A 281,712-nucleotide genomic window follows, 5' to 3' on the forward strand; every position below is an offset into this window, starting at 1 on the left:
GGTCCACCGCAGTGTCCGCGGCTCAAGCTTGGGATTTTATTGTGCGGCACTTTGGGAAGCTTCTCCCTGTTTTGGTGGTCCTTCTCAAGCCCCACGGATACGGAGGTCAGCCACGTTCAGAGCAGGGCTGTGCAATCGCCCTGCTCTTCTCGCTGGCCTGGTGCAGGTGGAGAGCAATATCTGGTGACCAAAATGCTCGGTGCCAAATTTCTGCCGCGGCCAAGCCACGGCGGCGGATCCGTACCGACGGCCGGCGCGGGGCTGCTCCACGTGTCCCACGTCTCGGGGTCTGGTCACGGCGGGCTGGGGGGAGCAGGAGCTTGGTTAATGGCGCTCACAGCGTTTTGCACGCACGCATTCGGCAGCTTTTAGCAGCGGTCCGAGCTCATCTGGCTTTCTTTTCTAAGCCTTACCCTTGGGTTTTGTATGGTTTGTTAGCCAGTAAGATCTCAGTACGCCTTGAAGCTCGGCGCAACCTCCCTGAGAAGCAGCAGCAAGGGCTTCGGGAGTTTTTCAGATGCTGTTTCATATCCCAGTGCCCAGCAAATACGTTTACAAAATTGTGCTGTTTCATCTCTCTTCCTCGCTGCCACAATTGCTTTAACATTAATTAATGGGAAATAGTATTGTTGATAATGATAACTTGCAGAGTCTTAGGGACAAAAGCAGATGCTTGCACACATGGCTGGGAGGACAGCTAGCTACTGAGGGAGTCACGTCATTGAACCGAGCCTCATTTTTCCTCTGGAGCACCCCAAGCTGTGCTGGGGAAGGGCAGGTTTAGCGTGGAGCACCCATGGGTGCGGGCTGCAGACGTGGGGCTCCCCGCCGGGTAGCAGCAGGCTGGCTCCTGCCAAGGGCACAGGTCTCTGCCGTGCCGGGAGCTGCTGGGTGCATCCAACCGCTGCCGCACCGCTCAGGGCGATAGCTGTGCTCTGGGGAAAGCACGGGCGTTAAAACGCACGCAGTCAGAGCAGAGGAAGAAACCTTCCATCCCAAATTTTCTTTCTCTGCTTTTAATAAACTGAAAGAAAAAACAAAGAAATGCAAGCACCCCCCTCCCTTCCTTTCTCATGCGATAAAAGAAAAGGAGGGTTTGAGCATCGCAGCCTGTGCAAGCCGCTCGCTGAGCCAGGCTAGCCAGCTCGGTACGGGTACCGCTTAGTGCCCGAGCACCCGGGCTGGGGTAACTCCATCAAAACAAACGGGGAGAAAAACGAAAGCCCCGAAAGGTGAGACTGCCCGGGCAGAGCGTGCAGGGAAGGAGACGGGCTCACAGCCCGGGTGTCCGTCCCGTGGGACTCGCTAGGGCAGGACCCGGAGCCTGCTGCACCCGGGAGCTGCTCCGACACCAGGGTCTCCACTCCTGAGCCGTGTTTAAAGGATGGGACTCAGTTGGCTAAATATACCCTTCGAATGGCCGGCACCCACCACTGGTGCCGGTACTGCGGCATTTCCCGCGCTCATCGCTGCCTTTGCTGGTGCAGAGGGACGCACAGGCTGCCTGCTGCAGCTTTTGTAGATGGTTCCCACCACGGGGATCCCATGCAGACACATGTGCCAGGGCCACGGCAAACTCCCAGCGTTGCAGCTTTGCCCAGGGATAACGCGGCATTTACACACAGAGCTCGGGAAGAGCTGGGCTGCAGCTCCGCAGCCCCTCTGCCGTCGCGCAGGGTCTCCTGGAGAGGGGCCGGGGAAGCCGTGGCCCATCCACGGCAGCGAACCAAACACAGGTCCCTGAGCCACCAGACTGCCTCCCTCCACAGTTAACACCGCTCGCCCGTGCAGCCCCATTTCAGCTCGGAAAGCAGCACAGGGGGTGTTTTACACCCCCTAAAGCAGGGCACAGAGCCGGGGTGGGACAGGGACAGCCCCGGGCACTGGTGGGGCTGAGGGAGAGATACAGGCTGGAGCGGACCAGGAGCTATCGGGGACTCTGCAACGGCCGATGGAAATTGCCCTTTGTAGAGGCGGCGAGGAGCACGGCTTGCCCCACGGCTGCGTGTCCTGCCGGGTCCACACACTGCTCCAGCCCCACGGGGATGTGCTGTGCCCCTCCGGACCAAGGGACGCTGCTTCGGATGTGCCTGGATCTTTTGGTAGCATCCGTACTGTCACGGCAGCCGGTTTTCCACCTTCTCCTTTGTTTTGTGCTTTACAGCCAAAAGGGCTCTTCTGGGTGTGCCAAGGATTAATGAAAGATGGAAATAAAACGCTCCCCTCCAGATCTGCTGTCTTAGAGCCGTGGGAGCTGCTCTCCACTCCGGGTTTGGCCTCGCTGGAGGCTCTGGGAGCTGAGCCGGGGTGGCTTTAGGGTGGAGGGGGATGCAGACACGTGCCGCAGCCCTCGGCCAGGGCAGGACGGAGCTTCGCCTTGTGCTCTGGCTCCGTTCAGAGAGGCAGCGTTTAGGAAACACGCTTCTTTGGTGAGTGGGGTGGATATGGGGGCCTTCTGCTTGTTGAACCGAGGAACGGGACCTCTCCATCCCCTCAGGGACAGGGAGGGGGGAACCCGGAGCAGCTGGACCGGGGCACCGGAGGATGCTCTGCACCCAGGGCATCCCTCCTCACCTCCCTCTGTCTAACAGCAGCCAGGACCTTTCTCATTTTCAAATGAATCAAGAGAACCACTAAAACACAGAGTTGGTTGGGTTTGGGTTTTTTTTTTTTTTTTCTTCACTTCTCTTTGCCGCCCTGTCTGTCCAGCGTGTAATGGAAATTTTACCACAGACGCTCGCGATGAACAAACAGGAAGCCAGCAGAAAGTGTGGCAATTCGCCGTAGCCCGGCTCAACTCAGCCGGGTGACAAGAAAGGCCATAAAAGCCGGCGTGGGGGTGGCAGGGCGGAGGAGAGCAGGCGAGAGGGGCAGCCCGACGTTGAGGGTTCGCAGGTAAGGCAGGCGCTGCCCTGCACCTTCTTTTTCTCGCTTCTGCAGAAGTGGTTTCTAATTATTCTTGGAAGTCCTCATCACGTTTCTGCTCGGCTCCTTCTTGCGACAGGGGAGGTCGGGAGGAGTCTGCCGCTACTTCACCGCTCTGTCCCAAACTTACTAAAACTTAACCTTGCTCAGAGAAACTAATTCTATTCGGCTTTTTCTCTTTTTTTGGTCTTTGCAAGCCCGTAACGCAAAGCTTAAAAACCCCCGCAAGCCGATCACGGATTCCCAATTCAAGAAGCTAAGGCTGTGCTGGGGCTCCTCAATCCCCTGAGGTCCTGCCTGGAAGATTTTTCTTTCCTTTGCTCCGGGGCAAATCCGGAGTCGCTCCGTTGAAGTGGGCTTGGCTGCGTGCGGGGTACCGAGGGCTGCGGCTGGCTCGGTCCACACCACAGGCGTGGGAATGCGTTAGGACCCAGATGAAGCAAGATATCCGGAAAGGGGCTGAAAATGGGTGGCAGGATCCTCTGTGCCTTTTTCTGACAGCTTTTCTAGGCGTGCTCACGTCTTGCACAGGGGTTGTTGGTGCCGAACTTGAAAAATCCATCGCTTTGATTTGGTAGTTAGTTCACTCATTTTCATTGATCAGCTTTTAACATTCATTTTTCCACACTTATGGCAAATCCCTCTGCCACGAGGCTGCCAGAGACCCCCTTCCCCAGAGAAGCAATTTTCAGCATCCCATAGCATTAGGAAACCGAATCGGGAAACCTCCCCCGTTACCTGCAGAGATGGGCAGAAGATTTTTCTGTTGCCGAATTTCAAAATCCAGGGCAGCCCCCGCAGGACCAGGCTCTGCCGCTCCTGCTGCCGGCATGGGCGCTGCCGGCTGCAGGCTCCGGCGCGGCTGCTGCGGCGGGGAAGGAGCTCTGCTCTTCCCTGCCTCTGAGGCTGACGGCCCAAGGAATCGCAGCAGGGGAAATGCGTTAGAGATGAAGATAACGAGAGGGTTCCTGGGGTGCAGGCAGACTCTCCATTAGTGGTGTTTCCAGAACAGGCGGCTCTCAAAAATGGTGAAGGCAGAGTTAACCCCGCAGCCCGTGCCAAGCCCAGACCCCTCCTGAGCCCGGCCTGGCGCCCGCAGGGCCCTGCCGCGCTCGGTGTGCCGGCACCACCGGCACCCTGCAGCCGGAGGAGGGGGACTTGCAGGGTTGGATTTGCCCCAGGGCCTGCGTGACTTTTGGTTGCAGGGGTGCAAGCCGCTGTGCGAGAGCCCGGGGCCGAGCCCCGCGCCCTTTCAGTCCCCTGCAGCCCCTTCCGTGGTTCTGCACGCTCCCGGCCCGGGGCACTGCAGCCCTGAGCCCCGCTGCCCTGGTTTAACACCAGCACGGGGTGATTTCAGCCCCTCCAGGCTCATGGAGCCCGGGGCTCTGCCCCACGCAGCCCTCTGCGCAGGGGAGCTGGGCTGCTCCACGTGCTCCCTCTCCGAGACCGTCCCCAACTCATTACACGTGTTGAAATGCAGCCGATGCCTCTTCGAGCAGGCGCACAAGCCTTTCTGCTCCGTGCAGCCCCCCGCCCTGGGCTTACCGAGAGGCTGCAGCACACCGGGGCGTGCATCTCCTTTCTCTTAAAAACAACAAAAAAAACCCGCCCAGGAGAGAAGCCGGGCCAGGATTTCGGGGCCCACGTGGTTACCCTCCTCCCTGCTCAAGGCGAAGGGCGATGTTTTCCTCCGCCACCGAAGGCAGGATCGGGAGCACGGCGCGGGGCAGGCAGAGCCCCGCTGCCGCGGAGTCGCAGCCCCTGCCCCGTCTGGTGGCCGTGACCACCCCTGCTTCTGCTTCCCGCCCTTGCTCAGCCCACGCGCGGGCCTTGACTGCAGATGGTTCGCGCCGACCGCGCGCGCCGGGTCCCTGCCTGACGCAGCGCACGCTCCCAGAGGCCCTGGGCCCCTCCTGCCATTCGCCTCGGTGGCCGGAGAGGGACGAGTCCTGCGTGCACAGCACGAGCCCTCCTCCTGCCTGCACTTGGCGGTTGCAAAGCCTGCAGGGCCCCGACCCGTTCCTTGCAGGAGCAAAGCCCTTTGGCCGGTCCAGTTGGAATCAGAGGGAGATGCCCGTGCGCTGCCGCAGTTTGGCTTGAGCGGGGATTTCAACTGAGTGGCTCAAAGCCCACGTGGAAGCGTGCAGGGCCGGGTGGCGGGGGATGCTAGGAGGGTCGGGACGGTCCCACAGGCAACCCCACCGTAACACCAGTGTCCCAGTGCCACGGGGGAACGCAGGCAAAAATATCCACCGCTGGCTGTTAAACGCACGGACGCGGCCATTCAGCTGGCCCACGGCCACACGTCCCCAGCCCGGGGACGCATCCCTCCTCCCGCCCCTCTCGGCACCATCCGCTTCGGGATGCCGAGCCCAGAAACAGCCCCGGGTGCTGCCGTGAGCCTCCCCGGCGACCTGCAATGGCGGGAACCAAAACGAAGGGGAAAGCACGGAGGGCGAGCTGCCAGCCCGGCGCAGGCAGCGTGCAGGCAGGGGTTCAGCCCTGCCAGAGACCCCTTTCCCTCTGCAACAGCCTTGGCCCCGCGCATCAAGGTGGCCCTGGGAGAAAACAGCCTCCCACCAGCATCTCTTTGGGAAGGGGCTGTTCCGCGCAGAGCCCCGGGGTCGGGAGGGGCCGAAATGCCGCCGCGGGAAGGCAGAGCCAAGGGGCTGCTCCTCTTTCTCTTCCAAATCCCTCAAAGGCTGGGGGGGTCTCGTGGGCACATGGCGTGGGGCACGGGCCACGCGGCACGGGGTTCGGCGGCTGCCCAAGCGAGGGGCACCTCGAGGACTGTCTAACCTGAGAATGGTGAAACACAAGGCTCAATCTCAGGTTCGTCAGCCCATGAGACGCCTTCTCCAGAGCGGGACGGGCAGCGCCGGCCCCCGCCGGCACCACGGCCGCCCCTCCGCCCGCCCCGCGGCGGGATGGACAGCGGGGAGCAGAGGGGCACCGGAGCTTTGCCTGCAGCCTCCCACCCGCACGCGTGTGAACCCTGGCACGGCTGTTGGTGCCAATGGGGAAGGACCAGGGTGGGAGCCAGCCCCCAGGGAGCAAAGGGAGGAAAGCGGCCGGCAAATCCCACCCGTTCCTTAGGAGAAGCTGCTGGAAGCTCGGCCACGCTTTGCGCCGAAGCTGTCACGGTCGGCGAAGCAGCGGCTGCCGCGTGCGACGCGGTGCTCACGAGACAGAAGGCTCCGAGTGCTAAAAGCGCCTAATTAGGAGCCTCTCTGACTCCCACCAGCTGCAAGGCCGCCGGATCCGGGCCTCTGCGGGCCACGGAGCGCAGCCGCGGGGTGAATTTGGCATCCCTGAAAGCATCGCTAACACGTCACTCCTCGCGCTCCTGACTAGAGGAAGAGACAGTGACATCCCTAAAAGTGACGATAATGAATCCCCAGGCAGCGCACGGGGCCCTTCAGCGCTGAATGTGTCAGTAATTTATGAAGGGAGCAGAAAAAAAATTTTTTTTTTTTTTAGTTTTCCAAGTCGAGCTTCCTAAATAAAACACGAATACAAGATGCACTTGTCGGATTCACTGTCTTTCCTACAATTAAATGACTAATCCTAAAGCGCACGGACCAAAAGAAAAACGGTCTAAAGCGTTGCCAGCCCCGGCGCTGGCCATGGGGGTAACAGAGGAACCGAGCTGCGTCTCCCCCCGTCTGCCCCCAGCCGTGGGGGTGTCGGTGCCGGGGCAGCTCTCCCTGCCCGGAGCCGCTGGCTCGCTCCCCCCGAGCTGGGGTGGCCCCCACAGCCCCCCGGGTGACGCTCCGGGCATCGGCCCCTCCTGCTGCGGCTCTCCCTGCCTCTCCCAAGTGCTGCTTCTGCGGAGCAGCCCCAGGAGATGGGGGGAAAAAAAAGAGTTCAGCAGAGAGAGCCCAGCCCCACAGGCAGGGGAGCAGCCAAAATCGCTGCCGCTGGGACGCTCGGGCGCAGCCACCGCAACCGGAGGGCAGAAACATGGAGCGTCCCTGCAGCCAGGGCTCCCAGGCCACCGGAGCCCGGCTCTGCCGCCTCAGCTCCCCTGGCCCCGAGCCGTCGGGGGCCACCTGGCCCCGTGCTTGGCCTACGCAAAAATAAGCCCCAGATTCACTTGCACGCGTTGCACCGATGCTGCCCCATGGCGGAGAGCGGCTGGGGAGGCAGGGCAGTGGGCAGGCAGGGGAGCAGCTGGGTAGGCAGGGGAGCAGGCAGGCAGGCAGGGGAGCAGGCAAGCAGGCAGGGGAGCATCAGCACCCACCAAGTCCCGACCTGACTTTGAGGAGACTTAAAACCATGCCGGGAGCCGGGCAGCACGGGGGAGGCAGCTCCGTTCCCCCACGCTGGGGCTCCCCGGGGCTGCAGTCGCTGGTAGAGCCGCTTCCTTCTCCTCCCGGGATTTGGGGGGTGACGTTTGCCCTCGGCCCCCCCCAGCTCTGCCAGATGCCCTGGGAGCTGCAGGCAGGGCAGCGCGGCGGGGACGGGCTCAGCGCCCGGCACAGCCGCGGCACGGGGTCAGGCCTGGGGGGACGGAGGGAAAAGCAGGCTCAGGTGGAGCACTGGAAATGACAGCGGTTCTCGATGATTCAGTAAAGAAAAGGACTTACACAATGCACGGCGCACAAAGCAAGCGGGAGGCGGATGCTCCCCCCGCCCGCCGGCCGCTTTGCGGCTGCTGGGAGTTATTTTGCAGTTGAGGGGGCGTGGGGGAGCCCCCGGCCCCCACAAATCCCCTTACCCTTCCCGGTGACCCTGCGGAAAGCAGCAGAGCCCTCGGCTTTTCGGATGGCTCCTGACCTGCGGGAGGATGGGAGGGCTCCTGCCGTTCACTCGAATTCTGTGCAATGTGGGCTGGGTTGTTTTTTTTTCTTCCCCCTTCTCTTGAAATGTTTATTCCTCATGAGGGAATTTTAATTTTAGAGACAGCAGCGCTTTTGCAAGGTGAAGTGATTGCTGAGCTCCAAGTGCCGGATGATGGAAGCTCCAGCAGGGAGGGAGGAAAAGGCAAATGAATCACATGCACGGGTCCCTCGGACCCCGGGTCGCATCCAGAGGTGCGCAGCCGTGCCGGGCGAGCAGGCCGGGGAAAGAGCGAGCCCTTTGTACCCTGCGCGGGGAAATTGCTCTCCAGAAGGGCACCGACGCTTCCGAAGCGAAGTTTTCATCTGCGCCATGAATCACTCGGAGGAGCCGGGGCCGCCTTCGCCGGGCAACTTCCGAAGGAGCCGCCGGTGCCGGAGGGGAAAGCTGGCCCTGCGACATGGTGGCTGCAGCGCTCCGGGCCGACCGCGCACACGCGTGTGCGCCCCGGCGTGCCCCTCTGCTGCGGGCGCGCGCGGTGCCGCGGTGCCACGCGGGGGTTTCCAGGGGACTGAGCGTGGATTTGTGTCCGAGCGCCTGGAAACGCGTCCCGGTGTGGGACGGGGGTGCGGGGGGCTCGGCTCCTGCGGCACCCCCGGCGCCCCGCCACGCGCGGAGGGGCTGGCGTGCACACGCATGTGTGCGCACACACGCGCACACCGCCCCCCCCGGCTCCCCCTCACCTCCCGAACACCCCGCGCCCCTGACACCCACAGAAACACCCCTCGAACCATCCGGGCCCGCTTGCGCGCGCACCCCTGCGCACCCCTCACGCCCCCGCGGGCCCCCCCGCGTCCCCCAAAACACTCACCCCCGCGTGCCCCCGCGTGCCCCCCAGGCTCTCGCCCCCCTCAGCCCCACGTACCCCCGTGTCCCCCCAGACTCGCACCCCACGTACCCCCGTGTCCCCCCGTGTCCCCTCACTCTCACCCCTGTGTCCCCCCACATCCCCCCAGCTCTCAGCCCCACGTACCCCCACGTACCCCCGTGTCCCCCCGTGTCCCCCCGTGTCCCCCCACTCTCACCCCCGTGTCCCCCCGTGTCCCTCCGGCTCTCAGCCCCGCGTACCCCGTGTGTCCCCCCCTCACCCCCGTGTCGCCCCGTGTCCCCCCACTCTCACCCCCGTGTCCCCTCACTCTCACCCCCGTGTCCCCAAGTGTCCCCCCCCCGGCTCTCAGCCCCATGTACCCCGTGTCCCCCCGTGTCCCCTCACTCTCAGCCCCACATCCCCCCGTGTCCCCTGCATCCCCCCGTGTCCCCCCAGACTCGCACCCTGTGTCCCCCCGTGTCCCCCCGTGTCCCCCCAGCTCTCACCCCCGTGTCCCCCCGTGTCCCCCACTCTCGCCCCCGTGTCCCCCGTGTCCCCCCACTCTCACCCCCGTGCCCCCCGTGTCCCCCCGTGTCCCCCCAGCTCTCACCCCCGTGTCCCCCCGTGTCCCCCACTCTCGCCCCCGTGTCCCCCGTGTCCCCCCACTCTCACCCCCGTGCCCCCCGTGTCCCCCCGTGTCCCCCCGCTCTCACCCCCGTGCCCCCCCACCCCCGTGCCCCCCGTGTCCCCCCGTGTCCCCCCGCTCTCACCCCCGTGCCCCCCCACCCCCGTGCCCCCCGTGTCCCCCCGTGTCCCCCCGCTCTCACCCCCGTGCCCCCCCACCCCCGTGCCCCCCGTGTCCCCCCGTGTCCCCCCGCTCTCACCCCCGTGCCCCCCCACCCCCGTGCCCCCCGTGTCCCCCCCCAGCCCCGTGCCCCCGCCGCGGCGGCCGCTCAGCACCGCGGCCAGCTCCCGGCTCCCGGCTCCCGGCCCCGGGGGGGGCCCCCGCCCCGGCCATACCGCGGTCACGTGGCCGCCGCCGCCGCCCCTATATAGCGCGGTGGCGGGCGGGCGCGCGGCGCGTCCCGGCGGGCGGAGCGGCGGCGAGCGGTGAGCGGCGGCGGGACAGAGGGACGGCGGGACAGACGGACAGACGGCCCCCCCCGAGCCCCGGCCGGGGGAGGGGGGCCGCTCCCGGGGGTGCCGGGGTCCCACGGCCGGCTTGGGGGGGTGTCCCGGCCCCGGGGGCGCCCGAGGGTCTCGGATCCCGGGGGGGTCCCATCCCCGGGGGGGGTCCCGTCCCAGATCCCGGGGGTCCCAGATTCCGGGGGGGGGGGTCCCCGTCCCAGCGGCCAAGGGTGTCCCATGCCCGGGGGGGGGGGCATCCCATCCCGGGAGCAGGGGGGGTCCAGCCCCGGGTGGGAGGTTCCAGCCCCCGGGGGGGCCCTGTCCCCAGGAGGGTCCTGTTCCAGGGACAGGGGAGGGGGGGTCCCACCTGCCGGGGGGGGTCTCCATCCCCGGGGGTCCCATCCCAAGGGGCTCTCTGCCCAGAGGGCCCCATCATCCCTGGGCGGGGGTCCCCCCATGGGGCGAAGCCCCTCGGGTGCCCCCCTGACCGCAGCGGGGGGGGATGTGGGGGTCCGGGGTGGGGTTGGGGGGGGCTCTTGCAGGCGTTTGGCCCCGGAGCGGCTGCGATGCGGGTCAGGATGATTTCGGCTGCCTCCGTCCTCGTCCTGCTCTTCCTGCCCTCGGAGACCTGCTCGCCCCTGCAGTGGCCTCGGGGCCCGGCCCGCAGGCTCACCCTGGCCCCCCAACCCACCTGGGAGCCTTGGCCGGGAGCCCCGCGACCCCCGGTCCCCGCCGCCGGCCCCCAGCCCCAAAGACTGTGCCAGCCCCGTGGGGCAGAGCCCACCCCGGCCCCTCGCGCCCCACGGGCGCTGCAAACCGGCAAGAGGCGAGACGGCAAACCCAACTCGCTGGATCTCACCTTCCACCTCCTGCGCGAGTTCCTGGAGATGTCCCGGGAGGAGAGACTGGCCCAGAAGGCGCTCAGCAATAAGCTCTTGCTGCAGAGTATAGGAAAATGAGGGAGGATGAAGAAGACCGACCCCGGAGCGAGCGGCCGTGGCAGAGCGGAGGGTTGGGGGGGTGCCGGGGGGCCGGAGCCGTGCCCAGGGACCCCCCGCCCCGGCCTTGCTCGGCAGGGTCCCCGTCGCCGCGTCCCGCGCGTTGCTCTCGCTGTTGTGCATTAAAGTCGCCCTCGCACCTGCCCCGCTGCCGTGCTCTTGTGCTTCCCCATCCCACGGGAACGGCAAAGCCGACCCTTTCCTCTGCTTCCCCCGGAGCGGCTATCCCTGATTTTTTTTGAGCCCTCTGGATTCATTCAGAGGGTTTGGGAATGCTTGGTAACCGTGGGTACCGAGCATCCTTTCCCCTCCCAGAGCTGCTCGGTCCCTACCGCCACCCATGGACCTAAACCAGGTCACCCCAAAAAACACCGGAGCAATCCCAGATGCATCCCTGGGTGAAAGGCACCAGCATAAAATGCTCGGAGTGGTGCGGCTCGTGCCGCAGGAGCATGGGACACACACGTGTGCGGATGTGGACACGCGTGCACACACGTGAAAACCCACCATCAGCTGGACGATAAGAAGGGAGGTTGCACAAAGAGCCGCCGGCGTCGGGACGGGGCAGCACGCGCTGCAGAGGGGCTGGCGGTGGGTCCTGTGAGAGGGCCTTGAGTCGGTTGGGATGTGGCACGGGTGGTCGTGTCCCACCACAGCCCATCGGCAGCCTGTGAGGGATCGGTGGCACCCGTGAGTGATCGTCATGAGCACATCGCCATCCCCCGTGAGTGATCACCATCACCCGTGAGCCCATCGCCATCACCCATGACCATCACCCGAGCCCATCACCCATGAGCCCATGACCATCACCCAAGCCCATCACCCTCACCCACGAGCCCATCACCATCATCCATGACCATCACCCAAGCCCATTGCCGTCACCCGTGAGCCCATGACCATCACCCACGAGCCCATTGCCCTCACCCACGAGCCCACTGCCCTCACCCATGACCATCATCCACGAGCCCATCACCATCACCCATGACCATCACCTGAGCCCATCACCCTTACCCACAAGCCCATTGCCACCACCCACAAGCCCATCACCATCATCCGTGAGCCCATGACCATCACCCAAGCCCATCACCCTCACCCACGAGCCCATCACCATCACCCATCACCATCACCCAAGCCCATCACCATCACTTGTGAGCCCAACGCCATCACCCGTGAGCCCATGACCATCACCCACGAGCCCATGACCATCACACCCAAGCCCATTGCCCTCACCCACAAGCCCATTGCCCTCACCCATGACCATCACCCATGAGCCCATTGCCATCACCCATGACCATCACCCGAGCCCATGACCCTCACCCATGAGCCCATCGCCACCACCCGTGAGCCCATCACCATCACCCACGAGCCCATCGCCCACGCAGCCAGACACCACCATCCCACAGGGACCCAGAGCCCTCACCCTCATCCTCCTTCCAGGGCTGCGCTAGCAGCAGCTCCAGGGCCGGCAAACACAAATATCCCGGAGAGCAGCCCCGGGTCTCCCAAACCAAGTCCGATCTTCTCTGAAGCAGGCGGTTACCTGGGACAAAGCTGCTCCTCGCACTCCTAACGCACCCTGATCGCTTTGTGGGCTGGGTTTTTCCTTTTTCCTCTAAAGGTACATTTTTCTCCCATTATAAAACAAAAGGTAAGGAACACATAAAAGCAGTAATTACTGCAAGGGAAGGGAGGAAGAGTTTGTTAAACCAGAGGCAATCGCACTCAGCCTGAGGCAGGCGCAGCAGCTCAGAAGCACTTTTCACCCTCCCTGGGAAGCTGGGGCCGCGCTGGGGCAGGAGGGGGGGCTGGGACCGGCCGAGCCGAGGCCCCCAGACCTGGTGGGAGGAGGAGGAGGAGGCAGATTGCTGCTGCTTGCAGGCTGCCGGCAGCAGCCTAAGGCAGGACAAGTGCTCAGGAGCGACCCGGGACACGAGTGGGGCACAGCCGGGCCTGCGGGCCCACCCACGGGGGCTGGAGGGGACGATTCTCTCCGGGACGCCGCGCTGGGGACGGCGGCTTGGCAGGCGCTGGTGGCTCCTGCGCCGCGAGGGATCCGGCACCGTCCGCGGGTGCCGGCGAGCTCCGGCTGGAGCAGAGCCCTCCCGGGGCAGACACGGCTTTGACGAAGGGGGTTCGCTCCGAGCCCCAGGCTGGGAGCTGCGCCCCGAGACCCAGCCGGGGCTTTTCCTCCTCCAGCATCGCTGTGAACGGCTCCGAAAGCCGCCGCTTCCCGGCCTCGCAGCAAGCCTGCGCCTTTCGGTGTCACAGCCGGCGGTTTGGGACAAGGCTTAACGAAACCTGAGCTCGGTGGCTCTGGGAGGAAGAGGAGCGTCCGCCTGGGAGCTTTCCCGCTGTGCATCAGCAGCAAGAGCATCGCAGCCCCCCCAGGGCTCCGGGCCCCCTCCCTCTGGGCCCTGCGCTGGGGCACGGACCCCCATGGCCTCAATCCCCCTCCTGCAAACGCAGACCCTGCTCGTGCCGCCGGCGTGGGGCTGGGCGGCAGCGCTGGGGCGAGACTGGAGCTGGGGAAGGCTCCCAGGCACAGACCATCGTGGCGGGAGGGTTTGCTCTGCTGCAGCCCCCGGGGGAAGGAGCAAAAGCGTCCCGGGGGCCCCTGGAAATCGCGGGGGCTTCAGCATCCCCTGCCCATGGCCAGCGGGAGCTGGGTGACCGAGCGGGGGCGGGCACAGGGACAGACAGGACCTCTGGCACCCGGGGACATGGGAGAGGGGGCACCGAGGGAGCGGCGACTTGTGGGGTTAGGACAGAAATCAGGATAAAAGATGAGACCGTGCCGAGACAAGAGCGCGGGGAAGGAGGTGCCGACGAGGGACACGTGCCCGAAGTGAACAGCTTTGGCTTGGCTTTGTGAACCCGGCCCAGCCTGACCCTGCCTTCCCCTGGGGTCTTCTCTGCCCCAGCAGCAGAGAACCTCGCTCCCACGGTCCCCAAGAGCGCAATTCCCAGCCTGTGCCGGCCGGGATGAGCCGAGGCCACGCCGCCGGCAGGCAGAGGCAGGGCACGCTCCGGGCGCGCAGGCAGAGCATCCTTCGGCCGGCGGCACGGGGGCCCCCGTTTGTATTTAGGGTTTCAAAGCGATGGGAAATCGAAGGCACACAGCGGCTGTATGCAGGTGCCGGGTTCCATCGCAAGTTGGGGTGAAGATGAGATTCATACACACGAGTAGCCCATGATACAAACCCCAAGGGAAAGGGGTTTAATTTGTTATGAGGGGGAAACAGCCAATTAAAAAAAAATAACTAAAAGTCTCCAACAGAAAGTGTCACTTTATAGGAACAGCCGGACCCAGCACGCCCCATCCCTCAGCACCCACGGCCAGAAGGTGGCCGATGATGGGATGCCTTTCCCAGCAAAAGGCAGCCGAAACGGTCCCTGCTCAGCTCGGCTGTTTCCAACCTCAGGCTGCCAGCGGGCGCGTTTTGCTCGCTGCACCCTGCCTGCGCTCCTGCCAGGCATCCCCCGGCACGGATAACCCCCGGCACGGATAACCCCCGGCACGGATAACCCCCGGCAGGGCACGGCGCCACGGGAGCCCTTCCTTAGTTCTCAGCGCCGCTGCCCAAAACCACCGATGCGCCCTGACGCGGTGGCTCCAGGACACAACTCGGCTTCGGCACGAGGCGAGGGCGGCCGGAGGCAGCTGCGCCCGGGGAAGCATCCCGCAAGGCGAGGGGTTGGAGCGGGGCTGGGCGCAGCCCCTGGCTACGTTGAAACATCACCATTTTGTGCTTAGAGTCACAGAATCGTTTGGGTTGGAAAAGCCCTTTAAGATCATCGAGTCCCACCGCTAACCCAGCGCTGCCAAGGCCACCGCTAACCCATGTCCCCAGGCACCACATCTCCCGGCTTTTAAATCCCCCAGGGACGGGGACTCAGCCCCTGCCCTGGGCAGCCTGGGCCAGGGCCTGGCAGCCCTTTGGTGAAGAAGTTTTTCCCCATACCCAACCCAACCCTGCCCTGGCGCAGCTTGAGGCCGTTCCCTCTCGTCCCATCGCTTGTTCCTGGGGAGCAGAGACCGACCCCCCCGGCTCCAGCCTCCTTTCAGGCCGTTGCAGAGAGCGATGAGGGCTCCCCTCAGCCTCCTCTTCTCCAGGCTGAGCCCCCCCAGCTCCCCCAGCCGCTCCTCCCCAGCCTTGTGCTCCAGCCCCTGCCCCAGCCTCGCTGCCCTGCTCTGGCCACGCTCCAGCCCCTCCATGGCCACCTTGGGGTGCGGGGCCCAGCGCTGAGCACAGTTCAGAAAGAAGTTAAGAAACTGCTTACCTCCTTCCAGCGGATTTCCATCAAGCATGGAATTAACCTCTTCAAAACGGCCGATCCCGGGGAAGCCGTACGGGCCCTAGAAGCCGCTGGTGCCACCGTGCAGCCAGGGCAGCTTTCGCCCACTGCAGACCCGGGCGCGGGGCTCAGATTTACGCTGCCTCGCTCCCCGCCTTGGCCTGGAAACCAGTCCCGTAGCAGCCTTCGGCACATCTGCCACTCGCCTTTGCTTCTGTCTCTCCACTGGCAACACCAGGAGCAAAACCAGCCTCCGACAACGTGAGCTTCTTCAGAAAAGGGTGTTTTTACTGCAAACAGACAGACGTCCACCGAGGCCGGAGCGGCCGCCCCTTCCCCGGCGCCCTGCCATCGTTTCTCGCACCGCCTGGCCGCTCTAACACGAATTTACACCCCAAATCCCTGCCGCGGTCCGGCATCGTATAAAGGTGCCTTGAATGCTCAAAAAATGCCGGGGGCTCCGTGGCGGGCGCAGCAGGCAGCGGTTGCGGTCCCTGCGGCAGGGTCCCGCGCCCGCGGAGCGGCCGTGCAGCGCGACGCCCCCGGCCAGGGGACAGCAGGGGACAGGAGACTCCCCCGCCTCGGCCCGCGGCAGACCCCTCCTCTTGCGACCAGTTCCAGCCCGCAGGTAAGGAAAGAAAAAGCCGATGGCCCTTTCTGCATTGAAAACATTTATTTTACAACAGTGGTTTCAGATAACTTAGCAATCTTTATTTTAGTTTATATTCAGACATACGATACACAAATTACCATGCTAAAACATAAAATAATTCCTTCTGCCGTAACTGCGTGTATGTACAGGAGCTCAGTAGTATCGAGTGTTACAATCCACAAAGTTCAGACAGCCACATCTACTTACATACAATTCAAAGTATGGTCCTTTAGTAACATAACAAAATATATATATGTCTATATTATAATTGCTTTTCAGATGCATTTATACTTCGATTGTGGTTTGGTTTTTTTTTCTTTTTTTTTCTTTTTTAAAGACGGGCTCCCCCCCCCCCCCCCCCCGCCCGAGTTGAAGTACAGTGCAAATGCAAAACGCCTTCCCTCCCGGCGTCCTCGGCTCCCTCAGGCTCCATAAAGAGGCCACCACAACCAAACCCCGTGACGAATTACGTAGTTCAGGGCCTTGCTCACATGCAAAAAACGAATATCGAGATGTCTGGGATAACACAAACCAAACCACCCACACCCAGCCCCAGAAACGCGGGCGAAGGTGGGGACGAGCGGAGGCAGGAATGACAGCCGTCGGCTCCGGCTGCACGCATCCAGGCGAGGAAACACCCGGGAAAACCTCAGAGTTCATCCACCGCGACCGGCCACGACCAGAACGTCGAACGTGTAAGCGACGCAGGAATCCCCCCCAAAATTCCCCCGTTTTTGCCGTGAAGCAGAACCCCCCGGCGCTGCGTAGGCCCGGCACGACTAGAAGCGATGTGGTGGTACTCGCACGCACGCTGGCCACAGAGCACCGCCTGACCACGGCGTTAGGAGCTCCAAGTCCTTACCGATCCAACCTGCAAGCACCGTAAATGGAGAAACGGGACGGGACTGGGCAAACACGGCACATCGTTCAAGCGTAAACTCACTCGAGCAAGGAGGGGAGGCCCTGGGAGGAGGAGACGGCTTTTCCTTCTCCAGCAGCACGGCTCTCCCGCTTGTACCTCCCGCGTGTTTATACAACAGGAGCCTTCCGCCCTTTCCCTCACCGCTCACTTAACCCGACGGATCCTGTTTGGTTTCTTCCCCTGCAGCTGAAAGGAGAAAACACAGTTCCGGACACACAAAACTCTCACCTCCCGCTTGCCTGGCTGAGAGTTCCTAGCAGTACTTTGAGCCAAATTTCATGTTTTTACCACCAAAGAAAGAACAGCAGCAAGTACTAGGTGCACACCTGTTGTATAAATATATACATATCTGCATATATACATACATACACACACACGATGCCGCAATCCAAAGCCTACAGCGCGGGTTTGGACCTTGCTCTCTGGGCTCGCCGAGTCCCGCCTGGGAGAGTACAAGGGGGTGACAAGTAGAATAAGGAAAAAAACCCCAAATCAACGCGTTCTATCACACCTCCAGCGATGAGCGCATCGACCGCGTTTAAAACGCCCCACGTACCAGCCCGCGCCAGTCCAAGTCAGTCCAGAGATGGCCCCTTGCCCTCCTCGTTATCCTGGGGTTTCCCTCCCTTCCTCCGAAGGAAAACTGGAGCAGGCAAAGCCCGGCTCCGGCCGGAGGGGCCGGGGACAAGGGGCGGCTGGCAGAGTTCAAGCAGATGGTACAATTTTTGGAAGGGTACGAGAAGCAACCGCTCGCAGACTGCAAGAGTACACCCACATGGCTGGCTGCGGGGAAAGGGAGCAGAGAAGACAACAGCACTCGAGAATGAATGGCCATTTTATATAAGAGCTTCCTCTACACATATACATATATATATATATAACCACCAGAAATTCCCAGCATCTCTCCTTTTAACAACAAAATTAACTGCGCATGTAACGTCGGCATTTGATTTCCAAATGAAGGTTTGTCTTCCAGATGTATGGCATTTGGCTTCTGCAAATGTCAAAGACAGACAGCTTCCCTCCCGCGGTTTCTTCTTGTAAAGAAAGCGTCTTCTCGGCAAGGCCGCGGGAATTTCAGTCTCGCCGAGGCCCAGAGAGCACGCAAGCCTCCCGGGGCAGGGCGCGGAGCAGACCACGGTTCTTGCAGGACTTGAACGCTGACAGATCTCCTGCCACGCTGTTAGCTATCGGTTCCGTTTCTTTCAAGGTATTTTAAGCAGTTGTTGGTGTAATGATACACTACAAACTAGATGATTTCCACTATAATACAGAGAAGCAGCATCAAATAATTAAGCGTGTTAAGTTTATACCGACCTTACACTATAAACACTTGTACTGGGGGGGTTCCGTTTCAGTGCTCTAAGATTAAGGTGTAGTTAAACAGCATCCAGAATTATTAACACGAGGTGGGGGCTGCAAAAGCCTCCCTGACCACCTTGCCAGAGCCTCCCGCTAAACACGATGCCAATATCCAGTCGCATCGGGTAGAAAACCTGCGGCACAAACACATTTCCTAAATTATCTGGAAACGTCAGGAACACCGAAGGGCACCGGACAGACGAAGGGCAGGAAGCGGTCGAGAAAAGCGGGTACCTCTCTCAAGGAGTGCATCCAGTAGAAATGCGCCGATATCACCCCCGCAAAAGCAGGCTGGTGTCCCTCTACGCCCCGCGACACAACCGCTTTATAGACGGGACAGGAATCTCTTTTCGGTCAGGCTCCTGCCCTGGTGACACCTGTAGTGTTTCTAGGCTGACACGAAGGGGTTTGGAAACCGCGCTCCCCCGACCACAGCCCCGCTGCAGGACCGGGTGTTTCTCGGTACCGCGCTCGAGCCGTTGTTTCTGTTCGGACTGCAGGCTGTGCTCACCCAAACCTCGAAGAGCATCACATTTTAAGAACACTATGAGCACTAATATCTAAAGCAGTTTAAAAATATTACAAATCTAAAAATAAGACTAAAAAGGTAACATGGCTCTAAAACATCACTGCGTGGAATCAGCAGAAATCTACACCCTATCGGACGCCACTGAGGTTTACATAAACGAATTTATATACAGATAAATATTTAAGAATTTCCTACAAACATCACTAACAAAATGAAACTGGCATTTAACGGGTGCAACACCCCTTCATTCACTTCAAGTGAAGCGTACAATTCGTTGTATTACAGTGCGTGGGGGATTTCCCCATCCCCAGGGAGGACGGGGCACCGTGGGTCAGGTCCGGCACCTCCTCCTCTTCCTCCTCCTCCTCCTCCTCCTCCAGCAGCTCGGCCGCGGCCAGGAGGGACGGGGACGGTACCTGAGCACTCGCCGCGGCGAGGCAGCGGCTTTCCCTGCTCACCCTAAGCTACGAACGGCTCTCCACGCAACGCAGCTCGGGAATAAAGTCAGTGGTCCTTAACACCAGCCAGCGGAAGCTCTCCAGATCGGATCCTCCCCGACACCCCTCCTCGTCGGGAAGAGCTACAAGTGCTAAGAAAATCGGTGCTGAAAAGGTTGTTCGATGAGCTAGGTGGAGGTGGCCGAACTACCGAAACGGAGGTCTCAGGCAACTTGTAAAAAATGATACAACTTTTAAGAAACAAAACAAAAACGAAACGAAACAAAACAAAAAAATCAAAGCTCAAGTTTTAATTCTGGCAACAAGCTGAACAGAGACCAACAGCGCTCAGGTTTAATTTTGGAAGGAAACATTCTGCAGGTAAGCCAGGGAAGGGGCTGCAGGGCCTGCAACGCCATGCTCCCGCGGGGAGACTGCAGCTCCAGCTGCCCAAGCTCAGGACTGCCCACTCATCCGCACTGGATTTTTAACCATTATTTCCAATACAACTTTGCATTTACTAGGGTTCAACTTGGCCATTTTGCAGTGCAACTCAGGTTAGGGCCCGGGGTACTCTTGTACCTTACCTACCAGAGCAGAAAAAAAGGGGGCATTAACCTACTTATCTTCCAATTACCCAAGTTTTGTTTTAAAGAAGCCATGTTTAAATAGCTTTCTTATATAGTTCAAGAAGAACTACATTAATAGACAATAATCTTAAATTCAGAGATTATAGAGTAACACGGGCAAACTTAAAACCGTTTCAAAACCCATAAATATTCATCTAAAAACGCGTTTTCCCGTCATTCTCTGTAACTGGGACCTCTGAGTAGTTTCCCTTGGAGCACCCAACACGTCGTTCTGGCACGTAACAGCACACAGACTAATTTACCAGTCGCACACCACCCACAGACACAGCTGATAGGAAAGCAGTCTCTCTCAAACCCATGCCTTGCTAAGCCAGGAACTAAACCAGCAAAGTCGTCCTGGCTGTCGTCTTTTCCCAAGCGGTGCGAAACGCGGGTAACGGTATCGCCTCTAGTCCCCATTCGCCGCCCACGTTTCGGTTCCGATGTCAGGAGCTGCGGAGCGGCTCCAGGGGCTTTACCCACCTCCCCGGAGCCACAACCTCCCGCCAGCCTCTCCAGTCCAGTGGGAGCAGCCCAGAGGGGTTAAGGAATAGAGTATTATTCCAAATTAACACCGACGACCAGCCCCCGACGTTGGGGGTCACGGCTGCTCCGCGGCGGAGCAACAAGCGGAACAACCGGCGCTGTGTCACCCACCTAGCGCGGAGTACAACAAGCCACAGCACAAGGGAAACAGCCTTTTCCTCGTTCTGAGTCGCTCTGATCAACTACGCTCATTTACAAAGCCAAAAACCCCCCTAACACTATTGGTTTTTTTACCAAGAACATAATTTGCGCAGATAATTTTAACCAGTGAGTTTTCAGGGGAGAAAGCCTGCAGATACTCAAGCATATTCCAGCGTGCGACTCAACGTCGAGAACAGACTTCAGGCAAAGTCTACAAGGACAGCCAATGTGACATTATTTTTTCAAGCCTAGAAATTGCTTTTCATTCCAAGGGGTCAAACAAAGACTTTAATTAAATAAGGACCTCAAGCCAAATCATACACGACTGTCCTCAAGGCCACCCAAGAGAGTCTTCCGGACAGAAAAAGTTCAAAGTATCTTCCAGCAAACCACCGAGTTTCAGGTCTAAAAGGACTATCGACGAGGAAGAAATGACTACTGAAATCTAGCCAGTTCATTAAAACTAACATTTCTTTTTGAATTTTTGGGACCTGACGCGGTATCGCAAGCATGCTTATTTGCAACAAGCTCACATGCAGGCAACAAACATGTGCTTGTACCAACAGCTACAGGGAACTCGGATTTTGCAAACATCCCTCGCTTCGCATTGAGACCGCGTTAAGAACGTTTTCTTCTTCCCAGCGTGTTTGACACGGTTTCACGTCAGATTTTACGTGCTCCATCATTTTCAGCTCATGCAAAGATAGCGTGAAAATATATTCAGAATGATTCTCTGGCAGGAGTCACCTTCATTTTCTGATGGTTTTCTTGCAGACCGACAGCGCTTTACCCCGTTCAAAAGTAAGCCCTGGATCTCGTAAGAGAGCAGCACGAAAGACCTTCAAAGCAAACGGCGGGTGGAAGGCTGTAAATAGCCTCTCAACAGAAATAGGTGAAAAACGAAAAGGGGAGAGGGGGGATACAAAGGACAGGAGAGGCATTGTGAGATAAAACCGTAAAGATCAGAACTGCAGAGGCTGTAATTAACCGCTAAAGTGCCAAGTGGAGGGTCTCTGGTAGCTGTTCTAGATCCTGACTCTGTACCATCTAAAGCAAGGTTATTAACAACAAAACACACCAGCAATTCCGCAGCTGCCTGGAACGCTTTTTTAACAGTTAAATCTCAATAAACCACAGTTTCTAGAGCAATATTCAAACATGATTTGGTTTCAAAATAGTACAGGAAACCTTTCAATGGTTTCCCCATTGTTGTTCTGAAGAAAAGAAAAACACTGGTGTAAACAAGTCTAAACGTAAGACAATGTGCAAATCATACAATAGAAACACAAAGGTGGTGTGCTCTTAAAAGCCATTTAAGTACTCCACAGAGATATTCATGAGAAAATTAAAGGGCTAGTGTATTGTAAAAGCTTTTAAAAAAGGACACGTAATACCCCATTTGTCTATTAGAATCTCAAATTATTAGAACAAATTTTTAAAACTCCCCCCCCCTTTTTTTTTTTTAACATTTTTGCTGTTGTTGTTACTGTCTGCATTTTACCCACTTGCTCAGTGAAAACCAATTCACCAGTTTCACTTTAAGATTCTCATGCATTCAAAAAATGCTGCACTATTTGGTCTTTAGCATTTCAGGAAAACGACCGAACTCAAACCAAAACAGAACTGTGCTTGAGGTTAAAATCCCACCGCCGCCACCAAATAAGCCGATTCACAGTTGGTTTTGTGACAAACTACAGTTTGTGGTTACGTTGTCACTGAGGACTGCTTTACACATAAAGAGCTGTTCATCAATTTACTGTTCAAAGATTGGAAACTCTCCCTTCTTACTTTTCAAGGTAGATTTATTTAAGCTGAAAACCAGCATTGAAGAGAATTCCAGCTCTGCAGGACCGGCATTTTTTGGTTCTTGGCTTTGTAAACTTGCTTAGATAACAACGCAGGAATAGATGGAGGAATAAAAGATTTGGTTTGTTGCACTCAAATGAAAATCATGAACTTTTAAAGGTCTTCGACAGCTCAGCTGTATGGAAGAATGGTGGATTCTGGGGAACTTTTTCCTTTTAAACCTCATTTTTAGGCCAGTACCGCTGCTTAAAATGCAGAATGTCTCCATCACACTTACATTGTGACAACTCAATACATTACACCACAGACATTTAACATAACTCCATACATGCTATAAAAAAAAAAAAAAAAAAAAAAAAAACAGGAAAAAAAAATAAAAGGAAACAAATAAGACCGTAGCTAAACTGCTTTAAATACTGCATGCTACAGCACTTCACGTATCATCGAGATACGACACTGAAAGGTGACAAAAGGCTGAAGGGATTACAAAATATTTTCGGCAGGTTGGAAAGCTGCCTTTTACTGTGGCAGAATTATTCCCCCTCCCCATTCTCTACTTCTAATGTTCATGATTCTAGTGTTGAGTTGGCCATGTATTTTTTTTTTTTTTATCCATTCTAATTAGTGTTTCCTTAACTTAATTAAATCCATCAGTGTGGTAGCTGGGGTGAGAGTCAGCTGTGAGCTGGGTCGTCTCTGTGGCTGATGCTGGCTGTATCACAATAGGTGCGTCTGAGGCCTCTGAAAAGTGAGACAAAAGGCTTAGCACACCAGGGAAAAAAAAGAAAAAAAACAAAACAGCATCCTATGTTTTGGTAAGCGTAAGTTACATCTCCCTGCAACACGCTGGTAACACAATTTTACACTCCTCTCAGAGCCTGATGTTAATTTGCTGTTTTTCAGCCTGCACACGATACCATTCGACTCAAGTCTACATGTGGAACATGTATTACATTTCCTTCCTCACGTAAGAGCAGCTGATCCTCGCCCACCGTTCAGCAACGCCCATTAAAAACATGATCAGAGCACACACAAGGCTCTACAGTTTTTTAAATGATCGGTTTAATTCTACAGAAATAGCATTATATCTTCATAAACGGTATCAGATATAGCTACTAGGGCAGCGGTCCCGTTTCTTTTACGCCTGACGCAGTGAACAGAACTGCCTCGACACCCCTCGTCCTCTGGGGTAAAAGAGCCCTTTTCTGGAATCACATCTGGCTGGTTGGTAACGTTACTCCAGCGATGTGGGATGGAAGCTAAATGATGGTGACCTTGCTCTGAAGCTGACCCCAAGTTCAACGAAGACCCTCCGGGAGTTTTCAGCAACTGTAGCTCCCACGTTAGCGCTACCCACGTAACTCTTGTGCCACAAGCGTTCCCTCACCATCACCGACAGCCCGAGACCCGCGCTGATCTCTACAAAGCGAGCGCTGCTCCTTAACCAGCACGCTAAGCACTCGGTCAGAGACCGATGCCGCGGTCATTCCAGAAATCTCAGTGGTTTTACCTACCCCTTTCATCTGACTGCAACTGTGCCTCCAAGTCCTCTGGAGAGACGTAGTATTCCTGCTCTTCACCTTCAGGGGGTTTGGGTTTACACTTCCCACAGCAACAATTACAGCAGCAGCACAGACAGCAACAGCAATAGCATAATGTGATGAGCCCACAGGACACGAACAAGGCCTGCAGAGGACAGAAGACAAAGAAATATTCAGAACCTGTGCCTACCACGCCGCGACCACTGAGTTTGTGAGACTCTGATATGGAAACCAGAAACCAAAAACACAGCAATGTAGAGACAGAACTTTCTAGCTACAGTTTTATACTTCATCACCAAGATATATTTAAAAATATGTGCAAAACTGGCTACAGCTCTCAACATTTTACACCGAGATGAATACAGCCAACCTGGTTTACTCGAAGAATTCCTACAATTTAGGTTTAAGTGGACTATTCTGCTACATCTGGAAGAAGATACAGGTCTAAGAAGTGTATCTGTATTAAAATCCAGAGGTACAATAGTTTAGGGCGGATCGCAGCTGGCGCACAGGTCGCGATGTACCCACAGGAGGGACTGCGACCTGCCCAAGGCTGTAGGCACGGCTGCAAAGCTCGCCGTGCCGCAGCTTGGGGCGCTGAGGCTAGACGCTACCAACATGCGAGCAAGGCAACTCAAAGCTAGCCAAGTCTGCCAGGTGCTTATCACAGTGACAACGGGCAAAATTAAAGATCTTCATACAGGTCACTGTGTAACTGTTTGAAAAAATTCATTTTAAAAACAGCAAGCCAGCACGGTGATGGAACTATTCTCTTACTGCAAGGGAATCAAGACACGGAGACGATGCTGGCAAAGGGTAGAAAAATGAACCCCTCATGAAATGCCAAGACTAGGAAAAGGTTTTAATCAGCCATAAAGCACTGTGAACAAGGTCATGTCACTAAACAAGTAAGTTGGTGCAGTTACGGTTTCATACTTCAGTTTCGTAGTCACGCTGTCTTTTACTTGTTACTTTCTGTGCAAGCAGACTGCAATCACCTGAACTCTGCAATGCAAAAGCCTGGACAATTTCGGTATCAGAAATGCGTCATGTGCAACGGATAGGTTTTTTGCACTTCTGAGTAAATGCGGTGATTTTAAAATGTATTACTTGAAAAGATAGAGGCATATTACACTTAAAAATAATTTGAGTCCAGTAAAATCCAGTAATTCCTTGGTACTGGCAGAAGACTCCTAGAAGGCCTCTATACAGTACCTGTTCCATCTACTGCATGCATGCAATACTTCCAAACAGCTTTTTGCACGCGTTTGTGAGGAAACATGAGCCTGCGGTGTAACTTTGGTACACTGGCGATACTCCTGCTGCTGCACAAGAAACAAGGGTGGGCAAGTGGACAAATATCCTGGAGTCTCTCAAACCAGAGAAGAGCTGGAGAAGTGACATTTGTTCAGGGAAGCCTCTGAGTAAGTTTGTGAGCACACTTCTAAACAGGATCTCCTGTGTGAGCTCAAGTTCAGAGTCAGGACTCGTTCTGCAAAATCATTTAGCAGATATTACCAAAGAGAACACCCCCTAAATCCTCATCGCTTTTAAATCCACTAGAAGGGTCCAAGCTTCTCGTAGTAATATAAGCCTCACTGAAAGACAACAGAAAAATACTTCTGCACTAGAGACTGCAACACAGTAAGAGAAGGTTAATTACCAGGTGTCAGAAATTCAGCAATTTCCAAAAGTGAGAACAAGCACAATTAGCAAATGGAGCTCTTTAAGAGTTTCAAACGCCAATCCAGAACAACTTCTCTTTGCACTTTTATTTACCTTTGCCCACCAGCTGGATAGCACGAAGTATGTGTTCACATTTTCTTCACCAAACTGCTCTGCTACATACAGACCCAGAGAACCATACTTATCATAAATGTTTCGCTTTGTGGCATCGGTCAATATTGCGTGTGCATTATTGATCTCTTTAAATTTTTCTGCTGCCTCTGGATTATCAGGGTTTTTATCAGGATGATATTTCAATGCGAGTTTCCTGCAGAAAGAAAAAAGAGATCATTATAGATTAGGAACTGGGATTTGGGTTCCTGGGTTTTTTATTTATTTTTTTTTAATTCCACAGCCTGGCGCTCAAAGGAGACTTTCAAGTTCCAACTGGTCTCCTTCATCTGTGATTCAACTTCCCTGATGATTCTTCCTTAGATGATAACAAAAGGCTACAGCACTGTCTAGCTTCGTTCACAGGATTGATTTCAGCCTGCTGGATTTGGCCCTCAGAAATCCAACGGGAAAAAAAAAAAAAAAAGAGACATTGAAGAAAAGTAGTACTCATTTTTACTCCTCAGCTCCAGCAATTTCCACCAGTAAGTTTTGTTCCTGCTAAAGCAAAGACCAAGCTAGCAGAAAAAAGACACACCGCAAGTCTGAGGTATAGTACCAAAGAATAAATAAAAGCAAGCTGCCACAGCTAATCTGCAGTCTCTGAACACAAAAATAGAACAGACAATCACTTGTGGTTAATTCACCAATTCCTGCGCAGGAGCAAAGTACTCTTCAGTTCAAGGCTTGCTAGAATAGAAAAAGCTTCAGAGTTTCGAGATATCAGGAAATCACAACGTACCTCCCCTCACCGTGCTCTCTCTTACAACTAAATGACAGCAGTTTACAGTCCCCAGAGATCTCTGAACATCGCACCAAAAAAAAAAAAAAAAAAATCAGATGAAGCACTGATAAATTTCCTCGTTCTGACATGGCCCAGGCTATTTATAGAAATCAGTAGAAATAACTGGCCAAACACCTCCTTAGGAACAGAAAAAATGCTGTTTTGCCATTCGAGCCATCTGTGCTCCCAAGTAGAAAAGTGATACAGAACTGTATGCTAACAGTTCTCCTCCACCAAAAAAGGTACTTGTCCTCCTACAGAAAATTACCACAAAGTCCCATATTTGAGAAATACACTAGAAGCCCGCAGACGTTTACGCGACAACTTTGCAGTGAGGAAATGTTTAGACAAACATAAAATAAAGATTTGTGCCAGCAGACATTTGGACATGCATGCAAGCATATCGCAGCATTCAAACAATAAATGGAGCGTGCACTTGAAATACTCAAACGGTACACGATGCTGTTGGGGTAAATAACGTCCAGGGTTGCCACTAATGCCGTAGCCTCGGTAAGGACTGAAATAATCACCGTTTTTCTAAATAGAAGGAAGTTACATAAATCTGGAAAGGGCTTAGCTACTATCAGGCTGCAATAGATAAATATTTTTCATTTCCCATTTCCTACACGTACGCAAACCCCATAGCCCACAGGCCAGCAAAGGGTGTTCAGATGGAATGAGAACGAGAGGTGTCTGTCCTCCTTCTGTAAAGGAGCAGCAGAGGAAAGAAGATCAGATGAAGGTTCAGGTAACTATGAATCAGCTACATTTCACCCTCGGATCTAGTTGGGTCGTTCCTCCAAAGGAAAAAACGTTGCAGTTTTTCCCCCAGGAAATTATTTTCCAGTTGCTAAGACGTGAAGATTACCGATTCAAACTTCCAGTTAAAGGTTTTAGGAAGACACAGGTAATTTTTGAGAATCTGTGGACCCAGCTTACTCATCAACTTCACTATGTAGTTGCCATCAGTATTAAAATGTAACTTTGAAAGGGGAAAAGTTTTGGTAAATGTTAAAGACTAAAAGAAAACAACTTCCAAAATGAGTATCCTCAAGTAAAGGTTACTACTGACCCCTAGTGTAACGTTAAATACATTGCCACTTGTCAAATAGTCCACAAAACGGTAGCTCATGCTCAAGGTGAAGAAGCAATTGCATTTAAGCAGATTTTGGGGGAACGTGGAAAGGGAGAATGTTACAGGACTCTTTTTTGTTTGTTTTTATTTGGTCAATGTGAAGCTGTTTCATGTGTCTAACTCTAAGACATGGAATACAGTAAAAAATCCTCTTTTAAAAATAGTAACTCCACATAAAATAAGAAATTTTGAATGGACTTTTTAGAAAAACGTCACTGTTGATACTCAGTTTTCATCCTTATTTGTATCTTTAACCTATACCTCACTGTGCCAGAATTGGAAATGATGGACAAAAGGGCAATACTGCCCATCTGCGGTCTCTGTAAGCCAGACACAAGGCTACCTGACATGAAGAATTTAACTCTGATCACACTGTCTTAAAACTCTCTTCAACTTCAGATAAAGACCTTTCAGAATGGTACTGCATGTTTGAGAATTTAACTTACTAGAGACGAGATGTAAAAATTTAACAGCACTTAACATACAAAGCCTAGGGAGGTTTTTGCACCAATTTTTGCAAGAAGCAACCATATTTTCACATGGTTTTCTTACGTGTTTGGGTTTTTTTTGCAAAAAGGTTTAAATAAACCAACTCGAGCCTATATGTAAATATGCCATGTGTTGAACACTTAATTAAAGCTATTTGTGCTATTGGGCAACAGATGTAGAACTTGCACCTTTACCTGTATGACTTTTTGATATCATCTGAAGTGGCATTCTTGTCCAACCCCAGCACGTGGTATAACGATTCTCCAGAGGTCGAGAGCGAGCGTTGCCTCTGGTCTGCCATCCTGAACTAACCTGAAGAGAGAACCGGCCCCTGCCAAAAAAGAGATTAAGAAATGCTTAAACCAAGAACAACACAGACCTCATTAATAACGTCAGCCTTGAAACCAGAGCTTCCCCGTGAAAATTCATCTTTTATAAGGTTTAAATGTGCTTTGAAAAGAAAAGGCTCTTAACATATGTGGAAGCAAAAAAGTTACAAACCACAGTGAATTATCAGTGAAAATCACTATTACATTTTCAGCACACCAGGCACCCTAGAATCACTACTGTGTATACTCAACTCTTCCTTCCAAAAACCCCAGATCAACAGCTGAGGTGTAGCTATAGATATGTACTACGTGCACATCCCTAAAGCTACTTCATCTTCTTTCTTAGTCTTAATATTAAGATAAGTTATTCGTGATAATACCTATAAAAACAGCTTGACAACAGATAGGTTGCTATTACGTCAAGGCTGCCTTTTTGCGCCACGCTTGCATAGGGGTAAGCGATTTTGTTTGTATTTTCAATTGCACACATTCTATTACATTTAAAAAAAAAAAGAAATCCTCCACACGCCTCCCGAAACCCCAGCCTCCCATCTCATCACTGACACCAGGTCGACCAGAATCCCTCAAACAAACCCAGTTTGACTGGGTCTGCGCATCCCACTACGAAAGAGGGAAGGCCTGCCCACCGAGACGGGGGGGAATCTCTCGAATAATTTAAAGCCGCGGCTCAAACACTGAACATCTATTATAGTCAAAATCACGCTACTTGAACGTGAATTAACCTCCTGCTGCAAATTCAAGCGTGAAAGGCCCGCGAGGTCTCCCCCGTGCCACGCCACGGACAGATACGGTTATGTCCTCTGACATCCCGAGGCGATTAGCGTTTGCCATTCTTTAGCCGCAGAACCGCAGCAAGGATGAGCATCGAAGAGGAGACTACTGGCTATTTTTGGATTATGTCATTACAGCTAGCCTACACCAGATTAGGTAGTCTTTGAAAAAGATATTTAAAGCACCAGACTTTTCTAATTTAACCCTTTATCTTACGTAACAAAGTTAATAACTTTCAGCTTTTAAAAGGCTACCTGAAAGAAACGCTCTCGGGCATCGCATCTTGCGCTGCCGGGTGCTGGGTGCGACCTCACAGCGCTGATACCCGCCTCACAAAACACACGGTTCCGTTGGCACCAACACGCGGGCACCGCACGCCTGCACAAGTGTGACTAGCTGGCAAGGACGCCGGTACAGACGTTACGACTTTCTCGCTCATCTCACAGCCTGCTGTTAACTGCTCTCCTGCGTTTGGCCTCTCTGACGTCAGATCAGTCTAACGCCGGGCACTACGTCCAGTTTCTTTGACTGGAATACACCAGCTAAACTAGGAAACTCATCTGATTTCCTTCAAGTTGTCACTGGCAGTTTAATTAAAGGCTACCTAATAAGGAAGTTATAAATTATTATTAGTAATAAAAGGTCTAAACCCTAATGCTTTGGCTAAGATTTCAAAATACACCCCAAATCTGGAAGGTGAATATGTGAGTAGGGAGAAAAAAAATCTCTTCTTTTCTTTTGAAGGATACTGTTTGGCTACCAAAAGGTTTCTGTATGAGAGGAAAATTACTGAGTACTGCAAGACACAATACAACTGATTCACTTATTTGGGCACAATCTGATTCAGTGAAAGGAAAAAAAATGTATTTCCGGAAAGAAATCCCACATCCAGGAACACACGAGGCGCAACCCTCCGCAACAGCCTTGTCCCACCCGCAGCTATGGGTCGAGCCGGCCGCAGCCTCCCAGCCCCCTCCACCCGAGCGGTCCCACTGCTGAGGTCAAAGACTGATGAGCCTGACGTCTATCTGGTAATCTAGCTAATTGCGCGGGCCTGCTCTGACCGCGGCCCGGGCTGCCCCGCGCGGCTTCTCCCACCACCGCGTCCCCGCGGCCTCCCCAGCACGCTCTCCGTCGCTCCGTCGCTCCCGTCACCCGCGAGCAGCATCCCGCCGGGGCGAGCGCGCCTGTCGCTGCCGCTCCTTGCCAGGGACCTGGGGGATTAATCTGAAGTCGGGGTTGGAGGGGGAAGCATCCTGGTTGAGACTGTACATGTTAATTTGGCTCTTCCGAAGGTATGGCTTCAAACTGGAGCTTCGAGGGCGTTACGAACATTTGTGTTGCTTGAAGTCTGTAGCTCTACTGAGGCGTAACAGGCTTCCTTTAAAATCAATGCAACATGCCCTTGGTGCACAGATGCTGCAGATCACAGGTATACACTATGTTCTGCTTAATAAAATCCCCACTGTTAAATTAGGGCCAATTTGTTTAATAAAAACGAATTCAATTTGATCCAGGCGATGCCTATCAGTCTGCAGGCTGCCTGTCAAGAATAAAGACAGGCCTAGGAATAAAATTCCACACTGCTGCAAGCTTTAATCGCTTCAATCTGAACAGTTCAGGGTATCTGCCGTTCGGTGTAATGCGGTGTCTGTTTTTCAAAACCGGTATGAAATGGACACGTTGGCCCTGGCAGAAGAGGGGAGGACAAGGTGGGGACGGGAATTCATCTGGGAAGCTGGTTATTTAAGGGAACAGAAGAGTATTATCACTAGGAACGCAACCTTTGGCTTTTTAAATACGAAACAGACAACAAAGGTGAAAGTTATTTAAGTTCAGAGTACTTCATAAACCAGGATATTATCTGTCCTACTGTTTTTACAAGTGGCTCTAATTCACAGTACTGAAAGCTGCTCTGTATTTTTAAAAAGTGTTGTGTTCAGCAGCAACAAGCCATCTGCTACATATTCTGACGAAGCAGGATGCCCTGAAGAGGTTTCTCTCAGAAGGCTCTGAAGAAAGGTAATCCCCTGGATTAAACAGCACAGCTTTTAACCATCTGCGCACCACAATACCCTGCCTTAGTCAGCTTTACCAGAAAACGCAACTGTTTTCAGCATGACCGGGTAAGTATAACTGGTACCACCTTGCTGCAAAACTAAGATTATATCTGGTAGGTTATAGAAGGAAGCCAGCCTTAACATTTTAAATACATCAATGGTAAACTGAACCTTAGAAAGACTAATTTTCTTCTTAGCTTCCCAAAAGAATCCTATCAAGTTTCATGAAACTGGCGATATCTTAGTTTCTGCCAGGTCTGCTGACCCTTTTATAAGTTGTATTTAACTCATTAAAATGGCCAACTATTATTACAGCCAAGAAAAAGGAGTAGTTCTCTGCCAGTTTAGGGAATTAAATACTCGCAGAACATCCCAACGGATGCCACCAGCAAAAAGCATGACGGCAGATCTGGTGGCCAGAAGCAGGGAGGGAGGCCTAAAACTTCATCTGACCCCGCCGCAAGATGCTGCGAAGGATTTAACTGGAAGGGGGCAGCGAGGGGGGATCGACTTTCCCGAGAAAACGCGCTTCGCTGCGTGGCGGGACGGCGGCGGGGGTTACGGACGCGGCTCACGCGGGGAGCAGATGCTTCCAACGCCACCGAATCGCAGCTGTCGGACCCTGCGAGAAAGAGCCGCCTCGTAGGAATAAAGGGATGGAGGGCTAACTCGGTGGCCGTTATCAACGATATTTCAGCGTCGTCAGCATCCGAAAGCAGGCTAACAGCGGTACTTTTCGTTTCACTTCGAGGATGAAGCATTAAGCATTTATTCATGAACAAACCTCCGGAAACTGTAAAGCACCAAGTTGCCTGAAACATCACTTTTCCCATTCCCAATTAATTCTGTACATTTTCCCACGCAAGTCACAAAGGCACAGGCGCTCGCTTGAATTCCCTCCCCGGAGGAAAGACTGCTTTTGAAAGGAGTTGTGGCTGTTCAGCTCCACTGATGAAAATCAGAAGGGGCAGAGGAAACCAAACAATGTTAACTTTAAAAATACTACTACAGCAGGACCTTGGGGTACAATCTCCACCAGAATTTTAATTTTCTTAATACCTGTGTATTCATAAGATTAAGCTACTGGGGGAGGGAAATCACACCCTGAATGCATGCGCCAATGCACAGACCTTTAAATACATGCTGTTCACAACAATTCCAGTGAAGCGTCCGTCTTCAACGTAGGGAATGCGGCTGTCAACAGTTGCTCCAAAAAGTGAAATCCCGCTGTCGTGGACAAAATCCGCCACCTCCTGACAGGGTAAATGATACTTACCCACTAGACATCGGATAATGGCAGGTCATGAACCTTAATGGATACTCTCTATCCAAACTGCACCTTTGCAAATGAGTTTGGTTGGAACCAGAAAAACAAACCAGCTTCCCAGTCTTTCCATACGTTGCCAGTAACACAGAGAATAGAGAAATTCTCCAAAAGGGACAAATAAGAAACAACAGGAATGAGAAAGACAAACTCGGAGCCATGCTGGAGGTGCTGGGAAGGAGAGGTAGGCTGCTGTCTTCAACACAAACTACCCGTAACGTTGTCAAGCCCTCCACAATTACAGTTTTAAGAGCATATTAGCAGATGATTAAAGGGTCTAGCTTGGCAATGATGTTTTGCCAGCTCTTACAAAAATTATGTCTAGTCGATGCTTTACTATACAACTTTAGGAAGCTCTAGACTATTTTAGGAAAGATTTGTATTCCACAAAGCATTTCTGGTTACTGACCACGTGGTAAAATATAATGTCAGTTAAATTTGAGATTACTAGCTTTTCAAAGATTTCCAGTGCATAAAATTAACTACAGGTGTTAATCTTAAACTAAATTATTCTATCTCAACCAGTATTTACTAGTAAAAGTCTAAAAAAAACCACCAAGCCAGAAAACACTGTAGTAAATATTGATTTATCACAAAAACGGAATAGCACCACTGGCCTCCGCATCCTGTCCATCTGTCTCAGATTCATTCAGAGTCATTCTCACAATCTGGTATTTTTTGAGGGTGAAAAAAAATCATTTTTAAAGGGGAGAGGAGAGAAACATATACAAGATTGTATTATCAAGAAAAATACAAGGTGTTTTAAGCTTGGCTTCGTGAGGTATTAGAGATTTCTATAAGAAACTTTGAACTTTGTTATTTTGCATTTAAATGAGTAGCTACAAGAAATAAAAAAATACAGTACTTACCTGGTGCCTAGTTCGAATATTCCACGGTAAGTGGTAACAGCCTCCACACACCTCTAAAACTGAATCTCCTAAAGACAAAACAAAAGCAAATCAGTTGTTCACAAACTCTTACGCTGAGGGCTCACCGCAAAATTATCATCCCATTATGTTATTTCAACAATCCTTCGCGATACGCTGAAGACAAGACGGAAGTGAAATAACAAAAATGTAACCGTCTGGATACTTCTATTGAATTTTCAGGTAAAGCAGGTACGTATTGAAGCCACCGGGGACGTGGAGGCATGCTGCACTCTGGATGCGTTTAACAGGCACACGCCTTCCCACGACACGGTCAGCTGGCATCAAAAAATAAATTTTAAAGGCTGCATTTAAATATTTTCATTATGCTTTCACTCAAATGCCACCTCGGTGCGAAAGTCCAGAATAAAACACAAGGGTTCTTACTGTCCAAAACATTTTACACCACAGTAAGTCTCCACAATGTAAATACTTATCTTTAGAATTGATTAGCTGTCAAAGCAAGTTACAAATATTTTAAAGTATAGATTGAAGGGCTCTATGCTTTTATCTGTAGCTTCAGCCTCTTTTCCCAAACCTTTTACCATGTGAAAGGCACACGCTTATCTAAAATAAAGACACCGGTCGCACAGAAACTCTAATGCCCATTATCTGTTTAAGGCTTTGCACTTTTTCAACTTAGGCATTTGTGAAATATCTGTACTTAAAACAAGAGAAGCGTGTTTTTCAAGTCTTGATAATCTGTAATGTTGTTAGAGAGAGACTGCTAAAGAAGCTTAGCTACTACAGCGGGCGGCAGCCTGCCCTGCCACCCTGCCAGGAGCAGCCAGGCACCAGCACGGGGCAAGGCCAGCCACAGCCCGGAGAGGTTCAGTGGCGTTCGGACGCCTTCCCGACAAATAAACATCATTTTTTTTTTTTAAAATGTCAATAGAAAAGCAGTGTTGTCTGTACAGCGCCCTTCTTCCCAAGTTATGGACATCTCCTTAAGAGGAAGGAGGCGTGCAAGCGCGCGGAGTAGCTGAATGTCACTATGCCATTTCTAATGCCGCGCTGCCTGGCCTCAAAACTCGTTCACGTGCTTAAACTGTAGAGCAACACCAGCTTATTTTGCCAGGACAAATTTCCATCAAGAAAACCACAGTTTTAACCTATTCACAGTCCTGGAGCAGATTACCCGGAGAAGAAACAAGTCCCACTTCGGCGTAGAAGGAGGACGAGAACTTGAGACGACCCGGCAACGCAAACCCCTTCTTCCAGCGGTCAAGGCAAAGTTAGGCAGATTGCTCCAGATCGCATGAAAATAAGCGACTGAATGGGTAAGAGGAGCCTAGGAAATGCTGGATGATGCTATGGAAAAATTTAGGGAAAAATCACCGCAACAGATTAAAATATCTTTCCAATTAAGCAGGCACAGGATACATCTAATCCATGTCATTAATCACAAAGTCACTTATGCATTAGATTACCAAACAACAAACCGCATCGGTGGGACTTTGGAGCAGCTCTCACCCGGCAAGTCATCGCTTAGTCATCACCCAAACCCTTTCGACAGACTCCAAAGAACGAGCCCTGAATGCACTTGAGAAATAAACTCCCCATTCAATTAAAAAGTACGCCTTGCACGAACTTGAAGGTTCTGGTGCGGCAAACAGAGATGCTGGGAATACACCCAGTAAGCTGCTGGCATTACTGACCACAGAATTTGTTTTATGCAATCTCTAAGAAGCTGCTTGATCTTAGCAGCATATCCGTAAATAAGAATGAACCAACCAACAACGAAATAATCAGCTTACTGTCGATGGCTCTATTTCATTCATTGGATAGATACCGTCAAAGGGCTTTTCCTAGAAAATGAAAGGCGGGGAGTGCACAAGCTACAGGCAGAATTTAAACTTTCACGCTCGGACAGAGCGTGTGCAATATTAAAGAGTGGACTAACCTCTCAGATGAAAAATGTCCTATTTTGTGAACCTATAAAAGCGTCCACGTTCCCGGCCCACCGCTTCCTTCATGACAAAGTAATCAACAACAGAACGTTTTTAAAGGGATCTTTAGAAAGCTGCGGGTGTTAATGGGGTTAGCAAGCAGCGTCTCGGCCCAGGCTCTGCGGACTTACCCAGATGGACAAGGCCACCAGTTCTGCCTGCGGCCACTGTAAATCTTCCCTTTCAATCTCCAGCTAGCCGACGCACAGTAATTTTTTTTCCTAAATAAGCTCTGCCTTCGTACCTAGATGAAGACCATCTTTAAATTCACCCCTAACTCTGTTTCAGACAGCAACCTGAGCTTCTGAAATGTCGACAGTCAAACTGAAAAACAGCCACAGTATGCTCAGTTTATGGACGTACGCACCTGGAAATCTGCGAGTGAAAGAGGAGAAGAAAGCAAAGTCCAAACGTACCTTGGAGATTTGATTATACTTGCTTGCCTCTGACAAAACGAGCTATCCTGCTACAGTCAGCATTTGGGATATAATGAAGTAAATGAAAATACAATGATGTGTGGATTGAAGCTTCAAAGAGTTCAAATACAAGATTCCGGCCCAGGCCTCGTCAAAACTCCATTGGAAGAAAAGTCCTTACTTTTTATAGCACACGTACACAATATCTAGCTAGGTACAGAACTCAGAATATACAGAAAAGTAATTTTTTTATCTTAATACGGATGCAAGTAGCAAGATTTTCTTCAGTCTCTCAGTTACGCCAATACGAAGTTTCATTAACAGCAGAAAGCCTGATTTACAGCTGGAAATAACAAGACCAAAATAAATTCCAAAGGCACCTACGTCTTATAAAAAAATCGAAGCACATGAGAAGCCCGTGCCAGCTATTTCGCATCACCCCTCCCTGACCGCACCGCGCTCCCTGCCAGCGCGGCGGCCGGCCGCAGCACGCTTCCCGGGCTTTCCCTCGCCTGGTTTCTGTTGCGACCGGCAATCCTAATTTAGTGACTCGGGAACGTTTTGATCTACCCATCCAATCTCATTATTCGGCAGGCCAGATCCACTAACCCAGAGCTCTACATAATACCCTGCTTGTAATTACTTGTAACTACCTTCCCTCCTTATTACACGATATTCACAATACAAACAAAAGGAGAGAAAACGAAAGGACGGCTGCCAGAAAAGAAACGGAAGCGTTTAAAATCAAGATTAATGGACGTTACCCAGTTTCAAAAAACACAAGAACTCAAAGCAAAAAAGTCTGGGGAAGGGAATACGCAATCGTTTAAGAAGCGGCGAATACAAATATAAGTACGCAAATCAGAAGAAAAGATTAAAGAATGATGGAGATAAGATAACAAAAGCAAGCAAAGCTACACAAATGCAAACTAAATTCAGCAACACACAACAATTGCGATAAGTTTTGTAACACAAATGAAGAAATACGCTTCGGGAGTTTGCCTCTTCTTTCAATCATTTTGCTGACACCAAAACCAGCTCTTCCAGCCTCGTTTGTCCTGCAAATTTGAATGCGATTTATCTAACACCGTTTTTTCCCCATATACCGTGACCATAAATAAGTGCTCAGCACCTTTTCTTCCTCTAACCAAGAGATATATACTACCTCTTCCTCACAGAAATCGGACATGTTCTCAGATCTATTCTTTTTGATAAAAAGCATATCTGTTTCTCCTCCGACAGATGCAGGAAAACCACTTTTATTGAACAGTTCTACTACCAGAACTGTCATCACCTGGCTCCGTAGGCTGCTAACAAAAAGAGAGAAGTATCTTTAGGAAACCTTGCTTCATAATCCATCTCCGTCACGTATGGGAGCTATATTATCGTTCTCAAGTATTTAAAGAATTAATGCTGCACTTAAGGCAAAACAAACAAACAAACAAACAAACAAACAGACAAAACCGAAACTCCCAAGTCTTTACTTTCACATCCTTGCTTGCTCACGCCACTTGCAAAATGGATGAGTATGGGAAAAACGATGCGAAAAGGCTGAAGGTAAAGCAACTTGGCTAGTAAGTGCACTCAGGAGCACAAAAGCACAAAAGACTTTTAGCTAAATTTTGCTATTCGGTTTGCAGCCTTTCGGTACAGGTCCTGGGAGAAATCTCCTATCCATAAAAACACTCTGTTTTAACACGGAAATCCTGATGTAAAGCTAACCTAGTATCCAGGGAATTAATTTCAAATGTATGCATCTTTCTCCCACAAAAAAGAATCTTACTATGGCCAAATTCATTTTCCGTCGGAACAGAAGATAGGTCTCCAACAGTGAAAGACTATGACACTAAAATCTTCATTAAAATCTCTTAAATGTGAGTTTAAAAAAAAAAAAAACAAACACCCCACAACACAGAAACAGAGCTTTTATGTAAATGAAATCTGGGACAACACAACTTCTCTGCTAAATTCAAGTCTAAATCAGTGTAACATCCATCATTAACGCCTGAAAGAGATGTTACACTGAAACTTCTGACAAACTTAACTACAGCGGTACAAGCATCGTTTCTCTAATAAGCTTAGCAGATTAAAATTTAGCCATTTAAGTCTGATTGACCAACCTGTTATAAAAACTTGTGACCTTGTACCCTATACAAGAGTAAGATTCAAACCTACTAAAGAAGGTTTTCCATACTAGGGGGGAAAAATGTAAAGTATTAGGATTCACATTTTCTATCGTGTCTCTTCAGCTAAAAGAATTACTCTTTAAAACCCTGGATTTTTTTAGTAGATTCCCTACTTGTGATTTCATTGCTCCTATTTAATCCTCCAGCAAAATTAAATTATTGTTTGTGGCATTACAGTAGTTTCTATGGCAGAGTGCAAGTGTCACAAACTATATACGGCTATAAAAACCCTACATCTGCTTCCTGAGCTATTTAGAAATTTATGAAAAAAACAGTAGTTCTGTTTGCTTGCCTCATTATGACTCTTAATTGCTTCTCTATACAAATCTACGCAGCGTTTGAATTGCTGTAACTACTCATAGCACGCGAGTTCACTAAAACAAATCAGAAAACACACAATATTCACTACTGTGGGTAGAGTGATACTGATGTCACTTATTTCTTCCAAAGAAATATCTTACACTTCTTCAAAAGCATCAATACAGAGGTACAGCTCCGTTCGTGCTAGGTGAGTTGAATAAACTATATCAATTAAAAAAAAAAAAAAAATAATCATATCGCTAATGGCTATACCAATATAGTCGAAACATGAAACCTTTAAAATATAAAGAGTCTTGGAACAAACAGATGGGTTTACTCACATAAAAATGAGATTTATACTATTATGTCACACCTGTAGGCAAGGCAACTAAAGGCTTTTAAACAGCAATAAGAGAAAAAAATGTCTGTTCGCTCATGTGAGAAAAGGTTCAGCAACTGGATCATTTCTCCAAACGCGACCACCGACCCCCGGACAGCCCGCTCCAAACGCTTCGCCACCTTCGGCGGGTTACGGCGAGTCTTCTGCGGCACGAAGCCGTAAGCGTGCAACAAACCCAGCGGAATCACCCCAGCTTTAGCAACAGGCTAAGGAGACAACGCCGGTCCAAGCGGCGGCTTTTTACAGCACAGGCAGCTTTCGCCTGGTCAAAAAGAAGGAACAAAGTGAGTTTACAGAGCACATCTGAAAAAGCCATATAAGCAGTCTGAGGCAAAAGAAATGACGCGGTGATCTTCCCAGACATGAACACATCTTTCAAACTACAAGCCGGTCAGCGAAGGGAAAGAAAAAGAGATTTATCAAAAATTAATCTGGGAGGGCAGGGGAAGATTACCCTCTGTACCCATCTACAGGAGATGGAGAAAAAACAAGTTCCTATCTTCTTTTGCTATCAACTGTAAAAGGCCAATAAGGGGTTTCCCCCCCTCAAAATTTAAATAATGTACAAGTATGGTTTTACAAATTGCAAAATGCAGACCAAAATTATTTCACAACTAACTTATGATTGGAATCGCTTTGTTGTCAAATAAACACTCTTGGCAGTTTCAATCATGAATAGTTTTTGTTAACGACTTTGAAATTCACGGTTTATTTTAATGGGCAAAAAAGCAAAAACGAAGACGGGGTTGTACGGACAGCAGAAGGTAATTCACACATCTTCAACCCCATCTAAAATGATCACAGCTGGTGTTTCCCTTTGAGCAACTTTACCCCTGTTTTTAGGTTATTGGTCTCTGCCATTTGGTTCTTTAATAGTCCTCTCTTCCCCCACCAAGCACACAAATCTTCCTCTCAAAAAGTTATGAATAGAAAAAAGCAAAACAAGCAGAACTGAACAGCAGAATTTATAAAGCCAAGTTTCCAGAAACAACCACCCACCAAGCCACCTACCTCAGGAAAAGAAAAGCTAAAATGCCTTTACACGACCCCCAGGAATCCAATGTCATTCTCTCTGTAACGTCAGAGCCTGTCTTTCTCTTTCACAGGATAATTAGTTTTTAGTAATCTACAAGATTTTACTCTAAAAATTAAGCTTATTTCCTTAATAATACAGGCAGAAAAGAAACTTTTTTCTTCCAATTTACTTTTACCTCATGTATCTGATCAGGTCCTCCCAGCCTAAGAAGATGCGTAATTACTCAAGCACCACTGGTATCCGCTCAGTTAAGTTGGGAAGACTTTAGTTCCAAAGATTTTTTTTCTTTTGCAAAGTTTAAAAATTAAGCATATCTAAAAATCCTTTCTTCTCCTAATTGCTCAACTGTATTTCCCCAGTTTTTGGGGAGAGTGGGGAGGAGACTTCACCATTTCATTATTTCACTTCCTCACAGAAACTGCCAGAGAAAAGAACATTTTCATTTCCTCCCGTAAAAAACGGAAAAACACGGGCTTCTAACATATATTCAAAGATTTCTTCATTAGAACATAAAAAAACAAAGGCAAAACCAGCAGAACAGATTTGTCATCTTTTCAGATGACACTGAATACTAATAAGAAATAGTTAGCAGGAAAAAAAAAAAAAAAAACCAAAACCAAACCAAAACCACACTCCCCCCCTCATTTTCCTTTCCTCATTGCAAGGCTGCATCCAACACCGCACTGCCAGAAAAGCCAGCAAAGACGAGAAAAGCTGTACTGGTGACCAACTGCTGCGTGGTGGTCGTGCCCAGCGAGGACACCCAGCCGCCAATAAACGTAAGTGTTAATAACAACCTGTTCTACTCAAGAGATACACGCTGACGTAACTCTCGGATGCAGCTCTGGCAACTGAGCGATCTGTACAGCTTCACGTTAAGGCACTCCAAGCCGTGACAACGGCTCAGGAATCCAGGCCAGCAGAGCTACAGCACCTTCGGGTGCCAGGTCCTTGGCGTAAGGGCACCGATCACCACCGTTGCCTCTTGGTCAAACATCACAAACACGATACGAAGTCGCTCCTGCAGTCCTGCAGCTGAGAAAAGCACGCCAGGACAGAGCCATCGGTGTTGTAAAAGATGTTTAAGGTTGAAAATAACATTTTGGACAACTTTCAAAAACACCCTCAAAACCACTGCTTTCACAGAACTACAGATTAAAATGATAATCACAACATTTTTTAAATTGCGTGCTCTCTTCCACTCTAGGATCACCAGACTCTGCTGCGAACAAGCTGCAATACCAACGGGAGCACTGCCTGCCACCAGACCGCACAATCCCGTCAAGCCTCAAAAAAACCCCAAACAAGCCATCACCAGGAATAACTGCTCCCCTGATCACAAAGCGGGCACAGGCTGCGGGGTACAAACCCTTCAAACGCAAACCCTGTGCTAGGGCGAGGGGGCGAGCGCGAAGGCAAGCAGCCCAAGCTCCCCAACAGCCCATCTCCAGCCCCCAGGGAAACCTCTGCCCCGAACACAACCTGCCAACCGACAGAGAAACCACAAACTGCTTTTTTTTCCGCAGCCGGTCTCATCTGAATTGAGGACGACGCTCCCCCAGCGATCGCAAGACCTCAAAGCGCACCCCGCAATTCTGCAAATCGGACGCATCCCTGCGGAAGCACGGAGCGGTACAACAGACCTGAAAAAACAGCAAGTGAAATGGCAAGTCATAAATCCAGATTTACTAAACTAATTGGTAGAAACAAACAAACAAAACATATATTTTGGACATGCAGGACATTCTTCAGTCCTCGTCATACAACAGATTCCTCCTCACTGGATAGCGCCAGATGTTACAGAAAACGGTTTAAAAGGCACGAGGAGATGAGTTTCGTACCTGCCCCATCCAACTCCCCAGCACACGGATATTTAGAAGCGTAAAAAGTTAAGACTAAAGATTTTCACAATAAAATCCAAACCAACAGCACAGCTCATATCACTCAAACTTTTACTTGTTGTTTTGGCAGGGAAATACAAGAAAATTCCTTTTCTTTTGAAGGCTGGGCGATGCTGGAGGGGCATGCCTTCATTGCAAATATTTTTGTTTCATCTTAGGTGAAGAAAACCAGAGCCCACGTCCAGAGGTGAACACACCGCAGGACACAGCAGCGGGCACCTGGGGACAGGCGACACATTTATTCCCTAGCGATCAAAACCAGTTTTCACAGCACTGAAGAAAGTCACTACGAATCCATCGCTAATGTAACTACATTCTTATAACACACCAAGAATACATTAACCAGTATAAAATTCATATGTTTGAGTCAGTCTGGATTGCAAGGTTCTCAGGACCTTGTACTTTGTCTCGACCCGGCTCATTTGCCTAGAAATATCCAAACAAATCACGGGGTTGGATGAAAAGTGGTTTTAATTTACACCGACATTTTCTCACAGGAGAGAAACTCTTTGGTATTTTCTAACTATACAGCGTGGTTTCAACAACAAAAAGATTTATTTTGTACTACTCCTACAGAAACCATACTGATATTTATTTCCACTGTTCCCTCACTTTGCATACATTTAATCTGCAAACTGTGATGAAGGATGTCCTCCGTTCCACCATTCAGTATGGCAACAGTATTTTATGGCTGCTTAAGGAAAAAAAAAAAAGCAAGCCCATAATTTAGAAATAACAAGGCAACTGAGAATGGTGTTTGTCCTACTGATTTTCCCAGTAACTCACTAGTGATTAACAAGAAAAGACACAGCTTGAGTTTCAGACCGTAGACTTAGTTTGCAAACCTGGCACTTAAGGAAAAACCATGTTCTAGACTTTAATTGTAACTAAGTTTTCTAACATTATAACTGGGATAAGAAATAGAAAATCTAAACGCATATACAGTTTATAAACCAAGTTTTCAGAGTGGAATCACACTTCAGGGGACTTAGAACAAAAATGCCACTATTGTACTGATGCATAATTTAATCACTGCCATTTACACTGCACATGACTTTTAGTTTCAGCGTAGAGAATTACCACATTTAGTCTTTTTTCCACCTAAAGCAATAACTTGAGAACAAAGCCCGAAAACCCTAGAGTTTTTGTGACAGTGATGCTTTTATTCCTCCCCCTTATCCTAACTACCACCACGGTACGATAGACATCTCTTCAGCCTGCCTGTATACATGGTGTGGTGCTGCCGATGCAACGTTAACCCAGGGTTCTTCTCACACGTATTCCCCAAACCAAGAGTACGCCTTCCTGAAGATCCTCAAGAGGAACAGGAATTAGTTGCAAAACAGCACCTTTCCTCACGCAGGGTTATTTTTAAATAGTATTTTATACATCTACACATTTAAACAGCCTCAAAACAGCAAGGAAGGAAGAGTAAAAGTCATCATAAAAAGATAATTTTAAACAGGCAAGAGGGACTAACTGGGCTTTATGCGGAAGACGTCAACAGAAGTCACTGGAAGAAACGTGGTTTTAAGATAAAGTGCAAGAAACCGGGGTAAGGAATAGCACATTATAGGACAACAGAAGACGCTGGGTTTTCACCATGCAAGATATTTCATCCAACATATATTCCCTTTCAGGACCAGTAATAAAAAATAAAGTCATGTTGATTGTTGCCCCTGTTATCCAAACCACTCAGCGAAATACCGAGGTACGCTTGGGAAATTATAACTATGCACTTTCCGAACACCTTTTGATTAACTCTGTTTGCCTGTTTTTCCTAAGTTAATTGTGAATTGCAAACGTTGTGGCAAAGCAATTTTTAAGAGTGCAACAAGAATGAAGTGAGCGACTGTGGAAATTGGGAACTTTGTAGGAAAAGAAAGAAAGAGGGAGTCAGTTATTAAGGAAGATAAATATTTTCCCTAATTACTGTCCAGGCAAAATATTTCTGTTCAATATGCATTTATTTTGCTATGTGATAAAAATGGTCTACTCAACGCAAGAATGTTATTTCCCAACATTAACATTAGGGCCTTCAAAAGAATGACCGACTGACTCGTCGTTTGTCAGACCAGCCCCCAACGATGATAAAAGAAACTTCCTGAAGAAAAGACATGGTTCACCACCTATTTTTCTTTCACTGCTCGGACCAGAATAACTCCTTGAGACATACATCAGAATCGTACACGTGCAGAGGAGCAGCGTCCCTGTGCGACAGAGCTCGTTCCTTAGCTATCAGATGGAAAATATTCCTCAAGTTCACAAAGAACAGCAAATCAGAATGAACCTGGAACTTAATTCACTGCTCTGAACAGTAAATGGATCTGGTTTTTTAACTCAATTTAGAACAGGAAATATGTCTGGTTATAGCTTCCGAGAAACAGCTCACCTCAGATCTCAGTGGAGGCACCGACCAATTTCGTGGTCCCTTCCCTCCTCCTCGAGGAGCAGCAGGCGAGGAGATGCCAAGGGGGTGCTGGGAAGAGCGGAGGATCTAGGAGCGGCAAAAGCTAAACCGTGCAGGCAAGAAGGAAAAGAAACAGAGACCTGCTCCCACCGAGGTCCCGCCAGCCACGCTGAACCATCTCACCCTCTCCCAGAGCTCGCAGCACGCAGCTGCGCTCCCTGCCCGAAACGTCACGTAGATCAAGGCAGTTGAGGCGTATCGGATCAGTCCGACCGTTTCGGATCAAAGCGGTTATCCATCCGACCGGGAACTGCATCAGGATAACTCCAGTCCCTGATGGACCTGAACTAGAGCAGAACTTAAAGTACTGCTTCAATTCCCTGGGCGGATACCAGATGATTTCACAAGGATCCCGTACGCCCTTTGTAAAAGCACATGAACACTCATTAATTTTATTCCCCTTCTACCCGCTGTTATCACAGCGTCGCGTGTCTCCCAAAGACACGCTGCCGTGCTCCAGTATCTGGACGAGATCTTAACACGTCCCGTTTTGTCCGCTGACCCCCTTCCGTACTTCTAAACGTCAGAAGCAGGACCGCCAACTTCCACGCTGACCTCCTAACTACAGAGAAGTAAAGAAAAATTAAGACATTTCTTAAGATATTTTAAAAAAAAACAAACATTCCCTCAATTGCACACCATCAAGTAACAACAGATGCAACCTGAAATTATAAATATCTCACTTGGTGCAACCCAGGCTTGGTAGAATGAATTTCCTGAACCCGGCATCTTCTGGATTACTGCAGATACCGTCACCAGTAACTGCCCACGAGAACGGCTGGAGTTCGGCTTCCCAAGCCCCTCTCCCCTCTACAAGAAGCTTTAAACCTAATTATGTTTTTACAGTAAATCCTCCTGCCACAAGAAGCAGATTCATAAGGAAAATTCTTTAATGACTGACGCAGTCTAGGCAAAGGCCCACGTTACACACCATGCACTGCAACCGTGACACAAAAATTACCAACTATTTCTGAGCATAAATAAAATTGCTAAGATATTACCATCACAGTAACAGAAAATCCCGTTAAGACATAAAATATGTAATGACAGATGGAAGGGAAAAGAATATTTTCATTTGAAATACAGCCAAAAATTTAAATTTAAAGGAGAAAAGCAAACAGAAAACCAGTGCAAGTTTCTACTTTTTCTAACTGCATAATCGGCTACTGTAATGAGATCAGTAAACTTTGGACTTTTCCTATCCGTCCTGCAAAGTATTATCACCATACAGGTCCTATACATTCACCTTTTCTACAGGTTGTCCTGTAAAAGCCACAACTGTTCCAGAATCCCTACCACCTAACGCAACTTTAGTAAGACACAGATGAAACCAAGTAAAGACTGCGAAGTCCCGCGTGACGGAAGGAAAGGCAGGATGGTGTAAGTCAGCGTTCCTAGAGCAGGCAGTCAAAAACCGGTTCTTGACAGATATATAAGTATATATTCTCGAGGGAAGAGGAAGCCCAGAAAGGCGGGGGATGCTGGCTGGATCTCTGCTTTGCGCTATCAACTTCTCCCCACCGGTATTAGATATTGCCTGTCGTTGCAATCAGATCTAGAGAACTATTTACTTGCATCATTCATCTGTCAGAAGCCATCAGACCATCACAAAAATACCAGTTAATGAAAACGTACTCGCGATGGCTCGTTTTGTACTGCTGCGCTGAATTTTTAAAACAGAACTATACATCATGTCATGAAAAAAACCGCTGGGTCTTTACCAGTGCTTTGATAAGAGGTAACTAAATGCCACCGGGTTTTTTGTTTGCTTAACCATTCATCCAACAAAGTTCAGATCACAGTACTGAAGTATATTAAAAAGAAAAAAATTCATCAAAAACCTCTACTCTCATTACAAAATCTTTGAACGGATTATGAAAGAGGAGATAGCAGCTGCTAATTTAAATTTACTTGGGCCTAGAAGAGTCGTTCTGTTTGCACGGGAGCTACCGCACCGCCGCGCACCACGCGCCTTCCATTTCCTTCTACCAACGCGTGCACAAGAGGATGACAAACTTCCACCCCGAAGAAAAACTTACTGAAATTTTACAGTTGGCCCCGAAGAAAAACTTACTGAAATTTTACAGTTGGCCCTACAACGTGCCGGCACTGAAAGTGCTTCAGCATTACCGAATCAGGCAGAAAAGGACTTTAAAAAGGCACATTTTATTGCAATGCAGATACAAAGTAAATGCAATTAGGAGAATTTGCCAGGACATAAGAAATTTGAACATCTGCTACAGCAATCTTATTCGTGTTCTCCCAAGAAAAACCTACACATCAACAATACACTAAAACCCCTGCAATCTAACACCAATAATCATTATTATTATTATTTAGCTATTCTATGCACACAAAGAAAAAAATGTTAGGGTTTTTGGTAGCTACCATCACTTCATTAAAAATATTTAAACAATCTTTTGCGGCCCTTTCGTTCTGGAATGCCGTTCTTTTCTATCAGTTTACACTGCCTGAAATAGGAAACAAAGTGCCTCCAAAGCTAAAACACGTACTTTCTAACAACTGCGCTTCCTATGTTTTTATTGATGAAGAAAATACTTTAACTGAACTTCTAAGTAAATCTTAAGACTTAACACCATTCAAACTCCTGTCTTTCAAGATTAAAAGCAGTCCCTGGTTAGCCAACCGGCATCAACACATCGTAGTTGACATAGTAACAAAACCATAAAGATAAAAAAATACATTAAAACAATGGTAAGAATTCACAAGCAGCTCTTGAGAGATTCTAAGCGTCGGCAATCTGCCGAGAGCAAACGCTGACCAGGTGCGCCAAGATCACTCCTCAACTTCCTTCCTATCCTCCAAGCCTTTTCTTTTGCAAACCTCCAGTCAGTCACCAAATCATCCTGAACGCGTGGAAGAGCTTTGATGGCCAGGACAGGTAGCTAGGGAGCTAAATATGCAAATAATATTTACACGGACACTTCTAAACCAATATTGCTTAATTCAAATTACTTCAGTTACTGGAGCACACGGAAAACAACTTTTTCATGTTAAAAAAAACCAAAACACTGCAAGACTTTGCTTTGGCCCTCAGCGTTAGCCATGTTCCTCATCCCTCACTCTGTACCTTGCCACGACCCATCTGTCTGACGGCACAGGTGGCCACACGACTCTTTCCTGAGACCGCAGACTGGCCCACTGCAGCCCTCTGGGCCATCTGCTTCCAACTTGGGGGTCACCTCACGGAAACCAAGCGCCTCGCCAAACTGCACACACCCTGCTCCTTGCCAACGCCCTTTCCTCAGACCAGCGGAGAGCCACATCTTCCTAGGCAGAGGCAATCCCTCTCTAGCGCTGCTTCGTTTTCAACCCTGGCAGGTAAACCTGGAGGAGAAGAGAGGCCGTGAGCGGAGCTGCGGCAGAGCCCTGAGCTGGAACCGCAAGCGGCAAAGCCAAACAAAGAGGACTTGCACGGCTCACGATCAAACTGCGAAGGAAATCAGTTAGCGTATTAAAATTACCTTAAATTAATCCCCCATGCTTGTGTGTGTGATGGGAGAGCAGTGAAAATGCTGGCAGATGCCATTTTGCATGCTCTGGGGAGGATACCGGTGCTCAGTCCCACGCATACGCTTTGCAGACAAGTTCTGCCGACCCCTTCCCTTCCCAAACATACAGAACAAATATTTTTAGCCGGTTATTAACATTAATGCTACTTAAAAAAGAGAAAACACTGGCAAACCGATCAAAAGAGGGAAATATGGCAATTAGTGCAGGCCAGTTGCAGTACTGTTATTATAAGTTAAGTCATTTAACAGACAGACAAGGTTTGCAAAACCACCTCCCGTTCTTAAATTGTGTCCCCTTCCCCAGAGAGGATATTCTGGCAGCTGAATTCTTAACATCAAAAAAAAAAGTCATATCAACTTTTTACATGTAACCTAAAACATGATTTCTTAAGTAATCCAGCTAGGCTTCCATTAGTATTCGCTATCAAAATGCTTAAACACAGGCAGAAATCTTTCTTGAAGGCCACAAAGAGAAGAAATATGATGATTAACAACATCACTGCTGACAGCTACCGCCTCCCTAACAGCATAACCTGCAAGTTAGGCCAAAAGTCTCAAAATCAGCGTTCATACTGTTGGGTTCCTAAGTCTTATTCTGGTACCACTCAATTTTTTCCAAAGTATGAAGATCCAAGGAACGCCGCTGACTTGACGGATGCCTTCATACGGCACCGTAAGAAAAGCTTGTCGGCATCGCAGCTGTATTTCGACCCCTGCTCTGATCCTCCGCGGCAAAACCAAGTCTCTGGCAGGCTCCAACCATCTTGGGTAACTTCGTAACTGAAGTCGGGCCGGTGACTGCACCAAACCACATCAACTTACTGCAATCCAGCTGCAAACCAAGGCACAGCAACCACCAGCTGCCCGGGGAGAGGACTGCTTGGCATTCAGGAAAGACCAAAAGGGTTTATGCTTCTTGGGAATAATAATATGTAAGGTCTATGCTACGAGACAAAACATGCTACAATGACATTACTTTTTTCAGACACTCGCTGATAAAAGAGGGTTAAATACAGCACACAGCTCCCCTGCGAAGCTGGGAAATCTCTACTTCGGCTTCACCAGCACTTCCAACCTACAGCCTGCCATTTATCAACACGAGGCATCAAAAATTTAGGAGGAAAATGACCACGTTGCAGCATCTCCCCTTTCATTTAAATGCCGTGGACAATCACTAAGATGGAATAAAGGAGGGAGGGAAAGAAGCATTTATTTATGCTTATAAAAAGCTGTTTGACTGAAAATCTCATCTCCAAACTTGGGGTTATCCAGAAAGCAGATTCTGCACAGCCAGCATCACGACAAGTTTCTCCGAAGTCCTTACAGCGCTGCGAGAAAACCACAGGAAGCTGCTCAATAAAAATAAACTTCTTTTCCCTCCGCTCTATACATTAAAGTCAATTCCTCTTCAACTCCAGCTTTTGCTTCCCCTCTTTTCTCCCTCCCAGAGCACAGCGTACTTGAATTATCAGAGATAATTCATTAACGCAAATGAATCTGGCACCTATTTCTCGGGATCTCTTAGATAAGGACTCCATCATTTTCCATCAAAAGCAAACCAAAACGCAAACAGTGATCCTGAGCAGCCTGAAACCAACAGATGCCTTCAACTTGAAAACGCCCCTACTGAAATTGTGGTCGAAAAAATAAATTCCACTTAAGGGTGGCTGCTACTATTCAAGAATGTAAATAGGCACAATCCTGACGCATTTCAAAAGGAAATCCTCGCAGATTTGCATACTTTTGATAGCTTAATTTACCCAATGAAATGGGTGAAACACCACCGGTCAGCCACTGGGTGAACGCGGCCTGCAAGTTTTTGCTTCAATAGCAGCAAGCTAAGACGATATTTAAACACATACATAACATTTCCATTTGCTGAAGACAAGCTAGCAGGAGGACATCGGGCAGAGATCAGCTAGGGGAATTATATTATTTCCTACCGGTGTAAGATGATGTACCAAATTTATGCCATTTTTTTTTTAAGCTTTACCGCAGGAGAGAGAATATTAAGCATACACAGCTCTACGGCAACGTCTCACAGCACACGAAAATTAATACCTCAATAAAAACAAACCTAATCTAAAAACGTTTGGCTTTCCTTTCTGTGGCTTTCACCTTGCTCTCGGAGGGAGGAACGGCTCCATCAGTGTCACACTCTCCGGCAATAGAGTCAACGGCTTTGTGTCACTACGTGTACAGCGGCGAGGGACGGATAAAGCACAAAAGCGAGAGCGAGGCGTTACCAGCGAAGTCGCCGTCTCCGTTTCGTCCCGTTGCGTTCCGGATCACCGGAATTACCTGACCGGAATTCTTAATTCCAGAACCAGAAGACGCTGCACAGATAAATAGAATTATGCTGCCTCTGCAAGTTTCTCACGATAAAGGCTGGATTTACTTCCCGTTGCTAATACGCCACTCATTAGGCACACAGTAATCCGAGCAGTGATAAATGATTTTTTTTTTTTTTTTTTTTAAATTAAGCAGAACAATGTGGGAAGATCCTATGATAAAAGGGGAAGCAAAACCCATCCCGGATCCCCCCAGCGAAAAACCAGTCAGGGTGAATCGCGCCTCAGGCACAACCCCGATGACTTTCATTGAGAATTCACCTTTCCAGGCCTTTTGTCGGGTTGTTTTTTGGGGTTGTTTTTTTTTTTTTCCCCCTCAACCCCCGCAGCTCCGAGGCCGCAGGGCCCCGCACCGCCGGGGAGCAATGCGCATGTGGCGGGAAGGCGGGCGGCCGGGACCCCCGCAGGCCGCCGCGGGCAGGGGTCCCGCCGCCCCCCCCCCCCCATCTCCCCCTCACCCCAAACCCTTCCCGCCGCCGTTCCCCCCCCGCCGCCAGCACCAGCTCCATCTTGGCCTCCACCCGCCGGCCGGGCCCGCCGCGGCCCGGCCCCGCCGCCGCTCTCACCTGCGCCCCTCGGGCGGGCTGGGGGGGCGGGCAGCCCCGGGGGGCGGCCCCAGGCTGCGGCCGCGGCTCCTCCCGGCGTCGAGCGGCCCCCGGTCGCGGCGGCGCTGCCTCAGCCAGAGACCGAGCGGGACCCGGCGACGCCGAGGGCGGGCGGGGAGGGGCCAGCGCACGGCGCCTGCGCACCGCCGACCCCCCCCGCGGGGCGCGGGCATGCGCCCGCAGCGCGCTGTGCGTGGCCGCGGGTGCGGGTGTGCGTGGCCGGGGGGGGGGGCGGGGGGCTTGGTAACGGGAGCGGGGGCGGGGGGGAGCGGGCAGAGCGTGGTAAAAAAAGGAGCTTCCCTGACCGGGAATCGAACCCGGGCCGCGGCGGTGAGAGCGCCGAATCCTAACCACTAGACCACCAGGGAGCGATAGGAGCTGCTGCAGCCCGCCGCAGTTCCCGCGCTGCCGCCGGGGCTGCAGCGTGCAGCGGGGCTACGGGCTGCAGCGGAGAGAGGAGCGGGACTGCGGGCTGCAGCGTGGGGAGCAGCGGGGCTGCGGGCTGCAGCTTGCAGCAGGGCTGGGGGCTGCGGCATGGGGAGCAGCAGGGCTGGGGGCTGCAGCATGGGGAGCAGCAGGGCTGGGGGCTGCAGCTTGTAGCGGAGCCAGGGGCTGCAGCAGGGCTGGGGGCTGCAGCTTGCAGCGGAGCCAGGGGCTGCAGCAGGGCTGGGGGCTGCAGCAGGGCAGGGGACAGGACCAGCACATCGCCTTTCATCTGCAGACTTGGGAGTTTGCTGCTTTTCCAGGTGGCCTCTGGGGCGCTCAGCCCCCCACGCTCATGCACAGCGACTCTGGGTTTGTTGCAGCACCTTCCTCATTTGCGCGTTTTCTCGGGGTGCTGCAGCCGGCCTGCCACCTGCGCAGCCCCGCACGGCTGCCAGCTCCGGCGCGCCCCAGGAGCGCGGTGCCCCAGGAGCGCGGTGCCCCAGGAGCGCGGTGCCGAGCCTGGTCCTTTCCATGAACAAGCAAGCACTTACAATTAGAGGAAAACAGGTTTTTTTAAGCTGAAGAGCCTGAGTGTTTTTCCCAGTTGCTCAAGTTTCCCGGCCGCTCCCTGGGGACCGCTGCTGTTTCCCACCGGCGGGTGAAAGCCCAGCTTCCCCCCATCCAGCACCTCCCGGAGCGGGTGCCCCCGGTGCGGGAACGCTGCCCAGGCCCTGCAGCTCGCCCCGGCACGGCCCCGCTGCCCGCGACCTCCAGCCGCCTTTCCCGTCTGCTGCCTCTGACTCACGTTTTAAGGAAACGAACGATGACGAACCCCATTTGCCAACGGAGTCATCGCCATTAATCACGCGCCCGCGTCCTCTCCTCGCTCCAGCCCCGGCTTCCTTCGGCCGAGGCCCCGCTCCGGCGCTGATGCTCCAGAGGCCACCCGGTACCTCTGCCCCTCCGAAACACCGGCTGCGTGCGGGGCTCCCCGCTGGCTTCGCGCCATGGACCTTGCACGGATTCTGCTCCCAAGAAGAGATGCTGAACCCCCCCCGCGCCCGCGCAGGGCCAGCCCGGGCTGCTTGCGCCCGCAGGGACGCAGGGAGTTGGCCCCGGGGCTGGGAGCCCTGGGCCAGCGCTTGGCTCTGGACGCTGCCCGCTCGGCTCCCAGCCGCTGCAGCAGTTGTGCAACCCCGCTCACGAGCATAAAAGTCAAATTCCTTAAAAAAAACACTTGCTGTGGTTTCGGCTGAGGATTGGGACACGGTGCCAGCACGGAAAAATGATTCCTTCTAGCTTTTTGCAATCAGTTGCTTTTCGATTCCGCTGTTTATCTGCTTGTTCCCACTTCGTGGGATGGAGCGATCCGGCTTCCCCCCCCTCGACGCTGCCAGTGAAGCCCCCGCACCTCGCGCTCCTCTGCCCAAGCCGTCCCCTTTTCGGGCGTGGGTGCTCACCCTCTCCTCTAAAGCGCTGCAGGTTCCCTCTTGACGGCTCAGGCGTTCCCGTGCCCTGCACTGGACTTTCCCAACCTTTCCTTTGCAAACCAGGCCGTTGCAGCGCGCGGGACGCTGCGCAGCCCAGCCACCGCACGTCACTTCGTGCTTTGGCGTTTAGGAAACTCCCAGTGATGCAGGAGCGAGGGGTCTGTGCTTTGCTGGGATGAGGCCTCCCATCCTCTTCCTCGCAGGCAGGAGACAAACACCCCAAAGCCCCTGGGAAGTTTGCATTTCAAGCCAAGAGGGTGAGTCCATCCCTGGGTGCCTGCTGGCGGGGGACGATGACTGCCGGGTCTCTTTCATGTGTCACCACACCCCGAAATGTGGCTTTGGGCTTCCTCGGCAGCGCCTGCCGCTCTCCCTTCCCCGGTGAATCTCAGCTCCCACCCGTTTGCTGGGTGCTCGCCCAGTTACGGACCTAAATCACCCCCCCAACCCATCCAGCAGAGCAGCCGAGGCCGGCAGCGGGACCCGACCATGCAGAGACGCTGCTGCACGAGCACCCGGCTTGGAAACGCGTCGGGAATGGGCCGTCTGCATCACCCGACCCCGTGCTTCGCACCGCGGCGCCGGCAGAGAGGAACCGCAGCGGCGGGAGGTGCGGGGAGGGACGAGCATCCTCCCGTGGGAAAAGCCTCCCGTCCGCTACCGCGTCCCCGGTCGATGACGTCTGCTCGGCGCGGATCCCCCTGAAACGTGGGAGCAGCCAAAAAGCCCAGTGAGTCCTCAGCGACGAGGAAAGGCAAGGAAAATCACGCGGTAAAACCAGAGGAGCGGGACAGAGGAGACGCTGGTTTGGTTGCTGGCTCTGTGGCTGCCTGCGAAGATCCCAGCGCTGATGGGGCTCGCGTGCTGGCCGCGTTAGTGTCGATTTAATACCGGGATTTCATTTAAGGGAAGCAACAGGAAAAAGGAGGAGGAGAGAGAAGTGACTCTGAAAAAGCTCCGGGACAAACCCTCTCCAAGCTCCGAGGCAGCAGCAGAGGCACCCAGGGACACCGGGCTGCTCCCGAGCCCCTCTGAGCAGCCCCGGCCCACCGAGGCCGCTGGCAGGGGGCAAACAGAAGAGGAATTTTGCTGTCGAAGCCTTCTGCCCCAGTTACAACAGAGCAGGCAGGTGCTCACGGGGCTGCTGGGGCTTCGGATGCTCCTGCTCCCGTTTTTTTTGCCGGGAAGGAAGCCGCGTCCCCCCCGTCCTTTGCGCGGGACGCTGCAGGCCACAGCCCAGCCCCGAAGGAAACCGGGGCTTTGCACCCGCCAGAGCTGCCAGGAGCACGCTCAGAAACCGCCAAGCGACAAAAACGCTGCCAAGGCTGTCAGCAGGAAGGGAAGGCTGCATTAACCTGCCTTCGAAACACCCCAGGTCCCTCGCTGGAAGGGACTGGGGAGGTGGCAAAGCATCCCCAGCCCCCGGGGCTCCCGCGGGGGAGCTCACGGCCCCAGCGCCGCCGCCTGGGGCTCCCTGCAGCATCCCTCCCCCGGGGCCGGGTACCACACCGACCCCTTCGCTCTTGGGCCCAGTTGCAGAGGTGTAGTTTTAACTACAGAAATAGCAGAAGAAAAACCCTCAAAACAAACAAACCAACCCCCAAACCTCACAAAAACAAAACCAAACCCTCACCACCAGGCAGACGCTTCACACCTAGCCAGGCATCCTTCCTCTGAAAGCACAGCGCGCTGAGCAGCTACAGAGCTCTGCTGGCCTCTCGCACAACCTATTCGCCTGCTCCCCACCGCCCTTTTAAATTTAAAAGAGCAGCTCCCAGCTCCAGCCGTGCATTCCCTGCCGCCCCTGCACCCTGCTGTTTACATCAGCAGCGACTGCCAGCGCTTCCAAGAAGCCGATTCCCTGAAGCATCACGCCGTAAATCCAAGCCGGCACCACAGCTGCCGCTTTTCCACGTTAGAAGTTTCTCCAGCCCCCCAGCTGCCAAGGTTACGGCCGCGACCGCGGTCGCAGGAAAGCGGCGTCCGCTTCACCGGCGGCGAGGGGAGCGACGCGATGGCAGGCGGAGGTCAGCGCGGGCTCGCAGCTCCCCAGCCCGTGGCGGGGCACAGGTATGTCTCGGCAGCCAGCTGGCGTTCGGCATCTTGAAAAGGAAAGATCAGACTGTAAATATTCTTTACTACATCCCTTTGTGAGAAAGCATCTGGAGAGCCGACGGACAAACCAGCCAGAGGGACAGAATGGAATATTTCAGTTGCTTCTCACCTCAAGCTGCTGCAGGCAGCCTGAAAAGTTGGTATTTGCCTGCCAAGTTCATACTACGCACCCAAGAGCGGACGTCAGTACTGTTAGAACAAGACAAGAACAGTCACCCCGTTTTCTCCCGAAGGAATGCTTTATTGACAAGTTTCCTCAGTCTTTCGCTATAAAGAGAAACAGTTCAATACCCAAGCACCAGCAGCCCCCGTTCCACTGGCTCCGCTCCTCACGGGGAGGCCAGTTCCAGTCACAGCGGGAGCACCAGTAAACCACACTACGTACACTCCACCTACTGCCCAGTACATCTGCCTTCTGCTATTTCATCCTGCCCCAGGTCTGCGGGGGGGGGGAGCGGGGGGGGGAAAACAGAGATTCACCAGCAGATAAGTGTCAAAACTTGCTTCTCTAAAGAAGGCTCAGAGGCGGTGCAGTCCCTCCAGGGTGATAAACCACTAAAACTACCCAGATATGTACATATAAGCAAGTCTAAAGACCTGAGTAAGTCCCACTTCGCCTTTAAGGCACAGAATTGCTCACTCTAGGTATTTCTACGTGGAGGCACCTTGCCTAGAATAAGATCAGGCCTCTAGAAGAAAACTCAGAATTTTACAGCTCCTGAGCAATGAAGTTGGACATCGAAAGAGCGAAACATCCAGCCCCTGGGGGAACTGGTTGAGCTCCGTAACTCTGCCAGTTTTGCAAACCCAGATTAGAGCTGGGGCTTTCAACTGAAAAACCCGTCCAGTGACAGTCAGATGTACCAGACGGAGGAGCCCGGAGAGAGCAGAGCCCCTCCAACACAGTGTCCGTATTGCTAGAGACGGCTTCGGCCTTTTTAATCCGGCCCTGTTGCTAGCAGCCTTCAGAAATTCTTCCTCCGAGAACGAAGGCATAAACTGAGAAGGGAGAAGCAAGTTTCATACACTCAGGGAACGGAGTGCGCCACTGAATTTAACACAAGAACTGGCTTATAAGCATGCTGCTACTACTGTATGATGCAAAACTCCAGTGCTCAACATCCAGCTTTATAACCCTTACAGTCTTCTCTATAGGAAAAAAAAATCATAAGCGAGTAAAGCGTAAGGTGATGTAAGGCTTGCAATCCAGTTTCAGAGTCCAAGGGAGCATTTCCCTAATCTGACGCCGATGCTTTTTTTTTTTTTTAAGCTTTATTTCTTTAAAGTTCATTGCATTTAAAAATAAAGATTTTTAGTTTTGTTAAAGCTAGAGCGTTAGTGTAACAACGAGGCAGCTGCTAAGTGAAGTTTCCCTTTTGGGAGCCCAGAAAAAAAAAAAAAACAAACAACTGGTTACCCCATTTACCAGACTACTCCAATGAGAGCCAGAGAAAACAGTAACGGGAGAAGCCTGGGAGCTCACCGAGCAGCCGCATGGCATGCCCCGAACAGCGAACGCAGCCAGAAGCTGAAGCGAAGATGCCCATGCACTTGGCTTCTCCAATAACTGCCCTCCTCACGCCGCTCAGGGCGATGCATCTGTTCCAAGTTGTATCAGACAAGGGAAAACTGTTTTTATCTATACCAGGGGCATTTCTGAGCTACTTTAAGGAAACTCCATCTTACATGCTCTCCCAAAAGGACAGCAGTGATACATTTAATCTACAAACTTTAGTGTAAAATATTATTTGTGTACAAAACTTTGCATTCTCTTTATTTGACTTAGATCCAGCAGCAGTGTCTATGAATGAATGATGGATCTCTCCAGACTGGCGCTCAGCCCCTTCTTGGATTCGCATGTTGTTGCTGTTGTGAAGATTTGGGAGGGAGAGGGCTCGCTCTTGCAGTTGTGCACAGCCGTGCAAAGCCACGTCGCGGGTCTAGAACGGAGTGTTGTCTTGCGGAGGCTTGTCTCCGGTTCCCGAGGGGGAGTGGAGGCTGTCAGCGCTGTTTTCCCTGCTGCCCACCACTCTGGACTGAAAGGAGAGAAGAGAGTTAGGATAACAAGCAGCCAACACTGAGGATACCAAAGCAATTCCCCTTTGTCAGGGTCACCTACTGTAGCAAAGGCTTCACATAGCCCAGAGGCCATTTGCCCAAATACTAGTCTACAAGAAAAACATTGCAGAAATTAAAGTTTCTGCATAAGGCTTCACGCTATATGTTTACAAGAAAAAGGAGACTGTTACCTTTATGGTCCCAACTCTATCTTCAAATGACTTGAAGGTTGCAGAATTCCTTGAAGAAAGGAGAGGAAAAAAAAAAAAAAAAAACACAACAAAGAACAAATCAAGACGAGTTAGTTGTTAACTAAATCAAATCGCGCAGCGCGACCGGGCTCTCTGGCCATTCCCATGCAGTGACGGCAGCACCCAGAAGGCTTCCAGCTCCTCCCAGCCTTTGGCACACATCTCTCCGGCACACAGACAGGAACACCACACACAAACTCTGCAGGGAAACATTTATACCGCGTGCAATCCCCTCAATTGCTCAAGCTAAAACATAGAGGGAAACAAGTCCAAGTTCGCTAGGGAATCAACGCACGATAAGTAGAGAAGAAACTCTCTCTTAGTTTTACAAGGCTTCCAACTAAAAGCATGCCGTCTTAAATAATGGAAAGGAAAAGCTGAAAAGGGTTTAAAACAAAGGCTTCGGTTTCCCATATTGCATCCCCCGGGCAGGAAGGGGAAGGGCCATGTGCCTGTACCTACGGGCAGCTTTAATACTACAGGAGGGATCAGTTGCATCAGGAAATGCTCATAAAAACCACAGTGTAATAAATTAATCAGAGGATTTCATATTTCTTAGCAAAGAAAACCAGGTCAGTTGTTTGACAACCTAACAAGCTTCTTTGCTTGCGAAAAATTGCAGGGGAGGGCTCTGCACCGAGCATTCAGCCCAGGCAATTACTCATACAGAGCTGCTCTCCCCAGGCTAGGCTGCTGGGAGCTGACTAGCCTCATCTCAGTTATTTCTGTTCCAAAGAGTCGCTTTATATTTGCGCCCATAAAAATAACCTCCGTCGATCTGGAACAAGGATGAACAGAGAGGGGGCTTCTGTGGGCCTCGTCCAGCCCTGGCAGCCGTCTCTCCTGCAAGGAGATCATCACCTAACGCACCGCAAGGGCACGTGAGAAGGGCACCGAGCTCCCAGGCTGGAGACGGAGGGTTCAAGTTCAGATTCATCTCGGCATTAGCAATGGCCACGCCGTACATTGCGAGAGGAGGACTGCAGTCCCTGCCCTTCAGGGACCTCCGAAAGCTCCAAATTTCAATTAGACTTGGGTACAGTTGCCACACTGCGCTTAGTCCAAGAACAACACAGGCGCTAATAACCACAAAAAGAGATTGGGTAAAAACCACCCTGAATTACTCCAACTGCAGGACGCGGTTACCCCATACTCGGAGCGGGGTCTGCTTCAGAAGGGAACCGGTTGTGCAAATCAGAACAAAAAACCCAATAACGACGGAGTCGGCCGCGCTCTCCCACCGACCCCACGCAGGAGACACGGGTATTTGCTACGTTACCTCATCGCTGGCATACTTATCGAGTGGCGAATGGAGTAACTGCTACTCGGAAGCATTCAGAATAAGGAGGGAAAAGTTAAATGACAATTTTAGACAGATACCATGCAAGAGCAGCATACCTCTGGTTCTTAAGCACTTCAGGTCCACGCACAGGCTGCTGCGGACAACTGAAGTGGTAAGAGCCAGCCCTCTCTTTCCTTATTTAACAGCTGCAGCCCAGAACTTAGTTTTCCAGACACAAGACAGTAAGTGCGAGTATTTAACTGCAAACTGCAACTGTGATACAAAAGTCAATTATGAGGCATTGGTTTGTGGCAGGTTTCTCAATCTGTGTCCAAAGCGTAGGCAAGGCTTAAATAATCAGCTTCCCCTTTAATATCTGCAAGGGCCTGGCATGGAAACAAATGCTCTTTTAGCAGCCTTGAAGAGTATCTTACCTAAAGGAATGCGAGAAGGGGTGAGCCCTGGGAGAAGCCACGGCAGCAGAGAGAGAAGGGAAGCGGCAGTCAGACGCTTGCGCAGATCTCGACACTAAACGCAGGGCGGCTAAGCAGGGACACGGTCATAGGATCATGGGACAGCAAAGTCAACTACCCAGGAGGAAGCCTCTCAAAATAAATCACAGAAGCAAGCAAAAAAACCAATGGCTTTTCATTAACTCAAAGGAGCCAAGCTAAGAAGTTTTTCAGAGGACAATAACAGCACCTACAGCAACTCCGAGCCAGGGTGCTGGGGAGGGAAAGGAGTGGGCGTGCAACAGCAACAAAAACCCAGAACAGCTTATGTACGCCTATCCATTGCTTTCATGTGGTTTGGGGTTGTTTTTTTTTTTTTTAGAGTATGTTTTTCTAAACTGAGGGGTTTTACCAAGTGCTAGCTAACTTGGTAAAGATTCCTCCTTCCTCCATGTCCCCCCGCGAGCTCCCATACAAAGACAGCATTGCTAGGTCTTCGGGTTGAGAACTTCTGTAACGGGAACCTGCAATGGATACCTGCACGTTATCTTGCCAAGCCTGCAGAGTTACAGCCCCGCAAACAAACACATCTCAGCATCATAAAGATAAGATTATCTGGATCAAGTGTATCACGTTTACCCCACAACCTGGTTGCCCATTTTTAGGTTTCAAGGCAAACTATCCCCCACCAGGTTGCCAGATTTCCAGGCGCGATCTTGCAATGCAGTAGCATCTCAGTAGTCTGAAATAACTGACCAAAAGGTTTCCTACTTTACTAGTAAGATTACCAGGATGGTCTAAAGGAGCTTCTCCTCCCAGAAGCAGCGTTCTATTCCACTTAACTATAATTTTTGTCTCTGCAGCAGGAAGCAGTCGTGGCAAGTTGGATCTAAAGTACTTGGCAAGGAGTACAAGGGCTTTTCCTTACAGCCAGAGCGAAGACGTTCGGCTTTGTGGTTTCATTTCCCCATGCATCCAAGTCAGCTCTTTGGCAGGACAGACTCCTTGAAATGCTGTCTTTGCATGCGAAATAAATTAACTTTCTACTTACTCTTGCTTAAAGGAGAAGAACACAGATAAGACACATCCATGCACTGTGCTCCTCTGTATGCAATACCACAAGCAGTGGTCGATTTGTTCAGTATCTTGGCCTGGACCTAGCAGCAACCCTTTTCCTCCTTTCATAAGGATTTAAAGTTTACAGAAATTCAAGAATTTGCAGGCACCTCTGGGGCTCAGGCTAACATTTCGTGATGAATTTGCTTGTAGTATTACGTACAGCAGGAAACTTCAGACAACACGAAGCGTATTGGGGGACACAAAACCACAAAGCAAGCTGTTACCAACAAAAAGAAAACGCTCAATTTTGCAGTTTACTGGGATCAGTAAAATGCAGGAACAGAACATCTAAAAGCCAATTTACTTTTTAACTGCAAGTGGAGATAACAGAAAAAGCTGAATTGACCAAGATTGGAGAAAATCCCACCGACTAATTAGGCTACATTTTCTCCCCTGAAGGCAAGCGAATAGAGCAACAGCATTAACACAGGGCACAGTTACTGCATAACTTCACAATGTCTCCTTACAATCCACAGCTGTAACATTTAAAATTATTTCGACCAGAATACAGCAACCCTGAAGATTTAAGCCAGGGACACATTACTTGTATTTCACAGCATTTTGGTCCAAGCATTTTTAATGGAATTCCGACTACGCCCTCCCTGTATCGGAGGCATTTGTCCCATTCATCACCCCTTCCTTGCATTTATCAACCGGTGAAGGCCAACTAAACAAGGAAATCCCTTCTGTTATCTCAACACTTCCAGTGATGGAAAATAAACCTGCTTTACAAGTGAATTTGTAGTGTAAGAGGAAAAAAAGTACAGTAAGGGAGGTTGCAGTGCAGGCTACGAGGCCTGGAACAGAGATTCTCTGGGAACAGAGATCATCCCCACTCCTTGGGAGCAGGGATCACAACAGTACAACAGACTTCGCTCCTCTGATCACATCGCAGAACACGGTTTGCAGTGTCACCTGGCAAGGGTAGAAAGTGGGACAGTTCCCGCAGAAGCTTATGCTCAGAGTTAAACCTTATTCGGAATCAGAAATATCAAGACTCAAATGCAGCACAGGAGACAGAAGTCTGTTTATATACACACAGAAAAACAGAAAGTCTTAAAAAGAAAAATCATTACTGTGTTCCCCCACAGGGCCACATATACAAAGCAAATCCTGCTGAAATAACTTTGGCAGGGATTCTCAAGTTATAAGACAGAAGCTGCCTCTATTTCATAATACATCACCCAAGGTATTAGCTATAAAAAGGAATGCAGGTGTTCAAATCGGTGATTAATGCTGAGCAATACCATTGCTGCAAAGGTCTGACTTGTTGGTAGTCAGCCAGGCCAGCGTCCACAGCCAGTTTTCACTCTATGTCAGGGCAGCTCTGTCACCAGGAGCTACAGGCGCCCGCTTCGCTCGGCCGTGCATCCCCTCCCTCCATCCTCCGCTCCTGGGACGCACAAACACTCCTACAGCTGCACGGTGAATTGGATTCTCCCAACCGAAAGACAACAGGCAGGACCAAGCCCATCAAAACAGCTTCTCCTGGTGGCAACACTGGCTCAGAAGTTCCCCGTTTGGTCCAAAAAGTACAGTTCCCATCCCTTTGCCACAACAGCCTGACCAGACTGCAGAAGTCAGGCACCAAATTTACTTCACTATTATCGGTTTAGCAAAATCTATTACCACCACATCTTGCGCCAATATCGGTCTGCTGTGATTACATGTAAATCTCTTCTTTCAATAGACTAGGTAGTTTCCAAGAAAAAAAAAATTAAAACTTGAATACTGGAAAGGGTAGGAAGCCAGCTAGTCCTCTGCCAAATTCAGAGGAGTGAGCTACTGAAAACACTCATCAAAAATTACCCTGCAGGAACACAGTAAATATCTCACTGAGGACAGAACTAGAATAAATCAGTACTATGTGATCAGAGGCCAACAAGTTCTTACCACTTGGATACTCCCAGCCACCGTGGAATAGGAAATTCCCTACAAAGAATGACAGCTACCCATTCAATCCAAGGTCTGATACATCACGTTAAATACAAGCTCTAAGAATATTTCCTGAATATACAACCTGTCTAGGCTAGTAAGAATTAGCTCTCGGTTCCAAAAAAAGTGTGTTCAAGGTATTCTGCATGAAAAACTTGGACATCACCATCAATGGGGAAAGCAATCTTTCGCTTAAATTTCTCAAGATCAGACAAATCACCACTTCTAACCTTCAACTTTGTACAGCTGAGAAACTCGCAGAGCAAGAACGTCAGCCAACAACCGAGGGAACCACCCCTCCACTTCCCAATTCAGAGAGGTTTAAATCTCCAATGACTGCAGCGGTCATCTGCTTAAGGAATCCAGGTAACCACCAACCACAAGACAACATTTTTGATGTTGTTATGATCTTCTGAATCAATTCCTATCTTCCAGTCTACATGACATAACTGTGCCGGGAAGGCATACTGCCCTTCTCCATGGAAAGCTGACACACAGGGCTTGAAACTGCATGAAATGCAGCATCCAGACTTTGCCCCGTTTTAAAGCAGAACAGAGCACAGGAGTGATGACCCCCTTCTAATCCTAAACAGGAACACTGAGAAAGCACACCTCCATAATCCAGGAATGAATGGAAAAGGTAGACTTTAATACTAGTTTCTTACATATGACGTAAAAGCTGCAGTGAAACCATCTGACAGTAAAGAGGGGAAGGCTGCTAAAAACGTTCTGTCAGTCCTCCTAAGGCAAATCAAACTTAAACGCCTTAGAATGGGTTTTAGCCCATCAATAAGTAGTTAATCTGTCCTAAACTACGACATACAGGGCCACACAGAAGAAAGTAGTCCATCAACAGCAATGTGCTGCCAACTAAGCAGAAAAATGGAAAAAAGCCTCGTTATTGTCTAAAGTCTCATTACTGTTTGAAACCAAGATCAAAGCACCAGAGCGCAAAACAGAAATCTTACCTCATGTCCCCAAGTTTCCTGCTGATAACAGAACCTACATTGGAAAGGGCTGCTGAAGTCTTCTGTCCTGCCTGGGAAAGGGTTTCCTGGGTCTTCTTATAGCTAAATAGAAAAAAAAAAAAAAATCCTAAAGTCAGCTAACGGGTAGGATCTGAAAGCAAGAAGCATCCCCTCCCATTTTGAAAAAGGAGCCCATATGAAAGGAAAGAAGCTAGGTTAGTGAGCTGTACTGACTTCACTGAAAAAGCCCCTTCCAGTCTCGCATATATTCAAAGCCTTGAAGTTTTAAAAAAAGCAGCAAGTGTAGGATTAACCTTTCCACACACTCACTTACCATGCTGACCACACGTTCTTAAATCTGACAAACGTTCGCAAAAAAGAAAAAAGAAACCCACCACCCAGTTTTCTATGTGGAAACTCCAATAGCATAGCATCGTATCCTATTTGCTCTACAACTATCTTTTGGTCTCCTTGAAAAAATAAGTCTAGGAACCTATTCCATAATATGCTTGCAGCCTTGAAGAAGTTATAGCGTTTGTTGTAGCGTTAGGTTATGGAGGAAAGAGGCAAGACTAACATCACTGTACAGAAAAGAAATACAGGAATCAGCATTATCTCCACAACTTGCAGTTTAGAAATAAACTGGTAGAGAAGTTTCCTATCAGTTACCATTAACCACAATACAGAAGAAGTCTGACAGCTTGTACTTGTCAGCTGATTACATTTGAGTTTATACCAAAGCTGGAGAAGACAGACACTTGAGAACTTTTGTTTCCTTCAGCTGAGACTAATCTCAGGAACAAAGATTCTTTGAGCCACTTTCATTAACTCATCTTCTCTAAGCTACTCCACAGTTGGTGATTAACATCTAGATTTATGGCATTCTTCAAATTATTAGAAAAGACTCAGGCTGGAAAACAAGTTCAACAATTTAAGCCAAGTTTTCTTATTCCAAATATTTCAGCTTGAGATTACTTTTCTGCCTGACTGGGATATTTAGGAGAAGGGCGTTATCAACAGCCTAATGTTCTGTCTCACGCCGGAGCTCCCAAGGCCAGAAGCACCGTGGTGACAGCTGACTTACCTACATCTCAGCCTCTCCAGACAGAAGTGCAGGAGGCAGCACCATAGCACCTGAACTGGATTCAAGCAATACCAATTGGTTTGCTGGGGTTTTTTAAGACCATAGCCAAGTATTTGTGAATCAAGAACGTACATGAGACTTACGCAGAACAGAGCAAAACCGCATCAGCTTTACCTTCCCTCTTCCTGCTTCTGAAAGAAAATTCCTATAGCCTACACATTTTTCAGACCAATTCCCCTTGAATTCAGTGACTCCAGAAGAACCTGAGCGTACCCCAACAGCGAAGCCTCACTACTGTTTCTCCACAGCACAACCTTTTGCAAGAAGTAGTTGTCCCAGGACAATTTAGGAGTTAAATGGTCAGCATCAACGCTGCCTGCTCTTACACATGCCTTCCTATCGCAATAGCTACGTTTGAACCCTAGGGCCAAAGTTGCTTTGCAAGAGGAGGATCTCAATCCCTGCCTTCAGCAGTCGGGCTCCTCCCCAGCTGAGTGAGTCCTGTCGTGGGATTTGATTTACAGCTGCCTAACGAAATATCGGAGACCTCGCGCTCACTGAAGCACGGTGCGCTGACTCTACGTCTGCTTCGCACTCAACTCTCAGAGATCAGCACTGAGCAGCAACGAGAGGAACGGTTTACGGACTCGCAGGACACCATCACACCACGCACACCCTGCAAACTCGCAGGTATTATGTCGAGCTTCAGCAGATAAAGGCCAGAGATTTTCCAACTGCATTTTCCACACTTGACAGCACTATTCTTAAGACAACTGAAGATCTAGCACTCAAGTGCTGCTCCTTCTGCCTGAGCGTGCTCCTTCACGATACCAGCACAACTCTTTGTGCTGACAGAGTGATCTCGATCAAGGAAAGAATCCGGCTGAAATATAAACTTGGAAGAACAAAAAAAAGACAGCAGCACAGCCAGATCAGATCGCCAGTCTAGTCCTGCATCCACAGCTCCCACGCACACGTACGCACCTCCGCGGCTGCGGCGCAGGAGGCAGAGCCGGGAAAGCGCTGCTGAGATGAGCAGCTCTTTACCCCAGAACTGCCATCAGACACACATGTGGAGCTGCATCTGTGACAACCAGGGATCAGGTTATACAAGACTTTAATGCAACTTAACTATGCCCAGCCCTGACCTAGAAGTCGCAACTACTCTCCTGCAAGAGACATGGCCAGGTTTACCATGGCTTTAAATTCACAATCGCTCACTTTCTTCCCTTAGCACCAGTACAAAGCACAATAGAATAATCCGAATCTGTGAGTAATAAATACGAGCTTTGATTAACACCTTGCTTTACTAACAGGCAATTGGCTGCAGCAGAAGCGATCTCTGCCCTGTGGTGTTCATCCTGTGGTATTCAAACATTTCATTGCACCCCTCTCCTATAAACCCTGACAGGGAGGAGCCAGCCCTGCACCCTCAAATCCTCCTTTATCCATTAATACCAGCTTCCTCTCACTTGCTCTTATCCAGCAATCACCATTTGTGCTGCCTGGCTAAGGACACAAACCATCTAAGTCATGTCGCGTCCTGGTTACAGTGAAACTGGAGCTCGGGACAGGGCTGATTTCTATCCTCTCTCTGTACTGCTTGCAGAAGGCAAGTCCGTGGCCAGGAACGGCAACCACCAGGAAATTCAGCAGTGCACAAAAGCACCCTAAGGTCACCCAGGCCCGTTCCTGGTTCACTCAGGATCCTTGTCAGTTGTAGTGCCGAGAAGCTCAAACAGCAGCAAAGAGGATGCATTTGCATAACAAACCCAGAACATATGAGTAAAACCTCATCCTTGGAGTTCTTCAACTTGACTCTTCGCATTTACTAAGCTTTAGGCAAAGGAAGTAGAAATTCCATTTGTTTTCCGAAACATTGCTGGAATCTTGCTTTTCGGTCCCCCTCGCCTCTCCATTTTAATCAGCATCTACCTTGCTAGCATGAATTGTCACCGTCTAGTGCCAAAGCAAGCAGGAAAACGAGCGTGCCACAGCTACTCAGGCCTTAAGTGCTCTACAAAAGCAGCTTCCGCCACATTTCTGGCGCTTATTAAGCACAAGGAAACAGATATAACGAGAAGTTTTCTATTCCAGCAGGCACACCCAGGGAGGAACTCTGATTAAACACTGCTGGAGCCAGTCACACTGTCAGCAAGCATAAAAACCAAGGTCATTCTATTTACCAAGTGAAATAGTGACAATTTACATCTTCTTAATCTAGAAAACACACACAGAATGTTGAAAGTAGACTCTGCATACTTTAAAGTTTTTTCTGATACTCCCACTTTTCATCGCCGCTCATCTTTCACCCGTCTTATGAAGAAAACCTTCTATTCACACACGCTGCCAATAATAAGCCAGCTCAAAGGACTGAATTTCATACCCGCTCCAGAGAACAGGAAAAGCTGGCTGACCCAGGACCTACCTTACCGTGGTTTAAATCAGTCCAGGAAACAACGACACTACCACACTACCTGCCTGCTCCCACCGCATCACCGTGAAGGATTCCCCTATATACTGCGGGAAAGATGCAGCGAGAAGGACAAAGGCCAACTTGCGTAATATGCTGCCCTAATTTAGTCCAGATGAGAGTTTAATTTCAGGCATTTAATAAAACCACAGCTAAGAGACCTTCGCAGCCAACAACTGGAGTAGAACAGCTGTGAGGTTTAAGCAAGTCCATGTGGGGCCCCGAGATGACAGAAGAGCTGCCTTGGACACTACAGCTCGATTTGTTCTCATCAGGTACCACAGCAAATTAAAAAAAAAAAAAAGCTCCTGCTCCCTGCAGAGCATGTTGAGGGTAACGAGAGGAGGTCAGCCTGGCTATTCCACAGCTCGTCAGCTGAAGTTACAACGTGTGGCACACAGGTCTCGGCTACCCGGTGGATTCGGCCAGTTCTCCTCCGAGAGCAGACAGGCATTTGAGGAGTATCACTTGGACCACAACGAAATCATTCAAATACTGACCTGAGGAAAAGCTCCCTCTCCCAAAAGAGGCGTTTATCAGGTTAAAAAAGTGAAAGCTAGAAAAGATAAATGTTTAAATAGATCTAGTCAAAGCAGAGGACTGCGAGCAGGAGCACAGAACGTTAGTGGCAGCAGACTGTCATGAAAGCATTCGTTAACGCTGAAGGTTAAGACACTCACGCTTCTGATTGAGTTAATTTTTCATTCCAGTCCTCCAGTGTGCTGCTGGCTGAAAGATATCTACAAACACAATGGAGGTTAGATACAGTGCCAAGATTCACGACAGATGCTTCTTTAGACACTTTCCACATTATTAGTGTCTCTTTACACTTAGAGTATCATAGGCTTTATTTCTCTGACGATAGCTTCCCCCCTCCTCTGTTACAGCCAGAAGGAAAAGAGCTGTTGTTTGGGAGGTGGGAAGACACCTAAGCCCCAGCTTCTTTCTTATTGAAGCACGTTCAAATGCCGAGCACAAAGAAACAAAGCCTGCCGTTTAGAAGATGTCAGGAATCAAAAGACTTTGCATCTTCTGCTCCCTTCCTACATGCTGCATGGTGGCTATGGATTAAAAGCACATAGCAGTGAACTGAGCTCAAGGCCAAAAAAGTCTGACTGCCACACCCAAAGAGGTATTTTACCAATATAGCATGACCTGCACAAACTGTTAAACTTCGTTTCATTTTCTAATCTTTAGAAATCATGTTTCCCTACATAGAAAACAGAGCCTTAGGGGTTGTGAGAATTAACACTGGAGGTACAGAGCAAATACAAGAACTACAGGAAGCGTCTGCTTCCAGCTCAGGCAACACGCAGAACTGCCCAGAGGAGGTGACAGGTCGCAGGCGGTTCACGTCACCCAAAGTGCAACTCTCCCCAATTAGATCAGAGCCATCTCGCCTACTGACGGGAAGCTCCCAATCCACATTTTCCTCTTCGCTAAATAATCATCTCCTTCAACACAAGATGTAGAAGGGAAAGAATTTTCAGTGCAGAAAACATTCATGGTCTGCCTTACATTCAGCTATGCAGCGGGAATCAAAATGATTCATGTCTAATATGAATGGAAGTCTAATAATTAAAGAATATATTCTAGAGACAAAAGTAGCCAGATGCTCTTCGCATTTGTCACCTGCTTGTATATACTGCAAAGACTAAAATTCATGGCTTTCTGCTGCTGACACCAGCAGAAAGGTTCACCTACATCAAGGCAGAAGAGCCACGTGGCAGCTGTCAAAAGCCAATACCCCTATTTGCATTTGCACAGCCCGTTTCCAGCTACGGGTAAATGCCTTCAGGCACCGCTCTCCCCTGCGGCCGCACAGAAAGGCAATAATCAAACCGATTCCTACCACACCCAATGACGAGAAGAGAAATAGTTTCACAGTAAAGACAGAGGTTCACTAATAAGACATCCGATTACAACAGGCTAACCCACCAATGACCAGCTAAAAAGGAAACTGTGGTTGATTCTTTGTCTTTTTTTTTTTTTTTTAAATAAAATGTGGTCTGGTAACTGATTGGAATTGTTCTTCTGCAATAGCAAGACCATGAGAGAGACTGATAGCAGTAACGTTTACTCATCTCCTCTGCAACTGAGGGATGCTTATAGCTGGAAGCCAGGCATGCTGCTAATGACAGTCCTGCTTCACCATGCCTCCAGCTCCCAATCAACCCCCGATGCCTGGGAGAACACGGAGCAGCACAAATCGGGGAACGCAGCAAGGAGCAAGGAGGTGTTGCTGAGGAGCCCGAGGCACTCACAAGTCAGACTGTGTCACTTTGTCATTCCACTCTCCAAGTTTCTCAGATGTTTTCACATAACTAGAAACAGAAAGTGTTAATGAATATAACTTTAATATTCATTTTTTAGAAGACAATGACACAGTTCAGTTACACAGGAATAACAGAAATCGGGCAGGGATGTAGGAGGGAAGATGAGGAAAAAGGGGAAAGAATAAACAGGGAGATGAACAGCTCAACCATCTGGTCTGCAGCAGCCCTGTCAGTGCTAAATTCCAGTTGAGTTACATGAGGCTTTTTAGACTGAATGATATCTCTGTGGGTACCGAGAGTCCCTCACATCCAGGCACGACCGCAGGGTCAGACTTACCTCTCCGACTCTCCTTTTGGCACTGCCAAGCACGGCAGTGACCGTCCCCTTGATACGGTAACACCCTGTTCAGGAACAGTCAGCCTAATTTCAGATCTTCTTTAGGCAGAGATGACCATGCGTAACGCACACTAATATTACAGAATTTTTCCTAGGAAGTGCGGGCTTTTTAATTCAAGCTGTATGACCCAGGAAGTAACTTCTGAACTAACGCTATGCAGTAGAGCTTTGAAACTTCTTGCACTTCTCTCTGAGCCCGAGTTCAGAACAAGGTAGCAGCGGCCTACGTCTCAAAGAATGGGCAGAAATGGGAAAACTGAACTGTTAAGTGGCGATCTCGAACATCAAGGGAAAGAGCATCCAGCAACAATTTCTCCAGATCACAGACAGGAAAGTTCTGTTTATGCTGACATAAAGACAGTGACACATGAGAGCGATGAAATAAATAGTTTTAAGTGCTCTTTACTCTATATACCCATCAGAGCAAAAGCTGCCAGCCACTTGGAAGAGCCCTGGAATATGCTGCTGGGAAACAATTACTACAGAGTCATATTTAAATGTGAAACATGCATCACAAGCAACACTTACGCATTGGAGACTTGGACATCGTGCCAGCTTTTAGACAGGTTTTGCTTTAAGCCATCCAAGGGAGTCAAGCCCAGCTTCCTCTTCAGCTCTCCACAGTGCCTCTCTTTAGCAGCCAGAACTTGTCTGAGCGTACCAATTTCTTCTTCAACCTTGGAGAGAGGCAGGGCTTTGTCTTAAATCACAGTTCAGTAAAAGTCTGAAAACAAAGCCAACTTTCTACCTCCCTCAAAACCAGCAAGATTTCATTAACGTGCATTTAAAGAGTTGATAGGATCTTTGGGTGCACGCAGAACAATTCAGCTGAACACGAACGGTGCGGGAATGGGAGGCCTGCAGCTCAGGCTCCAACTGGGAAAACATCCATAAGAGTGACTGTACTGGCGACTTAATGGCACCAAGATCAACAGAACTCATTCCTAGCATTGCAATTTCAACAGTAGATAAAAATCAGTTGTCAAACCTTGTTAACTAACGTTTTATCTTATGATTCTTTTCCTCTGATGTCATTAAAGCAAAGAGTTTTTCCTCAGAGATCTTTCTTACAACATTTTCAAAGCACTCCCGAGTTGTTTCCGGGCAGAGAGGGTTCGTTTCTACTTTAACTGCAGCTCACCGAGATCTGTGTGACCACCCGGAGCAGCAAAGCCCTCCCTTGCTAAAACTCGCAAGTCAAAGAATCACCACGAGATTCTCAAAGAAAGGACTACGGACGAACAGCTGCCATTATCTTCAGCTACATTTCAGATAGAAGTTATGAACTGACTTTTAAAACCCCAAACATGCCCAAAATTTAGGATATTACAAGCTCTCAGCTCTTCAAAAGCATATAGGCACCAAAAATAGTTGCCTATACAGTGTAATAAATATTTAAGAGAAAAAGATAGAAAAAGAGAGCACTTAACGTGCGCCTTTGTTTCAGTCTCCTAAGGAAAAACGAGTTTCTTTTGCACAGCACTTGCCTAAAGTGTTTTCTCATTTCAAATGGAGCTAAAAGCCTAGATGAAGCTCACAGCATCAAAAGCCACTTATTTCCTCAGAGCGCTAAATTAAGTCGCTCTGGGAAAGAGCGGGCAACATACTGCGGCGTTTGAAGTATCTGCCAGCTTTGCGCATTTTCACAATTAGCTGAGACATCCAAAGGTACCACCGCCGCAAAACTCATAAAGAAAACCCCCGAGTCCTGCTCCTGTGGCACCGGGGATTTGCGTTTGCTCCTTCCCAGCAGGACGCAACTGCGGGAACAGAACATGGCGAGCGCCCCGGTACCTTGGCAAGCTCCGACCTCAACTCCTCCTCTTCAGCCAGAGTCAGCCCTTCGGGCGCAGAGGTCCTGGCCGAAGCCACGCTATCCACGGGAACATCCGTCATGGCATCCGACAGCAGACCTTTGTTGGGAGAGTTAAGGTTGATATCTGTCACAGACAAGGAGCAGAGGGCAGACAGGATAAGCAGCCAGCAAGCGAAGCGCGTTATGCAAACCTGGGCGGTCTGACGGGAAAGGGGATGAAAGGGGCTTCGCAGAAAGAGGAAGAGAAACCCCCAGCGGGGTTTCCTCCCTCAGCACCTATCAGAGGCGACAAGCACCGGGCTCTGCTCGTCCGAAACAGCTCCTGGGCCCGGCGGCAGCGGCTGAAGACCCGCAGGGGACGCGGGAGGAGCCGCCAGCGGCCTCCGCGGGGCCCTGGAGCCGCAGCCCCCCGAGGGCCCACCCGCACGGCAGTGCCCCCCCCCCCCCCCCCGGGCCGCCTCTCCCCTCACGGCGGCCCCCGCCCCGCCCCGCGCCGTCTCGTCCCCCTCCTCGCCACCAGGCGACCGGAGGCGGAGGCCCGCTCGCCCCCCGCTCGCCGCCGCGGGCCCTACCCTGGCTGGCGCTCTCCATGGCGGCGCCCCGGGCCCCTCAAGAAGCCGCCGCCGCCGCCGCCGCCGCCGCCGTCACCGCCCCCTCCCCCGTGACGCAATCAGCGCCGCGCCGCCCGCCCGCTTCCGGGGAGGGTCGCGGGGAAAACGCGTCACCCGCCGCGTCGCCACGGCGACGGCGCCACGTTCCTCCGCCCACCCCCGCCGGCGGAAACGGCGGGGGTGACGTCACGGGGCGGGGTGACGTCACGGGGCGGGGGCTGACGGGCGGTGGGGGGGTCAGCGGGGCCCCGGTGCCGTGCGCCCGGGCGGAGGGAAGGGGGCAGCAGCGGCACGGGGCGCCCGGGCCCGGCCCTGGGCCTGCCCCCGCCCCGGCCTGCGCCGCCGGGCAGAGCCGGGCCCGCTGCGGGCCGGTGCCGGCGGCCTCCTCCCGCCGAGCTCCTTAATTCACCCCGGTAACGAGCCGCGCTGCGGTTCCACTCTTCCCACCCGTCCGCCGCTCTGCAGGCGTCGGGGCTCCCCTGGAGATCCGAAGGCCCGGGGCCTTCCGCGGCCCCCCCAGCCCGCCCGGGTCCGGCCGCCGGGACGGGGCCGTTGCCCGCTTCCAGATGTGCCTCAAAAATGAGATTTTCACGAGGCGCCCGCCCGCCGCTGGCAGCAGCGGCACCGAAAGGGAGAAGCGATAGCAGCAGAGGAGGGCTTCACCCTGCCCTGCCACGGGCTGGCGGAGCTCGGCCCCCCGACAAACCTGCCCTTCGTTTCGGAGGGGCTGGAAGCGGAGCGGGAGCCGAAACCCCCGCATCGCCTTCGTGCCCGCCTCGGGTGCGAGGAGCGGATCGGGGCGCGGAAGGCTGCGGGGAAGCCCGGGGCTGCTCCGCTTGCATCAGTTCTGCAACCCGCCTCGTCGAAAACCCCGCTCGGTTGGAGTCTCCGCTTCCAGCTACTTTCATTTTCAGAGCCTTTCCCACTCGGTCTCTTTGGGTTGCCCAGGATGAGGCGAGAAAAGGGAAGCGAATGTAAATGGGGAAACGAGCATGAATTTTTCAGAGCCCTTTGCAGCCGCGCTGCGGCCGCACGAGCAGAGGGTTTGCAGCTGGTGCTCCTGGAAATGCCCGTTCTGGGGCATGGCCCAACACCGCCGCCCACCCCGCGAGTCCCCTTCTCTTGGAAAGGATGGGGAGCACTTCAACAGCTCAGCTTTTTATTTTGGGGTTTTTTGGGGGGGTTATCGTGGAGTTTGAAGCCTTGGCACAAGTCTCATTTTGAAGCTGAGCTCTGGAAACCCAGGGAGCGTCCGAATGCTGAGCCCATATGAAAAATCTGGATTTTTCTGGGCTCACCAGAGCCTGCATTCCCGAAAATCCAGAGAGGTGGCTGCAGCAGGAGGAGCCGGGAGGGCTGCGGCTCGCAGGGAGCTGCGCTGGCCTCTGCCAGCTCTGCCAGGCGTGAAACCCCGCTGCCAAGTCCAGCCTCGCCGAACGGCCGGGGATCAGGCTGTGCTTCGTGGGGCCGCGGAGGATCGCCCTCCAAAGATCCACTGCTCCAGCGGCTAATTTCGCTCTACCTTCAAGTGCTGGCCTTTAATTAAATGCATCATCCTGCCAACTTAATTATTCCCCACCCCAAGCCCTTGAAGAGTGTTGGGAAGCGGACAGTAATCCTGCATTTGGGGAGGGGAAAAAAAAAAAAATCCTCTTTGGGGAGGATCATTGCTTTTGTTCGAAACCGCTGCGGCTCTGCCGGGGCGGGGCAGTAACGTGGGGGCAAAACGTCTGCGCCATCTGCAGAGGCGTTCGCTCGCCCCGGCAGCCGCAGCTTCGTGCCCTCCGCGTTCCCCCAGGTTCCCCTTTTGCTGCCGCTGGGCTTTTTGCTTGGTTGGGGCTTTTTTTTTGTTGTTGTTTTTTTGCCATTTGCTGGCAAACGCTGAAATGTCAGGCCTGGGGCCAGTTCCCTTCGCTGATCCCCTTCCAGCCGTGTGGAGGCGGAGGGGAGGGAAGGGGATGTCTCGTTTGGGAGGCGAGCGGCATCTCCCTGTGCCCGGGCATCGCTCCGTGGCTCTGGAACGCGCATGTCCCCAGGCAGCACGTTGTTTTCCAGCAGAGCCCGAGTTACAAATCACGGCTGTGTCCCAGCAAAGCGAAGAATTGCGAGAACGGCCGCCCAGATGGGAAGCAGCGCCCATGGGCGTCCTCGGCCACCACAGCTCCCAGGACAGGGATGCTCCGGGTGAGCATGGACCTTTCCCGGCCACTGGTTCCCTGCGTCTGCACCGGGCTCGGGCAGGCGCCGCAGCTCCGCAGCGTCACTTGGAAGCCAACGCGATCTGGGCTCCGTGCCCCCTTTTAAAGCAAGCCCTGACCTAGATTTCCCTGCCCGCTGCAAAGCCGCCTGGGCTCTGCTCTCCCCGCCGCTCCTCCCCGCGGCTGGAAAGGGCCCAGCAGAGCAGTCCTGGCTCCTGCTCGTTAAGCCAGTGGCTATTAGCCCCGTCGGGAGCGAGCCTGCGCTGGCTGATAGAGCCCTACCATGTTTTTTCCCAGCCGAGCACGATTCCCAGGCGCGAGGCGCTGACGGAGCGGCCCCCGCGCAGGCGGGGCCATCTCTGTGCCCAGACGCGGCGGTGGTGGCCCAGGGCCAGCCCGTGGCCCTGCCTGCTCCCCCCGCGGCGGTGCCCCCCGTCCCCGCCGAGCCCCCCGGGACCCCCCACCCCCGTCAGGGCCGCTGCGCCTGGGCTGGCGCGGGGGGTGCGGCACCGCCCGGGGTGCGGCGGGGAGGGGGCACAGCCGGGCGGCTCCAGTGGAGTCTGGGTGCGGCGTGACCGCGCTGCCTGTCTGTCCAGCCGTCATCTCGTCCGTCCATCTGCCCATCCATCTGTCTGTCCATCCATCCATCCATCTGTTCATGCATCCATGTGTCCATCCATCCATCTGTCCATCCCTGTGTCCATCTGCCCATCCATTTGTCCATCCGTCCATCCCTCCCTCCCTCCCTGTGTCCATCTGCCCATCCATTTGTCCATCCATCCATCCATCCGTCCATCCGTCCGTCCATCCATCCATCCATCCATCCTTGTGTCCACCTGCCCATCCGCCCGTCCATTTGTCCATCCATTTGTCCATCTGTCCATCCATCCATCCATTTGTCCATCCATTTGTTTGTCTGTCCATCCATCCATCCATCCATCCTTTTGTCCATCTGCCCATCCATCCACCTGTCTGTCCATCCATCCATCCATCCATCCCTGTGTCCATATGCCCATCCATCCGTCTGTCTGTCTGTCCGTCCGTCCATCCATCCGTCCATCCATCCATCCCTGTGTCCATATGCCTATCCACCCGTCTGTCCATCCATCCGTCCATCCATCCATCCCTGTGTCCATATGCCTATCCATTTGTCTGTCCATCCATCCATCTGTCCATCCATCCATCCGTCCATCCACCCACCCACCCACCCATGGCTCCCAGCAGAGCCAGACCCCACTCAGGGTTACGGACCCAACCCTTCCTTGCAGAGGTGTCGCCCGCTCGCCGCCGCCCACGCCGGGCGGCTGCGCAGGATGGCGCTCACCTGGGCACCGGTGGCAAAACGCGCTCTTAAGAGCAAAGGGCAGCATTAAAAAATGGCGTGCGCGCCAGCCCCCCTCGTCCTTGGCTCCTGCGGCCTCGGGGCGCGGGCAAGCGCGAAGGTGGAGGCTGGGAGCTGGGAGCACTGGGGGTCCCCGCGAGCGTCGCTCCCCAGGCATCACCCTGGGGGCTGCCTGAGCCCCCCGTGTTCGCCCTAAAAAACCCCTTTTATGCTTCAGGTGAGACATCCTCTTTCCCCGTCCCCCAGGCGGGAGCGGGGGGCACGGGGCGGTGTTGGCCTTCCTCTTTCCCCGTCCGCCGCCGTCCCCTGCGTGCTGCGGGGCATCGCCCGCCCGCCGCCGCAGCAGCCGCCCGCCCGGTGCTGCCTTCCGCTTTTCTCCAAACCCAAAATAGCCCCCGGGCCGCGGTGGGGGGACGCCGGGGGCGATGCTTCCTCTTTCCGAGCTGCCGCCGCTGCCGCTGGGGAAGGGACGGGGACTCTTGAGCAGGGCTGAACCGAGGGGACGTGGGCGCAGCTGCTGGGGCCAGGGGACAGACGTCAGGCGTGAGGCCCGTGGGCCAGATCCGGAGCATCCTCTGCGGGATGCCCGGCTCGTTGCCTGGAGCAACCCAACATCCCCCATATTGCCATCTGGTGCGGATGGGTTGGTGCGGACACACGGACGGCGTGGCTCCATCCCACGGAGCAGCCCGGGGTGGGCTGGGGTCCCGGCATCCCCTGGGGGGTCCCCGTGCCCACCTCCCCGCCCCGAGCAGAAAGCCCCGTGCGCCCGAGGGGTTCCCGCCTGCGTCCCGCTCTTCCCTGGAAAGTGTCGGTGACTCCCCGGGGGCGGCTGGGCTTCCCCGCCCACAGCCGGAGCCCCCTCCCGCTCCCACCCCAAACGCCCTCGGGAGCCGTGGGAGCGACCCCGGCCGGGGCAGGTCGGACTCCTCTCCGCGGCTGACCGGCCTCCTCCCGCTTCCTTTTGGGGCCGGTTTCGGAGCCCCTCATTGCACCCCTCTGCCTGGAAATGGGTCCCTTAATTTCTGCTTCGTTATCCCGGCTCGTTTGGCTACACTAAGCACACCCTGCCAGCCGCCGGCACTGCCTCCCCGGCCGTGAGGTTTCTCTCCGGTCCCCACCTTGTCACCTCTTGAACCAGCTTACGCTGCTCATTTCCACCCTCGTCACCAGTAATTCCCCGGGCAGCTTTTGGGGTGAAGTTGCTCATCTCCGCAGTCGCAGCAGAGCCCGGGGAGCCACCAGCGCCGCGGGGCAGGAGGGATCGCCCCGCTCCAGCCCCGCGGCAGCACCCTGCTGCCCACGAGCCCCATCCCCGTGGCCAAACCCCTCCCAGGGGGACGCAGGGGGACGTGGGGGGAAGCCTCTGGTCCCGGGGCCTCCCATGCACTCGCAGGATGATGTGCACGCTCCCCTGGGAGCGCGCACGCTCGTGGGGACACGTGCGCTCATGGGGACAGGGGACATGTGCAGCCAAAGGACCAAATGGATGACGGAGCCACTTCCCGTCCCCAGGACCTTGAGCTCCGCAGCCTGGCTGGGGGTCGAGGGATGCTTCCCGGGGGGCCCGGGCTGCAAGAACCACACTGCTGCCGCTGCGGCTGTGACCGGCTCTGGGCGTCAGCGCGGGGCGTCCTCGCTGGCAGCTGGCACGCTTGGGAGCTGGGGGGGATCCGGCCCTCCCTCGTGCTCCTGTCCAGAAACGGGCTGGGCAAAAATCCTCCTCCTCCCCGCTTCTGCCTGATTTTCCCCTGCCCTGCCCAGGGCTGCTCGGGGACCTGCTTCCCACCCTGCTAACCTCGCCCTGGGATCCATCCAACACCATCTGCCGCTTGGAAAAACCCTGCTCCCTAAGCTGCTCTAATCCCTGAATCCTATCTGCATCCCGCAGTTGGTGTGAGCTGCCGGCGACGAGCATCTCCCCCGGCTCCCGCAGCCCACGCTCCCCGGCAGCCCCCGGCCACGCTCGCTGCAGCTCTCCCGGCTTTTCCCTGCCCGTGGTGCCGGGGCCGGTTGGGCGCTGGACAGGATCCGGCCACCTCAACCCCTGCACTGCGGGAAAACGCAAAATGCTTGGAGAGAAGAGGGAAGAAAAGCAATAAATGATGCACGATGCTTCCGCCTCCCTGCCCTCCTCTCCGCCCCAGGGAGCGGGGCGAGCTCTGCAGCTCCAGGCGGGAGCACGGGATGCAGCCCGGGATCAGGGGGTGGCAGAGGGGCGAGACCCCCCCAGGGCCGGGGGCTGGGGGGCAGCTGGCAGGAGAAGAAAGGGAGCGAGGGGCCGGGGAGAGGTGGGAGAGGAGACGGGGGGATGAGCCGGCGGCCAAAGAGCCGAACGTGGGAGCAGACAGACCCGGCGGCTCAGGAAGCCAGGGCCGGAGGAGCGGGGGGCTGGAGGGGTCTCCCCCCGCTCTCCCCGCCGAGGAAGCGCAGGGGAGAGCTTCCCGGAGGACATGGGGCGCGGGGGGAGAGGAAGCGCCGGAGACAGCTGCACAACATCTGGCAGCGGCTCGGCCCCCCCGGGACCCCGAGGCGACCGAGCACAGGGGGGCCGAGCCAGCACGACGCTTCCGCCACCCCTCCGCTGCCAGATGTGCCCCCCGCTCCCCCCACGGGCTGCCTCCCCCCGGCCCCCTGCGCCCCCACCCTTCCTCCCCGCCAGCCCCTCTCGTCCGGGACGTGCCCAACACCTGCTTCCAGTTCAATCCCAGTTTGCCAGCGCTCCCAGGACCCCACGGTCCCCACAACACCCAGGGGACAGGCGACCCCAACAACCTCTGGCATCCCCATCCTTTGATGGGCGGGCTGGGGGGACCGTCAGCTCGTGTCCCCAAATGGGGCACGTTCCCCCTCCGCGGTGCCGTTGCCCAGTGCCAGGCCAGGCACCCAGCAGCCCCGGCCCCTCACGGGGACCCGGCAGAGCGGGGCAGAGGGTGCAGGACCACCCCATCACCGCCCGCACTTCCCACCCAATTCCTCCTGCCCCAAATCCTCCTGGATGCAGACTGCCCCGGGCAGGGAGCTGCCCATCGCCAGGCCCCGGCAAATAGCTGGGTACGGTTGAAAAGCAAGACAGGATTAGCCGCGGGCAGGGAAAACAGCCTCTCTCCTCAAAAATAGCTTCCTGGGATTAAAAATAGCCAGAGGTCCCAAAGCCATTGCTGCCGGGGGACGCAGGCACCAGCTGGGCTGGGCCGCCCGCTCCCGCGCTGTGGGACAATTAGGGGCATTATGGGGAGCTTAGGGCTCCTCGGAGCCATCTGGCCACGGGCAGAGCCCCTCAGCACCGTCCCTGCTGCAGGATCAGGTCCTGCTGCAGGATCAGGCCTGCTCCGGGTGATCCCAGCGAGCCCCACGATGGGGATGGTCCCCAAACCCCGGTTATCCCCCTTGCCGGGGCAAGTCCCCGGGGATGCTCTGGGCTGTCCCAGGGCACGGAGCAGGGTTTTCCCCGCGGGCAGGATCAGGCCCGGCCGGGGGCAGGAGCTTTGCGGGTGTCCCACGGCACAGGGGCTGCCCCGCTCCCGGCGCTGGAAACCCCCAGCCTGGGGTGATGCGGGCACGCGGCCGGGCCCCCCCCGTCCCGGCCAGCGCCGGGGGTTTCTGCCCTGGGTTGCACCCTGCAAACTCCCGACCCTCTCCCAGGAGCTCGGCCAGGGCTGCTTGACCCCGAGAGCTTGGGCTGAGCTGGAGCAAAATGATTCCCCCTTCCCGCTGCTCGGGCAGGAGACCCCTGGGCAGCCCCCGGCCGGGAGCCGCACGGGGCTTCGACCCCCAGGCATCTGCCAGCCGCCCCGGGATGCCGACAGGACCAGGGGGACACTGGCGGGACATGTGCCCCTTTCTCCCAGCGCAGGGCACCGACGGGCGTCGAATGGCCCTCCCCGCCGGCTGCCCCGGCCGCACCGCGCTGCTCCTCCCCGCGCCGCCGGAAAGCGGCATCAAAGGCGGCCGGAGGCAGGCGGGCTGGGAACGCGGAGCTCAGGTTTTCCCAGAAAGCTCCGGCACGGGCTGAGCCCCACGTGCCAGCGGCGATGCCCGTGCCACGGTGTGTGCTGAGCCGAAGCCGCCGGCGCTGGCGGGGAGGCGGCCGCTTGCGTCACCGCCATGTTGGGGACCAGAGGCAAAGGTGGTCTCGGTGACGAGGGGTGAGGACCAAAAGCCACCGGCGAGTGCCGCACCCCCGGCACAGCCAGCCCCGGGCCGGGGAGCAGGAGCTGGGTTTGACATTTTCACCTCCACCTCCTGTTTTCTGCTCTCCTCCCACCCGGCGCTTGGAAACGGCTCCTCTTTCTCTCCCTGCTTTTCTTCCCACATTTCCGTTGGCTGCGGGCTTTGCGCAACGTCTCCTGCAGGAGCTTGAAAAGAATAAATCCCCAGCTCCTGGAGTCACGGGAAAGCGCAGGTCACCGAGCTCATGTTGCTACAGCCAGAGATACTCGTGGGATGAGAGTGGGAACGGTTGGCAGGGGACGGCGGTGTCCCAGTCTGGAGCGGGGACAGCCGCCCTGGGGGAGCGGCGAGGTGGGGGGGTCTCTCCATGCCCCCCGGTTATCATCAGCTCCACCCGCTCCACAGCCCCCCTCTGCCCCCGCCGGGCATTAGCCAGCTGATCCCGCTCGCAGCCTCCCTAAGGCACTTACAGGGGTTGAAAACAGCAACTGTCCCAGCCCTGACCCCAGGGACCGCGGCCACCCCCTGCGTGGTCCCCCCGGCTCCAGGAGGGTCCTGGGTGTTGCCTCCTGGTCACCCCATCCCCTCCCAGCTGGGGCAGTGGGCGCAGCCGGGGGTGACCCACCCGCATCGCCTCCTCCCCGCCTGCCTGCGTGGCGCGGAGGCGATGGGCGACATTGATAAAGGGTGCTGGGCCTGGCGACCGCGGCGGGGGCTGCCGTCTGCGGCAAAGGGCCGTGGCGGAGGGGAAGGGGGTCCCCCATCACCCAGCCGGTGCCCTGCTCCCAGCACCCTCCCCTCTGCCTTCCCCAAAATCCTGCCCGAAGGCAGGGAGATGAAAGCCGGGCTCACGCTGCCCTGCCTGCCCTGCCTGCCCTGCCTGCCCTGCCTGCCCACATCCTTCCCCACACATTCCTCTCCCTCCTTCATCTCTCCGGGGGTGCCCGTCCGCGCTCAGCGCCGCGGCAGCCCAGGCTGGAGGAGACCTTGGCGTTTTCCCCTCTGTTAAAAATAGCATGAGATTTATTTTCTGGCAGCATGGAAAGCCCCCGGGGCGGCCGAGAGGAAGCAGCCGGGCTCGGGCAGGCCGGGGCGGTGGGGGGAGAGCGCAAAGGGCAGGAAATAACCCCCGGCAGCGGCGGCCCTGGCGAGGGGAAAATGCTCAGATGCAAACAGTGTGCGGTTAATGTGGAAACTCCCAGGGCAGCAGCGACAGCCGGCCTCGCGCATCCTGCGCTCCGGCCAAGCTGCCTCCTCCTGCTCCCCGTGGCAGGGCTCCGGACCCCCGCCAGCACCCCGACCCCTCTGCACAAGCACCTGGGTTTGTCCTGACCCCAGCCCCGTGTCCCCACACCCTCCCTGGCACCCGTCCCCCCCACCTTGGTCATACAGAGGGGAGGTGGGATGCTGCGGGAGACCCCGGGATGCTGTGGGAGACCCTGGGATGCTGTGGGAGATCCTGGGGTGCTGCGGGAGACCCCGGGATGCTGTGGGAGACCCCGGGGTGCTGCGGGAGATCCTGGGGTGCTGCGGGAGACCCTGGGATGCTGCGGGAGATCCTGGGGTGCTGTGGGAGACCCCAGGACGCTGCGGGAGAACCCGGGATGCTGTGGGAGACCCTGGGATGCTGTAGGAGACCCCGGGATGCTGCGGGAGAACCCGGGATGCTGTGGGAGACCCTGGGATGCTGTGGGAGACCCCGGGATGCTGTGGGAGAACCTGGGATGCTGCGGGAGACCCCGGGATGCTGTGGGAGACCCCGGGATGCTGTGGGAGAACCTGGGATGCTGCGGGAGACCCCGGGATGCTGTGGGAGAACCTGGGATGCTGCGGGAGACCCCAGGATGCTGGCAGACGACAGGCAGGGGAGGGCAGGGAAGGGCCCTGCCCGACAGAGCATTTTGCATCCCATCACCCCCTGCCCCGTCTCCCTCGGGGCCAGCCCAAATCGCTCCTGGAGCGCTGGGCAGTTGGTTTCGGTCCCTGTCCCCCTGCCACGACCGAGCAGGGCCATTCCCAGAGCGGAGCTGGCAGCTGCCTGCTCATGAACCAGCCGGAGCTCTGTGCTGCCCACCTCTTCCCGGCATTTCACTCCTGGGGGGCTCAGCCACGGGCTCCCACCCACCCTCAGAGGATGCTCGGGTGCCTCTGCCCGCACCCACCTCCCGCTCTGCCCCTGCCTAAAGCGGGCGTTTCCCAGGCTGCCAGGCAGAGCATCCCACATTGCCGGGCAGAGCATCCCACATTGCCGGGCAGAGCGTCCTGCCCTTCCCCTGCCCGCACACCCACCCCAGGCAGCACAGGACCCCCGCTTCCCCCGATCCCTCCTCCCTCGGGATGCCCTCTCTGGGCCGCTGCCCCCCGCGACCTCCCTCTGCTTCCCGGGGGCCGGCTCCTATTTCCTGGGGACGTTTTGGTTCTTTTCCCCCTTCCCCAGCCCATTCCTTGTCAGCCTCACTATTATCTCCTCCCTGTCCACCCACCTGCTTATTTTAGCTGCTTCTTCCTTCCTCTCAGCTGCTTTCGGAGCAGAATCCAGCCCCGCTCCCCCTCCGGCAGCCCCCACCCCGGCCACGCCAGCCCCCTGCCCGCCCGCGGCCCCCGGCCCCTCCATCCCCAGCGTCCCCTCATCACCCGCCCGCGGCCAGGCGAGCGATGCCGGGTGCCGGGTGCGGGCAGCCACGGGGTGCCAGGCCACGCTGCCCGTGGGCACGGTTCCCTGCCCGCCCGCCGGCCGGGCGCGGAGGCTCTATTTAAGGCAGGATCCTGCCATCGCTCCTTGGCTAATTGAAGCCTGTGGCTGCCCTTTCAGGCTCTTTGGCTCGCTGGCTGGTCCCTCTCCTCCCTGCCTGCGCTCTTCGCTTGGGTTGCCTGGCCTCTGCCTGAACCCTGCCTGCAGGCTCTGGCTGCCTGCATCCCTGCCTGCCTCCCCCAGCCTGCATTGGCTTCTGGAGCACTCCACTGTGCAAACTGGTTTGCAATGAAGCATCTTCCATCAGGGAAAAATGGCTGGGTCACATCCCCCTGCCCTGCCTGCACCCTGCCCACATCCCCACGCCCTGCCTGCATCCCCGCATCCACCCCAGCCTCCCCGGGCAGGCAGGGAGGGCTTCTCCCCCGGCCAACCTTCAGCGTTTAAATCCCAGTTTCCGTGTGAGGTTGTGACGCTCCATCACAGGAGGCTTTGAGGAGGGGGTTGGCAGACGCCGTCAGCCAGCGCTGACCCCGCCAGGGACCCCCCGGCCCCCCAAGACCCCCCCAGCCCCTTTCCCCTGGCTCCCCACCCCACCCCGGGCCGAGCTCCCAGCAGCCGCTCTCCCCATTCCCAGCGTGTGCTGGAGCGCGGGGGCCGCCGGGGAGGGCTCCCAGCGTGGCGCTGCCAGCAGAGCCAGGAGATGTCGGCAGCTCGTTATTTATTTAAAGCTCCATCTTTGCGGGGAGCGCCTGTCCTGCAGGGAGGGATCCGGCTGCCGGGGAGTCGCTGGCTGCCCTCGCAGGGGCTCTTCTCCCTGCCCGGGGCTGGGTGATGCCCCCCGGCCCGGGGGGAGGACGCAGCCCCCCCTTTGCAGCCACTTCTCCCCCTGCCTGGCACCGGCCATCGCGCGGGACAGGGGGACAGGCTTCCCGGCACCCCTGCTGTCACCCCAACCCGCCGAGCAGGGTTTGGCCTCGCCACCGCCGTGGCTCGGTCCCTCGGTGGTGACAGGGACGTGTGGCTCGGGCGCCGTTTCCAAGGTAACCCCGGATGAGCTCGGCCTCCGCATCCCTCTGTGCCCCCGCATCCCTCCGTGCCCCCGCATCCCTCCGTGCCCCCACGCCGAGGAGCCTCCCAGGGCCTCGCTGCTGTGGGGGCTTGGTGGGGGCAGCGGCGGCTTGAGCTGGGGACGGGGACGGGGACAGGGACAGGGAGGGCACCAACCGCAGGGAGGAGGGATGGGGAAGGGGAGAGGTGCAGGAGGACATCCCTCTCCTCCCCGTTCCCAGCACAGCCGTCCCCTGGGCACGGGTGTGTTCGACCCATCCCGGAGACGGGACCTCGGGGACCTCGGGGACCAGGTCAGGGTGTTCCCGTCCTCCCTCCTGGAGCACCTCCCAGAGACAAAACCAGAAATAGGAGCTGTGGTTCCCCGCCCAGCCACGGGCACCAGGCCAGGGCCATGGGCGGGAGCGCGCCCCGAGTCCTGGGGGCAGCCGGCTCGCCCCGCGGGCCGCCCTGGCCGGAGTCCATCCGGCACCGTCCCCCCGTCCCCCGCCGTGCTCTGTGCCGGGTACGGCAGCGCTGAGCCATGCGGCACGGACGGAGGGCTGCAGCCCTCCGCTCACCTCCCCGCCTTTCCCCGCTCTGCCCGCAGCCCCCTGCCCACCCCATCCCTGGCCGCGCAGTTGATCCATTCCCAATTTTCCATTCGCTCTGGCTTGCGTTAAACAAATCTTCCAGGGTGGGCAGCCGAGGCTGGGGCGGACCGGGATGCTCCAGCACGGAGGGGCTCGGCTGGGGTGGGATGCTCCCAAAGGGAAGCGGAGCCGCGGGGGAGAAGATGCCGGACTCTTCTCCGCTGCGTTGGGAGAGCCAGGGGGCCGTGGGGAGCTGGATGCCGCACGGAGGGGAAGCGGCTCTGCTGCCAGGAGGCTGCCAGCCCGCCCTGGGCACCGTTTCCATCGCAGCCCTCCCTTCTCCATCTGCTCTCGCCGCCTCCTCCGGGCCCTCCTGCACGCGGGGCCACCGACAGCAGCTATTTCTTATTACAATACGTTCCGGTCCATCGCCCCCAAGATCTGCATCCTTGGGACCTGTGTGACTGGGAACTCGATTCCTCCCCGTTAATGAGTTTATGCCAGTAAAGGGCTTTGAAGATGTAAAGCTCCATATAGGATCCGAGCATCATTTTTGTTATTGATTTCACTGCCCAGTGCCTGAGACGCTGCCGGAGGACACGTACCTCCGGGTAAAGCCTCCCGAGTCCTTGGGGAGGCAGCGGGGAAGGGTGCAACCCCGGCTTGGAGCAGAGAAGGAGAAATCCCTTCTGTGTAGGCACACATCTCCGCAACGCTTCCAGGTCTGCACCCTTCCGAGAGCAAAGCCCCGCATGCAGCTTGCCGGACAGCAAACCTCGCCTTGCGATGAAGAAGCTGCTATATGGCAAAACCCCACGTCAGGGGAAGAGATCTGAGTCCTGCCTGGCTGCTAGCAAACAAAAATGTCGTCGCTGGAAATAACGAACGGCTAATTGCACTGTCCGCCACGAAGGGAAGATGAGAGAAAATCGCTCCAGGTTTATTAGACTTGGCAAATTCCCCCTTTCAGTAAATAATTTCCATACTCCAACAGGGATCCATTTATTAATTGAATTAATTTACTCTTAGCCTTTCTTTTAAGACTTCAGATGCTTCTTTTCCTTAGGAAAGAGTAAACAGGCTCGTGCCGTGTGCCGCACACTGGGTATCCATAGGAGATGATGCCAAGCGGGGATATTCCACCCGCGTGGTGAAACCGAGATGGAGTTGGACCCAGAGGGAGCTGGGGGCAGCGAGGCTGCGGAGGGACGAGGTGGAAACACCCCGGTCCCCGGCTGCTGCCGAGCTCTGCCCTGCTCATCCCGCCCTGCCTGAGCCGGCGGAGGCAGGGACTGAGAACACAAATGCTCAGCCCTTTATTTTCCAGGGCAGTTTGCTGGTTGTCTTTCAAGGAAATTTGGCACCGGCAAAGTGGGGGGGGATTGAGACAAACCCTCCGCACGTCCCCAGGCCCAGCGGAGCCGCAGGCAGCAGCAGTGCCCGGCCCTGGCTGTGCCACGCTGGAGAGGTTTTGGGGACGGAGGCGGCCGAGCTCTGGAGGGGATGGAGAGGGGCTGCGGCAGGGCTTCGGCATCCCCGTCCTACCGAGGGCACGGGGCTGCCGGGAGGGATCTTCAGGGAGGTGGCAGGGCCGAGGCCGCGTCCACGTGTCTGCTGGGTGGGACGGGATGCCGAGGGGCTCTGTCCATCCCAGAGCACCGTGCACGCAGCGGGATGAGTCCGGGTGCGGATCCAGGCTGCGGGAGAGCGCGGCGCAGAGCAGACCCCAGCCCAAAGTGGCCCGATGGCATCCCACCACCCTGCCCCAGCCTCGGCCACCCCGGCAAGCCGAGCCCTGGGGGTCCTGGTGCTGCAGGGGACCCCAAGCCGTGAAGGACCCGGAGTGGCGGAGGTCGGGGTCAGGGTGGGGCCGTGGCTTTGGAAGCGGCCCCTCCGCCGGGAGCCGCAGGAAGGGCGGCCGGAGCCTTTTGTCGGCCTCGGCTGGCGGCAGCCGCACGAAGGTCCTTGACGGGCTCTGCGCGGCCCCGTCCCCACACACCCTCCCTGGGGACCGGCCCGGCTGGGCGCTGCCCTTGTTTCGGAGCAAGCAAACCTTGGGTGGGTGTGCCGCCTCTCCCGGCTGCTGGTCCCCACCGGCGCGGGATGGTGGTGCCGGAGCCCCTGCCTGCACCCGCCGTGGCTGCCCCGGGCTGCCGAACCCGGGGAGGGCAGAGCCTGGAGCCGCTGAGATGCTGCACGGACCCCTGCGCGTCGGGACCCGCGGGGAGGATTTCCTGCACCGGCAAAGGGCACCGCTGCCCCTTGGCCCAGACCTCTCCCGGCCATGGGATCTTCGGGAAACGCCTGCCCGTTTCCCCGCTCCCGGGGCCACCCGCGGTCATTTCCCGTGGCGGGAGCTGGCGTGGGTGCGGGTCTCATGTCTCCCTCCCAGTACTTGGCCGGGGAAACGCTGCGCAGGGAGAAATCACCAGGAACCACGAAGCCGAGGGCTGTGGGAGAATCAACCCCGGCTAATTATCGGCGAGGGAAGGAAGTGGGGAGGGAGATGCTGTGCCGGGGCCGGAGGGTGGGGAGAGGAACCGTGCTGCTCCCAGCTCCGCACTGACTCACCGGCAGCCCTGGGAAAGCCACCTCGCTCTGCGATTACGGCAGATCAGACATTGATAACGCGCTTTCGGCAATCGCACGGATTGACCGGAGCGATCGCCGCGCTTGTGCCGAGCCTCAGGTCCCTCCCGGTTAAATCCAGGAGGGTGTGGGAGCAGGGAGGTGCTGCACGCACGGCGTGAAGCCCGTCCTCGCCTGCTCGAGGTGCATTGTGTTTTACACCGTTTTCTCCCTTATTGATGCTCTTGGGTGGAAGAAACGAGGCGGCTGCTGCTGCTGCCCCGAACGGCAGCCAGGGCCTCCCCAGCTCCCACTAACGGGAGCCGTCCAGCCCGGCCGTATCCCGACCTGAGCGGTGCTGGTGCAACTCTAACGCATTGCCACTGGGCTCCGTGGCTTTACTCTACGGTTTCCCCAGTGGGTCTGAGATCAGGAGGAGACCGGCGGAGGCTGGGGGTCAGGATGAGGCCCCCAGCTGCGGGCAGGGTGCTGAGCTGCCTGCAGCAGGGCTCTGCGCGGAGCCGGGCTGCGAGCGGGGAGGGGATGGGTGCCGCTCGGCTGCCGCTTCCTCCCCAGTTACCCCTGCCTGTTCCTGCCGTACGGCACCGGCGCTGCCCGCCTTTGTGCCGAAAGCACCCGAAGGTGCTTCCCGGCGAAGCGTCCCTCCTGCCGCCCCGCTCCCGGGATGCAAACCCGCCCTTCCTCTGGGTAAATCAGGGCAGCACGCTCAGATTTCCCCCAGCAGGATGTGACCCTCGGATCAGCATCCCTCCCTTCCGGGTACCGCCGCGGGGATGCTTTGGTGGCCCCGGGGCTGCCGAGCGGGACCGGTGGAGATGCCATCGCGGTGGTGCGTGTGGCGAGGCCGTGCCTGCGAGCTGGCATCAGGAAATGGCTAAAAAATGGAGGTTAAAAAAAAAAAAAAAGGCAAGCAAGCAGAGCCCCACTTCTGGTTCCTGTTTCAGGGTCTGCAGCCTCGCCGCCAGCCGGTGCCCCAGGGGTTCGGTCTGCTGCGAGAGGCAAATGTCACCTCGGTGCCGGGGGGACGCCTCTTGGCGAGCCCCGTTCTCGGAAGCGGGGAGCGGGGGGTGCCCGGCGCTCGCTTGGTGTTTGGGGGATTTTCGGTGGAGTTCCCGTGGGTCCTTTCTCACGGGTCGCTCCCGCTGCGGGCAGAGCCGGCAGCTGCAGGCAGCGGAGGCAGGCTGCCCACGGCAGGAGCACCGGTGCTCACGAGGGGTGCCTGGGCACGTCAAGGCTGAGTTTTGGGGGTGGCGGGGAGGGAGCCCGGCCGGCTCCCGTGGGGCGAGCGTCCTCCCGGGCGCGGGGGGGGCGGGCACTGCCCCATTTATCAAGGTCACGGCCGTGGGCAGCGCAAAGCAGAGGCGATGTGACTATTTCTGAGAGCTGAGGGAACTTCACTGGCCTGATTCCCATAAATAAAACATGCAGGGAACAGCCCCTGCTCTGTCCTATTAATTCTGGACCCCAGGGGCCCGGCTCTGCGCGCATCCAGCAGCTCAGCGTCGCCTGCTCCGCTCCCCTCGCCGGAGCCTGGCTGGGCTCAGAAAGGTTCGAAAGCCCCCAGTTTCCACGAAATGCAGAGTGCGAGTGTTTTGAGGTCACTTTACGAACAATTCATTTATTTTCTGAGACACGAGCCAGCCGGGAAGGCTGCTGGTGTGCGGGTGGGGTCGGGGAGCAGAGGACGGCCCCGGCTGGCGGCAGCCCCCAGCCCCGCTCCCCGCTTCCGAGGGGCCGGAGCTGTTTGCAGCCGCTGCCCTTCCCCGCGTCCCAGCGATCCGGGTGCCGGTGCCCCCCCGGCCCCCTCTGCCCCCGGCGCTCCAGAAGCAGATGAGCTCACGTTGCCCGGTTCCTCCAGCCCCTCACCAAAGGCATTAGCAGAAGAAGGGAGTTTAATTATCTGGGTTTTCTTCTAGGAGGGCATGAACCTGTCTCTCTGTTGAATTTATCAATTGCCACTAGACTTTATCCCTCGCTTTCAATTTGCTTGTGATGGTGTTTTCTTCACCGAGGGCATCGTGTCAGCAGCTCCCCTCTGCACAGCACGGACACAGTAAATGATTTCTCTCTTCCCTCTGCGGCACCGGGTCCTGGGCCCTTCCTCTGACACCCACACCACAGCATCCCCCCCCCCCGGTGCCCACGTTGGATTCGCATCTATCAACGACCGTGGCCATGCCCACCCTGCACGGCGGCGGAGCGAAAGCTGGAGAGCCGCCAGCGCCGAGAGCGCGTCTCGCCCCGGGGCTCTGCTAATATCCATGGCCCCGCCAGTCATACCCAGAGATGAAGGGCCCCCATTTTCAAGTGACTCAGACTCACCCTTCCTTCCTCAGGAAAACCTGTGATCAGATAAAGCCATCAAACTATCTGGTAAGAATAAACAAGCTCGCATCTGCACGGATGCAGGCTATACCCCCTCTAACCCCTCGCAGAAAGAGGAGGCAACGTGTCTGCTGCCTTAACCCTCTCCTTAGGGGAGGCACCTCCAGCCCTGGGAGGAGAAGCGGGGTTTGTTCGCATGTGTGCAAGGCTGGGAGCTGCTCTCCTGGTGTAACTGCCCTTGCTGGAGGCTGGGAGAGTCAAATCCCAGCCGGCGCCGGCACCGGCACACGCACAGCATCTCTCCATCCTCCCTTGTCCCACTGAGCTGTGTCCGTGCTGCACCAGCAATAAATACACAGAGAAAGCAAAGGTGCCCGTGAGGGCGAGCAGAGGAGGAGCAGAGGGGGCTGCATGGGTGGAGGAGGAAAAGGGAAGGAGGCAAACGTTTAAAAAAACCCGCAACTGCCACCAGATGGGCAGCTGCCCCCGCAAAGGTGACGTGCTGGCAGGCGGAGGGGCTGGCGAGGAAAAGAGCAAAGGAAGGTGTGAAGATTTCCCTGCAGATTAAACCAAAAACACACTGCGTCTGCTGCGCGCTAACCCAAGCCTGGGCAGGGAAAACAGAGTGGGTTTGGGGGTTTGCTCGCACCCCCCGAGGGTCCCGGTCCGGCAGCGGCAGGACCTCCCCAGCACCCCGCAGGTCTCAGCCCTGCCCGTGGCCACGGGTCGCCCGGGGGGGCTCCCACCCTACCTGGGGGGCTTGCACGACCCTGGAGGGGCCGGGAGCCCACGGCTGCCGGGGCAGCTCCGCTCCCCTCACCCCAAAAACCCCTCGGAGGCCAGAGATGAAGGAGCGCAGTGCAAGGATGCGGCTGCAGGCACCGGGGAGGTTACACCGGCAGCTCGGCAGCTCCGGCACTGCCTTCCCTGGGAAAAGCAAGGATGGAGCAGGGGCTGACCGAGGCGCGCAGCGGCGAGGCGCTGCGGGGCTGCTTGAACCGGTGCCGGGTCCAGCAGTCGAGGGCAGGAATTGTAGCTCGGGGTCGGTGCAGCAATGCTGGGAGCAGATAACGCATCACAGGGAGCTGACTGCCGGAGAAGCCATACAAGTGAGTGGGCTGGGTTTAGGAAAGCTGAGAAGAGAGAGGGGAAATTTGTGGAGAGGTTTGGAACTACTAAATCCAGGGGGAAAGAAAATAAAGGAGGCATCCATCTTCTTCGCCTGCATCCCCGTGCCAGTCCCCAGAGAGCAGGGGCTCCTCCAGGCTTCGGGGGCAGCGGCTTTTCTCCCTCTGCCTGGGAGCATCCCTGAGCCTGGGTGCAGGGGCCGGCACAGCTCCGGCCACGACGGGCTTCAGGGCTCATCCAGACAGTGACTATTTTCCCATCCGATGGCTGAAATGGGGTCAGACGCGATGGCTGAGCAAGAGGGCTCCTGCACGGGGCTGAGCACGTGTGAGGGACGAAGGCGAGCAGAAGGGAGGCTGAATTCAACGCCGCTGGTGCCTTGGTACCAGAGTCAGGCCCTGGGGGACACGGAGCCCTGCCTCCCCTGGACCCCCGCAGCCCCCCGGACCGATATCCCCTTGGCCGCGGCCCCGGGGCGATGCTGGGCTCTGCCCGTGCCCTGCCCTGCCTTCCCGGCCGTCCAAGAGAGCCAGGAGAAGAGGAAACATCTTCCCGAGGGCGGCTGGCTCCGGGTGGGATTTTCCGCTGCCTGTTTGCCGTGTGCTGCCGAGGCCAGCCCGGCCCCTGCTCAGGTGCTGGATCTCCCTGGCTGTAATTTCATCCCCGGGCTCCCGTAACGGCTCCGGCCGGGCGACTCGAGGGAAGTGACCGGGGCGCAGGTCCGAGCCCCAGCCCGGAGCTGCATCCGCCCGGCATTTCCACCCCGGCCTCGTCTGGCGGCTCGCCCCCGACTCCCCATTTTCCTCCTCTCCCCTCCTTTCCCCACCCCACCCCGCGCACCCAGCAGTGCTTCCTGCGGCAGGGCGAGGGCTGGGGGCTGCGGGGCGCCCGGCGGGACCCCTCCCTGCCGACCCCGGCTCTGCCCGGATAGGAAATCCTGCGGGAGCCGAGGGCTGGGAACAGCGGCCGAGCTCTCCCCCGGGGCCGGGCAGCACCGGGATTGTGGCTACAGGTCGCGGCAGCCAGCCCGGCTGCTCCGGGCGGAGGGGGAAAGCCGAGGCGAGCAGGGAGAAACCCAGGAGGAGGGCCTGGAGACCACCGTGACGTGCCCGCGGCGGATACCCATACACCCATCACCATTTCCACCACCGAGAGGGTTTTTTGTGCTTAAATGAGCCACTTTCCCGTTGGGAAGGGTGGGAGGAGAGGGCGGCCGTGGGCATTGCAGCGGGAAGATGCTGCCCACCGCGACGCGCGGCCACCGGCGTCACCGCAACAGCTCACAGGTCTGTAGGAAACAGGCGTCGTCAGCACGGCTGCTCACAGAACGGCTTGGTGATGCTAAATACTATTAACTGCCTTCAAATAGCTTCTAATAGAAACTAATTTATTGACAGCCTCATCGCTCCTCATGACAAGCAATTTAATATAAATTCAAATATGGTGCAAAATGCTTCTTATTTACCTAAGAGCATTTTGTGAATGTTTTGCCCGGGTCCCCCTAATTTTTCTTGTTATTATTTTAGAGTGGGAAGCAAGCGGAGAGATCTGCCGCTACCCCCGCCGCAGCTCAGCTCCAGGCACTGCCCCGCGTGGGACCCCAAAATTTGGGCTCTCTGGGCAAACTGAGGACACCAGAGGTAAAACCGCAAGGAAGCATCAGGGCAGGAGCACCACGCAGGCGAGCTCCCCATCCCTCCTGAGCCGAGGGGGGACGGAGGTGGGGTTAATTCACCCAGAAAGGGTCGGACCGTGCCCGCTGGAGCGTCAGCCCAAGCTCTGCATAAACGAGAGCAAAACTTGACTTACCGTATTTAACCTAGCAAAACCTCGACTGTGGCCTGAATCGTTAGGCGAACTACCAATTGCCTGACTAAACCCCAAACCACACTTCCCAGACTTCGGTAGTTATATATATTTTAGCTGTTGCTTCTGCCTTTTTCAAGCGTAGCTCCATCACACGCACTGTTTCTACAGATCGCATGAAACAAAGGACTCACGTGCAGCCCTGCAATTTCTTTGGGTTCTGAAGAACACGAAATCGTTGCAAGCAGAGGGATATATTTCAGCTAAATCTCTCTCAAACGCTGAGTAGTTTGAGGTGCTGTAGCAAAAAGGCTCGAGCTTAACTGAGAGCCAAATCAGACTTTGAAGGACGCCGGGACTATGGGAACGTCCCTATTTGTGTCTTGCAACTATTGAAAAGAGAAATGGGTTTGCCTGTTTGGAAAGGGGCTGGTGTGAGCCCCTGGGTAATGGCTGGGAAAGGCTGCAGGCATGAAGGACAGCGATGCTGGAGGAGGAAGGATCAGAATTTATTCTAAAGGTGCCGACGCTGTGCTGTTGGTCTCAGGAGAAAGCACGGCCCAGGCAGTGGTTCCTCCCCGATGCACAGAGGCGAACGTCAGCGAAGAGCTGCAAAGGGAGAAGATCTGGTTAAAGAGTACCCCCGAAACGCAGAGCGGTGAGCTGCTCCGGAGCCAAACCCGGGAAAGGAGGAAACCCCTTAGAGGGATGAAGTGCCAGAGCACTACGATGTAAAATACAGCGGAAAGCAACCTCGAGAAAAGCCCAAGCTCACAAAAAAGGGAACAGAGATCCTTTATTGCACGAGGAGGGCGATGTCGGCGTAGCACAAAGTGATCTGCTGGAGCCTGGACCAGCACTGAAATGATCCCTGGGTGGGAATCAAAGGGCCCCAGGTTGGCTCTAGGCTCCCACCGGGGTCTGCAGAACCAGAGTTTGGCTGCTGCCGGGCCGCCGCAGGGAGGAGAGCAGGCGGGACGAGACGCTGGGGACGCTGGGGACGGAGCAGCCCGGAGAAGGTCTGGGGACAGAGCTTGCTGCTGTCCCCCCCACACGCACGCCTGCACCCCGCCGTGCCACGGCCCCGGCACCTTTCATCCTCGCCATCATCTACAGCCTTGGGTGAACCTAAACGAACACCCCGGAGCTGAACTCAGCCAGGCCACGAGGAGCTGGGAGTGGGGACCGAAATTTGGCAGCCTGGAGGCTTCTCCACTTGAGAGGCTTTGAAAGGGAATGTATTTTTGGAGCATTAAAGATCAACTGTTTCTGACTCCGGCCAATCCCTTTCAAGAGCAGCACCAAAGGAGGTCAGTGGGATGCGGCTGGTCAAATATTTTGTACATGAACATCATCTCTCACCCCCTCAAGTATTTACAGACCTGAGAGCATTTCCTGCTGTTCCCCCCCGTTGGATGTTTGGTGTCTCTGCTTTCTCCAGCAGGATGGCGCGGTGCGCCTCGGGTAGCGGTGAAGATGTGAAGGACCACCCCAGCGCTGCCCTTCCGTACAGAAAATAAAAACTAAAGCAGCGCAATGTGTTTAGTCACACAAATGGCAATGGATTTGCCCGGCAAGCAGTGAAACAGCAGTGCACGATAATGAGAAAAAGTATGCGGGGGTGGTGGTGGGGGGGAGATGGGGTGGAAAGAGGGAGTTTTATTCTCCAGGGTTTTTTTGTAATCTTCATTCACCATATTTAGTAGGCTTGTGACTTGCCCTCGCTAGCGCATGGAGAATTCCCCCAAGTGTTTACTCCCACAACCTAGCAAATGCCTCAATACACATCATGGAAAAAATACAATCGACATCTTCACTCCCACTAGAGAAGGAATTCTAACTTGCCCGGCACAGACCGGGAGTGTGTGCCTGTGAGAGAGACAAATACCGCTTCATTAGCTCGCCTCAGATGTGGTTTACTCCTCAAATGACCTGGTCAGGGCTGCACACCACCTCCCTCCCTTCCTTCACCTAAAGAACCGCCTGACCTTTGATCGGAGCAGAGGGACAGGAATGTGGGTCCTTTAACCCCTTCCTCCGCCATCAGCGAGCTGCTCTCGATGTGGCTGGCGAAGTTGATGGTCCCAGGATTCTCAGGGATCCAGAGCCGCCATGAGGAGGAGGAGCAGAGCCCTGCAAAATGGCTTTCTTCCTGCTGGAGTTGGGGAAGAACAGGCTTTGGTGATGGAGATCCGTGTCTACCGTGTACGGAACGGGGAAGCAAAAGGGGGATCGCCGCGAGCAGGGTTTACGGATCAGGGATCGCTTAGGAATAGTTTTGCGCCTCTATTTCAGAGCACAAAACTTTTGTAGGGGAAAAAACAGACTAATTAGGCCATTTGGGTTTTCTCAACCTGCTTCCAAACTGACCACATGACAAGGACACACAAGAAATCATTTTAAATGTAAAATCTCCTACAACTGCGGTGAAGATAAGGTAGAGCAGAGCTGAAGAAAGGAGGTGGAACGAGAATGCTTCAGCATTACGGATGATTTCGCAAAGGGGATGCGGTACGAACGCAGCAACCCTGGCAGCTTTCCTCCACCGCTGCTCCCCGGTCCGGTCCCACCCTGCCCCGGCAGAGGGGACAGCGGGAGGACGGGGCACACGAGGGCTGGCCGGTCGCTGCGATCGTCCAGGGAGCGATCACAGAGGCGCAGGGAGGCAGAATTCAACGACGGGCGCCCGAGTCCGCGTACGCTTAATTTGCCAGCCAGCGACAACGACGAGCCGCTAGCCGTTGGCGCGCGGCTTCGGCTCGGCTGTGCCGGTGGCTGGGGGTACGTTCGAGCTCTAGCACGCACGCTCTTTGTAAAGAAAGCAAAGGGAGTGTGTCGGGGCAATACCAAACTCTCTTGTGCTAGAGCAATCTGACTTTTACCTGTTTCCCCAGTGGCTAAAAGCTATCGGCGGTGCGATTAAAGTCCTCACCTCCGGCGGTCTCTGCCTTGATGAAATCTGTGATACGGTGGCGTGCAAAGGACGTCGACTCGGGCTGGAAACACGCGGCCTGTCGCCCCTGACATTTCTCCGAAGAGGAGCATCGTTACGCTCTTAACCTCTCCTTTGCACACCTCGTTTACGGCGCTTTGCACACCAAAAATCCCACGAACTACCCTGATTTTTCCTCCAGCTCATCTTTTTTCCTATCCTCTTCTTTTTTCCCACACACGTTCTTTCCTTCTTTATGAGGAGAAACCACCTCTCTTCTAAGGACAGGCTGAGCAATTGCAGTATTTACCTAAAATACAACACAACCTTCTAATTAAAGGAGGCGAGGGGACAGCGTGATTGGCAAAAGAATATTAAACCTTTGCAAGTCTCCTGAAATCCTTTGTGCGGAAAAGCTCTGGGAAACTCGGCCTGCCGCCACCCTCCCCCTCTTGGAGAGCGTTCCCCAGGGCAGTGCCCAGGCTGCAGCTGCTGCTGCGCTGGGGGAGTCAGCCCAGGCTGACACACAAATAAATACGACAGAAATAAATACTTTCTTCCAACAAAGACCGGGGGAAGAAAACCTGGGGAGGAGGAGAGGAGGGAAACGTACGCGCTGAACCTGAGGAGCTTTGGGATAAGAGGGGGAGCTCGGTCTCAAATACGGAGGAGCGAGGAAAGGCGGGAGAGCTTATAGCTGCAACCAGGTGTAATATAGATTTTATGCAAAATAGATATATTTGCATAAAGATATAGGTCCATTTTCAGTCAGCCCCTATAGCCTTCAGTCAGCCCCTCTAACCTTCACATGTCAGCGTGGAGCCTGAAAAAAAGAAAGACTTAAAGCACAAGGATTTAACACCTGCAGGCACAGGCGGGATAGCTTCACGGGAAAACCGGCTCAGCGTTTAGGGTGGAAAAGGGATTTTGGCTGTTTAGTTCCGGTGCTCCTCGCCCACAGGTGACAGAGCCCGGCAAACGTGCGTACGACGAGGCGAAGACGCAGGACTGTGTGTGTAGAAAAGAGCAGGTGGCAGCGGGAAATCCCGCCTGGCGACGATTTTGTGCTGCTTAAGTCTAAGAAATTGTGTCCTTCGTTGCATTAACAGACAACTTCTGCAAAGTCTTCATTTGCATTTTAATGGAGCTCTTTCTAGGAAGGTGCTGCTTGGACTCTGTCGCAATATAAAGCAAAGAGGTAATTAAAAACATGCCAGAGTTAAAAGACATTTCATTTTCATTAATCAGGTTTATTCATAGTCTTTTCAAAATTAAAGGTATTTAGGGCTTGTAGGAGGAAATGGGGGGGAGGAAACACATGACAGAACATCTGTTTATTTAAATTACAGACTAAAAAGTGGAAAATACACTTTTTGTGAGGGGACGTCCTAGAGATTAAAAGCACCTTGTAGGAATGGATTTGAATAAAGAGTAGGCATAAAAGTCAGCGCCGAGGTTTCAACAGCAGGTCTGCCTACTTGAAAGCGAGAGATGAAGAAAACATACAGGATGAGGGAAAGGAAACCACGGAGGAAATTTTTAAACCTTAGGCACGCAATTATCTGGGCAATTACTGTGATTACACACCTAAGCCAGTTAACTCCGCAAACAAATGGCCAACCCAAGTTACTCCTGTGTGTGTTTCCCCAATTTGGGGCACAATCACAGTATGCAAATGTTGATGAACAGTTTGAAAACATTTTATCTGCTGGACCAGCTCCTGCTTTCACAATCCAGCAACCGCACAGATTTCAAGAGCGATTCCCTTGCTCGCCACAGCTATCGTACGATCGGCGTCGGCTTCCTCCACGCTCCAGACCTATCCTGTCCTGTTAAGCTCTGTCCTTTGAAATATAGGGCAGTTTCTGTCAGGTCCTTCAGCGCGACTGCCAAAAGGGCAAAATCCTGCCCTTTGTTGCAACGAGAGGTTTTTCATCCCCGCATCCGACGGCGCCCTACGCCGAGGAGGAACTCTGATCTCCATTTCGCGGCCGCAGAACCTCCTTCTCCAGACCTCCGGCCACGCTCTCCAGCCATTAAGCCGGGCCAGCGCCCCGCTGCCCAGTGAAGTCAGGGAGCTCTGAAGCCGGCGGGGCTGCAGATCTTTTATTTTGTTTCTCCAGGGGGCTGGGTGAAATACAGCTTATTTCTTAAGAGAGCGGAAAAGTGTGGGTATTTTTTTTTCCCCCGCAAGGTGCTGCGGAGGCTGCAGCACCCCCGGGGCAGCGGCCCAGCGCCGCCGGGAGCGCAGCCTCCCGTGACGAGCAAAGCCCCGTCCTTCATCCCGCCTGCTGGGGGCTCCCGGGGAGGCCGCGGTGGGCCTGAGGGGACGCACCCGGACGAGGGGGGCCAGCCGGCCGCGGCGGCGCGCCCCCTCCCCGGGCCAGGCGCACCTGCCGCCGCGGCGAGGCGAAGCAGGAGACGCCCCAGAGGGAGCGGGGCCGGGGTCCGGCGCGGAGCGGGGCCGGGGCAGGGCCGGGGGCCGGGGCAGGGCTGCCGCCGCCTCGGCCCCGCCGCCGCCGCCGCCGCCTCACCCCGTCGTGCCCCGCGCGGCCGAGCCCGGGCGCGCGCCCCCGCCCTCCCTCACTTCCGGTGTCCGGCAGTGGCAGAGCCGCCGCCGGCGCCCCCCCCACCGCCCCCCGGCGCAAGGGGCGGGGAAAGGGGCGGAGATAGGCGAAGGGGCGGTGCTTGCGCCCGCCGTTAGCCAATCATCGGGGGAGAAAGGGGCGGGGAAAGCGCCGGCACGCGCCGCGCGGCGCCGCCCCCCCGCCCGCCGCGGGCTCGCGCCCCGCGCGCCCGAGGGAGCGGCGGGAGCGCGCCCGGGCGCCCCCCCCTCCTCCCCCCCCCCGCCTCCCCCCTCCGCCGGCTTCTCCCCCCCCCTCCTCCGCCCTCCTCCCCCCGTCCCCGTCCCCTCCCCACCCGGAGGAGAGGCACGGAGTGACCGACGGAGCCAGAGCTCCGGCCGCTCCGAGACCCCGCTCTCCTCCATGGGGCCCAGGTAAGCGCGTCGCCGCCGCCGCCCGCCCGCCCGCCCCCCCCCCCCCCCCCGCCGCCCCTCCTGAGGCGAGCGGGGGTCGCCATGGCCGCCCGCCCCCTGAGGCGGCAGCGGCGGGGCGGGCCGCCCCCATCCCCGCGGCCGCCCTGAGGCGAGGCGAGGCGAGGCGGGCAGCGCTCCGGGGGCGGCGGGGAGCCCCCCCTGCCCCCCGCCGCCTCATTTATTATCACCGTTAATTATCTTCCCCCCCCCCCCAGCCCTCCGCCCCGGCACCCTCCTCCGCCGCGGGGGGGAGCGGGGGCCGATCGCTCCCTTTGCCCGCGGAGGGGGGCACGGTGTCTTCTTTGGGACGCGATGTCTTATTTGGTGTGGGTGGATGGCTTAACTTGGTAAGTGACAGGGTTTAACCCCCCTCCCCCGGCCCTCCCCTCCCCTCGCTCCTCCGCCCGCCCCCCCCCCCACCCCCCCGTAACCTCCAAAAGGGGAATTTTCCAGCTGGTAATTTCTGCTGCGTCAACACCCAGCTCAAGGGAGAGGAGAAGAGACAAGGGGGCATTTTAACAGCAGCTCCACTTGCGAATAGCCAGCCTCAATCCCGGCTCCAGCATTAAAACCCTTTCCGCCCCCTAAAAAGCAGCATCCGTGCAAGTTGGACCAAGAGTTTGTCAGGAGTGTGGTTCAAAACTGCTTGGAAAAAGGGATGAGGTAATAATACTGGTGAAGCATGTTGTATTTCTCTCTTTCTGCCTGTCTCTCTTTCTCTCTCTCCTCTCTCTCTCGCTTTTTTTTTTTTTTTTTTTTTTTTTTAAAAGCCAGGCCTGTTTTGGGTTATTGTCTCCCCCTAAAGCCAGACATAGATCGCCTGGCCTTGCCTCCATTTTAATTGCAGGCTGAAATGGGGGAAGTGACCCTCTTTTTATTCTGAAAAAAAACCCCACCAACAAACAAACAAAAAAACCTTGAAAAAATAATGCTGTTCCTTTGGGGGGATATAGGTGATTTTTCATAAGGCTGTAACAAGTGCAAAAGTGGCTGGAAATGTTTTCTGTCATGCTGGGAAACTAGTGAGGTGTCTTCCCCCCTCCCCAGAAGAAAGTGGTTGTAAAATTTGGCCGAGGGGAGAAGGAGAGGTGCTGTGAAAGGTGCTGGTAAGAGAAGGGGCTGTGCTGCTGGATTGCCTTTGTGTCTCTGTAAATAGACATGTCAGTTCCCAAAGTAATACAAGTAGTGTCTGATAACTCAATCCCAGATGACAAATAGAGAATGGAGCAGATTTTCAGGACTGTAATAGTGGGAGGATTTCTCTTTTGAAACGGAGGAGGAAAAAAAAAAAAATGTTGGTACCTCCTGAGGAGGTTCTTCACCGGCGCGTTGTTGTGAAGCTGAGCGTTTGGATGAAATCCGGAGATATAAACCGATATTTATTTATTTTTACACCTGACAGGGGAAAGATAAACAAAGGAGAGTTTAACAGCTCTTTAATGAATTCCTCATGCTTTTTATTTTGCAATCTCAATGATTCATTTGGCAAGCTTTACAGGACCGGATTATTATCAGCATTGTTTAAAGCCATGCTAATTAGGAGATGTGTTTTGCAAACAGTGGTATTGTAGACACCTGTACCAAAGTTCTTGCGTGCATTTTAATTGCATCACTGGTATCATTTTTAGCATTTAGTCGCTGTAATATAGATCTAGGTCTCAGTTCTTGAACTCGATCAAGTATTTATTACAAGTGTGGATTCTCTGTGTAGATAGAGCAGCTCTGCTTCTAATGCATTAAATGTATTTTCTCGACAAGGAGAGGGAGTATTTTTTTCTTTTTTTTTTTTTTTTTCCTGTGGGGATTAAAAGAAAAAGCTATGTTATCCAGGAAGAGTGAGAAAAATGTAATTTTGAGGAGGAAGCTTGCTGTGACTGGATAGCTCTTCCACTTTTATCACTACCTTGCTTGATCATTCTATGTTTTTATAACATCTTTTTAATTGGAAATAAAATTTTACTTTCCCCTTCTAAATTCCGTCTAGCTTCTCTCACTGTTTGTCAAGTTTTATATTTTGAAATCCTTAGTGATGGAAAAAAAATGGGTGGAGTGTATTATTAGTCACAATATTTTCAGCGTGTGGTGAGGAATTTAAGGTGTTTTTTGGGAACTGACAAGAAATGGGTAGAGGAGGCTGCCCCACGGGCTGGAGGGAGAGCTACAAACCCATATTTAGGGGAGCTCCCAAACATAGGTTCCCAAAAAATATTACGTGCTTGGGTATGCTAGTGGGATAACCGTAACTGAAACAGAAAACTAGTCTTTTGCTTTTGATGCAGCCTGTCCAGGAGGGGGAAACTCACTCACAGCTAAACTTCTCTCGCAGTTGTTTTCATAGACTCTACGTTAGCTTTGGTGTAATTCAGTCAATTTTAGGACGGTACCAAAAAACGGGGTGTTGTAATAATTCTAACATTAGATGTTTATTCATGCACTTTAAATGCTGCTTCATTCTCGAGTGTGTAGGATTGAGCCTTTGAAAACATGACCTGTACACGGGGTTCTTGGAGACTGAAGAAAATGGGCCACTTTCTCCCCGTGGTCTTTGTTTTCTGGGACAGTTGTACAACAGTGGATATGTTCTTCGCAAGAGGAGATTTTTTTTTTTTTTTTTTTTTTTTGTTATAACTGGAAGCACTTAGAGGAAAACCAGTTTAGCAGTCCCCCCTCCCCAGCAGTCCTCTGTCGAATGGAAAAATGCCTCGTGGTTGAAAGATCTGTTATTTGCTGTTAATACGCCTGCTTTTCCTCCGGTAACGTGTTGTGTTGCTGTGAGGTTGAGCATATTCTTTTTGTCTTTGCTATCCACTTGTGTGGATTTTTTTTTTAGATACGTGTTTTTGAAGTTTCTAAGCAAAGTTTCCTGTCCTCCCGGCAGCGCAGCAGCAGGCTAACACCCAATCCAAGCTGCTATTGCTTGCTTTCAGAGCAGAATTATTTCATAAACAGCTCAACCTTTCCCAGGACATTTTTCCCTTCATGTTCTTGCCGGTTTTACTGGCTGCTCCACAGCACTCTGTAACGCTCTCTAGACTCCCCCTAAATTGGTAAAAAGCATTCACAGGGGTTTTCCTTGCTCCTGTGTGCTTAGTTTAATGGGCAAACAAAAGGGCAAAGAGAGGGCTTAGTTTAAGTCTTTGAAGAGCTACCTGCAGTTATAATGGTTATCCCATATGTCCGTTATAATTCCCAGGAGCCAGCAGTTCGTGTCCATTCCTGGCGGCGAGCGTTACCCTAGAAAATTCTGACACTTTGCACAAAAGGACTAATGCCGTGTTTATGTTTGGCTTCTGGCTTTACAACTGGCTTGGATATTTTTAAGCGCGTAGCCTACCTGTGTTTTACGTGTGTGATATTTGAAACTTAATATGTATTAATAGTGAAAGCAAGCGTGCTGCGGGGCTGCCTGTAGATAGCAGGGGTCACGTTAGGCGAGAGTACAAGGACCTACCACGGCCGTGAGATAGAGGGAGGTGTTTGGTCTGCGTGAAGGACTGCGACCTTACTCCTCGCCTAAGGATCTCCGTGAGCGTTTTTATGATGTTTTGGCCAAGTACAATGACAGTCAGGACTCCGGTGCTAAAATTCGTTGCTTCAAAACTTCACTTCATTCCTTCTTGGGGACTTTTTGTTTCATTCGGTGATATGTTTGTGTTACAGGCCCCTTAAATACAACCTTCAGTAGTTGGTTTTCTCAATTCCCTCTAGATCTTCAGTGCTTTAGGCAGGATGAGAAATAAAAGCGTGTATTGCTTGTTGCGATGAGATGCAAGAGGAAAGAATCTCAGCTCTCCTAAACCATTCAGTAGTTTTCTGGTTGGTGCTGCCTTGGTGTATTTGGATGCGCAAGGAGGTCGGTTTGCAGGGATAGCTGCTTGGGATTCAGTTCCCATCCCATAGCTGTCGATTGAAGGTGCTGGTGTTGTAACTGCTTTTCATCCGTCTCCCCCTCTGTGAAACAGGGGTGCCGGGGTTTACTTGGCTCTTCCAAAACATTTTCTAATATACTGATGAAAAATCATAGTTGTGCTAAAACTGCTTATTCTTCATAAATGCAAGCTAGTGTGAATTCCTCACTGAATTTCCTACGAGATACGGTGGAGTTCGGAAGCTCGTGGGTGGGGTTTTCTGTCCCTTACCAAGTTAGCTGTGGTGCAGTTATTTTCTGAACAGCTGCTTTAACTTTCTTCCATACCCATATATTTAAGAAACATCATTTTGTGTTTCGACTGCTGTTGAAATGTTGGTTTTGAATAGCTTCCGTGCTTCGCAGGCAGGACGAGATCCTTGACGGTAATTCTAATTAGATGGAAACGAGTTCCACTTTGCGGTGTTTTGTTGCGCGTAGGTAAGGGTACACGTGTGCGTGGGAACAAGCGGTGCAGCTGCCGAGAAGGGCAGTAGCTTTGCTGAAATGTAACAGGTAGATGCCGAGCTAGAGCTGAAACCCACCTTTTTGCCTTGCTTTCTGGGGATGCGGCTGGCTTTCATCCCAGCCCACACAGTGGTGATCCCTTCTGTCCTGTTACTGGCCTGGCTTGTGTATGCGCTCAGGAAGAAAAACATTCCGCAGATGTTGGAAGTTGCCTGGCTTTGGCTTTACAGTAAAACTGAGTTGGGGTCCCCTGTAATGGAGGGAGGCAACGAGGCGTCAGAAATATTCTACAAACACCGCTACTAGCTTGTGTGTGGATTAAAATAAACTCAGTAACAAGAATGTCAGTGTGTCTGCCAGGAATTTAGCTGCTTAAGAGCCCTACTTAGAAAAGTGAGTAGCGTTTTACGTATTAAAGAATACGTTTATACCTGTGTATACTTAAATACCTAGTTATCTTCCCTAATTATTTCCTCCTCCCGTGTTGAACAAGCCACTTGTTCCATCCAAGCGAGTTTGCTTGCTGGTATTTCTCACCTTGTGGTGCACAACTCTGCAGCAAGAGTTGGTATTTCAGGTGGTTAGCTCACTCTCTTTGAGGAAAGGGTTAAACAAAATTTGCACCTTTTGCATGAATACACCGTTGGGGGAAATACCTTTTTGACTAGTGCTCGAATCATGCTCTGAGAGAGAAGAATCGATGGTCTGTATTAGCCATTAGGTGCTTAAAATACCCAAACCTGACACCAAGTAATTTAAGTACTGATAAACCAAGTAGTCAGGATGCAGTACTCCTGAAAGTCCTGCCACTATAGTATTGGAGAATGAGGTGGTGGCTAAATATAAAACTAGTTTATCGACTTCCTTCTTAGTACCACTGTATCCTTCTTGGCTTCAATCCACTTCTTTTTATTTTTTTTTTTTAATAATAGTTGATCAAATCTGGATTATGAGATTTATACGAAAAAGTAAAAAGGGATACTTACCCAAGGCACTAAGTGCTTGTACCACGAATTAGAAAAACAAACTTAGATTGTTCACAGAGCACCTCGTATGTTATCTTTAGTTTTGCACTAGTTGATTTTTTTTACTCTTGGATTATCCCTGACTCCTTACGTGTCTTTTCTGTCTCTTAGGTGCTCTTTCCCTTGGTTCCTCCCACTGCTAGACTTCTCTTTAAAAATTACCTCATGATTCTTCCTCCTTTGGCTCCCTCCCTTTTTACGTACTGAGTTTGGGAACTTTAGCAAAGATCCCCTAGTTAAAAAGCCAAAAACCAATGAGAAAGTTTGGGGGGAACCATTCTTCAGGGCAATTCCCAGTGTGATATGCTTGCACTTCTTTAATCCTCTTTTTTTTTTTTAAAGGTACTTTTTATGTTGTTTTTTGTCTAATAGATGCACAGGAGCAAAGTCTTTTTGCTTAGATTACTTTTGTGGTCTTTTTTTCTTTTAAGTGGAAGCTTAAGGTCTTGTAGGAGTTAATGGCACTCGGACAGGTAAGTGTCATACTCGCCACAGGCATTTGGATTTTTTTCAGGTTGTTTTTTAATCTTCACTGCTAGAGAAGCAGATATATCTGTAGCTAAATTCTTTTTTTTTTTTTTTTTTTTTTTTTGATATCACCAGAATTCTCAAGCCTGGTACCCTGTAAGATACTTGCTTTTTAAGTCCTGGCGAGCTCTCCCATGTTCTTGCTGCGTTCTGCAAGGTCCGTGGCATGGATAGCGTTGGATCTGTTCTTGGTGCGACCAGATGAGAGAGAGAACAGGGAACAAAAATAGGGGAATGATACGAGCAACTGTTTCTGTACCGCAGTGGAGCTCTCCATGATGGAGAGACAGGCACGTGGACAGGGTTGGAAGTTATGGGGAAATGAGTAAGTGAAATGCAGAGGAAATACAAAGAACTATTACTGCAAGTAAGCATTTTGAACTAGAGCATGCACCTAGTGCCCTGTAAGGAAAGGTGCATCCTGTTGTCTTAGCAAATTGTTACCAGTTGGAATATTGTATTTCGGGCTGCATAGGTTTTACAGGCATGGAAAAGAAACCTTTTACCTTCTGTTAGGCATTTGCATCTTTATCTTTGTCGGTTTTCTTTTTTCAAAATGTTTAAATTTTCTAAGAGGAGCAAACTGCTTTACTTAGTGCTTTTGTGCACGCTGTTCTTTAACTTGCGGGTGACACTGGCTTTTGAAGGCTGTGATTCAGTCGAGTTGGGTGGGAATAGAACTCAAATACCTTACTTTTGTATAATGCGGGCACGTATTTTTTTCTGTAACCTCAGGCAAATATTTTGGTTTGGAGGGGAATCACTGTAACTGTGAGGTTAGATTAATACTAACCCCATTTAAAGTGTGTGGATGGCAGGTGTCGCAGAAACATTAACTGAAACTTCATGATGTTAACTAGAACAAACATTATTGTTAAAATTGTTTTAAATCCTCCTATAAAGTACTGGTTTTTACAGTGGCTTCTTCTGACTATGCTTCGACAGAAGTGCTTTGAAGTTGTTAATAGTCTTCAAATTTGTATGCTAAACTCTTAACACGAGAGCTAAATAATTTTTCCTATATGTCAGAATATATTTCCTATATATCAGGGTATTTCTTGTTTGAAATGGCAAACAGTGTTGTAAATGTGCAGTTATTTTAACTGTTGCTTGTAGTTATCTGACACTGAAGGTTTTTGTATTAAGTTTAGATTTTAATTTTTGCCTCCTATTCTTTCCGTTCCCAAATACAGGACATCTGATGAACCTTTTGGAGCTTGTTACCAGAGACTATTCTCCTCTATTCCTTAAATCACACAATATCAAGCTGTGAAACATCGTGACGTTTATTTTTGCTAACAGAAAACATTTTCAAATATTGGTAAGTTCTTGGCATTTAAAGATATTTTTGTAACATGGTAAGGGAAAGAGAGAGAGAGTAGCTGGAGATAACATTGTCATGAGGACTTACGGTTCTTTATAAAATTTGCCTTAACATTGATAACAAAGGCTGGGTTAGAAATCTTACACAACTGCAGAAGTTGAAGGAATACCTCTGGCTGTTCTCCTGCGCCTACCTTGTGGTAGGGCTGCCTCCATTAATCATGGTCACTTGGTTCTCTTCTGTTCGATTCAAAGAGGAAAACAGGTGCAGAGCTCAAAGCAAGAAGAAAAACCGCAGAGCAGTGCAAAATAGTACAGGTCTCAGCTTTATCGTTCTTAGCCGACTCTTCTGGCTCGTTTTGCGACCCTGGGACAGAGGTGTAAATGAGAGTCTTAACAGTAACAGTCCGAAGACTTAAGTGAAAATACGTATTACTTTTACACTTTGCTGACAAATTAATTTCTCATGTGTCTGTGTCGGTCTGGCTCCCTCACTCCACCACTTTATTTTTTTTAACTGTCTAAGTAACAGGACTAAAAAGAGCTAGCCAAAACAATTGCTATGGAGAAGCAATCAGAATTAGAGAAAGGCAAGACTTGGCAGTCTGAAATAGAAATTGAGAACAAAGTCAATGGTATTTGCTTCAATTGGGTCGTATGTGTTTTGAAGATTTTCACAGTTCTGCTTGTTGCCATAAGAATGCTTGGATTTTGCTTATTACTTCATTTGTTTATTAAATATGTTATTTCACCGTTTATAATGACTTTAGTTTGTATTGGAAAAGCTTTCTTAAGTTTTATCTTCTGATGTTTTCTTTCACAATCTGTTGCTACAGAAGGTCAGTCTTGAAATCAACAGTATTGAGTTATAGTTTATTTTCACTGGAAGAGCTAATCTGTATATTGAAGATGTCTGAAATATGGAGATCAGAAATATATGGCAAATACTTTGCTGTAATGACTAACAGTATATAAACAGTATAAAGTTTTTGAATAAAGTGTAGTCAGAAGTTTTAGTTGAAGCTAAACATTGCAAGTGTAGTGAATAGGCTATTCTGAAGAAAATAAAGTCTGTTTTGTATAAGAAAAACAGGTGTACAAGATGATAGTTACAGCGGATGCGTCCTCACAGACAAAAAACCCGTGTGTAGATGAGCTATTCCGATTCTTTATACCTTGTAATCATAAACGTTAATATTTTACCTGAGAAGTCTATCTGTGAAGGTGCCTTACTATACCTAAGTATCTATATTTTACACAGAAATCTCAAAATCTTGGGGTTGTTTAGTCTCTTAGCCTAGAATGGTGTCAGCCAGTGGAAACTGGCCATTAAACGTTTCAAGAGGAAATTCTCTCGAATATTCCACTGCAAACTTAATTTTTATTTTTTTTTTTCAGGGGTTGTATTGGTAGCTTTTTAACCTCAGTGTTTTATAGGTCAGATAAGGTGAATTAGTGCCCTTCAGGCCACAAATGTCTCTTTAAAAAGTCATTAAAGTGAGAATGTTTTGAAAAGCTACCAAACAGGAAACACTGTTGTTTCAAGGATCTGTTTGAAGTTTTAGTATCTAAAATTAGACTTTTCTTTCCCATACTTTAAGAAGTAACTCTTGCTTATATTATTGCGAAAAGGTAACCAGGATTTCATTGCCTGCGACGTATTGATACGCTTTGAGTTAACATTTTTTGGGGTTCGTTGTCATAAAAAGGGGTGTTATAACTGAGTTTGGGGGGAAAGGACTTTAAAATGTATCAGTGTTGTTCAGCAATCTTGTAGCTTAATGCTAATAACTTTTTCTGGTTTTGTTTTTTATCGTAGTTCTGTCTTTCTCCTACAAGAGTTCATACCAGTGCTACTGGAAGGTCGCAGGAAAGTGCACTACCTGTGCTGCCCTAGGGCTGTTGATGTCCTCAGCTGTTGTAGGAGAAACACTAGACCTGGAACCCAGTTTGTTACTGGTAAGAAGTAATTGTCTTGGATTTTATTTTTTTGTGGAATATTAAAGTCTGCATGCTTCCTCTAACAAAATCACTGAAAATCTTTTCACTGCTTATTACTTGAAGAACACTATAGCAAAACGTGCATCTCTGGTCTTCCCCCTCTCCTATTTTTAACTTCACAGTTTCTAAATTCTGTCTTTTGGTTGCACTTTTGTGGTGTCCAGCTTCTGCACGCTGCAGCTGGCCCCGTAACATCAGGTAGATGGTTTGACAGGTCAAAGGCCAAAGCCAAGTCTCCAGTTCAAAGTTCTGGAGCAGAGGGTGACATGTTTAATGAAAGCTCCCTGTTATTTTATGTTCGGCTTATTGGAGTTAGAATTTGCTTGTGGTTCGTGTTTGGATTGCAGAAACAAAGCTTTGATGATAGGAATGACTAGAAGCGCGTAGTGGTTTGCACGTCCTTATTTTGCTGAAATTGGCCGCCTTTTAATTCCTAATTGCATTCAGATCTATGTATTTTCATGGTAGAAGCGATTGTGAACTGATGATGTCTTAAACGTATTGTATTTCCTGACTAAATCTAACCTGGACCGACGGGGAGTTGGAGTCTTTGCCTGCCCTGAGAACTAGTGGGTCGAGCGAGTGATTTCTTTGCCGGTGTGTTACAGCTCCTGAAGGTGTAATGCTTGCCCTGCTGCTGCTGTTTGATCTCTACTCGTGGACTTTCTGGATTGTAGCTACTACAGAGATGCTAAATGGAGATGATGTTTTAATGCTGTCAATGATGGGGTAGCATTGGCTTGAAATTGGAGGAATTTTAGTGAATCCTCGTCAGGCAGAATTTAATTAAATACTGGCAGAGGCCTGTGGTTTTTTGGTTTGGTTTGGTTTTTTCCCTACAGTCATTGAGAAGTGAGTGTGCCTCTCAAATCTGATAATAAAAATATAACTAGTTTGGGTTTTAAGTTCACTGGAAATCGTTTGCCTCCCAAATTCTTGCCTTTTCTGTAATTCTGTAGTATTTCTCAAAGTGAATGATGAAACTTTTTATTTTCTTGCTGTGACTCCTAACCCGTAAGGATGAACATGAGCTGTTGGGCTGTAATTAAACATTCTCATCCCCAGTCATAAGGGAAAAGTGGTACACTGCTGTTTTCATGAAACCGTGAGTTGTGAGTAACCTCTTTGGCCCAAGGGTCTGGTTTGGTCTGTTTACAAACATCTGCCTGTTCCTCTTTGAATTCAGAGTTGTGGTTGGAATGACCAACTTAACGAACGATCAGTTTCGTGAATCGGAATAGGGTAGAAGAGTTTCCTTTTGGCAACTGTTCATTTTTATAAGCTGTTACTTGCATCTACTTTGAACGAAGCTGAACATACGAATATAATTTTGGGGTATCTAGTATCACGAACTTAAAACTCTTCTAGACTCGTGTGCTCTTCTTCAAGCACACTTAGGAGAAAACATTTTACTTCTGGAGATTTGCACTTGTAAAGCTCACGAGCAGTGTCTTTGCAGGGAGTTATCATCCATTAATATCCCGACTCTTCTGTCTGCTCTCCCGTTTAGGAGAATAAGCACAGGTACCGCCCTTTTCAGTTGCTAAGGCTACGTTGGGGTTTTTTGTTCTCCATTCTTTTCAGCACAGGGCACATGGATAGGAGGAATCCTATGCATTTCTCTTGTCTTTAATTGGATAAAAGTGAAACTTATATACACACTGTGTCTTGTTGTGCAAGGAGGCGTTTCAAGCCCAATCTCACCTTACAGAGCTCCTTTGCAGAGGAATTTAAAAAATGTTGGAATGTCCTGGGAGTGGAGACATGGACAGGACACAGGGGAAGCAGAGAAGTGGGGTGTGTTTGTTGGGTTTTTGTATAATAAACCATCGGAGTGAATTTGAGTTCTTCCTTAATCTGTTTTTACTTTTCCCTGAAGGGAGAGGGGGGAGGAAACAACACATTTTTGGTTAAATTCCAGTTGGCCTGTTTTCTCCGGGGAGCGTAGAGTGACTGGTGGAGGAGTGCACTAGTGAATACTTTGGTACTCATAACTCGTGTCCTTAGTATTAAGTGTAGAAACGTGTTTAGAAAATTGTAACAGACTAAATGTCGTGTACTTTAAATTTTTGGTTTGCTTATATTCCGAGAGGGCAAAAAGTAAACAATCAAACAAAAAACCCTACCAACAACAAAAACCCAAAAACCCCCTCCAGTCCTTTTTTTTTTTTTTTTTTTTTTTCTTTTTTCCCCTTTCCTTTCCTGTTTTCCTCCTGAGTGAAGGGAGTTTATTTTTGTCCCCACTATTTCCCAGGGGACTGTACTGTAGAGGCTTTCATCTGTGTACTCCATTTTCTTGTCTGTGGCTTTTTGTCAAAATTCAAAGAATGCTCTGCGTTTTAGATGCAACAAATTTGTACCCCTTAATTTTACTGGCGTTAAGATTTTGGTCAGGAGACTTATTACGGGAATGTATGCTGAGAGGTTGGCTTTGTAAGTGCTACTGGTCTCTCTTTTTAAAACCTTTCCAGCATTAGGTGAGGACTGTGTTTATTTAGACTCTTATTATGCCATCAAGTGATATTTTCATGTTCAAATAACTGTACTGATAGTGCAAAATAAACAGTTTTTATAGATGCTATATTTGTAGAACTAGGTTCATTCTAGCTAGGGTTAAAGATTATATAAATTATTAATGCTTACTTGAAGACCAGGTTTTTGACAACATGAAAAATAAAAAGCTGGCCTGCGTCTTGACAGAAGTTTGCATGAAAGCGATTATTAAATCTGCTCATGTTTTGTTCTTTTTGCCGCTACATGCAAGTGTTGTTTGTTTAGGGACAATTTTTTGTAGTTATTTTTGGAAAAGTAATAGACTTGAATTACTGTACTGTCTGCTAATTGACTTATGAAGAAAGCCTGATCTGCTACAATTTATTTTGTGGAAAATCTACAGATGAGCTTTCATGGTTCATTGGCTTCTTGGAAAGCTGCGTTGTGGCCGTGTGCTGTCATCGCAGGCCCAGGCCTAAAGGATTTTACTAGGTGCTCAACTTTGAAATCCTTCAGTGTACTAAAAAGACCTGAGATAAAACAAAAAATAGATCATTGATCTTTGAGGTCTGTTTCTAATAAATCTCCACAGTTTATTCCATCTTTACCATGCTTCCACTAGAAATTTGAAGGGTACTGCTTTTCTGAAGAAATCTTTCCACTACATCTTTTAAGTGGAGATAAATGCCGTTACCAGGAAAAGGGGAAAAAAAAAACCCAACAACAAGCCACAAAACAGCATGTAAAATTGGAACACAAGAGCATGGGGTTTTGAAGCTTCCTGAATTTTTAACTACTAGCAAATTGCCTTAAATTTAACTTGGATTAATTCCCTAGTGATCCTTGACATTAAACGGATGTTCTGGTTTGACATGGGTAGACAGAAAACTAATTAATTCCTCTGAATTTGAGGCATATTTAATTTTCTCCCCCAAAGACCTCTCATTTAAAAGGTACAATGCTGTGACAAATGTTGAATGTGGAACGATGTGTATAAGGTAGCAGACCTTTAGACAGAGGAAGATCAAGACATCTACAATCATAATCGCTGGTTTGGAAGGTGTTAAGTTTTATTGATCAGACTGAACACGGGAGCATCCACATCATTGCTCGCGTACTTGAAAGTGCTGTAATGTGCCCACTGTCAGTGGAAAGGACGCCGCTCTTTGATGTGCGTCTTCCCATTCATCTCCCTGTCTCTTTATACTTCAAGTACTTTGGAACAAGGACAAGTTGTCTTCCCTTTGCATTGTTTTCTTATATTCATCATATTTTAGAATGTCAGGTATTTTTGCTTTCTTGTCCAAAAGCTACCTACCCATCCTCTGCTCGTGTCCCCAGTGTCCTTGGAAATGTGGGCAAGTACGATGCAGGGGCTGTGTGGTCTTGCTGTAATGACACGCTTCTGTTCATCCGTGGCGTGCCTGGAGGGCGTCTTCTGTCAAGAGCTTGGTGGGTGGGAGGGAGGCCAGTAAGGAATCTTGCATAGATATTTTTTGTGTGTGTGTGTCTGTGTGTTTAGTAGAAATCCCTTGATAGGAAATAAGTCAGAGAAAAGCTGTTTCATAAGGAAGCTAGCAAGTGCTTCATCCATAAGCAGCAGCAGGTTAGTCAATGTCTGAAGCTCAGACTGGTCCAGTCTAAACCAAAGGTAGCAAGGGACAAATATTTTAATAGAATTCATAGAATTCTATTTTAATTTCATTTTAATCTGGGGTTTCTGGCGTAGGCAGCTTAAACAAAGGACGAGGTGTATCTAAAGTAGACCGTTATCAACAGTGTGGGGGAACCCAACCCACTGAACTAAGCTGAATAAACATATGAAATAGTAAAGAAATAAAATCTCAAGGAATCGGTGTAATTTCCAGGTGAAAAACATTGAAGAAGAAAAGCTGTTGTTGCATAAATTCACAAAAGCAGGCGAAGACATTGACAAATACTCCTGATGCTAATCTGTACTAAATTGAGGAAGAGAAAATTATCCTTGCAGGACACTTTTTTTCTTCCCTCCGCTCTTCCCCACCAGTTCCAGGGAGATGCTGCCTTGGAATATGGATTTTGATACCTCTGAAGGAGCAGCGAAAGGAAATGCCATAGCTGAAACCTTCTGATTGCTCCGTAATTGTATGCTGTGAGGTTTCCTTGCGCCTTCCTCTGAACCATGTGGATATGGCAGCTGTTGAAGACAGGACTGGTGATGGACAACTCGCTTTATCCTATGTGGCAATTCGTATTTCCTGAGGGGACTAAGCTGACTCGTCAACTCCTAAAAGTAGATGCAGTAGTGGTTTCTGGAATAAAGACAAAACTGAGCTGTCATTCTGCCTTAAGAGTTGGTTCTCTCAAACATGAAGACGTTGGGAAGCGGTGGCAGCCACCTTCAGAGCCTGGGTTAGAGAGCTGCTGTGCTGGCTGGTTCCATCACAACCTGTTTGGGCCAAACACCTGGGAAATCAGTTCATTTTTTTTTCTTTTCTTCACTCCCTGACTCTGATTTTTCATTTGATTTCTGTTTATTTATTTCATTTATTTGAGATGGAGATGGCTTCTGAAGTGTGAGAATTTGATTTGAGGTCTCCGGGCAGATTTCAATGGTAAATAGTAGTGTCATTCAGACAGTGTAGAGCTAGACCGTTATTGAACTCTTCCAGTTCAAATAACAAAAAAAAAAAAGATTAGCTTCTTTGTGCATTCTGTGATTAATTCTGTAGAAAAGCTGTATGGATTTGAAATAGATGAACACCAGTTCAGCCTGTTTGTGTTGCAGGAAGATGGTCCTTCCTCTCTTGAGGGAAGCAAATGCTTATTGACGATCAGGGACCAGCTGGTCTTGCAAATTAGCATTTCTGACACTGCCAAAGAGACAGCTCCGTTCTTGCGGAACTGGAGCAGCTTCTGCAGGCGATCTTGCATAACTTGAACTCTTGAATCATCAGGTGGCTCTCTAGAAGAAAGGTCCTGTGTCACGTATGTTCTGTGGGCTGAGGGGTTGTTTTCTAGCCAGCGGTGTTGGCTAAACTGGGAGCTGTTTTGCTCCTGTAGATGATGATAATAGCACGGACTCGGGGAAGGGGCAGAGGTCTTACGGATCTGTATTCCACAGTACAGGAAACCCGCTTGCATGTGTTGGGAAACCTTCTCAATCATGGCTGTCCTAGGGCTGCCCGCTGCTGTGAGCCGATCTGAACAGATGGGACTGAATTTGTGTTTGAACTCGATCTATGTTAGCAAGTTGCTTCGAGCTCGCATCAGCCTCCTTACTGACAGTGCTGATATTTAACCACGTACGCTTCAAGACCGTAAGACCTCAGAAGTACAGTGATTTTGGTTTTATCAGCAACCACCAGTAGCCTAAATCCAGGCTTCTGATGTGTGCGCCTGCCCATAATCATATTGGGAATTTGGTCTTGTCAGCAGATACCAATTCTACAGTTGTATGTTGGCATGTGGACCCACGTATCGATTTTACAGTTGGAACTTCTTACATCGGAACAAATTTAAGTTTTTGAGAGAAAGGAGTAGATATCCTTCACGTTGTGTGGCAGCTTGGCACTCTTAATTAGTTGGACCATTAAACCCCTGTTACAGAGTATGTAAATCTTGATAGTACTTTCCAAAGAAGCGGTATAAGCTAGAGAAAATGGCAGAAATGAATGCCAAGGAATTTGTAAAGCTGTGGCAGCAAAGGCAGGTATGGAGTTGCAAAGGTAGTAACTGCCGAGGTACGGTGTCGCGGAGGGTGCTTCATCCGTCTGTTCCAGTGCTGCCAGCATCCGTCCTTAACACCTCGAGTGAACCTGAAGTCATCTCACTTGAGAGGCAGAACGCGTTGATTTGCCCGATACCAGTGAAGCGTTGGGAGACGAAGGGCAGGGAGCTTCTGATGCTGCTGGGTGGGTGGCAGACCGAACCGCGGGGTAGGAGTGCCTTACCCAGCGCTGCGAGAAGTGATGGACCGCTCATCCGTGCCCGTGTATTACTTCTCTCGCGTTTGTACTTTGCAAGCGGGATAAAATTTAATCTGAAAATATTAGCCCCGCTGATTACCGTCAACATATCCACATTTAAGACCTTTTTTTTTTTTCCTGTTTTGGAGTGTAAGAGGAGGATAATTTGGAGCATAACTTACAAGATACGGGTCTCTGCCATGGTGCTGGCACTAACTAGCCTTTTTTTGGATAATACGGTAAAATTTTATGAAAGGTGATCAAAAGTCCTGTGAATTCTTCTCAGCTTGATGGATACTGTGTTGTTTTGGTCATAAGCATCCTTTCTACACATGAATGTTGAGGTGATTATTAGAATTTCTCGACCCAATATCTTAGGGTGGTTGTGGGGTAAACTTGGAGATGCAAAGCCAAGGAAATAACATGCTTTATTGCAAAGTTAAAAATCTTGTGCTTATAAGTAGTTAAGCTTCAAATAACATTAATTTCATAGTTCTGATCTGCTGCCAGTTTAGTTTGGGCGGGGACTTAAAATTTTGTGATCTGTGGTCTTGGATTTGCCTATTGCTCTTCTGACTTGAAAACAGTATTTATAGCCCCTCAACGGCAATATAGCGAGGGAAATAGCTGGTTTCAATTGGCTTTTGCTGTTTGAGGATTTCAGCTATTCAGTGTGCTACACATAATGCTTGTTCCCTGGAGAAAATTGTGTTACAGAGGGCTCTTCAATAGTTTGTCTCCATCAGCATCGTTTCAAGTGTAGTACCTCTTTCAAAACCAAACTTTACGGAACCCAAACAGTAAAAACTGAGGGCTGTGTTACCCGAGTAACTTCAGACCGGTTTTCTTACAAGTCTGTAGTAATTTAAAGAAATATTTCTCCGGGATGTTATGAGCCACTGGAGGATTGAGCTTCAAATCTAGTCCCTTTTAACGTAAATTATTTGAAGTCTGGCAAAAACAAGCCGCATCGTGTAATGAATGCGGAGTCTTTCTAGGCAGTAGTTGTGTTTTGTGGCATTCTTTCAAGATGAACCTGTTACTTAATTTGGTACAACTTGGGGTTTGTCTCAGTCTTTGAAAAACACGTCTGTGAGCTTGTAGTGGATTTTGTAATACTGTCATTTCCTTCCCCATACAGGACTTGTGGAAGAGGAAACACAAAGATTTCCAAATGAATAACCGAAAGGAAGATATGGAGATTGCTTCCCACTACCGTCATCTGCTGCGTGAGCTTAACGAGCAGAGACAGCACGGCATCCTCTGTGACGTTTGCATTATAGTGGAGGGGAAGATATTTAAGGCTCACAAAAACGTTCTGCTTGGGAGCAGTCGCTACTTCAAAACGCTGTACTGCCAGGTACAGAAAACCTCCGACCAGGCCACAGTCACCCATTTAGACATTGTCACTGCACAAGGCTTCAAAGCGATCATTGACTTCATGTACTCTGCACACCTCGCGCTGACCAGCAGAAACGTCATTGAGGTGATGTCAGCTGCTAGCTATCTGCAAATGACAGATATTGTACAAGCCTGTCACAATTTCATAAAAGCAGCTCTCGACATAAGCATAAAGTCGGATGCCTCGGATGACCTCGTCGATTATGAACTCGGAGCCCCGTCCAGCAGTAGTACGGATGCTTTGATTTCAGCGGTCGTGGCTGGCAGGAGTATATCTCCCTGGTTAGCACGGCGAACAAGTCCAGCAAACTCTTCTGGAGATTCAGCTATTGCCAGCTGCCACGAAGGAGGGAGTAGTTACGGAAAAGAGGATCAAGAACCAAAAACAGACAGCCACGAAGACATTTCATCCCAGTCTCTTTGGTCTAGTGACATGGGCTATGGGTCTTTACGTATCAAAGAGGAACAGGTTTCACCGTCACATTATGGAGGGAGTGAACTACATTCTGCCAAGGATAGTGCAATACAGAATGCGTTCTCAGAACAAGGAGTAGGGGATGGCTGGCAACCCACCGGGCGCAGGAAGAACCGAAAAAATAAAGAAACTGTGCGGCATATTACGCAGCAAGTGGAGGACGACAGCAGGGCAAGTTCTCCAATGCCATCTTTTTTACCTGCCTCAGGATGGCCATACGGCAGTCGAGACCCAAGTAAGTCATTCTTCCCATTTTTGTGGTTGAAATTAAAAATGTGAATTAGATCTGTTTACAGCATGATTTTACCAGTCTCTGAAATATATTAGCTTGCCAGAAACTGAAAACTGTAAGAACTTGTGTTGCCAACGATTCAAAAGAACCAAGCACTGGTCCTCAGTGTCACAGCAATGCGGGCTGCTTCTCCTGTGAAAGAAGTTGGTAGTTTCGTTTTGGCCTTGAACATAGAGCGGCCTAAATCACCCCCAAAACACCATTATAATTGTTGGAATTAATGTGAGGGAAGGTTGGAATTTATTTTAGCAGGTGTCCAAACTGATGTCAAGGTTGAAGACTTTTCCTTGTATAGCGTATTGATGATGCAATTACACCGCACACTGGTGTAATTTAGTCTTAACGATACTATCTGCAGTACTTCCTAATATTCAGGTGTCACTTTCTCATGTGTAAGAAAACTGCCACAGCTTGTTGCTGGTAATGGCAAGATAAATGCTTGGTAACTCGGAAGAATAATGTGGTTTTTTGAGGTTCTACAAAGGCTTAAAATGTATTTTGATGTGTGACTACTTGTAGTCTGAGATGAGTGACTGCTTTTAAAGTGTACAGCCAGGGAGAAGAACATTTCCTTGGCTTCTTTTGAATCTTCCGTAGTTGTTATTCTGTCTCAAGATAATGGTCCTGTTTGATTCATTAAGCACTGGCAATTAATAGATGCAGGAATGCTACTGATGTAGGGGTTTGGACGTTTTTTTCCTAAGGACTTTAAGGGAGTGTGGTATTAAACTCCCTCAAGCTGACTTGAAGAACTTAGTCCGTGCTGTGAGTTAGCCTGTGTTTCATTTTGCATACCAGAATCCAAGTTGGCCAGGAGAAGGGTGTGTGAGATTATATACCCTTATGTTGCCAAATTCAGATGAAAAAAGCAATATAAATAGTACTGAAAGTCTGAAGAGTCTTTATGGGCTGAAAAAGGATGTTTAAGTTGCTTATATACTGGAGTTTAAATGTGGTTTTCATTGAACGGGTAACTCTCTACAAATGTCTTTAGATTTATTATGTTTTACAGTTGTCTGCTGCAGCAAGCTTGCATAGAATTATTCTAATTAGCTGATGATAAAATCTAAACAATGTCAGTTAGAAGAAAAATGCGAGATAACTTAAGATAACAGTGATTTATGAGGAATCCTGTTTTTATAACGCATGTATTTTAGGATTGTTGTGAATAAAGATGCGGTGTGGATTGCCTGGTATGCTGTTCACACGCAAATATTTTTCACTTTCACAGCATCCCGTAAAAACAACTCAATCGCTCGTACTGTCCGTGGGGCGTACGGGGTTTGGACGGGTCTGTGAAGCAAACCACACATGTTGGAGTGACTGCAGAAACACGACTGCAACTCCCATCGTCTTAGCAAACTGGTTATAGGTTGAATGTCTTTAAATTACTAAAAACAGTGCAAAATGGAAGAGATTGTATTACTGGAAGCTGAATGATGTCTAGGTTACTTAATTCCTAATTGTTAAGGAATTAAATAGAAGTGGCCTTCTGCTTTACAACGGTTTGCAGATGAGAGGAAGCTGGCTTTGGGTGTTGACTCAGCACTGAGCTGAGACAGCGCATCAGCAGGCACAATCAAATGATTTGTTCCAAATCGTGTCTTAAATGCGGCTTCCAATAAAAGAGGTGTTTCTAATGATGGGAAAGGGGAAGCGGGGGGGTGGTGGTTGGGGGAGTGGTTTCAATATTCCACTAAAGCTAAAGGAAAAGCTGAATAGCAACACTTCCCGCTGTCCAAAACGAGAGGAATGCCAGGGCCGAACAGGCACGGGGCTACGTACGTTGGCAGTGGGCAGCCGGTCTGGCTGCTGCTCTGAGAGCAACGTGAGGGTAAAAGTAACCATGCTGAGCAAGGGGGACGTTTGGAGACTGAGCCGCTGGTGGTTTCCCCATGTTGGCCATCTGGAGAGGTGAGCAGAGACGAAATTCTCCTTTCTGCCCTGCTGGGCAGGGGCGTTTTGCTACGCTGGGGGGCCTGAGCTCGTGGGATGGGTGCGTCTCTGCGTGCACAGGAGGAGCCCTGCGTGCATTTTAGGTCAAATTGTCTTGTCTTCTGGGGGATTTTTTTGGTATGATTTCAGAGGATTTGAGATCTGTGCGTGTTCCGTTTCAGTTAACACATCTCGTCAGCAGCAAGCCGCTCGTGTGCTTGCATGTGTAGATGTGTGGTTTGGGTGAAATCCGAGTTGGTTGCTTGGGTGAGATTTCACTTCACACTGGAAGAGAAGCAAGCACCTCCGCTACCCCAAACCGTCACTGTCTTGGTCCCTACAGGCAGTAGGGTGTTTTGGTCTCACATTAATATTTTCCATCTCCAGCAGGTGGAAGCAACCCTCTTGTGAACTGCTCCATCTCCCAAGTTGCCGAGCTACAGGGTTCTGCTTAGGTTGGTTGTTGGTACCCCAAGTTCTTCACTTTCCTGCTAGAATTCAGAGCTAGTCTAGAGGTGTTGCAAACTTAGCTCCTATGCATGACGAAAAACTGATTCTCCTGTGTGAAAGCGGGTAATGGCAAGTGTCTGCGCTGTGTAACGAGTATTTGGGATGTGTTTAAATTTCAGCTTGAAGTTGTCTTTGATTTAGTAGCATCAGGCTTTGTTCTTTAAAACAGACTTCATAGTCTAGGGCTCTTTTTTTACCTCATTTATTTAGAAGTGTCCCTATCTGTATTGTTCATAGCTAAGATGAAAAGGTACTCCTTTGCTGAGGAAATGGGTGTTGAGTGTTCGTTCATAAGTAGCTAAGAGGGGAAAAAAGTTACCTAGAGCTCTCTGTTCTTTGAGGCTCATTCACTTTTCTGATCTATTCAGTTATTTTAAGATGCTGCTCGTTAAGTCTGAAAGCCCTCATTGTGGGATAATTTGGGTACCATTTGCAAATGCCTCTGTACTGGAGGACTAACACAGACCTTCTGGCAGTGCAAAAGCTGATTTAGGAGAGTCCATCTTAAAAGTTCAGTGTTAGCGCCTTCCTCCTGAAATTGTGCAAATTACTCTTTTGGTCTTGCTCGCAAGCAGCGTGCATTTCGGCAGCATGCAAGCAGCATTTGGGAAGGCGGATCTTGCGAGTAACCCTTTTAATTCAGTGATTATTTGAGGCCGTATACTTCACAGATTAAAAATACTCCCCCGATCCTGTGTTATACAGGATTACTTAATTTATTTTATACTGCAAAGAAACTCATTGCCGTCACTCAGACTTTGCTTTTGAAACAACTAACAGCTCATTTGCACTTGGTAGTAGTGCTTCTTTCAGTGAGAAACATGTTCTTATCAATACAGGCAGAGTGTACTAAAGTGTCCCAAATAGAGTAGACTGTGCTTAAAATGTGATGCAGTGGGGCCTCAAAAAGGCACAGGGTTTTTTTTTAATTGAAAGGATAAGAAAATTCTTTCTGAATCAGTTGATTCGTTTCCAGATGCTGGTGGGGTGCTGCTGAGAGTCTTTGAATTCGATCACGCTGCGTATTAAAGTAAAAAGGAGTGTCTGGAGTAATCTTATTAATGGTAATCTAACATCATGGAAATAGCTGAGATTCTTAATGTCTGCCACGAAGAGTGTATCTTCTTCCTCCAAGAAAGAATGATCAACTAAGATTTGCAAAAGAATCCAAACTAAGTCGAGATGCTAAATTGAGAACGTGATTAAGCTCTCCGTTTCTGCAGGGTGGTATCAGTCAAGCACAGCGCTTGATGAGGACCATCTTTTCATGCCAGTTTCAGTTTATTAATTCGGATTCTCTGTTTAGCATAAAACACATTAGGTTTTTTCTTTCTCATCCTGTTTGGGTTGTTCAGGATGTCAGTCTGTCAGTCCTTGTATGAAACATTCATATATATGTTTTCCTCACCAAGCTGCATTAACTTGGAACAGCAGTTCTCCAAAGTAAACTGAAGGATGGGCTTTTATAAATAATAACTTTCTTCATAACTGAGCCAAGAAGAATTTCCTCCACAGACTTGCCAAAATAACAGGTCTGCCTTTTATTTTAACCTTTTTTCTTGAACTTTGTAGGTTTTCTAAAGAAACATATTGCTATTTGTTAGTCTTAATATCAAAGATGCTTACAAAATTCAGAAGTAGGCTTGTGTCTTGAGCATCTTCGTTTTCCTTAGGTTGCTGTTCCTTTCACGTTGCCAGATAAAAGTTTTTACAGGATGACCCGTCCCGAGTGCCTGTGCTACAGGATCGGAGGGTGCTTAAACTGTTGTCGCCAAAGAGGAGGGTTATCTTCACTAGAAGAGCTGTTAAGCTGGCAAAATGTTGCTGGTTTTGCCTCTTCATGTAATTGAAAATGCTGTCCCTTGGAGGGTGTCTTTTGAAGAATTTATTGATGGTTTTATTAATGTGTTAGTTCAAGCATAGTAGTTATGATTCAGGAATTTATTTCTAAGGAAATACTCCCACACATCTTCTCAGTGTTTGCATCCTAAAGCTGCGAGTGAATTTTTGTGTGCCAATTGACTGTGAAATGAAGCTAATTATTTTCAAAACAGCACAGTCATTTTTAAAGATACTACGGTTTGGGAACTTTTTGCTTTACTTTGGTTAAATGTAGTGAAATTGTTGTATTCTGTAAGAACTTGAGGGCTTAAGTAAGCCCAGAGTAGTGACCTTCATGGGAGGGATGGACGGGACTGCACTATACCCTTCTGCCTTTGCAGAGTTTCAAGTTCCTTTAACGTTTTCCCATCAAAATCTTTAATTTTGCAAAAATTACCTCCCTCGTGATGAGGAGACGTTCATCGTTTTCCAGTGGCAGTCTGATTTCAGTGCCTGGTGTAGGGAGTTGTGCTGCCGGCTCTCCGCGAAGGCTGGAGACAGCTGGTGTGGTAAGCCTTTCCCTATCCCTTTTGCTGTCTTGGTTTCTAGAGAGCAAATTATGATTACAGGAGTTTTTGGCGAGCACAGATGCTCAACAGTTGGATCATACAGTGAGCTTGCATTTCAGAAGGCTTCAGAGGGAGGTAAGACAGAGCTCTGTCTAGATGAACTCTTGGATAATTTTGTGCAGGTGAGGTCTCTGGCCCTGCCTGTGTGCAGGTAGGCGAAGGTGTAGATTGTCTTATTGCAGGATGATTTTTTTGCTTGCAAAAGAAGTCTTTTTCTCAGCAAGATACAGGGCTTCCTGCAACTTTTTCACCTTTTCAATGCAAAACTTCAAATCTTCCTTGATTTTTTAAAAAAAATTATTATTTTTAAAAAAACGGTGAAAATGCCATTGTTTCTGTTGTGATATTTGGCAAGCATGTTAGTCCAAGTAGCGGAACAGATGTCTTGCATAATGAGAAGAGGAAAAAATTGAGCATGGTGTTTGTATTCAGGATTCAGGTGTTTAAGGAAGTCCTTTAAGATTTTTGTTCTGCAAAACCTGCATAATACTTCTGGCTTTACATGATGCTTTATAAATAATCAATTTACCTGTCCTGAAGAGCTCGTGTTTAAAGGAGAAGAAAAAAGATGATCTGCAGGGTAGCACTGAAGGTTAATATTGATGAAGAAATAAAGAAAATGCAGTGTGAAGGAGTTCAGAAAGAATGGGGCTTTGCAATCGGCAACGGAGGCTGTTTGCCATGCAGGATTGTGCCAACACGAGATAGAGATAGGGAAAGCGGAGGGCGGGTAGCGTGGTATAGGAGAGAAGAGTGTAAGGAATGGGAAGAGGGATAACAGAAAAAGAGGGCTGAGAACGAGTTCTGAGAACAAAGAGCCTGAGTTTGGCGTAGTGAAGGTGGTATCCGAGAGAGACTGAAGAGACGAGGGAGCAAGGTTAAACCAGAACGTGTCCGTACCGGGAATACCCGTTGAGCGTTAAGGCACGATGAATTAATTGATTTTTAGGCTTTTCTACCCAGCTATTCCCGTTAGAGATGGATAAACCTTACCGAGACTAACTCTCTCCAGTACAGTCATTCTTTGCTCTTCTTTTTAGCTTTTTCAGCCCAATATTAGAAACTTCTTGCTCCAGCTTGAAACGCAGCTGCACGGTAAATGCTCCCGCTCCCGCGCGCTGGGCCGCCCTGCCTGTCTCCCGTTACTGGCAGACGGAGCCGTCGGCTCTGCCCTTTACAAAACTTCTTTCCCCGCTCCTCAAAAAGTGTACAAAAAGCGTATTTTTTGTGAGACGTGGTATCACATACTCGCTATTCACTATTCATCTTACCTAAAATAAATATACATTGGTAAACTGTAGATTTTCATGGGATGAAAACGAATGTATTGAAGGAGATGCTAAGGGAAGTCTTGGTGCACACTTTCAGTCTACCTACTGCTGAACTGATCCGCGTAGCCTGGCAGCCAGAAAAATCCCTGGGACAGAAGAGAGTCGTTTACTCTTCCTTTAAATGGATTTTGCTTTGCCGGGATGGAGTCTCCAATCCGTCTGCTGTGGTCTGAGTTCTGGTTGCAACGTAAAAACTTCAGGCAGGTGTTAAGTATTTGTTACAACAATGAATGAAAACTAGGCTGGTTAAAATTTCAGTTGTCAGATTAATACCCGATGTCCTAAAACAACGCGGGCTCAAATTTTAATAGTTTCCTACTGTTAGTTCATTACGTAGATCATTCTTTTATGCTCAATTTTGGAAAGATCACTTTTTAAGATGTTTGGGATCAAAACGTTCAGCTTATTGGAAAGGTGTTCGAGTATTTTTGAGGGTAGGTAATAGTAAATTACAAATTGCCTGCCACTTGGAAAATTAAGTTAATTACTGCATTTTTCCACCTGCTTTTCATGAAGTTGTAGTTATGGTGCAAGGTATTAAAATTTTCTTTGCTATGATTGAGGGGGTTTTAATGATGTTTTTATTGGGGAGGTATGTTAACACCGTAAGCAGTGGTAGTTGGCGATGCCAGGCTTGCTGTCTCAGCCAGACCTGGAGGGGTTACAGATTTGTGCTCGAATGCCACCCCCAGAATTCTTTCTTAGCACCGAAATCAGCTTAGCCCGTGTTCTGCATTCCTCGGGCTGACGGAGCTGCCCAGGTTTCTAGACCGTCTTTGATCCTCTCTTCATGTGCATGAAGTTTACTGCATGGAGGTAGCTGCTACTTGCAGCAAAATGCAAAGCCAAGCAAACAAAAAACCCGAACGCAACACCCTGACCTCTGTGTCCACATGCCGAATTTTACAGAAACATCGCAGAGTGCTCGGTGAATAATTCAGGTTCTCTGTATCACCACAGTTACAGGCTAACGAAATTATTAGGATGCAATCTTTGCAGGAATAACTGTTTTGAGTTTCTGTTATTAAAGGGTTAGGTCAGGTTATTTTCAAGTCTGGAAATGAAAATCATTGCTTTAAACCTAGACACTTATTCCCTGGCTACACCCTGGCTTTAAAATGGTTCCACCCTAAACCAGCTTTAGCTCAACGCTCAGTGTCTGTTTCCTTTCCCCACCCTGCATTCCGTTTTCCCCAGGCTCCAGAGCCGCCCTCCTCCTCCTCCTCCTCCTCTTCCTCCTCCCTAAGGTAACAGCCCTGATTCTGTTCATCTGCTTCAACTCCAGAGATCTACCCTCTCTCGAGTGCCCTTCTCACTGTTTTATTTGTTCCTCGTGCCAAGGTCACGCTAGGCTCATCTTTACAGAGATGCCAACTTTTTAGAAAAATATTTTTTTTTTACCTTTTTCTGTTTCTTTACTGAAATTACAAGTGAGAAATCCAGAAGGTTTTAGAACTTTAACATAAAAAAAATTAATCCTACTTTGCAGTCATCACTGTTCAGGAGTTTCACTTTCCTATCTGAAGTGTTGCTTTTGCATTAAAACATAGTAGGAATTCATTCTTTAGGTGCAGTGTCTAGGAATCAAACCCCAAAACCAGCTTTGCTGTATTGGGCTCCGATTTTTTTATTATTTTTTTTTTTACATTTCTTACAGGTAGTTGTTTCAAAAGGTAAATATTTGTTCTCGAGTATTTTCAAAGGTTATAACTCAGCATCTTGTCATATCATGAGTGCTAGTGTTCCTGTTTGATGTGCTACTTGAATATTTCTGTCCCTTCGTGTTCGCGTCTATCCATGTGCAGATACGCAGCAAGAGACTGTCTGTACTGAGGAGCAGCAGAGAATAATATCAGTCCTGCTACTGCATGAGTTATGAGACTCGGAAAGCGAGGTTACGCTTACAGTCAACCTTAATATTTTTAAAGTGATAGTTTGCATATTTTGGGGAAACAAGAGTGTGGCTTAAGGTATTTCTGCACTGCTCAGTCATTCCTGCTTCTGCAAGGGCCGCTTTATTATTCCATTTTAGAATAGTTTCAAAAATAATTAACTCATCCAGTTTAACCATTTCCTTCTTCCTTGGATTCGGGCGGTTTGTTGTACCTTGTTTGGGGGAAGATCGGTTGGCTGACCAGGTTTGCTCTGTATTCCTACGAACCGTTGAGTCGAGGTCAGTACCAGGCGGTGGGAGAGTGGCAACCAGCGGCTGGGTTTGGGGCCAGGAGCTCCTTTTGCTGACACAGCCCACAGGAAAATACCTGGAGAGTTTGATTCAGTGGTAGAAAAACAAGTATCACAGGAAAGAGATGAAAAAATTGATTTCCCCCCCATTTACCTGGAGCAGTGGAGGGAATTTTCCAGTTGCTATTTCTACACTGATTACTGTTTTGAGGAAAATAAAGATGGAGATATACTTGTGCTTTTAGAATACCACTGCAGAAATATGAATAGAAAACCAGGTCATATTTGTGTAGAACAAGCCTGGTTTATTTTAGAAACACTATTCTAGAGGTATTGAGGAGAACGTTGCTGTTGGTAAAACATATATGGTGAACATCCTATGGCTGTAGGCTTGAAAATTATATTCAAGCCTGTATGATGAATGCTGCCTTTCAGTTGGCGTGGGCTCCCCCCGAGCCCTCCAGAAACAGCAGCAGCACGGGGAACGTGCAGTTTTATGCAGGATGGTGTTTCTCAGCAGCTCAAACCCCGACAGCGTCCCCGGTCACCCTGCTTTGAATCACGGCTGAGAAGCTGTAGTAGGACTCAAACCTGGACGAATTGGGGTGGGAAAGCACAGCCTGAAGGAGACCGTGGTTTTGGTTCCATAAGGATTCACTTAAGCTATCTTACAGTCTTTAACGTAAAGGCAGTTTTTCATGATCATATATGCTGTGGTTAGATATCTGTTTGCCTGACAGTTTCCTGAGTTATGAAATTGGAGCTTATTTTGAATGCTGCGCACATTTGTTATATCCACGTGTATACTATTATGTTTGTAAAATAGTGCTAATCAAAACCAGTATAGCTCGTGGCATCGCTTCTCTATGTAAATATTCCAGTACGTGGGAATGCTGGGGTTTGCTTAACAAATATTAAGTTGTGGAACGCTTTTGAAGGATTTCTGTTAGAAAGGAGGGGGTGCCTGAATACAAACTTCAAGGATATTTTTGGCAGCTGGTAAAAGATTGTCATTTTTCTACCAGCCCAGGTGCTCATTTTTTTTATTTTTTTGTTATTGGCAAGAAAATACACTAGGAAATGAAAGCTCTTTTTTTTTTTTCCTCTAAGTTTAAAAATTATGTCTTTTGCACAGGAGATCAAGCCAAAATTTCCTAAACTTCTACAAGAAACATCTTCCCTGAAATGTTAGATGAAATCTACTGTTGGGCAGATCTGTACAGATATTTGACACAAATAGGTAGAAGAACCTCAGAAAATTAAGTCTTTGGTTTCACCTAAGTTTTTTTCCAGAAGAGTTCGGCTCAGGTCATAATTTGGCGGTGTCCTTGTAAGAAAAGCTGAGTTTAAGTGGCTCCCACTTTCCCTTGGTACTTAATTGCACCCCCACGCTCTCCTGCAGTTGTTCCGGTGAAAACGTCTGTGCAGCCATGTAGTGAAACGGTTTGGGGAACTGATCTGGGGTTAAAAATAACTTTTTTTAATAAACCAGTTTTATTTTTAACATATTAGTTCCTGTCTCAAGTTCACCTCACAACTATCTCTGTAGTCTTGGTACAACTGAGGGAGTAGCGGGGGGATGCAGGAACGAGCGTTTGGGGTGGGAGAAGTTGCTGATGTTGGGACCTCTTCCCTCGCCCCCCCCCGCCCTTTCTGCCTGTCGTGTTGTGAACAAAAAAATGACATTTGCCACCACACTAAAAGTTACCCAGCTGCGTGCAGGAGATGCTAAACAACCGCCCCAGAAAGTGGGATGCTGCATCCATCACAGGTGGCTTCCAGGGCCGATGCTGTTTACTTTGTTCATTAACAACTGGGGCGGTGGGATGGAGCGAACCCTCAGCAAGTTGTTGGATGGCGCCAGACTGGGAGGAATGATTTGCTGGAAGGCGGCGGTGCCAGACACAGCATGAATTCAGCAAAGACAAATGTGAAGTCCTGCCTGTGGGACAGAATAACCCCACGCACCAGTATGGGTTGGCAGCCAAGGAGTGAGAGAGCAGCTTTGCAGAAAACGTGGTCTGGTGAGTAACGAGCTGAAGAGGGGTCTGCGTGCCCCGTTGCTTTACGAAGAGCGTACCTAGCACGTCAAGGGCAGTGAGAACACGTTTGGAGTGCAAGATCCAGTTTGGGGATCTCCAGGACAAGAAGGACTTTGACAAGCTTGAGCAAGCCCAGCCGAGGCCATGAAGGTGTTGTGTACGAGGAGAGGCTGAGACAGCCTGGCTTAACCTTGCAGAAGAGAAGGGGGGCGGTGGATTGTCCAGAGCCAGACCCTTCCCAGATGTGTATGGAGAAGGGATGAGAGGTAATGGACACCAGTTACGGGAAGGGAAATTCTCATGGGGTAAAAGGAGGAAGTTCTTCAGAGTGATCAAACGATGGAGGAGTTGCGGTATCTTTCGCCCTGCAGTTATTCAGAACTTGGCTGTACAAGCCCCTGAGCAATGGGATCTGGCTCTAGAAGTAGCCCTGAAGTCACTTTCAACCTCATTTATTCTGCGATTCTTAAAAATGGATCCGGGTAGTACAGCAGTAACGCTGCCGCAAGTCGGGACGGCTCCTCGCTCGGTGTCTGTTGGTGACACCACTTAAGACGTAGCTTCAGTTGCTGTTGTTTTCAAACTGTACTTCCCTTGATGCTTGCCTTTCTGTTTCTGACCGCAGGACTTGCATACCTGAAAGTTTGTCTTTCCTTCCCTTCGCCTTTCCGCCCTAATTTATGTAAAAAGAGAATATTCTCTCCACCTATAAACTTTGCTGTGGGTTTTTATGTGCTTTGTTCTTTCGTGTTTTGAAAAGAAAGCGAGCGGTATGACTTGCCAGCCCTGCTTCACGCTTGCCTATAGGAGGGAAAGAATTTGGTGGACTGAGCTGGGGGTTCTACTGTTTATGACTGTCGAGTGTGCCTTACAAATAAGAGTAGGATATAAGGTTATCCAGTGTTTCTTTAATTAGCTCCAGATAGTTGTGGGATCTTGCTGTCACCCCTAGCTTTGGCAAGTGTCCACAAAATGCAGGCAGCCAGAGACTTTGGCTGGGTTTAGTTGACGGTGTTACTGATGTCGGGTTGAAAGGATGCTGGTGGAACCGGCAGGACGATGACGTTCGTTCTGCCGAAGCACCTACGGGGCCAAATTCTGCCAAAAGAGGTACTGGAGCTGCGCGACGGGGTGAGCTGTGCAGGAGGGGTAAGGACGCTTTTGGTGACGGGAGGTGGCTCGGATTGCCGTTGTCTTCGGAGGTTGTGGGGACTTGTAAAGAGTTTACTCCAGGTGCTGAGCAGCGATGACCTCCCGTTTGGAAAGGTGTGCTTGGAGGAACGGCTCGGGCCGTGTGACAAAGCGCTGAATTCGAGGGGGTTGAGGAGGGGTTGGAAGGGCTCCTAAAAGCTTCCTGAGATTTGCCAGGGTGACAGAGAAAACTTACGGAAAATGGCTTAAAGCTTTGGCTGCAGACGGTCAGCTAAACGCTGTTGCGCTCCTTTCAAGGACTGCCGTGTTTGCCGGCCGACTTCCCCACCTCGCCGGCGGCTGGGCCGCTTTGATGAGGTAGGCAGTCGCTCGATGATGCGTGTCATGCGACCTCATCCTCCTGGAAACTCAGAAGACGGAGGGAGAAACATGACTGCTTTGTGTTTCTGCCAAACAGAAAGGGACTTTGAAGAGAAGATGACAGACGACTTGGATCTCCTCTTACCTTGAGACTGTAACGAACGACGAGAGCAGTATTGCGGAATAGCGACCTGGCGAACCGCTGCCTTTAGTTCTTGGGGAAGAGTTTTGTTTCTGCTTTGAATTTTCCAGCAGCAGATGTAATCTTGTATGGCTTTCATTCACGCCTTTCTCTCTTCTCATAGGTTTAGTCCTCCAGCTACAGATTTCTAGAAGAAGTTCAACTGTGTACATGAGAGAGCAGGAATAAAAGTTGAAAGAGGAAAAAATTATTTTAAAAAACAGTTTATGAAAGAGAACGATAGCATTGGGAGTCTGGGAAACAACAGAAAACACAACTGGGGGTTTACCGAGAAGGCAAAAACACAACACCAAGAAGAAATAAGTGGTGTGAAAGACGCAGATGCTGAGGAGGTAGTTTGGTAACAGCCGACTTTAAGCTGTAACGAGGAAAAATTACTTGAAGCGAGGAGAAGAAACACAAGAAAAATTTCTGTATTAAAGTACTTAATTAAGGGACTCAAATGGATTCTTTAAAATGGAGAAGCTTTTCCTTGGTCTTTCTGAGATGGCATTTGTATTTTTTTCAGTTGTTTGACTAGGTTTAATGCTTTTTACTGTCATTTTTCTCCCAGATCTTGGAAAACAACTTACCACATGAATGTTTCGTTCAGATACTTCTAGTGAGTTGCCTCCCCTTATTTCTGCTGCAGCCCTTCCCAAGGGGCTGGCAGGTGTCTGTAGTACTTCTTGATTTTTTTGACTAGTACAACTTGCTTTTTTCATACCTGGGTTTGTGACAGGAGCTCAGTTTATATGGCTTCCAGGTAATTTCTTTTTTTTTTTTTTTTTTTTTAATGGTAGTAGTGGCATGCCAGCTGATAAATGGGATTTCTCATCTGGATTTGGGCTTCGCGTAGCGTAGCGAAGCAAACGAGCCTCCCGTGGCCGTACTTCCCTTGCAGAGCCAGCGTACAACTCAGTTGGGTTTTGCCCAAATACGATTTTCTGCGCGGCAGGCACCCCGTGCGCCTTGGGGTGTCGCACCGCTCGCGCTGCGCTGGCGTGAGCGTTGCTCCTCTTCGTGGATCTGTGAAAGCCTGCCTGGCCGGCGTGGTTGGGAGCGCAGTGCGTTTTGCCGCACCGTGCTCCGCTGGGATGCGTGGTGTCTGTAATTGGGCTTCCTATATTCCTTTTACTTCAGGCTTTCGTGTGTAAATAAGAATTTTACCAGCTAAATGCTGCTTGCGGAGTTTCAGTTGAAACACTGTTGCCAAAACTGGAAAAATATTCCCTGTGTTTTATTTGAAAATAAAAACAATAACAAAAAAAAAATCCATCCACGTCAACAAACTGCTAAAGCTTTTCTAAAGCTCCTGTGTTTTGGAAAGTAGGCTGGCGTAACAGAATAACTGCAAAATAATTATTTTCTGAGGAGACTAATGAGCTCCGTTTTGTAGAGCAGCGTTAATCCCGTGCTTAGCTCGCCGCCGCGATCGGGGTTTCCCGCCGGCGGTGCCTGGAAGCCGTGCGGTCGCCGGGACCGTCTCAGCGGTGCGAAAAACGCGACGTGGAGGGGCTGGATGGAGCCCGGGGGCCGCCGCCTGCCCCCTCGCCTTGCGCAATTGCAAAATAGAGGCTCGTTTACTACAGCTTGGTTTACGTACTGTCGAAGCACTGTAGTAAACAGTTTAGATTAGTGGGCAGTGACGGATGCTTTTGATTCATATGATTCTTTGGCTAAATCTTGTTAAAAGAAGCTGTATTCTAGAGAAAAAGAGAGAAGTGGTTTTGGAGGCGCCATGAAGAGAAACTTGATGCATTTTTGGGTTTTGGTGTCCTGAGAGTATTTTAGTACTTACGTGTCTAAGTGGATATTTATTTTGCCTTAATGTGTATTTGATTAGGTTAGATCAGCTATAAATACTGGAAGCTCTAAAGCCTCTATTTCGCTGTCTGTCTCTAATCTTGGCTTTTGAGGAACATTTAATGTCTTGTTGTGGTTACAATTAATCTGCGTGTGTTTTAGCAATTAGTGTTTATGTGCAGCAGGCAGCAACAGATTCTGGCAACTGTCAATCAGCATCTGTAATTGGCTCTGAAAAAAGGAGGGGAGAAAACGCAAGGTGATTTACTGCCTGCCCGGTTATTTGGCAACACCGTTTTGTTGACAAACACCCTTTCTGGCCCGAGTCCTTCGCTGCGATTTGCCGCGGAGGTGGTGAGGAGCAGAGGGATAGCAGTATTGCCGTGGCTTTGGTTTGATAAAGCTGGCTCTTACCTTACCAGTTTAATGGGCTAGAATTTACTTTCTTTGCCACCTTTTGTAACAGGTGCTGGTTTTTAAACTCTTGTAATTTCTCTTTATGCGGAAATGTTTGTTTTCAAAACAAAATTAATTATCATGTAGAAAAGTGTCTATACCTGTTAACCGCTCGCTCAGTAACAGAGGGATGACAAAACATGTAAAAATTCAAAGCAGCTGAATTCTGCTTGGCTAAGATTTAATAAAACTGATAATATGAGATTATACAAGCAAAACACAGATGGAGGAGGGAAAATGGTTTGATTTAAAGAGAGAGAGCATCTCTGATAGTTCACGTAGTTGCTGCTGCTGTGTTTGTAGCCCCCAGCCTTGGGTATTCCTTACATCTCCGGCTGTAGGAGTACTCTGCTAATGACTGGTTTTTTCCCTTATTGTTTGCTTTGAGGCTTTTCGTTTTTTCAAGGAAGTGGAAAAAGTTAACAGCAAGAGGTGTTGGCAGCACAGTACAGCTTAGCGTACTGCAGATCTGAACGTGGTGAGGGACCCGGTGTGCCCTGGGCTGGCGCTGGGAGATTCGCTGCCTGATCCTGGCTCCACGGCCTGGATGCCTTGAGCAAGTCACCGCGCCTTTCTCTGGCAGTTACCACCTGTAAAATGGAGATAAAAGTCATGATCTCCCTTTAGCCGTTTTCCAGGTTACAAGAGGTAGGCACTGTACCGGTGTCCTCATTAGCATTTTTTAATAAGGCTGTGGAGATTGATGTCTTGCCCTGGTTTGGAGTTGTTGAACGCTACAACCGAGTGCTAGCGTGCCGTGCTCTTCCCCTGCGCCTCTCCGAAGCTCTGCTGCTGTGAAATCTGTACCGGAGTAAGTTTATTGCTGTGGTGTGTATGGACAACACCTGAATTCCTTGCCCTGGGAAATGCAAGATGACTTTGTGAAAGCAGCTGAGCATTCATTTTGTACATGTCATACCGCTGTTTGAACTGTAATAGTTGCCTCTTGCATTCAGTAGATTTAAACATATTTTGAACTAGGAGGCAATAAAATGTTCAGGATCTGCAAAACAGCTTCTTTTCCATCTGATCGCTCGCTATCAACGCCTTCTCTTTGGATTTGGATTTGGATTTTTCCCTCTGCGTAGTACAAATGCTACAAAGGCATCCGTTTGTTGGGATGCGTTAGCCCTGTTCTGCCAGGCACTCGACTGGGTTTTGAGCACGTCAGCTGTGTTCTGCTGCTGCGGATCTGGAGTAGGTGATTGCGGTTTGTTTTACGCACTTTATAAACGGGGTAACAGGCCTTTTTGTAGGTAATTTTTTTGTTTTGTGTGAAGAATAAAGCGGATTATAAGAGTCATTTTCTTTTACATAAAAATACATAAATTATTTAAGACTATAAGAGAGTCGAAGAGACAAGAGAGAATCTTTTAACTAGATGTCCCCAAAAATACAAAAATTAAATAGTGTTTTCGCAGGGAGGAATTAACCTTATCATAGCTTTTTCATTTTTGTTTGGGTTTGCTAATTGATGTTTTTGTTAATAGCTGTATAAAAACATAACGGACTTCTTTGTAGCTACCTGTTGTAAAGTGGCTAATCTGTGTCTTTTGGTTTTTGTTTTTAACTGTATCGCTTCTGTATAAAACCTACCCTGTGATATACGCCGGGAACCGCTGCTTACTGTGTATTTTTCAGATAAGTGACCCCAAGGGATTTATACTAATGAGCAGCCCACTATTACAGGCTGTTTGTTACTGCATTTTTCAAAACCTTCATCGTGGGGAAGAAATGAAAGAATGAAAATGCGGACGACGGGGCTGAAACTATGGAAAAAAACAGAACTTAAACATTTGAATGTAATTTCGGTACTAGCAGACTACCCTGAAATCTTAGTTTAAAATCAATAAATTGATAAATAAAGTTTTATCCAGTTACTGGTTGTGGGGGAGGCTGTAGACCTCTCCCCCTCTGCCCTCCCTTCTTCCTGCCTGGTACTGAAGTCCGGCCGCGTTGATGGGGCAGAGGGGCGCAGGCTGGAAGAACAGAAACCCCCAGCTGTGGGCCGGCTGCGCTTCCTATCGCGCCTCCCAACGGCCAAGTTCATCTCCGGACGTTTGGAAAAGGAAGGGCGAGAAACAGCACTCCCGCGTGAAAAGTGACAATGAGGCCGACATAGGTGGGGAGAAGTTCCCGGTTCTCCGTTATTTGGGCCCGTGGTTAGACAGGTGTGCGTGGCCGGCGTGCCGCATCTCGGGAATTTCTTTGCGTCTCTGACAACGTCTTTTGTCACGCAGGTGCTGACGTGACGGTAACGGAGCCCAGCAGCTCTGACAGCAGAGTGGAGCAATCGGACCCCTACGCGAACGTCGAGGAAGCCCTCATGGGTGGGGAAGCCAGCTACATCTCTCAGCCCCTGACCCCGGAGAAGGAGGACGCGCTCCAGGCTGCCACCGTCGCCAACCTGCGCGCGGCTCTCATGAGTAAGAACAGTTTGCTGTCTCTGAAAGCCGACATGCTGGGAGAGGATAGTTCTCTGCTGTTTGAGTACTTACCCAAAGGCACGCATTCTCTCTCTCGTAAGTTTGTGTTTTTTATATTTTTTGTTTACTGACACTTTAAGTGAAATCTTGAGTGAGAAGAAAATACAGGTCACTGTCTTGTTTATTATTACCGATATGTTTATATCCTGTTTTAAGTCCTGCTTAATCCCACTTTCCATACAATTTGGAAACCCGTGTCTGGTATTGATCCAACTTCAATGTTAACTGCTGAAGCCATGGAAGGAAGTATTTAGTGTACGTGTATGTAGCGCTTGTCCTCAAATTTCTCTTTTACTTGTTTGCAAAATGGTAGTTACAAACAGAATACACACTATTTGAGTCCTTATGGGAAAAGAAGTAGCTGCCAAGGTTTTGAATCCATAATTGCCTGATGTTGAAAGGAGGCTTGACTGTTGCTCCTGTGTCTGCGGAAGCAGTTGTGATTTTGTAGTTCGCGTGATCTCTACTTCTTGCTGTTTACTTTTGCACCTCTCTAAGTAATGAGCAGCTATTGATTGGTTTGTTATACTCGCTCATGGAAACGAATGTTTTTCTACTGGTGATCTGTTGGAGGCAGCTGATGTGTACCATTACGTGCCGACAGCTTATTTTTCAGCATGCTTTTGTATTTTCTTCGTTGCAATCGTAAAATAGTTTGATTCTCCAGTGCACAAAGAGAGAAAAATTATTAATGCTCTATTTTAATGATGCTCTCAGAAGGTGGGGATGTCATTTGTGACATAAAACAGAGCAAGCGGTGGCTTTCTGAGTACGACGTGTTAGTTTCCAGCAGAAAAGGTTTATTTTAATCTATACTGAGAAAATTGACCAATTAAATAGAATGAAAAGTTCGCTTAAGATACTTATTTTTAGTTTCCTTGGTGGCAAAATAAAAAAAAAGACAAGTTTTAATGGTCACTTGGGATGTACGATAAAGGGAAAAAACTGCACAACATAATGTCGGTCTTAGTGTCTTATTTCGCTTCTCATGGCTGAAGAGTAGAATTATTTTTTTTTTAAAAAAATCTTTCTACATTTGGAGGAAAAAAATGTTTTTGTACCTTATTCTTCAGCTTTAATGTTGGGGGGAGAATTGCTAATGCAATGTTCTTGTTACTTCCACGGTAGTTTGCTTACTGAATGATCTCCAATTAAATCAGATTTAGATGGTTCAAACTAGGCTCCCGGGTTGAAAATCCCTTCGATGCAATGCAATAGCAGAGTTCCTGTGCAGCAGTTTAATCGCCGGGCTTGCGTGCAGTGAGAAGAGTGCCCTCAGCTGGCACCGGGACGAGCGGGAGCGTGGATCGATGCACGCCTGCGAGGGTGATTTATGCGCCGCGTGTTCGGATCTGTGACTCGTGACAGGTGAAATCAGCGGTTTCATCTTCTGTCATGATAAACTGGAGTAATGACGGGGCTGCCCTCTATCCATCATCCTTCTCTTGGTTGGAGGATTTTAGGTTTTGCTTAAAAGCCGAAGGACCACTTGGCATAAAGACAAATGAGTATAAGGCAGTCATAAATTCGGGCTAGAAATTAGAGAGTGCCTCACCAGCGGAGAACTGGCGTTCGGGAACAGGCACGGTGTAGGCAGAAGACCAACTGGGTTTCAAATAAAGCTTGATCGATTTAGAAAAGGGGGTAAATGCTAGCTCGTCGAGGGGTGCGATGACTCAGGAGGTCCTTCCAGCCTGTCTGCGAGGTCCCTGTTTTCCAGTCCTCTCACTATTACTTGAATTTCATTCAGCTAAGCTTCAGTTATCTCATTTTTATGGAAGCGAAGTGGATTGTGTAAGACAAAAAGACGACTGCTCGCTGGGTTTGTAGCTCTCCCACCAGTAGGTGGGTGTGGCTGTGGCCTGGTAAGAGGATTTTTACAGAGGCAAGGAGTTAAAGGACATATTTTTTTCTTTCATCTTATTCAGATTCCCAGGTATCCATTTATTTTAATGACTTGAAGAAGATGTTCTGATACAAGACTTGCTCGCTTTTAAGTGGTCATTACTGAATGCAATAGGACATCAAGTTTAATGAGAATTTTCAGCGTATAAAACGACAGTGAAGCAAGTGGCAAGAAGATTCTGGAGATCTAAAAGCACGGTCTAGCTTGGTGCTAGCTTTGTAGGTGTTGTTCACATTTTTCTTCAAACACAATTTGAGGATGTTGAGTCATTTTAAGTCCTGGGTCATATTAAAAAAAGGGGGGGGAGCATTGTGGGGGAGTAGGCAGGAGCACAGTGAACAAGATTCTTTTTTTTTTAAGAAACAAAACCAGCACAGTGTGTGGTAGTGTTCATCTGTCTGATTTGAAAAGGAAACACACTATTTTCAAGATTTTTAAGTGATCAGTCTCTCTTGAGTTTAAAAAAAAAAAAAGTGAAGTGTGTTTTTAATCTTAACTGCTATAACTAGATTGTCTTCATAGTCTCTTATGAAGCTGTACAGTAAGGAGCTGACTCAAGGAGCAGCATTCACCTTTATTTTTCTTTTCTGGAGGAAAAGACTTAATGGAGGTGGACAGATCTGAAGAGTATATTATGCACATTTAAAATTCCGATGAGCCGTTTCTTAAGGGGATGTTACTCTCCAAGTTACTGCATACATTACAAGTTTTAATTTTTCCTCTGCATGGTTCATACTGTTGTCGAAGTTAGTAGACAATACCCCAAGGTTTTCGCTCTACCCCGTGTTCTTTTTTCCTAATTCGTTGTATATCGTAATGATCATATGAAGTGTGAAATTGCTTATCATTTCGCTGATGGAAAATGAAGCCCGGGATGTGTGCAGGGGGTGTCGTATCGCTATGATGTAGTCAAACATAGGTTCATAATTTCTAAAGTTAACCACTTCAAACTAATTTAAAATCAGAAGGGAAAACTGAAATATCTTGCCATTTGGGTAACACGGTTGCCAGATAACCTGGAGCTGTGAAGGGCTCTGGGAATTTGCGACGGTGGTGGTGTGTGATCAAGACTTGACGTTCACGTGCTCGTCAGAAACCTAAAGAACGCGCAGGTTTTGCAGCAAAAGGTACGTGTCGTTACTCATGGGTAACCCTGAGCTCATCTTAGTTACTGAACCTGCGTAGTTTGTTGTTGGGGCTGTCTTTCAGATAAGACAATACAAAATTTCAGATTAGACAATATAAAAGTTTTCCTCGTCTTTACGCGTTGTCGTGGTTTGCCTGTAAAAGCGGGTTATTCTTTGCTGATTCCCAGCCTCAGCGGTGCTGCTCTGCTGAGCTCCTTGGTTTAATGCTGTGTGGTTTTATTTCATTTATGATTCTGAACTTTGGTAGCATTGTTGCGTACGGTTACACCACATCGACAGAAGTCTCAAAGGCTTTAGTTGAATGTTTTAGTTGGTTTTGCCAAGTATAATCTAGAGAATGAGAATTTTACTATTCATTAGGAAGCGAGTTGGTTAGTTTACATCCTTGTTTTCTCATTTAAAAAAAAAAAGTCAGAAAACTTTCTAATTTGGGGGTGATTGGCTACCTTAAAGGGCGACTCTTCCAGATTTTCAGAATAGTACATTGCATACTTTTTTATATGTCTAAGTTTGGCTTTTCCTGTTTACTCTGTTGCAACTGAAAACTGTTTATAGAAGCAATTCCTGTGAAGCTTGCTGTCCGAGCGATTACATGGTACACAGGGCCCTTTTCTTTTGGGCAAACCAGCTAATACATTATTTTTAGTTAGTGGTTCATTGGAGCCAATAATTTATACTTGCACTGGATGTTAAAGGAGTACGTTTTACACAGCGGTCAGCTTTCCCAAGAGGGACTTAAAGGCATTCAGTTTGGCGTAGAATTTTTGTACGTGGTAAACCAAGATTTAGGGGAGAATGGAATTTTAAAGAGAGATATAATAACCTTTGCCTCTCTGCTTTCCACAATAGTTTACTGTCCAGCTGCCAGAGAATACTATATTCATATAAATACTGCTAAACCAGTGCATCATCTTCTGTACGCAAAGCTGACTGAAGGAAAGCGCTTTTGATTTCTGATTTAGAAATTAAAATACTTTTCAATACAAATTTAGGAGGGAAAAAGGTTTCTCACAGTGCTAGTCAGAATGGGACAAAACGTAAATTCAGGTGCTGTTTGCATTCTCCTGTACGAGGTATGGGTCATTTATGTGGGTTTCTTGTGTTACTTGCAGTTGTTGAAACCAAATAAATATTAACTACGGTTTTAAAAATCATCTTTGTTGTGCTGTACATCTTTGAGGCTCAGGTTGGATGATTGAGTTTATTGTTTCTCCTCGCTCTATTTCATTGCTCGTTCATTAGCCTTAACTTCTGCTTTAAGAAGTGCATAGTTTCTTAAGAACCTGTGTAATTCTGTAAAGACGCTAATAAAGAATTAATCAAGCCAGACCCCGCTGGCTTATCTTTATGCTAAAATACCGTTTGTTTAGGGGGGTGCAACCCAGAGATGCCTCTCAGTTGTCCGTGGTCACAGTGTGCGGCTTCAGTGTGAACAGGGCAGTTGGAATCGGTTTGGGATGCTCGGGGGAGAAAGAGGGAAGGTGTGGATGTCTGGGCAGCAATTCTGCTGTGGACTTGGAGAGCTGGATTCCTGGGAACAGTTTCTCATGGGAAATACTGATTAATTCACTTTTTCCTCCCCACATTTTTTCCTATCTTGAATTTACGGGGTTTTAGCATTTTGTTGTCCCGCCTTTAAATTGTAAGAGCAATAGATGAGCATCACCAGAATGAAAACTCAAAGTATTGTTATCACACTTGAATAGAGTCAACTAAGTTGTGAAAGATTTCAATCTGCGATCAAAGCGGAGGAAGGCAAATCAAACATCCAGCTGGTGGCACAAGAGCAGAATTTCCTTTGAGAGCTGATAAAAAGTAGGTTTGGGATTGTTCGCGTTGAGAAACCTTTGTGCGGTTTCACTCGAATGCTTTGTTGTGACCCAGATCACAGTGTATTGTATTCGGACGTAGTATAAACTTTGTTATTTGTAGCCGCATTAAAGAGTGTGGTTTTTATATCCGTAAAAGTTTCGATCAGACTCTTTTGTGTTAGAAATAAAAAAGCCTTTAGGGCATAGAGTGCTTTAAATAAGAATTTGTTTACTTTTATGCCATATTTGCTTCTGATTTTGCCTGCTTGCTTTTCAAAAATAATGACCTGCTCAATATGTCATTCCGATATTCAGTCAAGGTGTTTGTTAAAGTTCGTGTAACAACTTGTAATGTACGCCGATCTTGATTACACAGTCTTTATTCGTACGTAGATTTGTCATTGATTATCAGTGCAGTTTCTGGAATATTGTTTACCATTCGGCTGCTGCTACAGCATCGGCGAGAGGGGTACAATTCTGCTTCGGCCCGAGAAATAATGTTTTCCTTTTTAACTACAGTGGATTTTTAGAATGTAACGCCTGTCAGGGACAATTGAATAATTTTGTGCAAATATCTGAACTTCCATGCTTGCTAGCCTTAGAATGAAAGGAATATTTTTTCCGATCTTTTGTAAAGCACTTTGAGATCAAGGACTGACTACTACATTAAATACATCACCACGGTCAAATCTTGAGACCCGAAGCTTTGACATACGTTTTCAAGAAAGTTAGTAGCAGAATAAAGCTTGTGTGTGTGTTACTTCAAGACTGAACTGTACGCGTTTGAAATGGTGCTTCTCCACGAGGTGTCTTTCAGAAACGCGATTGCTCCGGATCTCTGTGCTGCGCTGCGCTGCTCTCTCCCGACGGACTCGTTAGTGCCCGTGCCACGCGCTGTAACTCCGCCGCATACATCACGTGCAGACGAGGCGTTTTGGGTGGGGAGGCTGGTTTTAACAAACAAACAAACAAACAAACAAAAAGCCTGGCATCGGTGTCCTGCTGCGTTCCCTCCCGCTGACGGAAGATAAGCTGCGAGTGCTGGTGCGCTGCCTTTGCGAGGCCTTTTTTAAAACCGCCAGCTGGTGCTAGTTCACGTGGGTGAGATTCGTTTCCTGTGTTCCCCAGGGCCTGGCACCAACTTGAATCGTTCAAGGGGCGAATGTGATGGCAAAGTGGAAGCACCATCTCCCCCGCTGCCTTCATCACACCTTGCCACTCAGAGCCCCCCCGAGAGCTGCTCTTCTGGTGAAATGTCACCAGAAACCATGGCAAAAGGAGAGGTGCCTTCCTCAGCCCAGGTAAGATCGTGGGGGGAAGTGCAAAGAAATCTAAATGCAAAGGTGGCTGTTTAATCAAATTCTCCCCGGTTAGGAGTACTTTGAAAGACCGTAATACCTTCTACTTTGATCTGTTAGTTTATTTCCCACCCCGCTCCCTTTCTTTTTTAAATATAGGTTATTTTAAAACTAGAAGTCTGTTGAGGTCAGGGCTGGTGCTGTCCTAATTTTATCCTTTCCGCCTCAGCTCAACAGAACTTGCATTCAAAAAACGGTATTTTTTTAAAGTATACATGTCCTTTTTATTGTAAATCCCTTTCTTTGCAAAACATGGCATACAAGACTATAATAACGGCAGAAAGATAGCCGAGACCCCAGCTATCCATTGCCCACTTCTGGTGTTTTGCATTTGGGTTTCCTATAACTGTCTGAATTTGGATAGAAGAGGGCTGGCTTTCTGTGTTACAGGAGGCAGGAGTTTGACATAAAATCCGTAGCTTTCTGTGGTGTTTCTTATTCTTAATATTTTTGAATGAGGCTTTAGTTCCATTAAACAAATGGGTGGAAACACAGATTTTCCTTTGCAGTCACCTTAGAGGAAAGCGAGCTGGCCAGAACGGCTGGTAGCCGCTCGCCCGGTCTCCGGCAGACCTGCCCAGGCTGCATCACGCCGCTGCCTCATAGAGGGCTGCCATCTGCCGCACGCTGGCACATTGCAAATGCTTTATGAAAAAAAAAAAATCAGCTTTTATTTATAATTTGGATCAGCGATGCCAGAGAGCATTGCATGAAGGGAACTACCCAGAAGGTGTTTGTTTTCTATGTGGAAAGAAAAAGTCGCTACCTAGGGCTAAGGGAAGATTTTCCACTTCTGTTGTATCTGCTAGACATTTTCTATCCAGTGTTTCTTTCCCATTGGCCTGAGCGGGAGCTACAGATGCTTAGTGAGACCGAAAGCTGGGTGGTTACCCAGGACCTAAATCGGCATGTTGATTACTGTCTTGAAACGCCAAATCTTGCAAAATACGGCCCGGTTAACTTGGCTGCTTTGACAGTGAAAGCTTTGTAAAGGCAAGGAGGGTTGCCGAGTCAAACGAGCCCCCGTTAAAGAAGGGGTGAAGGCAATGCCAGATGGGAGTCTGAGCACTGGCTGCAAAGATGGGTTCTTGTAAATGCTTGCCTTAACTTAAGCGTGCTTTTCATTTGCAGGCCACTTACAATGGATTTTTAGCACTTTGGCGGTTTGAGAACTCCGATTCAGGTAAATAGAGGGAAAAATATTTTTTTAAACTATCATTATTTTATACCGGAGACACTGATTTGTACGTGTGTATGTGTACTTCTGTTTTAGATAGGAGTTTCTTGAGATCTGAAGACATGGACATGACCACTGATGGCCTGTTCCTGGATTCACCCCTAGCCAAGAGGCTGACCTGTGGTTTCTGCCGGAGGGTTTTCCAGCGTGCTGAAGAGCTGAAGGAGCACATCCACGAGCACGCTTTCTCCGTGCTTCTCCCCTTCGACTTGGTTGACTGCTCCCGGCCTGGCCTTGCTGACAGCGTGCCTCCTGGCCAGCTCGCCCGCTTCCAGTGCTCCAAATGCCCCGCGAGCTTCACTCTCAAATCAAACATGGATCGGCATGAAAAGACCATCCACTTCAACTGTAAGAAGATGCAGTGTCCTAACTGTGCCAAGCTGTTCCGAGACAAGACAGACTTAAACCGACACCTTATGTCTGTGCACTCGAACGAGCGTACTTTTGTGTGTCTCGTCTGTGGCAAGGGCTTCGGTACACAGAAGAACCTCGCTAACCACGTGAAAGCGTGTTACCTGGGCTCTGCCCAGCTGGGCGGGTTGGAGCTTTTGGACAGTGTAGGACAAAACGAGGATCCTGAGGACACGTAGCTACTGTCGCGTGTATGAGATGCTGCTTCTAAACTAGGAAAAGCAAATTGTTCCATTGTTCTCGTGCTGCAAATAAACGTACCACAGGTGTAACGCAATAGAGTAACTCCCCAAAGCTGACCGGGTTGGTAACGTGCTGGTTGCAGATAGAGCCGCGGTGCAGTTTTTGTGCAAAGATAACTTCTGTCAGTCCATATAATGGGCACTTTGGCTCTCTTATTGGTGTGATCATACTGCGTGCTTATACTACCTTAAACTTTTTTTATCAGTAGATCTCAAAGTGCTTTATAAAAGAAATGGTGACATTTTCCTCGTATTCCCGGGAAAATAACGTACCTCCGCTCGTTGAGCGTGTTAGCAATAGAATTAATAATAGAATTCAGTCTTCTGAGTTCTGTTCTAGTGCTGTGTCCATGAGACGATTCGGGCGTTCCAGGGTTTTTCAGTTTGAGGTTAGGAGCTGTGAAAGCCTGGGGTTGCTCAGTCCTGTAAGCTCTTCCGAAGTCTGGTTTTCTGTGTCACTTAAAGGAGAAAAACATGCTGCTTGTTCCTGTGTGCAACAGGGTGTATTCTTCGGGCTTGAAAGTTGTTGCAAGGCTCGTGTATTTTATTGATGTTATGCTTGGGTATTTTTAGGACTCTCTTTAAAAGATACTGGAGTATGGCTGTGGCTTTCAGGAATTCTGCAAATTTTCTGACTCGTTTGTTTTATATAGTTAAATTAGCCAAACTGAATGTAGAGGAGAGGAGGGTTTACAGAGAAGATCTAATTGTAACCTAGGGTGCACCTACAAAATCAGTAATGGTTATTACTGGAGGGTAGAAGTCTTACCGTAATTCGTATTTTATTATATGAAATTCATTTATTTTTTTAAAAGATTAAATATTTCTGTGTCTCTTGCTATATATTTACACGCAAACCCAGATTGTAGCAAGTGTTGAACGAAAGTAGCGTAATTAAGCGCGGTGCTTTGTAGCTGCACTGTGTGCAGCACAGCTTTGGCGTTGTAGGGTTGCTTTCCGTAACGTGCGAGAGAGACAGCTGAGGAGGAGGAAGCAACTTCTACAAACGATCGCTAGAGTTCTTCAGAAAAGTTCTTTCTCATCATATTGTTGCATCTCAGGGAGACAAAAACGAGAAGGATTTGGTCGTGCACAAAGTGGATTTGAGCAGCCTGGAGGTCTCCAGCGGAGAGTTTGTTGCAAAGCTCTCTCCTGTGGAAAGCTGGAGGAGGGAGATGAGCTGGTTCCTGCTGCCCTTGCTCCCCTAGAGAGGGAACAGGTATATTCCGTGCAGCTCTGCTCTGCCCGCTCCTGCTGCGAGTCGGGGCTTCTGGGAGACGGCTCCGTGCCGCCTCAGGGCTGGCTTTCTGAGGGTCGGGCAGCCAGAGCTTCCCTGCTTGGCTTAGTTCTTGCTCTTCCTTTGAGCGGGATGCGGTCAGACTTGAGAATGTGCTCCTATATAATCAGTGCATACACCATACTTCAATCATTTAAAAAAAAATTTTTTTTTTTTTTTTTTTTTTTTTTTTTTTTTTTTTTTTTGCAAAGTCACATTCATTTTTTCCGCTCTCATTCCCATTGATATCTTTGGCATTGTGGATCGCGGCTGTCTACGAATGCGTATAGTTCATAGTCTGTCACCTTCCCTTGTTACAGATGTCAGTTTAATTGCCTCGTAATTTATTTTGCTCTTAAATAACCAGCAAGCGAGGAAGGAGAAAGCTGGGCCGGAAGAGAAAGTTGTGACCAAAATCAGTCGTATCTGGAAATTTGGGAGCGCCATGGTAGGATTTGTCTGAATTGGAAAAGTAAGATGCCAGCAAAGTAATTTCAGCAAATTTTAAAAGGCTTCACTCACGTGATAATAGTTAATGACGTTTCACGTTTGTTCATTTTCCTCATGTTTGAGAATTTAATTCAACAGGGAACTATTTTTCTGTAGTCAGGGCAACTCTAATAGAGGTTTAAGTAGTATTTTACTTGGCCTGTACATCAGAGTGCTTCCTGACTTCAGCACTGAGAATTTCCAGTGTTTCCCTTCAGGATCAGGAGTAGGATTTTTTAAGACGTTAGAAACGTAGGGTATGACATAGCAGAGGCCTACAGAGTTTGTGTAGAAAACTTTATAAAAGCAGGATTTCTGTGTTAGAAAACGGCATGGGAAGGTGATGGGAAGTGCAAGTTTGACAGTTAAATTGCACCTTGCTGTTTATAACCTTAAATATAATGAGGATTAAGTGGACAAGAATTCACTTAAAGTTTGAGAATTCTCCGTAATAACCAAATGAATGTCGTATTTCCGTGATTATTAACCACATATCGGTTTACAGGGTCAATACAAAGTGGCTGTCAGGCGATATATCGCTAGTGCTTTTCCTTCGCTCGAGTCCGGGACGTAGGAGCCCGTTTCATTTAACAGCCTCGGTGAAATAAGTAAAGTTACTTGAGGTGGCAATACCAAAGGCTTTTTTCGAAGCATTATTGTGTTGGTTTTAAAAATGCACGTCTTCTGTAAATACTTCAGTGAAGTAAGTATGTAGATTTTTACTGTGCTGCTGTTTGTATTATGTTCTCCATTTCTTGCTGCTGTTCTCCCTATAGTTGTGTCCAGTAGCTAGTTACTGGCTAGCCACTCTTAATGGTCTCGATGATCTTGTTAAAGGTTATTTCTTAGGACCTTAATGCTGCTATACATAAGCTCTATAAAATATTGTCATTTCGACAAAAGATTATACTCGTACCAAAGTTGGTATGTTGCTCATTAAATATATGTACTTGCGGGTGCATATATTTAACAGTACTGTGAAAATGTTAACTCTGCAATACGGTTATTTTTCTAGCAATGTTGTTTTTCAGATGTTTACTTTTGTAGATACAAGAACTAAATATATGGCTATTTGGTGAAAAAATAGTTTTCAATAAAACTAGAGCTGCAAAAAGTGTTCTGTGACTTTTTAAATATAAGCGTACTAGAAGCTGAAAATGTTGTTCTCGAGCGATTTAAGCAGAATACAGGCAAAAGTAAGCATGAGGGACCTTGAAATCAAAGTGCTGCGAATACGTTGTTGGAAATGCGTTTATGATGGGAACGGGAACGTGTCGATGGGTGTCTGTGCGTGCCGGTAGCGTGCCGGTGGTGCGGGTTGTGCACCCGCGGTCCGGAGCTGCCTTTTCAGCTTCTACAGTCGCTCAGCCGTAAAGCGAAGGGACAGGCAGGGACAGCGAGCAAGAGGAGGCATCTGGTCATTTAGGGAATGGCGGGATTGGGCACAATCCGGCGACGTAGGAAATACGGGATTTTGTGGTCTTCTCTTCTCTAAAGCACTTTTGCTTCCTAATCTTGGTATCTGGTTACTGTGAGTCAGTTTTTTCCAGGGTGAGGTGGATAAGCCCGACTTGCCGAGCAGCTCGTCCTGCCGGCTGCGGTCTGCACGCGTCGCGTGTCGGTGGTGGTCAGGACTGGACGTGGCCTTGGAGCGGCGGCAGGAGGATTACATGTCCCCTCTTGACTTCCCTTGATCAGCTTTTAGCTTGCTTACCTTGTCTAGACTCCGTAGTAATAGGTTTATAGCGATCCTGGGCAACATAAGTGTTTGTGTGGCCTACCGCTAATAATCGAGCCGTTTCAAGATCAAACTGGAAACGTATTTATCATAAATAGCTTTGTATCTTAAAATTAATACTTGCTTAAGACTTTCCTGTAGAAGAAAGTGGGCTCCTTGCCTCTGATTGTATAGACAAGGGGGTGTCGAATCCAAAGGAGAAAATAAAGCGAAAAATACTTTTCCTGTAATATAAAAGAGAACGAGTTTTCATACTCTATTTGTTTGGGTTTTTTTTAAAAAAAGAGTTATTGCAAATCAGAAGTTGGGTAGAAGGGCTGTGCGGCCCAGCCGAGTCGCGAGGTTGTCACGAAGAGCTTGCGCAAGGCTCTGGGCATCGGCCCAGTGCGTGGTCGCTTCAAACCAGCCCTCCAAAAGTCTGCCCGCTCGCAGTGAGGGATCTTCACTGACGGGGGAATAAAGTATTCGTAGCGTTCACTGTCCCTCTCCTCAGTATTGCAGGTGAGTGGCGAGTAGGCTCCCCCCCCCTCCCCTTGGGCTAGACATTTCTCTCGACGGCTTTACAAATGTGCTGAAAAACCCCACCAAACCACCAAAAAACCCACCCGTAGGACAGACCGCCGCAGTTGCTGGGCAGCCCAAAGCAGCAAGTTAGGAGCACGAGAAAAGAATATAAGAAGAGTAGATCCAATCCAAACTGCTAATCCAAGGGAGTATTTTTTCCCACAAAGTTACCTGTGTGGAGGATACGTTTAATCCCAAATAGTCAAAACAAGTGCGAAAACAAAATTCATATCATGGCAACTTTTAAGATCTTGGACCATGCTTTTAGTCTGCTTTAGAGCAATAAAAAACTTCTTAGAGGACTTTTCTAAGGTGGGCTCGTGCTGAAATGTTCGTTCTGATTAGGAGGGGTGGCGTTATTTAGCCATGTCTCGGTAGCACCCTGTAGCTTGCGCTTTTACACGAATGTCATTACTTTTCACATTGTTTTTATCTGTATTGCAAATACAAGACAAAGAAAATTTTAAAAACAAAAGGAAAAAGAGGCCCACAAATTGGGCATTAAAGGAGGCAACTCGGAGTACACGGGCCTACGGAATTTCTTTAAAAAGGCCGTTTTTCAGTAGCTGCTTTCCAGCGCTCGGTGTAACTCCCGGGGCGGCGTCTGTGGCGTACTGGGAGCACGCGGTTGCGTTCGGCGTGTAGGGCCTTCATAGGAGAGAACGCTTCAATAAGCATCTAAAAATATTGCAAAGTGCTCGGTACGCTGGAAGCCCTATAGCTGGTCGGGTATTGCCCTTACTCCCTTAGCTCCCCTACACAGACTGTTTTCATTTACCAAGAGCCATTTACGTACACGATAGCGTACTTAAGGTGATTAACTAGAACTGGTGTTCTTTTTTTTCCCCTCGTTGTTATGTAAACAATACATTGCTTTGAGAAATGACAATAATTAGGAGAAAAGTGGGTGAAAATTAACATACTAATGGAAAGCAATAGAATTGTTAGAAGGTGGAGATTTAAAATCATATCTACGCAGACAGTCGCTTCCAAACTTACAGTGGGTGGATGTCTGCAGGGAAGAGCAAATGCTCTGTTTTCACCTGCTGTGTTTTGCATATTGGGCTGTCACTGTGTTTGGAGGAGGAGATGCCACCACGGCTGCCATGCGCGTTCTTCTGGCAAACGAGACCCTTGGGCTGGCGGTGCCGTGCCGGCCCCTGGCTCCGCTTTCTGCGCGCTTCTAAGGAGACGGCGAGAAGAAAAGAACCAACAATGTCAGAAAGACTTCAGAGAATTCATCCCTTCTCTAGTTCAGCAAAATACGATTGGAAAGGACAGAAAAAAAGGTCCATCGAGGGCTGTATACAGTTGTCTTGTAAGGAGGCTTGCAAGGGTCGCGCTGTAATTCAGCGTTATGCGCCCCTTTATACGTCTGTGTCCGTGCCGCGGTGGTAATACCAGCCGAGCTGGATAACGTAGCGTGCGTTTGCTGTAACTGTCCTCTTTCTGCTGGGTAATCCTTGGTCTCTGCACCTTCGCTGAAATACTCCCGGAGCGTGTGAGGCTGTTCTCGCATCGCCCCACAAATAAAACGAAAGCACGTGGCGCGGTCAGGGTGTTACGTTTGTGGTCTGCTGTTCCCAGCTAGCTACTTCTTCCACAAATAATAGTGTTAGAATTTTACATCTTGATATTTAGGATAATTCATTAAAATGAATCAGAATTATAGCGGATTGTCAGCCCTCTTTTTTTGCCATTTAGCAAGCGTTAGGCAATGTGTGTTACAGGCCCTTCCTAATGTTTGTGTATTGGCTTGTTCAAAAGCTTCTCTGATGAAGGTACTTGAAGTTCTTAGCTTTAATAATACAAGTGCAATAACGTAGTATAAAGATACAAAAAAATTGTAGCTGGTTAAGAGGTGAGAGCGTGAGTTCACAGGGAACTAATTTAGTAGCGAAACGGTAAACGAGAAGACTGACCGTTTTGAGACATTCTGAAATAATCTGCCTGTTTTGCTTGCTCTCTTACAGTCAACGAGTTCACAGTCATCAGGAAGAAATTCAAGTGCCCGTACTGCAGTTTTTCAGCCATGCATCAGTGCATCCTGAAGAGACACATGCGGTCCCACACGGGAGAAAGGCCCTATCCCTGCGAGATCTGCGGGAAGAAGTTCACCCGCCGGGAGCACATGAAGCGGCACACCTTGGTAAGCGGGCAGGCGCTGGGTGGGAACGGCAAAACGCGGCTTCTTCAGGTGGAAGCTCACAGGAGCTTCGTCTGGCTTAGGGCCATATTTTGTTTTCCCCTCTGGGGCTCCTCTGAAGGCTTCTCCCATATTTTTTTCTCCCCACCTTTCAGAGGGCCCCTGTTTTGCTGCCCTGCGCTAACCTCCAGCGCAGCCTTCTCCTTCCCATGCCGCCCTGACCGCCGGCGGAGCCTGGGCATTAGCCACGGGAGGTGGAATAGCTAAGGCTGTCTTCAGGATGGAAAAGGAATTTTTTTTTTTTAATAGGTTGAATGACTCGATGCAGAAAGCTTTAAAATAAGTTGCTCAGCAAGGAGAACTCAAGGCAAAGCTACTCTGCTCTGGCAACGCTTAGTTATCGAAAATAATGTTACGCCTTAATAAAGGCAGCTGCTCAAAACTGCCCAGGAGGCTGGTGCCGTTGTCTGGCTTTTCGCAACTCCTTCAGAAACAAAAGTTTAAGCCAAATTTTGCCTTTTATTTTTTCCACAGGAGAATTAATTTGCCATCCTAAAGTGGTTTCTCAAAGCTTGGTATAGAGGTGATACTGTGGAAGAGCAAATAGTTTCTACGTAGTTATTTTGGTAATGCACGCCAGCAAGTTCTGCTGCCCCTCTAATTAAGCTTGTAGAGAAAACTTGATTTTTTTAAAATACTGGGGATGGTGCCTTTGAGGTTCTAATACAGTGAGATAATAATAAAAAAAAAATCACAAGAGTGTTGACAGTTTCAGTGACTAAGAATTGATTTATTGAGGTAATTTAAATAACTTTATTTATATATATATATTTATATTATCTATTAAATTTTGAACGTAAAGACTATCTTACCGGAGGAGGTGTGCTTAGACTAGTTAATGTTTTCCTGGTTGTAATTCTCCAAAAGCCACGAAGAACTTTAATGCCCTCATCCCAGTCCTGCAAGCGCGTGCATCCCCTCGCGTACCTTCCTCCAGAGGCAGTTTAATAGCAGTGATGCAGCTTGGCTCAAGTGTAACAAAATTTGCGGTTCCGTTTCTTGCTCTATAAAATTCTATACTAATGAGAATCAGCGTATCGTTACGTACCGTGGGGAGGGCAGGAAAATGCATTATACCCTCCAGGAGTGAAACCGAGGTGATCTGCCGATTAATTTTAGTTCTCGGTGTGTTGCTGGTGGAGTCGTTCGAGGTGAGGGACTTGGGTCTGTTCAGTCTGAAGTTCGAGTTCAGTTACACGCCCAGGGCGATGAAATCCGCTCTCTGTGAGCTCGTACAGGAGAGGATGGATGGATGTCTGAATCGCTGTGCGACTCCTTTTCTGTCAGGAATGACGCTGGTTTAGAAAATACCAGCTGGATAACAAATTTTTAGAGCCAATTCCTGAAAAAAGTGCAACGCTGGCAATACAGATCTGTTTTAATTCCCAAAGAGCCATAAATTACTCCGAGGTATCTTGGAATGGACGCACTAAAGAAAAAAGGACAGGGATTTGGGGTTTCTTGGGGTGCTGTAATAACTAAGGCCTTAGAAAAATTCCAGTTTTATTATTTATCTGAAGTTTCTTTTGAAATGAAGCTACGAAAAGGGCTATTTTCTTATACGCAAATGATGCGTGATCTTCATTTACAGAAGCGGTCGCGCAGGCTGTCTGAAGCGCTTGTGGCAAGATTAACTGCTGGATTTGCGTGCTTTGCTTGACTTGCCGTCTTATTGCTGGTGCATGTGCCGTTTTTTGGCTTAATTGTCAGCTTTCAGGTAAATCTGTAAAGAGGAATGTTGGTGTGCGCCAAATAAAAATACGCGTTATAAAAATAATGTGTAGGAGAAGGAAGTAAGTTTGACACGCCAAACCCCGTGTCTCTCACTTCCTCAGCTGATAACCGGAGACAAAAGGGACTGGTTTAGTTTGTTTAGCTCACATTAAAAAGCGTATTTTTAGGGTCTTTCTATAAAATTTTAAGTGAATAGAAACACTTGTGTTCTTTGAATTGGAATATTAAAGTAAAACCAAGATTTTCTGTTGAAAATCTTTGCGTCTCGGGTGATACGTCTGTGTGGTGGCAGAGCACGAACCGGGGTTGCGGGCTGTGTCCAGACGGAAGCGCTGCCCCTCCAGTGCCCCCAGGGCTTTCACCTTAAAAAAACTTAACCAGAAGTTCCTTGGTTGTAGGTTGAAGTGACTTGTCTGCGTTTGACGCTGTGTATCTGAACTTTCTTCCCTGCTCTGTCGCAGCATCGCAGGTGACTGCAAACTGCTTGAAACTGGGAGGATAAATTGAGATGGGAAAGAGTGGTTTTGTTTGCATACTGAGCTGTTTCCTCGCAGTAGCGTTTTTAATTGTTTTTAATGTTTTATTTTTGAAAATCCATAGTGAGCTTGACTATTATTGCAAGCGTCGCACCGCGTATGCAGCTTGCTCCATCCCCGCTGCCGCTGCAAAAGCGTGTGCCTTGTCCTGGGCAGAGCGGCTGCCCGCTCGGCCGCCAGCCGCTTGTCCGCTTGCAGCAGATGCCGGCGGCGCGGCACGGCTTGCCAAACGGCGGTGCCGCCGGTTAGCCCCGGCCCCTCGCGCCGGGATGATCAAGGGGCTTACGTGACAAGTTGCTGTGGTGTTCAAAACCCCACCGTCTACTGCCGCGTCCTTCCGCGCGCGCGCCCGTTCGGATGAGCGCCCGGCCGTCTGCTCGGGGGGCTGCCGGCTCCCCGCCGCGTCCCTTCCGTATTTCCTTGGGGTGCTGGGGTTCTGGTGTTCGGGAGGCAGATCCAAGCAGCGAGCTTAGTCCTGCTGCAAGCGCACGGATTTCAAGCTAGTTTTGCAGCAGGGAACACCTTGTTGTGCCAGCTGGTTGCCTCCATCATTTTATTTCTGAGAACTTTCCCTTTTTCTTAATTTTTTTATTTTTTTCCAGAAATTTAGGATGTTGCCAGCATAATGTTTTACCCTCTCTCCCTTGGAATACTGGTATTTAGTCAGTTAGAATATGGTCTTCCTAATGACATTTGCAGATACTGAGGGCCAAACGCCGTTTCTGTGTTTAATACTTGCTAATTTGGCGATAAGGGAAATAAGATTAATTTCTGCTCAGCTGCATCCAGTAGCATGGTTCACTTCGAATATGCTGCCTAAGCTGTCAGTGTTGGGAAAAAGGGAGAGAGGTGATGAGTTTTTTAACAGATTCTTCAATTACGCATCGTTTTAGTACCTGTTTTATAATTTCTTTTTTGTATGGCTCTTTTAGCTCTTACTCTGCACCCTTGACCACCTTCTGTGATCCTATTCAGCTTTTGATGCCTGAAAATCATTCATCTAACGGTTAAAAATGAGTGATACCTGTTGAGGCCGTTAGATGGCTTCGACCAGCCCTGTCCAGCTGCTTTTAAAAAAGCTTACACGTATTTTTAAAAAAAAAAAAACCAAATGCAATGACTTTGCTTGATGCAGTTGAAGAATACGTCGCGGGGACTAGCTCAGAGCAAGGAGAGCCTGAAGCCAGAGCACATCAGAAGAGCTCGCAGGCTTTGAACGCGGTCGGGACCGGTGCGGTACAAAGCCTGAGCGAGCGTAGCGAGGGCTGAGGGGGTAAGGTGGGTCAATTTGTCCTCTTCCCAAATACCTTCAGCTCGGCTGGGCGTCCGGGATGAGCCGCGAGCGCGGGGTTACGGAGAACTCGGCTGTGCGAGCAGGCCATCCCGTGCCGGGGCAGGAGCGGGGACCTGGCCTCGCCAGGCGGCTGGTTTAAAATAAAAGAAAGGGCTTTTCCCACGCACAGCGTGTTTAACCGGCAAAGCCTTCCCTACAGGCCGTTGTGAGCATGAAAAGAATAAATGAGTTAAAAATGGATTAGGCACTGGCGATACGTGCCCAGAGGCGCTGGTGGCTGATGGTCTGCGCGAAACGGCTTGCTCAGGACGACCCAAATCACTGGTCGCTTGACCCAAACCGCCGGTCGCTGCACCGCGCAGTACAGGGGGGATCCTCCTCTGCTTCCGCACCGCTTCCAAAGCGTCCCCTGCGGATCAGTGCCAGCGGCAGGGCGCTGGCCAGGGCGAGCTCCTGGTGTGATGCTAATATATAAAAACGTAAAGAATATAGATATATAAAAAAGTGTGTGTGTGTGTATATGTGTATAATATATATTGCTCAGCCCTGAAGTAGTCAGGCAGTTGGACTAAATGATTGTTGTAGGTCCCTTCCAACTAAACTATTATATATATAAATATAATTGATATATAAAAAACCCATATAAAATACATATATATATATATAAATTTTATATATATATATATCTTTTTTGTAGAGAGATATATATAAATGAAAGTACCTGATGAGGCTCCTCATGGTGGAATTCAGGAGTTCTCGCTGCACTTGCCTTTTCCCTTTGGGAGAGGAGCAGGTGAACGTTGTCAGCAAGCTCCTCGCCTCCCACACATGGCAGAAGTAGCCAGCGACAGATTTCACCTTTGATGAGGCGGTTTTGTGTTTCTCGGCGTATGTAATTCTGTTCCTTGTGTGGTGACGTTTGAATCTTGAAGTCATTTCTGGTATCCTGCAGAGCATTTTCCCACTTACCGCTTACTCTGTAAGTGTGATAGCCCTGTGTGCCTGTTATTCTCGGACATAAAATGCAGCATGATTTATAGAACAGAAACATTTGTGACAACCCATTTTTCAGCCACCAGAGTAGTCAGAAATAAGGTTAGAAGTGCATTCGGCTGCATTTTTATTTTTTTTTTTAGAGATAAGGGATGCGTTAACGGTGCTCCTACTCTTTGGTTCTTGGCAGCAGTGGGATCAGGAGCAAGACGGCAAAATTAGCGTGGCGTTAACACCAGTTGGATCCTGGGTTGTTCTGCTCTGGGCTGCAGAGACCTGGTGCTTGGGGCTGGTGGAGTTTCTCTCTTTTTTTAAGATTTTCCTCGTGGTGATGGTATAATGCAAATATTGCACCCCAGAAAAACAAAAAGAAAAAGGGAGAAAGACATCAAGTGATAAAAGCTCCTCTCAAAACACCTGGTTTGATGATCAAAAGGCAGTCTCAAAAGGACTTTCCATTGTATGACACCATTACAGGGTTGAATTAACCGTGGTGGGTTTAAGTTCGGCAGTGAAAGCCCGTCAGGATCTCGGCTTGCCGTCCTGGGCTGCGCTGGTTTTGCCTTTGCAGGACAGGGCAGCGTGTCCGTCCCTGCAGCTCCCGGTCCGTCTCCCTTGGCGTTAACGTTTCTCATCGTTCTCCTTTTCCAGGTCCACAGCAAAGATAAAAAATACGTCTGCAAAGTGTGCAACCGAGTGTTCATGTCTGCGGCCAGCGTGGGGATTAAGCACGGCTCTCGCCGCCACGGAGTTTGTGCCGATTGCTCTGGTCGAGGCATAGCTGGTCACCTGGACCACAACGGAGGAGAAGGCTCTCCGGACGAGTGCTACCCCGGGGAAGGCCAGTACATGGAAGACCCAGATGACATCAAAGTGGAAGGAGACGAGGAGATGGGGGACGACGACGACATCAAGTGGAAGGATGACGTAGGAATGTCACAAGATGATGTGATTTTAGATGACGACAAAGATGTCGACTCTCCGCAGGAGCAGGACAACTCGGGGGAGAACGACAAGGATTTTACCTGGATTTCTTAGGGATTTTTTTTTTTCGTTTTTTGTTTCGCTCTGTTGTTTGTAGAGGGAGGGAGGGTGGGGGAGGAAGGAGTATGTTGGAAAAACTAAGTAGCCTTGTTGTCGTCCATGTGTGCAAAATAACTCTTGTGTTTTCTAAACAAGTCCTTCTCTGTTCCACTCAGATACTGTCTTAGCAGTGTCGCTGCCAGCGACACGACTGACTTCGCCTTCCCCCTTCTCCCCCACGAACGCCCCCGACCGCGGCCGCCGCTCCGGCCGAGCCAGCCAGGTTGCGTGCAAGCGAGGGAGAGTTTCTGCAGGTGCGAGCGCTGCGCCGCGGGGAGGCTGGGCGAAGCGTGCGTCCTCCTACCCTTCCCGCCCTGAACCCAACACCGGGGAGATTTCTGTGTCCGAAGCAGGTGGTTTTTTGGTTTTTTTTTTTTTTTTTTTTGGTGGTGGTTGTTTTTTTCAACACCTTGTCTGTGTGCTAAAACCCCAGCAGCAGTGGAATTACAAGCTAACGTTGTGAAAGCAGATTGATGTACGTGTTGGAGGGCTTCCCTGGATGATACAGGCCTTTTGCAAAGTTACTTAAAGAGAGTTTTTATTATTTTTTATGGAGCCAAATCGATCAAAAGGCGAGTCAGATTACAGCCTTACGAATTGCTGTCTTAGATTCTTAGCTTCCAAAAGAATCGCCATCAAAAAAAGAAAGATTATGACGTTTCTTGGACCTACTGGCGTCTTACCCACGTCCCATCTTCCAGCCTTGGTTATCCGCGGTCGCCCAAGTGCGTGTTGGTGCTTCCAGAAGTACCCTTTGCTGTAAAGGACACGGGTAATTCTCTACCTGTCGTTCTTCTCTGCAAATATCTTCACTTTTCTCCTTTCGCTCAGCTGCCTTTTTCGTAAATATATGCAAACCGTAGCAAACCCGAGGCATTTAGCAAAGTGCAGGATGAACCGGGCGACACGAGGAGCCAAGGTGAGGAGATCCCAGCTGGGTGGCAATCTCGCTGCTCCCGTCCCGCAGACTTTGGTGGGGCCAGAATTCCACCTGGGTACGTTGTTCTTCCTTGCCACGCTAAAAAATGTCGTTCATGGTAGGCGTAACGCCTGCTTAATTCATGCCGAAAACCCGCAGCTGTAGCTGCACTGGTTCCATGTAAATTTTCAAATAAACCTTTTTTTTTTTTTTTTTTTTTTTTTTTTAAATAAGAGCCAGGTTTCTCTCCCAGCGTCTCCCACAGACTCTGCGGGGCTGCTCCAGGTAGCTGGCTTCTCCTTGTTCGTATCGGCCGCCGTTGCCTTCTTCCAGCCGCACCTAAATGACAACAGCAACCAAGCACGTTGGAAGCGTCTCGTTCCCGAGAAGCAGCTTGTTTTACCCGTCACCTCTTCGCTTCTGGTGCTTTTTTTAAATTAAAAAAAAAAAAAAAAAAAGCCGAAGACCTCACTCTTTCCTTGCCATGGAGCAATTTTATACGACGTCTGTGACGATGGTATCTTGAAACCTGCCAGAGAAGACAACCCGTTCCCAGAAAGCCAAATGACTAACGGTGCTATTTTCCTCCCGCGGCGGGACAGGCGATCCCCGCGGGGTGGAGAGCGCTCTTGCAGGTCTGGTGGTCCTTGACCGAAAGCGTGGTTCCACCCAGCAAAGGAAATAAAAAGTATATCGTCCAACAAACCCCGGTAAAGCAAATAATCTTGCAGGATTTAAGCCACTCGGTGCCAGGATTTGGTGGAGCGGGGTGGGAGCCTTGCTCCTGGCAGCTGCAGCAGCCGGTTCTTCATTCATTCCCCCATTTAAGTCGCGTCCTGGGTTTTGGCGTTGGATTCCTCTCTCTGCTCCTCGCTCCCTTGCAAACGTTGGCCGCCTTCTCTCCGCGTGCGTCATCCCGGTTCACACCGACGACCACCTTCGCCGGGAGCCCCCGGCGGCTCCCAGGCTCCTGCTCTGCCCGTCTGAGTGCGCAGCAGTGATTTGGAGACGCGGCTCTTCCCTAAAACCCTCGCTTCGGCTGGGTGAGGCCACGGGAGCGCCGTCTCCGCTGCTGCTGCTCCTCAGGGTTGACGGAGTTAAGCGGGACGTGTTGCTTTCAGCCAGCGAGACTGGATAACCCTCGTCTTTAAACACTTAAAGAGTAGAACGGTAGGGTCAGGCCGAAACATTTTTATTAAACTGTAAAAAAAAAAATGTAATTTTGCATTTTAGCTTCTGGTGAAGCCCTCCTACCGTCTTTAAAAAGCCGTAAACAAACCCCGTATTTTACGATTGGACCTTTGTATCGTTTTTCCCGGCGGCGGCTGGGGGGTCCCAGCGCGAGGTCGCTGTTTCGCTGCCCTGCCTTTCGCCTCCCGGAGCGCGGGCTCTGTATTTATTGTCGCTTATCCTGTAAATACGGAGGGGGTAGGGGGTGCCGGCGGTCCCGAGCTTGCAGCCTCACCTGTTGCGTGTAGACAAATACATACAGTACTTCGAGATAGCTGTAGCTTTGCTTTTTATATGTAAAAATCTATTTAAAAAAAAAAAAAAATTTAAAATGCAAACCGTTCAAAACCGCTGGGTTTCTGTGACATTCCGTCTCGTCCATCCCCTCCGCTGCCGGTGTGCGCATCCCCTGTCGTCCCTTCGCTCCCGGTCCTCCTCTTCCTCCCCGACTCCATTTGTGTCATCGGAGTTACGGGGGGCTTAGCTTTACTTTGCGATTCCTTTGGAAATAGATATTTTTTCTTTCCTTTCCTTTGTTTTAAAGGGTGGGCAGTAAGCCAGGCGGCGTTCAGACGCGTTTCCTAGTAGTGCCACTTCGAAGCTCTTTGAGCTGCGGATGCAAAAAATAAATCCAAAAAAGGAGAGAAAACCGGAAAATCCACGTAAACGCGAACTCCTACAGTGTTACCGTTATAATCTAGCACGTGCTTCTCTCCTGCTAACGTACACTATATATACCAAATAACCCCTTCGAACCCCTGATGTCTATTTTAAGTGCTTTGTTTTGACGGAGGCGTGCAGATTTGGAAACGCAGGAATTCATCTTTCGACCTCCGTGCTCCGCCGGGCGCTTCGTGAGGCTTGGGTTCGAAAAAGGAATTTGGGCTTTTTTTAATGCTGAAACTTTATAAAACTTTATCAGTTGCTCCGTGCGACCGGAGCTCCCGGGCTCCTCTCCGGCCGCATCTCGGATCCGCTGCCTATGCAAACCTCCGCTCTTCGCGATTTAAACGCAAACCGATAATTCTGCCTGTTCTACCCGACGCTGGCTCCAGTAACCTCTAGCGTCTCGTCTTTCTATTTCCCTTCAGGGCTTTGTATACTTCACTGAGGTTCCCTTTTTTTAATTTTTTCTAAATATATATATGTGTGTGTATATATATATATACAGATTGTTTCAAAAAAATAACTCCCTTATAGGTAAAAAATGGAAACACTTGGTCTCAATAACTTGCGACTAATTTTTTTTAAGTATTCATACAGACTTGTAAATGTTCCTCCCTCAGTTTCTTTATTATCCTCATGGTTTGTTTTTTTTTTTTTTTTAAACACGAAAGTGTGCCAGGAGCAGGAGGAGCGTTTCGAGCCGTGCTTCGCGCCCGGGGCGCGAACGGCGCGGCCCTGCCCTCGCCCGGCCCCGCTCTGGCGTCGCCTTCGGGGAGCACCTTACACGGCGAAGACGCACGAGGCGCTCGCGCGGCCGCCTGCCGACTTGTTCTTTCCCCCAAAAAATTCCTGAGAAATCATAAATTCCCCAGTTTTGTGTATTTTTAAGCTCACCCGAAAGCCTCGCAGCTGCAGAGGGGTTTTGTGCCGAGGGGAGGGGGGCCGCGTCTCGCAAAGGTTGGCAAAGCGACTCTCCTTGGTTTCCTTTTATTTTTAATCAAAAATCGGCGTTTTGGACTACAAAAGGAATATTTTTTCGTACGAAAGGAAACCCGCTCTAGCATTAGGTCCCGTTTGCTTTCTTCCCTTCGACTCACGCCTTCAAACACCCCGCTCCTCCACCGCGGGAGCGGCGTCGCTTTGGCGCGGGGCGGGAGGAGCGGGACGGGGCTCGGCCGCTGCCCCCGCGGGGGTCCCGGCTCCCTTGGGGGGTCCCGGCTCCCCTGGGGATCCCGGCTCCCGCGAGGGTCCCGGCTCCCACAAGGGTCCCGGCTCCCGCGAGGGTCCCGGCTCCCTTGGGGGGTCCCGGCTCCCCTGGGGATCCCGGCTCCCGCGAGGGTCCCGGCTCCCACAAGGGTCCCGGCTCCCTTGGGGGGTCCCGGCTCCCACGAGGGTCCCGGCTCCCACGAGGGTCCCGGCTCCCTTGGGGGGTCCTGGCTCCCTTGGGGGGTCCCGGCTCCCACAAGGGTCCCGGCTCCCGCGAGGGTCCTGGCTCCCCTGGGGGTCCTGGCTCCCACGGGGATCCCGGTTCCCCTGGGGGGTCCCGGCTCCTGCAGGGGTCCCGGCTCCCCTGGGGATCCCGGCTCCCGCGAGGGTCCCGGCTCCCCTGGGGGTCCTGGTTCCCTGGGGGCCCTGGCTCCCATGAGGGTCCCAGTTCCCTTGGGGGGTCCCGGCTCCCACGAGGGTCCTGGTTCCCGCAAGGGTCCCAGTTCCCGCGGGGGTCCCGGCTCCCCTGGGGGTCCCGGCTCCCTTGGGGCTCCCAGTTCCCGCCGGCACCGAGCCCCCGGCCGCCCCGCCCCGCTGCTCCCCGTTTTGCACATCGCCCTTAGGAAAGAAACTCGGTGAAAATAATGCAAAAACTGGAATTTTTTGCAATATTATGAAAGATAATCTTATTTTAGCTCGTTCTGTGAGATGTGCAACTCCTACGAAAGCCATACTTCATGGTTCTGTTCATTTTTTAGATTCTATATTGTGTTCTGAATTTCTGCCTTTTATTTTTTAGTTCCGCATAGTAAGAGTGCTGTGTGTATGCTTTCATATATATTTATTTTTCAACGTGCTTTAAACCTGTCTGCAAAAATAAAGCTAAACAAACAAACAAAAAAATAAAGGACAGCGTTTGAAGATTGTTGATTATTTTTTTTGCTGGGAATATTCTATATTATACTGACTTTATATTAATTATTATAAACCTGTGTTTGTATTGAAGATGTGTTTAATATTTCGGGGAGGTTGAGGAGATTTTAGTAACCAGGAGTCGGCGGGAGGACGTGGCTGTGTTGTACTGATTTTCTGTAAATGTAGTTCAGGTAAATAGGACCTTTTTTCCTAGTCGCTCTCCCGGTTCGGCGGCTGCCCGGGCGCGCCGGCGGCGTGCCTCTTGCTGGCCGTTACCTCGGGGGATTTAGCTTAGACCTACTTGCAAAAATCAATCAGTTTCAATAAATTGGGAAATTGCTGCTACAATTCCGTCTCGGGTTTTTTTTCCCCAGTATGTTGGGATTGGTGTTATTTTCTCCTTTAATTTAAAGTTATTATTTTAGGGACGGGGCGATGACGGTGCCGTCCGGGGGCCGCGGGCACCACCCAGCCGCAGCCCCACGCTCCTGGGCCCCGAGACGGGGCCACGGGGGGTCCCCGCTCCCCAAAATCCCCCCAGCTCCCCCCAGGCTGGGGCGATGCTGCCACCCCCTTTCCCTCTTTCCCCCCTCTTTCCCCCCTCTTTCCCCCTTTCCTCCCCTCTTCCCCCTTTCTTTCCCCCTTTCTTCCCCCTTCTTTCCCCCTTTCTTCCCCCTTCTTTCCCCCTTTCTTCCCCCTTCTTTCCCCCTTTCTTCCCCCTTTCCCTTTTTCCCCCTTTCCCCTTTCTTTCCCTTTCCTCCCCTCTTTCCCCCTTCTTTCCCCCTTTCTTCCCCCTTCTTTCCCCCTTTCCCCTTTCTTTCCCTTTTTCCCCCTTTCCCCTTTCTTTCCCTTTCCTCCCCTCTTTCCCCCTTTCTTCCCCCTTTCCCTTTTTCCCCCTTTCCCCTTTCTTTCCCTTTCCTCCCCTCTTTCCCCCTTCTTTCCCCCTTTCCTCCCCTCTTCCCCCTTTCTTTTCCCCTTTCTTCCCCCTTCTTTCCCCCTTTCTTCCCCCTTTCCCTCTTTCCCCCTTTCCCCCTTCTTTCCCCCTTTCCTCCCCTCTTTCCCCTTTCCCCTTCTTTCCCCTTTTTCCCCCTTTCCCCCTTCTTTCCCCCTTTCCTCCCCTTCCTTCCCTTCTTTCCCCTTTCTTTCCCCTTTCCCCCTTTCGTTCCCCCTTTCCCATCCCAGAGGGGCCTGGGGCTCATCCCCGCCCCGGTGCCAGCGGTGGCGATTTCCTTAGTTTTAGGGCTTTATTTGACATGAAATGAATCCCCGGCGCGCAGGGAGGGCGCGCGGGGCGCCGCCGTCCCCGGGGGCTGCGGGAGCGGGGGGCTGCCGAGGGGCCCGGCCCCCCCCCAGCGCAGAGCCCCTCTTAAAAGGAAATAAAGCGCAGAAATACTTAAAAAAAAAAAAAAAGAATCCAAATATTTATTTTTTTTTTCTTTTCTTCTGGATCTGACACACCAAATCCCTGTCGGCGCCACGTCGGGGACAAGCGGGGGCCCAGCCTGGCGCAGCACCGGGCCCCTCCCGGGGGTCCCCGCTGCCAGGGGACCCCTCCTGCGAGGGGGGACCCGCGCGGGGGCCTCCCGTCCCCCCCAGCCTTCCCGGGGGGGGGGGGGCCCGGCCAGGCCCCGCTCCTGCGCCCGCGCGGGCCGAGAGGGGAGAAGGGTTGGGGGCAAAGGAGGGGTTTGGGGATGGGGGAGAGGGGTCTGAGGGGAATAAAGGCCCTTTAAAACCCCCCCGGGGCCGGAGGCGTCACAGCGCCGCGAGCGCTGCGCTCTCGTGCCCTGGGAGGGGGTATTTAAAAATACGAATTTTCATATATTTTATTTAAAAAATAAAAACACACGAAGGAGAGAGAGAGAAAAAAAAAAAAGAAGAAGAAACATCTTTTTTGTGCAGTTTGGCTTAGTGCAAATGGGTGCGTTCCTGCAGGCACTTCCCGGAGCGGCGCCCCGGCGGGAGCGGCGGCTCCCCCAGTACGAAAAAGAGAGAGAAACGATGATACAAAGAGTAAAAACCCCCCGGGGGGGGTAAAGGGGGGGGCAGGCGCCCACCTCTGCCCTGGGGCTCCCCCCGGGAGCAGGCGGGGGGCAGGAACGGACACCCCCTTCTCGGAGCCCCCGCCGGCCGCAGGCACAGTCCCCAGCCCGGCACGGGGAGCGGGGGCCAGGAGCAGCCGGCCGCCCCCCGCCAGCCCCCGCCGCGGTGCCGGCAGGGAGGGGCGCAGATTTAGCTTATTTTCAAAGGAAAAACCAGGAGGGGGAGAGGACGAGCTCCGTGGCGGGGAGGGGCTGTGTGCATAAAGCTTTCGGGGGGCCGTTCCCTGAGTCCGGGGGGGCCCCGGGGCGGCGGGGGGGCGCGAAGGCACCTCAAGTGCAAAATGTGCAAGAAGGAGGGAGCGCCGTGGCGGCGGCGGCACCGGCATCAGTCGAGGAAACGCTGGCAGGCCTTCTTCCAGCGGCACGCCGTGCACCACATCTCCCGGTTCTCCATGCCGTACACCTTGCGGCACTTCTTGGCCTCCCCCCGCGGCCTCCTGCGGGCAGAGGGGACAGGCACGGGGTGGGGGACGCACGGACACGAGGGGACGGGGCGGGGGGCGCGGGTGGCGATGGCTCACCTGGGGACGGCGGGCGGCTTGGGCGGCGGCGGGGTGGGCGCGGCGGGGGGCACCGGTGGCCGCGGCGGGATGGGGCAGCCCTGCCGAGAGAGGACAGGGCCCCGCGTCAGAGCTCGGCTGCAAGGCCGGCACCGAGCGGCTGGGGGGGCCGGAGGGTGGCGGTGACGCGGTGAGCGCGGCGGCAGCCCCTCCATCCCCATTCCCCGCCCCCCCTCACCTGGTACGCGTGGTCGGTGTGGACGTGGCAGAGGCCGGAGGGGGCCGGGGGGCTGCGGGGGGAGGCCAGCGCCAGGTCGGGGATCGGCAGCGCCGGCGGTGCCGGCCCCTGCGCCTCGGGACCGGGGAAGGCGGGCGGCACCGAGGAGGTGGGCGAGACGGGCGTCAGGCTGGAGAGCCCGTCCGTCAGCGAGTCCACGTCCACGTCCAGCTCCGTGTAGTAGAAGTCCTCCTCGCCGTCGCTCTGCTCGAGGTCGGCTTTCCGGCTGCGGGGAGAGCGGGGTCCGGCTGCGGCGGCTCTCTTCCCCCACGGCAGGACCCCGCAGGGGGCACCGGCAGGGTCTGGGGGGGTGCGGGGGGACCCCACGCGCTTACCCAAGGTGCACGGTTCGGATGTGCTTCTGCATCCCTGAGGAGCTGCTGAGGACTTTGCCGCAGCTCTTCCACAAGCACTTGAACATCACCTTGGTGGAGTTCTGCAGGAGAGAGGCGTCGGGCCGGCAGCCCCGTCCCCAGCGTCATCCCCATCCCCACCCTCATCCTCCTCTTCATCCCTGTCCTCACCATCCCCAACCCCATCCCCAACCCCATCCCACCTTCCTCTTCCGAGGGATGGGCTCTCCGAAGACGAAGTGGGTGCCGTCGGGCTCGTCGGGGCCCTCGTCCGGCAGCGGGGCGGGCAGGAAGGTGCTGAGGACGTGGCTGGAGAGCGGGGGCGAGGGGGTGGAGGGGGTGGAGCAGTCGCTGGGGGGGTCCCAGCTCCAGTCCCCGCTGGTGTTGCTGCTGCTGCTGCAGCTGGAGGACATGGTGGGCGCCTCCTTCCAGACCTCACTGCCAGGCTCTGGTGAGGAGGAGGAGGAGGATGAAGGTCAGGTGGTGCCATGGGCCACGTGTCCAGGGACGGGGGGGACAGGGGCACGCTCTTACCTGGGGCGGGGGTGGCTGGCGGGTGACCCAGCACCAGCGGGCTGGTGGAGAGGCTGGTGAGCACCGTGGCCGCCATCACCTCGTCGATGCCCGCCTTGCCCGAGAGCTTCCTGCCAGCGAGAGCAAAGCCGGGGGCTGCGGTGAGGCCGGACGCGTCCCCCTCGGACCCTTCCTCCCTCCCCATCGCCCGCCGAGGTGCCAGGACCCCCACCCACGGCGGTCGGGCCTGCACCCACCCCAGGGGCGGCTGGTGGTTGGGGGACATGGGTGGCACAGGGTCGCGGTGGCCACACCGTGCTGGGGGCATCACCGCGTACAAAGGCACCCATGGGTGCCCCGGCCCCTGCAGCACCCCGAGCTGCCGGGCTGACCCAGGCGTCGTCCTAGCAGCCAGACTGGAAACCCCGCTGGGCAGCAGTGCAGGCAGCGATACAGGCAGCGGTACAGGCAGCCAGCCAAAACGCCGCTGTTTACCACTCCGGCGGGGAACCCTACACATCCGCGGGCAGCGCCGCGCCGGAGGGTACCGGCACCTGCATCCTGCCGCGAGTGCCGAGAAACACGGGGTTTGCTCAGCTGGGGCCAAACAACTTCCTGAAGTGGAAAAAAAAAAAACAAAACCAAAACCCTATAATAAAAAATTAAATTAAAAAAAAAAAAAAAGCGAGAGGTCAGGAGCAACAGAAGCCATTTTGCAAACCTCTCGTGCCGCGGGGACGGATAAATACGGCGCTGGAGAGCCGCGATGCTCTCTGAGCCCTCGAGCGGTTGCGGTTCTCAGCACCGGCGAGCCGGCACTGAGCACCGCAACCGCTCGAGGGCGCGTATATGGCACCTTGCTTCATCACCCGGCGGGGCCACGGCCGGGCAGAGCCCTCGGTGCTGCCGTACACGGGACGGCCGGTCACAGTCAGAGACCCCGGCGCTGCGGACGAGCGGCCAAAGTCCTCCTCTTGCAGCCGGTGGAAAAAAAAAAAAAAAATCCCAGCTTGCCGTGGTGAAGCCGGTGCCGGCAGGAGGTGTCGGCAGGGTGGTTGCCATCCCCGTTGCCCATCCCGCCGCCGTCGTGGTCCTACCTGTGCCGGGGCACGGGGATGTACGCCGAATGCAGCGCCAGGCATTGCTCCAGCCCGGCGTCCAGCATCCGCAGCATCGCTTCCCGGCTGGCCGGCTCCCGGTGCGGCAGCGGCTCTCCCAGGTGTGGCAGCCAGCCCTCGGCTCCCGCCGGCAGCCCCCGGCCGCCGCAGGGGAGAGGAGCCTGCGGGAGAGACGGCGGTCGTCAGCGGGGGATCCCCTGAGCACCGGATCCCGCGGGGATCCCTCCGGCCTCGGCACGGAGGGGAGGCGGCGCAGGGGAGCTGGATCAGAGCCCGCAGGCAGGGCTGTGGCGGGACCCTGCCGGCCGCTCGGTGGGTCCCTACGGGGTAGATCCCAGGTGGATCCCACCGGGTCGCAGCTGAGATCCAGCCGGGATCTCCCTGGCACTCTGCAGAGGGGAGAGCAGAGAGCATCCTCCTGCGAGGCTGCTCCCAGCGCTGTCACCCGCCGGCTGAGCGTCAGCAGCCAGTGGATCCCTCCCCAGGCAGATCCCCAGGGCCACAGTGGGGATCCAGCAGGGATCTCCGCAGAGCCAGGAGAAGACCTGACGCCCTCCTGCAGGGTGGCTCCGAGGCGGCAGCGCCCACGTGCCACATGACAGCACCGAGTGGATCCCGCTCTGAGCAGATCACCCGGGATCCAGTGGGGATCCTCCCAGAGCTCCGCAGAGCAGGGAGCAGGCTTGGCCCTGCCGTGCCGACTGGGGACAGCAGCACCCACTGACTGGGCACCGGCACCAAGTGGATCCCACTCCAGGCGGATCCCAGGTGATCTCCCTGGGGCTGTGCTGGGACCCCGTGGGGATCCCCCGAGAAGTGGCCCTTCCCGCGGGGCTGACCCAGGTCAGCAGCACTCGCTGGTCAAGTTCGGTGACCAGGTGGATCCCTCTCCAAGCCACACCTGGGCAGATCACCCAGGGCTCGGATCCAGCAGGGATCTCCCCCAAGCCTTGCAAAGGAAGGAGCCAACTTGGTGCGCTCCTCAGGGCTGCTTCAAGACAGCCGTGCCCATTGGCCGGCCGTCAGCACCGAGTGGATCCCTCCCCAGGCAGGCTCCTGGGAGATCCCAAAGGGCTGGGATCCAGCACGGATCCCCCTGGAGCTCTGCAGAGCGGGGAGCAGACGGGGTCTGCTCCAAGAGATCGCCGTCCTCTGGCTGCGGGGCGGCAGTGAGCGGATCCCTCTCCAAGGCAGATCCCGAGTCGATCCCTCCAGAGTCAGGCTGGGATCCCGCAGGGATCCCTCCCCGAGCCCTGCAGAACCTGCAAGGATCCCCCTAAACCCCGCAGAACCGGGCTGGGGTCCGCTCCAGGACAGAGAGCGGATCCCGTTCCAGTCGATCCCAAGCAGATCCTGCGGGGCAGAGCTGGGATCTCCGGAGCAGGAGGAGATGGGGGGGGGGGGCTGCCCCGAAACACCCAACGCCGGCGGGTCGGCTGAGCGGATCCCTCTGCGGGCAGACCCTGAGTAGATTCCTCAGGGCCGGGATCTCCGCGGTGGATCCCACCCGGGGGGGGGGGGGGGGCGGCGGGGCGCGGGGGGGGGGGGGTACCCCCCCCCCCCCGCGCCCCGCCGCCCCCCCCCCCCCCCCCCCCCGAAGTTTGTCCCCGATCGGCGCCATTTTAGCGGCGGGGAAAGTTTCGGGCGGGCCGCTGTCAGCTGTCACCGCCTCCCCTCACACCTCCTCCGGCTTCCCCCCCCCACACACCCCCCCCACCCCACCCCCCCCGCTTCTTCCACACACCCCCGGTCGCCGCCGCCACCGCCCCCCCGGTACCTTCGGGGCGGTGCCGTCGCCGCGTTGGGAAGAAGAAGGAGAAGGAGGAGGAGGAGGATCGCGGCGGCGGCGGCGGGCGGCGGCCAGCAGCACCGTGGGCGGGCGAGGGGGATCCATGAGGGAACCGGCGGCGGCGGCCGCGGCCGGGCCCGGCGGGGGAGCGCGCTCCGCCGAGCGCGGCCCGGTGTCGGCGCCGGCCAGGCCACGCCCCCCACGCCCCTCGCCATTGGTCAATACGCCCGGGTTGGAACGCTGCCGCCTCTTTCCTTTCTTCTGATTGGTTCGCACCAGCTGCCACTCTTCCCCGCCGCGGCACGCCCCCCGCCCCGTCGCGACACGCCCCCCACCCCGCCGCGACACGCCCCCGCCGGCAGCGGCCATCTTCGCGCGCCCCGCCCTCCCCGCCGCACCCCCCCAAAAAACCGACCCCCCCCCTCCACCCACCGCCCCCCCCCCCCCGCCCCCCCCCCGCTACCTCGGGGGCCGGGAGAGCGGCGGGAGCCCCCCGCAAAGTCCCACCCCGCCCCGGCCCCGCTCCCGCCAAAACCCGGGGGGCTCCCCGCGAGTGGCAGGGCGTCCCCCAAAAGTTCCGATTTCATTCCGATAAGGCGGAATTAAGGGTTTCCCCCCAAAAGCGCGGGGCTCCCGCCAGCTCGGGGGACCCCGCGAAACTCCTGCGGCTCCTTCAAAGTGCCGGGGTTGAAACTTCGGAGTGTTAAAACTCGCGGGGTTCCCCCAAAAGCTGCCCCCCCCCTCCGATTATAGGGTTTTCAACAAGTTACAGGGGTTCTCCAGAAGTTGCACGGCTCCTCACAAAGTTATACACCCCAAAAGTGATAGGGGTCCCCCCAAAAAGTTTCAGACCCGCTGGAAGTTGTAGGGTTCCCCCTAAAGTGCTAGGGCTCCCCGTCAGCTGCAGGGCTCCCCCCAAAGTTACAGTGTCCTTCTGCGGGGGGGATTTTTGGGGTGGGAGAGCGGTTCCCAGCGGGAAAGGGGTCCCCAGCCCCGCACGGGGGGGTCAGTCCTGCCCGGCACGAGGAAACGCGGCCAAAAGCCACCCAGAGCGGCAGGGCTGGGTGTGGGGTGCCGGGGTGCATGGGGTGCTGGGGTGCATGGGGTGCATGGGGTGCATGGGGTGCTGGGGTGCATGGGGTGCATGGGGTGCATGGGGTGATGGGGTGCATGGGGTGCATGGGGTGCATGGGGTATGTGGGGTGCCGGGGTGCATGGGGTGCATGGGGTGCATGGGGTACTGGGGTGAGTGGGGTACTGGGGTGCATGGGGTGATGGGGTGCATGGGGTGCATGGGGTGCATGGGGTACGTGGGGTACGTGGGGTGCATGGGGTACTGGGGTGCATGGGGTGCATGGGGTGCATGGGGTATGTGGGGTGCATGGGGTACTGGGGTGCATGGGGTGAATGGGGTGCATGGGGTGCCCGGGGTGCATGGGGTGCATGGGGTGCCCGAGGTGCATAGGGTGCATGGGGTACCAGGGTGCACGGGGTGCCCTGGGTGCACGGGGTACGTGGTGTGCATGGGGTGCCCGAGGTGCATAGGGTGCATGGGGTACCAGGGTGCATGGGGTGCCCTGGGTGCACGGGGTACGTGGGGTGCATGGGGTACATAGAGTGCATGGGGTACTGGGGTGCATGGGGTGCCCTGGGTGCATAGGTTGCCCTGGGTGCATGGGGTGCGTGGAGTGCATGGGGTATGTGGGGTACATGGGGTGCGCGGGGTGCCCTGGGTGCCTGGGGTGCATGGGGTACTGGGGTGTGTGGGGTGCATGGAGTGCTGGGGTGCATGGGGTACCGGGGTGCATGGGGTGCTGGGGTGCATGGGGTGCATGGGGTATGTGGGGTGCATGGGGTACTGGGGTGAATGGGGTGCATGGGGTACATGGGGTGCATGGGGTGATGGGGTGCATGGGGTGCATGGGGTATGTGGGGTGCATGGGGTACTGGGGTGCATGGGGTACTGGGGTGAATGGGGTGCATGGGGTACGTGGGGTGCATGGGGTGCTGGGGTGCATGGGGTGCATGGGGTATGTGGGGTGAATGGGGTGCATGGGGTACGTGGGGTGCATGGGGTGATGGGGTGCATGGGGTGCCCGGGGTGCATGGGGTGCATGGGGTGCCCGAGGTGCATAGGGTGCATGGGGTACCAGGGTGCATGGGGTGCCCTGGGTGCACGGGGTACGTGGGGTGCATGGGCTACATAGAGTGCATGGGGTACTGGGGTGCATGGGGTGCCCTGGGTGCATAGGTTGCCCTGGGTGCATGGGGTGCGTGGAGTGCATGGGGTATGTGGGGTACATGGGGTGCGCGGGGTGACCTGGGTGCCTGGGGTGCATGGGGTACTGGGGTGTGTGGGGTGCTCGGGGTGCCCACCCACTCCCTGCTCCTCGCCTGCCCCAAAACCTGCGGGGCCGCGCGCACCGGGTGCCGGCGTGGGGCCGCCCAGGCCCTGCTGCTGTTTGATTTACCAGCCCACAGCCTGAAGGCCAGGACAGAGTCCGTGCGTCTGTCCTGGCTGCTGGCCCCCGCCTGTCCCCCCGGGCTGGCCGACGCGGGTGTTCCCCGCGGCTCAGGGCCGTGGGGGTGCCGGGGCCAGCGTCCCGGGGATCCCCTGCCTGGGGCGACGTCCCCAGCGTGGCGGAGGGGCAGGAGTCCTGGGGTGTCGGCCACCCCTTGTCCCCTGCCCTCGGCGGGTGGCTGGAGGGGTCACCTCCGCCCTGCGCCGTGGCCAGACGCTTTGGTAAGCGTTTAAAAAACCCCAGCAAACCGGGAAAGTCCCCACGTGCCCGGCCAAGAGTCGGGGTGTCACCCCGGCACAGCCACCCGCGGGGTCCCCTTGCACGCCGCAGAAAGAGGGGCGAAGGGCAGCGGCCCCCCGGGAACCGGAGCACCCGCAGGGCCCAAACCTGCCCCGGCCGAGGCAGGGCTGCCGGGGAGCGGGGACCAGGAGCATCCTCAGCTCTGCCCCAGCCCCGCTGGGCTCTGGCCCCGCGGCCCTCGCTAGCGCGGCCCCAGAGGAGTTAATGGCCGAACGCCGCAGCACTGGTGGCCGGCGGGACGCCTCTCCTCCCCCCGGAGTTATGATAACCAGCCCGGGCTCTGCCGCAGCCGGACCCGGGTGGTGGCTCCGCCGGCCGCCCCCCGCTCCGGTTTAATCGTTAACGCCGGCCGAAGCGCTGAGCTGGCGGCTCCAGCAGCTTCGGTGTTGTGCAACTCCCGCGAGCATCGCCTGCCCGTTGCACAAGGGCTCCGGTGCCGCCAGCCTGACCCCCTTCCCAGGCAGGGTGGCTCTGCAGGGTGGCATCCCGCAGCCGCATCCCTGGGAGATGCCCCCATGGTACCCGCTGCCCTCGCCGGGGCCGGGGCTGTGGTGCCCCTCTCCCCGGTGGTGCGGCGGAGGGAGCCGGGGCCTTGCCCGCGCTGCCGGTCTCTCCTGAGCTGCCTGCTCGTGGGGTACAGAGCTGCGAGGGGTACAGGGCCCCATGGGGTACGGGGCCCTATGGGGTACGGGGCCATACGGGGTGTGAAGCTGCAGGGGTGCGGGGCTGTACGGGGTCCGGAGGCACGCGGCGTGCGGAGCTGTACGGGTGTGGAGCTGGTTTGGGTGCGGAGCCGTACGCTGCGTGCAGCCATACAGCGTGCGGAGCCATACAGGCTGCATAGCCATATGGGGTGCGGAGCCACGTGGGGTGCAGAGTCGCACAGATCCTTGCAGCGTGCAGCACCGTGCAGCGTGCAGCACCGTACAGCATGCACCACCGTGCGATGCAGCCTGCAGCACCGCGCAACACCCTACAGAGCGCAGCACTGTACGGCGTGCAGCGCAGCGGGCAGCACTGTGCAAGACCGTACAGCGTGCGGCACCGTACAGCGTGCGGCACCGTACAGCGCGTGCTGGGCTCCTGCGCGCTCCCCCTTGTGGGAACGGCACCGTCCAGCACCGTCCCCTCCCAGCACCGTCTCCTCGCAGCGTGATGGGGAGCCTGGCCCCGAGCGGGCTCCAGCCGGAGGGGAGGAGCGGGGAGCCTGCTGTCCCCGGGACCCGGAGGGGTGCTCCCAGCCCTACCCGCTCCCCTCGCTCTGACACCGACCCTGACCTTCCCGGCCAGACCACAAGACTCCAAGCGATGTTTCAGTATGGATCCTCCATTTGCCACCCAGTTGCTGAGCCTCCAGCCGGGGCTCCGGGCACATTTTCCATCACCCCAAGGACTGGGCAGTTGCCCTCATATTGAAATGCGAGTCCGGCTCTGCCGAGCCCCACAGGCGACACGGGAATTACGGGCGAGCAGCCCTGCACACGGGGCTGTTCCTGCGGCTGCTGGGGCAGGTTTGGGAGATGCTTTGGCCACCCCCAGCTCAGCGAGAGCAGATGCTTTCCCTGGCCCGGGGGCAGCCCTGCGCTGCGCCGAGCCTGCCCGTCCCTGGCGGTACCCAGGTTCCCGTGGGCAGCGCAGGGCCCGTTTTGCCCCGGGAGCGAAGCAGCTCTGGTCCTGCAAGGAGGTGATGCTCCTGCGCGGGGCCGGTGCAGCCCAGACGCAGCTCCCGGGGGATTCGGGTGGTGCAGGAGGGACCCAACGCTGGAGAGCTGCGGGACGGGATGATGGGGAAAGGGAGCAGGGGAAGGATGCGGAGAAGGGAAGGATGCGGCCGGGGGCAGCGTGAGGGGAGCCCACGCGCCGGTGCGGCGCGGCTGGCAGCAGGAAGAGCGCGGCAGCATCGGCGCCAGCCGCCCCGCGATGTTTTCTATCGGGGCCCTTATCTCGCAGGGGGATGGGAGCAGCTGCCGGGGCCGACTCCTCTATCATCTCGAGCGGCTGTGGTTTGGCATCGAGCGTGGGGCTGACGAAGCGGCACGAGCGCCTGAGCTGCCTTCCAGCTTTAACGTTTTTCAGCCTGCAGCGGGTTTTGCTGAGCACCTTGTTTTCGTTTTTAATCTCTTTGCCTGCCTCGATGGAGGGGCAAAGCTGCCAAAGGAAGGCACGTGGCTTCCTGCCCGCCTGCCGCGCGGCACGGCGGCTCTGCTGCCGCAGGTCCCAGCCAGCTCCGGCGAGCACCAGGCCACTGCGCCGCGAGGCCGGGCAGCCCCGGGATGGACGGCTGCAAGGCGGCTCGTCCACACCCAGAGGCGGACCGGGGCCACCATCGGCGCAGCACCCGCATCCCGGTGCCGTCGCACATGGCGCGTGGCCCGGGGGGCACCAGGCGTCCCTTGAGGCAGGGACGCCAAATTCCCCGTGGGGAGGAGAGGAGGAAAGTTTGAGCCCCGGGGTCCGAGGGCTCTGGGTGCACGTCCAGCTCTCCCGAGCATTTTTGGCATCTGTTGAGGCTGCAGCGGCTGCAGGAGCAGCACAGAGGCAAGCGGGCAGCAAGCGCCATGCAAATGCTCCCCGGCTCCGACCCCAATCCTGTGCAAAGCCCCAGAGCAGGTCCCTGCTCTGGGACGGGCCACCCCATTTCAGCAGCTCTGGGCGGCTGCACATCCCCATCTCGGAGCTGCAAAAACCACCCGTGCAGGCGGGGGCACCCGCTCAGGGTTACGCTGCGCCCGAAGCTGCTCTCCCAGCACTGGCACCACCACGTCGCCGCAGCAGCAGCACCAGCCACCAGAACCAGGGCTTTAGATCCAGTCTGGAAGCGTGTTCTCCTGAACGGGATAAACCCCTCTCGGCCTTTTAATGGTGCTTGCAAGAGGGCTGTTCACAGAGGCAGCCTTGCACGCGTCCGAAAGGTGGGAGCGGGTGATGGGGGACAGGCAGCCATCCCGGACCAGAGCCCGTGTTCCCCTGTACCGAGGCACGTGGCTGACCCCTGGCCACGGCCAGAGCTGCCGTGCTGGTCCCCGTAACTGGGGATGGGACCAAAGCTGCTGGGGGCTTCCCAGGGGCTGGACGGGGCCCTGCTCTCCCCCAGGCAGAGGGAGGAGGATGGAGACCCTCGCTCACAGCATAACCCCGCTGACGAGGGGCCTGATCCTGCAGCCCAGGGCCACGGGGCTGGCCCGCAGCCCTGCCACCACCCACCCCAAAACACGACCGGTCCCAACCCAGCTCCCGTCTTGGTGGCAGCACCAGCTCTGTCCCACCGGGCTCCCGCGTGGCACCCAGCACCCGGCCCGGGCCAGACATCGCCCTGCAGACTCCCCGCTCATCCCGATGTCGGGATGAGCCCCCAGGACATCCCTATGTCAACCTGCTGGTGCAGGGTGGGTTGGGATGGGGACAAGGACGCTTCAAGAAAAGTAACATAAAATATATACAGAAAGCGCTTGCAGGGATGCAGCCGCGCTGGCGGGCACCAGGCTCGTGTGCGCCTGTCTTGGGGGGCTCAGCCCCCCGCAAAGCCGGTCCTGGGGGAGCCCCCGTCCCGACGGCACCTGGCCAGGGTGGGAGCACCCTGTGGCAAGGGCCCCGCTCCCGGGGGAGGCTATAGGTTGGTGATGTACACCTCCAGGCCGTTGGCCGCTGTCCTGGCGGAGGCTCGCCGGTTCTCCCCTGCCCAAATGTCGCCGACGCTCTCGTACAGGTTCTCGGGGGCACAGGGCTTCCCCGGCTTGTCCCGTTTCGCCACCTTCTTCCAGTTAACGTCCACGGCCTCGTAGTCTGGGTCGGGGCCGCGGCCCTGAGCAGTCCAGGCTCTGTCGTTGATGGACTCGTAGCAGGGGTCGGGGGGGCCTTGGGCTGCTGGGGACCAGCACCCGGCCAAAGCGCCCTCCTCCTGGCGGGGGGGCGGCCACCCGGCACCCTCCTCCCTCGTGGCCCTCGGGGACGATGCAGGGACCTGGGTTTTCTTCTTGGTGGCTTTGCACACCGTCGAGTACATCTCTTCCACCTGCAAAAGGAAAGTGAGGGCTCGGGGGCAATCCCTGCCCACCGTGGGGTATCCCCATGCCCGTGCCCCCCCAAGCCTCCCACAGCCCCCGGCAGGATCCCAGCAGTGGATTATCCTTTGGGGATCCCACTTTTTGCATGCCAGAGAGACGAGCACCATGGGCATCACCGGCCCTCGGGGTCTCAGCTTCATCCTGCCCCCCCCTAAAAGCTCCACTGGAAATGCAGTGGCCTAATTTGCACCCTGCTCCGAACACGGGCGTTCCAGGCAGGCAGGGCGTTCCACGGCCCCCGTGTGCCCCATCCAGCGAGCTCAGCACCGGCCCCATGCCCCATCCCTGCCGCCCCCCCCAGAGCCGTACCTTCGCCCGGGGGGCATCGTCCGCACCGTCCCAGCACCGCGGGGCTGCGGGAGGCCCCGCTGCGGCCCCATCCTGCACCTCCGCGGGCACCGTCTTCTTCACCTTGCGGACACAGGCGTAATCGGCTGCCCCGTGCCTAGCACGTGGAGGGGACACCTGGGTGCTGGTGGGTGTGGGGGGCACCGGGGCATCCTCCCCCCCCATCGCCAGGCACTCGTAGACAGCGTCTGGCACCGGCTTGCGCAGCGGGGTGAAGAGCAGGTTGGAGTAGGTCTGGTCGGGGGCCGGGGAGGCGGCCGGGGGCTCGGGGACGGGGATCTGGGGCAGCTCGCGGTGCAGGAGGACGCTGACGCCGGAGCTGTGCAGGGAGTCGGCACTGGCAGGGGAGGACATGGCACAGGGGAAATCCAGGCTGGCCGGCCGCTGGGCTGCAGGGAGAGGAGATGGGGGGATGCCAGGGATGCAGCAAGCACCAACCCCTGCGCCAGCACCGCGCAGGCACCGCGGCACGTGTGTGGATGCCATGACGCGCTCGCTGGGCAGTGCAGGGGCTGCGGGCACCCGCCAAGGGCCACCGGCCCCCGTCGGCTCCCCTGGCTCGACGGCCACTCACTGTCATTCTTGGTCGTCACCCGGTACAGCTCGTGCAGCTTCGTGTCGGACTTGCTGAGCGACCGCAGCTGCGTCTGTCTGAGCAGGGACTGCAATGGGGGGAACGCACGTCAGGCTCATGGCCGGGAGCTGGGGTGCCCAGAGCTCCTCCGGGGCTGATCCTGCCCATCCCCAGCATGTGCTTACCTCGTCCACCAGCTTCACCCCGTCCGGAGGGACCTTCTTCTTCCTGCCCTTGCTGTGGGGAGAAGAGGGGTTGAGCCCGAGGTGGGCGGCCAAGCCGGGGGCAAGGAGCGGGTGTCCCGGGACCCCGACCTGGCGACAATGGGCATCGCCGTGTGCCCCTCGCCAGAGCGGCAGCACCCCCCAAACCCACAACCCCGCTCCTTCGCCAGCCCCGCATCAGGATCCGTGCTGGATGGGGGCTCAGTTGCATCCTGCACCCTGCTGAGCCACGCTGGGCATCCCCAGCATCACCCATCCATCGGCATCGCCCCTGGCATCACCCATCCTGCCCACCCCGCTCGCAGCTCAGCTCTCCCCAGGCTGCTCCTGCCAGGCCACGTCCCCCACCCCCAGCTGGTACCGGCTCCTTCGGGCACAGGGGGTGCAGCGGAGGGCAGCGAGGCACAGGGGTGCAGGATCAGGCCAGGCAGAGTTGCACTGGGGCTGTGGCTGGGGGTTCGGGGTGAGCAGAGCAGCAGATCCCAGCAGTCCCAGTTCAGGACAGGCACACGTAGGGTCTCCACGTGCAGCCACCGCGTTCCACCGAAGGGCCCCCAACCCCGTCCCCAGCGCCAGGAGGGAAAGCAGAGGGGCCGCGGGCAGCGCGTACCGTCTGCAGGCAGCGCACAGGGCGCCCAGGTAGACCAGGACGCTGAGCAGGGCCAGGGCAGCGCCGGCCGGCAGGAGCGGGGTCCGTGCCAGCCCCTCGCCGCCGGCTGCAGCCATGGGGGAGCCGCTTCCGACACCGCTGCGGGGCCGAGATCTGGGGAGAGAAAACACGAGTCGGGGTGCAGCCGGGCGCTGCTGGGCTCACCACGGCATGAGATGGTGCTCTGCCCTCCCCGGCATCACCGCGACGCCTCCGCGGCTCCGCGCAGCCTGGAGCAGACACCCTGCAGCGGGTGCTCTGCCACCCCCTGGAAAAACTTCAGATTTTGGTTCCTTTAAAAAAAAAAACCAAAACAATGAACCCAACAGGATTCAAGCTCCCAAGTTGCCACCAAGATGTTGGAAAGGGGATGCCCAGGGGCCCTGAAAACCCTCTGGAGACATGCCAAAAGTGGCAGTGTGCTTTCGGGGGACACCGGGACACCGCCCCGGGCTGCGGGCCGGGGGTGGCACCGCTCCCCAGCGCAGGCCATGGGGTGGCCCAGACGGGACGGGCAAACAGATGACTCAGCTTCCCGGAAACGAGGTGAGCTTCAGCCTCGCAGCCGCCTCTCCCTCCTTGCACACCAGGCTCGGTGGCCCGCACCGGGACACCCTCCTGCCACAGGTCTCACCCTCTTCCACCCCGAGCCCTGCAGGTTTCAGCCCCGTCCACGCGTGCCATGGGACCTGCGGAGTCACTGGGGAGAAAATCCCATGTGGGAGCGACGGTGCTGCCAGCAGCACCGCTGTCACCCTGTTTGCAGCGCCGTGCACGGCAAGCTCCCGAGGGGCTGAGCCCAGCCCAGCCCTGCAAACCGCACCGTGACATTTCTGCTCTCAGGGGAACCCGGGTCGCTCCCTGCAGCATCCCAGCACGATCCGCGCTTGGGCCAGGAGCTGCGGGGTCGCAACCCGCCCCAGCCCAGCCGGCTCTTCGCCGTAGGCAGCGTGCGATGCACGGACCCCGCGCCTCCTCTGCCACCATAACCCCGGTTCTGCAGCCGCTCTGTGCTCTGACACGAGAGCAGAAAACACCCGACCTTTCGACCATTTTCCCCTGCCTAAAGAAAAAGCCGTGCCTTGCCCAAAGCTAGCCTTCTTCCCTGCGCCTTATTCAAGGAAAAAGGTTCTCCCCTGCAAACCGCGGCAGCGGCAAGGCCAGAGCAAGCGGTGCAGAGGCATGAAGGTGCCGGGGAGCCCAACACAAAGAGCAGACGCTCCCCAGCCCGTCAGGACTCCGCACCTTTCCCGGGGGGCTCTTGGTGACACCCCGTCCCATCGTCCCTGTCCCCGCTCAGCCGACAGCGTGCTGCAAAGCCCAAAGCAAAAGCTGAAACCACTTCACCTGCACCAGCGTCAAGACGGCGGCTGCTGCTCCCAGCTCTGCGCAAGCCCAGCTCTGTGCACGCCCCGCTCCCCAAAACCGCTGGCCTGCTACTAGAGATCTGCGTGCCAGCGTCCAGAGAGAGATGGGGGCAGTTTCCCAGCACCGGAGCAAAGCACGGCTCCAAGCAGCCACGGGAACCGATGCAGACGGGGCCGGCAGCAGAGTCCCCAGGCGGGACAGGGCTGGCACAGCCGAGCGGGACAGCTTCCACCGGCGCAGCTGGGGACACAGAAAGCCCATGGGGCACTTGCGCGCCTCTTACTCACCCTCTTACATATCTTAGTCGGGACGACAAAGATCAGATGAGCTCCGGTGAGAAGCCACCCTGCCTCGCGCGAATCTCGGGTGCTACAGCAGCCCGAGGGCGAGCGGGGAGGTCTGCGCCCATCGAGGCACCGACCTCGCTCCCCTCTCCCCTGCGCCCCATCTCACACCGCAGCATCTTTGGCGCATCTTTACCCCAATACCCAGCAAGCCTCTGCCCACTCGCAGCACCCTTTTATCCGAGAACTTCCCACGCCTTTGGAATCTTCCCCGACTGAAGCCTTATCCCTGGAGAGCAATTATTTCAACAGGGAAATTGAGACAGGGAGGTTTTAGGGACTAACCGGGCTGGACAGACTGGCTTAGATCAGAGCTGGGAAGGGAAGGCTCTTCCCTCTCCGACAACGTTTTAATTAGACAACACTGCTTTTCTGTCTGAGCATACATTAATTACACGGATTACCTGCAACATGGGCAGTCGCTTTAGACAGTCCTCGCCGAACTTGTTTAGCTCATTAGAGCGACAGGATCGCAGGCTGCAGAAGGGACCGCGTTCAGGGCAGAACTGAGCAGGCTCAGAGGTTTAGCAGCCAAAATGGTAACGAGGTACGGTGGCTGGGAGCTGGGGTTGTGTCGGCATCAAAGCGCGAGCTATTAGCACGCCGAGGCAGGCATACACGGGGCAGCTTATCCCGCAGCGGGTGGATTTTGCATCCCTGAATTTTTAAGGTTGAAGAACGAAGGGAGAGGCTTCCTAAGTTGAAATGAATGCAGAGAAATTCTTCTGACCTACTTTCTGTTGTGCGGGAGGTCGGTGGTTGCTCCTGGATTTCTGACCCGTAGAAATGCCCAGCGCACGCTCTTTCAGGCTCAGCGGTCACCGGGAGAAGCCATGTCTTGGGTGGACGCGTTGGTTCTCCCAGAATTACCAATCTGAGAGGAAAACCCAGTGCCTGGCCGAAGTCGCTCAGGTAGGACTGAGCAGGTTTGCAAGGCAAAGCCTCAAACAGACCTCCTGAAACGTACACCTGAATTTCCTGCCAATAAAGTTATCGATCTCCCAGTCCCGGGGCTATTCTCCGGGGCAGGAGGCTGAGCAGACGGCATTTCGTAACGCGCTGGCTCCGCGAGCCAAGATGGCTTTGAAGATGAGAGCAGCCAGAGCCGTCGCGTACGTGCAACGCACGCCCACAGCCCACCGAGGAGGGAATAACTCCCTCCCGCGATAGCTGAGCGCAGGCACGATCAACGCAGTCGGTTTGGTGCTCCAGGACGTGGGAGTTTTTTTGTGACTCCTACAAAAGGCGCAAGTTTCTCAGCTGGGCTTTGTGAAAACAAGATGGAATTTACTGTAAAATTAAGCGCTGCTGCTGACAGTTTGGCCTGGCTTCTGATTCGCCTACCCAGATAAAACCACACACGGTGCTCAGCGCGGGGTGACGACAAGAGTCTATGAAACTACTGAAAGTGTATTTGCAAGAAACCAGGGCAAACATTACAAGCTGATTTCCACCAGCGATTGCGAACACGGCTGCGGCAAACGCAGCTCGGGTACCTTGGGGAGTTGTACTGAACAAAAGTCCCAAGAAGCAGAAGTAGATCTTTTTTTTTTTTTCTTTTCAATTATGAAAAGTGAAAGCCCCATAGCAGTTAGTCAACAACACTGGACCTGCCCTAGACCATGGGATGCAATTTGTAAAATTTAAGGCTATTTCAAACACGGAGCAGGCGCGAGATCTCACCCACCGCGCTCGCATTTCCACAGCGATTTCATCGTCAAGCTCCTCTGGAGGCGTTTCATTTAGAAAGGGCCAACTCGATTTCTAAACGCCAGACCCAAGTGTCACAAAACTCGGGTGGATGCTTCTAATTACGGTCCCGATTGCTTCCGCGTGCGCTGGAGTGGCTTTTGTGAAAATATAATTTTAAAATGTTAAGAGACCCGCCTGCTCACAGCGTGCGGCTTTGGTCAAGGCTGACTTCGTTTCAGCCTTTTCCTCTCTTCCCGCCCTTCCGCGACTGCTGGAGACGCTCGGGCAGCCACCCGCCCTTCCGAGCAGAAGTCGAGAACCTGCTGGAGGGATTTTCTGCCGAGCTGAGCCGCAGCAGGACGCCAGCCCCGGCGAGCCCTCAGGGCTGCAGGCATGGGAAGCCAGACTCCAAAATACAGGACGGGCATATTAAGGAGATGCATGTTTTCTCGAGAACCACCAGAGTGGTTTTCTTGCCACAAATTCCGTAGTTTTACATCATTTCGGGTTTACGGAGGACAGCGTTTCAATGACCACGCTCTCTCAAGCCTCCTCACCTGCAGCCAGCAGCTCAGCAGTTCCCCAACAGCCGTTCCACATGCAAGCAAAAAATCCAGTCCCCCTCCCCGCCAGACAACTGGAAATGTTCCTGTTGAAAAACGCAATGCCCCACACCTCTGAACTCAACCATTCATTCACCACGAAAGTAACGGGGTCCCGCTCAACCCCTAGATTCAAGCCGTGGGAGCCTGCAGCGTAGCCAAGTTCCAACACCTTTTCTTCCTTTTTAAGCCCAGACGCTTCCAGCGCACAACGCATTAAGTGGCACAAAGCTCGCAGCCGGCCGAGTTTAACCCAGTCGATGCTTCCCCACTGCAGCGCAGGAATCCTGCCTGCCCAGTCTAGCTAGCTGCAACAGCATTTCCGACAACGCTGCAATTTCTAGATGGATCAAGGTTTTTCTTAAGTATTTTTCGACCCCTGGTTTAGCTGCAGATACCCAAGTTTACACGGCAAGAAAGCAAACACCACTTACTTTGCAGAACCTCAAAAGCCAGTGAGTATGAAGAGCGGGAATCCGATCATGCTCTCTTCCTTGCCAGCCAGCCTGGAGAGCTGAGTTTCTTTTATCCCAGAGAGTTATTCCCAATTAGGGGTTCCCGACCATTTCCAACACCTCGATCTGAGCTCTCCCACTCCTCTTTAGCTCCTTCTAGAGCAGGCGGCTCGGAGCAGATACCATGCACGCACACCACAGCTCGCTTCCTGGGCTGCAGGGGTGGCGGCTGCACCCAACGGCAGGCTGGGTTTCTCCCCGCCTCGGCAGCGAGCAGCGCCGCAGACGGGCTCTGCAGGCACCCAGCACACATGAGCACCCTCTGCCACGCTCCGCTTCCCACCGAGCTGGTTTTGGTGCCAGCTCTCTATCCGCAGGTGAATATAAGGAAAGAATGGGTCACCACATGTCATCATTACCTTACAAATGAACGCCTTACAAGGAGAGAGGGGAAAAAATAAAAACCAACTTTATTCACCAGGGACGTGAACTGTTTTGGGTGGGAGGCAGCAGCCATTTGAATAGGAGCCTGACAAGTAAGGCTGTGGAAATCCCAAGGAAGGGTCAAAATGCGACTTAGCCGAGACACAGGGCTAACACACCCAATTCTTAAAGAGAGGATGATGTTAAATAGTGTCAGAGCACAAAACCCCAGACATTTCTCTGCCCAGCTCAGCTCACCAGTCACGGGCCACTTCAGCAAGCACCCATGCTAAGCTGGGCACGTTAATCCTTCTCACCACTCAGCACTGGAGTGTGGGAAACAAACAGTCACTTGTGAGGGAAGGGCACCGAGCAACCATCGTTAAACCCTTGAGTTAAGCCCGGTGCAGAGAACACGAATTCAGAACAACGAAGACAGCACGGCCAATTTAGTTAGAAACCGAGGGATGCTGAAGTGCTCGAGGCAGCCCACGCCACCTCGCACGTCTACACGGTGCTCATCATAGCAGGATCCAAGTGCTTTCCAAAGGAGAGTCGCTCGAGCAGGGTTGCTGAAGATGCTCATCTTGTTTAGTTTTGCTGTCGCTCTGCGTTTTCTGAGGTGTGTCTGCAGCAATGCTCCATCCCACATGACTTGAACAACTCTGATGGTATCTCTTTCAGCCTTAGGTTTTCTGGTTAGTTTGGCAGCCTGACCCTCCAAATGGGTGCAGCCCTGCCCAGGCTGGCAGCTTTATAAGGTTCTTAAGAACAGATAAAAAAGGTGGTGCTAAGGGAGCAAAACTTTTCATTAGAAAAATGACTCACAGAATAAAAGGAAATCGATTTCTTAAATTAAGAAAAAAACGTGTCCTTAAGATACTGGCATGAAATTGCAAACCTCTTTTTTTTTTTAAAAAAAGCAATCACAATGCACAAATCCCACCAGAAACAGAGTCTGATGAAACCACCATCTCCTCCGGGGCAAGGACTGGCTGCCACCAACGCAGAATATAACCTAGGGGAGAAGACATCCTTCCTGTCCAAAGGCTCTCCACGCTGCAGGGGAGGGCACCTCGCTTGCCTGGCCTGCTCCAGCCCCGAGCTCTCCCACAGGCAGGGCTGCACGCTGGGCACACACAGACCTCCTGATCTTTGTGCTCATCCGGGGCCCAGTCCGACCTGGATCTGGGTCCTGCGGTTTTTTAATAAAAGGACCTGTGCTCAGCGAGCCACCTAGGACACAAGAACTCAAGTAATGATGGCAAAAATCCCAAGGTTCCCTGTGGAGTTGTTCCTAGCTGGGAGGTTTGAGAATCCGTTACTCTGCTGCCTTATTCCCCCAGCTTTGGCACCCTGCTTGTGGAACCACGCAGCTTTCCATGCCAAGTCAGTGCGTTAGGCTACAGCATGTCCTAGGGATACTCTTACAGTCAAACTGATGGAAATCTGATGCTTGAAGCCACGAGTACCCACCTCCAAGCTGCCCCTTTTCTGTCTATTCATTACACTAGGGCTACGAGGAACTGCTCCCAAAAAAACTTGAGTTCTCAGATAAATCCCATAGCAAAAAACAGAAGGTAAAGAGCAGCTGAAGCAATTTGCCTTTGTTGGTTTCACCCAGCACAAGCCTTTTCTGCTTCACCGGAATGTGCTCAGGACCCTGCCTCCACTTGCGTTTGTCAGTTGGCTGCAAACACAAGCCACAGTTGATGGCAGGATGTGGGGCTCCCAAAGCCCCTCCTCAGCTGGTTCGTAGCCAGCAATGTTATCACCCGAGTAGCTACAGACTCTGGATGGAAGCGCTACCGCGATGATAACAGAGGAAAGAAGTGTGCAAGAGAGCTGAGGATCGTTTTTCTTGTAGCTAGTCCTTATACAAGGCTCAGGCTGACTGACTGCTTTCAGGGCTGGATGGATGTGTGCTCCTCCCCCTCCCAGCAGAGCTCGGAAGCATCCAGTTTGAGAAACTGCTGCTTTTCAGCCCAGTTTTCAGGCTGGGAAGCCTGAGGCCCAGAGGAGCAGGATGGCTCACCCGGGCTCTGAGGCCACGAGCTGGCTAGAAGGATAATCGCGGCAGTCAAACGCCTTCCTCAGAGACTAGAACTCCGTCATCTTCTTATGCGTGTCTGCTTTCTTCTGCTGCCGCTGCAGACTGGCTTCCTGGGCCTGCAGCTGCCCCAGCTGCTTGTGCGCATTAGCCAGCTTCTCCTCCAGCTGAGCTGTAGCAACGCTGTGCCTGAAAGCAAAAAGCGTTACGGCAATGTCATCCTGCATTATAAGATCAAAGGCTTGTCATCATCCCAGGAGGGTTTGCCCTTTCCTGCGGGATTAGCGCAAGTGACCTGCTGAAAGCCAGGAAGAACCTGATGCTCGGCACGATCTGGGCTAGAAAATGTCCTCCTGTGATGCTCAACAGCAACGCTGCGGAGATGGGCAGGAGAAGGAAAGGACTCCAGTGCCTTTCCTCAGAGAGCTCCTCTCTTCGCCACAGCCTGAAGCCCAGCCAAAGGACCCCAGGCGCATCTGCCAGCGTCCAAGCTGGTCTGAAGCACACGCTACAGTCTCCCTGCTCTCCTTCCCCTTAGGTCTCACCCAGTTATGTTTCACTTGCTCCTCCTATACCTCACTTCAAGCCCACCCCTTCCCAGAAGCACCAAGAATTCTCAATTCGTCCTGCAGTCCCAAAGAGAATGTTTTCCTACCGTCCAATGTTGCGTGCCAGGGCCTGCTGGATTCCTCTGATATCCTTCTGCGTTTGTTCAATCTTCTCCATGGTCTGGAAGAGGCGGACGCTCAGGGCTTTCTTGGTGCTCTTGCTAGCATGGTAGATCTCTTTGCTGTTCCTCTCCGGCAGTGCCATCCCTCCAGCCTTCTCCCCAGTGCTCTTCCCTCGCAGTTTCTCATTCAAAAAGTCAAACACGTTGCGGGGAGGCTTACGGCTGCCTGCAGGGGATTGTCCAGAGCCGTTTCCCTTTGCTCGGCATTTCCTCGATTTGCCTGGGTCCAGCTTCCCCTGTTTCTTCTTCTGAAGCACCTCAGCACACTGGTCGAGGGACTTCCCTCGAGGAAGTACCACAGCCTGCACCGGCTCCACTCGGCCCTCAGAATTCTTCCCTAACCCTGAGGAGAGACACCAAGCGATTACTGCAAGCGAGGACATCCCCTCCTGATTCACCTCCCACCACAAGTTCACGCTGACAGTAACAAGCTTACAACAAGCAAACAGGCTTTTGAGGTACAAAAAGCGATGACTACCACCCAAGTGAAGGGAGGCAGCAAAGGCCACAGCATGGTGGATGCGGATGCTACGACAGGAGCCTTCTACAGCAGAAGATACGCGATAAAAAGCCCGAGGCCATCCGCCAGGCCGGTTTCTGTGAAACTAGGCTCAGCCTCACATTCTCAGCTTCTCAAGCCAGGTTCTTCTTAAAACTGGTTTGGTTCCTCTGGGAGAACTAGAGACAAATGCAAGCAGCAGACTGCCCTCCTAAAGCCCCCAAGGCTCAATACAATTTGTGTAGTGAGAAGCTAGTTCAGCCAGCTTTGAAGTCTGCATCTAGAGCCAGGAGATGCTTTAACACAGACATCAGAAGCTTCATAGATCAGTGCCCGTCTTCCTAAAGCCTTTGAACATCTCATACAACAGTTCTCACGGCTTTAATCATGAACTTGACCGTGGTTCCAAATGCCTCCAATTTTTGCCATTACCATACAGGGTCTGGTGCACACATATGCTTGTACTTCGACTAAATAGCTATTCCTTCTTTCCTTCTAATGCTTCCACACGAGTGTGATTCATCACATAGCTTGAGCCTTATCTAATAGGCCTTTCAGCAAAGAAAAGTTTTAGCTTCATTCAAAAATCTTGTCTTCCTTAACTAGCTTTAGGATCCATCACGAGAGTGAGGTGACGAGGCAGTCAGGCTCTCGCAGCACCAGGACCGCCTTCTCCCCTTACCTTTTCCAAACTCGTATCCCATCTGAACAAGCAGTTTGGAGCCGATGCCACGAGTATGGGCTTCCCAGCCACCAAAAGAGGAACTGCACGCAGGAGTCCATTCCCCGTTCTCCGGAACTCCCGAATCTATTACTGTGACACGGAAGAGACGAACCAGTGAAACACAGAAACAAAGCTGCTACACAAAACCCTCATCTGGGGCACCCACACAGCATGAAACCCCTTCACAAGGCAGTAAAATATACTCCCCTCACCCTAGAATCATTCGGCAGCTCCTTCAGCCTTACTTGGTTCCTACTGAGCTGTCACCTTTTATGAACGCTGCATAGCGAGTTACTTAAATGAAAGCTCTCGCTTGATTTAATGTACATACCACCTCATCGTTCCAGGCAGAATCATCCAGAAGTTTTTATGCTTCCTTTCCTTCCTTCTAGGATGGTCACACAGACTGACATATGCCATCAGAGTGAAATTTGGCACTGTGGCATGTAGTATTTATTCCGTGCCTCCAGCTCACATCTCTGGTATGAAGCTCCTCTAGGCCACTATACTAATTTTGTGTTATTAGGATCCAATCACCTCTATTAGGCTCAATTAAAGAGCTCCAGGACAGAACTTTGTAACTGTGGCACTAACACAGGGACAGTGGTGTCTGTGTCATCTCAGAGAAGTCACTTGGGCTCTCTCTGTGTCAGCTTTCAATAGTAAAAGAGGGCACGGCTGTTCCTGTGACCTCATCGAGCCACTGGGAGGACCAAACCCTCAGTTACTGGGGTCTCGTACTCTCGTGTCCTGGAGCTCCACGGAGCCCCCAGAGATGAGGAAGTCTCCCGATTCACTTATTAGCTCAACTCAGCCAGCCACATAAGAAACAGACTCAGAGCTTGGAACTTGGCTCTAAAATATCACACCCTCTACTTTCCCTTGTTGGGAGTTCCCATGGAAACCTCCAACCTTCATTAGCCCAGTAATTTACATAAAACAAAGATTTTAGCTCGCAATCGTAACATAATAGCTCGTTACCATTCTCTGTCTTTCACCAAGATATAAAGAGATTAGCTACTCTTTCATCAGAGGTGAGACGCTTACAATGAAAGCTCCAGGAGCTCAGCAGGTCCCAGAGAAAGGCAGACCTAGATCACAAGTCGCTTTCGCTCACACCTTACCTTTAGCATAACCAGAATCATCAACGCTGTCTTCATCAGACTCGGCCGATGAGGCACCATCTTCACTTCGCAGCGGGGGAATGACACTATCTCCTTCCACAACAGCTTCCTTGAGCAACAGGGAGTCAAACTTCACAGTGTAGTAACCGCTGTCAATGTCTACAGAAGGAAAAGCAAGGAACAAGAGTTCAAGTAAGTCTCCCAATATGCAACTGGCAGAGGGCTTTGTGAAACAGAGTTAGCTCCAGCGGAACCACAGGGGAGAGGGGGAAGGCGCAAGGAACACGCGTTTTAAAAAAATCTGGTTTTTCTTTGTGCTTCAGATTTCTGTCTGGGAGGGAGAAGCACCCACTGCAGTGCAAAGCTACTTCCACAATGCTTGTGCTGATACTTAAAAGGTTTATTTCTAAAAATGAAGAAAGATGGGCTGCTGAGAAATGGAACTAAAGAGAAGTTAGACTTGCTCCCCTCTGACCTAATAATAGTCAAAGAAAGATGGAAAGAGAGAATAAGCCCTCGCCCTTCCCAGGACACGGGAAGCCCATATCGGCAGCTGACGGGCAGGGCCAGCTCCCCCGGCTTTTGTTTAAACGAGAGCAGATTATTGCAATTCTAACCTAATATGCATGCAAATTCCTGCAATACCTGCCTCTTCCCTTTCGGTGCAGTTAATGACCACGCAGTCCCTTCCTTTCCACATTCCGGCTCTTACGTCTCCTTTTTGTCTAACGTTCTTCTGTTTCCTAGCCTATTCCCTTCCCAAGCCTGACAAAGTTCACAATGTTTTCTCAGCTACGTCAAGATTTTCAGTTTAGGGCTGCAGCTACATACTTAACATTCTTCTATCATCAACCAAATAGTCAAGTTTTATATTCGCTTAAGCATCAGCCTTCGTCTTCCACACAGAATCCTGGCAACGCAGGCTGACACAAGACTCACCAGTTATTTTTGCAGTGTACCATATTCCATCGCTGTGTTTCGCCAGGCAGGCCGAGCCCACCTCCAGCCCGCTCAGATTGGGCTCCTGAAACGGCTGAAGCTCTTCCACAGAAACAACCTGACCATGCGAGAACCTGCCAGGGAAGGCGGGAGAGGAATTATCTCTGCCTCGTTTGAGCAGGCTTTAAATAAAAATTCCTTAAAGAAAATGCAAAGGAGTTGTCAGCGGTGATGAATCTTCACCAGTAATTATGGAAGTTTTACCGTGCATTATTTCAATTACAGAAGTTATTCATTTTTTATCTTAAACATATTATTTAGGCCATGTAACAAAGAATGCATCCCACCCCAGAGAATTAAGCCTTCCTTGCTAGTGCCACATCCAATAAAAAAAGCTCACGGATCCTCGGAGATAAACAGGATGACGCAGAGAGGCAGGTCCAACCTCCTGCTCACAGCACAACCAACTTCGAAGACCGACCAGGCTGCTCGAGGCCTTCTCTAATTAAGTTCTGCAGATCTCCAAAGATGGAGACCCTACAACCTCTCCGTGCAACCGGAAGGCGCCTCTCCGTGCACCATTGACTGACAAGCTCTGGTGTTTTCTTTTAAAATACTTAATCATTATGAATTTAGCCACTCGATTGATTATGTAAAACCTCTGCAACTTTCCCCATGGGATTTTCCGTTTCATCTCTGCATTAGCTAGAGGAAACAGCCAAACCGATGCCACTGCTTACCGTAACACATTTGAAAAACGTGAACAAAAAGGCAAAATTTCATTGGGTATAAAAACCAAACACGGTACTTTCAGAGGAGGCTTATCCCTCTGAACGACAAGGCCTTTAGCTACAGGAAGGACATAAGCCCCCTCCCACCCCTTCTTCTTTTTTACCGACAGTTCTCTTTAAATCTGCATTTGTCGTCCAAGAAGAAGGGGCACGGCTTCAGAGACTTGTGAGTCGGGTAGAGATACAGCACTCTGACTCCCGCACTGCCATCTTCTAAGTCCTCTGTCCCCACAATCATGGCGTTATGGTACTCCAGGGTCCCCCAAGAACTGTAGTAGGGGGCTTTAACCTTCATCCCACTCAGTTCCTCCTCCTCCTCCTCCCTGTCTGACTCCTCCTCCTCTTCACTGTACTTTGATTCATTTTTGTCATCAGTTTCTTCCTCTCTCCTTGCCGATGTCTCACTGTCATTAGCTGAAGGCTTCTCGTCGGTCCCGAGCTCAGCAATGGCTTCCTTAAAAGCAGCATACTCCTCATCTTGGGCAGAACTCTCGGGGTTGGCACCCTGCTCCAGGAGACCTACTGGGGAGGAGGCGGCATTTGTATCTAAAGTAGCCAGAAGTTTGCTCTTTTTAACAGACACCAGGCTGGATTCAGTCAGTTCTATCAGCTGCTTCAAATCCTCCTGCAACTGAATCAAGTCCGACTGCTGCGATGGGTCCAGGCCTGCCCCTAAAGCCAGCTCCACTTGCTGCAGCTGGGCATTGTAGGTCTGAATTGCTGCTTCCAGACTCTCTTCATCCATTATCAGCAAAATAAAGGTGTGTTTAACTGCGGCCTTTCCGGGAACTCAGAACATATTCAAAGAGTTTGTTTAAGATGAGCAACTTTTTGGATAACAAGCCTTTGTCCGCAGAAGCTACCATCTACCCCGCCGTCCCGCTTCTTCCCGGGGAAGTAACCAGGCGATGCTCCTGCAGCGAACAGGCGGCGAAAGGCGATGAGAGAGTCCGAGGAGAGGCCGGGCCCTGCCCTCCCCCGCCACGGCGCCCACTCGAGCCCACCGGGCCCACGCACGGCACCGCTCCCCCCGCACCCTGGGCTCTCGCAGCGCGACCCCTCGGCCACGGGGCCGGCAGCAGCCCCCCGACCTGACCCCGCCTCGGCCGCCCCGCTCGCCCCTCAGCACCCCCTTCCCCTACTGTGCCGCCGCCATGACACCCCGCCAACTTCCGGCTTCACCGCAACCCCACTTCCGGCTTCTCTAGCCAAGGCTTTGCGACACTCCCTCCCCTCTACTGCGCCTGCGCACTCGGAGCCTCCTGGAGGCCCGTGGCGCTGAGCATTCTGGGAGTTGTGGTCCACCGCCCCTCCTCGCACCGCCCCCGCAGCGGCGCGAGAACTACGTTTCCCAGAGCGCCGCGCGGGGGATGGCGCCGGCGGCCGGTGCCGAGGGGAGCGGTGAGGCGCTGTGTGACGGGAGCTGTCTCCGGTACTTGGTGAGGGGCTGCGGGCTTCGGGGCTCTGTCCTCCGCCTTCCGCGCTCGGGGGGCGGCAGAGGCCGCGGCGGAGGCCGGTGGGGCACGGCTGGGCTTGGGGCGGGCCTGCGAGGCGCCGCCGGCCCGGCCCAGGAGCTGGCCCCGGGCCGCGAGGGGGAAATGGCGGTGAGGGTCGGCTCCCCCCTCTCCCCTGTCAGGCTGTGGCAGGGGAAGGAGCGGGGGGGGTCTCCCGGATCTAGGGGGAGCGGGCCGGTGGTTGGGCACCCCTAGGATCACTTGCCGGCCCGAAGGGGGAGCGGGCCGGGGGGCCTTGTCCCCAGCCCGCGGCCTCGGTGCCTTCCCGGGGGACGGCGTGAGGCTGCGCCTCCAGCAGGGCTGAGGGGAAGGGTCCCCGCTCGCCCGGCGGGTACCTGCGCCCTGGGGTGCCCTGCCCTGCGCCCTGATTGCCCCAGCCTGGGAAATCCCTTACTTCTGCTCTGGAACACCTTTCCCCGCCGCCCCCCCTTTCAGCAACGTTGTTTGACTTCCAAGTGATTACTTATCTGCACACTTGCTCAAAGACAGGTGCTCCTCAAAGTCTTTGCCTTGAGGTTCCCTTGGTCTGCATTTAAACAAAAGAGTTGTTGCAATGTTCTGTGAGTCAGCTGTAGCGCTTGGTACCAATACTTCCTGCGTCTTAGCAAATCTTCTCTGCCTTGTTTGTGCAAATCCAACAACAAAAAAAAGTGTGGTCTTCTGCAGGTGGTGGTGTCGCTTTGTCTGATTCTTAGTCTTGTGCTTTTCGCTTGTTACCTTACCTATCTTGCCTTCATGGCATTGTAAGGTGACAAAATACTTGTACGGTGGGTACCATAACAGAAGACTGTTGCTAGATAAGGCTTAAATTAAGGTAAGGAGGGGGTTTTATGTGCCTTTAAGATACGCTGCACCCAGTTAGACCATTAAAGATCCCGTGATACTGTTACATGGATTGGGGACAAGGAGGGGGAGGCCAACCTGTACATTCTTGCCCAAAATGCCCATTCTGTGTATTTGTATGAAGTTGGCTTCATTTTCTACAGGTCTTACATGTGCTGCAAAAGACATTCAAGCGCTTCTTTAGCTCTCCTTTAAGCCCCAAAGCAGACAGGGTCGTTTCCAAATGAGGGCTGAGTTTGCAGTGGCTGCTGGGCACTACGTGCAGAAACAGAGGTTAAGCTCTTTGGAAGATAATCCCTCACTTGTATGCGTTTGAAAATTTGGTCTTGAGCTATTTACGTGGTCTCTCTTAGATCTGTGATTTGTCTTGGGATTGCCTAAATATGAGAGTTACTGATAAAAGAATAACGTCATTTATTTATCCAGTGTTGGGAAAAACTTGCGTTGTGGAATGAGAGACTTTTGGAAATGACCTGTTTGTTAATGATTTCCTGGTACTTGTTGCAGGAGCAGGATGTATACTCTGCTGTCTGGACTCTATAAATACATGTTCCAGAGGGATGAGTACTGCATCTTGATCCTTGGTTTGGACAATGCTGGTAAAACCGTAAGTGCTGTTTATCACCAATTGCGTGGAGGGCACATGTGATTCTAAACATCCGCCAGAAATAAAACTTCCAGCAGACAGGGCAATCTTTCTCTGACTGTATTGCGAGTTATTTTAGTGATGTCACACCAAAGAATCAACTTTTCCCTCTTACTTGAATTTAGCATAAGCTTTCAGGGATGTAGCTGAGGCTTTGGTAATCCTGTAATCACCTGTGATCCCTTCTTTCCTTGCTAAAATAGGGAACAAGAAGAGTGGTTTGTTCCAAGGTCAGGTAGGGCAGTATCTGTTGGAGCAGGAAATGAAAAGGCAGATTTGGGTTAGGGTTACCCCAGCCAGTAAAATGGTTGAGAGTAAATACTTTTTCTTCTTCCTTTTCAGACCTTCCTTGAACAAACTAAAACTCGATTTAACAAGAACTACAAAGGGATGAGTTTGTCCAAAATCACAACCACTGTAGGCTTAAACAGTAAGTAAATCTGTTTGGAATTTTTTCAGCTTTCCTGCACAATTACAAAACAGCTGATTCTTGTTTGAAATATTTAAGAATTGACAAGGGCAAAATAGTTCCTGGAAGCAGAGTTCGTATCTCCCAACGCCCCAGGTCTTTTTGTAAGAGAATAAACCAGGCTTGCTTCGTTTATGAGGGGAAAAACCCTGAAGCCTTAACAAACCAAGTATCCCATGTCAGTGCTATGCTCAGAGGTTAAGCTGAATTTCACCGGAGTTCGTTTGTTGGCCTGATTCTGATGTCATTTGCACTGATACAGCGCTACCTGACATTAGTGGCCACCCTTTGCAAAGGTGTTGCTCTGTTGTTGAAAGTAGCTGCTGTATGGGATTTGTTCCTCTAGAAGACTCTGCTACCCCAGATGTCTTAGGGGGGAGTGCAGGTGTTTGTGCTTTAGAGAACACCCTCAGTTTTCATTGCGTTGTTTTTTCTTCTTTCCCTCTAGTTGGTACTATTGATGTGGGCAAAACTCGGCTAATGTTCTGGGATCTTGGCGGACAGGAGGAGCTACAGTCTCTTTGGGACAAGGTGAGAGATGTATTGTTTTTTCTTTTAGAAATGTTTTTGTCTCATTTAGAATTGAAGCAGTATGATCATTTCATAGTCATACAGGCTTATGGTTAACCCTAGTATTTAGCATCAACACTTTTCCAGAGATTCAACTACATTTGTGCAAGATTAGCAAAGATAATGCTTAATATTTGCATTATTGTTTACAGACAGGAATTACCAACCCTATCTGAGGGTTGTGCCAGTACCAATAAGCTTTTTGGGGGGACGGGTAAGCTTTTTTAGCTGTTGTACTCAGTAGGCCTGCAAACAGAACAGGCAATGTATTCTGTGTGCCGCCAGTCTTCCCTCCAGAAATACACTATGGAAACAGCTGGCTCTAACTGGTTGATCTCTTCCACGTGTATCAAAATTTTACCACATTTAACAAAAAAAATCAGGAAGAGGCACAAATGGTCCTAGCAGGTAGATACACTAATATCTGTGTTATCTTTTCAGTATTATGCTGAATCTCATGGAGTGATCTATGTTATTGACTCCACTGATGAGGAGAGGCTCTCGGAATCTAAAAGAGCTTTTGGTGAGTCCGTGGTGTTTTACCTCTGCTGTGATGTCACGATGTGTTGTGGCACAGTTCTCTCATTACTGTCATGTCTGTTCCTGCATCCTTGGCGTAAGATGTGTGGCCTGCTGAGGACACATCTGTAGTGCTTTTGCACTTTTTTGTTAAAGTCTGTCTCGTCTGTAACACGGGACTCACTTTTGTTGCCTATAATGGCCTTGAATCTCTTTTTGTGCTTATGCTAACGATTTTGGAATTTTTATTCCTTATTCTGTATTTATCACCTTGTTCATTCTCAGTAACATGCTGGTTGATCAAAATTAAGTTTGATCTGGAAAAAATTCTGTGAAGAAAATAGACCCGAAAGGTTGTATGGAATGAAACTGTAATGCAAGAAGGAGCCTCTTGCTTCATCCCTATGTCCAGATGGTCTGTGTCCTGCATTTGCACAACTTTACTCTCCAGAACTTGGCTAAACCTCTGTTTTTGTTTCTGTGCTTTATAGAGAAGATGATTACCAGCGAAGCTCTGGAAGGGGTTCCCATTCTGGTGTTAGCTAACAAGCAGGATGTAGAGGTAAGATTATTGCAGGTTTACTTCTTAAGTGAGCAAATAAGCCTCGGAAAGATGAGCTCTGCATTCATGCTAAATTTCTTTCACATTTCTGGAATGATCCTATGGTACTTTCCCGCTGCTGGAAATAATTAGTTTGAATTTAGTTTTAATTTTCCCCTTTCTCTTCCAACCCTTTTCCAGTGGCATACGTGAGCTTACTGCAGGCACATCCACCTCAGCTCTTCTGAACTTTTTGTGTAAACAGAACAGACTACCTAGCTATGCTGGTCTTTCTTGTACCGTGACTGGGTATCTTGATGCTGTTTTTTCCTGTTTATTCAGTAAAAAAATGTTTAGTGCACTTTGTTTATGCTACTATTACCTGGGAACAGCACAACAAATGTATGTGAAGCGATATCATCCTTTTCCCATAACCAGATAAGATCTGTTCAATGAAACATTCTGTTTGTCCTAGACACTGCCCGCAGTGAATGGCAAGGAATACTTTTTCTTGATAGTATAATTTGAATTCTTCCTAGCATATCCAGGACTGCAAAACTCTTGTTTTGTATTTGACAAGTTAGTGGGCACTACAGCGTGACTGTTCAGGTGACGCATCCAGGGCAGTCCTCGTCTCCCCTGGCATGGCAAAAAGGGACGAGAGTGCCTAAAGTGCGCGTGGTATTTTCCATGTTTTCCTTCCCCCTTTCCATGCCTTGTCCCTGGAATTCCAGTACTGCAGTTCGAGTGGTTAATCTCTAGATGGAGCCAGAGACTGTCAGTAGAATTTGGAGTACCAGCCCTGGCAGCTGTGGTGGGTGTCTGTTTCAAAGTATGCTAATACTTCCCAGCTTCTTTCCCTGGCCTTTACCCCTATCTCGGTGAGTGTACTTGTAGGAAATACTTGAGACTGACATAGAAATCACTTTGGCTTTAAAGGAGGATTTGGTTACGCTTTGTATGTACAACGCAACAGATTTTTTTTGGATGATCGTAAGATTATCTAGTCATAGAAATAAAAGAAATGTAGTTCCACTTAGACAGCATGAGAATGAGACAGGACTTCTGATTTATGGCCCTGACTTCACTGTGATCTCTGGTATGTGTGGAAGTTGGCTGTCTTTTCTGTGTGGAAACCAGAATATTAACTCTCAGATTTCCACGCAACACTACAGCTTTACAGCAGGGAGCAGTCTGCTCTCTTGCCTTTAGTTGTTGAGCATTAAACTGTATGCAGTGACATGGAAAGCTGTTCCAATTTTCCTTATGGCTGTATATGCATATTTTGTTATGGGCATACTGCAAAGGCCAGCTCTTCTGGCACCCTAGCCAGACTAAAGAGAAATGGTTGAACAAGTGGACTTCTTTATATGACTAGAAAGAGGTGTTTGGAACAGGCTCTCAAGATAAGAACTGTGAATGAGTCCTTGCTCCTTCTGGAGGGTCCGAGACCAGCCCAGACATTCAGTGCCTTTATGCAGTCCTAGAACTGCGACAGGAGATTAGCAAAACTGTACTGGCTGGAGGTGCACCTATTTTTAAGAAATACCTGAATTGTGTATTTAGAGGTCTATTCCTAGAGTATGATCTTGGATATGGACACAGAGCAGAGGGACATCAATGCTATTAATAAAACATTAAAGAGACTATAGCTTATTTTTCAGTAATTATTCAGGCTCCCTTAAGCAGGGTTTAGAAAACTGGAAGGCCTGTTTCTCTTCCACTGATCTGGCAGAATTGAAGACATCTGAAAGAAAATGGAATGTTACAGGATTGTCATTGGTAGAGATTTTTCTGCTCTGGATTCCCAGACATATAGTTGTAGTGGGGAATTCTCACCAGCATCCCTCTGTCGTTAACGTGAGTCATGATACGGGAGGATAAGTGGAATCTTAACCTTGCTGGTATATGCGGCTGAAAGATAATTCATGATGATTACGTCTTTAAAGGCCAGCAGAAGGCTTGTGGTGAAATACATCAGAAGTAGAAGGTCTGACAGGTTTTTTTTTTTTAAAAGTTTACACTCCTCACAGTAAGTTTACATTCCTCACAATAAGCTAACAAAAGTTCTGGCTCAGTGCCTGAAATGCCTGAAATTGCATGAAGTGTAAGAATTTTTTAGCCCTGATGCTAAATTCGTTGTAGAAAAGAATTCCGCTGTTAATAGGCACCACTACCCTAGGGTGAGTTGCAGCCACGCAGCACTGCCAAGCATGGGTGGTGTTTGGCCATATCAGGCCATGAAATACAGTCATAGACTGTAAAATACCAATTCTAATAGCATGACAAAACTGTATATGATATTTTTTTGCACCAGGAGAATGCTCTGTGTTTAGCAGGGGCTTCAAAACTGGATCATTTTGTAATTAATTAAAAGACTGGGTCAAAGGTGTGTTGTGGGAAGGAGTGGGATCTTTTTTAAAGGAACTATTGCTTTGTAGGGGAATTGAATGTCTAATATATAAAAATCCATGCGGACTCCCTTTCAAGTCAGAATGCCACTTTTGAAAATATTAGGCAGTTTTGCTTACCTACTGCTCGCTGCAGAAAAAGCTGCAAAATAGGAATTTATATTTGCCATTTTGATGTGAATGCGGCTGTTTAAAGGTTTATAAAGGCTATCTATTTCCAAGCTGTACAATGAACTGTTAAAACTTGAGGATAGAATGGCTTGTTTTGCAAAACAATTAAAAATACTGGAAAAAGTGATCTGAAAAAATAGCATATGAAAATAATCGGGTGTTGTATGAGTCTTTGGGAGGAAGTTTTGCCTTCCTAATTTGAGATATATTCTGGAAATTTAATGTGAAATCTCCAGAGTGTTGGAAAGCCTCCTCGTGTCTTTGGAAAATGAGAGGAGTCATGGTGAGTAGCAGCATATACTTGAAGACTCATAGTGTTACCTGTTCTCCACACCGTTGTTAGAAAACAGGCCTTCTGCATGACAGCCACTCTTAATTTCCAACTTAAGAAATACTACAACTTCCCTGTAAAATTAGTTTTGATTTAAATAAGCTTGTTTTAATTTAAACAAGCTTAAGTCTTAATTTAAAATAAGCTTGTAAAAAAAGATAGCACAGGACGTAGGCCAAGTTGGTTACACCTTTACTTAAATAGTTGTACTTAGGCTATCCACCTTTCTGTTGTTTCTATTTTAGTTCCGTTCTGCCGATCGATTACTCTTGAGATGGCTGAAGGGTCAATACTTCAGGTTTTGTCCTGATCTGAGGCCAGGCAGCAGCATTGTCTTTCCTGCAGTGGATTTGGCAAATGGATAAAGACTCTACAGCGCAACCTTTTTTGCCCAAAACAGCCACACATGTTTTTCTGCAGGTGACTCCAGAAACGGAGCCTTGCTGCTTGATATATTTCTAGGTGTACCGTTCCCGAGTCTTAATTTGGGCAATGCTGTTCTGAACCCTTCATAAGAGGAATTTGGTTGTGCAGGCAGGTCAGTCCTGGCTAGACTGTGCCTTGAAGAGCCTTCATGATAAGATGGCTTGGAGTTGAGACAGAAATGGGATGTGTCAAGTTGTGTGACTTTCCTCTGAAATGTGTGCTGGATAACATCACTCCAGAAAGGTCATCTGTGGTCATTTTATTATTGTAATGGAACAGTGTTTATGTGATCACAAATCCAGCTTCCCTAGTTTGCTCTTGGTTTATGTGGTTTCAGTTGAGAAACAAAACACATCTATAAACAAATATTTTGTAATGTAGATAGGGAGGTGGAAAAGAGGGGAACTTAGAAGCCGCAGATGACATTTTCTCCCGAGCATGAGAAGCTCAAATGCTCCTAGTTGTGATGGGTAATCTGCCTCATCCTCTGTGGTAAGGCGAGATTCCAGCTCATGGCTTCCCCTCGAACACTAAAACAAGGCTTCTCTGAATTGATAGTTCAGTGGTGCTGTCCCCTCTGCTGTGTTGCTGTACTTCATCCCAAGGGGAAAAGGACGTTCCTCAAAACCGGTGTAGTGTCATGATGCAGTGAGATCCAACTATAAACAATGAAAATGGTGCAAAGGCTCCTCAGAAGCAAAACTCTTTTCTGATGCAGATTTCTATGGAGAGCAATGGCTGGACAGCTTTGTGCAAGTTAGGGCAGGCCACGATTATACCGGGGGGTGAGAAAGGGAAGTGATTAAAATAGATTAAGCTGAGGGAATAAATGGCCACAGCAGCTGTGAGCGGCACTGGGAGAAGCGGACTTCTCAAAGGCCTCGAAGATGGAGAAGGTGAAGGAGGTGGATTCTCTGTGCCGCTGGATGCGTGCAGGTGTACTGCTCTGCTGGTGGGTTTTGGGAAGTCCATCGCCTGATGGCTCTGCACAGGCCTCTGCAAGTGGAAGTAAAGGACAGCATGACTATGCTCTGCGCTGTTACTTCCTACCTTGAACACTTTCTCTCAGGTTTATTTTAAAAAGATTTAAAAATATATCATCATTCAGAAAAGGAGACATTATTGTACTATGATATTAAACTGTGATCAGCTTAAAGTCTATTTCAAGAAACGTTCGCTCGGTTTCAGCTGCCTTGGGATTTAAGCTTCCTGCTGCCAAGTTTCATTTACTGAAAAAACGTAATGACATGAAAAATAGCTCAAATTACTGACATGCAGCTCGTCTTCCTTCCGAGTTGTTGGGTAACTGACTTCTCTAGAGCTCTGGCTTAAATCAAGAAGCAGTTGAACCTGCCTTTCTTTTTTGGCAGTGAATGTCATACCAAAACTAACGACGCATCTTCTACAAACTTGTAGAGAATGGTTCTTTGGTAGTAATCTCTTGCCTGTCTTCCAGACCTACTGGTATGAATTCCAACTCCCAAGGCCAGGCTGACTCCCTCTAAAGTTAGTATTTGATTTTTTAAAATATTTATTTAACCGTTTACCCTGTGGATGACAGCTCATCTTTATGAATTGCAGGTTTTTCGTTTGGCAGAAATCCTCAAGTAAGTTGTTAGGGCTTTGGTGCAATGAAGTAGGTAACATTTTGGGATACAGTTTCCAGCTCATTGATTGAAACTGCAAGTTTGAAATGCAACTTAGGTCATAAGAAAGCACAGTCATCGAAAGTTGCACAACTAATGGATTCTAGGCCCTTCACAGTGGAAAATCACAAGTCTGGATTCGAGGGCACTGGGTGAATTGGGTGTTGTTAAACTCCTTTCAAGACATTTCTTAAGAATCCTTCTTATTTATGAGCACTGAAACCTGCTTATTTGTCACATGGTCATCCCCACAGTAGTTTCCCATATTTAATTTCTCCACAACCACTATTTTGCAAAGTGGATCGTTGATATCATTAATTTCCATCTTTCTGCTAAGTTAAGGCCCAGATTTGTAGAAGACTGAATTCTGTTCGCAGGTAGTCTGTTCTTTCAAAGTGTACATCCACTTGGACTAATCCTCAAGACTCACAAGGGTCTGATTTGGCATTTGAGTAAACACTTGCCCAAAACATGTATTTGAGCCTCACTGAAGGTCCCAAATGTCTTTGCAGAGAGAGGAAGAAAGCTGGGCTCGTGGCCAGCTAAAGTGCTTAAATGGCTTGTCCAAGGCTTCCGAGGAAAAAGTGAGCACCAAGATCAGAAAAGGATTTAAAGGCTGGTGATTTTTCTTGTACCTGCTTCCCGTGCTCAGGGAGGAAGATGCAAGTCTAGACTTGAGTAGGGCAGGTTTGCTTTTGTTGTGTTTGCAGCTCTAAGAACGAAACTTTTGTGGTACTACTGTGATTTATGTCGGGAAAGTAATCGACTGGTTTATTGAGGGGGGGTTATGCATTTGTGTATTTTAAAACCACTTCCCAGCAATCTCCTAGCAGCCTTACAGAAGTGCAAGACCTGATGGTGATCAAGAGCAAAGTGACACCAGGCGTCAGAAAATGTACTGCATTTAGTGATGTCAGCATGCAAAACGCAACCAAACAAGTCCAGAGCAGCTATGCCTTTAATGTCAAGGAACATGCTGAGAACTTAGGAAAAATCACATCCAGGCCGTTTTCTGAGAGCGCGCATGTAGGGAGACACGATGCAGGCCATCGGCAAAGAGTCAGCTGCAGGACCGACTTGTCTGGGATGCTGGCGGGTACACCGTTTCAAAAGACTTTGTAGATAGATGCGCTCTTGTTGTGTTCTGGCAGACAGAAGTTGTGCGTGACGGTTGGGGCAGGTTGGAAGGAGTATCCCGAGGGTGTGCAGGTTGTGCTCATTTTCATGACTCTGCTGAGAAGCGTACATCTTGAGGACCAGGGAGGTGTAGCAGTGTGTGTATACTGTCTGAAAACAGCATTTTCTTTGGTGAAAAAAGAATATGTTCCTTTTTTTTTGGAATGTAAAGAAGTGAATTTGCTGTGTTAGTGGGTGGGGGGGTTTAACCTCACAGTGTTGGGCCATCCTGACTGAAGCAGAACTGCGGATGTGGTAGGATTCATTTTGGAAGAAGGTCACCATCTCTGGTAGCATAGAAAGCAAGCTCTTCTTTGGTTTCCCTTGCAGACTTGTCTGTCAATACCTGACATCAAGACAGCATTTAGTGACTGCATTAACAAAATTGGGAAGAGAGACTGCCTGACACAAGCCTGCTCTGCTCTTACTGGGTAAGTGTGAGAATGGATGGTGTTTTGGTTAACCGAAGAGCTGCAGGGTGGCACACGAGCAGAGCAGTGCTATAAGATTCAGTAGCCCCTGAAAGGGAGCTGTGCTTCCTTCCCAGCACAGAGAGATACTTGTTTGCAGACCTTGGACTTGCACCAGGTCAGTAACTTCATCTGTAAATCCCACATATGAAACACAGCAAAAACGTACTCCTGGCTGAGAGCAGCGGGACTTGGAGGCGTATGGAGCTGTTGGTTCTTGTCCTTTATCATCCCTTCTCCGTACACAGTAGTCTTTGCAGTCGTTGGCTTGCTGCTGCTCCTGGCTTTTATGTAAGTCAGTTGAAAATAAAGCTCTTTATGACGCTGCCAGCAAAGTGAGTGGTGTTCTGTTGTTGGCAGAGTAATTGTGCTCTTGCTTTCATATTTTTTTGGCGTGTAGATAAGCTTTGTTATGTAGATAATATAACAATCTCCAAGAGTGTTCTTACACTGGGGACGCCTGTGGTTTAAGTTACAGTGGCTAGAACAGACAAAAATTTGGGAGACTCTGATTCTTCTTCAGGCCTACACAGCTGCACGCCACACAGCTGCACGCCACACAGCTGCACGCCATGACCTTGACCAACCCACTGGATTCTTGATATCTTAGCATCACTGTTGCATACTGAGTCTTGCAATACTTCGGTTACACTTTCGGTTCTTTGGGTGAAAAGTGCTATTGGGCATAATTCAAAAGTACTGTTCCAGATGGCTAGAAATACTCCTGTCTGAACTACTGCCTGCACTGAATCCAGAGCTTTGAGTTTTCTTCTTTTTTTAATCTAGCAAGAAAGCTGGATTATTATACAAGCTACAGCAAAGGATAAGAAAAGCTCCTTAAACCATGAGAAAAATCTCTGTTGTCTGCATTGCTAAGAATCAAATGCCATTAAGCATACGAATGACCACAAGAACAAGAACAATGGTTAAGCACTGACTGGAAGAGAAGTATTAGATAATAATCTTATGAAATGCAACCTTTTCAATTGTTGTGGGGTTGGTACAAACACTTCCAGTTTTGATCTGTGTGGAATTTCCTTTCAAAATTTCAGTTTGAGTTTGCACTAAAAAAAAAAAAAAAATCAATTGTGGAAGTCCTGACTGGGAGGCGTGCAGACCAGTGAGTTGGTGACTTGCTTGGCAGCCCCGGCACAGACGATTACAGAAAGCTGGAGCCCGGAGTGGAAGATCTGATACAGCTAGCCCGAGGCTTGTAGCAAAATAACCTCAAACCAGCTGACTGTCAAGTGGTTTGATGCTTGTTCATCCCAAGGTTTCCACAGAGTTGATGACTAACAAAATTGGATGTAGACTTGTACAGACACCAGAAAAATAAAGGATGGAGTTTACACACTGAGTTAAAAGAAATCAGATCCCCATTGTTTGTGTGTATGAGAAACTAACGTAGCAATGCCCATAAATAACTGCAGGGCAGAACCCTTCACTTCCTCTTGTGAGGGCTCAACTAGGGACTACGTGAGCCATGGTTTTGTTCTTGTTTGTTTGTTGGTGGTTGTTTGGGTTTTTTTAAATCGTGTCTATTTATCTTATTTCCTTAGCAAAGGAGTGAACGAGGGAATTGAATGGATGGTGAAGTGCGTGGTGAGGAATATTCACCGGCCCCCAAGAAAGAAGGACATCACGTAAGAAATTCGAAGTCAGCCAAGGAACGGACAGTCTTTTTCCACACAGTTTTGTGTTCTCTTTAAAGAAGGTGGTCCACCGGATTCCTATTACACCTGATTCTTTCCTAAGTTTGAAGACAAACGTTCTCTTTCTGTGTCTAAAAAACTTGAGCAAAGGATTCCAACTGGGTGGGGGGTGGGAATCTCTTCCATTAAGTATTAAGTCGTTGGCCTGAGAGCATAGACCGAGTGGCAATCTACACATCGTTGCAGATGCAAAGGACTTAATTTTCTACCGTATTACTTTGTGATTCTTGATTTGTTAGTCTAACAGGCTGGAGGCCAGTGACATGAAGGAACTCCTGAAGGAACTGTGTAGGTGAATATGAAAGGGGAGGGAGAGCCTGGGGAACGGCTGTCCCTTCTAACTGAGAAGACACCTTGCTGCTCCAGCCCCGTGGTTACTGTAGGTGGTGTTACTGGCCCTGTTATGCTGCTGTTTGTATAATGGGGAGAGACAGTGTTGATTATAACCCACTTTTCTGTCAGCATGTCGATTGGTAACTTTTACCTCTGGTAAATGCAGATACGGAAGCCAGCCACGATGGTACACTGGTTCAGATGGGTGTTCTTAACAGGACGTGAACGCCAGAAGCACTGCCTTGCTTTGACTGCCAATCTCTCTGTTGTGCATTCTCTTTAATCCTAAGAATAATTGGTATCTTCTGTAACTGGAATGAATTGAGGCCCTCTCTGTGATATTTCTAGGCCGAGAGCTGAACCTCTAGGCAGGGAGAAATCATTATGCAATAAAGCTTCCTACTGCTTTGAACGTCTCTTGCTGACACAACTGATGTTCAGAAATAGCGGTGCTTAGCCCTCTAGTTTTTTGAAATGCAAGAAAGAACAGAAAGGCAGCTCTCAAAGTCAAATAGTGCTCACTTCTTATGTAGCCTGCCCAGCCAGTAATTCTTCTGACATATCACTAACATTTCTCCAAATATCTCTTTTTACGTGTATTTTACAGTGGTTTGGCAGTGGGTGTTGCTTTTTGCATGTTTTAGTTACTCCTGGCACTGGTGACCATCCTGTGCTGTTTGCTCCCGTAACTAAGGGGACATCATTCAAGCTCTATTTGAGCAAGTTAGACAGTAGTGTTTGTTTAAAGATACGTTATTTGGCATCTGTCAAAGAACTTCCTGCTAAATTTTCTGCGTGCAACTCAGTGCAGATTTTTTTTTGCGAGAGAACATAATTCATTCCCTCACATTTGGGTCAAATTGTGTGGGCATCTGGGCTGTGTCATTAAGCACATGAAGTCAGTGGAAACAATTGCATACTGGGGAGCAGAATGTTACTTCTCAGTAATGCTAGGATAGGAGAAGACTAGCCAAACTGTCTGATAAGATCTAAATCCCTTTCAGTTACTTGCTATTGTTAGAACAGGCGGTATAAAACAGTAGCCGAGCTTGCGTTTGAATGGTGCCAATGGTAGTGCCATATCCCAGAAGAAGTAAACTGCGGTAGATCTAACTCGGACACCAGCGGTTTCGTGAGGCTCCTCCGGACCTAGTGACCCATCTCGGGTTTCTTATGCACTTTGTGAACGTAGAGGATCCCTTGAGGATCGCTCACCTACTGTAAGAAGTGGCACTTTCTCTGGGTGCTGCGTGTGATGCAGGGCTGAGAGTTTCAAGCGTACAAAAGGGTCGGATACCCAGTGGCCATTGGTTAGAAGGGAAATCTCTCTCACTTGGCCATCTCTGAAAGCCTGAGTATTTTCAAGGTATCTCTGTGGTCCCGGCTCTTGTTTTGGTTGGCAGGGGTGGTGCTAACAATGAAACTGAAGACGCAAAACAGTGACCGGTGGACAAAGGTGCCTTGCTGAGAGACAAAACACTTCAGTCGAGTAACTCGCAATGTCTGTTTAATGGGACACGAGGGGTTTTCCAAGCTTTCCACATATTCTTCTCAGATCTCTTCCTCTCCCTATTCCCTAGGAGACCAGGGAGGAAAAACAGTTTTGAGCTCGAGGCCATAGCTGTTCTCACATGTTTCTAGACACAAAGACTGCTTTGTGGTACATATCAGCAGGAGGTCTTGAATTAAAGCAAACGTTTTGACTTTGGAATTCCAAGTTCGCAAGAGTGGGAGAGTCTTTCACCCAGAAAGATGCACCAGCTGCGATACATAAGTACGAACATGCTCTGATGTCCGCAAAAAATCAGTTTCTCTGAAAGCAGCGGTGAAAGGCTCGGTGTCATTCAGGGTTAGCTTCTAGAGCAGTAACAGCAGTTACTCGGTGGGGCATACAGATGCAGCTGCTTGGCTCCCGAAGTCTGTTTTAGGAAAGAGCTTCGGAGTCAGGGTTTTTCACCATTACAGATAAAGTGCACCTACTTGATACTATCGGAAGATTTCCTGAGTGCTGGGGAAGCCCAGCAGGTAAACAACCCAGCCAATTACTGAATTGCTTTGGTGTGTCCTCCATGCTGCAGCATGAGTGCGATGCAGCTGACAGATGCAAGATAAAGATCTTGCTGTGGAAGCACAACCCGGACTCGCATCTTGCTGATCAGGTACCATGTGCAGTTACTTCACATGAAGCGCAAAGGCAAAGGCATGCTGCTAAGTCAGCTGGGGTTTTTGGTTGCATCTGCTCTATACGGTCATAAATGGCTCCCCAAGGACACCGGTGACGTGCTGGTTTTATTGCAGCTTCAGTCTCTGTAAGCAGGTCTGTTCTGCTAAGGATGCCTCCGTACAGAGCAGTGCAACAGGACCCGCCGCCATGGAAAAGCCTTCTGAGAAGGGATGGTGGTCGATGCATAAGCTCCACTAAAAAAAGATCCCACTGGCAGAGTCTAAGATGATATGCTGGTAGCTGGTAACTACTCTGTATTTTGATCGGTAATTTAATCAATAATTTATCATATTTTAGACTTGTGCTTTATTTAAGGCCTTACAGGAAGCACAGACTTCCATTTAAAATGCTTTTGCATTGCAAGTGACCCCCGCAAGACCTCCAACCAAAGCGAGGACGTTTCTGAGTAGTTTGAATGTAATCAGTTTTTCAGATTTTTGGTACATTTGAGAGGGACCTGTTTTGCCCACGCCCGTTTACAGCATTTTATCTCTCTGAAGAGGTGCTTTATCTTTCCAAGGTGAAACAGTTTCATCATCCGCACTGAGGAATCACTTTTTCCTTTAGCGTGCTTTACACTGAGAGAAAGCTAAGTGTCTAACAAGCATGGTAGTTATGCTACTTGCCTTATTTGACCATTGGCAGAAGATTAACTTTCTCTTACCTGTCTGGAATTTCCCTCCCTTGCAAATATTTATTAGCTGTTAGCAGCGAGAGGCAAGAACATTCCTTAAAAAAACCCAAACCCCACTTCTAATGCTTTTGAGTACTCTGTGAATCACCGTGCTGTCCACGTGGTGGCAATTTCATCTTCATCTGGAACTCTGGAAAGACGCAAGAGCTGAGTTACAGCACTTTTTGCTGGCAGTACCTAATGCCATCCCACGGATTACGCGGTGCCACGATTAACACCGTGACGTGTTGGCCTTGCTGCAACGGCCCGACGATCTGCTTCGCAGCGATGCTGATGTCAGATCTTATCCCGCTCGCCATGACATCCCATCCCACAAAACCTGGGGGAAATAGCAGGACAAATCAGACCCAGCTTCGTGCTGAGTCCAGCATCTTATTTAAGGCTCTGGCCAGTGCCATCTGTGTCGGAGCAAGGGGAAGCAGCGAGCCGAAGGCCTGCATGGGGTATACGCCCCCCGCCATCCTTCCTGCTCTCTGCTCAGCTGAAATCAGCCTATAACAGAGAATTGGCCTTAAAAGCCTTTCCAGAGCTGTAGGGTTTTATTCCCAATCGAGCTATTTTTAGTCTCTTCTTCCTTATAATCCTACATCTGTACTGCTGACACATCCTATAACGTCATTTGTACACCGCCACGTCCAGCACATCCATCGGTTCATTTAAGGTAAGGATCTGGCTTTACACATTACAGATAGCAATCTCAAGTGAAAGGGCACTTCACTGCAAGCCTGGAAGCTTGCTCCTCCTCGGTGACGATGGTTTAGCTGGGCATGAGACGGGCGGGTTACTCACGATTTCCAGAAGTGTGTGCTGATGAATAACTGTGAGGTCCCATTGTGGGCTCGGACAGTGGAAGGTTACAGCAGTCCTCAGCTAAAAACCTGGATTAAAGTACCTGAAGGTTCCTGAATTCCTTTAGGCATTTCATTATTTTTGAAACAGTATCCTGGGACTTCTCTGGGATTAGTCCAAGGGGAGGACTTCTAGAGGGATCTGCTAAGAAAGGCAGAGAGTGGTGCTGTCACTGCTCTCGACCGTTATCCCTTTAAAGTAAAAAAAAGTCTGATTAATGCAGATGGTGACAGGCTGGCAGCCACCGGCGGCGGTGTCCACGCATGAAGGAAAGCGGGTCCTGCCTCTGCCTGCAGCTCCGCTTGTGCCCCTCAGCTTTCCCCAAAAGCAGCACCGCGGACCGCGTTCGCCTGCAGTCTTGGGCCCGTTTTCAGAGACTGAAAGAAATTACTGCCGAGTGTGTGTTTGCCTATAGCAAAAGCAATTTGGACAATCAAGAAAAACAGGCTGAACTGGCCCTGCCGCAGAGACGGGTAATAGGCTGGGTGCCCTCTGAAAAAAATCCCTTTTGGCCCCGTTTTCTATTAAAATTTGGCTCGAATCTCTCTCCAGGGACCGGCGAGGCAGCGGAGAGCTGGCCCTAGCCTTTGCCCTCTGCCGAGCTCTCCCCAGGACGAAGGATGCCAGAGCGACTACAGCAGGTGCTTTTTCATGCTGGAATTTTATACAAGTTGGAAATCCCACACGAAACACTCTGGGTGTTTAACACACATTATTTTGTTTGCGGGACCTCAGGCATTTCCTGCAGCATTTCCCTTTGGTTTTGTTTCTTGTGCTTCTGAAATCCCTTAAAGAATTGTTTTTCTGCTCCTCTGGTAAAACCAGCTTCCGTGACAAGTATCGGGGGCTTTCCATTAGTTTCTGTACGCACACTTAGGCTTTTTTATATCCAAAAACCACTTCAGAAGGCCACAGTCGCAGCTGTCGGTCGTGCCTGCTCTCAGACAGCTGCCTCTGCACAGCTTCAGTCTGATCCCAGGCCTCCACCCACGACTCTGCCTCGGGAGGGAGCGCTGATGACGTTTTCGGGAGAAAGAAAGAAATGGGTACGAAAAGCAGGCAGAACCTGGAGGAAAACGACTGAGGAGTGGTGCAGAGACCCCGGCCCGGTATGCAGCATCGCTGGGGAAAAAAAATGACCTGAATTTCTTCCGTCAGCTAGGTGCTCGTCAAGTGGAAACAAGAGGAGGAGGAACATTTGCAGCGAATTACTCAGTTGCGGAATTCTGGCTGACATTTATTTTCAAACACGTAAAATCACTTCTGCAGGCAGGAATCTCCTCATTCCTTCCCGGTTGCACTGTCTTTCCTTAAAGCTGAAGGCTGTGGATGCCAAACGAGTTTCCAAAGGTCTATTTTGTTAGCAGTGTTCTTTTTGCTGAATCCCACATTCCCCGCATCGTTTTTTGAGGATGTCTTTGCAGCGGTCCCACCTTTCCCACAATCATGTTGTCACATGCTCCCAAAAGTAGCTGGGAAGATGAGGCAGTAGATATATTTGCTTAGAAACTCACAGGATGAAGCATCCTTTCCTTGAAACAAAATCCTTGCTGGATGAAGATGTAGTAATCTTTACTAACCCTGCTAACTCATGAGTAATAACTTCTTTTGGTGCATGTCCATAGATGGTACTGTCTTTCTGCCATCCGCAAATGCCCTGCTTGCACTTCCTCCATTCCGTCATCCCTTCGCTGCTCCCTGCCGTTGCGGCCGTGACGGGAGCGAGCGGGCACCGCGCCGGACGCCGGCGCCCAGGCCCGCGTCCCGCTGCCGCCAGCCGGGCCTGCGAGGTGAAGCGCAAGCACGGAGCCGTCGCCCCCGCTGCCGCTCGGCCGGGGAATCGCCCAGCGGCCGGGGGGCGGCTGCCGGCGCGCTACGAGCACCGCGTTATTTAGGAAAAGCTGCATCGGTTCAAGCGTACAGCCTTCAGCTGCATGGATGTCACGCTAAATGCTTGGAGGAACTAATTCAAACCTCTGATCCAGGCAGCCTTAAGGCGGCTGTATTCAGTACGTACCATAAGCACCGCTCTGAGGATAAACTAAATTCTCTGTAAAATTAAGTGCTTTCCTGAAACAGAAACCTCCAGAGTTGTTTCTGTTGTGTTCCTGCTGGTGTTCCGGTTCAATTCGTAGCCAGGAACTCCTCTGCTAGCTCTCAGGAGTTAAATAACCTGATACGATCTCATCTGTAGGCTTTCTTCAGCAATTCTTTTTTTATAAAAAAATAATTGGGTTCTATAAGACAGTCACAAAGAGGAATAAGGAATTCATTGTTCCCAGAAACTGGTATTGCAAATAGCACCTCCTCACTGCAGCCCCTTCCACCCGTAACGGTCGGAGGAACACCCGGGCAGCGCCTGCATTTCGCACCGAGCTTTTGCTGGGCGTCCCCGTTTGGGGACCGAAGCTCACTGAGGTGCGCTTGCCCATCAGGGGAACAAGGCGGGGTACCAAGTAGCCTGGCCTCCTGAAAGATTTTGCTCCTCTGTCGCAAGCAAGGCTTATTTTTTTTACATTTGAGGTTATGCACACACCCCCCGACCACCCCGCTTTTAGCAGGTCTCTGCCCTGGAGACGCAGGCGGTGGAGCAAAGGCAGCTGGCCTCCTGCGCCAGGGCAGCTGCACCGGCAGCAACGGAGCCCACGCAGCCCCGGCCTCCGCAAGGGCGAAGCTCTCCCGAGCCTGCACCCACATCCTCGGCGCGGTGGAAATTTTGACAGCTCATCTCCGTGCACGAGAAGAGGCAGGATCACAGGACAGGCCACGCCGCGGGCTGCGAAAGCCCGAGTAAATGCCCCGTGAGCGCGGCCGTTGTACCAAAGGGCAGGGGATCTCTGTAAACAAGAGGTGCTGAATCACAGGCTAGGTTGTGCCTGCGTGACATCGCGTTCGCGCACGACGCGAAACTGGGTGAAAGAAGAACTTGGTTTTGATCTTGCCCGAGCTGATGTGTTCTTTCAGGTTCAGAGTCATGAAGTGGGGAATGTACACTCCTATTCTTATCTTCCAAGTTTCCCGACTAAAGAGTCCTTGTCTTAACTTCTGGGAAGACCAAGAGAAGTCCAATAAATCACCTACCGAGCTGCGTTGTCACAGAAGGAAGCACAGAGGCAGAAATCGAAACCAGCATCGGGGGCTCTGTATGATCGGACTGAGGCTGAACCGAGCGCGCTGGCGCGCGGCCCCGAAGCCGACCGCAGCTCTCCAAACCTTTATCTCGTCCCTCGCGCTTGAGAGTCAAAAACACCCTTAAGTCCACACGCCTGCGGCTCGGCACCAGCCCACCCAACGCCCGGCCTCGCTGAGCTCACGTCCTCGTGGCGCTAGCTGGGAAGTCGTCATTCCCTGCACTTCCATAGAAAAATGATCAAGTCTCCCGGCTCCACTCCCCTGTGTTACAGCGAAGCCACAGCACAGCTGCAGCTCCGCTACGTTCAGAGCAGCCGGGAAAGCCCCAGACCGAGCCCGGGACGCTGCTGGCACCGGGGCCGCTGGGTGCCCGGTGCTGGTCCGGGGCGAGCGGCGATGGGGGACGCCGCAGGCAGCAGCCGGAGCCTCGGCTCTCCCCCATCCGTACGGGGCTGCGAGGGCTCCGCTTTCCAATGCTGCTGAGTCACAGCAGGCTGCTCTAGCCCTCTCCTAAACACTCTGTAAGATGGAAAATGCCATTGTTTTTAAAGGGCAAGCAAACAGTTGTTTTAGGAAGACTGCTGTTTTATGTTGACCCAGATAATACTGCATAAAGTACTTGCGGTTCTAAACCGCGAGGGTGCTGTGTAAGGTTATTATAGCTGTAGTCATTCCAAGCTTCCTGACCGTGTTTCCCAGAAAACTAATGTAAGCTAAAGGGCATCAGAAGGTTGACTAATATATTCTATTTTTATACAAGCTAAGGGAGGCAGTGCCCAGACCTGAGCTTTATAGGCCAAGTACCTTGGGAGCAAATTGAGGGGAGCCAAACAACGGCTGAACAAATAGGAGGAATGTGCATCGGACCTTTGCCGGGCGGATTCCTGTAAGTGACCTTTTAAGCCTCTCAGGGCAAAACCAAGCTTTTCTGTAAAGGACAACTGTCCTCCCAACACTTGCTTGGAAGCAAACACTCGACATAAGCGGAAAACTGCAGGGTTGTGCTCTGTAACCACCACCAGAAACCAGAGCTAAGGTTTCGTTAAAAAAGACAATTTCATGCTAGTGTTTCTTTAGCTCCCGTTTTAACTATTGAGTCGGTGCTACAGCACTGTCTGCACAAGCCTGCTGGGTACTAAGTACTCCCGAATAACTGAATCCACCTGGGGAGATCGTGGATGAAAGGCCCTGGCACCCGTTCTCACCTTGCTCAGCAGCAGGCAGCAATAATTTGCTTTTTTGGGCCACGCTTACTGCAAAGACCTCTGAAGACCTTCGAACCGTGGCACCCAGAAAGCTCGTGGCATTTTACAAGGGGGAGAGCGGGGGCCTTTGGGGACCAGCAGGCAGCTGGGCAGCGAGGGAAGGGGCCCCGATGGTGCGGACCCCGGCAGGGTCAGCAGGCTGCCGAAGGGCCTGAGCTTCTCTAGCAGGGATAACACTGACGAACCAAACTGTTTCCTTTTCACTAATGCCTTTCATTAAGGTTTTTACATTTTCATTGAAAGGATTCATCAGTCAAATTCTGGGTTTGGTGGCCACGTTAGGCAAAAATGCTCATTTCATTAAAAGAAATAGGAGGAAGAGGAGGCAGAGTTTCCCCCAGCTCTGGCCGGGTGCAGATCGAGGGTTCTGAGCCGCGCTCAGCCCGGCAGCACTTGCTCCATCTCCTCACCTGCTCCCGACCTCCCGGTTCCCCCGTGTCCGACCGGCCCGGCTGGGAGCGGGGCACGGCGGCTCGGCGGCCTCTCGTTTGCTCTTGGAGTCACCCCGCTCTCGGGAAGCCCCTAGAACACAGGAGGGCACAGAAATTATAAACTGAGGAGGGGAAGAAAAGGGGGCAGGGGGTGAGGGGTGAGACCCCGTGGGAGAAAAGCACCTCCCTGGTCCCACGCGTGCGACCGAGGCCGGTGGCGCCTGAGCCCAATGCCCTGGCGCGGCCAGCACGCTCGCCGGCGACACGGAGCAGGTCGGTGCACCTCAGCAAGCGCTTTCCGTAAAAACGGGGATGCAACTTCTCCTTCTCCTGCTTGGTTTGAGGCTTCACCCCTTGAAAGCCACGAGAGGCCCATAGAAACCAACGTGTACGAAGACCTCCTGCAGCAAAGGAGGACTGGAAAATAGCAGTGGCGTAAGCGAAAACCAGTGCTGCACGGCAGCAGGTCTGGGTCCGGCCCGGCAGCACCACCAGTGCCGCGATACCAGGGCGGCTTCCTGGCAATGGCTTTGTCCTGAGCATCACGGCACCCGTTGCCCTGCCTGCGTCGGGGGTCCTCTCTCAGGTCACGTCCTTTGGTACCCCAGTTCAGGTACCCCCAAACTGAGCGCAGGTTGGTTTGCCCCGCACGCTTCAGCCATCCCTCCGCTCCTGCTCTCGGACACGGCCGACTTTCTCGGTCCCGCCACTGCTTCCCCGGCACGGCCGGCGCTCTCCACCTGCAGCACTGGCACCGCCGGAGCTCGGTCCCATCACTGCAGAAATAACACGTGCAGCAGCGAGGGACGAGTCTCGGCAGGGAAAGCCTGGGCATGCAACACGGGGGATTACAACCAGAAGAAAAAAACCTACAATCCGGAGAAAAAAAGATGCATGCTTCAAAAGAAGATAAAATCGGTGCCTCTTTGGAATAGTGATGGGCGAATTCAAACAAGCTCGGGGTGTGTGAGCACTCCCCGCGTCCTCTCCCCCAGCGTCTGGAGGGCTGAGCCCGCCGCCGGCCGCTGGGCGCCGCGGGAGGGCAGGGCTGGCGGCGAAGAACCACCTCTAGCGAAACAAAAACGCGGGGAAATCTGCAGGCAGAAGGGTGAGTTCACCTATGTTGTTACTAGGTTGTAAACCCGGGGCCAAGGGTGGCTGGAGTCTGTTTCGACAAGCAGGATTACGAGTCTGCGCTGGTCACATCCCCTCTGCGCACCTCGAAAAATCCCCCCTTGGTTTCCTCTAGCAATCCCGGCTCTCCTTGTTTGCGATGTTGAGGCGTGAACCAGCTACACATGACCTCACTAGAAAAACTCCCACTGACTCCTTAAACTGGTGTTCATTGTTTACCTAATCCCGTTTCAAACCCTCCGGCTGCCGCACCAGCACTATTCTCCTCGAGTTAAAGCGTAACGTGTCCGAACCGCTCCGGCGACGAGCAAGTCGGCTCCTGCCGACGGCGGTTTCGTGGGTCGGAGGAGCCGCTGCCGTCCTGAGTCACCGCCGCACCTGGCCGCAGCGAGAGGCGTCGGAGTCAGCCCGTGACACAGACGTAACATGCGGCCGTGCCTCAGCAGTTTAAATAAACTAGTGGTTTTGTGGGTTTTTTTCCTGCTTGAAGTATTTAACAGCAAAGGGTGATAGGGAAGCCCGACTCAGAACAGCGTGCGTTGGGCTTTTTATGTAGTGCTCATAGCATTTGGGAAAATTGTCTTCTGTGTACTAAATACCTGAATCATCCCCGGGAGAGAGCTACATCCACATTCAGATGCTACCACGTACTTGTCCTTAGCCACAGCCTGCAAGGAAGGCAGTGATTTAAATTGTCAGGAAGAAGCTCACGCTGCTGACTGTTCCTCTTCTCTCTCCGGGCTTCGGAAACTTCAGTGAAAACCAAAAGGAGTTTTTATCCTCTTGAGTTATTTCACCTCTTCAACTAATTACACTTCGGATCAGCCCGAGGTTGGTCTGTGACCGCCTGCTGTGGCGTGGGAGCGGAGCGGGGGGAGCCGAGCACCGCGCCGTGCTCATCCAGGCTTCTCCGCTTCCCAGAAACCGAGCAGGACTCACGCGCTGGGGTGTTCGGAGGCTGGTATAAAGGTCAACATTTACCAGAAAGATCCCTTGCTGTCACATTATCTGTCAGCCCACGCGAGGAGAAACTTTGCTGTGCAGAAACGCCAGCTAACTCGGGACGAGGGGATCCGGGTCGGGGGGAGACTGCGGACGACAGCAGCAGGGAGACGCGGGGAGAGGGCTCGCACTGCCGAGGAGCAGCCTGCGAACGGCTCCGGTGCCCGAAGCGTCGCCTGCCTGGAAAGCTCCCAAAGGGACGCTCCAACCTGCCCGCGCTGGGCTCCGACACCAACACCCAAACGCACACCGAGCCACCGCCAGGTCAGAACCACGGCGGCAGAGCAAGCTAACAACACGTGGGTGCTTTACGAGACATCTCGGGAGAGCAAGTCTTCGGCGGCACCGAGCCGGGGGGCTGGCGGCTGGCGCAGGGCATCACCCGCCTTCCCCAGACCCTCGGTCCCGGTTGTGCTGGCCGGGCTGGGGGAGCCTGGCAGCGCAGAGCTCATCTCACGCTGGGCGATCCCTGGTTATTTAACCATCCCCTCCTGCTCCGGCGAGCCGAGGTCTGCGGCCGCCACTGCAATCTCGCATGGGACACGGGTGACAGACACCCATCGTCTCCCCTCCAAGGAGGGGTCGGACGTGGTCGACCCACGCTCAGCGCGGGGAGGGCCACGGGGGCTCCGCGAGGCATCGCTTCTCGGGAGGACGGGAAGGAGCCGGGCGGCTCTGCTCAGCCTTGCAGCACCTACCCGGGGGGTGCTTGACCCCTTGGAGTCACGGCGGTGGGACCTACCCCCCTGCAAACCTCTGGGTGGGAGCAAGCCTACAAAAGCGGCTGCTGCGTTTGCTTTACCTGACCGGACAAAGGATCTGTGCAGACTGACGTCCAGATGGGACAGAGCACTCACGGTGTCAAATAAAAACCGCAAAACAAAACCAAATCACCCCAAAACACCCCTCCTCTGCACTGGCATCCAGCAGGAAAGATGTTTCCTGGGCTTTTCTCCAGGCCAGGGCAAGCCCAGCTGGGAGGACGCGTGCTGGGAGAAGCGGGGCATCACTGCCCAGTCTGCGTTTATCAGCCGCGGGGCTCCGGCATCGCTCGGCGAGTTGACGCGGGGAGATGAGCACAGGACAGAGCACGGCTGAACCACGGCCGCTCTGCTTTAACCTCTGCCAGCGCCTGGTCGGACCTGGGCTCCCGCCGAGCCCCCAGCCACGTCGCAGCCACGTCAAGCCGCCGGTGAGCAGCCGCGGCTCAGCCGGGAGCCTGGGACCGGAGCTGGCTGCCTTCTGCCTCCCTGCGCAGCTGGTGGACGCCTCCAGCCCACAGCCCAGGCTTTGCCTTGCTGGTGAGAAGGGCAGCAAGCTCCAAGGACAACACGAGGTGTCCCGAGACCCCGAGCTCAGCCGCAGTGCCCACGGGCACTTCCACCTCAAGACTGAGGTCTTTTGTCACGAAAAATACACAGAAAAGGCACCTCTTTGGAAAAATCACCCAGCTAAACCAGTATCCAAGATAATGATTATCAGCTTCTTGCCAATAATACTCTCATTTCCCCTTCCTTCCCCCAACTCTCACGGTAAATACGCGTTTCAAGAAGCCAGGACGGTGTCGACAAAGAAGGGGAGGCGGTTCCTGCACTAACAGCCCGCCATTCCTCTTCCCCTTTAGACCAAGGACACCGAATCCTCAGCGCTGAGTCAGGACTGACCGCAACGCAGCAGGACGGGAAACCCTGGAGGAGCCGCTCCGATGGAAAGCCTCCTCGCCTCCCGCCCTAGCTGCTCTTGGACCGTGCCGTCGGCACTTCGCTGCTGCCACGGGACTCGGAGCACGGCACACTTGGGGACTGAGCTGAAGCCACTGGAATAAAGCGGCTCAGTAGGGCAGAGATTAGATGTGGTGATAACTGAGCATTGGGAAGGGGAGTTGTGGTCCCCCGTGCACCCTCCTCTGTGGGATTTCTAGGCCAGGCTTGACAAAGCTGCTGGGGGATTGCCAGGATCAGTCCTGGCTCAGTGCAGAGGTGCAAGCGATGGGTCCCCTCTGCTGCTTTTCAGCCATTTGCTTCTCTGCCCCTGGCTGAACTGACCCGGTGTTGGGATCACTGAACTGCTTCATCCCCAGAGCCCAAAACCGGGGCGAGACAGTTGCAAGCCTGGGATCCCCAGTTGCAAGCCTGGGATCCCCAGTTGCAAGCCTGGGATCCCCAGTTGCACGCCTGCAGAGCCAGGCAGGTGCCAGCAGACATCCAGGGACTGCGGAGCTCTGGAGCAGCGAAAAGGCAAGCGCTGCCCCAGGATCGGCCCCGTTCATCCAGCCCGCCGTGGAGGACCCACTTGTCCCTGCGGCAGGCAGAGCCCGGGATGTGTCTGTGGGCAGCAAGGGGAGGTTAAAATCCCCTCTTGCACTCAGTTATGTCAGCCTTCCGCGCACGGGGGAAGTGTGGGGGCACTTCCACATAGCACATGCTTCAGAGTGCTTCTAACAGCTGGGGAAAATATTCCTCTTTTGAACCACAAACTATTCCTGGCAACAACTCAGCTAAAAAAGAGCTATAAAAAAGCCAAACTCATTCAAGGCAGAGGATGTAGGCTCTGTGTCATCATTGCTACAGGCTGGAAAATGCCTGAGAGGGTCACCCTTGTTGACTTCCCTAAGTGACATCTGTAAGGCTTAAAAAAAAACCCCGCCTGCAGTCAGCACAAGTGCCCCAAGGCACGGCTCTTGGCTGACTAAGCACCGCTCTGCTCGCTGCAGCGTCCGCTCGGCCCTGGGGACAGAGCGGGGGCTCGGGGGACACGGTTGGGTTGACCCAAGAGTCGCGAGCTTCACCCTGGCCGCACCGGCGGCAAATCCCAAGGCAGACGGGCTACCTCCCGCTCACGTGCAGCCTTGCCATGGCTCACGGAGGCCGGTTTCGGTGGGCTGCTGTGTCGTGTGGATGGCTGATGTTGTGTGATCATGGGGTGAAGCACGTGCAAAAAGCGGGCAAGGGTAAGCGGAGTCAGAAGATGATGGCCTGGGACTTGCAACACCACCTCTCTCCTCCAAATGAGACTAGGAAAGGACTCTGGTGACAGAGAATCGTATAATAAAATAACTTCTTTGGTTTCTTTCCTTAGAAAACATCTCTCACACATGGCATAAAAACAGGTAGTTTAGAAACAAATTTAAAGCCAGTGACTTCAGGGGCATCCTACACTCAACACGTGTCTCAGCAGTAAACTCCTTTCTCAAAACAAAGCATGACAAACAAAACGCAGGTAAATCCTCTGTGGGAAATACTGTTAAATAACTAAAAAAACCCAACAAAAGTAAACCCACAGAGTTTAAAACAAAGCCAGACAGCTGTCTAAAAAGGGGGAGATGGTTTCTTCCCCGGAAAAAATGACCTCGGCTGCATGTTTCTCTTCCGATAAAATACTGACCCTTGCTGAGTGCTGGAAAACGAGCAGCCAGCGCCCCGGGAGCGGCACCGGCCGCTGGCGCAGGGATGCTGCTGCTGACAGCGTCCCATCCCGGAGGCAGCGACGGAGCCGCACGCAGAGCCGGCCCCGGCACGCCTCAGCTCTGACCCGTCACTCGTCTCTACGCTGCATTTCAAGTTAGGTTTGGAAAGATTAATAAATTAATGAAGCTATAGAAGAAAAAAACGAAACAAAACAAAACAAGACCCGCAAAGTTCAGTTCGTGTTCTCAGTTCAGGAGGAAGCGCTGGCGGACCTTCTCCTCGATGGAGTGCAGCTTGGCAGCTCGCAGCGCGTCCAGCAGCTCCTTGGTGACCTCGTAGTTCCCTTCTTTCAGGTGGGTGAGGAAAGCCCTGAACTTCTCCTGGATGGCTGCCCTGGTCCCCGGCGACTGCTTCCGAGGCGAGTGCTCCAGGATTTGCTGCAGGCGCTTCAGCTTTCTGATGGGGATGTTCTGGTACGCCACGAAGTCTATCATGGCTTGCTCGCAGTCGTCGTCTCCTGGAGCTGGTGGGAGAAAAGCGCCTGGAGGTTAAAGGGAAGGTGACTGTGGGACACCAGGAGGGCAGGTCACAGCCCTGCCTCTCCGTGGGACATCTGCCCAGGGAGGTGGTTGATGCCCCATCCCTGGAAACATTCAAGGTCAGGTTGGACGGGGCTCTGAGCACCCTGATCTGGGTGAAGATGTATCAGGACTGGTGTGGCCAGCAGGAGCAGGGAGGTGATGGTGCCCCTGTGCTGGGCACTGGTGAGGCCGCCCCTCGAATGCTGTGCTCAGCGCTGGGCCCCGCACCCCAAGGCGGCCATGGAGGGGCTGGAGCGTGGCCAGAGCAGGGCAGCGAGGCTGGGGCAGGGGCTGGAGCACAAGGCTGGGGAGGAGCGGCTGGGGGGGCTGGGGGGGCTCAGCCTGGAGAAGAGGAGGCTGAGGGGAGCCCTCATCGCTCTCTGCAACGGCCTGAAAGGAGGCTGGAGCCGGGGGGGTCGGTCTCTGCTCCCCAGGAACAAGCGATGGGACGAGAGGGAACGGCCTCAAGCTGCGCCAGGGCAGGGTTGGGTTGGGTATTAGGGAAAACTTCTTCACCAAAGGGCTGTCAGGGCCTGGCCCAGGCTGCCCAGGGCAGGGGCTGAGTCCCCATCCCTGGAGGGATTTAAAAGCCGGGAGATGTGGTGCTTGGGGACATGGGTTAGCGGTGGCCTTGGCAGCGCTGGGTTAGCGGTGGGACTCGATGATCTTAAAGGGCTTTTCCAACCCAAACGATTCTGTGATTCTATGTCCCTGCTCATTGCAGGGGGGTTGGACTAAATGACCTTTAAAGGTCCCTTCCAACCCAAACCATTCGATGATTCTATGACACCGTCCTCACCTGGGCGCTGCTCTCCAGCCACGGCTCGGACCCGGGGTCCCAGCCCAGTGAGCCCTGCTGGGAAACCTGCCTCTCACAACCCAACTTCCAGATTCGGGAGGGTGTTTTAGCTCCCACGGCCAGGCACATCCACAAACACGAGCTGGGGAGCACCTGCCCAGCTCTGCCCACGCGCGCGGGTGCCCGGGTGGAGCGCGAGTCCCTGCCCGAGGACGCAGCAGCATCTGGCTTGCAGCGGGCTCATCCTTTGCCTAAGCCAAGGGGAAGAGGGAGGGCAGCCGGCTCGCGCCGCCGGCAGGTCTGCAGCCGAACGGGCAGGTCAGCATAAGCGTTTTGCAAGTGGAAAAAGCGAGGCTGGAAGGAAGAAGGAGGAAGAAAGCACCAAATACAGCACCATTAACTGGCCAGGGCCCGTCTCTGCCAGCTAACTGCCCTGGAAGGCTGGGCCCAGCCCTCGCTGCGGGCTGGATTTCCCAGCAGCAGCCCATCCTACAGTTAGAAAACAATGGGTAAAAGTTCCTGTAATTTTGAAAAAAGCAAATATACCTTTTCCCTGCTCATCTTGCCAGGGAGTAGGGGAAGAGGGAAACTCCAGAAAAACTGAAGTAATTGCAGTAAGTATTTATGCGTGTTATTTCTCCTGGAAGTTTCTGTTTTCCCATGCAGATTTTTACAGCTTGGGACAGGAGAAGCCCCAGGCGCAGCCCAGATGAGGGCTTTTGCACAGCCCCGCTCCCGGCTGGTTAACGCACTGCAGGAGTGCGTCCAGCATAGGAATGGAATCATAAAGAATTTTCAAGAGATCAAGGCCAACTGCTTACTCAACCACCAAGCCCAGTTTTATGCCATTATAAACTGGGAACGGTTTCCCCGGTTGTAGCTCCCTTGCCCGGGCTCTGCCTCTCCTGCAGACTCGGGGTTTATGCTGAATTGCTCCTGCAGTCGCTGCAGCAGGGAGGAAGGCAGGTGCCCACGCGCCTCCCGAGTGAAATCATGACGACACGGAGTTAAAAATACCCCTCGGCTCCCATTGCTCACCGGCCTCCTCTCGCTCTATAAATAGCTGAAAAGCCGGGCTGGCCGCGGGTGCCGTTGCCTAACGCACGTGCTGCTGACGCTGCTCTCACCTGACCGCCCCCCCTCCCCGGGACCGCGTCCCGCTGACGACAGAGCTTTCCACCTCCTCTCTCCCGTCCTGCTCCTGGCAAGGAGCTCGTGGCGTGAGTCAGGTTTTGTAAGGAGAAATGCCCCGCGTTGGCTGTGGCAGGAGAGGAGGGAAAGGCAAGGGCTCCTCTCGCGCGCTGCTGGGGGGAACGGCCTCCTTGCTGCGTCACCGCAGAGGAGAAGCTCTTATTGAAGCTCAAGCTGCTTCTTGGTGGAAGAAATTAATTTTTTACAGTGAGAAGAGTCAATCACTGGGACGGCCTCCCCAGAGTCCCCATTGCTGGAGGTTTTCAGGCCGTGGCTGGACAATCTCATCCAGGCTCCCTTTCCCACTAAAGGCTGGACCGATGAACTTTTAAAGTCCCTTCCAGCCTGGGCTGTTCTATGGCTTTATGATTGGGTTTGGTTTTTTGGACATCCAAGGGTGCAGGTTCACTGGCACCCAGATCAGTCGCACTGAGTTTGTCCCCCGTGTATCTTGGCTGGATGCTCAGGATAGAGCGGGCGGTTTGAAACGGCTGCCTGCCTCACCTCCTCTGACATCAAGCCCCTGAGATGGTTTTCAGTCCCTTTCTCATCCCCTAACTCGCTGGGGCACGTGTTGCAAAGCCCCCCCGGAGCCAGCCCATCGCTCTCCCTCGCTCCTTTGCCCTGTGCTTTTGCCAAGAAACGTTGGACCAGACGATCCCTGAGGTCCCTTCCAACCCGGTATTCTATGATCCGTGCCCGCTGGCAGCTCCTGCCCAACCTTCAGCCTCCGCCGAGGCTCAGCGCTACGTTTGCGCTGTCACGGTGACACAGTTGACACCACGTCTCTACTTTTTCACCTAACGGGTCAAAATCCACCCTACGCTCAGCACCGCCATACCTCGGACTCTGCTCCGTTCAACCTGCACGAGTCAAGGCGGCGGCCGCAATAAAGGCTTCTGGGAAAAGAGGCCGAGAGGCCGGGAGCAGCGAGTGCAGGAGGCGCGCCGGGAGCCGAGCCGCGCGGCTCAGCCCTTTACGCCTGTCTGTTTACGTGACCGCCAGCCATCGGTTATCGCTGCGAGCTACAGCCCGACAGCTGCCAAAACCATCCTCGTGTCCCAGCATCCCCAGTTATCCCAGTCCCCAGTAAGAACTGGCAGGTTTATCTCGCTGAGCAAGGAGCCTGCACGGGCTTCGGCTGAGCAGTGGCCGTTGCTTAAGCCCTGCACCCTGCCCTTGCCCAACAGGACCGAGCCTGGAGGGGAAGGCAGGCAGACAGACTGTATTTTATCCATAATTATTATTAATTACGGATCGCTCCATACTTTTACAACCTATTTCACCTCATTTTGCGTCTACATAGGAAAAAGTTGCCCGAAAGTTTGCTCTCGCCCTGGCAGCACCGTGGTCCCGGCAGCCCCCCTCCTCTGCCCGCAGAGCCGCGGCTCACCTGGTCCCTGCGTGCTGTTGCTTCTCCCCAGTCTGCAGGAGGTGCAGAGGGTGTCGTGGTACTGGTTGCCCTGCACGTTGGTCACCTTCCCCTGCTTCTCGCAGTCCTGGTGCGGCTGGCACGGCTTGGTGCTGGAGCCGGAGGAAGAGAAGAAGCCGCGGGGGCAGGCGCGGCACTGGGTGTTCTCGAAGGGGGTACCTGCGCACGGGGAGGCAAGGGGACCGTCAGCCCGGGTGCGGAGCTGGCAAGGACGCCGGGGCAGGAGCTGGGGACGATGCCGGCAGAGCAAAGAGTGCCAGACACCATTCGAGCACGAGGGTGATGCGTTGGAAACGATCACTGCCTGCAACCCCCCTGGGAAGCACCCACTTGTAGGGCAAACAGCAACGCTTTCCCCAGTCGCTTCCCAAGCCAAAAGCGTTCAACACGGGCTGACAAATTGTCACCGGCCTCCAGAGAGGAGAGGCGATCTCGGCTGCTACTGAAAAGGGCCACCTCCTGGGTAGGAGACAGCGGCTGGGACGACGGGTAAGCTGAGCGCCGAACCAGCCCTTTGATTCCCAGCGGAGGCAGGAGGCTCCCGGCCAGGTGAAAGTAAAAGTTGCTGAGAAGGTGAAAGCTCCGCTCGCTCTGCAGCGCCGCAGTTTCCCACCCCGGCACCGGGCCAGCCCGGACGGTGCCACGTGAGCGAGATTGCACCGGGCTGTCGTGCACGTTCCCTAGGACAAGAGGGAACGGCCCCGATGGCAGCAAATTTCACACCCCTTTTCAGCTCCCCTTCATATATCCAGTTAAGAACAAGGTTTCTACCTTGCTACAACCCACTTCAGGCCATCGCTTTGGCTTTACCAGAAGCCCGAGCCAGCTCAGCTGATGACCCCAACGCCTGAGCCACTATTTGCAAACGGGAAACCCACACGAAGCCCACGTCCCCAGAGGAACCGCACGTGGATCAAAGCGCCCGTCCGACCCGAAAGCCGGCGCGGTCCGCCCGCAGCCCTGCGGCCGCTGCTCCGCAGTCCCAGGGTCCGCACCGTCCCCGTCCAGACGCAAGCGCTCACAGCCCCAGGGCTCTGCCCAGCCACGCGGGATGCTCGGTCCTTGCTCCGGGGTCCAGGTCCCTGGGCTGGGGTGCCATCAGTCCCCACACAAGGAGCCATTTGTGAATAAATAATAATAACAACAACAAATTTGCTTCTCCTCAAGTGCCCCAGCTTGCTCACATGGCTCCTCACTCCTACGGCCAACCCTCCAGCCAAATTTGATGTTTAATTTCAAAGCGCTTCCCCACGCTGCCTGCAGACCTGGTTCACCTTTTGCTGCGTTACTGCGTTTTCTAACAGTCACCTCCTATAGGAAAATTAAACCCCGAGCCTCAACCATAAGCATGAGCTGAAGACGACAGCTATTTCTGCTCTGGCCTGGGAGCCTGGAGCTCTTCTGTGCCGTGCATGGAAGGACTTCAAAAGCCTCCATACTTCAAAGCGTGAAGCAAGATAATACTGGTTTTGCTGATGCTGCCCACGCTTTTATTATACCCAGCTGTGGTTTCCAGACAGAGCCTGGTCCTCCCTGATTCAGGGGAGAGCGAGAGGGGAAATCCGCTCGCAGGCAACTTGTATTTTTAGAAAGTATGCGCAGTTACGAATGGGGGCAGCTACGGGCCCATGCAAATTTGTGCTGGGGAAACAACGGAAAAATAAACCCCCTAAAATCTCTCGGGACTTACATCTTGCCAGGGGAGGGAGTCTGGGACTCGTGAACGTCCCCCAGACGTGAATCGAAACAAGGCTGATTTTTTGGTTTTGGAACCTGTCCATGTATCCATTTCATCTTTTGAATACAGCCTCTCCAAATTGCTCAATAAAAACCGCAAAACCCAGCCCCAGAGCTACACACATTCACCAGCCCTGCCCTTGCATCACTAGCAGCCCTTTGCAGTCCAAATAATTAGCGTTCCCCAGTCCCTGGCTACCTGCCTGCGCGGAGAAGGGAGCTGACGGAGGGGCAGGAGCCGCTCGGACCTTTCGCTTGCCGAGAGCCCTGGCAGGGCGAGCGGCTGCGCCGGGGCCGGCCGAGTCACGGCCCGGCTCTGCCTGCTGCGGCAAGTGAAGCGGGCGACCGGGATCCCCACCTCCCATCTGAGCGTGGTGCCGGGGCATTTCAAAGGCTTTCAAAGCAAAAGTAGGGGGGGAAAAAAACCCGCAAACAAATCACTCCTCGGAAAAGAGGCCTGGAGCAGTTTCACACGCCAGCACGGACAGCACCGCGCTGGGAAGCAAAAAGGGAGTCAAGTCAGGCTATGGGCAATCAGCGGCCGCTTGATTTTTAGCTCCAGCAGAGATTTCGGGATGCCAAACGCCTCGCAAGCGTGCCCACCGCTGCCGCGGCCGCCTGGCCAGGGTACTTACCCAGTTTCTCTACGCCGGAGCCCGGCGGACACTCGGAGTGCCTGACGCAGAACTCCATCTCCGAGTAGTAGCCCTCCTGGCACTGACAGACGCGGTTGTGGGTGGAATTGCACTGCTGCACCTCCACCTGCTTCTCCTCGCAGATGACGTTACAGTAGCGGCACTTCTCCAGGTAGTTCCAGTACTGCGTGTAGTGCAAATCCGGGCAGGGTTTGCACACTGTCTGTCTGTCCCTGGTGCAGTGCTGTGCCACGAAGGTCCCCGGCGGGCACTGCTGGCAGGTGAGCTTCTCGTTCGTGGCAGCATCTTTCCATTGGTAAGTGGGCTGGGCGCCGGAGCCGAGCTCGGCCAGGAAAAGGAGGAGAGGGGCAAACATCCACTACAGCAAAGAGAGCACCGAGAGCCCTTAGCTCATCCTCTGGCAGAGGCAGCAAACGCGGCCGCTGCGTTACAGGATTCGTTACCGTTGTGGACGCAAGAAATTATTCGCCCACCTCCTGCTCTCCCCAGCGGCAAAGCCACGGTGGCAGCGGGGACCAGGCGCTGCCCGCCCCGTGCCTCCCCGTCGCCCTCCGCTTGCCATCCCAGGGGACAAAGCATCCTTCCCAAACGATGCTTCCCAAGCCCATTTTGTGGTGCCTTCACGACCCCCTTCCCTCCTTCACCACTAAAAGCAGCTCCGGCGCATCCTCCCCCTCTTTTCACCCCTGCCAGTCCCCCGCTATTTGGGGTGAGACCTTCGCAGTTCAAGAAACAGAAGGGAACGCTTCCAAACGAGCAAATAAAAGAGCGCTCCATAGCAATGCTAAACTTTTATGGAAAGCCAGATATGCAGTATAGGACCGGAGAATCCCAGCGTTTTGTTCATCCTCCCTCTCCTTTTCAAAGCACGCGTGCCCGACCGTAAGAGCAGAGGGTAGGTTACCTTGGATGGATGCCTTAAGCTCGGCACGTGGCAGGGGAGCATAGCACCGCCGGCTGCCGAGCGCCGTGACCAGAAACCTGGGGGGACAAAGCGGGTTCCTCGGAGGCTGGCGCCGGCCGGGGACAGCGGCTGGGTTGGAGCTCCTCTCCGCAGCAGCAGCGCCGATCCAGCCCTCCAGCTTTAAAGCAGAAAGAGAGAAGGGCAAGGATTGTTAGGAAAGGCTGAGTTTTCTCCTCTGCTTTTCCAGCAGCCCTTCCTACGCCGGCTCTCCCCAGCCCAGGGGCAGAAGCGGAGCCGTGGGGCGGTGGGGAACCGTCCCACCGGTGGAAGACCGCGACGGCGGCGCTCCCGACGCCCCCATCGCCCCGGCCGGCAGCGCCCGCGGGGGGAAACACCCGCGGGCCCCTCGCAGCGGCGAGGAGGGCAGCGAAGGGGGCGAGGAGGGCAGCGAAGGGGGCGAGGAGGGCAGCGAAGGGGGCGAGGCGGCCGGCGGCAGCCGGGGCCGCCATCCATCCCCATCCCACCCCGCGGCCCTCCCTCCCCGCCCCGTCCCGTCCCGTCCCGTCCCCCGGGAGCGGCTCCTCCCCGGGAGCGGCTCCGCTCCCCGCCCCGCATCCCCGGGCCTCACCGCGCCGCGCCGCGCCGCTCCCCTCGCCGGGCAGCACCTTTATAGCCCCGGCCCCTGGGAAAGACCCCTCTTGCGCAAGCGGCCGGCGGCCCCGCGGCCCGCCCGGCCCCCTCACCCCCGCCCGGGCCCCGCCGCGGCGGGCAGCGGCCCCGCTCCCGGCCCCGGAGCCCCGCCGCCGCTCGGCTCCCGCTTCTGCTCTTGCCCGCCAGAACCGGAGCTCCCAGGGCCACGGGCGCCTTGACCTGCGAGGAGGCGGGAGGGCTTGCGCGGCCGCGAGTTTTACAGGGGGATGGAGATTTTTTGTTTGTTTGTTTGTTTGGGTTTTGGTTTTTTTTTTTTTTTTTTTTTGGCTGGAGAAAGGCAGGGAAAGTCCCCCGCGAACGCTCTGTTCCCTGGCTGTAAATGCTAAACGACTTCCCAGTAACGGCGGCCGTCTCTCGCTGTCGGGGACACAGCTCGCCCCCAAAGCCAGCCCCGATGTGCCGTCACCCGCCGGGGCCCTAAGCAGGGAAAGCGGGGCTCTTCCAGCTGCGGACAGGAGCAAGGCCCCCGCTCTGCCCGGGGGCCGCGGTGCGAGACCCCGCTACAGCAGCCCGGAGCCGTAGCGGTTTGGCAACGCGCTCTCGAAGCCGGCTCAGAGCTCCGACTTTCTCCTTTCAGGAGCGCGGAGGATGACGCTGTGACTCCAGCTGTTACCTCTCGTGGGATAACAACACCCAGCGGCTGGGGAGGTCGGCATTTAAATACCTTGCGGGTGACACTTTGCCGTAAGTCTTGGACCCCCAGGATTTTGGTGGAAAGGGGCTGAGCCTGACAGGTAGGGCACTCGGCAGAGCCGGGCGGGAGGGCATTCACCGCTCGGCGCTGCCCCTGCTTGGACCCATCAGACCCGTGTACTTTGTCCTTCCACCCCGTCGCACCAGATTCCCTCTGAAGGCGAGAAAAGCCCAGGGCAAAGCGCTTTCCGTGCTGGGAAGGCACACGCGGGAGAGCTCAGCCTCCCGCCGCTCCGGCTGCATCTGCTCTGGTGCCCCCGTGCCCCTCGCACAGGGGGGAGGAGAAAAAGCACAGAATTTACCGAGGTTTCGGTGCCAGAGCTCCTTGCCGAGCCCATGAGGAGCACAGCGTGCTCTGTACCTGAAAACCTGCCTTTCCGTTTCCTCCCAGACACCGTCTCTCCCACCAGGAACGGTGCCACAAGGCAAAGAAGGGGAAGGCTGCAACCGATCCCAAACAGCTAGCGGAGAAAAGAAGTTTAGCTTTTTTCTTGTTTTTAAACTTTCCAATCAATGGAAGAGAAGAAAACACACCTACATACGAGTCCCATCCTAACGCACTGGGGAATCTGATGGGTTTTGTCTTACGCCCCTGTTCACGTCAGGGTTTGCCATCTGCACCTGCGAAAAGGGCAGATGTGCCGCGACCTGCCCGCCGGGCCGCTGCCGCTCACCCAGCCCCACCGGTTCCTGGGCCACAGACTCCTCCTGGCCTCTCCTAGCGGCACGGCCCGCGGCTCCCGGGCCACCCGGCCACCCCTGGCCGCAGGCAGGGCGCTGCCGGCCCCGGCTGGGCGTGCTGAACAGCGGGCTCGCGACCAGGAAAAAACCAGTTGGTAGGTTTCATACCAGTAGAGCACCACCACCCCGTCCCATCGCTCGAGGTAAAATAGCGATAACAACCACCAGCCGGCAAAGCCTTGCTTGCTCAGAACAAAAGCATGTAAGAGACCAGTCTGAAAACAGTAGCCAGCCCATAAACACGCTTGCCTAATATGCACAACTCCTCGAGCATCGCCATGTGGGGCCACTGAAGGGTCTGAAACACCCTCCCACCAGCCATTTTCTGTGGAACTGCTGTTTACAGCCTCGCGGCTCTCAGACCAGGCTCTGCTGCCTGCTCTGGAGACCTCTGATGAGGAGAATACAGACTGTTTTCGTAAGCCGGCCCAACAGCCTTTAAACAGGCTTCTCCGGCGCCTGCACGGTTTGTGTTTTCCTCCAGCATCTCCCGTTCCCATATATGTCCTCTGCCCCCGCAGGAAGCGCGGGCCGCTGAGCGGTTCTCAGGATCAAACACCAAACACACAATCGCGGAAAAAACCCGTTTGGAAAACGTTGTGCCCTGCTTTGTGTTGGGAGGCCCAACGCCGCGGCGAGGGGCGTCCCTTACGGTTTTTAGAGTTGTTACACCTAGGAGCGAGCTGTCTGAACTGCAGTCCTATACAGCAGGGCCTTTCTCCTTTGCAAGAGCTGGGCTCCTCACGCCCTCATCTCTCAAATACTCCTTTCACAGCTCTTCCCTCCACGTGTAGGCACACCTATTATGTTAATACTATCCCGTGCACACAGCCCAGGCACGAACGCCTTGTTTACACCCAGGCACTACCTAGAAGGCGTCCCGAAGAGTAACGTGCGCCGTACCCAGGGCAGGCGCGGGCGCTCGGGGCCGGGGAAGGGGGAACGGAGAGCGCGGCCCTAAGAGCCTCCCCCCGTCCTCCAGCAACCCCCAAGGAGGAGGCAGCACCATCTCACTCTCGGGGAGACCCTCCGAACCCTACGCGTGCGTAGTCAAAACCGGATCGCGCGCTCACAGAGCAAAGGCAAAGTCTCTGGAAAAGCAAAGGAGCCACGGTGAGGAGGTGAGAGGACGCGGAGGTTTTTCTCCTCAGGAGCCAGCAGCCAAATCATTTTGCACATCGTTACACGGAATTAACGTTTCAGCATTTGCCTTCAGCAGCACCAGAAGGAGCCTCTCGCCTCCAGCTGTCAGTCACCGGATCTGGTGAATCTCTGGGGCTTTATTCTTAACGCTGTTAAAGATCAAACCTACGAGAGCTAAACACACGATCCACGCACAATGACAGTCAGACCCAGTTTTCTGCTACCCAGAAGGAGAAGTCAACCCTGACGGTCAGAAGGAACCCAAAGCTCTTTCCAGTAACACCAGTTTCTACCCATCATGGTTAAAGAAAAAAACTCTGGCTGGAACCAAGGGGCTCGATGCTTTGGTCCGAGACCGCTGCCGAGTCCGTGGGGGGCACGGCCTGAGCTGCGTTCAGTTGTGCTCTACCCAGGCGATGGGCCCGTTTTCACAGGCCACTCTCAAATGGATTTTAATTCTACTGCTGGTTTGTCTCAGCCACGCGTAGCTCCCCAGAGTAATCCTGATGATTTGTAACACCTTTTGACATAATCCCTGAGCCAAGGACTGCTGGGGATTTGCTTCGTCAGTATGCGTCATCTCGGTAATTGAGCCTATCAATTCGCCTCCCACCACTGCCCCGGGACTTCCTCTGGACTGAGGCACGTCCTCCTGCGGGTTTGCTCTTGGGTGAAACCCGCCGCTCCTCTGAACCAAGCGCGAAGCCCCGCGCTGCAGCTTGCCCGGCTGGAGAGTTCGAGCAAGACCTCTTCTGGGGGCGGCTCGCCCGACCCGAGGCCGGGCTGGCATCTCGGAGCAGCCTCAGCCCAACAGCAGCGCGGTTCCTTTTCTGGTAGGCAGAAAGCTGATCTCAGTTTTCCTACTATGGATTTCACATGGTTCTTTAGCCTGTTATCAGCCCTCTTGCTGACACATCTAGACTTTTCCAAGAAGCTGCAACTGAAATCGGGTCATCTAGCCTTTTGCAAACTTGTGAGTCGGTTGCAGTGATGAACAGTCATACTGCAATGTTTGTAAAGAGGTCAAAAGTAATCGGAATGGCTTCATTTCTTCCGTCCCCCTCAGTATCCTGCTTCGATTGAGAGAAAACCACCAAACCACATCAACGCCCCGTTCCCGTGCCGCCTGCGAAGAACGTCGGCTTGTACCTGTTATCGGCTGGAGGAGCCCACGAGATGCACGGGGCGAGCGTGGGCGGCACCGCACGGCAGTCCCTGCGTCCTGCTCACGGTAACCGCCGGGGCCGCCGCGACGCGCCGGGGAAGTACGCGGCTCCTCACCGTACCGCAACGTAGCATCGTCGGGTCAGTTTGCGCTGAATTCAACAAAAATTTGTCAGATTAATGTTTAGAGAGTGAAATACCCCATCAACGGGAGAGGAAGGGCTTCCCCAGGCAACCGCTACCTTTCAGGGAGACGGGAGTCTGGTCGAACAACCACCTGCAATTAATCTTTCTCTATTCTTTTACTTGCCCAATGAACCTCCCAGGAGGGGTTTACGGGGTCGCTGCCCGATCACTGGAAAGCAATAACTCGACTCGCTACTGACTTTGAGCTGCGGACGTAGCTCAGAAAAGGAGCTCAGCATCATGTTCTCATGGCTGTGATTTCACTTCCCCCCCCAGAGCATCATTTCGCACTTCTGAGCTCCAGGGTGTCCAGCAGCGCTGCTTTTCGAAACTACGCTTGCAAAATCAGGTTTCTCACTAATATTCAGAGAAAAATCTGAAAAGCAAAGAAATTCCTCGCTCTCTGGTAGTAGTCACTTCTCCAAGCAAAAACACAGTTAATCCCTTTCCTAATAAAACAGTTGCTTTGTTATTTTTGGTCTCTTTCCCAAGTCCTTTCAGCCTTACTTGGGAAAAAACAGCGGGGAAAAGTATTTTCAATGACACACCACTAAAATTGGAGACAATATTCCAGGTATAGTCATAGCACTGCAAGGCAGGGGCAATAAAGAGATTACTATCTACTTCCTCCATGATCTGTAACTCATGTGTCATTTGCTTCCCAAAATCAGCAAGGAGCGTCCATGATAGGTTTCCTTCTCCCTGAGCACCCAGGAGTTTGGATCGGTTCCTCTCACCGCTTTGAGCAACATGGTTGGGTTTTGGTTTTTTTTTTTCTGAAACAATTCTCGTTTTCACTTTCTGGTTTGCATAAATAACGTGCTATCCCTGGCCCTCCTTCTTGTAAATTCAACCGGTTTCAAGAGAAGCGATGGGTATCTGCGGCACGTCCTGACAGCTGGTTCCTGGAGACCCCCTTCTTCCAGGTTTCGCTGGGAGCAGCTTTGCTGCTGGGGCAGGGGCGGGAGGAAGCGGCACTCTGAAGGCTTAGGAGGACCACGCGGACGTCACGAGGGCTTTGGCGTCACGCAGGCCTCGGAACTTTTCTTCGGAAGGCGGAGCGTGGAAACGCACGCGCGTCCTTTGCGAGAAGCGGTTCTCGAGCGACCTGCCGCAGCGGCCGGGGGGTCAGCGCCCTGCTCGGTTCCTGGGCAGAGGCGGGAGCGCGGGGAATGGGAAGGGCCTGAGGTCTGATCGCAGGGCAGGTAACGTGGCTGCGGGGCATCTGCCATAAAGCAGGGAAGGATGCCCCAGCCCCGCGTAACCCCTCTCCGAACAGGTAAGGGGGGTGCCGCTCAGTGACGCCAAGCGATCTGCGAGGGCAGAGACCTTGGGACCCACCCTCAAGCTCAGAATTGCATTCTCCCACAAAAGGAGCTCCTTCGGCTTTACAGCAAAGCCTGGCGAAGGACAATACCACGGAAAAGCCTGTTTGCTCATCACCGGTCAGGGTTGCAGCAGCTTTTTTTTTTTTTAATTGATGGGCATAATTTTTCAGCAAACCTCTCCAAGACAGGTCAGGAATGACAGCATCGTTAAATTCTGTTCGTGATTAAAACGGAAACTAAGCGATGAGCAGATAAGTCGCAGACAAGGACAACCTCCCGCCGCCTGGAAGCTCTCCCATCACCAGGACACATTAGCATCCATCTGTCCTGCCTGGGAGATGCCGACAGCGGGAAACCAGGCTTCCAGACCCCCGGCACCAGAAAGCGGCAACAAAACCAGACCGATTCCAGATGGATTCCGTCTGCAAAGAGCAGATTCACTGACGGGGACATGGAAGCGTTTCAGAGCTTGTCGGGGTGGGTCCAGCTGGTGAAGGCACCCAACGGTGAACCTCTTCAGCGAGATGGTCTCACTGCTGAAGAGCAAAAGAAGGAATGCGTGAATCTCTTGAAAGCACCGGGATATTTTTAACATAGTTCCTCTGCCCCGTCTCACTAACAACAGAGCATTCCCAACTGGGAACAGTCTCCAGAACTAAAACAACGCCAGTGGCAAGGGAAAAGCACAGCTGGAAGGCTATGCTAGCTGGGGGGGAAGAGTGCAGTAATGTTTGTCCCAGCAAATCACACATACCTTTTAAGTATTTCATTTAGTCTTGCTGGATCTTACGGTGTTTTTGCAGTCTATAGCAGATCATTTCCATCAGGCAAACCTAAATTAAGCCATCGTTTCACTGCTCTCTGAAGACGTTGGAAGCTCATGGCCCGTGCTGTGGTTTCCCTCCAGTGGCACAAGCAGTACGCTGCAGGTCTCCCCGGGGAAAGGTCTCCGCGGAGCGGAGACGGCACTGAACGGTCTCACCGCTAAATAACGTTTTACTGTTCGCTGCTCCCAGCCTTGGCTCAGCTCAGACTTCCCCCGCCACCGCTTGCCAGGCCCAAGAGCGCACCGAGAATTCAAAACCAGCGTCCGAAAGAAGGCGCAGGGACCTGCTCGGAAGCAGCAGCGAGCCTTGTCCCACCGGGAGAACTCAGATTGCCCCAAAGCTGCCGCCCGCAAAACATCGGCGTCGGCCTGATCTGCTTTCCCCTGAGAGAATCATCCATTTTTTTTTCTTTTTTAAACTTCCATAATGCAATAGTTACTGCTATGCTTGTTAAAAAGGCGAAAGAGAACAAGCGGCGATAACGAACACTCAGGGCGCAACTTGTGAAGGTGCAACCTCAACAGAAAACCCTTGACCAACACATACAATCGAGTACGTTTCAGGTACGGAGTTGCTTTGGTTTTGGGGAACAAAGCTGTCTTCCATGTTTCCGGCACGATTCAGTCCAGCAAAACGTAGCTTTTCCATCATTAAACGCAACGCAGTCACCGCGCTACAAAACCCAGAGTCCTTTCGAAGGACAAGTTTAACGCTACTGCCTTGTTGACACCATCGCTCCAGATCTTTTTCTGTTCGTTTTTACAACACATATATACAGACAAACATTGTTCTGCAATTTTTCCCACTTACGTTTCAAATATCGAGGGCTTTCTCTGCATTATTCATTCTTGGTTTTAGAATCTAAACCACTATCAGTAGCGCACTGAATAGATACGTGGATAGATGGAAGGTAAAATTCATTCACAGATTTAAATGTCAGAATATACGCTAGCCCAAAATTACCTTCATTCCTGTGTAAATCTTCGTTATTTCTAATTATTAGTTAATGAATTACGGAAAGTTCCTGTTTCACGGCTGTTTAAGAACACTACTTTTCTCGTTCTTCGGACAGTCTGACCGCAGTGAACCCCGACTCGAATACACGGACATTATTCGACATTTTAATGCCCGAGAGGCACAGTACCACAGACGCTGCTAGGTTGTTTCTATAGAAAGTGGATTCCAATCTGAAAAAAGAAATTTCTCAATGAGCACCAACATCCCAGCAACCACGAGATTTGATGTGACACCAGTTTTGAATTCTACAACCGGGGGAAATAAGCACCTTGGACATTTTTTTTTTTTTTAAATGCAGCTTGCCTTTCAATTCTGAGTTATCAATTATTAACATAAAACTTTCCAAAATTCCATTGGTATGAAATCCACCCACAGGCTGAGGAAAAAAACACCCCTAAAATTATTAAAGAATATATTCTCCCAGAAAACGTATGCTATATGAAGTGTCTCTGTCATCACAGGAACCCCAAAACTAATTAGCAAGTGAGAATACAATCCTTTGCTCATTATTGTCACCCCAAATATTCAAGTGTCAAAAATCCCCCAGTATAAACCTCTCCACTTACTCCTGCCGGGGCCATTGGGACTCAATAGCCAATGTTTTTATATCTGGCAATTTTTTTTTTTAAACAATCAAACAAAACTCAACTAAGACAAAAATGGTTTTATTTAGAGTTTAATTTACAGCAGCTACGGAAGAGTTTAAATTGATACAATTTTTCAGGTTAACCACTTATATCCACTACTCACAGAGAGTGGAAGTACTAAGGAATTTTTTTTAACCCACCTGACTTGATTTATTTTGAAGTTTTAAATCAATTAGGTCCTTTTTCTTCTGGGAAAGTAAACACCAGATAACCCAGGCAGAATGGAAACACCAGTACTGAGCAGAAAATAAAGCCTCCTTAGAAGCACGTTTCCAAAAATCCCGGTGTGATGGAAGGAATCAGGCTTCGGGGTGCACAGCAGATGCAAGGGAGTGTTTCTGTTAGTTATCCAACCACTGGAATTTGTTTTTAAAAAAATCATCCTTTCAGTATCTTCTGCTATTAGAGACAACAGCTGCTGCCAAACACCAAACAGTGCATGTGAATCACTTCTTCCAGGAACCCCAGGGCGGTAAGGAGGGGTGGTCTGGCCGCCTTATTTATGCAGCTCCGTTCTGCTGTGGTACTGTTGCTCAGGGTTTTCCAGGATCTGGTATTACCTGAAGGGCCCATGAACGACAGCCGCCTCCGGGATATACAATTTCAGCCCAAGAGTGACCACAGTAGAATTTACAGGCTAATACAAATAAGGAATTAACCTTCTTAGTTCCAACAGTGGACAATATTCTGCTTTGTCTCCTGCCAGCGGTGAAGGAGAGAGACCTTTCAGACTTGAGCACCTTTGTAGGATGAAACGACACGTGCTGGTGCACAGCATGTAACCCAGGATCAAAGATATTTAAATGAACCTTCATCCTCCTCCTGGTCAGGTTGAGAGCCAGAGCGCAGCGGTTTCCTTCTGCCAATACGAAGCACTCGCCCTTTCTGGCGGTGAGATCACGACCAGAAGAAAACTTGGATTAATCGCTGCTTCTTCACATCACTGTGGCACTCGGGGCACTTCTTCCTCATCTATATAAATAAATGAACAAAATACATAGATAATACATTAAATTTCTCTCTCAAGTTTGTTATTGTCCAATATGAACTATAAGCCACGCTAGCCATTTGACAGTCCCCAAGATATTGCACCTATTATTTTTAAATGCAGCGTTACCGTGCAGTCAGTCATTTAACTGCTAGTAATAAAAGGAGGAGAAAGAAAGCCTCCCAGCGAAGTACCAACAAACTTTACAGCAGTTGTCTCAGATCAATTACAGCTATGACATATCTGGAAGCCTAAAATACAGGAATGAGGAAACGCAGAGCCTGTAAGAGCTGTTGTGAAGTGTAGATGTACTTGTTACCAGTAAAATCCCGTAAGATGGCTGCTGAGTTCCCCGAACTCCTGCTTCCTCTTGCACAGACGAGAAGGAAGCGATCCCCTGGGCACACCAGGACCTCGGTGACACACGTGGTCATGACCAAGAGTTTTGCAGAGGAACCAAGTACAGGTATTTCTTCATACCACCACACACCTTCCTCGGTTAACAGCAGCAGACTGGGTACGAGGCAACCCTTTCGCCACCCCGGTTTCAGTTTGCTTCTTCACTAATCCTAAATTTTAAAGTCTGCTCTTTAGCCATTTGACCTGCAGATAAACCCCAACTGTTCTTTTTATATCTTGCAAATTACTAGTAAAACTAGAAGGCTCTGCTTATTTCCAAAGCGAGATAGTAAAAGAGTTCTTTAAAAATTAATCTTTGTGAGGAAATTGCCAGCTCAGTAGGCTAAAACGATGGTTACCTACATCAGTGGCACTGTGCCGGCTTCCCTGCGGTACGGAAGTCAATCACGGTAACAAGAGATGCAGGCTACAAAGTACGTTTGGGCACTAGAATTTTGATTCTAGAAACGTTAATTGAAATACCGCCAATGGAGGGGGAGAGGAAAACTCACTTCACCTCCCAGTAGACAGCGATTTGTCAAAGAGCTCTGAAAATTTTAAGTTTAATATGTAATTGTGAAAGCTTATATGATTTGCCCATATTACAGGTAGTCCAAATGAGAATAACTCGGTCTCTCTGGAATACCTGTAACACCAGCATGAATAAAGGATGCATTTAAACATTGAGAAGCAGCAAAAGACCTCTGCACAGAAAACTGAACCCAAAAGCAGCGTATACGAACACAGTCTCTGCGAGGCTTCCCCTAACGCACCGAAACCCACCCAACGTGCACCGGCACTAATCCCTCCAGCACCCCCGCAGCTGCAGGGAGCTCTGTCTGCTCCTCCAAAAGCTTCCAAAACGCTCTAAAATTATTCACCACCTCTCCCCACCACGAAGCTATTTCAGTAAAATAACAAATTGGAAAGGACATCACAATTTGCAAAAAAACCAAGTCATTGTGTTTTGAATGACAGGCTGTTAGTCACTTCCTCATAGGACCAATAAGCACCAAAGTGCTTTTGAGCTGAAGAAACATAGTGAGTAACTTGTTAGTAAATCAAAAAGAAGTTTTCAAATCCAGCCCAGTCAGCGGTGACAAAGCCCGATGCCATCTGATGAGAATTCAGGGCTCAGACATAACAAGGGTGGTTGCTCATTTCCTGCGGGAAAAGGCACCTCTAGCACAACCACAGCCCTTGCCATGAACGGAGCCAACTGTCTGTGCCACAAACCAAGGCCGGGGCAGGAATGCGGAGGGAAGTGGTAGGAGACGGTTCCTCTGGGACTGGTTTCAGAGAAACATGGAATAATCTTCTTCCTGTCTGCAAGCCTCTGCTCTCACCCAGGCTGTTCTTCCTTCTCGCCTGCATGACTAGCAGAGAACAGCTTTGCCTCACGGAAGGCTTTGGGATGGAAGGGACCTCTCAAGGCCACCCAGTCCATCCCCCTGCAACTGGCAGGGACATCTTCAACCAGATCAGGTGGCTCAGAGCCCCGTCCAGCCTGGCCTTCAATGTTTCCAGGGATGGGGCATCTCCCACCTCTCTGGGCAACCCCTTCCAGTGTTTCCCTACCCTCATTGTAAAAAATTTCTTCCTTATATCTATACATCTCCTCATCACTGGGAGAAGTGTCTCTCTCCATCAGGCCTCAAATAATAGCCCAAAGTACAACATATTTGACTTTCATTAACCAAACGACAGTTGAATTGTATCATAAGCAAACTAACATTACGGTATGCTGAGACCCATTCATCACTAGAAAGGTATGCTGTAAGTGAGGTAAGCAAAGGCGACGGACCGCGGAGTTTCATGTTCTCCGTAACAAAGACCATAGAACGTCAGTCATGCTGAGCCTCGAAGGGTGCTTGAACAGCAGAGCCAAAGGTTTCAGCTGGTGAGAAGATGCTTCTCGCATCCCCCACACCCAATAGTTTGTTGTTCAGAGCAAGAAAAAAAAATATTCATAGAAATAAGGACTTTGACGTATGTTGTCTATGGAGGAGGCAAATGGATCACACTGTTGGTGTATGTAGAGCGACTCCAAAGGCGCGCTTACGAAGGACAGGATATCCATGATGTGTTTTCTTGAGAACTGGAAGAATATTTTGTTTGTCCTTTTTAAACAAGCAGGGCGTTAAACTGAACTAGCAAGAAGCAGGTTGAAAATGACAACAAAAAACCGAGATGGTTCCTCACGTAACGTTTGGCTAAGCTGTGGAAGTGCTTGCCGTAGGACACGGACGAGAAGTTCGTTTGTGTTCCAAGGGAACTGGACGATGTGATGGAAAGGCATCAGAGGTTTCTTAATATACAGAAGCAACCTTTGGCTGAGGGAGTTCTTGTGCTGCAAATAGCTTTGGGGCTGAGAGAGTACCTGCGAGAAGCAGCCCTCATGCCTGCCGTGTTCTTTTATCCTTCCCTAGCCATCCTTTTTTGGCCCCTGCCAGAGACAGAATGCTGGGCTGGATGGACATTTACCCGGACTCAGTATGTCTGCTATTATGTTCTGATTATTTGCTTCAAACTATATCTGTCTTTCCTGATCTTTACAAATTATAAGACTATATCCACCTCATAGGGCTGTGGTATGCTACCACAAAGCAAATCTCTGATTCACCTTGCAAATTAAGATACAGGTATTTTCTTTCCCTTTCCATGACGTGATAAAATGTGGGATGAAGTTTCACTCTAACTAGCAAGATTACTCAAATAAGCGACAGATATGGAAGTCATTAATAACAAATGACCCATGGGGAATGACTCATTTCCTCAATCATGCCTTTGTATTGGATATCTGAATGGAACAGAAAGAACACTTCCAGTTGGAGGGGACGTACAATGACCATCTCGTCCAACTGCCTGACCACTTCAGGGCTGAACAAAAGTTAAAGCATATTAAGGGCATTGGGGCATCGACCACCTCTCTAGGAAGCCTGTTCCAGTGTTTGACCACCCTCTCGGCGAAGAAACGTTTCCTAACACCTAGTCTGAACCTCCCCTGACACAGCTTTGAACCGTTCCCATGTGTTCTGCCACCGGATCCCAGGGAGAAGAGCTCAGCACCTCCCTCTCCACGTCCCCTCCTGCGGAAGCCGTGGAGAGGCACGAGGTCGCCCCTCAGCCTCCTTCCTCCAAACCAGACAAACCCCAACTCCTCACGGGACATTCCTTCCAGCCCTTCCACCAGCTTTCTTGGCCTCTTCTGGATGCATTCAAGTACCTGAATCTGAAATACAGTCTAATCGAGTAGACAAGACTATTTTAGTCTCCAGTGTAATCAGAAAAAGGAGTGATTAAAAAAAAAAATTGAGGCTGAGCAAATTCTGTGATTTATCTATGAGCTATGAAAATGCATATTAACTTGGGGATTAAGGAGAAAACCACACCTCAGAATTTCTGAGTTCAAGACAAAACCCACAGAACAGGGCAGTACAATTGCTCACTATACAACACTTCTAATATTGTGAATTCTTAAGCTGATGAAACAACAATTACAAGTTACATCTTACTGGCAAAAGGAGAGAGTTTTTCCCCAGACATTTGTAAGATAAAAATTTGTGGTTTGAGAAAACATAATCTCCTTGTGGGATAATAAATGTTTGCCTAACCAAAAAAAACCTCTCCAGGGAGCTCATTCTGTTCTTTAATCAACTCAAGCCTCAAGCAGCAGAGATTACGAACACATGCTAATAAAATTCTTGTCATGACTTTCCTAGAGTCTTTTCTGAAGCGGAGTATGCCGACTGCCACATGTTCATCCCCGTTATACTTCGGCATAAAGGACCACTTGGGTATTCAGTGGTGATGCCTACTGCAGGCAGTTGGTCTGCCTGCCCCATCTGCAGCAACCATGAGATGCCCTCCATCGGCTTTCTCGTACTTTGCCACATGTATTCCTTATAATCCAATACTTTTGGATTTTCACATTTTTAAAGAAATATGGCATAGGGGACTGAGGACAGAATTTACTTGAACAGCTATTCTGAATTCCTTCTAGGAGATATATGCCTGAGAACATCAGTCTGGACTTTATTCTGTACTCCTCTTGGACCAAGACTGTCTTGGTCATTGTATTTTATTTGGATGTCAGTAGACTGTTTATTTTCTACACTTGGCTGCCATAATTCAGCATCTTCTTCCTGAGAAAGAGACCTCCCTCTGGAACTTGGAATGACTGATTATTTTGTACTTGCTTATAGATTCACAGGTTGAAGACATTTCTTTTCCTTCTGTACCATTTTCAGGCAGGTTCCTGAGCTCCATCAATTAGTTGCCTTCTTCATCACCTATGAATGTTTAGAAACCACTCAACTCTTGTATTAGACTTCCACGCCCAGGGTCACAGATTATTAATACCTGCTGCCGAATCAGATGTTGGGTAAGATGCTACCAAACACGTGCACTGTGGGATCAGTTACCTCCGCTTACCTAAGGAATTTCAACCACCAATTCACTCAGCCAGGAAAACCAAAGGACAGGATAACACAGGAGATATTTGGGCATGAATTTGCCTCATCTCATGACAGTGCTTTAGAGCAGGTTTTCAGATGGGGAAAATTATGAAACTAAGCAAGGAAAAAAAAAAATTAACAAAAGTCTTTTTCAAGTTGCCTCCACAGCTTGTTGCCTGCATAGCACTAGACGGGAAAAAAATTGGAGGAAGCTCAGAAGGAGCTGCAAAGGTGTCAGAAAGACAACACAAGGCAGAGGTCTGCCTCCAGTCACACTGCAGAACACGGCAAGTAACGGAACAAGTGGTAAATCTTCCATCAGGGTTTAGGTGTTCTCTCTAAACAGAGGAATTCTGTTTCCAGGGCCGTCCACATGGTTCCCTGAAAAGGACAGAATTCACCAGCAGTTTCAGGAAAAACTGAAACCAGTAAACAAGACAACCTTTAAGAACTGCTCCCAGCATGTTTTGCAGCAAGTGAAGTCACAAAAGGGACATTTAAAAGGCACGTCATCCTCAGATTTGCAGTTAGAGCACTGGAATCTTCCTAGAACAGAGAGAGAGAGGCGGGGAGAGAGGGAGGAAACGACTGAATTCCAGTAACCACCTGTGGCATTCTCCTGCACACACGTTTCCAGGGCAGTCCAGAACACAACGACCACAAGCTTTATGAGCTACCTTAACAGGGCAACACCTGGCCCTGTTACATTATTTCTTTCACATGACTTCACTCAGTTTCTCGGTGCTTCAGATCCCCATTTAGAAACTGAGGTTATATCCTCACTTTACAAGGAAGTTGCAGAGAAAAATACTTAAGTTCTCAGGAAACTATTACATCATTGTAATAAAGACAATGAAGTACTTTGAGAGAACATATGCAAGTGGCAGAAAGTGCCAATGCTACTTAGCAAACCGCACTAATCACTATTGCGCCTGAGCAAATAATCGGCATGAACCAGTTATCATTTAACAGGTCGCCAGCACAGTTGCCATTTGTGTAACTTATCTTTATTCCCAAGTACTAAAGAACTGCATCCAAAATCTCACCTATACCTACCACACTCTGGCTCCATCTCTATGGGAAAGATAGGCACAGCTCCAGAGCCTGTGGAGGCTCTCACGTTACCGGTTTCTTTAGAGACTTTGGTCACTGGCAATTCAAGTTTGCTTTTCTGGTTAAAGCAGAAGGAGGAAATCTTTCTCTGTATTTTCTCCGGCACCTCACCCTTAGAAGTGGCTGCATCTAGTTAAAAAAAAACCAACAACAAACCACATACCTCAGCATGCAAAACAGTAAAATGCAGAACATGATACACAGACTCTGCAAAACACAGTTAGCAGTAAGTTCCGTAAGTTCTCATTGTATAAGAAGAACAAAACGATTTGAATAACTTTTTTTATGCCATACTGCTTGGTAACAAAAGTTTCTGATACTAACACACATTATTACTGAAGGGACCCTTTATATTGAAATAGTTCTGGCAAATTCTTCCTAGACACAGCGGATCTTCATCCACTTCTGCCCCCACCCCACTTAGGTGCAAAAATTTTCCCTTCACCCCGTTCATTCACCCCCCCCGGTGGGACTGGGGAGAGAATTGGAAGAGCAAAAGTGAGAAAAAAGTCATGGGTTGAGATAAAAATAGTTTAATAATTGAATAAAATAATAACGATAGTAATGATAATAATGATGATGATAATAATAATAATAATAAAAAATAATGTATGAAAAGGAAAACAACAACAAAAAAGGAGAGGAACAAAACCCAGGAAAACCAAGTGATGCAGCCACTCACCACCTGCCGACTGATGCCCAGCCCGTCCCCGAGCAGCGATCGCTCCCCCCAGCCAACTCCCCCAGTTTCTATACTGGGCATGACGTCACACGGTACGGAATAGCCCTCGGGCCAGTCTGGGTCAGCTGGCCCGGCTGTGCCCCCTCCCAGCTTCGCGTGCACTGGGCAGAGCATGGGAAGCTGAAAAGCCCTTGACCGGTGTAAGCCCTACTTGGCAACAACTAAAACATCAGTGTGTGATCACCAGTATTCTCATCCTAAATCCAAAACCCAGCACTATACCAGCTACTAGGAAGAAAATTAACTCTATCCCAGCTGAAACCAGGACACACTATAATTTTCTTCTTGTTTCCTTGCACTTCCCCATCTCCCATTGCCTTCTCTTACACCTTTTTTAACTCAATTTGGACATGGCCAATTGCTTTCATCTTCCTTTACATACCGAACACAGGGAGGCCCCAGCCCACAGCTAAGGCTGTTGGACACTACCCATCATAATAAATAAGATTCTAAGCTTCAAATGTTCATTCCCAACCTTGTTCGTGGCTGCTTTCTCCTTTAGTGCACCGGCTCTCCAAACTCCGAGGGGTCCCTTCACCTTGTACGTCCTCTTGCAGTTGCTTCTCTCCCTCGCCACAGACCATTCCAGTCACATTTTTACACATCTCTTTGAACTGCTCTTTGTGATGAGGACGCACAAACATGTAAAACCCTGTCCAAAAGAAAATACAGTCAAATGCATGGGAAAATAAATGCCTGACCATGGAAGACTCCTTGCTGTGGAGGGAAGAAATTCTTTGGAAGCTGAACAATATCAGCCATATTCCTCAGAGTATCTTCAGGGTGGTGGAACGCTAGATACTTTTGTTGATTTTATAATTATCGGCTTTTCCTTGTCGGAAGACAGGTGAGTAGTTAGTATTGAAAATAATCTCAGCTCACCTCAAAATTCTTCCGTTCTCTACAGCTAAGCATAAATACCTGATCCAGCCCTTCACCTGACGACTGATCTGGGGAAATCAGGTATCTACCCAATACCTGAAAAGACTTTCTCAAAAAGGAAATCTCTTGTTACTGTTCGGTTGACAAGAATTCACAACACGTATACAGAAATTTTTTAAAAATCCCAATTATGACTTGCTGCCAAGCACAGACAATTCTACCACAAAGTCCTCTGAGGTCAAAATATTTGCTCAGTAAAGATACTGACTCTCTGTGAGAAAGAACGCTCCAGGGGAGATTATGAGTCACAGTGCCACACAGTTCGTTTCCCTCCCACTCTTCACTGTGTCAAGACTAATCTGACTGGTTAATGCACCAGAAAAAAAAAATTTTCTAAGGATTTGGAGACTTGACATCTATTCAAGGTCAATAGAATATTTATTTTTACTTCCTAAAGACAACAAACAAAACTACATCAGCATTTCCCAGCATACACTGTACGCATCATCGTTTCCTGCACAGTTCACACCAGAGACATGGGATGAGGAGGAACTGAGGTGTTACGTAGCACAAGACAAGATGCCTCCATCGAGGCAATCGAGACCAGCGTGTCATCCCTTTTTTTTTTTTTTTTTTTTTAAAAACAATAAAGCCCAATTTCAAATTTTGAAAACTTGTAGCTTCCTAAATCCTTTCATCATTAAACCCATAAAAGGGGAAAAAAAACCCGAAAGCAAACCACTTCTGAGAAAATAAATATCAGCTTATGAATGATAAGGATACTAAATCATGACACAGTCCCCTAACTATTCCCAAGTAAAGCTCTGTAGAAGAATAGTGAATCAAAAGTGTGATTACTTATCCCAAAACCTGGAAGTGATCCAAGAGCTTCGCACCAGTACAGCGATCAATGGTCACGAGAAGAAAATTGAGTCAGCGCAATAGTCAGCACTGTCTTTTCTAAAGAGCAATCTCTTGTAGTAATTGAGGAGAAAAAAGGTGACTAAATCAGTTGACTGAAGTTAGCTTGACCGAAGGTTAGGACTGGAATTACCAAGGTCTTATCAAATGTCTTTAATGGACAATTTCTAACTGAACAAACAAGAGATAATGTTTTATAACCTTGACATTTTTCGCTCTCTGACTGACATTCATTACACATCTTTCCTGCTGCTCCATTTATCTAGTTTGCTAAACCAAAAGATGGGAGAGGTGGTCTACCAATACTAAAAGTTTTTCCTAAAAGTGGAGAATTTGCAAACTAATGACCATGAAAGGTCATTGCTCACGTGAGATCGCAGCACCTACATCTTCTTTTCAACTAAATAAAAGTGATTTAAAAAAAGAAAAATCCCTTACTTTGTAGGAGATGAAAGTCTTCTGGCCTCTCGGTGGTGAGGGCTGCTATCACTGATACCATGGCATCATAGTCATCTGTCTTCTTGTAAGCTAACAATGCTTCATAGAAACGGCTGTAAGTGCTTTTGTTCAAAGCCCTTTTCACGTCGTTGAGATAGGCGGCCCTCAGGACCTGGTGCTGATCCCTCCTAGCGCCTGCAGCTTTTTCAGCGTCTTTCCTCGGAGCTCGACCGGCATTCTGCCCTGGGAGACAGAGAACACGCGTGAGCAGGGCTCGGGGAGGAACAGAGGCGAACGGGTCCCTCCTTGGCGTCAACTTCTCTTTTCGTTCAGAAGGGGGTTCCTGGGCTACTTCGAAGAGGTAAAGCCGCACGCCTCCCTCGGGCACGGCCTCGGGCAGAGCCAAGGCCTGCTCCTGGAAACGGCAGCTGAGCCAATTCATTCTGGGCATCGCTTTTAGCATCTTCTGGAGTTTTTTTGATCTTGTAAATGGAGAAATGTGTCAGGTGGTTGCTAGGGAATGAGAAAAAGGTGACACAGAAGACGCTGTGCATGGAGGTCAGCAATAAATGAGGTTTTGTGCTACGCTGAAGGAGTCGAAGCATTTTAAACAGATGGCTTAACCAACTATGCCGGCCTGACGCACGGGCAAGTAAACTGTTGAAAGCAATTTTAAAGAACAGGTTTCTCACCCTTTATTAATAAAAGGAGAAAAGGTGCGCGCGTGTGTGTGTTTCCCAACAGGAAAACATAACGTCAGAAAAGAATAACTAACCTGAAGTAACACACAAGATAGCACAAAAGCAACGTAGGAGTGCAACAGAGGTGGGAGCAGCTATGAACATCCTGCTAACCTCCAGGTGGGCTCCTGTTCCAAGTGTCAGCCTTTGATTTCGGATAAGTTTTAGAGGAAAAAGTTCTCTTTTGCATATTACAGGCATGCAAATATGGATGAAGTAAAGGATAAGAAACTGATTTAAATTAACCAGCCTTATCTTTTGGTATTTAGATCTTTGTTCTCCACTAAAGAACTTTTAGAGAAGTTAAAGAAGATAATGACGTTTTAAAAGATGGGCCTTCCTGAAAGGGGAAAAACATGGGTGTGAATTTTATAATCCCTATCTTTTATTGCATATCATACGGCCTTCTGACACTTTCACAGGAGCATACTTTACTTAAGGAGTGAGCAACAGAAATAATACATGCATTTATTGCTATTATATTCTCAATTACTTCTAGTGGAAACAAGTTTCTGTGAAAATCAAATCTCACGGACCTCAGGACAAAAGAATTACCAAAGATTCTGTTTTGTTCAAATGTTCTTAAAATACAAAACAATACAGGAAAACAAATAAAAAAACCACAACACTGCTTCATACATGAAAAGCTTTTAAAGCCTTCCAGGAAACATCGGCTTTTTATTTTTTATTTAAAAGAAAGAATTAGCCTTTGACTATTCTTTACCCTCTAAAGAAAGACTTCTAAGCTGTCCAACTATCCTACTCATTTCCTTGTGAGAAATACAAAAAATTCCCAGCTGTTCTCAGGAAGATCTGTAATCAAATCAAAACCGAGCCTTTGACTTCAAAAATAAATACCGGACAGTATGAGATTAGAGGGATGCATACAGAGATTACGTGCAATTGCCAGTCTCTGTTTCTGCAGAAAAACCAGACTGTCCACATGAGCAGTATGCACATTACCGATAACAGGAACTGTTTTCTTCTTCATACCTGAATTCATACTGACCTAATCTAAATTTGCATTCCTCAAACGGCTCCCTTTCATGAAACCTGGACAAACAGGAAGCCCAGCAGTCTTCTGCGCAGCTCGCCCTTTCCCTCATTGACGTATGCCAGGTCCGTCGCCAGTGCAAACTTCTGGCTTCAGTTGGTTTCTTTCATATCCCTCTTGATTTAATTTATTGGCTTTTCTGTTTCGTTTTGCACAATCCTTGCTGAAAATTCTGAACTACCATCACTCCCACCTGCAGATAGTGAGCCACTGTGCTAGATGAACACAAAAAACATCGGCTCCCACCAGGAGAATCTACAGTCAGTGGCGAAATGAAACATAACATGTATTTCCTTGGGACCGTGCTTTTATTTAACATGAAACGTACCTGCACTGTTCAGTCCTGTTGTCAGGTGGAACCCTCCCCGGTTCAAGTGGAGCCCAGGGTTCAGCTGAGCGCACGAGTCCTTGGAGAATGCCGTTTTCTGCTGACTCTGTTTTTCTTCTGTTAAATCAAACCAGTCCATTAACAGTGAACTCGGGGAAGAAGGAACAGAATGGTGCATTTTAAAGTACGCCATTCTATGCTGAAAACACCTGAAGATGTCGATGTATTTCTCTGATAAGAGGGGATGAGCTGACACGCTGCTTTTTTTAGGACTTTATTGTTCCAGCGTTTCAAAGATTTCACAAGCTCTATGAGGACATGATTACCCTCTGTACACTGTTCTGGTGGCACTATGTGGGTAGCAAAGACGACATAGGAATACACACAAAGATTTTTAAATCCACAGATTCCAGATAGAAATAGATCTGTAAAATCCCCTTTGGAAATAAAATGGCATCGTTACTAACTATGCAGTAACTCATGCCCCGCCATCTCTGTGGGCTTATGGGAAGCAGGCAAGAGGATCATGCAGAGCAGAGACTCAGCTCAATATTGATTAAACTAAATTGCTTTCCACCCTTATGTTTCTGCATATTAGATGCGTCCGGCTCTACGACTGGACGATGTCCATCGAACGATACAACTGCCCGCACAGTGCTGAAACAAGCTCCTCACCTCTTTTCTTGGCCAGTGTCTCTCTCTCTTCCCGCAGGAGGCTGTGCTCAGGTTTGTAGCCGCAGCCCACTCCAGTCAGATTGCAACATGCTTCATCAAACTGTTTTTTATGTTGAGGTCGAACAAACTGGTAAAATTCTTACATTAGAGAGAGGGAAGAGGCAGGGAGGGAAAGAAAAAGAAAAATCCGTTCACAACAGGTAATAAATGCCACAGAAACCTACAATGGCAGGATTTGTAGGTTAGGTAATATGAAGGTACAAAGTGCTGCTAAATAACTTAAAATCTAAATGTCATTCTCTAATATTTATACAATAAGCACACTTACAGGTTACACAGAGGTCAGCTCTCATGCAAACTTCCATCAATATGATTACCGGTAGGTAATAACTAGTTTTTTCACTGTAAATATGAACTAGCTTACCTCTCAGTGAAACAGGCAAAAGGTCATGAGCTACCTCATAAACCGTGGGGTCGAAGTACCTGCCAGGCTGGTACTTGGAATAACTGACTGTGATGGACGCACTCAACCCCTTAAACAAACTAGTGGTCGCTTGGTACAGGCTCCAAAGGAGGCAAAGGCCTAAGCCGTTAACGGGCCAACAACTCCCCTAGTTTCAATCTGTCCTCTGAAAACCCACAAAGGAGCAGAGCGACAGAGTGAGCATCGATGCGCATGAGCTTGGAACATCGATCGTGAGATTAACACATGAATAGCAGGTGTTTTTCCAAGACTCATTTATCAAGGAATAAAGAAAGTTGTCGGTACAAGGAGTGTCCTGCATACCTTTCCCATCGCATGGAATTTGAGTACAAGCCAACCACTTTATTCCATAAATATGACAGCCCAAGTGAGCCTTCTTTGAGCCCTCCCTGCTCAGCAGCGTGGCTGCATGGCGGTGGTCTCCCCGTGAGCTGGGACACCTCGCAAGGTTGCTCTTCGAGGCAGAGAGACCTTTTACCAACGGCAGATCTTCGGTAAGCGACAGATACCACACACAACCTCGTAGGGCAACTCTGATTTTGTCTTGGTAACTTTGATTGCACGCTGAAGTGATGCTAATGAAACGTTACACATATAATCCCTTAGACATAAACCACTGACCAAGTCTGAGACTGGGTTTGGACCTGGCCACCCCTAGACTCCTCTCTGAGGAGGAGTTTAGAAAGGAAGGGGGCCCACGCTGAAACTCGTGCCTCAACGGGAGGGTCCTCCTTACCCTTTACGTCCCCAATCTCTGGGACTCGTTCTAACTCGAGTGTAACTCCATTTTCCTTTGTATGTTTCTTCCACGCAGTAATTAATAGAGCGAACCTCGCCATCGAGCTTTGTTAAGCCGCGCTTTTACAACATCATACTAAAACCACTTTTGCGAATACCTTTGAGGTGGTTCCCTCAGTGATCTAAATCACTTCTTTGTGACACTGATATATTGTTAATTTTACACCTCATCTTACTTACTGACCATAAAACGCTTGCCAACCAAAAGCCTAAATGTCAAATGAACTTTAGGTTTCAGGTGCCTGTCACTTTTGAAAACTAGACTTAGGCCTTAACTTGGCGATCAAATATTTTCTTATTTATATAGCAAGGTCAGCAAATTGGGAAACAGGCTGTGGCTACTATTAGTATTAACTGCTCATACTGAGCTTCCCATTCCTTAACCTTAAAATTAACCTTAAACAATTTACAAAATAACTATTTTTTTTTATTTTAGTAGATGAAAGAAGTCAGAGAAAAATCTGCCCATTTGCTCACAAGTTGAGAGGGAAAGGAAAATTCAGAGAAAACACTGTTAAACTAGAAGAAACGTTGGTGGGAGTCCGGTTCCTGTCAATGCAGTTGTTAAAAGTCAAGAAAATACCAGCTAAACCAGTAAACTATCCGTGCTTGCCCAGATAACTTGCTTTATACTCACCATTATTTAAATAGAAAATTTCTCTAGGTATTCTGTTTACTTATTTACTGCTTTAGCACGGAACCCTCCTGAATGCATATATCCAACTCGCACAACCACGCTCTTGATCTTACCTCCTAAATCACAGGGAATAAGCTATACTACTTCTAGGTAAAGTTTAAAATAACACAAGCTTCCATGGAATGCGATTTGAACATTTTCTGTGTGATCTGGGGATATAAAGTGATGACTGTTAATGACCGATGTACCTCAAATCCGTAACGCTTACCTCTGAAATAGGCAAGTCTATTTAAAAGACGAGGGTCATGTCATAGAAATACACTAGGGCAGCTGTCATACCTCGTAACAAAATATGCTTTTTTTCATCCTCTATAAAGAGGGAGCTCATTTGAGATAGCATAGCATGGAAGTCATCTGTCTTCTTGTAGTGCTGCAGAGCCTTAGAGAAGAGATCATAGTTCTGTTGGCTTAGGGTCTCCTTCACTGTTGCAATGTACAACGTAGCTCGGGCCTTCTTTGGCTCCGTCTGCTCTGCTTTCTTATCCGCTTGCTGCAAAAAGAGGAAGACTTTTCAGTAAGTAGTATGACTTGAGGAGTTACTCTCACATGAATTCAGATGGAAGCAATATATTTACAATTCCGCAAGCACGTAGAATAACGAATGCTTTCAACTAACAGGTTACTGTCTCTTGCAATTATGGTAGTCGCCGCTGTATCCATGTGTCATTTCCCAAAAAAACCAAAACAGCTTCAGTGCCACAGAATAAACACAAATCTAACTGGCCCATCTCCTGGAAACATCCAATTAACTGAAAAACACAAATCTCTGAAGCAGGAGATACAAAGCACAGAAGGTGTTCAAGCATTTTGGTTCCTCTAAGACATGTCTTGAAGTCACTAGACACACGAGCAAGCTAGATTTCTCTCTCGTGTTGGGAAACCTTCTTCTATCATCACAAGCAGCAGGGACTTGAAAAAGATTCAGAACAACCCCTCCTTTATGAAAGCGACTGTGCATTACAACGTGCTTACACGCGTTGAATGTATGAGCCGTTGGACCCTTGTCACATGTCTTCATGACAAAAAACAGTGTCACTGGGGCAATCCCGAGGCACAAGTATATTGTTAATTTTCCCAGATGATTATTACATCTATTTCTAAAACATTAATCCCTCTAACATTTGTGAGGGAATGAACGCTCACAGAAGAGAAGCGATGCTGTTCACCTTCTCTGCTGACAAAACCGACTGCCTCAGAGCAGTAGTCCTGGAGAAGGCAGCCAAGTCTCATTGCACAATTGTATCTTAGGAGAAGGTTTAATAAGAGAAGTGACATCTACTCCAAACCTTGAGGGCTAGGCTGACTCATCGTGACATCAGATAGCAACAAACTCCAAACAGAACCCTCTGTGATGAGTCTGCTCCCTTCCTCACACCTTGGATATTATCGGCTTCAGGATCTGTGACTGCTTTTATCAGTTTTGTTTGCCAGGTGACGGGGAGTCAGACAGACAGACAGCACCCAGCTAGGACAGGACCTTGGACAACTACTGGCACACACAATCACCCAGGGGATTCTCCTGAATTTATCGTGACTCTTAAGCAACTAGCCGCACGATGAGTTAACCGAGTCCGGAGACAGCGCAAACCAATAATGCACAACTACAAGCATAACACACAACCGTGACCCACCACAGGTGGGGTCAGGATGCGATCGCTTACCCAAAACTGGTCAGTTATACCATTTGAGGCTCTACCAGCAGCTGGACTAGACGACCGTTGTAGGCCCCTTCCAACTGAACTATTCCATTCTAATCAAAAAGAATGAAACCACCCACCACACCTGGTCAATGGGAAAAGATGTTCACAAGGTAGTCAATGCCAGAAAACAATTATTTTCACCTACTAGCCCTCCCTGGACCTGTGCTTGATTGGGTCTGTGATGTCTAGATTTGAGAAAGAGCACGACAGAAAGATTTCAGATATACATTGATGAATATTTACAATTTGGAGAAAAAACTGTCTGCCTGGAAATTTCCAATTCAAATTAAAGCAGCTTGCAGATCAAAGGGATGGCACAGACACATGAAAACACATACTGTATTGCTGACTAGCTTTATTTTCTTCTTTCCTCCTTTCTGCTCATCCGTTAGCCTCTTCTCGTGCTGAAGGGAAAGTGTTGACAGACGTTGTGCCTGTGAAGATTAAAAGAAAAGAAAGGTTCAAGAAAAAAAAAAAAAAAAAAGCTTCTCAAAGTTATTGTCCATTTAATTCAGCCATTTCCAGTAGTGAAAGCTTGTTAAGCCAGTTTGTGACACCATTCAAGAAGGTGAAACAAGTCAACTTAAATGACTGCAACAGAGCCTGGGACACATACCTGTTTCTAGAAGGTAATCACTTACTGGACAAAAGAGAGACCAAAAGAGAGGAAATTAAAGACAAAGTTGGTCTTGAGGGTGCAAATTCCTGATTAAGCAAAGCTGGACTTAGAGCTAACTGTCTCAGTGGGAGCGTACACATACCTGTGTGTAACTGGGGCCCCACACGCCCCTTCACCTTCCTGCCTGAAGTACTCCTCTTCTGAAGAAAACCTACAGGAGGGCTTTTCTTGGGGTACTGAGAAGGGAAGCCTAAGCAGTCTTGTAGAAAATATCAGGGCAGATAGGATGAGATGGCAGCAAAAACACCTGCGGTTTGACAAGCTCTTTAGCATCTCCCATTCCTGGTAAAGAATTGCGCTCGTACTGCGGCGACTGGGAATATCGGTATATACACAGCTCCAAAAGAGAAGCGAGCAAGAGGAGTGGAATTGCTTAATAGCAGAGTCTCCAATATTAGATCAGGCCAGTATCACCACATTAAAAACAATCACCTAAGTACCAGAAGAAACTGCAGGATGGCTCCATATTGCCAGTTGGTTTTTACATACCTGTTGAGAAAGCAGGTATGTGAAGTCAGTCACTTCTTTGCTCTTGCCCAACAGAAGAATTTCATAGTGCATATGTGACTATCGGTGCGTTTACAGAATAGTGTTCTTCATTTGTGAAAGGAACCAGTGAAACACAACAGTACCCCTGTATTCCAGTGCGACTTCTAAATGCGTCTATTCAGATCACAAAGCTTCAGAGTCAAATTAAACTAACTACAACTAAAACAACATCACCAAAAAGAAACAAAACCCTAGGCCAGTAACCTCAGCTTTGCCACCTTGTAGAGTCAGTTGCTGATACTCAGAACTACAACCTTCAGTGCACTCGAAATACTGCAGCGACACTGACTTCCAGACAAGCCTGACCGTGATTTAAGTGCACATTTAAATATATTTTGAACATCGTGTAACGGAATGAAGAATTGGAATACAAGCAGTGAGTCAAACATTTATGATACATGCAATGAGTCAGAAAAACAATCAAAAACATCATCTTAATCCTGGACTATGTGAAGGCACCACCTTGAACAGCATGATCCCGAAGAAATAAGGCTTCTGAAAGACAACTTTCCATAAGGCATATCTCACAAGGAAAACTGATTAAGGGGAACTGTCAAATCATTCTTTAAATGGATTAAGAGACTATTTCTTGTATTTTGATTTTTTAGAGATGACAAATTCTTTTCTTCTGTTCTTCATTTTCACCCCAAGCAAATTGTTTCAGAATGACAGCAGCTAACTTTCCATTGTTTAGGGAACAAGGGTACAGTATAACCTTGATAAAAGAAAAAACGGTAACACAGATCCTATGGCGGGTGGTGAAGAAAGATACGAAAGCGCATCCGCCCCACTATCGGTCCAAACCCAGCGCTCGTTACAATCAGCTCAATACTAGACTCGGAGCGAAGGCTGGCTCCCTCAGAGGCGCTGCGTGTCTCAGGGCTACGCTCCCCACGTCTCTGGTCATCAATTTAGGTGCAGGACAGGATGACCCCACAGTTCTGCAAGCCACAGATGAGTAGTAATGCCAAATATAGAAAGCACACACGAGCTGACTCACCGCCGAGCCGTTAGGACCATCAGCTTATCTGACTTAAGGAAATGCCGAGCTATGCCAAAAGCAGTGCAGCTCTGTTAACCAGATACCGAGCCGAGAGGTGCCAAGCTTTCCAAAGAAGTTCTGGTGTCTATGCCGTGACGGCCCATGGGCGATGGAGCCAATTTCTCAACCAGCTGCACACAAGTTAAATATTCTCTATCCTTGTTCGTTTCTCCAAGTTTGTCCATTCCCTCTGTTTTGTACACATCTCCATCCACCTCCCTTAGGCCTCCTTAGATATCCCCTGGATACTCCCGACACGTCCACACTTTCCCTTAGGCATTCTTCCCCTAAGTGAACTGCTTGGGTATGTTGCAATAGGCATTCCTGGAGCCCACACACTAGTTATCAGCCAAACCAGTCTGCGAGCCAGCAGTAAAACACTCCTGCCGATGGCAGCCAGGTAAGGGAGCTACCCCACCACCAACTGCAAACAGGGACTTCGGGAAAGCAAAAATAACACAGCCTAATTGCTGATGTATAAAAATACCAGTCCAAGAGGAAAGAAAATGAACAGCACAGATGAAGCTTTGTTGATCTTAATGCGATAGTGGAATTTTGATTCAGCAAGTCTGCAATATTCATTCTCTGAGGCAAATCAAAGATTTGCACCTGAAAGCGCAAGTTCTAATTCATAAACGCCCCCCTCACTTTTTTTTTTTTTTTAAAACTCAATATCTGGTCACGTACCAAGCGCTGACACAAATTCCCCCCAGGAGGAACTGTGTATCTACCAACCTCTTCTTTGAGGGCTCATTGCTCTCCGGAGAGCACTGTTAACTTCCAGGAATCTACGTGGTCAGCAGCTATGGAGCACAGCACAGGTCTGTACCTCTTGGTCATCTAGTCGAACGTGGCAAGGAAGCCCTTTGATTAAGCTTAATTATGAGAACTTGCAGTCACCAGTGCCGATTACAGTGAGTTTTTCTTGAAAGAGGGTTGAACTGGTACTCTTAAATCAATGCCAAACTTGTTTTGCTTTAGAGCCAGCAATTTTTACTTTAAGCAAGTATTTTGCTACACCATTGCCATTACCTTTTCCTCTCCCGCCAAGTCACTTTCCTCCTCTGCATCTTCGCTGCTCTTCTCGTTGCGCTCCAACGCATCCAAGAGCCCAATACATTGCCTTCGAGGCGAGACAAGCTCTTGTTCATATTCCATGCATAGGCTGGATGCTCCATCTCCATTTACTGGCATCACAGCATAATAGAGATGACAAATTAACATTCCACATTATCTCTTGCATTTGCTTTGACTTAGTAATACCTCAAAACTTTACATCGCAAACCACAAAGATGTGTTGGTTGGTTTAAGTCGTCCACATCTTGCAAAATTATGTTATATGACTTAGTAGAAAGAGTGTGTTTGTTAATCACTCCAAAATTGCTCAAGCATTTGTTACCACAACCTGGTGGACTTTTCTCAAACTTTTCCTTAAGTGATGGTCCTATTTAACCTCAAACTGGCTTGGGATCAGTGGAAAAAAAGTCTTACTGCAACAGTTGGTTGTGTTTAACTACTTCAGCTTTATGGATTTCCCAAAAACTGAGTTCCTTTTTAAAAGAGATTCTGGCATGAAATATGATTCATTATTTTTAAACAGAATAAGTTTTTTTAAAGCCTACAATTCTCACAGCATCAATACCTATAAGGCACAGTCACCCGCAGGTCCCAAGAATACATGTTCTCGCTATCAGGATCCAGGTATATTTGGCTTTAAATATAAGAATTTAGAGCTGTAGGTGGTGTTACATTAGTATCAGTTTGCTACTTCTAAAAGGCATTCTCTTCAAAATATATTTCCACTATTTTGTGCAATTCCTTTATCAGTCAGTTACTAAGAAAAGTCACTATTTTGAGAAGACTGCAAGTATATTACGCCATAAATTAAAAAGTCAGTCCAAGAAACTCTTTAGCCAAAACTATGATTACAGGTGCAGTTTGATGTTACAGCTAATGCAATGCAACTGAAAATCTGTATCAAAAGAGGCAATGCAGCTTCTGCCCTTTGCCTCCAGTCATACGTCCCTGCCCACCCTTTCAGATGGATCTACCAGGCACGTGGATGAAAGGTAAATGGGGTCAGCAAGTTCATCTGCTTGCTCTGCCGTTGCACAATAGATGGATTCAACTCAAGGGAAGGAGCATAAGCACACGGTTGGAAACCAAGGGAGAAAAAAAGCAGTGGCCAAAGTAACCCCTTTCAACGACAACCTGCAGTCACACTGGCTTAGATGTAATGTGAAATCACCCTCATGCTCAGTCACAACTGTTTTGGAGCCAGAGTTTTAAACATAACTTCATTGTTCTGTTCCAAAACAGCGAGCAATCTGGAGTGGAACGTTCTGAAAGAATATCTGATGTGAGAAATACGTTATTCTTTGGCACTAGCTAACCACAAATTTTAAAATACTGCTTTTTTCCAAGGTCAATGCACTCCGTTTTCTTAGTCAGATTTACTGTGTAAGAGTTATTTATACAGCAGGACAGAAGAAGGGCATCTGAAAGTCAGGGCTAATCAGAAACAGACTTCCAGTTCTTATTTTTTAAGCTATCTATGATATTCCACCAAACTCCTCCTGTTCTGCAGGACACCTTTTCAGGCCCCATCTGCCTCTTCGCTCTGTAGTTGCAACCCATTCCCCCATTTTCTAATGCTGAGCTGTGTCCCTTCTGATCAGACTTTTACATCAGTCTTTGAGCTCTCCTTGCTTTCTCTCCCATTCCAGTTTCTAGTCCCTTGCTCCTCCTTTTTTGGTTCAGCTTAAAACAAAAAAGTGTATCTGTGAGGACCCAACCTACCTTTTCTTTTCCTCTTCAAACTGGGAACATGGTCATCCAAGTTTTTGGCTTTTTTCAGGGAGAGGATCTGCTCAGATGAAGTAGATGGTGCTGTATCGCTTTCACTTAGGGAACCAGCAGAGCCCGAAGGGCATTGGGGCAGGGCTGGGGGCATCTGCAAGCAGTTTACAAAACGTTACAGCAGGCAAAAGCTACTCTTCCACTCCCCTTCCTTTGCAAGCAAAAATCCCCAGCCACAATCCAAAGACCTATCCTTTTTCCCAAATAACCCTTGACAGCAAGATTATTAAGCATTCTGGATTAATGGGCTTCTGAAAAAAAGGATCAAATAACTAGGAAGTGACGCAGATGGATGAAGTGTAGTAAGTAGGCTTAGCACTAAGCGACCTGTGTAACCGAAAAAGGGTCACGACCCTGCTAAAGAGCAATTGCTTCCTAACACTATCCCTGCAACATCGCTCCTTCTGGCAAAGCACATTGGGTCGTGGCTCTTAATTACCATGGAACTCCCATTTCTGATCAGAAAAGATCAACTCATCTAGTACCATCCATCTGTAACTTATTGTTTTGAGCAACTTTTATTTGGCTAAAGCATCTTCCAGGAAGACATCCAAGTCTGTATGTGACATTTTAAGTGTTTATTTTAATCTTAATCTCCATTTTGGGGACAAAGAATTCCCCATTCTGGCTTCCAACTCATTTCTTGTTATGACTTTCTCCAGTCAATTAGAAAGTCTTTTTACAATATCACTTTTTAAATCAAGGAACTATTACTGAGGAGAAGAGCTTCTTAATGCTAAGAGAGAAGCCGTAGTAGTAAAGATGACCCAGTGATGAACTGTAATAATAACAGATGGGTTTGTCTCATGCTTTACACCAGTCAGCTTAGATTTAAGTTTAAGGGTTTGACTGATCCTTCCACACATATACCTTCTTCCTGAGGGTGAGGTAATAAGCTTTCTGATGCTAACATCAGTGCCAGTATTTGCATACTGTCCAATGAAAGCTATGTTTATTTAGGAAGGACTGGAAAAGGAAGTTATTTTTGTGATCTAACCTAATGAGATGCACAGCACGACAACACATCCTGTCCCAGCTGGAGAAAGATGAGGCATATCTCCTTTCCCGTAAAGCTTCCAATGCTTAGAAGTGACAAGTGATTGCGTCGCATCTCTCACCTGGATTAGTATCCCCAGTTTCCAACACTATCAAGAGAATTTGTTGGGTTGGTTGTTTTGGTTTGGTTTTGTTGTTGTTGTTGTTGGTTTTTTGTTTTTTTTTTTTTAAAAGACACTTACAATTTCTTGAGCAACACGGAAGAAGAGGGAGACGCTTCTGACTGCATGCCCAAAGTTGTCGTAAACATTCACGTAAGGGCGGACCCACGAAGGCAGCTTGCCTCTTACATCACCAGTTGTGAACCTGTGTAGGATTGGAAAAGGAGAGAATTATTTGCCAGGCTGGCCTACACGGATTAAATAAATGCTAGATCAGGGTCCAAAAGGACAAGGGAGGAGCAGTGAGACAACAAAAGATGGAAACAGTGCAGTAAACATAATGGGGTGATGTCTTCACACAGGAGAAAAGGGCTTTGTTGATACCACGTACCATGCAATCAGCCAATTCTTATCTTTTGTCCATAAAATCTTTAACTGTGCAACAGTAACGGCAGTACTGAACTGTGATGTGCTCGCTGTCCCCAGTCAAGCCTCAGCATTGAAGGCTATAAGTTAAACTCTTGTTGCCTATTATATACATATTATATCAATTAATATCATATTAATGGGTATTAACATAATATTATATTAATATATTCTTTTAATATAGATTATATTGTTTCAGCAATATAATCTTTCCTCATTTTCATCCTCCTCTCAAAAAAACGCAGTGCTGGCGACTGCCTTCTCAAATGAGAGACAGAGAAAGTGCAAAACTATAAGTTATTATCACATAATTTCCAGTAGCAATACAAACATGAATTCAACAAATTGGCCTATTTTGCATTAATACCATTAATCTCTTTCTGCAGCTCCAGGACAGTATATTTTGGGAGCAGGAGATAACAATCTAGTTAGTTTCTTAAAGTAGTGCAATATTGATATAACCTGTTATATAAAGTAATTTCATTACTTATGAACTGTAGCCTTCTCCAAACAGTAACATCAGCACATTTATGTACAAAATACCAATACCCGTGTCGGGACATAAAGATGTTGAGGCACGTTTAGGTTCTAGAGCCAAGGTTTCACCTGTGGTCACATAGGAAGATAGCTCCATAGTCTTGGCGATGCCTGATGACCCTGCCGATAGCCTGATTCACAGCCCGGGAAGCTTGCTGGCTGTACCACTCACGCCCAGATAAATACTGCAATAGGTGGGAGAAAGAATTAACATGATTTACCAGGTAAAACGTACTCTCCTTGCTGTACAGTCACTATTCCTTGCTAAAGAAATAAAAAAATACATCTAACACGTTCTACTGACAAATCTCTAAAAGCCTTGGAAAGCCAAATACAGGTCGATTCGAATATCACACCTGGCTTATGGTGCACGGAAGTCTCAAGTAGCAATACCCCACCTGAGGGGCTGTTTAGCACAGGATGCACTGACAGCCTTGGTAGTACAACAGACTCGCCATATTATTTAAGACCTAACAGCTACTCTGCAGGAAAATAAATTTATAATGCTGGTCATTCTCATGCCTGAAGCAATAGAAAAAAAAAAACCCCAAAATACAAAGCAAAACAAACCACAAAAAACCAAAACCAAACAAGGCCTGACCCCCAAACCATCAAAAAAATCCCCAAACCAGCCAGCACGGGCAGCTCTGCCTGCCCACCCTCTCTGGATGAAGTAATTCCCTCAGAAAGATATATGGATAACATGCATAAGATGCAAAAGATTTTGACTGAAACTTTAATTATACCATTTTTTGAGCCTATGTTTGATTAAGACCGTGTCACTGGAGACAGAATTTGGAATGCCTAACATTAAAAAAAAAAAAAGGTGACTATTTGGGACAAACTCCGAAGGTTGGTTGATTTTTTGGTATTCATGGTCCCGTGAGGCTGGGAGGATAACAAAAGCCAAAATCCACAGAGAAGAGAGGGAGAAACAATGACACGAACCTGCAAACAGCCACCAGCGAAAGCTGCCCAGCATTACCTGTGCACCCGCACCGCTTCTTCTCATTTCATCCAGGAACTGCATCTTTAAAACAACTCTGGGCTCCATACGAGGAGGAAACGGAAGCCCAGTAATGATGACTCCTCGTCCATTCACGTCTGCAAAGTCCAAGCCTTCGCTGGCCTGAAGAGACATTGTTTTCCATTGTCAGCAGGAGTTGAAGTGGTATTTCAGAGCAATTCAACAGTTACTGGCCTATTTTCTCCATTAAATTAAATCCCTAGCCAAGTGTCATTTATAAATACGTTATGAAGAGTTTCAACTAGATTTTTTGCTTTTATTACCGGGACTTTAAACTTAGCTTTTTCCTCCAGGAGGCCCTGACAAAGCATACCTCAGCCAACACCATTAACGCAAGTGTCTGACTCCTGGATAAGCAGAACAGCTGTATTCAGAAGGTGTCTTAAATGCCAGCCAACACCTCTGTTTAAACCTTCCACACCCTGAATTGTTAACAAGACACAATAAGAACATAGCAAACCTTCTCTGACATTAAAAATGAACAGAGTCATTTCAAAGCAATAATGGAAAGCTACCAGAACTCCGCTCAGAATCCACCAGACTACAGGGTCGTATCCACCAGCTGCGCTGCTTACGTCCGCTCACCCCCCCGTACATGCTCACGGTCCATGCCGTGCTGGCAAATCACTTGGTGAAATGAGCAAAATCAGAGTTGAACAGACTGAAAAATAAGTCGAGGCAAAAAAAGTTGGCTTGTTTTTCAGCTGAATCCATTCTCCAATCTCATTTACCGTGCCACACAAGCAGCCGTGACAGAATACAACATCAGGGATGGATGGGCGGGTGGAATGACCAACTCTGCTCAGCTTAAGCCAGCACTGCCACCGAGAAGAGCAGTCCCAGCATGCACTATAACCCATCTGGAGCTAGCAATGGCATAGTTGTATTTACGGACATTTTATCTTGGGCACAAAGGCACAAATCCCTCAGGCTAATAAGAGCATGAGAAGACCAACCTTAGACAAAAAGAAAAAAACCCTAATTGAAAAAAAAAAAAAGAAAAAAAGAAAAAAAAAGAACCTGCCCTTCACCCCCTCAAACAGGAAAGAAAATTCCGTTGAACTTTTAAAGACACCCCAGGCCTAGATACAGCTAGTAAAAGAACTAGAGCAACTGGGCCAGAATCTCCTCTTTATAAAAAGGACTGGGTTTTTCAGGTTTCTTTCAGAGAACAGAGAACACAAAACGCTTGCTAGAACCTACTGCCAATGTAAAAGCTGAGCAGCAACCTGGGAGGGAATCTTGAAGCGACGGCTGAGAAGGGAGCTAGCCTTAGAGCTTCTGAACACGTGTCTCTCTGGGTTTATCCTCTCAAATATTTCCAATTTTGCAGTCATACTATTAACCCCGTGACTACAATAAACTAAACAAGCTGTCCTTCAATTGCGCGTTAGTGCCAAGCACGATCTCTCCAGACTCTTCCTCTCGGGGTAACACGCTATTGTTCGAAGAACAGGCATATTCAACCGACAGTCCCACCCAAGAAGAGCTACGTCTTTTGTTCAGTGATCTAACAGCTGCTTTGGAGACTGGGACTGAAGGTTCAAAAGAAGCTGAATCTTCTCTTGGTAGGCAGTAAGCAGGAGCAAAACGGCCCTAAGAGTAATTTATGTTTTTGCATATATTTCCACTGATATGCATCGATTTATCAGTACTGGAAAATGTAAATGAAGTGCCATCAAATGTGTCCAGAGGACTTGAAGTTAATGTAAATTTTTTGAAGCCAAGCAATATTTTGGGTTTTCAGCAGTGTTGTTCTAACATGTTTGATTACAAATGTTTCTTTTGGTTCTCCTCCAAAACTGTTGTTGTCAGCCGATGAGCTGAGGTGATGTAAGTATGATGCTCATCCCCTGTAAAGAGCTCAAAGGCGTATCCCTTAACAAAACCAGGAAGGAGGCATATGTAAACTTGACATAATTTTGAAAAGGCTTCAGGGCATCCCATTTCTCTTGGTTTTCTTCCCACATGTAATTACAGTCAAATAACAGAAATGTACTGAAATCCAGAACGATGGGTTTTTTCCATCAACTATATACTCTGATCTCAGATGAAACAAATCCTCAGTTATGTTACCTTCCCCCGACATACTGCCAAAAAAGCAGCTCCGTTGGACTTAGGACAGACGACTTTATCATAGTAGGCATCCATTACCTAAAAGATAAACTAGTTTAAGCAAGAGCAGGAATGGTATTACCCTTTGCATATGCATAAGTAGAAAGCTGTACTAGCTAAATTGGACTTGTACACTAAGATCTAAAATGTGATTAATTTGGCTTAGTATAAGTATAATAAGTATAATTTGGCTTTACTTTTACTAACTGCAAATGGGAGAAACCATTTGCTTAGCAAAATCCTTACATTACTGTGAAATCTAGAATACATCTGGGAAAGCATAAACGACTAACGTCAGATACTTCTGATGAGAAGGTAAAACATGGTAAAACACCCAAACACATCTTAGAGAAGGTATTTAAACCTAAAAACATTTTCTGAAAACGTTATAGGTATGTAATGTAAATAATCAACCTCTGCAAAGCTTCCTTTGTTCCTGGGTTCCACAAACATCGGCTTCACTTCTTCTATTCTTTTAGCAAAATCTCGCTCCTGTTGAACAGATAACGAACACATCAGAAATGGCCGTGTGAAAGTAAGGACATAGCAGAAGTGCCCACAAGAAAGGAAACGCTCAGGAGCGGTCACCACAGACTTCCCCAACAGTCCGTTCCTCTCTTGCCTAACAGAAAGGGATGGAAGCAGAAACATGCAATCCTAACACCACTAACAGCGATTCTTTGCAGTTGGTACAACTCAGACGCTACGCAGATGGGAGATCCATTTCTTTTCCTTCCAACTTGCAAGTTCCCAACGTCCGCCAACGTTCCGCAAGTTCCCAACGCTCCGCAACAGGACACCTCTCTCCCAGCATTCACTTTTAAGGAGGAGGAGCACTTAAAACAGAACGGTTCTACCAAGTCTCACCAGGGACACGCAAGTCATGAGCATAGCAGTCACAAAAATTAGAGTTGCAACAGTTACAAATTAAAAAGTAAAAGAAATGCTCACATTGGGATTTTTTCCCAAAGAGCTGAAGCACTTAGACCAACTAGAATTTGGAGGTTTAATAAAAAGAAGTCTGGTGAAATGAAATGAACTCTGAAATCAGATGAGATAACGTATTAAGATTCTTTTGGGTTTGGTTTCTACAACCCTGCATTTCAGTGTATTGTGAGCAAAATAAAAGGAGCCTGACCTGCGTTTTTACTTTCCACATTTTATAATGTACTTATTAACAAAGAATTTTCAATGAGCATGGTTTGATAGCATAACTACAAACTGACTGACGTGTGTAACTAAACCACCTAAAAAGGCAGAGCAATTAACATACTCTCCAGTATTCCAGGCTCTTATCCATGACAGGATACGATGGGAAGAACACCAACAGTCCATGCGGTACAACTCGCACAAGGTTACCTGCAACCAGATAGGCAAGGGTGTAGGTGAGGGCATTTTCATCCTGGGATGGAGCACACAGGCTGCAGAGGAAAAATAAACTAACAGCATGGGTTCCTTCCAAAATCTTTTCTACTTTTTGACATGAATGGTCGTGTATTAGAAGTTGCTTTTTTTTTTTTTTTTAAAAATCATTTCAATAATCTTGTCGTGAAGGTATAAACCTTAATACAGATGCCTAACTAGCTTTCTAAGTGTAGTGTTAACAGGATGAAAGACATTATGAGCTACACCAAACACCATGGACGAAAGAGATACATCATCATCTGCCATGTTTTCCCTTGTGACAGCAGGATCTCTTTTCAGATCATTTTCTCCACTCCTTGTCCACTGCAGTCTAAACGTTCAAAGCAATGACTGAGGTACCACAAGATTGCTTTTCAGAATTTTCTAGTCCAACAGTATACACTTGACTGAAAAAAACATTGATCTGGTATTTTGTGAAAGCATTTTCTTAATTTCACCTTTTAGGCCAAGCTGAACACCTCAGAGCACTCTCCTCCATTTCCTTCAAACATTTCTGGATTTAACAGATCCCTTTCAATCATCTCTCAGCCAAGCTACACAAATGCTTGTCTTTTATTCTGCTCTCACATGTTAAAATTTTGTAGTTCTATTTTATTTGTAAAACATTACCAAAATGATAAATGCTGACTTAAGGCGGGCTTGACACAGTGCCTTTAAAAATATCACAAGAAATTGCATTGACTTCTGGTGATCCTTAATTGCTCTGCAAATGATGCTTGGCTGCATCATCTCTGTGCATTGATTTTCTAGTTTGCACCACCTTCTGATCGTGTTTAGGAACGACATTTTTGACCCAAACACAAACTCCCGACAATAAAAATGAACTCCTAACTTGGAAATATTAAACCAAGGACTCAAACTCATTTTTGTATGCAGTTACAGTAGCCAGCTGCCTGAGCAAACAGAAGCATACAAAATCAGACAGCATTTAGATATGCAATGCAATCCTTTACCTTTCTCTGTCTTATTATGTCTTCTTTAGTATTTCTTCTTCTAGGAGATTTCTAAAAATCCTGTGCAACAACCCATTTCTGAAATCCGTGCGCTTCACTTACCAATTGTTTTCCCCAGAGAAGATAAATAATCCTCTGAAAACCTACAAAGAAGAAAAATCAAGTAACATCATTGTATTTCCTTTCTATGTTTTTCCATACGTATTGACTTCCTCTGATATTCATCTAAAATAGCATATCCATATTCCCAGTTGCTCTCCTTCGGGTCGCAAGCACCCATACCAAGGCCACAAAATTAGTAATACCTGGACTACACATTACTATTAAATATTCTTATTATTAGCACTGAAGACAATCTAAGCTTCAATATCATCAAAATGTAGCAAGTGGAAATGGGCAGCCATATGACTTATGATTAATACCAACAATTTAAGGGTGAAAGTTCTGCCAGAAAAATCTGCAGATGCTGCCAAGCCTGACTAACATTACAACTATTTAAAATAATTGTTGATGAATCAGGTCTGGCGAGGCTGCAGGGGCAAAAAGGGTGAATTTGGTTACTATGGTTGTTATCAAATCACTTCTGCTTTGCCTGCAAAAGCACTGCTCTACAATGAGCAGCATTTATCTGTTTCTTCCAGCCCTGACTGAAAAGTCACCTGTTCTCTCATGCCTTTATCTGTCTTTGTTTTTAGTGCCCTGTAGTTTTGCATACTGTTTTCCCAGGAAACTTACACATGCAGGGGAAAAAAAGGAACATATTTATTTTTATACGACCTACAAGTACTGGTATCACCACACAGACGTTGTCAAAACACAGCAAACACTGTGAATCCCCTTCCTTCAAAAGAAAGGCGTTCTAGGCCTTGGGGGGGATCCCGAACCTTCGCCCTTCGAAAGACAACGTCGTCAACAAAATACATTGAAATGGCAGGCTAAGCTTCTGGAAATGAAAAATACAGTCTGAGGGTTTTCCAGACTTCTTCGTAAAAATCAAGTACAATTGCTGAGTGCCTTTCCAGTTCTGTGGAACATCAGGCATTTTTCCCTTTTTTTCAGTAAAAGCTCTTTAGGATTTTTTTTTTTTATTTATTTTTCTGTATTGCTGAAAAAGAGTAAGTCAGGCCTGCAGCAGGCTAAATTACAGAATTCCCAGCCAGAGGTTTATCTATAATGTTGAAATTGAAATAGTTAAGAATGTGCTAACACATAGAAATGTGTGTACTACAGGAAGAAAGTTAAATGGAAGAACACGTGTATCATACACAAGGAACTGATCATCATTTCAAAGTACTACAGAAGGATCACATCCCTAAACACTGTCCTAGCACCAATGTGACGCCACTCTTTAGTAACCTGAGAGCTAGCAAGCACAGAACCTTCTGCCATGTGCACCAAAGCATGAAACTGCCTTTTAAAATTACATGCAGAGATGCCAATGAGCCCGTCATATTGCGCAACAGAAGTCAATATACAATGCAATCAAGTTTTGGCCTTCCTTGCTGGCAGTATATTCTGCTGGCAGCAGAAGCTGCAGTAGAAGCACTGTCTACTCTGAAGAACAGAAAGGCACAGGCAAAATGATGAAAGACCAGAGAAAAGCAAGAAAAATGATGATGAAATGCTTGACGAATATTTGGATATATTTTCCTTAAGAAGGCAATGCAGAGGTAAAAGAGAGGCTGGTCATGGTGACAAACTTTAAACATAAAAACAGTTGTTGTTGGGAAGGCCAGTCGTGTTTCAAATCAATCAAGCCTTCAGCAAAGAGATTTAGGATGCGGCTCCACGTCAGCGAGGGTGGACCGCTCTGGGAGGGCCAGGGAGGCGGTACCCGAGCGTGACACGAAGGCACGCAGGGCAGGGGCCTTGCCAGCCAGGGCTCAGACCCACACTAACAGAGCAAGGCAGGCAGGAGAGACTTGGAGGCAGTAGCCAGGCTCAATCACAAGTCCGGATCATCAGGCAAAGTCATGGTGATGGGGAAGGCCCAAGGTCAAGCCAGGAATGCAAGTCAGTAAACCAGGAGCAGGGCCGGTGACAGTAAGGAGTGTCACAGTCCAGGGATGGCGAGGCAGCTCCGTAGTGACAGGCAGGTCCGAGGTCAAACCGGGAAGTCAATCAGGAGGTCAGGGTCAGATCAACAGGGTCCATGGCCAGGTGTGGTTAGATGGAGCTGGAGCTGGATACTCCTACAGCTTGGGCAGTGACTGAAGGCCTATGCCAGACCTTAAGCAGAGCTTCTGGGTGATGGTTGTAGGTGGAGGTCCCAGGTGAGGCTGGTCAGGGCCATTAAGGGCTATTAGTGCACTCGGTGCCCTGATATCGGATCCCTTCCAGCCCTCCACTTCTAAATTTTCCAACAGTCATGGTTAAAGGGTGTTGTTATTCAGCACAATGTTCATCCAAGAAAAGAACTACAGAGACCATTTATTTCACTAGCACCCTCCTTGTAAGCAGAACCCAAAATGTCAGAACCCAAGGCTTCAAAGCAGAATTCCACATGGAAGTTCATTACCTTCTTTCATAGGTAGAAGTAAGCACGGTTCCATCGGGTCCCTTAGGAATGATCCCAACCCAGAGCTGGTGTTTATCAATAACATGAGGATTCTCCAAGCAAACAGGAAAAGGGCTAAAGAAACACAAAAGTAAGATCCCAGTCATACTCATTATATGATTCCCTACTGGCTACCAGTCCAGAACACTCCAACATCCCGAGATAAAACCTAAAATCACGAGAGCAGATTGTGCATTTTCGGTAATGGTACTGTTTACACACCTAGGTACTTACATCTGCATTTCCATTGTAAATGATGAGAGGGGGGAGAGAGTCCCACTAGTAAGGATAATTGTCCTGACTCCCTGTCGAACAAGCTCATGCATGCTGTATCCAGGGCTGAAACACCAATAGCTTAAGGTCTTTCCTGTAGCAAATAAAGAGGAAACACTAAGAAGCCAGTCTGTAAGCGGAAAAATTAGAATATGACTAGCATATAGCACATCGTATTGGAACTTCTGAAAGTAAAATGGGCAGCATCTGAAGCTAAAATTCCAGATGTATGGTATGTTCTGCTTTGGTCCTTCCCAGATTTAATTACTACACCCATTCAAAAAATAGTTTAAAAGCACATTGCTCCCTCACACCTTAAGTAGACTATACTTTTAGTCAAAAGTTGGCTATAGAAAAGACAGAGCATCAGATCTTTTTGTTGGTAAGCAACGGGCAGATTGAGTAGATAAAACTACTCAGTGTCCATCCACTGATTCATTTCCTGCTGTTGAGGGCAATTGGAAGGGGAAGCATGGTAGAAGACCCGCAGAATACTGGGATGAAGGACAAACAACTGAAGTCACTAAAAAAAAAAAAAAAAAAACCAAAAAAAACCCAACCAAACAAACCTCCACCCCTGCTCTTGCTTGAAAAGAGAAGAACCCCTTCTCCATCAGGAATTTCCAATGGCCATAAACCTTTCACTGAAACTTTCCATTTTCCCACAATCAACTGCCAAACCTTTCAACTTCTGCTCAGCTCTCTTGTGGGATGTGGATATACAATGTGCATGACACTGAAAATCTGGCATACTGTAAATTCTCAACAGAAAGGGTATAAAGAAAAGCGGATGAATCACACTAGTCAGTTCCTTCGTTGCTCAGCTTCTAGTTGTACCATCGGTGGTCTTGCTGAAAACTTAACATCAGCTTTTCAGAGACACCCAAAGGAAGAAGGGAATGAAACAATCATCTACGTCAAGAACAAGAGCGGCCAAATGAAACATTAGCTTTTGTTTCTGCTTCTATTTTGCCCGATTAGTTTCAGTTAAAAAAAAAAAAAAAAAAAACCTAGCATCCATATATCATGTGCACATCTTTTAAATGTACACGCTTCATTCAAAGACTGTATTTCCAAAAAGGAGCTGACAGTTTCAGGAAATCCCCAGTAATATGTGCCCAGTGAGTCACTGCTTAGAACTACAAGAGAACATTTATTTTCAGCTAAAGTTTTATCCTCCGTCTCATTTGGGCAAATCCATCCGGACGATGTCTAGAGTCTAGAAGAATCACACTCCAAAATTTAGCAGAGTTCTGTATCTCTAGTTCACACTAAGAACTGGTGCAAATTACAGTTGGGATCCGTACAGGGACAGGCCAGTAAGTATCTACAGACAGGAGCAAAGTCACTTATGTCAGGAGCCTAAGAAATTCCAGCATAAAAGCAAACCGTGCTGATATGGGATGGCCTAGGGGAGAACAGCACCAACCATTCACGCTTGCCTCGCCCGTGCTCACTTTGAAGTACATTTCTCCGTAACCCTGCAGGACGACTGCCAGGCACCAGTTGCCCAGTTCTTGGAGAAGCTGGGATTGTAGGACATCTTTAGCCTGGTGTTCTGCAATTCTGTCTTTAAGCTTAATGATATTAAATCCATTCTAAAGGCCCCATTCACCAGCAGGAACTGTTGGATGTTACACAAAGTAGATCTCTGCAGCAGCTTTTTCCATTCCTGGTACAAGGACAGCTAATCCATGGAGAAACGGTTTGCCGATAGTTTACAACACGGTGACTTAGAGCAAACCAAGAGAAAGAGCATTTTATCTTAACGTAAAACTCCAACGGTTCAATATTGCATTTCTAGGTGGCATCTGTGCACAGAACAGGTAGCTAGGGCAGCAATCTCATCCGCTGTCCCAAGCTATGCCACCTCTCCTCACCAATTACAGTTTGTAGAGAATTACGCTTGAGTGAATAGTTTCCACAAAATCCTTTGAAAACAGCTGTTCTTCAAAGGTTTGCCTTACTTCTGCACAATCTGCTATACTGCTACAGGAGACTTGGAGACTTGATCAGTCTTGTCTGGCCTCTGCTAGGTTTGCACATAGTACAACTCTCAACAAATTGCTAGTCTGTTGCATAGGTACTTGCAAATACTGGTTTTACTTGAAAAGCGAATATATCAGTATGTGTCTACTAAATCACAGCAGAATTCTGGGACTGCTTTGTATTGGTTTTGAGTATATATCCTCCAAATTATGCAATAAACCTAAAGTGTTTCTAGTGGCCTTTTCCTGCACAAATATTTAACAAAATCTACTTAGAATTATTCCTATTAACTTCAAATTCCAATTGAGCAACATCTCAGGAAAACAATATTTGCAGATTACCAAACAGTACGCTTCTGTCCAGGAACAGAACAGAACAGAACTTCCTTTGTGGAAACACTTAAGGGGACGTTATGTGCAAAACCACTAAATTCATGAAAACTCATTCTTTGAAAAAATATTACTTTTGTCCTTAAGAAAAGGACTTCTGTGAAACAAATACTTACATTCTCAAGAGCATTTAACTGAGTAATTAAGTAGATAGTTATGAGGCAAGGTATTTACAAAGATCCTTGGAGAATATTCTATTAAGACGGCTTAGGTAGAGGGATCTGCAGCTGTCTTCTCTAATCAGAAAATGTTTTGTTTTCCACCTTACTGTATTTATTAAAAGATAAATAAAAATATCAGAAAGAACAAATATTGTGTTCCAACAAATCCAAGCTCGCTGCTGCTTTGTAGGAGCCTTAGGATAAGCCTTTGATTCAGAAGCCAAGTTTCTTTTCTTCTAAATACATTATTTTGAAGCATGGTTATATTGAGGTAGTTCCAGACGCCGAATTCCGCAGAGCGTAAGGAACAAAATAGGTGGGAGGAGAGAGACAAGGAGAGGGAGAAATCTCAGTTGAACAAGGACTGAAAAGTACAGTTGGGGCTGAAACTATCAGGAAGTGACAACACGCCCTGAAGAACTTCGGAAGTTGCTTAAAAAAGGTCATATCTCAGAGAAGGTAACAAAGCCCTGAGGCTGTCACCTGGCATGGCGTTTTCTGGCTAATAATTCACATTCTGAAGCATTATTTCTCTGGCACATCACATGAACCTTCACAATAGAGCTTCAAAATGAGTCAATCAATTATAACTCCTCCACTCTATATGAGTAATTTCAACAGAGATTAAGAACTTTCATGGAATTTACTCTTATAATGCCTTTGGCACACGTTTTCAGTATCCTATCTATATATGGATCTCCTTCCTGTCAAAGGCTGTTACAGCCCTAGCAACACTAATTTTGTGTTTAACACAACACAGTTCGTTATACAGAGAAATATAGCTGATACAAGGATAACAGAACATTTCTTAAACCTCAAGCTCAGTCCTGAAGGAGGATTTCCCATTCTTGGGCTGGTTGAAGATTTTCTCTACACCAATACATTCCAAACCATTCCATAACGGAGATGATTTTCCTTTCACTGGAATAACTGCACTAGAAGAACTCCAGCAGTGCACAAAGCAGCGCTGGTACAAGAATGCTTCATATTGAGATTGCTTATGTCGCCTCCCCTTTAGAAGTAACTAGTGAAAAAGTGAAAAGCACCTCCTCGACTCATCATATCCACAATGGAGCTGGCCTTGGAATCATAAAACTGCAAAGGAACGCCCTCAAATAATCCTAGAATTCTTCAAACTCAAAGTTCCAAAGCCTCTAGCCTGTTCTAAAGAAAGAGAGCTCTGGGGCAACACCAATGCTCCAAGTCTCTTCATCTTACAGAAGATGACCAAAAAAACCCTACAACCAAACCACGCACTCATTCTCTGATAACTGAGTGGAGGGGGGAAAGAAAAAAAAACACAAAACTTTCCCAATCCCACATCTACTGATGGTTTTAACTTGGACCATGGCAACAAGGCATGCTAATCACGCACTTAAGGCCTTCCAGCTCTGTGAGGAACACTACTATGCCATTGGGGTTTAAAAAATTCTTTACATATAGACAGATCCGGAGCATGCCCTCATGGAGTTATTCTGTTCAGCCCTTTATTCCTCAGAGACATTTTTTAACATTTAAGATAACAGAGGTGGTGTTTCACTCAAAATCCTACAATGACATTCCAAAATTTGCCAGAGGACTCCCTGTTCACAAATGTGAAGCAAGGCAGATTGGGGTGTCTTCAATCGTTTTCTCTTATTTGAATCAGAAAGGAGCCGTTGAGTAGTTTTCAATCCAGCTTTTGCATGAGCCACCCCAAGACCGAGTCCTGTACCTTGTTTTTTTGCAGACGACGAATTCCAGAGATCTGTCCTTTGTTTCTTCTTCTGATTACCATTATCCAGATGAATATGTACCTGAAGGAAAATAACAGAAACATTCCTAGAGATGGCTACAGAAATGCGCTTGCACTTTATCCCTCAAAAAAGCTAGCCCATATATAAGGGTAGTTAACGTAATTAGTGTCACTTTTATAGTGTTAGGAAGGTCAGATTATTTCCTGTCTGCCTTTTCTATTTTGTTTCCAGTCTTTCATACTGTATCTAACAAGGAGCAAAGAAGTATATCACCATTTAACCAGCCATTTTGAGTCAGTTTATGGGAGCAGCTTTTCACGGGCTGCCCTGAGCAGAGACAAAGAATCCAATTATTTGGATATTGTCCACCAGAACAAAACACAGACTAGAAAAAAAAAAAATTGTGTTAGAAATACTCATCTCATTTGGCAAAAAAATAGTATCAAGTCTTAAACGTAATATGAAAGTTACCTTTTATCTAAAAAAAGCTCTGTTCCTAGAATTCATTATAGCATCACAGCCCATAGGTCCCAAACTCTAAATAAGTTATAAGGACTTTGGGGGGGGGGAGGTTCAGTGGCTCTACTGTACTTGCTTGGTGACAGGCTAAACTAAAGTCAAGAGAACAGATTACTGGAAGAACGCGTCAATTCTTGCACAATATGCAATATCAACATTTTCAATAATTCACATTTGCTCCGCTTTCCTAATTTCATTGTAGAGTTCTTTAAAAATCACTGTGTAGCTCCCCTTTTTCCTTGGAACTTAAGCTAACCACAGTTCCTTTGGTGTCTTGGTTTTTTTCTGAAAGAACTTACATATCTTCCCTGTAATCAACATCATCATTTGCCACACTATCCACATCCTTCCGAGTCTTGGATTCACTAAGTACAGACATTAAACGCCAGCAAGGAAAAACGTAGAACACAAAGCATCCCGTACCTTATAATATTTAGATATCGACTGGTGTGGCATGAAACCTGTTGTGCCTTCTGGAGGATCGATGTTGAATACTGTCTGGAAAATGGATGTAAACAAGTGAAAAGATTTAACAACTGTTTCCAGCAAAATCCCTGATGTATCTGTGCACTGAGAAGTATCTCCACAAAAGTTACTGCTGTGATAATCTTAAATACATCTCCTTGCTCCTGTTATTAAATAAAGAGAATCTTGAATAAATACACTTTTTACAGGCAATTCCCGATAACTGCATAGCTTTCTCATTGTCCCAAAAAATGCAAGCCAATATCTAAATATATTCAAACTATACAAATGTCAGTATTATTATTCACACTGTTCATGACTTCTGGCTGTGGAGAAATATAAAACACATTTCATGTTCATGAGATCACAGAGTCACATCTGTGCGAAAAAGAACTTTTTGAATTCCCTTAGTTTCAAGTTTCAGCCCTGATACTCTACACTAATAATACCCTGCTTAGGAAAAAAATCAAGTTGTAATTATATCTAGTTGTCCATATATTAAATGAAAAGCTTCTCTCAACTCTTCTGCACAGAGTTATGCTTCTTCCCCTTTCCTGTACGTGATGTCTTATGACTAAGGGTGATGCCCTTTCAAACATATGGCATTCCAGTGCAACTTCAATAAAAACAGCTGTGGTTCTCAAATATTTATAACTTCTGTTAATTTTTCTAAACAAAATTTCTTCAGACATTTAAAAGGAATTATCCAAGCTCATAAAAATATCGGCTAGTTGCAACAAGATGTTCTCCATCAGGCAAAAAAAAAAAAGAAAAAGTATAATTCCTGGAAATATTGACTTCTGAAAAGTAGCCAAAAATAGGGTGTAGAAAAAAGATTTTAGTAAGTGTTCTTCTAAAAGGAAGAAAAAAATTATTAATAAAAACAAGCTGGTTATAAACTAAGTCTTGAAGACAAGGCTCTGTCACAAGAAAGCACTGTGTTTAACCAGCAAGGACTTTGCAACCTAGTCCTACTTAAAAATATCTCAAGATAACCAACCTTCACGTGGCAGATCATTTGCAAGAACTGTTCACACGCATGACCTCAGCAGCAGCAAAGACTGCTCTTCCAATTCAAATCACCTTTCATCTATCCACAGGCTAAAAGAGCACAGACAGACCATCATCCCCGGTCCTGCAGCACGCACTACTCCGGGGGCTCCAGTCACTGGGGTCAGGAGACCTGGCTTCTGCTTCTGAAGCTTCTCAGCTCTCAGCTTTGAAACTCCGGGAAACTAATTTAAATTAAGCATACCTCACCTTCCCCACAGAAGAACAGCGACACTCACCTGCCAGTACAAAGCATTTTGTTATCAGTGTACACAAATTGCTGCTACTGTATCAGAACATACATCCAGGTTATGTTGAACCACTGCCATAAAAATGAAATACTGCGGATGCCACTGTGAATACACCTCAAACATCCACGCGTTCGATGAGTTCAGTACTGCAAACCTACCAGGACCGTTCAAAACACAGCCAGATAATTTGTCTTGATCGTGCAGGTCTGCAAAGTTTGAATACATTTCTTCATTTTTAGTTTTACACGGGATGTTAACCTGTGGTGTCCCTTTGGACACCTATGCTGCTCTCCCCCCGCATACCAGGCGCAGCGTGACTTCATACGCTGCTGCTAGACAAAGTAAGCACAAAGTCTGGAGAAAAATGAACCATCTATAGGAATTACTGGGTTAACTTGAGCTGACTGTTCTCCTACAAGCACCTAACAATGTCTTTAAGAAAATTTTAAATTATAAAGATTATCCTTTCCTATTAAATTCCAGTTCTAGAAGAGGACTGACAATTAAGCTAAGACAGCAAGTAAATTCTTAGGCGAAAAGCAACGATACTGAACAATTCACACTTCCTCTTTGTAAGATTTTCTAGCAAGCAGCAGGAAGACAACCCGAATGTGGTCAGTAGATTTTGGTACGTATAACAAAACAGACCTCAGCCATGTCATTCAAAATAAATAAAATCCAAGACTCAGGATAGAACTTTTAGAGAACATGGCTAAATTCAAATCTAGATGATTTAATCCCTCCTAGTTTAGTTAAAAGGGATACTAAAACCTATAGACAGTAATCATCTCAGGTAAAGGGAAATGTCAGTGGGAATGTTATAAATCCTGCAGCAAAAAGGGGCAACTGAAGTCCATAGTCGGTGCCGCACCCAGACAGAAAAGAATTTCATTACAAATCTTTAACAAGTGTTCTGGAAATAATCAAGAATACTGAGGAAGGAAAAAAGAGCTCATTTGCTGCTGCCAAAGGCAGAGCCAGACACAGAAGTAATTCACTTTTCAGATTAAATAAATTGCTGTGTTCTTCCTCATTTTTGCTCTTACATAGACTTTACTCTCCTCCTGCCTGCGTTTCCATTATTTTATCACCTTTTTTGACACTCCTGTTGCAAGTGTACAACAGGGAGAGGACTGACAGCACCATATGGATACCCACAAGTGTGACATTCGGTTCCAGTGGCACTAAAAAGACTTATTTTACAGATCCCTTAATTTAATAATTAAATGAAAAAAAATACAGTTAAATTATCTTTTCTTTGCTTTTTTTCCCTTAGCCTGTCCTGTTATTTCATGAGAAGGTCTCATATTCCCAAGCATTGCTGCTAGAAAGTAAACAGCTCAACAACCCAGCTCCACCTGGTGGAGGCTGAACTCAGACAAATTTAAATCGAGCATCTCCAAAAAGGGACATCAAAACTGCAAAAGAACAACCTGGGCAAAAACCAAAGCAGACCATCCCATCAGGCAGCAGCTTTCTCCTCAAAAAGCCATAGACTTCTGTCACTGCACAAGCGTACGCACAATCAAGAATAAAATGGATCCAATGGCTTTCCACATTTTTTAAACCAACTCTTCTATCCTTCAGACGTATACAGAAGCAGCGTTAATTATTTACCTGGATAATATCTGAAAGCTTATGCAATCCAGATGTATTGACAAATATCCCAGTACCTAGAGAGAATAACACACGATTACGTCTACAACACAAATATACATCCATTCGTATATACCCATACCTTAGGCGAACAGCCCAACTCTCTAAATATGACTTGAAAATATTATCTGAAACAAATAAATTATTTCAAGTTTTTCATCGTTATTCAAGACGGAAGGAGAAACGTAAAACTGGCATTCCAAAGGAAGTTTCGTGTCTCTGACGCATTGGGAAGCTGTCATCTGAGACAATACATAAATTTCTTAAGGTTCCTCTACATTAAAAATTGGAAAGGAGACAATTAAAACAGAGATAAGCATGCTTAAACTGTTTCGTTACTTTTTCAAACGCTCACACAACTATTATTAGTCTCATGAAAAAAAAAGAATGGAGAACTGACTACCCCGCTAGGCCGAGAGACAAAACGAAGCTTTGCTATAGCTATAAACAGCCCTTTCCAGTCACCTCCAAGCTTCCCGTCTGCTTCCAACAGGGACTGCAGAGGAGCAGTTAAAAGATCATATGAAATACACTGATGATGAGAATTTGACCACAGAAATGATAAACAGATCCAGACTGCAAACAGCTAAAAGGAGAAAGATGCTGGGGGGGGGGGGGGGGAAAGGAAGGATTGATGCATTCTCAAAGGACGCACTTGCAGAACTGGCAGTCTATTCCAGCCTCCATGGAGCGGGCTCGCTCTCCTCAATGCTTTTGCTGAAGAGTCTGCTAGCCAGAACTAAATCATTTTCTTAGCACATGTAGAAGTTGGAGATTTTTCTTTGCAGGAGGGCAAATTAAGAACAAGATGCTGATAGACACTAGAACAGAAGCTTGCTAAATCAAGAAAAAAAATGACGTTACATGATTCTCAACATTCCTGTTTTCGTAACTCCATGACCAGGGAAGAACTCAAGACACTAAAAGCGCCATCAGCTAAATATCAACAAGCTCTACCCCACGATCCTTCTGGTTTTGGAGAAAAATAGCGTTGTGTGCAAAAATCCTCCACGTATACACATGTATGTACACACGTATGGTGGTACACGCTCAGGTTTTGACACAAAGCAGTTCTTAAAACCAGTTCTGTTGCATGAACAGACATAAAACATGTTTCCCAGCAGAGGACCTCGCAGCAAGTCTTAATAAAAAGACTCAGGTCCTCAGGGTCAGATTTTAGCTTTTAAAAGCTTTATAATTTAAATCTAAACAACGAAGCCTTTCTCCTCCTCTCCCCGAACAATGCAAACTTCCAATTCCTTACATTACAGAGAAACCTCCAAGTGAAAGAACTAACAAATTTACACTTACGGCCTGAAAGAAACTGTAAAATCTGCTCTAGCGACTCCAAGAGGGAGGATTTGGTCTGGAATGTTATTTGGGCCTCTGCAAACAGATCAAAGATGTAGCTGCAATTTACAAAGAAAAAGCACAAGTGGGTAAACGCTGTAAATAATCACACAGACACAGTTACTGTTACTCTTTTATAAACAACAATATCCCCATCTACTAGCAAAACATGTTCTTGTCTCCATGAGAGAGAAAAATTTACAGGAATAAGTATTTGGTTATAAAGACAGCAGACAATATTGACATGACAGAAAGCATACTGGCCACATCCTTCACATTTTCGATGATTTCTCTACAATGTACAATACGTATTAATTTAGAAACAGATTTGCATGCAATTTCCATGATTTTTTTTACAATGTTCAATACGCATTAGTTTAGAAATAGACGTACAGAGCTCTGAGGTGCCTCAAGCCACATCACTGCAGCACGAGTACCTCTGCTTAAATCATGACATCAACACTGGAAGAAGCACAGTGCGGAGCTTCCTCCGGTTCAGAGCACCTGATAGGCATACACACAGCATCGGATTTGCCACTCTTGAAACACTTCAAAAGGGAGTTCCACCAGAAATAACCATTACTACAGAAAGGGGATTTAAGGAAACCCAAAGCCTTGCATAAATACTACACCCAGAAACTAGAACGGTAGTACCAATCCTAGCAGCCGCTACCAATCCTAGCAGCTGACTTGGTTTCACCTGGGTCTAAAATTTGCTGTACTTTTAACATGCAAACCTATTAACGAGAAGAACTGTACCTTCCGTCTTTGGTGACTCCGCTATCATTCCGTGGCAGCTCCACTGCATCAATAGCACTTTCTAGCTGAAGAAGAATTTCTTTAAGAGAACCAAAAGGGAAAAAAGTTAGGGTTCACAGAAACTCACTTCTGGGACACACCTAAGCCTCTTTTTCAAGCGTACTTTATTACAAAGGCTGTTACCAAAGACAGCAACCTAGCTGCTTTCTTGATTCTGTAAACAAATCAAGATGATCAAAACCAATTTCCTAGATATCATCTCTAAATATTTATATTCAACTTTAAAAACTCCTATGCCCTCAATTCTTAGATGAAGCCTGTGATGCGCTTCGAAAATACAGTTGTCAGCTAAATGTTAATCTCTTCTCTATAGACGGGGAAAGTTGTTCTTGGAAATGCTTTGTAAACATGAGACTTCTCGAGCTCTTGCTATTAACTTTCTGGAGCACCATGTTCTTACAGCAGAATGATGCAACTAATACATTTCCAACACACTGACAAGATTAGAAAACAAGGGAGCTTCTAGCAAAGAAGGAAGCAACGCATTCATCTGCCAAGGCTCTCATCTTCTTGGAAAAATGCTGTAACTAAACATTCCACAAAATTCTCTGAAAAAAAGAGACAACTTAAACTTCCACAAATTTCTCAGTTATGCGTAATCTCCACAGAAATGCTACACGAACCTGATTTATAGTTGTTAACCTTTTGAAACTGTTTCATCAACAATTTTCAACACCACCAAAAAAAAAAAAAAACCCAACAGCCTTACTCTTTATCTTTGCTATATCTTCAAGTTCCATGTTCAGTCCTGTCAAAGAAAGGAAAGATTTCAAAGAGGATGTTTCATGGCTGTTTCATTCCTAGTTTCTTTATGCCGTTTCAGAAATTATAGATATGAAGGCTAGAAGTTGGAAAGATGGAAAGACACCTTCTGTCTTCCACTCACTCTTCTCTTTCATGACCCCTCACGTCACACTGATTTCGCCACATCTTTCATGTTTCTCTGGCAGCGATTACTAATTACTGATAATTTATTAATGAGAGCAAATTTTCCAGAAGCTGTTCAGAAAAGTTATTTTCCTGTTCTTACTCACAGCACCCTATAATCCCAGTGAAACTGGTTTGTGGTTCTCAACACACCTGAACTGGCCATCTCCATATTGAATTCAGCATTTATTTCATTTTGTTGAACTACTTTGGCTTGTTCTTCCAGTACGACATTTATAGCATCCATTGCCGAAGCCAAATCGTAGGGCGTCAGGTCAAAAGATGACGACTCCTCACACAACTTCTCCTAAAACATGAGGGAACGGAAGCATTATTTGCACTGCACAATGCTATCTGCTCAGGCAATTTCACAGATGATAAAGTCCAGATGACCCGGCTTGACTTCATTTCTGATCTCCAGCTCAGGCCAGAAGACATTGTATAAACACACGAAGACTTTGACTATTACTGGGCATCCTTTTTCTGAAATGTAGAACGGATTTTGCCTCTTCCACATTATCAATGTTCTACCGCTCCCAACTAATAGCAAATCACTGTCAGCATTAAAATCCCTTTTGTTTTCGATAGGCGTCACCTCCTCAGTGTTCTTGGCATTGCTGCTAATAGATTTTTCTTGACATCCTTTTGTTTCTCCTACGTGGTTGCCAAATAGCTTGCTGTCTGATGACAAATTGTCCAAGTAGCAAATTTTTTAGTTAGAGAATCAGTTTGTCCTTCGAAAGAGGTACTCGCTGGTCCTTCTCACACTCTTAGGAAATACTCATATCCCTATATTCGCTCATAGGAAGACACGGTCCTTGCCCCTCATGGTCTTGCATTGAGAGGAGGCATGGAGAAAGAAGGGAAAGAGGGCCATAAAAAAAAATAAAAAAGCAGTAAAACACATATTATTCATACATAAAATTTGGGCCAAAATGTATGCCAGAACAAATATTATTATAATGGAGGAAGGAAACATAGTAACTTTCTATTAAAAAAAAAAAAGGCAATGGCTTGAACACTGACCAAACTGATAAGTTTGACAAAACTCTCTATCACCCTGAAAAATAAGTCACATATTGTTTTGTCACAAACTTTTCATTCACGGAATCAATCATCTTCCCCGAGGAATGAAGAGAAACAGTAAGGACTAACCTACACAAAAATTGGACTGCAATAGCTATGAAGAAATAAGGTATATAGAACAAAAAATGTTGAACTAGCTACATGTGTAAACAATCTAATCAGAAAGAAGTCAATTTTATTTCAGAGTAATTACTAAGTTTCCACATATTAACCTGGAACAGACAGTACCATGGGAGAACTATTGCAAAACGAGTAGTCCTAGAATAGCTGTTCCGGTTAACTGCTGCATGCAGGCATCAATTAATGTTTTATAGATGCTACAAAGGGGAAAAAAAAGAAATAAAATCCAAACAACTATGACTGTATTTCCACCCATTTTTCAATGGAAAAAAAAAAAACGTGTTCTGGTGAAAGGACCGCATACTGGACGCCACTCTGTGACTATCTCTAGTCAAACACAGCACGCGCTCCAGCGGCCTGTTTACTGAAAGAAGAACACGCAATCAGAAAATAAACTTTGCAGCTGTTTAGCAGAAATCCCACTGGGAAGTTGTTCATGTAGTAGGAAAAAAAAGGGACATATTTCAAATGTTCCTTTGCATTTCATTGTTGAGGCTAAGAGCCAACTAAGAGCAAGGTCTCATAATGCAGCACTTTCTTTTTTTTTCCTGCTATGACTGAGGACTTGGAAATATTATTACAAGAGTCACATTTGCCATCTACTGCCCTTGGACAGCTGATGCAGCTGAGCTTCAAGCGTGGATCTGGCATGATTTCTTACACCCTGGAAGAGAACTCCCCAAACAAGAAAATGAGCGCCATCATAAATCTGGAGATCCACCCTTCAGGAAGAAACTATCACCTTGTAAAAAATCCCAGTAGCATCAAAGGACCGTTAATTAAACTACAACGCTTTAACTGTCACAGAAACCAGAAATATTCATGATAATGAACATTAACAACTGAAATAGCCGAGTACAGATTTTACAGACTGTTTGTAATAGGGCACGGGTCCGTTTTTCTCTTGGGATGAAGTGTGAAAAATGGCAGCAGACGACCAGAAACAACTTACTACATTGTGAGCTTCATCAAGTATTACTACAGTCCCCTTCAGGTCCAAGTTGTGCGCTCTCCGGCTCTGAAGACAAAGAAGAGAACGAGGGAATGGACAAAAAGGTCACAGAGAAATATAGAGAAATTGGTTCATGAGACAGATTTGGGTTTTCATGTATATTGAATACTTTTTTTTTTTTTTTTTTTTTTGAGAAAAGAGCAAGTAATCGCTGTAGCTAGCTAATATATAAACCACAGAACTGTTTTCTCTGGAAATGAGGGTGATAAAATGCATCACGTAAAAGTTTATGGAGGTTACATCTTACAGTGTAATAAAGAAAAAAACCAGCTGTACGATACTAGGATACGCAAGTTTATCAGCATTAATTTCAGTCGCTGGTTTTGCTGATAGGGATCTGGGAGGAGTGGGGTGTGAAGCAGGGGGATTTGCCTTCTTTTTATGAATTTATGCTTGTATCATCTTCGCAAGAAGCAGATGCTCTGAAAACACCCCCAGTACCACATGACATAACTTCATTTCACACTGCTTCTTTGCTTAAGGTGGTCAGAGATTTTTTTAAATTTTATTTTTTCATTTATTAAACATTTGATCTTTTTGCCTTTTGTAGCAGTGGAATGTAATCTGGCTTTTACTATAATGCATGAATTACTCCGGGTTGCGTGAACATGTCAGCAGATTTGTTTCCTCAACAGAGCTTTCAAAGGTTTCATTTTCTATCCATGAAACATGGACAACTTATTGCAACAGCTTTTTTTACAAAGCCAGCAATTATTTCCAAGAAAGATGTCTGATCTCTACTGAAAAAAGTTTCCTTATTCTAGAAATCATGTAGCTGGCTGCAGAAGCAAAAACGCCTCAGAACACATGCAAAGATACTGCATAGTACGTGACTGAAGATCTGTATTCAGGAGGTGAATATCGCCAAACCACAAGGGGACCACATTCTGCAAAGCTAATCCTATAAAAATGGCAAGACCTCAAACAAAAAAAAAGAAAAAAAGAAAATCACAGTTAAGAAATATTTTCTTTTTTTTCTTTTTCTTTTTTTCTTTTCTTAACTGTGGGAAAGAAGAACTTTACAGAGAAAAACATAAAGGGGCATCCTCTATGGTTCTGAATTTGAACAGGGTTTTGATTAGTTTTGAAGTATACCACATAATGCATCCACTCGCTGTGCATCAGTTCTTCACAGCTTATCCACTAAAAGCCAATATAAGATAAATAGAAGAACAACTGCGTTTAAAAGCAAAGATATACGTTACCTTTGAGTCTAGTAAATAGTTGTAAGGCATAAAAATAATATCTGCTTGCTGCTTCAGACTTCGAGAGAGATAATAAGGACAAGCTCTGTTGAAAATAGTAGTACAAACTATGAAGTAATACTTGCAGAAACATTAAGAGTGCATTCATGTACTATGTTTCATACTCTTGAGGGTTTCTAATCAACTTCTTAAGGAGTTGAAACTGGCACATTTAATTTTTAGGGCAGATGGTTAGTTCTATTCACACAACACAAGTAAAAAGAAGTGTAGAAAATAATACCTAGCTGTGCAGCTCAACAAAACAAAGAAAAAAGAAATTAAAGGAGCAAGAGTGGCATTCATTACTGCATTACCATCCCACCCCTTCAGGCTAGAAGGAAACGCTGCACCAGACTATTTTATCTCAATACATCAGTCACCTCATCCTCTTAGATCTGAAACAAAACTGCAATACCATTTGTCATGTCAGATGCTATCAGCAGCCTCTGCTCAAGCGAGAAATAAAATATGGGTGAGCCTGACTCTGATCCGATTCAGTCTTTACACAAGTAAGGACTGAAATAAATTGCTGTATGATGAAAACGGCAGTAACAGAAGTTAAGGCTTTAGTGCACACATGATTTTGTTGGAAGCTGCCTCTGCAGCGTATTTAGCCACTCCACTTTGCCCTCATCATTGTTCTGCTACTTTAGTGTATGTCAAGTTCATACCAAGGTATTCATGAAAATGAGCAGAGAAAGAGTTTTCACTATTTTCACAAGTAAGGGGGAGGAAGGTCAGAGGGGATCATTTACCTGTGCTTGTTTCCATTTTTAACCAAGTCTTCGATATCCATGATTGAGTCAATCAGTTCCTTCTCTGTACTCTTTTCTGTGAAAAGTTACATTACAACCACAAGCTTAGGCAAAGGTATCGCACAAAGATTTGTTGTTACCCTGATCATCACGCTCACCCACTTCCTAGCGTTTCACTCTGGAAAGACATTAACACAGAGCAAAACACACGCACAGGCAGATTCTGCCAACTCTTCCAAACTTCTCTACCTGCCTAGCAAATCTCTCCCTCTCCAAAAAATAGGGCTTTACTTCCACAGCCAAGCTCACCTTCCACATTGTTGTAGAAATGACAAGCACGAGCCATCACTTTCATTCGGCACATGTAGATCTGTAAAATATAGCATATCTTAGAGAGCAAGCACAGCTTGTCAAGCACTGAAAGCGTGTTAAGGGGTGAAGAGAGATCAGTTTTCTGCAACACCAGCTAATGAATAAATGCTAATCACCGTTCTTCAGTTTTAAAATCATGTGTCCCTCTGTCCACCTCAAAAGTTAGGCTCTCTTTTATGCAGCACGGAAAACTCAGATGCTCAGAAGAAATTTTGTTATATTTTGCCACTAATACTTTTCAAAACAGTAATCTTTGATATTACTTGTAAAAATAACAGGTAAATCAATGACTGAAGCACTACTTTGAAATTACTGTTGCTCTTGAAAAACACTTAAGTGGCAGATCAGAAAGTAAACTGCAAACTATTTACTCTCATGTTCTACACAATGACATCCTCCTCTGGATGGAAAAGGCTACCAGAGATTCAGAATTACATTTTGCACTCACAAAACTAGAAAATAAGAGTTCCTCGAAACACGTTTAGAACTACTGTCTTTCCCTACAGCCTCCAGGAGTTAAACAATGCCAGAGTTAAGAATTACACACCATACACCAAAACAAAAAACCTCCGTGTTCCCACTGTGCTCGCTCTCAAGGCTCTGTTCTCACCTGCATGTGGTTGCTCTCCTGTCGCTTCACTTCAGGATTGATGCAAAGCTGCTCTCTGGAACCCAAAACACATATCTTTGGTCTGTTCAAACAGAATAGACAAAACCAATGTTAAAAATAAGGCAAGAAAGAAGAACACAGGTGTACATGCCTAGGTTGGGTATAATATACCAAAAGCGAAAGGTTCAGGAGAAATAGATGAGCCCAAAATAAGGGTCAGGATCAGAAACAGTAAGTAAGTTTGTTTGTAGCAACTATATACGTTATTTGACTTTATGGTACTGCATTTCTCCTGGTAGCAGTGGGTGGTAATAAGCAGCAGTTTACAGCAGGAGGTACGGAACAGCAGCTTACATCCTCCACTATGAAATCTGGGTTGTGTTACAACAGTTCAGCCCAATAAGCTGGGGCCTGTCATCTACCACAAGCTATTCCAGAGCTGGCCGTGGTTTTTAGAGTAAGGTTATGACAAGAACTAATGCACTACAAACAATCGCAATACCTTTTTTGCTTATTACAAGGCTGCATCTTTACAAAAAACATAAACAAATGATTACTGCCCATCCAAAGAGCTCAGTCAACACACTGGCACGTCAACAGCTGAAAACTGCAACAGACATTGGTACAGCAAACCCACAAAGTTCTTCGTAGATTTACACCAGCCTAAGGAATTCAACTTTGTAATGGCTTCCCACCGCCTTAAAGAAATGCCCCATAAACAAAAAAAAGGGAAAAAAAATTAAAAAAAAAAGGAATTTTAGAAGTAAATGTGTAAAGTAAAGAAGCAAAACCAGACCAAATTCAGGAAATTCTATGATTGAAGGAGATAAGAAAAGCTGTGAAGTATGAAAAGAAAAACCACAACCAACCAACCCCAACAACAAAGAAATCCAGGTTTTATACATGCCCATTAAGAGAACTAAATTTCAGGGGATACCAGTGTTTCACACATTCATCCACATAAATTCAAACAATAACTAAAGCAGATGGGTTTCTCCACCTTTTCTTTGAATAGGAACATTATCCTAAATCATATTTACCTGTAGACTGTGTTCTTTAGTTCGTTAATGACCTGTGTAAGTTGTGAGTGAGTTCTGGAGGCATAAATTATTTTGGGAACGTCGGTGTAATACGCTGCCAAATAGAGGAGGAAAAAAAAGCAGAAAAACATTATTAGCATGGAGAGAAGAACTAGAGATATTATTAGCCTCCTTTCCCAGCTGGTACTATGGTAACAGTTTGCCTTGTAGAGACAGCAAGAAATTTTGTCATCTAACTATTCACACACATAAAACGAGCTAAATGAGTTTCTCATGTTCTAAGAAAATATAAAAATACGTAAGACACCTTTAAAAATCTATAAAAAGGTGTGAAACTGTGCTTCAGCTGCTAACAATGGCTCCATTGCTTTTATAACTACTGTATTACAAAAGACAGATAAAAGCAAGTCTTCAGATAAAAGCAAGTGTTCATTAACATTCCTGTACCGCCCCTACTGCGCATAAAAATCGCAGCACTTACTTGGGATATCAGCATCGGTGGCAGCATTGCCCCAGGACGACATGGGTCTCTCGGGAAAGAGTTCCACTCCGTTCATACGCTGCGCGATTTTGCGGGCTGAGATAGTATCTTTGAAGTGTTCCCGCCAAGCCAGAGTGGAACACAGCAGGCAGAGGGTCTTTCCCGTGCCTGTAGGGCTCTCCAAAATGCCATTTACCTTCTTTATCGAAGAGAAAGAAAATAAAAAGGGAAAAAACGAGCAATTTGGAGATTCAACTAGAACAGGTCTTTGTGCAGTACTGCATCTTCCTCAGTAAAAAAGCAATCGCTACTTGGCAAACTCTACCACAGGACAGAAACACACACCCATTCCCCACATCAGGTTGTTATAAATGCACCACCTGCAGGACCCTCCAATCAACTTAGCGAGGCCCAATCTAAAACCGAGAGCCAGATATTATCCTTTATTCACAGCAGAGGAATTCTTCATTCTCCACTCTTAGAGCAACTAGGATGCATCACATTTCAGCATAAAATACATGAAAATATTAGAAGTTATTGGGGAAAAAAAAAAACAAAACACCAACCCAGAAAGTGGCTCTTAGATGACAGACTGCCAGTTTCCTTTAGAATTAAGGGTATATCCCACATCACAGCTCAGGCAGAAAATTTTCCAAGCACTTTTAATCACATAGTCCTACTGGACATTACGATTTTAAAGTACATAAAAATACTACAAGTTGCAGAAAAACTAGCAGCCGAGCTCGCGCTGCCATGACAATTTGTGTTCAATTATACTGAAAGAATTTCTACAGAGAACAGGCTTACAACACTTTTACTTTAAAACGAGGAGGTACCAAGCAGGAACCAAGCCACTGCCCAGGACACGGAGGAACGCTGAGCCAGTGGAAAGCCAAAGCTTCCACAACAAGCTTGTTTGATCTCCTAGGAGGACAGGGACCACGGAGATCTGTTAACCAACTCCAGAACAAAGATAACAATTGTAAAAAACATTTCCTTATTTGACATTCATTAAGATTATCCTATCATAGCTAAAACGATGAATTACACTAATAGCCTAAGGACTAACGAGACAAACCCAAAGCCCAGGTATCCAAGGGCAGACTGCATGAACACACGGGCTGCTTACTCAGCTTTTCTTCCTTTCCCCAAGTTAGAGAGAAACATCCTACCTACATCCTTACTGACCGCCACTCGCACGCTTCTGGGCTTTTAATAACCATATAGTAAAATAAAAATACAGGTAAGAGGTCAGAGAAGATTTGGAAAAGGCGGGATACGGACAGCAAAAAGCCAACTTGAGTTGTGCCCACCTCTTTTTAGAGAAGTCGGGTTTTGCAGCCAGTAACTGGACGGCAACTCACCTTCTGCAGGCACTCCAGCACCTTGGCCATGTAGGCCTCCTGGCACTCGTAGGGCTGGAAGGGGAAATCCACCGTGATGCCGTTCAGCGTTACCTTGGGCATGGCTCCCGGCGAGCACCTGCGGGGAACCGCAGGCCGGGCCTCACCCTGCCGCCCCGCCGGGGACAGGCAGAGCGACCGGCCGGCACCGGGGCGGGTTCATTTGCACGACGCGACGCCCGAAGGCCCGGGTTTCACCTCATATTTCGGGACGGGACGTTACCGGTGGACCCGCACCGCAGCCCGGGCTCACGGCTGGCGGGGCCCGGCCGCGGCGATGAGGAGGAGCCGGCCCGGGGCCCAGGACCCCCCGCCCACTCCGGTGCGACCCGGCCCGCCCGGACCCGCGTCCCCGGGACCCCCGGCCCGGCCCGGCGGCGGTTGCCATGGAAACGCGGCCGGCGCAGCGGCCACCGCCGCCCCTCACCTCCCGCTCCGCCGTTCGGAATCCCCGCGCCTGTATCACGTGCCCCCCCGCGCCCGCCTCCTTACGCGCTGTACGTAACTTCCGGCGGGCGCTCTCGCGAGAGTTGCGGCGTTGCCCAGGGAACGGGGCGGGATGGCGGCCGCCGGTGGCGCCGACCGCGGCGGCGGGGCCTGGGCCGCGGGGGGACCGGGGAGCGAGCGGGGCTGGGGCGGAGTTGTGCCGTCCCCTGTGAGCTGCTGTGGAGGCCCGAGGGGCCCCGGGGAGGAGGGGACCGAGGCCGGTGGGGTTTGGGCCCTGCCGGGCCTGGAGGGAAGCGGGACCCGGGCCTGGGGAGAGGCCCCCCGTCAGACGCTGGGCGGGTCAGCTGGAGGGTCCCTCAGCCGCTTCCCCGCGCTGTGCCCGGGGCGGAGGCCGAGGTTTGGCCCCGAAGAGGCAGAAGATCGGCTGTTTGGTTGCCGAAAGTAGCAAAGCAGCTGCCATTGCGAAGCCTCTCAGCCCTCTTTGCTTCCCCCGGAGCCTGTGAGCGCTCCTGGGCGAGGCCCGCCCGGGCCTGGCCTTTCCCCCCTTCGTTAACGACTCGGGAGCCGTGTGAGGAGTGACGCCCTCGACCGGCGTTTGTCTCCAGTGCGGTGCTGTGCTTTGTGCTGCACGTCCGCCTCCCTTCAGTGGCACTGCGTATAGAAGGCAGGATACTACAGGATTCTTTGTTGAAACCCTCAGCGTTTAAGATATGAGGGTTTCTGTGTCATTATGCTGAGCCTTGTAGCTTCTGCATTAAGAACAGTAATGAATTCTGACGGGTATCTTTTGTTAGGGGTGAATGTGCTGCTCCTTTGTTCCCTGCTTTGCTTCAGCACGATTCTTTCAGCCTTCGGCTCCCTGTCAGCGTATCCCTGCACAAGGCCAGGAGCCGCTGCGTCGGCGTTTCAGCGGCTCAGCCTGAGGGTTGGTTCCGCGTGTGTGTGGTTGTAGTGAGCTCAGAACTGCTCCGGATTGACGGGTTACTCGGTTTGTAAAACTCAAGTGTTTTAATAAATGGATAGACGAGGTTTACCCAGATCCCCAAATTTTGCAGAACCACATTTTATGCAGTTATATGAGGAAGAAGGTAGGAAGAAAGTGTTTTACGTGCATCTCTCGGTACTTTATTGCTGCATCTCACGCTGTTAGGTGGTTACTGTGTAGGTGTAGAGCAGGATGTGGCTTGTTTCATTATAACTTTAAAATGCCTTTATTCCTAGCAAGCTGCACAGCTTGTTTGTATGTAGAAGTGTTATAATATTTAAAGAAAAATAACTATTAAAAGGAACAGACCTTAAACTTGAGTGTATTATGTAATCTCTTCTCTTCTCCGACTTCTGGTACATTCTCTGTCTTCCAGGTGTTCGGGTAGGGGAGCTTACGGGCGTTGCTGGTTTGGTTGCCAGCCTTTACACTCCTTGAGCTGAACTTGCCTGGGTTGTAAACGGCCTGTAATCATAGCGAGTGGGCCAGCGAGCCCTGAGCTAGGCCCTCAGTCTTCGCAGCGCCACGCAAGATGGAACAGCTGATTTCGCTCGTGTTCCTGACTGTGTGACCTCTTTAACTTGACACCAGGTATGCAAAGTTGAGCTGCAAAAGCAACGACTTTGTAAAGATTGTAAAAGGGGAGGGTGGGATAAGGTATTTATAATGGAGAATAAAGGTTTAAAACTCATCATAAATATATGGAATACTGTGGTGGTGTTATTATTTCCTGTAAATATATCTTTCCTACATTGAAGAGTAATATCAATAGCGTATCAAATCAGAGTATTTTAACTGCTGTGTAAGCAGTGTTGGTGGAAGCAGCGTTACCTTCCAAGAGGGAAGAGCTGGAAGGTGACCAGGCGCAGGAGGGAGCGTGAGTCAGCAGCTGCACCGGCGTCCAGGGCAAACGTGAGTCAGCACCGGCCGAGCGCTCTTCGTCCTTCCGGAGGGTTGGTCCTCTGCACCATTTACCTTACTTGACCAAGGCTGCAGTGCCAGCGTTGGCGCGTCTGTCTTCATCGTTGCTATGCCAGTTTCTTCTAAAAGCTGAGAATAGAGAAAACATTTTTAAAGTTTAAAGAGAAAACATTGTTTCTTATTCAGGTTGCAAAGGAATTGTGAAGGTTTACTGAAGCTACAGCATCTCTTTATGTCGGTATACAGACTTGATAAAGGCAGGCGTTGCTCTTACACCTGGATTGTCGTTCCGGTGTTTGGCTCCCTAGGGAAAAACCCGAGTTCTTACAAGGCGAGAGATTGGCGAGGGAGAAGAGGAGAGGTTTAAAACGTTCGTCAGAGCGGCGCAGAGGATTGTACGAAAGGCCAGTCCCTACACCCTTAACGGCCTCTACGTGCCAGCGCAGGC

General features: G+C 49.9%; 10 protein-coding genes across 15 annotated transcripts; 3 read left to right on the forward strand and 7 right to left on the reverse strand.

Annotated features, from left to right (window-relative positions):
* Window positions 1-10,269: 10,269 nt before the first annotated feature.
* On the forward strand, window positions 10,270-10,662 carry LOC309596937 (uncharacterized protein; the record flags this gene model as incomplete). The annotated part of the gene is made up of 1 exon (XM_082325702.1): window positions 10,270-10,662. The coding sequence occupies one exon, from the start codon at window positions 10,270-10,272 to the stop codon at window positions 10,660-10,662; it is 393 nt and encodes a 130-aa protein (XP_082181828.1).
* Window positions 10,663-21,706: 11,044 nt separating this feature from the next.
* Window positions 21,707-50,431, reverse strand: DNAJC5 (DnaJ heat shock protein family (Hsp40) member C5). Of its 2 annotated transcripts, none has more exons than XM_082325533.1 (6): window positions 50,346-50,431; window positions 33,181-33,248; window positions 28,001-28,137; window positions 25,342-25,555; window positions 23,536-23,707; window positions 21,707-22,762 (listed from the first exon to the last, which is right to left on the reverse strand). In XM_082325533.1, the coding sequence occupies exons 3-6, from the start codon at window positions 28,105-28,107 to the stop codon at window positions 22,659-22,661; spliced, it is 597 nt and encodes a 198-aa protein (XP_082181659.1). In that variant the 5' UTR covers window positions 28,108-28,137; window positions 33,181-33,248; window positions 50,346-50,431; the 3' UTR covers window positions 21,707-22,658. The 2 variants fall into 2 exon arrangements, with proteins under 2 accessions (XP_082181659.1, XP_082181660.1); XM_082325534.1 differs by lacking the exon at window positions 50,346-50,431 and adding an exon at window positions 39,700-39,735.
* Window positions 50,432-54,651: 4,220 nt separating this feature from the next.
* TPD52L2 (TPD52 like 2) lies at window positions 54,652-71,239 on the reverse strand. Of its 3 annotated transcripts, none has more exons than XM_082325870.1 (8): window positions 71,099-71,239; window positions 70,505-70,650; window positions 69,239-69,387; window positions 68,302-68,361; window positions 66,718-66,777; window positions 62,481-62,582; window positions 56,665-56,713; window positions 54,652-56,451 (listed from the first exon to the last, which is right to left on the reverse strand). In XM_082325870.1, the coding sequence occupies exons 1-8, from the start codon at window positions 71,115-71,117 to the stop codon at window positions 56,356-56,358; spliced, it is 681 nt and encodes a 226-aa protein (XP_082181996.1). In that variant the 5' UTR covers window positions 71,118-71,239; the 3' UTR covers window positions 54,652-56,355. The 3 variants fall into 3 exon arrangements, with proteins under 3 accessions (XP_082181996.1, XP_082181997.1, XP_082181998.1); XM_082325871.1 differs by having other exon boundaries at window positions 70,505-70,623; window positions 71,099-71,237; XM_082325872.1 differs by lacking the exon at window positions 66,718-66,777 and having other exon boundaries at window positions 71,099-71,235.
* Window positions 71,240-97,245: 26,006 nt separating this feature from the next.
* Window positions 97,246-151,736, forward strand: ZBTB46 (zinc finger and BTB domain containing 46; the record flags this gene model as incomplete). Its single annotated transcript, XM_082326297.1, has 8 exons — window positions 97,246-97,349; window positions 97,456-97,665; window positions 104,124-104,251; window positions 106,073-106,212; window positions 113,836-114,805; window positions 131,510-131,791; window positions 145,909-146,084; window positions 151,350-151,736. Exons 4-8 carry the CDS (start codon window positions 106,159-106,161, stop codon window positions 151,734-151,736), a joined length of 1,869 nt encoding a protein of 622 aa, XP_082182423.1. The 5' UTR covers window positions 97,246-97,349; window positions 97,456-97,665; window positions 104,124-104,251; window positions 106,073-106,158.
* Window positions 151,737-158,173: 6,437 nt separating this feature from the next.
* Window positions 158,174-163,503, reverse strand: SLC2A4RG (SLC2A4 regulator). The gene is made up of 8 exons (XM_082325642.1): window positions 163,355-163,503; window positions 161,557-161,738; window positions 160,481-160,590; window positions 160,150-160,394; window positions 159,929-160,029; window positions 159,555-159,819; window positions 159,338-159,417; window positions 158,174-159,253 (listed from the first exon to the last, which is right to left on the reverse strand). Exons 1-8 carry the CDS (start codon window positions 163,469-163,471, stop codon window positions 159,142-159,144), a joined length of 1,212 nt encoding a protein of 403 aa, XP_082181768.1. The 5' UTR covers window positions 163,472-163,503; the 3' UTR covers window positions 158,174-159,141.
* Window positions 163,504-169,694: 6,191 nt separating this feature from the next.
* Window positions 169,695-176,713, reverse strand: LIME1 (Lck interacting transmembrane adaptor 1). Its single transcript, XM_082325908.1, has 6 exons — window positions 176,488-176,713; window positions 172,009-172,161; window positions 171,360-171,411; window positions 171,175-171,262; window positions 170,562-170,989; window positions 169,695-170,200 (listed from the first exon to the last, which is right to left on the reverse strand). Exons 2-6 carry the CDS (start codon window positions 172,122-172,124, stop codon window positions 169,796-169,798), a joined length of 1,089 nt encoding a protein of 362 aa, XP_082182034.1. The 5' UTR covers window positions 172,125-172,161; window positions 176,488-176,713; the 3' UTR covers window positions 169,695-169,795.
* A 224-nt stretch (window positions 176,714-176,937) lies between these two features.
* ZGPAT (zinc finger CCCH-type and G-patch domain containing) lies at window positions 176,938-184,926 on the reverse strand. Its single transcript, XM_082326230.1, has 6 exons — window positions 183,893-184,926; window positions 182,998-183,131; window positions 182,059-182,217; window positions 180,893-181,024; window positions 179,637-180,054; window positions 176,938-179,170 (listed from the first exon to the last, which is right to left on the reverse strand). The coding sequence occupies exons 1-6, from the start codon at window positions 184,531-184,533 to the stop codon at window positions 179,032-179,034; spliced, it is 1,623 nt and encodes a 540-aa protein (XP_082182356.1). The 5' UTR covers window positions 184,534-184,926; the 3' UTR covers window positions 176,938-179,031.
* A 219-nt stretch (window positions 184,927-185,145) lies between these two features.
* ARFRP1 (ARF related protein 1) lies at window positions 185,146-198,383 on the forward strand. 3 transcript variants are annotated; one of them, XM_082325791.1, is made up of 8 exons: window positions 185,146-185,227; window positions 186,653-186,752; window positions 187,134-187,221; window positions 187,709-187,791; window positions 188,272-188,353; window positions 188,841-188,911; window positions 195,382-195,482; window positions 197,081-198,377. In XM_082325791.1, exons 2-8 carry the CDS (start codon window positions 186,660-186,662, stop codon window positions 197,166-197,168), a joined length of 606 nt encoding a protein of 201 aa, XP_082181917.1. In that variant the 5' UTR covers window positions 185,146-185,227; window positions 186,653-186,659; the 3' UTR covers window positions 197,169-198,377. The 3 variants fall into 3 exon arrangements, with proteins under 3 accessions (XP_082181917.1, XP_082181918.1, XP_082181916.1); XM_082325790.1 differs by having other exon boundaries at window positions 185,153-185,220; window positions 197,081-198,378; XM_082325792.1 differs by lacking the exon at window positions 195,382-195,482 and having other exon boundaries at window positions 185,149-185,220; window positions 197,081-198,383.
* A 13,101-nt stretch (window positions 198,384-211,484) lies between these two features.
* Window positions 211,485-223,473, reverse strand: TNFRSF6B (TNF receptor superfamily member 6b). Its single transcript, XM_082325815.1, has 5 exons — window positions 223,442-223,473; window positions 219,005-219,182; window positions 218,080-218,458; window positions 215,669-215,866; window positions 211,485-212,227 (listed from the first exon to the last, which is right to left on the reverse strand). Exons 2-5 carry the CDS (start codon window positions 219,044-219,046, stop codon window positions 211,950-211,952), a joined length of 897 nt encoding a protein of 298 aa, XP_082181941.1. The 5' UTR covers window positions 219,047-219,182; window positions 223,442-223,473; the 3' UTR covers window positions 211,485-211,949.
* Window positions 223,474-228,233: 4,760 nt separating this feature from the next.
* RTEL1 (regulator of telomere elongation helicase 1) lies at window positions 228,234-279,372 on the reverse strand. The gene is made up of 36 exons (XM_082325789.1): window positions 279,339-279,372; window positions 278,873-278,990; window positions 277,509-277,707; window positions 277,028-277,121; window positions 275,988-276,069; window positions 275,315-275,375; window positions 275,006-275,081; window positions 274,212-274,296; window positions 272,947-273,012; window positions 270,942-271,095; window positions 270,571-270,609; window positions 269,802-269,880; window positions 269,004-269,101; window positions 267,654-267,709; window positions 264,694-264,768; window positions 263,730-263,811; window positions 259,438-259,570; window positions 259,165-259,278; window positions 256,749-256,789; window positions 255,542-255,627; window positions 254,683-254,760; window positions 254,230-254,307; window positions 252,112-252,255; window positions 251,196-251,311; window positions 250,245-250,368; window positions 248,947-249,100; window positions 247,180-247,334; window positions 244,216-244,311; window positions 242,457-242,667; window positions 240,199-240,336; window positions 239,524-239,640; window positions 237,402-237,644; window positions 235,636-235,812; window positions 234,362-234,547; window positions 233,748-233,851; window positions 228,234-228,433 (listed from the first exon to the last, which is right to left on the reverse strand). The coding sequence occupies exons 2-36, from the start codon at window positions 278,972-278,974 to the stop codon at window positions 228,359-228,361; spliced, it is 3,918 nt and encodes a 1,305-aa protein (XP_082181915.1). The 5' UTR covers window positions 278,975-278,990; window positions 279,339-279,372; the 3' UTR covers window positions 228,234-228,358.
* Window positions 279,373-281,712: the final 2,340 nt, after the last annotated feature.

Source organism: Platalea leucorodia, assembly GCF_965183815.1.
Source record: "Platalea leucorodia genome assembly, chromosome: 13".
Classification (NCBI taxonomy): domain Eukaryota; kingdom Metazoa; phylum Chordata; class Aves; order Pelecaniformes; family Threskiornithidae; genus Platalea; species Platalea leucorodia.

Excerpts from the sequence above, each read along its gene's own strand:
- DNAJC5 (XM_082325533.1), bottom strand. The coding sequence starts at position 28,107 with ATGGCAGACCAGAGGCAACGCTCGCTCTCGACCTCTGGAGAATCGTTA. Across the intron at positions 25,556-28,000 it reads GATATCAAAAAGTCATACAG|GAAACTCGCATTGAAATATC; the intron begins GTAAAGGTGCAA and ends TTCTTTCTGCAG. Across the intron at positions 23,708-25,341 it reads TATCCAGCTGGTGGGCAAAG|GCCTTGTTCGTGTCCTGTGG; the intron begins GTAAATAAAAGT and ends TGTCCTCTGCAG.
- TPD52L2 (XM_082325870.1), bottom strand. Across the intron at positions 68,362-69,238 it reads GATGTCCAAGTCTCCAATGC|TTATGTGAAAACATCTGAGA; the intron begins GTAAGTGTTGCT and ends TTCTGTTTCTAG. Across the intron at positions 62,583-66,717 it reads AAATTAACTCAATCAGAAGC|CTATAAGAAGACCCAGGAAA; the intron begins GTGAGTGTCTTA and ends TTTTCTATTTAG.
- SLC2A4RG (XM_082325642.1), bottom strand. The coding sequence starts at position 163,471 with ATGGATCCCCCTCGCCCGCCCACGGTGCTGCTGGCCGCCGCCCGCCGC. Across the intron at positions 160,395-160,480 it reads GCCAGCCACCCCCGCCCCAG|AGCCTGGCAGTGAGGTCTGG; the intron begins GTAAGAGCGTGC and ends CCTCCTCACCAG. Across the intron at positions 160,030-160,149 it reads CCATCCCTCGGAAGAGGAAG|AACTCCACCAAGGTGATGTT; the intron begins GTGGGATGGGGT and ends TCTCTCCTGCAG.
- LIME1 (XM_082325908.1), bottom strand. The coding sequence starts at position 172,124 with ATGGCTGCAGCCGGCGGCGAGGGGCTGGCACGGACCCCGCTCCTGCCG. Across the intron at positions 171,412-172,008 it reads CTGTGCGCTGCCTGCAGACG|CAAGGGCAGGAAGAAGAAGG; the intron begins GTACGCGCTGCC and ends TTCTCCCCACAG. Across the intron at positions 171,263-171,359 it reads GGGTGAAGCTGGTGGACGAG|TCCCTGCTCAGACAGACGCA; the intron begins GTAAGCACATGC and ends CCCCCATTGCAG.
- ZGPAT (XM_082326230.1), bottom strand. The coding sequence starts at position 184,533 with ATGGATGAAGAGAGTCTGGAAGCAGCAATTCAGACCTACAATGCCCAG. Across the intron at positions 181,025-182,058 it reads TGATTCTGGTTATGCTAAAG|TAATAGATTCGGGAGTTCCG; the intron begins GTAAGGTGTGAG and ends TCCGTGTCACAG. Across the intron at positions 179,171-179,636 it reads CTGGCACGCAACATTGGACG|GCACAGCGTTGCTACAGCTC; the intron begins GTAGGAAAACAT and ends TTTTGCTTTCAG.
- ARFRP1 (XM_082325790.1), top strand. The coding sequence starts at position 185,159 with ATGGCGCCGGCGGCCGGTGCCGAGGGGAGCGGTGAGGCGCTGTGTGAC. Across the intron at positions 187,792-188,271 it reads TACAGTCTCTTTGGGACAAG|TATTATGCTGAATCTCATGG; the intron begins GTGAGAGATGTA and ends TTATCTTTTCAG. Across the intron at positions 195,483-197,080 it reads GCCTGCTCTGCTCTTACTGG|CAAAGGAGTGAACGAGGGAA; the intron begins GTAAGTGTGAGA and ends TTATTTCCTTAG.
- TNFRSF6B (XM_082325815.1), bottom strand. The coding sequence starts at position 219,046 with ATGCTCCCCTGCCACGTGCCGAGCTTAAGGCATCCATCCAAG. Across the intron at positions 218,459-219,004 it reads GCTTAAGGCATCCATCCAAG|TGGATGTTTGCCCCTCTCCT; the intron begins GTAACCTACCCT and ends TCTTTGCTGTAG. Across the intron at positions 215,867-218,079 it reads CTCCGGCGTAGAGAAACTGG|GTACCCCCTTCGAGAACACC; the intron begins GTAAGTACCCTG and ends CCCCGTGCGCAG.
- RTEL1 (XM_082325789.1), bottom strand. The coding sequence starts at position 278,974 with ATGCCCAAGGTAACGCTGAACGGCATCACGGTGGATTTCCCCTTCCAG. Across the intron at positions 271,096-272,946 it reads TTGATGAAGCTCACAATGTA|GAGAAGTTGTGTGAGGAGTC; the intron begins GTAAGTTGTTTC and ends CTCATGTTTTAG. Across the intron at positions 256,790-259,164 it reads ACTTCTACCTATGAAAGAAG|GTTTTCAGAGGATTATTTAT; the intron begins GTAATGAACTTC and ends TCTTCTTTGTAG.